Source organism: Diadema setosum, chromosome 11 (assembly GCF_964275005.1).
Source record: "Diadema setosum chromosome 11, eeDiaSeto1, whole genome shotgun sequence".
Lineage (NCBI taxonomy): Eukaryota > Metazoa > Echinodermata > Echinoidea > Diadematoida > Diadematidae > Diadema > Diadema setosum.
The window spans coordinates 31,415,561-31,703,918 of NC_092695.1; the positions used below are offsets into that span (position 1 = coordinate 31,415,561).

A 288,358-nucleotide genomic window follows, 5' to 3' on the forward strand; every position below is an offset into this window, starting at 1 on the left:
GGTCTTTTCAAGTCATCTTCTCTGTATATTCTATTGATTTTAATCCCTCATAAGTCAAATTTTCTCTAAGTCGAAGCTATTTGTTCAGTCCAAATAGATTCAACTTTAATAGGCAGGGTTGACTGTACAATTGTATATATAATACACATACCCAGTGCACTCCCATTATAACGAACATAAGAATAACGAAATTCTAGATAAAATGAAATAAAAATTCAGGTCCCAAAATGATCGTGTATAATCATGTATTGTTTGACTTAAAGAAATTTCAATGTGACAAAGGACTTTGTTTTAATGGGAGTCACCTGTATAAATACAGGGGAATCCCGTTATAACAACAGCCTCGGGACATGCAATTTTTGTTCATTATATCAAAATTTCATAATAAATGAAAAAATAAAGAATAAAAAAAAATAGAGCGGATAGTTTTGCGGTCTGAATTTTTACTTCGTTGTAACCAGAATTTCGTTATAACCATGTTCGTTATAGCGGGAGTGCATTCTGTACATGCTTTGCATACATATTACATAATGTAGTATCTCATTGCATGTAGGCCTATCACAGAACCTTCAAGATTTTGGATAACAAGTTGGAAATCAATTGGATGACAAGTTTTAGGTAGGCACATTTTAATAGACAATAGCATTATAGTAAAAAGTAACCTCTTTCATGTTTTTCACAGATGGAATCAGGATTAAAACATTCAGTTCAGCAACGCAGACAATTCATCCAGGCAGATACTGTAGAATCATGATTACAACAATATATTCTTTGCTAAAAGGGCACTAGGGCCATATGTCCAACACTTAATCAAGTGTTCACAGGACTGTAACATGGTTGTGACATGTTCATTTCAACACAGGTGAGTGCACGGCCTCTGTAAAAAGGTAGATGCTCTGTACAGGACCCTGGTGATCATGAAAGACAAATACACAATTATATTTGAAAAGGGCTTACCAGTTAACACTGTAATACTATCTTCCCTCACTTTACTGCAAACAATTTGGCACCATTTCTTATAAACTTGGGAATGATTGGAATATGCTGCCTCCTTTTTATACTTCATATTATTTTCATTTAACTTTCTTGATCCCCCAGGAAGCAAAGTCTTCTCTTAAAAGAAGTGCAATTTGATTAAGAATACCAGCGTGAAAATATGCATTTAAACATGCACTTATCAAAGACAGAAAATAAGAGAAAATTTCCCATCAAGTGATTGCAGTACTGATTCTGGGTTTTCTCGATAAAGAGTTCTTCATCTACATGTACTCACAGGAACAACTGGGCTGAAAGCAGTATGGTGGAGGTTTCATCATTTTGGGTTTATTTGGGGAATTTGTTTTTTTCCCTCTACATATCAGAAGCCAACAAAGAACTATGTTAATCATACTTCAGAACTCTTGTTTGTGCAACAATAGCTATCTGTGCCAAAGGGAGAGGGAAAACTAACGCAATGTGCTTTCATCAGGTAAGATGTACACTGTTAAAAAGACGTTTTATTCATTAAAATCTCATCACACTCTAAACTATGAAACAAACAGCTACATTGCTTTCAGTCAATTTCAAACCAGCAAATGTCTATATTATAATCTGCACAGTAGAATGTTGGGGATTTTTTTTCCAGCTGGAATGAATATTGCAGACATGTATATGGCTTCAAAGTCATGTACAAACATGCCACACATTGTAGACAAATGGTGAAAACAGGGACATAATAATCACCATGATGAGTCACAAGTTTGCATTTTTGATTTCCATCCGATCTGTTCTTAGTTATGAGCATCAAGCACAAGCCATTTGAAACATGTTTGTACTCTACAGTAATTAATGGGAAGAATACTTTAAAACTGTGATTTCTTTTTATTACATGTAGATACAAGTTGAAAGTCAAACAATATGTGAGCAGGTTTATCCACCATCAAAACAACAATTAAAAAAAATCGTTTGTGTTTTTCTCTTACAAAAAACATAAATGTTCATCAGTCCCCAAAATAAAATGTACAGTGTATATGAGTGTGCATATCATATAGCATTCAGCACATCTTTTATGTTTTTATTAGTTGTCATCATATACTTTCCCCAATCATCAACCGTCCTTATCACAACTAGACCTCAGCTTTAATAGTTAGCAATAAAGAAACAATCTCATATACATGTAATAAAAAATCATAGACAAACACACACAAAATAATGATTTTTTTTTTTTTTTTATGGTAAGGCAAAGTAATGATGTTCGACAAGTTAGTAGCAAAGTGGAATACAATTCATTTCCTGAGAATGTAGTGCACAACGCCTGATATAAGAGCTGGGTTTGGAGAAACTGGACCATATTTACAAAAGTAATGCAACACACCATAATGTAACACTCTGAGTCACAATACCATATTTCATGTAAATTGTGAAACAGAACACCTACAAAACTCGATTCTGAGTTTATAGGACTTAACTCTCAGAGAGTCAGTGAGAACACGCATGTCCAATTTCATGCAAATGGCACAAGCACAATATATATGCAGTGCTACCAATTTCTGCAGATCTAAAAACATGATGCAAATTTAAAACTTTTTGATAGACAAAAATCATAATTGGCTTTAAAAATTTGAACATTATACACGTAAATAGTGAGTATGCTGATATCAGATTTCAGAAAAGAAAAACACACCAAATTTTGTAAAAACATAAAGATAAATGAATAAATAAAACTAAACAAACAAGCTACCAGCTCTGCATGTTCAATAAAAAAAGGGCATGTTTGAGGTTTGTTGTTTTGACTGAATTGTACCTGACATTAGTGACAACCCTTTTATCATGGAAAATAATGGATTAACAGTAATTTCTCAACCTTTGTATCTAGGGTTCTATTGTGTGTGTCTGTTTACAGCCAAATACTTCTGCTGCACTGACCTGCATCAGTGAAATAAGACTCCATAATGTGAGTCATCTTTCAAGCTACATACCAGCTTCAGTGCAGTCTAGATACATGTTTTACTATTTTTTTTTCAGTCTGGGTGCCTGAGGCTGAACCTTGTTTTACCGTCCACCCAATGTTTTTTGATGATTTTTGCCTATTTCAAGGGTTCTGATTCCGAATCTTGATGACGAAACTCTTGCAGTCTCCAAAGTTTTCAGATATTCAAAATGGCCACCAAAATGGCCACCAAAAATCTTCAATATCTCAAAACCCTCAAGGATGCAGGTGTTGCATCAAACAGACTCATTTTCAGCAGAATTCAGAAATAGGTTTGAACTACCAATTTATTTTGAGTTTATTTACCATTTAAAAAAAAAAAATTCAAACATGTATTAAAATTAATTTTGGGGGCCATTTTGGATATCTCAAAACCCTCAGAAATGTAAGAGTTGGCTCATCCAGAATGAATTCAGCATCCCTGAAATACATTAAACCCACCAAATCTTTTAATTCTTTTTTTTTCTTTTTACTATTTATACAGAAATACTTATCTAAATATTAAAATTTTTGGATATCTCAGAGCATTCATGGGTGCAAGAGTTGCATCACTGAGATTCAGATTCAACCACCTAAAAACATCAGACTAAGTTTAGGAAAAAAAAAATCTGACTTTGGCGCCCAGACTCTTTTAGTTCCCTCTTTTTTCCTACAACAGGCCACCAGAAAACTAGCCTTTAATCCCTCCCTTTCTTTGCTGATGAACAGTAAAAGACAGACATAACAATTTGTATGACGAATAGCTCGATTATCTAGTGGGCACAGTCAAATACAGTACACAGTTTGTCAAGGAGACAAGTTCATCATGTCTTTTAAAAAAATTCACCACTACATAAAGAAATTAGATATGTCATTGACTCATGAGGCAGTAGGTATTGGCATGTGCGTTAATATTTTTGAAAGACTTGCACTGGAATGCTAAACTTGGTTCTCTCTCACTGCTATAATCATCATTGAGAGTAGGACCAAATCTTTTCTAACATTGTTGATTAATTTACATTTAAAAGGCATTAAAAAAACACAAATATATTTCACTGCAGTCATGTTTCCTTTGGTGTAGAAGACAGGCAGATATCAACTTCAGCAGAGTTGAAATCCAGCATTTGCAATAAAAACTAAAAAGTCAAATTATTTCTAGGTCCTTATGAATGCAACATAAGCAAGGCCAGCCAAATGTCCTGAGCAAATACATCAACAAATGCCAGCTTCAGCACCATCAGTTACATTTTATTGCAGTCAGTCATCAGTGAAACATTCCTTTCAATGAGCAAAATATTTTTCCATTATTCTCTCCAATAAACCCTTGATGCTGTGATCATGCCATCGCACACTTAAAGCATATCGTCTTTTTGCATCTGCCTGGGCCCTGGCACACGGATGAGAATGATGACTGCATGGATGAGGATGAGGAGGTTGGTGAAGCAAGGAGCATCTCAGGGCAACTTTCTTCACTTCCCCTTCCCTTACTGTCCCTCTTTTCCCTTTTAGTAGTAGTTCTCCACTCACTTTCCAGGCTCACATCACTATCAGTGTGAATGAACGAGTCACAAGATCTCTGTGAATTCAACTGCAACTTCCTTGGGGTGTTGCATGAGTTTCTACGTTCACTGTGTGAACTGCTTCGGGGTGTATGTACTTTTGAGGATGGATTTCTCCCCCTCAGAGGACTTCTCCCTGCTGGAGGACCTGTGCTTCTGTCAGTGGTGGAACCAAGTCGCCTACGCTTGGAGGGAGTGGATCCATTTGTGGCTGGCAGAGCAACACGCAATGGAAAAAGAGAATTTTCAATGACTTATAGATAGTTCATGATGAATAGCATGCTGAAAATTGAACTGATAAATGCATTTCCCTTTCTATTTAAATAACTTGTCTTTGGTAATGTCTGTCCTGACCTCAACTACATCTAGCCAAAAATGTAATAACACATTCAAATTAGTTGGACTTTTCCTTTTACTTTCAAGCTTCACGAATACAGTCCATGATCTGAGACTCCAACCCCAAGCACCTTGAACAGGAGACTTTCCCTGCCCGAACCCCTTAGCAGACTGGAGACTCTGATTGCACGAACATACACACATCACAAGCTCGGAATGCAACATCCTTTACAGCCTGGGTTCAGGGCCAACTCCAGAGACCTGGACACGTAGTACATGTATCATAAATGCTCTCTGGTGCTTTCTCAGCCATTTTTAAAGCATAGTCAACCTTACCTAGTTGAATCTATTTAGACTGAAGAAACAGCTTTGACTTAGAGAAAATTTGACTTATGAGGGATAAAAAGCAACAGAATATGAAGAGGAGAGGACTTGAAAAAACCTTCGGCTTAGGTGATTATTTGACTCAAGCAAGGTTGACTGTATATGACAAAAAGAAAGTTGAGTGGGAGAAATTTAAGTTTAAAGCAGAAGAAAACACATCTTGAGAGGGAGGCACACAGTTAGAACAGGAGAAATTCAAACCCAAGTGGGTAAAGTGGGAGATATTGAGAAAATGGCCTCAAAGTGGGAGATCTCCTGCTAAAAGCAAAAGAGTTGAAGTCTCTGCATGATATGTTTATAGAGTTGTTCCAATTCAATAAAAAAAAGTAATGGACAAAATAACATCTAGAGGTACAAACAACACTTAACCACAATGGCACTGGCATTGACTAATGCACCTATGATATGTTGCATGTTATAAAGGCATACAGGATGAGCTAACTAAAATTCCTCCAAAACGACTTCTATGCCAATCCAGGGGGATTTCATCTTAATGAGCTCAGATACAACAAAGTGACGACATTGACTTGATTCCATTTAAGTCAACACTGATCGCTGAGAAAACGATCTGCGAATGGCAGGTTATACCGTGCAATTTTAAGAAAAGTAAGTACATGTACCTTCTTGTCTTCCATGACTTTGGTGGCCTTCTTCTTTTGTGCGCGATCTTGACTGCCCCTGAAGACAAGACTGCTTTCTCCTCCTGGATTTTACCTCATCTTCTAGGTGGTGATTCCTTCGTTGTCGGTTATCATAAGATGCAGACTCACAGCAGCTGTTGTATTTGTTGGCACAGTTGACATCACCGGAGCCATTGACGTCAATCCTTGTGGAAGACAGAAATGACATATGGCCATCAAATCCCTCCTCCTGCTCCGAGCTTCTCCTGCCAGTTTGGGGTTCTGGTATTCTATCACTAGCGCTGCTCTTACCTGTCGGTTTGTGGTACCGAAAGTTGCTGTGGGACTCCTTCAACTGGTAACATTTCTGTTTTGTTTGATCTAGTGCAGCATTCTTCTGTATCCTGTGCCCTACATGAGCCGGTCGCTTGCCATCTTTGTCTTTTGATGAGTCTCTCTGACTAGGACGGTAGCGCACATGGTCTTTCTGACCTACAGCATCAGACCCATTACAGCCTCTATGAGGATGATATTTCTGAGAAGTGGTTTGTTTGCTGTCTGAACAGGGAGGGCCATCAGCTAATTTGGAGAGGTAAGAAGACCCACTTGCAGGATTTTTTGGCCTTTCTGACTTTATATTTTCTGCTCCTTTCTCCTCTTTGAATGGTCTGTGTTCACTGGTTCCACAAAGTCTGCGGGCTTGAAACAAATCATCTTCGGCTCCCTTCGCCTTGCTTCCTCTGCTCTTAGAAGAGTGATTATGCACAAATGATGATTCATGCAGGTTTGACTTCATGCAGGCACTTGCACCAAGATCATCCTCGGAGCACCTGAAATCCTGGATGTGCTGCTTTCCAGATGTAAACAGCTTTCGCTCAGGCAGAGTCAGTTGTTCAGAGGTATACTTTGTACTCAGGGATAGCTTACAATCTCCATTTACATGCTTTTTAATCTGGACCTCAGGCTTGTGGTAGTTTGGTTTCCTTGGCTCTGGAGACACTTTTATCAAATCCTCAATCTCTTCTCCATCAGTGTCACTGTCGTCATCATCACTGCTAAAGACCAATATTTCCATGTCCTTTCTCAGGGCATTTCTTGATTGCACACATTCTTTCTGCTCCTCTTGAAACTCAAGGCCTCTTGACGTTGGCTTTTGTTTCTCATCTCTCCTCATGCTAACTATGTTATATGGGGATTTTGCAGCAGAATCCAACGTCATGTGGCCAAATGGCGAGGTGATGCTTGGGGTCCTGGCAAACCTTGTGAGATTTTGTGAAGACCTCTGAAAAGGAGAGGGAGTTGTCATGGTCTCCAGTGTACATTCCTGTCCAGATAATGACTCCGCCATCTTCGGGTCATCAGTGCTACTGTTAGTTAAAAGTGACACGTTGCTTTCGTCGTCCTCACCACTGGAACATAACTCGGCTGCTTGCAATTTGGATAAATGCCATTGAGGCAAACTTTTCTCCAGCTCGTTTTTATTCTCAGCAATAACAAACGTGTTGGATTTCCTGTCAGTCTCTGAATGATCTCTAACATTTTCCTGAGAACCCTGGTTAGGAGATTCATGGTGTTGTTTGTCAGTGGAAGCTGCTGAATTTCGAGTGTCTGTCACAAGGTCGTTTGTCAACGTCTCCCTGTGCGGGCTGAAAGCTAAACCCCTACCAACCCTCCTGCCCTTGGCAGTCCTGCTGGTACCCTCTGCCTTTGATGATAAGACCGGCATTGGTCTGTTTAACAGCTGTGGTAAGGGAGACTTGAAGAAGTCCATGATGTTGCTAAGGATATCTTCAGAGGAACTCCTACCCTTCATTCTGTCACATCCACGAGGGTATTGGAATGCTTTGCCCCGGGACTTTTCCCCATTTCTACTATGTGGTGTTTTAGGAGTCCTCAAAAGTTTGCTGCATGACTCTCTGACATAGTCTGATCCATGATCTTCATGATCACCTGGAACATTCCATTTCTGTGGCAAAGGTGAGGCAGGAGGTGCTGCATGATCTTCCTTCCTGTGGTCACTTTTAAATGTGGCCAGTTCCATCTGCCCTCCAGGACACTTCACCAGCTCAATACCGCTCTCTCTTGCATGACCAGTACTATCAGTAGCAGCATCAGCATCTCCAGGCAAGTCAAAGTCACTTTCATCAAAATGGCCTGCTAAAATAGTGCTCCCATTGTGTGCAAGGCATGGTGAGTCTTCTGAAGACAGGTCATCTATCTCTCCACTGTTGCTTACACAAGTTCTTTGGACAATGTCTGACTTTCCAGGAAAACTTAGAGCTCTTCTTGATGTGTTCCTCATGGACTCTCCCTCTGCCCTATTTAACTGTTCAAAGTCTTGCTCACGAAGAACGGAGCTCCTCTTATGGATGGGTGCACCTGATGTCTCTTCTGTTGAAACGGAGGCATCATCTGTGGCACTATCCCCATTGTTTTCAACAAGGATTGACTTGAGTTTCCTCACAAACCTAGCCTTCACTTGAGCAAGAGACACCTCTTCTTCAACAAGCTCGTCACCGTCTTCAGTCTCGTCATCACTCAGTGGAAACAGATCTTCTGTTGAGGACTCCTGGCTCTCTTCCTCTTGACCAGTATGAGCCACAGCTGCTGTAGGATGCTCATCATCATCATCCAAGATGGGAGTAGAATCTTGGATGCAGGCATCCTGGAATGCATCATCACTCAAACTGGTCACTTGCATGTTGTCACTGGGAGAATGGGACTGTCTGCTTTGACTGATAGCTTCCTCTCTTGTCAGAGAATCTCTGTCATCTCTAAAGACATCTTCCCTGGCATCTTCATGTCTTGGAACATATTTTCCACTCCATCTGTCAGCCTCGGGTGTATTTGTTGGGCCACTGCACACTGATTCCAGATCATCTTCTGATTCATCTGACAAGTCAGCAGAAGAAAGCCTGCCTTCACCTGACAACAGGGTAAAGGAATATCACAAAAAGGTCTGTTGATACCCAATTCATATGACAAGACAACGAATCACATAGTGAAAAAAAGTTGTTATTGTCAATTATACAGGCTACATAATTTGAATAAACTGTACAGGATATTCTCTTTCTTTACACAAATTATTTGCAATCTCTGCTCCTTTCAACTTCTTTAGATATAATTTTCACTCGTATGAAATGAAACAGTTTTATTTTGAACTTCGTAAATGAGACAATCACGTACTGGTATATCACTGACATTACCATGAGAAGAAGATTTCATGAGTTTTAATAGATGAACTGGATGTTTGCATTAATTGTATATCAAAGTTGAATATTTGCAGCAAATAAATGTGTCAGCACTGGATATTTCACCATTTTGAATTAATCTAGTCTGCATCTCCAGTGTAAAGACAGACACTTCTAAACATATTGCTTTCATTCTTATCTATTGACCTGAAGTAACATAAAGAAGTTAATAACAGATTGCAAATTGTAGCAGTATGCTGAAATGTCATCTCATCACATTTTAGTTAATCAAGGAGAGACTGGTCAGCTTGTGGTGACTTCAAACAATCCTGTTGTAGCTCAAGATGTCTATTTGAATGAATGATTGGATTATGACTTCATCACCTATATCATGTGAGTTTTCACACCAGATTTATAGAAATCAAGCACATAACTACAGTGTACTTTTGATTATTGCAGAGTATATGTTCTGCTACACATACTTAAAACTTGAATTACTGTAAAAGTAGAAATTTTCGCGCATTTCACACAACCAGAAACTAGCACGAAAATGAAAACACACGAATATTTTTGCTTGCCAAATGTTCCAGTAGTTGATGTCTTGATTCCGCGGAATTAAAAACACACAAAACTCTTCTTTAATACCCGGTTGAGCACGAAAAATTAGTCGCGCGAAAATATCCACTTTTACAGTAAACTGAGTAAAGTCCAAGTTTTACCTCTTTCCATTCCAATAATTTCTGGATGTGCACTGAAGGAGTTGTACTTGTAGCGCATGAGTGTACCCAAAGCAGAGGAAGTGTCATTCGTGAAGTCAAGGTTTTGCTGGAGGAACAACGACAGAATTCATATCAATACAGTGTATAAGTTTGGAAACATATGTGAATCAGTCCACTCAATTTCAATCAGTTCTATTACTTTTACTGATCTCTTCTATCCCTCAGATACAACATTAAATGGAGGACCCTTGTGTGAGGAGGGAGTTAGGTCTTACATGTGTAAAGGATCCCACAGCACTTGCTTGCAAAGAGCAGGGTGCTAACCCAGTCCATGGTCCACCCTATGCACCCACTGCAGATATCGGGTGTATAATGCCGACCCCTCATGGTTTGCTCCAGGTGACTCAGTAATAGTCAGCATCGAGATCAACCAGGCACATTGTCCCATATGAAGAACAAGAGAAGAGGACTGATCACTTGCTTTATATTCTGCTTTCATAATTGCATGATTTGTTGGTTCCACTTTGCGAGGGGAGGGGCAGTTGAGGACTGCATGGTTGTAATGTTCTCATACACAAAGCTTCAGCTCATAAACTGATATCATGCAATTTTTAATATTAGACAATGTTACTCTCCATGCCACAAAGACAAAACAAACAAAAATAGAATCTTACCAGTGGGAAAATTCCATCTTCTCCTCTTGTTTCCTCATCAGTGAAAAAGGATGATGTCTTGGACGAAGAGATAGTGGATCCCAAGGCACTGTCTGAACTTACACCTCCCTTCCTCTTTAATCCTGGCAAATTGAAAACAAAAAACAAACAAGCAAACAGTGAGATTATCAGCTTCTATTGAGGTCGAGACACTTCAGTCTTTCACACTCTACTTACCTCGGAAGGTATACATACAATAGTCTGTGCACTGACTGCTCTGAATGGTGACATCATGTTGGGTATATCTTACTTGTTAAATTATCAAATCAAATTAAATTTTATCTAATGGTAAAGCATATAACAATAGTCAATTTCATCCAGAATATGTGCATAAGTGTAAATCTGAGGTGTATGTTGTGAAAGTGTTAAAAACTGTGCCCTCCTGGAAAGCCGATTCATCACTGTGCCAATTAACTGCAGCAAATGAAACTAATATGGTATATGCCTCAAGTATGGTTCTTTATGTCAGATTGGTGTTCAGACATGTCCAGTCAAGTCATTTGAATTTTATTTCAGCAATCTTTGTACAATTTCTATTTGTGCATCCTTGTGTCTTTACCATTATGTACCGCTCATATTTTATAAGGATGGCAAAAAGTAAGGACCAAATAAACCATAACAACATATCTCCCTCTGAGAGTGGTTGGTCATTATGCAATTAGACATGAATCCATTGTCTTTCTATCAGCAGGGAAGATCAAGGTTGGCACATACTTCAAATATTTTTCAGTGACGGTATCAAACATGGGATCAAAGGGAATAAGACTGTTGTGACTCCATCCCTTGAACCTCCTTCTAAAGTACACTGTATGAAATGAGTGCCATGATGATAATCGTTGGAGAATAACATTAATTCCTGTGATCCACTTTTTGTTCAGAAAAATACATTTCTATCACTGTCAGAACAAGGTACACATTTGTATATTTCATAGGGAATGTTTCCTAATCTTTATGATACATCAAGGAGTACATGTATACAACACTACCTTTTTTCAGATCAGTTGCGAGGACAGTCCATCCAAACGGCTGAAAGAAGTTCAGCTTTTGAGATTCTACAAACAAAAAATGAAAGACATGGCATGTTCAAGTTAAATCAACAACATTTTGTAAAGTTCTGAACTATAGAAAATGCTGCACATGATCTTCAAACACTTTTATTTCAACTCAAAAAAAAAAGAAAAAAGAAAAAACATATCTGAAAAAAACATATATTTTGGCAGAGAGAAAACAAGGAAAAGTAGAAATTACGCGGTGCGTAATATATGTCCCCGCCGAAAGTAGCATTTTGTAGCAAAATTTACAATACAGGTCAAAAATCAAGGTCAAAGGTCAAAGAAGTCAAAGGTCAAAATTCTGTGTACAAGTTTTGAAGCCCTCACCTAGTGCCATCACATAAAGCAAACGGAATCGAAATCGGGTTAGAAATGGCGAAGGAGTAGCATTTTGTAGCCATGCAATGTACAATGTAGGTCAAAAATCAAGGTCAAAGGTCAAAGAAGTCAAAGGTCAAAAATTCTGTTTAGAAGTTTTGAAGCCCTCACCTAGTGCCATCACATAAAGCAAACGGAATCCAAATCGGGTTAGAAATGGCGAAGGAGTAGCATTTTGTAGCCATGCAATGTACAATGTAGGTCAAAAATCAAGGTCAAAGGTCAAAGAAGTCAAAGGTCAAAATTCTGTTTAGAAGTTTTGAAGCCCTCACCTAGTGCCATCACATAAAGAAAACGGAATCGAAATCGGGTTAGAAATGGCAAAGGAGTAGCATTTTGTAGCAAAATGTACAATACAGGTCAAAAATCAAGGTCAAAGGTCAAAATTCTGTGTACATGTTTTGAAGCCCTCACCTAGTGCCATCACATACTGTACGAGCTGAAATTTTTGCGGTAGTTTTATTTTCGCGAATTTCGCGAATCGCCTTTGAACCGCGAAAATAACAACGCACAAATAGTTACGTTCAGTTAGACCTTCGCGACCGCGAATTTAACAACATGCGCAAATGTCCTCCAAGTAGCAATTCTCGAAAATATCTGTACGCGAAAATTTCAGCTTGTACAGTAAAGCAAACGGAATCGAAATCGGGTTAGAAATGGCGAAGGAGTAGCATTTTGTAGCCATGCAATGTACAATATAGGTCAAAAATCAAGGTCAAAGGTCAAAGAAGTCAAAGGTCAAAATTCTGTGTACAAGTTTTGAAGCCCTCACCTAGTGCCATCACATAAAGCAAACAGAATCAAAATCGGGTTAGAAATGGCGAAGGAGTAGCATTTTGTAGCAAAATGTACAATACAGGTCAAAAAATCAAGGTCAAAGGTCAAAGAAGTCAAAGGTCAAAATTCTGTGTAGAAGTTTTGAAGCCCTACACAAGTGCCATCACATAAAGCAAATGGAATCGAAATGGGGTTAGAAATGGTGAAGGAGTAGCATTTTGTAGCAAAATGTACAATATAGGTCAAAGGTCAAGGTCAAAGGTCACAACTGAAATTCTGTGTAGAAGTTTCAAAGCTCCCATGTAGTGCTCTCATATAAAGCAAACAGAATCAAAATCGGCTCATAAATGACAGAGAAGTACGTGTAGCAAATTGAACATTTTGATCACACATGGACGCACACACGGACACACGGACACGCGGACGGACACACGGACACACACACGTACGGAGCCCGTTTCATAGTCCCCAGCTCGAACTCGTTCGGCGGGGACAAAAAAAGGCTCAAATCATATCAAACTTCCCTGTCACATCCCTGCATGATCACCAACAAATATTGTCAACAACAACAGGAGTAGCAATAGAAGAAGTAGAAGTGAAGTTGATAAGCAGAACTGCCAACAATTGTTAAAATACTTGTTACATGCACCAATGAATTTCCAGAATAAAACACAAGAACGAAGAAGAATTGGACAGATAGACAGACAACTCGCCAGAAAATGTTTGGAAAGTACTTACACTCATCGCGTAATAATCAAACTGTTTTAATGCTTCAGAGATTTAGAAAAAAAAAAAAAAAAAAAAAACTGACTCCTAAGAACAATGTAACAATATACATGTAATATGTGAGCTATCCAAAATTTGAACACCATCCATAATTCAACCACCGGCTACATGTAGAAATCTTTCCATTCTACAAGGGTTCAGATTTGGCACAGGGGTCAAATTTTGGTATGGGTACCCATGCACTAATACGACGCAAGCCACCCATAATTCAATCACATCGGCGTCCAAGATTTGACTGCCTGCTACATGTAGAAACCTTTGCTTTTGCGTGGAGTAAAGTTTGGGCATGGGAGGTCGAATCTTGGTGTAGGTTTTTGTGTCATGAAATGAATTTTAATACCTACTTTAGAAGGATGTGCATACAAATTTAAACCTTACCAGTTTCATTATCCACTGCCAGCTGGTTGAGGTCCACAACTGGAGAATCTTCAAAGGGCTTGTCATACTTTAAAGACAAGAAAAAAGATGGGATGCAAATTTATGCATAGAAATTGAAGGGAATGCATTCCAACTTGATGCTGCTGATGCAGATGTGGAATACATAACATGATGAAGCTTTAGACAGGTATTTGAACATCTTAATCATGTTAATCTAACCCAGTATTCACATTATTAGGCCTAGGCCCCTACTAGATTCTATGTCCATCACATGGAATTGTATTTCATTTATGATTATGAAGCCAATATCAAAATATGGCAATAATTAAATTAGGCCTAGATCATGTAGATCTACAAATTAGGTGAAATTTACATGATTAAAATTCATACTTTGGACAAACAACTTATGTGTAGTCATGTTAACTATTGTCATTGTTAGTCTAGTAACAAAATTACTGGAGTGGAGAGTCTAACGTTAGGCGTACCTAGTAAAGATCTTTAAATTACTAAATTTATACTAACGGTAACGGTTAAATTAGGATTTAAATTTATTCTTTCGACTCATCACTTTTATTTCCACACCTAGCAAAGGAACACTCAAAATTGACATTTTTCTATTACGACAAAAATAACCCTTAGGTTAACCACCCATTTCTTACTCCTTCTTCATGTTCACTATTTGCAACCCTGACTTTTTTAGAAATAGAATGTTCAAAGTTCAAGTTGGTTAGACAAATTTGAGCTAGATGCATGCACAAACTCAAATATCAGTATATGGGACTGTACAAATACAGCGGCCACCGCTTTCGCTTGCTTATATGACAACATTGCGCGATATGCGCTTATGAATCACAGCTACTATAATACTAAATACCTTATTGATAATGGATTCAAAATTGAGGCGAAGTCTGTCCTTGACTTCCATCGCTCGTGAATCTGCAGAGCATTTCTCTCTACAATTCGTCCTGACGGTCGATCGTCTTTTCATGGGTGGCGCCATCTTTTAGTTTCGCAGTGAAGCGCCACTCGCCTCTCTTTTTTTGGAGGTACTACGCCACCTACGATGGTCAGGCAAACTACGAAATTTTTTTTATAGTTTTTTTGTTTGTTTGTTTGTTTGTTTGGTTGGTTGGTTGGTTGGTTGGTTGGCGTTTTGTGTTTTTGTTTTTTTTTTTTGTTTTTTTTTTTTTGTTGTTGTTTTTGTTTGTTTGTTTGTTTGTTTGTGTTTTTTTTTTTGGTTTTGTTTTGTTTTTTGGGTTTTGTTTTTTTTTTTGGGGGGGGGGGTTGTAGACTATCCGGCGCTGCTGCCTAAAAGATAAAAATAAATATCCTTCGGATGAGAAGGGGAAAAATATCACAGTTTCAACAATATGTTGAAATATGATTTAAGGGGGGAAAGCAGATCACAATACAGGCGTATTTCATGGCCCACTTTTGCCCCGGGCTTTTCAATGATAATTATTGCTTTTGCCCCACTGCATTGAGCCTTTATTCGGGGTTACGCCATTTCCTGACCCACTTCATCTGACACACTCTTTCTGACACACTTTTTTTGCCATTCATTTTGTACACGGGGCAGTTTTCATGAGACGGCCTCTGTTATTGGCAACTGTGCTAATGAATATTCATCAGCCTTGCGATAATTTTTTCATAATAAGTCACTCGGTCTGATTCTGTGTCTGTGATTGGCTTTTAGCTATTGACTTACGCGTGATATCGATCTCCTCAAGGGGGTCCATGACGATATCTAATTACCAGTGTGCGTGTGTGTGTTGAATTGCGTTTTAGTGCCAGTGAGTGTGGCATAACTTCTGCAGGTTTCCTGTCCATTTCTCTCTTTTGCTTTCGTATCATCTTATCTCTGTTATTCTTAGAGTACAATCGTACTACCACAAGTGTTTTCCCCCATTTTTTGAAGTGATTATCTCGTTTGCAACAATTTAGAGGTGAGTTTTTGTTCGAGTGTTTGTTGAGTTTTTTGATTGAACACGATGTAGATTATCTACGTGTGTGCGAGAACATTCATGGTACCCACTCGTTTGTTTCCGTGTGCATTTTTACCGTACAGTGTCTTCATCGTTCGTCTTCCAAGCAGCGAGTTTTCACCCTAGTTTTCCTCAACGTAGTTTTTTACCTCAATTTTTTTTTTTTTATTTTATTTTTTTTTTTTGCGGTGCAAGATGTTCAGTGTATTTTTTCTACGGTAAAATGCCATCGTTGATGATCTCCGTGTATTCATTACTAGTTTTCCACCTCCGTTTCATTTTGTGTACAACTAACATTGATAAAGTCTAACGTAGTTAGCTACAAAGTCTGCGATGTCTGTATGCTGATGTGTTTTTGTGAGCTGGGAGTGACTATGGTGGGAATGATATTCAGGGTTTTGCTGTGGTTGAGATGATAGTGATGATGATCATAATGATTCTGGTGATGATATACGAACCCTTTTGATGATGCAATTTATTTCGTGTGACCATGACGTTGATCATTGATGATGGCGAGAACGACACGAGTAGCCTAGCCTAGGCCAAGGACGAGAGTGACACTGTCCACGGGGGCTGTTGCTCGCTCATGCACAGGAGTGGTCTAGACCTAGAGACCTGCATTTAATCAGTTTTTTTTTTTTTACCTTTTGGTTGTTCACTTGGTTTAGTGCTCCAAGAATTCGTTTCTCTAAAGAAACTCAACCAAAAGCTTGACAATAAGGTTGCCTCAGGGCTATTCTTTAGTAAATATTAGATCTAAATGGCGATGCTAATTTAGTTTTCATTTTAAGAACTCGATTATATCCCATTTTCTTTGCTCATTTTTCAAATGATAAATTATTTAGAACTGTAAATTTACTTAAATTCTGATGTACTGCATTCACCATTGTAAAAATCAATAAAAAAGAGCCCGCTGAGCAGGTGTTTCATTCTATCCTTTTCATTTCCTTCCTATCGTGTTGGTTTCCTTCCTGTCACTTCCTTCTTTGACCCTGGACGGAAGAAAAAAAAATCCCATCTTGCCATGTAAAGACAGAACACATACCATCATGAAATATTATGACATTAGAATAGTTTTAAAAGATTATGTAAGTCATCAAAATTCTTGTGTGTGAAAATAGATAATAAATAAAAGGTGATTTCTTACAAAGCAGTTCTTTCAAATGTCCAACAGCCTCAGAACAGCTTCGATAATGAAGCTAGTGAAATCTCAAAACTATCGTGGCAACAAGTGATATTGATAGGAAATTCTGACAAAAACTGTCACAACATTTGATGTTTAAATTTGTCTAGTTTTATTGGATTAGGTCATGAAACTATAAATGCCACCGATAAAATCACAATCGCTCTCAATTCGAACAGAGGCAGTAGGGTAGGAATGACTCAGCAAACAGCTGATTATTCATGCGTCGTATCCATGGGCAACTGCGGGGTAACTGGAAGAAGACGCACGAAGTTTAGACTTGAGTCAAGAACTATTATTTATTATCAATTTTTTATTCAAAACATTTTTTTTTCTTTGGATTTCAAAAAAAAGGTCAAAATATTTCATATTACGCTTCTTAAATGTATTATGAATATAAATATGAAGAATTTTTATCGTGATTTCATGAAGAATTAGAATTATTATGAATATATAAATACTAGACGGGCTGAACAATGAAGTCTAATTTTGCCCCAAGAATTTGCAGCCCACCGTACGTGCTGGTGGTGCATTCCTAGCGTTCTTGCCGCACTCTCCCAGCCACGTGCAAGCATGCATGCAACAGTCACCAACAGTCACATAGAGTACATGTTTAGCTACTTCACCGATCTCACTCCTGATCTCTTGCAAAGAAAACCTTTACAAGTGTAGAAAATTCTCTCGAAACTAAGCCAGACATGAATTTGGAACATACATTACAGTGTCAAGACCTTTTCAGTGGACTTTGTTTTCGCTATTTGTCTGTTTAGCTCTCGAATGTACGACTTCTTACGTCCGATTTGTTTTTTACCTCACCACGTGGTACTGTTTTTTCAGCCCCATGCTTCCTCCATATGCACACATGTTGTAAACACACACAAGCCACCGGCACCGCGATCGAAGTTTGAGCGATAGCGATAACATGTGTGGAGCAGACATGCGGATTTCAGCACAGATGAGTAGTTGAACGTATCACGATTGTAAAACAAATATTTTTCTATGTCTCTGCCAATTTGAATTAGGTTATCTAATCATAGATGGATTACGATTTTATTCTAAAATAGATTAGCTATGGCAAGAATTTGCTTACATGAGAGTTATTTGATAACATTGCAAAATAAAACCCCCGTCATTGAATGGAATGTTCCAGAGCTATCTCGGGGGGGGGGGGGGGGGGTTGGGAGCATGAATACCCTTCGCGTGTAGATCGCGCCGTAGGGAAGATCGCGCCCAAGTTCACTGCCGACTTACTAGGCAGGCACGAAGATTATAGTACACAGAGGCCCGTACGTGGATGGGTTAAGCAGCTGAAAAAAAAAAAAAAGTACTGGAAGCCCACGTAGTAGCAAGGCCTACACGTGGATGAGGTTAGAAATTGCCGCGCGCCTCCAGCTCACCAGCTCCTGGCCGCCTCTTATTGGCCGGCCTTGAGCGCGACGTTCGACAAGCCATACCATAGTCTTGAATATTCATTAGCACAGTAGCCAATAACAGACGCCGTCTCATGAAAACTGCCCCGTGTGCAAAGTGAATGGCAAAAAAAGTGTGTCAGAAAGAGTGTGTCAGATAAAGTGGGTCAGGAAATGGCGTAACCCCTTTATTCGAGGCTTTCAAAGCGTCTTCACCACTCATTGACATTACGTTATTGCACTGAGTGATCTTCATTAATTTTGTTTGGAAATTAATTATACTGAAAATGAAATATTTAGGGAGTTTGTTTTCGTCGGGTAACAGACATGGAAGACGAGGGAGTATGGGTACAGGCCTTCAAAAAGTACCCGCTGGTGAATCGATCAACAAAATGAAAAGAAGTGTAAGAAAAGGAGAATATATCCCCCTCTGGGTGAATGGATCACAATAGTCGTGAAATGTGCATGTGCGAGTATATTAAAATGTTATAATCATTTGATGGAAATGAAATAAGCGAAATGACATAAAATGAAAGGTGGAGTTTCCTTACATCGCAAGAGCAAGAGCTGAATTACGCTGGACACTCACAAAAGTAACAGAAATATGGACCCGCTGAGAATGATGACTCTATTAATGTAGCCCATACGGTGCAACGGACCATGACATAGGTACGGATGTCTAGAAGTGCCGCCGAGAATACGAGATAATTCATCTCTTTCTCGTTTTTGTTTTTTGTTTGTTTGTTGTTGTTTTTTATAGGGGGTGGAGGTCAGTCCAAAGCCGGGAACCGATAGCTCCTTGAATTCCCGGGTCAGAGAAGAGAAGACAAGATCTCCCATCACACGGTCTTGCTTTCTGTGACCCCAGGGGGTAGAAGTCAAGAAGACGAGTTCTCGGACCATTACAGACTTGGTTCTATCACAGAGACCTGATATACAAGCAAACTATACGATAATGGATTGGCACGTATAAAGGATCTGCTTCGACTGTCGGTACTTTTATGAGGAAGGGAGGGTGAAAATGTCTAACTGCAGAGTACAACATGCTGTGTAAACATCGCGAATGGCTTAGCTTAACACAGGAATTTTAGGGGTTTTAACACAGGGAAATTAACTACTGCTCAATGCGCATACTACTTGTAGCTTACTGAAAATTGGGCGAGTGCCCTATACCCAACCTTGAGTTTAGGGTAATGGAAAATGGAGAGAGTTGTCAGATGGAAGGAGGACGTAATGTATGAGCAGCAGGGTACTTCAGATGATAGCAACACTGTGAGGAGAACGGAAACCTGGGCCCCATTTTAGCAAAAGATAAAATCGATTTCAAATTTCCTTACCACACAGGCTGCTATATACCTACAGTTAAAATCAACTACATAATCAATTTTAACTCTTCATAAACCAGGGCCCTGGGCCCAAATGTAATTACTTTTGCATAGGAACGATTCCGCCTATGAACGTTGTGCGGTGCAAAGCCACACACACACACACACACACACACACACACACACACACACACACACACACACACACACACACACACACACACACACACACACACACACATACACACACACACACACACACACACACACACACACACACACACACGCACACACACACAAAGAAAAGGCATCGACGTGCATATTATATTACATTCATGGTCGATGAAACTTTCTGACACAATTACCATTATCTGTACTTCGTTATCTGCCCAAGAAAGATATAGGGGAAGACAAACTTGAACAAGGGGAATCGACGTAACAGGTGGTATTCCGATGAACCCCGCCGAGAGCGAAAGCGCATAGGTCTTTATACCTCCATGGTCCTACTATGATCAAATATATATATATATATATATATATATATATATATATATATATATATATGTATGTATATACATACATACATAATACATACATATACATATACATATACATATACATATACATATACATATACATATACATATACATATACATATACATATATGTCGCGAGACGGCCACGTCCAGATGAATCATGTCATTCAGGACAGACGACCCTGATTATGATTGTGACCATGATCTTTTTATTCAGTCGTCCATAGAAACAGTTGTCCAGGAGAGAAAGAAAGGAGATAAATGGAGGAATGGTATTATGCCTATCGTGAAGTATAGAAGAGAACATCCCAGGAGGTTGTGAAATGTGAGGGCAAAAGTGATATTCTCATCGTGAGTGTGGCAATACTATGATATCTACTCAGTTGAATGATAGATTACTGACTGCAAAAATTTCGGTGTGCCGTCTTGGAATGCCGGAGCCCTGCCGGAGGGCGTTACAGGCAACAAGAAAATGAGCAGGCATGTACGCAAAACAACGTGACATGAGACTTAATTAATGTCATCGAAGAGAATGATAAATGTTAATCACCTCTGTTAATTACCTACATAACGTTTCGTATCATTGCAATGAACACGCAACCGGAAAGACAAGAGGCTCCATCACGTTGCATCAGCAGCAAAGTGATATCAGGTTATTTTCTGAAGATTTACCTGTCTTGAATAATGGTGACGGTATCAAGGACCTACTCATTGTCCATGCGGTCAAAGAGCATTTGTATATAATGGGATATTGGGATCGCATTGTGAGCTAGTACTCGTTGTCAAAGTATGAATCTCTCCTTTGGGATCTTTATTGTTAATCCCAACAGTACAGTGGACGCATTTACAGGTTGGTAGAAAAACTAAACTTTTGATGCACCTGTAATAACAGCAACAACAACAAAATGTACTTACTAAGTTTCCGGCTTGGAACTTGATTGTTTCAAGACAAACAACAGTGATATGATTTACAAATCTGTCTTTTGGATTACTCCACTGAAATAGAAATAAGAATTTGTTGAAACAACATGCATGACTCCGATTGTATTGCGCTGGGTAACCTACATGCTAGATTATATTCCATTACGTGGAATGCGAAATATCGAGCACAGAGTTATGACACGATCAACATTTTTCGCACAAAAGCACGGTATGATCACGTTTCCAGTCCCCGCATGCAATCCCAGACAACATGGACATTAAGAAAGGATGAGCAATAATAAGAAACAGTTTTCTTGAGAGCTCAAATCTATCAAAATGATTATGACCCTGTACATACCAGCACAAAACAATTACAATCCCCGACGCCCACATAAATGAATGATATTAATAGACCAGCCCATTTCCATGACTGAAATGAATGTATCTAAAGGTTGTGTTCAGACTAAGAGTGATAGGATTAAGCCCCAGAATTTTGATCTTTAATATTGTGATCCTTTACTAGATATTCAGAACTGCATACAGACAAAATGAAATGCTCTCCCATTCATCTATAGGCTAACTATCTTTGTGTGTGTGTGTGTGTGTGTGTGTGTGTGTGTGTGTGTGTGTGTGTATTTAGATCTGGACAAACATTTAATTACAACTTTAGGCATTTCACTAAACATACAGTGAATAGAGTTCAGCCTCGTAATACCGAAACTAGCATCTCATTACCAGAATTTAACCAAACAAACAAACAAACGGCGCCAATAAATTGCACATGGTCTTCATTATCTTTTTCCTGATGTTTCTCTTCTTCCTCCCTCTCCCCATCGGGTCTCCCTCCCCCCCCCCCCCCCTTCTTCCCTCCCCCTCTTCCCTCCCCTCCCCTTCCCCTCTCTTTCTTTCTCTCCTTATGCTCTGATAGACTGATAGTCATCATTAAAGTAATAATCCTTGTTCTAGAAACATCATGATGTGCTCGGCATTCTCATTAGAGAAGTGCTTTTCTATGGATGTGTTTTCATCCCCTTTTTACCGGTTTTTTTTTTTCGAAGCTCCCAAAGACGGACCAGCACCATCGTCAACGCGCCAGCCACATAATTGACTACAGGTTTCACCATTATGGTTACAAAGGCCCACATTTACTTTTGAGAAATAGAAGACGATGAGGCGTGGGGTTATTAATAAAATGTTCGTCTCATTCTGAGGGAAGGAGAAGGGGGGGGGGGGGTGAGGGAGACTTTTTGTCTAGATCATTGCGAACGATCCCCTTCTTACTGAAAAAAAAAGAGATCGTGAATCATATTTTGCAAATTTCTGACTATGGTCATTATTGAGTCTCTTCAGGCATTGTTAATTACAATGTAACTCAGTGCATTTTCAGCAAAGCACATAAACACACACACACACACACACACACACACACTCAACCACACGCAAACAGATGCATTTTTAATCTTACCAACGTGTACTTATATACGTTTGTTTAGTTCTCTGAGAGAATGACGAAATTAGCACTCATTTGTTAATCGACATCTTTTCAAAATAGGGTTGACAGCATGTCGTAAAAAATAATTGGTAGAGAGAGGAAGTATATTGGCATTATGGAATTACATTTCTCTGAATGTATGGTCGTAGGCCTAATCGTCATACGATATGCACTATCTATCTTCTCGTAAAGCTAGATCATGTCAGAATTCAGCCACATGTAGTAAAATTCCATGGACGTGGGACAGAAAGACAATAATAGGCAGCATAACATGCAAGACCTGAACGAAAAGAAAAAATCCTGAAATTTTGCAGAAATGAAATAGGTTTGAACGAATATCAGCTATTGTCTTTCCCTTTCTCTCTTAATTCTTTTAACCGTCTTTCTCCCAACTCGATCCTTCTTCTCTCTCTTAGTGAATTCCCTCTTTCTTTTTCTCTCACTCTCTCTTTGTAAATGTTGACCAATATATAAAGAGTAACATCAAAGCGGGTATATCGTAAGGGTCAACAAAGGCGTTGGTGGCTGTTTCATGCATTTTATTTCATACCAGCTTTGTTTGGATTTATCTATACTTAAAGCGGAACATCAGAAGTGGAAAATATGACACTTTGGATAGTTAACTACATTGACAGCAGAAATTATGATTACTACATGAACTAATGTGCAAAGAATAATTTCGAGCACGTACGACGTTTGTTTGAAAGAAATTGGTTCAGAAATGGCCAAAATATAAACGGGATACGTCAAGTTTTGTACTCAAGGTGCACGTCGTACGAAATTTACACTCAGTACGTCACGTCATGTTACCAACGAGATTTCCGTGTTATCCGTAGGGGGAAGAAGGTAGCTGTAGATAAGTCATCGTTTGGCTTATTTTACTGAAAATCACCAGAAATCATAAATAGATTACCAGATGATCTCACTCATGTGTCTCATCATGCAACCCCGACAAAAATTAGATTATCTTTATGAGGTACATGTCATCTTTCATTTTGCTACCATGCACTACTGATCTTTACCCCTATAAGGCACTGATGCCGCAAAGACAGGTCCTGGATATACAGTATATACACTGGCCACCAGGTCATCCAGAAACCATGGAAAATCCTTGGGTTTAAGAGGATTTGTGAGGATTTTCAGACTTTTTATGCTTTGATTCTCTCTTTTCGTATGCTAGATGTACATTTCGTTTAATGTAGGCAAACTGTGTGTGTATGTGTGGGAACTTATTTCAAACTCAGAAATGCATGAAAAACATATTTATACCTTGCCCGGCAGAAGCTGACAAATTGCGAATGTACGATGACATTTTTTCTTTGATTTGTGTTTTTGTCATCGAGAAGAAAAACAGATGGTAAACATTTGTTGATGAGATTTCCAAGGTCCAGTGGTTCACAGCTGTAAGAGCACACCAACGATGGATGACTAATGACTGAAGGATTATGAAAATATTTTGTATGAAATAACCATCAATTGTCAAATATTACTTGTGTTGAGATCTCTTTCATAATGCAATGTCTAATATATTGATCAATCATACACTCGCGTATGAAAATTATACACCTGAAAAATAGCTACATAAAAGATCAACATTGGTTATGCTGATGACGATTCAACTTAAGCAAGTATACCTCGTAAAAAGAAAGAGATTAAATGACGTTTAATTAAACTAAACACGCGGCGCTTTTCTAAAAAGCGTAATTGAACGAAAGTGAATATCCAGTATAATTTGCGTTAAAGTGCATTTAAGAAACCGCGCACATAATTTCATGGATGCATAATTGCAAACGCAACTATACATCCCATCTAGCCTTCTCTTGCACACGAACATCTCACTGAAAAAGCAATTGCCTTTTCTGGATGAGCTTGAGCGATGATTCATGACAAATTCTTCGAGCTGGAAACAAGACCGACATGCTGATGCGATCAGCACTTTAATTTCATTTTCATTTCCACGACCCTCGTTATTTTCAGATCAGTGGCAATGATCCTGGTGTAGCAATACTCATTTGAAAGAGTATTATCCTTTTATCGACGTTCCCTGACCACCAACATGATAACGATGGTGAAGATAGTTATAAACAATAAAAGTAGTAATTACAAAATTTAAAAGTCAATATTGAAATGAATATGATAACGTTAGTAATATAGTAATACTGATGATGATAATGATAATGACAATACTACTACTACTGCTACTGCTACTAATAATAATAGTATTATTATTATTAATCAATAATATTGAAAATATTAGTGACATCATTAATAATGATGATGATAATAATGTGATAAAGAAGGGGTAATAGTAATATACATTAAATATATATATATATATATATATATATATATATATATATGTACATATATATATATGTATATAAATATATGAATATATACATGTACATATATATATACATATATATATATATATATATATATATATATATATATATATATATATATATATATATATATCCCTAAGTGTTGTGCAAACCAAACGTCTAGAATGAGTAGACGTCACTTCCATAATTCAGTCCTATGCAATTATGTATTGTACCCCACGTGATATAAAAAGAGATGCCGAATATGGAGACACGAACACAGACACCGACACCAATGGGTATACTTCAGTCAGAATGCGATGGTACTCCAACCCCCATCATTAATTATAACTAAAAGCTAAATTCATACTGCAATGAAACACTCATGAACGTCTCCGCCTAGTCGCTTCATTAGATCCCCCGAGACCACGGCGTATTTGGCAGTGATATGAACTTGAGAATTTCATTCCATTCGGTGGACATGACAACTGGAGCTCACATAGGGCACGTATATACTCCGATTAACGGTAATACAGTGTCTCGATATCTTCTTGCCCGTTCATTTTGGTTGCAGTCACTTGGTGATTACATCAAAAGAGCAATATCTTGCAATTGCTTGCACGCAGTCTGCAGGACAAAGCATCAGACAACATACCAGTAAGTTCATCTCCCGTCCGCGCTCACTGTATGATTTTAATCTAGGTCAAGGTCTAGTTTATAATCATGAAAAGAAAGGCAGTGACTTTTACTGTACCATTTCGCCATCTCCGATTCGCCTATACTCAGTAGTTTACGATATAGGAAGTGGAAACAACCGGACGATGTAGTAAATGCATAAATAAACTGCAGGACTGGTACTGTAGTAGTTTGAAATATGATTATAACCCTGTACTTGCAGTCGACATTGACATCTACAGCAGGAAGGCAGCAAAATGGAAGCATTCATTTTACTGTAGGCTTATTGATACAAAGTTAGCATGCATTTCATACGCATCATTTTGTGCTTATTCTTTTCTTTCGCCAGGTGTGGCTACCATGGAAGGAACATCAAGGAAAAGAGCTGGATTGACCAGTGGGGTGATGCCGTCTTTGACCCGGAATGGATGATTAATGGGAGAAAAGAGAAAAAGTTGTAACTTTATTACAGTCGTTGTCAAAATGGACAAGAACTTGACAACGTCATTAGACGCCGAAATTTTGCATGAAGCCCCCTCTTTCAATACCTTCATCACTGCCCACCCCCCCCCCAACACACACATCGTGTTCGTGCAGCCGATTATATCTTATTCATAGAGCCGTTATGATGAATAAATGGACGAGAGAGCGATGGGACGCGTTCGTGTAATTAGGCCGAAGAGAAAGCGACGGTTGGCAAAAACCTGCGTTGATTGGATGATTTCACACAGTATAGCCTCCCACCTTAATCCAGTGATCACTCTGTTCAAAGTGACCGAGGACTGATTATCGATTCACTCGTACTCCTCATCCGTTTGAAATTTTAAGAAGAATTCAACCCTCTTAGGAAAGGAGAACGTAAACCGGTGTAAGAGGATGTTAATAGATGGGAATATCACTATGTCGAATCCAATCCAGATCGGAGACGACGAGGCGAGGCGAACGGTTTGGGTGCCACTAATCGACGCTGTCCTCGTTTTTATCATCATCGCGTCCGTCTTCGGCAATCTGTTGGTTTGCATAGCCATCGCCATTGATCGCGATCTCCGAAAACCCGGCAATCTCTTCATCAGTTCTCTCGCAGTGGCCGATCTCCTTGTCGCCCTCCTTGTCATGCCGGTGTCGCTGTCTACCGACCTCATCCCTTCAGGCATTTTCGGAGATGTCCTCTGCAAAGCCTGGATAGGTGCAGACATCGTGTTTCTTCTGCATCGCTCTGGCACCTGCTTTTGATTAGCATCGACCGCTACCTACACATCAAGAAACCCTTCTTATACAAGCGATGGATGACAAACACCGTTGCTATAGCAACGATTGCTACCTTGTGGTTAGTGATCATTGCCAAAACCTGTATACCAGTTTATCTGGACTGGCACTCGAATGGCCCTTCGACTGGCCACAACGCCACATCAAGTTTAGTTTGGAAGTCTGAGTCAGTGGGAAACACTGGCAGCTCAGGGTGGACTCTTGCCGGATATTACTATTGCGACCATGCTTACAATGCTACGTTCTCCATCGTGTCGTCGTGTTTGGATTTCTTCCTCCCCAGTATAGTTATGGTCACTGTGTATGCGCGTGTCTACCTGATCGTCAGGAATCGCGCCAAAAAGTTACGCAGCGGCCACCTCGACGCGAGTAAACGCCATGGAGGGTGCGACGAACATACCACGGGTGAAATACGCGTCAGCAATCAGAATGCTTCTGACGTGAAAGCGTTGATCACGCTCGGCACCATTATTGGTCTTTTTCTCCTCTGCTGGTCTCCGTTTTTCGTAAACCTTGTAATCTGCGCCTTTCGTAGTTGTTACTCTTTTCATTCCCCCACTGAGGAAGTTTTCACCTGGTTCGGTTTCTTTAACTCTTGCCTCAACCCCTGTGTGTATGCAATTTCAAACCGCCAATTTCGTCGGTCATTCAAATACATCTTGCACGGTCGACCGAGAACCTGGATATCGTACGCGTCTCGGAGACAACGGTCGAGAGCAAGTAACAGCTTGGCCCTCACCGAACAACGCCGAACCCATGACCAGCGTTTGTAGCTGATATAAAGCACAATAACAATTCACCTTACCTTTACAGGGTAACATAGTATTATCGGCTCATGAATTCCGAAGCTATAATCAGATTTACCAAAATAAGATCGCCAATACCTATCATTTATCTGACAAAAGTCTCAGGAGAGAAATCTCCCAAATAGGATCATTAGTATGTTTGTATATTTACAATCTCTGTGACGTTCTTGAATATGTTAATTTGATGAGTGGTTTCTCCAGTTGAAGGTGCAAATCTAAATGTAAGTTACCAATTGAAAGATGCGTAATTGAATACAATTTCTAGCCATTGATGTCGCATCTTCATTCATTACCGCATTGATGTGAGCCAAAGCAAGCACGTTTGTCGGTGCTTTTGCGGTCGTCACGATCGAGGACAGTCTCGGGAAATCCTTACTATTTGGCCTGTGGAGGGATGAGAGTCTGCAATTCATGCCGATGAACTAACCGTTGCAGTTCATTATTCCGAATATTCGTTATTCTAAAGGTTCGTTAATCCGAAAATGAAATAGGTTCGTAGATTCAAAAGTTCGTTAGTACGCACCTTCTTCATATTTTCGGATTAACGAACCTTACTTCATTTACAATGTTAGGATTTACGGAACCTTTAGGTACAACGTATACGGGCTTTGAGTGTTCCGAAATAACGAACCTTCGGAATGATGAGTTTACTTCATTTTAAGGTTAACGAACAATTCGGAGTATTAGTAACGAACATAATCAATCCGTGACCCCGACTAATGTATTCAATATGCTGCCGTCTTTTCACAAGACGTCAGTTTTCAGTTAGCAATGGCCTGCAACGACCTCTGAACCACAGACTTCACAAAACATGGATTTATCTTTTGATTACAAGAGCAGTTGAAACAAGTCAAACAGGAAAGTGGTAATTTCCATGTATAAGTGCAGCATGAATAACCGTTTTATTTCAATTTAGTTGAAAAGTATTCGCATTCTCCTGTACATTCCGATTTGATTATGCACCTAGTTTATACATGGATATTAAAACACAGTTTTCATGAAGACTGTAATACCATTACGGTTTTTAGATACCTCAGTAACACGTCAGTTTCAAAAGGTCTGATTATGACCTTAGTCGACACCTGCTCAGGTTGTAACTATGAACTGGCTTATTATCCAAATTATATCACTTTATCAATCTACCCTTTCCCACTTTCAATCCCAAATTGTCTCTTCCTATTATTACACTGTCAATTTTTCTCCGCTCGTCTCTTCTTTCATTCCGTTTTTATGTTTGTTATTTCCTTTTATTAAGTTATTATTTTAAGTGGTAAAGATGCGTAATTGAATACAATTTCTAGCCATTATACCATTTTGTTACGCTCGATCTTTTGCTTTAATACACTCAGCACACACACAAAAGAAAGTGAACACTTTCTTAGTTAATATCTTTCATAGAAGATTTAGATAAAAATTAATGTATTGTATACCACAATAATATTAAAGTGCAATTTAATCGGTTATCAACCTGGTAGATCGATTCAAAGGGCAACTATAAACTTGAAAAGTATTCACTTTAATTTTTGGTGAGTGTATGCTTTCACCATCACTGATATATACTACACAATTTTTATTGATATGTTAATGCATTGTAAGATCATTATCAAATTGCTGAATAGTTGCATCAAAATAATGAAATGAATAGTTACCAATGATTGTGTAAATGTAGTAGATTTTTAAGGTAATCATTTCGTATTCCCGTAATAAAACGAAACCGACTATAAATAGAGGCCAGATTTCTTCTTCTTCTTGTAAACACGTGTGTTATATCTGATTTTCTTATGTGTCTATATGTTCTTTACAGTCTATATATTCTTGCCTTATAACTAAATCATCCAATAGGAAAGATGTCAAAGGCATTATCAAGAAGCATCTTAGCATGCTTAGGTGGTGTACTGAACATTATGCACTGCTGCTAATTTTGTTGAAACGACTTGTACTAGGTTCTACCTATAGTGTCTAATCTTCTTATGTTTTCCATTTCACCATCACATAGCATACGGCACAAATTATTTGCTTGTTTATTAAACAAAGTGGTATTCACGCTGAAGTCATATTGCGCGATTTTTTTTTTTATTTGACCGTCGAATAAGCATCTTTCATTACCACTGGTCTCGAATCACCCTGACCCGAGGGTAGTGGAACGGTCCTTGAGTGCCCTTGCGACCGAGAAGCTTGCTGAACGCACCGAGCCGGGTTGGCTAGAAAATACAACACAAACTGGACAAGAACTGGATTGACCACTCTTGTGAAAGATTAGCATAAGGGAGAACATCATAGATATACAAATACTGAAATTATTCAAGAATTTTTACTTAATACTAGAGTAAGAAAACAATGTGTAAAACGAATAGTTTACGTTTATATGGCGTGCATATTCAAGCATAGTCATAAACTTTTAACAACCTTCATCGCACCACACTGCAACCAATGTGATTGCATACACACTTACCACACACACACACATACACACACACAAACAAACAAACATGCACCATCGTCAGGTTGTAGGCCCTACATAATATACACAAAGATAAACACATACATACACGCATATACAATAATGTTATGAAACGACTGTTTTACACCAAAGTTGAGAATCACTGATGTCGATTTTTGACGGCTCTATTATTCTTAGTTATACTGTACAAGCACGTTTGGGTATGTCGACATCGGGCTCCGCAACCGACGGTGACATTATTTGTCAAGGACCTAAGTCCTTTACGGAGAGACGAGCCCTACTATTTTGTTGAGACAAGACCAAACTCGGGTTTCTTCTTACCACCATGCTCTTTGAAAGCGGTGTAATGGCGGCTTACAAGTGCGGATACAGGGTTATAATGGTTAATATGTTTTGGAAAATTTAACATGACTGTGAAAAAACAACAACAACAACAATCTGCGCTTCTATTTCCAGTTTAAAAAAAAATACGACCATCCAACATACAGACGCTTCGAAAGAGGAATTTATGAGGATGCACGGCTACAATTATATTAGGCCTATACTGTAACCTATGGGGCCGTGCATCTGCTTACCTTTTAAAGAGATTAGCGATGCTATAGAAGCAGGATGTTCGTCTTTGTACCGGCTCACATTACAATATCTATCTCATATCTATCCATAATAAGTAGGCCTATAGTTTTAAAAGTTCATCCCAGCACACGTGCACTCTGTAAAGTTTTCACGCATCTGTTTTGGAACCCCGGAATTCCTGAAAATCTTTAAAAAGCTGCCTCTGCGCAATGCAAGAAAAAGAATCGATATCTTCTTGCTTTTTCTTCATCATAAACCGTCAAATTCAAATCCTATTATTATTCTATATTATTATGTCCTTCACTTGTGCTTCAATCGGTAAGGCTATGTCGAACTCCTACTTTTACTTACGAAAGTATATACCTGTAGTCTCATTCGAAACCTCGTTTTGTTTTCATTTGTTTTTGTGCCTGTTTTAGTATGTTTCATATCTCTCCATATTCCTTTGATATTGTCAGTACCTTTTATTATTTTGGTTTCGTGCCTGCTTTTAGCACGTTTTATTCTCTCTGTAATCTTTTATATTGTCACTAACTTTTTATCATTGTTTAAGTTGCAATATGTGTATGATTTGATTTTTTTTAAGGGTACACTCTATTTTAACAAGCCTTGGCTTTAGCTGAATTGTACCTGTCACATTTTATATTCAAACGCCTGTTATTACTGAATAATGCATGATTCAGTGCTAACCATGAAGCGTGTAATTACAATCTGTCAAGCAATCATTAAATTTGATATTTGACATTGTAAATTTATGTCGTTGCGTTTATGAACACTCAGGAATTCATAATATGGCGGGAGAGGGTGGAAATGTCTACGAATATTCTCAGTAGACCTTTGTACAGAAGCGAAATGACGATACCCTCCTCTGCCTGGAGGGACTGAAACGGCTGCGAAGGATGAGTCTGACATCATAGTGTATCCAATAGATAATTGTAGCTGAAGCTCGGTTTCCTTACCTCCACTATTCAAAACGCGCAATATTGACAACCACACTGCGTATACGTCAAACATATCTCATTATGTTTTTCTCTTGCTGAGATGTGGCTGTGGACTTATGTGCTTAAGTGGAAGTTTGTTTGATCCCGTCCATGCACGAACAATATTGTCTGTTTGCCCATCAAGCCAAACGCAGGGGCGGATCCAGGAATTCCGTAAAGAGGGGGCGTGTTTACAAAATTAAAGGGGGGCGCACGCACCCCTCCCCCCATTTTTTTCTTTTTATTTCTTTTGTTTCAACAAAAAATAAAAAATAAAGGGGGGGGGGGGCGTGCGCCGGTTGCGGTCCTCCCTGGATCCGCCCCTGAAACGGAAGGGACGTAGAATTGCCGACAGTGAGTGCCCGCTATCTTTCACGTCTCTCCGAAAGCAGGGAGCGAGATGATTATGGTGCAGAAGAATTAATGGGCGGATAGACAGCTAGCTAACCAGCTAGATTCATGAATGCATTATAATAGAAGCACATACATATACGCACACACACACGCACACACATACACACACATAGTGTAGGACCTATTCATTCATTCATTAACATCATCATCTATGTTAAGGAGAGGTTAGGTGAACGGGAATAAGATCTAAGAGTGTTTCCTAATATCCCGCAAGCAGCGATTACAATAATTACCTTTCTAACTGTACTGTCATTAACATGCATGCAGTGTCTTTTGAAGTGCAAACAAAATTACTAATAAATCTGCCTCCGTACTAATAGGGACATCTCATCCCATCTCATCGGCGGGGTATCGTTCAATCTTAAAATGAATACTCGTAATACAAAAATGCCTCATCGTTTTCTATTGAATAATATTGCTGTAAGTGAGGCAGCGGTGTTTACCGAGTCACATCGTACCGTGTTATTACCCCTCGCGTGGTTCGCCCCAATTAAAGTACAAATCCACCCAATGCTCTTGACGATGTCTATAGAGCATTGGGTGGATATGTATGAGATGGGATGAGATGTCCCTATTAGTACATGTACGGAGGCAGATTAGTATATATTAGGGAGCTTTAGATTTTGACGCGCGGACGTTTGAGACGACGAGTGCGCTGGACGTTCTCCTCTCCTCTGCGTTGCATTGAAAAGTAGCTTTAGATTACGCTGGGACGCAACGTATAAAAAATAAAATCGCGCCCCCATATGATTGGTGCATGAAGTAGCTCTCTACGTTGCAAACTGTGCGGACGTTAAAAAAAAAAAAAAAGCCCAGTACGCGTAGTAAGAAACTCGGGCGACGCTCAGAACATGTTTTTTTTTTTTTTTTGTTTTTTTTTTTTCCTCTGAACGTCCGCGCGTCTAAAATCTAAAGCTCCCTATTATGAATTATATTTATTATTATGCTCAAAATCTTGCTTCAGGACATGATTCGTCTGGGGTGCCAGATAACATGTAATTTTGACCAAAGAAAGGAAAAGGCAAATGAAGAAACTGTATCTAAGGATGCAGTGTCTAAGGAAATCTTAGGATGGAACTTTTGGAATTTCCTGTTTTGTTTTGTTTTGTTGTTAACGAGCCAAAAAATTGTGTGTGGGGGAGGGGGGAGGTACTGCAGCCCCACCCCCGTTTTGCAGCCCTTGTATACGAGAAAGGTGGCGAATGAAAATCATATCAATACGTGTCCGAGAAGAAATGCTTCGCTAGTCGTAAAGAAAGGTGAGTCACAAGGGGAAAGAGAGGAGAGAAGAGCTGCAAAATGGAAGCAGAGATAAGAGGGAGTGAAGAAAACATTACAGAAGGTTGACAGTACCTGGGCCCCGTTTTTTTCAAAAGATAAAATCGATTTTAAATTTCCTTACCACACAGGCTGCCATAGACTTACAGTTGAAATCAACTATATAATCAATTTTAACTCTTCATAAAACAGGACCCTGATGTGTGAAGTTGTATGGTGAAAATGAACTAATGAGAGTGGGGGTGGGGCAGTTAATATGTAGCAACTTTGCTAGGTTAATCAATATTCTTAGACGGTAAATGAAATCAAAATAAACATGTGGATGGAGTGAACACAGCACTATTAGTAGACCACATCAGCTTGGTTTGGGGAAAACCAGAAAATAAATTAAAAAAGTTTTGAATTTGTAAAGTTTCAGTGCAGCTACTGCCGGATACTACAGTTTGTGACTTCATAATATATGTTTAACAATATAATAGAGCTATAAAGCAGAATTCCACAAAATTCCTTCTTTTTTTTAAATAAAAATTTATAATCATTCCCGGGACTTGTTATTGACACATATTAAGGGTAATATCATATCATTCCCACTGCTTTTTGCGAGAGGTAAGTCCCTTGCTCTGTCATTATGTTGGAAAAGTGAAAATATATTGAATTTCTTTAAAATTTTCATAATGTCAATTCATGACATCATAAAGCTTTGTAGTAGTTCTCATCCAGTGTTGGCTCCACCAAAACTTTAAAAATTCCTAAATTTTAAAAAGGTTTTCCTCACACTGTGCTGATGTGTTCCACTTATATTGCTGCATTCCTTCAATCCACACATATTTGGGTTTTATTCCTTTCAAACCTTAGGAGTCATGTCTATGATGCATATTGTGAGCTCATATCACTTGTATCATCTTGAAATTCTTAAGAACAATTCAAACTTAATGGGGTTGTATAGTTTGGCGAGATGGGAGTTCAGGTTTGAACTTTTTGTGACATAATCAGAAACCACTTTTATGAAATAATAAAGAGCATACAATTTTAAGAGGAAGTCCAAATTCTCTTGATGAAAATTGGTTTTGAAACGGCTGACATATCAAAAAAAAAAAAGTGGATCCACGTTGTTTTTGGATATCTCAGCCATTACAAAACCCATTGTCATCAAATAACCTTTTGATCCTCTTAGACTTGCATCCTCTTTAATATTCCACACACATGGTTTCTAATTATCTAGCAAAAAGTTAAAATCTGAATCCCCATCTCAACCAAAACTTTACCATCTTTTTAACATGCATGCACACACATATACATGAACACCACACGTGCACACACAAACACAAACACACACACCATACCTGCCAACATTTCAAGATGAAATATCTTACTCGTGGATTGCAAAAATCTTATTTTATATGCAAACTGAAGTTAAAAATCTTACTTTCGGTCAAATCCCCCGAAAATACACATGAAAGGTATATCTAAATATTTTTTAAAAATCTGATTTCTCTGACAGAAAATCTGATTTTGCTACTTTTAATGTAAAAAATCTTACTGAATCTGATAAAATCTTACTAGTTGGCAAGTATGACACACGCAGGAACACCCAGAAAGAAGAGAGAAATACATCAATATTTGTCATGTAATATGTTTTGTTATTTTATTGAACCAGAGAAAGGTAGAAAGAGATTTCTCTGCTGTAACAAAAAATGCTGACTTTAAACCCACACAATGGCAAGTGGCAGCAAAGGCAGACTTTATCGTATTTTTTTCCTCAAGTCACATGCCCCTTAAATATGGTGCCACAACACCACCATAATTTTTCCAGCTTTTTTTTTTATTTGAAAACAGCAAGAGTGGTCCTTTCCTTCTTCTTTTATTCTTTTCAAACGTGGTAATATCGTTTTCCAGTGTAAAATGGTGCTGAACAATGGTAGATTAACTTTGTCATAGCAAAGCTCAACATAGTTGCATAGGAAAATGTCTGAAGTCTTTTCATTCCATCGTTTAGTGGAGAGGAACGCCATCTAAAAAGCGTTTTGATTGCGTTGCTTGTCGTCGCAGAGTACAGGAGCGAGAGAGAGAGAGAGAAACAGACTGTGCCACTTCCAACCAAAACAGTTGGAGAAAATAAAACGCGGTGCTCAAAAATGCTTTGAACACATCCGATGATGCAACATGACACTATGTCACCAAGAAGTCTTCTTCTGTTGTATACTCTTACAACATTACCTCAATAATCGGTGCACAAAGAGAGGCAAACCCACAGTCTTTTGACCTTTAAATACACAGCAAATACCCTTTACAATTGTAATCTCCGTTCCACACATAAACCTTTTCGTCTTCTACATACCAGCTTTTTACTTCTTCGTCGCAAAAAGAAAAGAGCAGAAAGACTGTAAAAATGTAGAATCCATTTATAAAATCAAACCAATGTGAGTGCTGAAAAGGTAGGATGGTTTAAATCGTTAAGTTGAACGTCACAACACTTTGAGTCAATAATCTCTGCTAGTCTACTCAAGAAAAAAAAAAAGAAAAAAAAAAACCCTTTCCTTATGTCCAGATGATTTCACTAGGTGCAGGAATTCTTTAAAGTACGCTTTCACAATTTCTCAGATCCCTAAGCATCGCTTTCATCCATCACCATGATGAAACCAGACCATAGATTAAACAATGAAACAACCACTAACATAAGCCATGGTATATATTATTGGCATATTTGACATGTCTCTTTAACAATGACATATACCATCCGCCGCTGCGCACGTCTCACATTCCTTAATAGCTACACACGCTTAACTGTGATGTTACATAGACCGCCGTTTCTCTCCCATTTTCAGCAAGTACATCTCAATGAAACAACACGCACTGTACACACACCGATGACACATTACTTGGTAGTGAAGCACATTATGGGCCATCGGCAGAAAAAAAAAAAAATAGGATGGTTGCATTAAAATAATGGAAGTATATACACCTCAACATCACATGCATCAATGCCTTTTGAAATGGATTGGTTTGACGAGAAGAAAACCCAAAATGGCTGACGCACTTCGAGAAGACAGAATTTGAAAGAGCTTGAAACAGAAAACGCGAAGGAAGAATTAGCGAGACAAAGAGGCCGACACAGATGCAAGGCTGCACACAATGCATAGCCAAATCGCAAGTACAATAGAAATAACTCTCAGCTAAAATTAAAAGAAAAAAAAAAATCACACAAATTTGACGTCAAGAAGATGATATGTTATTGCTGAAGAGATGATCGAATGAAGTGGTAAATCAACTAAGCAATTTAACTAGAAAGGCTGTCACATCTGCAAAATACCTTTTACCTAAAACCCTCCTAATATCCCGCAATTTTCAATTTCTAGATGGTCTCTGATGTCAGAAAAACATTTACGTCAGCGACTTCTCTTGATTTTTCTCCTGCAGGCCTGTAGCATCCTTATCTACATCTCAACGGAAGATGTCTTTTGGCCTACCTATTCAATCTAACATTGCAACCACAATTTGTCAGTAGTCTCGGGTAAAGGGATTAATCAACTGTTGGACTTAACCTGTTCCATGCCGGATTCTGAAATCCCCATAGATTTAATACACAGGCCGCCAGGTTCCCGTAGGGAATGGGTTAAAAGAGCTCCTCTGCACTTCAAAACCATTCAGTAATTTGGGAACAAGGGCTGAAGCCTTCAATGAACTAAATAGTGCACATGTAACGGAAGCACATGCCCGAGACACACGGCTTGGGCAACTGATCTGCAGTGGTTCTAGGATACTAATTCTGAGGATTGTCAGGTGTAGAAAAATTCAGTCTTACAAATCTCCCCCCCCCCCCTCCCCCACATTATGTACAAACTGACAGAACTTCATGAACACACCCATTGTGATCTTTATTCCTTCATGAACATTGATTAAGTCTTGCTGTGTTCTATAACTCTGATGTTCCATGTTCCCTTGTTCTCCAGCATCCTCTTTTTTTTTAAATAAATATAAAAATAAATAATTTAAGCCATTAGGAGTCCATATGGCAACAGAGGCCCAAGGAGACAACTTGGTGATCACAGAAAGTAGTTAATAAGCAAATACTCAACAATTCAACAGTGCAGGAAAAAAAAATATATATGGTATACCATGTTGGCATACACTTTTCCTTAGTCACTCATCTTCTACAAGCCAGCAATGAAGTACATTGAGCTTTGGCATTCTTTATGGTGAATAAAAGATACCACATTGCAAGATAATTGTCAGATAACCACCCATCAAAACTCTTCAGTTTTGTAAATTGTCCACGACATCTTGGCAGAATCTACAGCAAAGTTATTCTTAATTGCACATATCTAGCTTGAGGAGTCAATACTAAACCACAAATGAGATTTATTTACTGAAAAGGCTGAAGGTTGTTTTGTTTTTTTCATACTCTTACAACAGAGACAAATGAATCAGCCAACTGAGACTGGATAAGTTTCATTTGAAATTGAATTCATTTGAAATTTTTGGTGCTTCACATACACACTTAACACTGAGATGTACTTGCTGGAACCTATGGTGACATCACAAAGAGAAGTTCAGTAAACACAACAGATAATCTGAGCCAGACACACTGGTGAGAAAAAAAAAGGCAACAGGAAATCAAAGACATAGAGAAGGGGAGATGGGAAGAGGAAAGAATTGGCAATGCACTCTGACAATGATTCAAGGATGGTGATAGAGTCAAGGGGATAGAGATGGAAACAAACAAACAAAAGAAAACAGAGCGGAAAAATATGGCTATAGAGGAGATGGATTAAAGGATGGAGGGGAGAGGAAGAGGAGGAGGGGGAGAGGGAGGGGAAAGGGAGGGGAGAAGGAGGGGAGAGGGAGGGGAGAGGGAGGGGAGAGGGAGGGGAGAGGGAGGGGAGAGGGAGGGGAGAGGGAGGGGAGAGGGAGGGGAGAGGGAGGGGAGAGGGAGGGGAGAGGGAGGGGAGAGGGAGGGGAGAGGGAGGGGAGAGGGAGGGGAGAGGGAGGGGAAGGGAGGGGAGAGGGAGGGATAGAGGGAGGGGAGAGGGAGGGGAGAGGTAGAGGAGAGAGGGAGGGGAGGGGAGAGGGAGGGGCAGTGAGGAAAAAGTAGATGGAGGGGAAGGGGAGGGAAGAGGGAGGGAGGGGAGAGAGGGAAGGAACAGGGAGGGGAGATGGAGGGGACAGGCAGGGGAGAGGGATGGGAGAGGGAGGGGAGAGGGAGGGGAGAGGGAGGGAAAAGAAAGTGGGAGGGGAAGGGGGAGGGGAGGGGAGGGGAGAGGTAGAGGAGAGGGATGGGAGAGGGAGGGGAGGGGATAGGGAGGGGAAGAAAGATAATGATAGTGAGGGAAAGACGAAGGTTGAGTATAAGGGATACGGGGAAGAAGGAAGGGAGGAAAAGAGGAAAGGGAGAAATCAGAATTTCAGGCGGGGTGTCTGTGTTTGTGGATATAGACAAAACAAAAGATGAACATGAAAGAAAAGGAATATATTCATCAGGTTTTCTTTTAAAAGTAGAATATCAATTTCAGATCATGAGGAGTAAAAGGGAAAGGGGAGAAAGAGTGGTGTGAATGATGGATAAGACAAACGGGCTGCAAACAAGGGTATGGTATGATAGAAAGAAATGCTCTCTTAACCCTAACTAGGCCGGGGGGGGGGGGGGGGGGGGGTGCCAAGACATTCCGCGCAATGTATCGCTATCATGAAAAGCTATCGCCGCGATGTTTCATGACTTTTTTCTTTCGAGTCTCCCGCATCTTTTGACACCAAATTTGCGATGCCCGGGTGCGCGGTTCCGAGATCTGGAGGCCCCCCCCCCCCCCCGCTCTATCATCTATCTAAATAGCCCGGCCTAGTTAGGGTTAAACATGAACAAGACACAAAGAAAAAGGACAGGTGCAGCATTTTTTTTCCCCAAAAAACTATCAAAAGAAGGTCTAGCATTTGGTTACCAAAAATCAGAATGTAGCTTGACTGAAAACAAAAATAAAAATTAAATTCTTTCCACAAGTCGCTTGTGCGCACATGATTTCCCAGTCAACAACTCCATTGTACCATTGATAATTCATAATCCTGCTTTCTTCGTCGAACCACTTGGGTTTAATTCTCTGAGTGAAATTTTCACCACTGTACCACTGATAATTCATAATCCTGATTTCTTTGTTGAATCACTTGGATTTAATTCTTTTAGTGAATTTTTTACCAGCACAGTGTAACAGAATGATCACTTGTTGCCCTACAAGGCATGAAACCATATAATACGGTCGTCCGTTGCAAGTGAGCATGCAAAATTTGGAGTGCTGCACGAAGAGAGCGAAAAGATGGAGAAAAATGCCGCAGACATTAGATATACAAAAGCAAAGGAAGAAAATGACGTAGGTCTACAGACACATCCACACCACAGCCTTATAACAATGACCAGTGAATGGAAAGAGAGGGGAAAATACGGTGGACACTCAGACTGAGAAACAAGAGATAAGACGGACAGAGAGAGTAAAGGGAATATATGAGGAAACATGGAAGAGAAGGCGGCCAAAACAAAATGGGAGAGAAGGCTTTGTCTACACATCATCAGTCTTAATGCTCTTATCTACTTGTCTGATCCATTAATGTCATTCCAGGGATTGGGTGCCGCCCCCTGACGAGGGGGCCCCCAGATGCCGCTCCGAAAGGGGTCAAAAGGTCGTGGAGTTGCCTGGATGAGAAGACAAAATATCAAAAAGGAAATAACAATGAAATTGGGGTTACAAGCAATTTTCACTAGCACTACAAAATTTGGAAGTCACAAATACAAGTGCCTACTGAAGGTATGCATGAATATCTATGTACATATTTGTTTGATGTCTTTTCATTCTCATTATACGCAAGGCGAGGTATGAACCTTGCGAAAAAAGACTGTTTTCAGGGTTGCCAACTTAGTAAACAGCACTGCAGTATTCTATGGGCTGAAAAAGTACATTTTTCGTGGAAAAGCAGTATTTTTACCTTTCCTGCAATAAACATGTGTCAAAATACAACTTAGGAAAACAATATTTCCCATGAAACAGACAGTATTTTTGGCAAAAAAAAAAAAAAAAAACCACCGAAAAACAAACCAGCAACAAAGAAAGATGTGAAGTATAAATCACTGCAAAAAAAAAAAAAAAAAAAAAGTAACAGGACCGTGTCTCATAAAGCTGTTTGTAAAGTTACACATAACTTTATGAATGACTGGAATATGAAGTGCCAAATATGTGGGCCTATTTTTATATCTTTACATTTTTACATAGTATGACTTGTATGTCAGTATTTCATCTACATTGGGGCAAAAATGCACTTTCTACTAAAAACGTCTGTTAACATGCACTATAAGAATACTCATTATCGTCTGCAAATTTCAACTTTAGCTATCAAAATTAGCAATGAGTAGGAAACCCACTTAGCTTGCCATATCTAAGTCATTTGTAAAGTCATGCATAACTTTACGAACAGCTTTATGAAACTGAGTCCAGTTGGCATCTCTGTGTATATAGGCCTTTTCTCACCTCTTGGTCTGAGCCGGATAGAACTCCGCTTGTTTCAAGCAGGGAGCCGCCACTGGTGTCAGATGGGCTGCTCCAGATGGAGTTGTCAAACAGGGTGGTGGGGCCGGGTCCATGCCAGGAGTTGTCTCTCTGGGGCAGGGAACTCGACCACAGGTTGAAGTCCTGTGCATATGGTCAAAAAAAAAAAGGATGACCGACTTACTCCCTTTCACCATGACATTAAATTTTGCTTGTACAGTGGAATGCCAGTTTCAAAGTTGGCATTGCAGGCACTGTTATGAGAGTCCTATTCATTCTGGCAATAAAAAGAATACTTGTTCCATAGTTACAACCGCAGAAGGATGGTAGGTGTGATGATACTTCTTTTCCTTCATGGTCATATTAATCACCATCTCCATCATTATTTTTCAACTGCTTATCAACCCACTTCTTGTATATCACATCATCTTTGTCACTGCTGTAATATCAGTCTCAATCTTCTTGCATTGCATTCTACTTTTTTACTTTCTACAATCACCATCACCATCACTGTCATTATCATTATCATCATCACCAAAATCAACATCACTTCCGTCATTAAAATGCCAGCAATTAAACAAATTCATCACCCTAGCATCATCGTCGTCATTGCCACAGCCATCATCAATCACTAACAAGCATCACGGTCGAAAAACCCACGAAGGCAACAGTGTTACATCTACCAAGTTTCCCTACTGTTATCACCACCACCATCCTCCATGGTGTCATCACTACTATGTCACCCATCACCATCACTACAAAAGGTTTTCGGAAACTGCCTGCCTACCGTGTGAGTGTGATGAGGAGAGCCGGTATTGGTGGACCAGGAGGTCGCACTGGATGCCGGTGGACTGGTGGGATTGGTCTCCCACATACTGCTCCCTATCGGGGCACGGCTCACCCCAAAGCCAAGCCAGTCAGTGCCTGGTGCTAGAAATACCAACACAAAAGTCAACGATTTCAGATACCTTCATGTAGATATTATTACCCCAAAGCCCAGTCAGTCATTACCCGGTGCTGGAATCAATACAAACATCAAAAGATTTTAGATACTTTTATTGAAGATACCATCACCTTCAGGCAGTCCATTTTACATAATGCAGCACCTCAGGGATATCAATATACAGCATATCAACTATATAATATCACTTTTTTTTTCTCCTTCAACACTCCACTCCATCAACCCCCCCCCCCCCCCCCCCCAGGGAAAAAAAAAAAATCAAAGTAGCTTCATCTGACAAATTGGTCCTGCACACATTCATATCATTCTGAACAAAGAAAAAACAATTCCATTTATAGGTAAATCATGGAATTGTTATTTTTATTTTGTGTGGTCTCTCTCTCTCTTTCTAGTAAACTTCACAATACATGGATATCCACTTTACAAAATACAAAAACAATAATACTAAAAAATAAGAGATTTCTGGTAAACTTCACAATACATGGGTATCCACTTTATAAAAACAATAATGCTAAAAAATAAGAGAGATGTCTGTTCACTACTGAGAATATTTGGCATCAGTTTGTATGATATCACCAACCTTACACAGCTGTCAATCACAAACTTTTACTAGAAATTTACTGTTCAATTGACAAAGCGTATTTTACCACTTTGATTATCATAACAATCTGAAAATAAGCAATATTGTACAAAGTGCACCCTAAATCAAGAGACAATATTTCTAGAGCATAACGAAGATGCAAAAAAAACAAGAACACAACAGATGATTTAGAGAAATACATATGGGAGGGGGTTCCCATTTGAGGGAGTAAAATGGCTTGAGCCCTTACAATAGCTTTTACCTTGGCTGGATGGGGGTGCCAGTGGGGGCAGTCCAGGGGGTGCAGACACGGGGGGAGTGGGGTGCGGTATCCAAAGGGAGGATGCCATGGGTTCTCCTGCACGGCAAAAGAACGTAGAAGAGCATAAAAGTTAAACGGTCTTCTAACAGGCAGACTATCTTCACTGTCTCACATGCCTGGCTCTTTCTAACTGGTCATATCATCCCATGGAATATGGAGCATTTCAAAGTGTGTGTGTTTCTCATTCATGTTTGACCTTACACAATATGCAGTCCAAATCACAACTGTGAATAGGCTAATAGAGGCTTCCTCGTACACCAGGGCCCCGTCTTATCAAAAGATATAATCGATTATAATTTCCCTAACCACACAGGCTGCCATAGACTTATGACAGAAATCAACTTTATAATCACTTATAACTCTTCATAAAACAGGGCCCTGAATTACCAGTATTTCATTGCAAAAATTATTAAAATATTGCTTCACTGTAAAGATCTGGGCTCTAACTCTGACTACACAACAGAGATTTGTGCAGTTCATCTAACATAAATCTCAAGTAACTGTTGTAGTCCGAAATATATAAACATAAACAAAATACCAAACTATCTGATTACCATCTGTTCTCATTCAGCATCAACCATATAAACAGAATCTTCTATGCATCACACAGTCCATTTACAAATCACTTTACAATGGGTGTACTTATTTCCTCACGCTTACCTCCACCAAATGGGAAATGTGACGCATTCGGCATGGTTCGTTTCTTGGCCTTGGGCAGTCCAGAACCTTGGTCCAGCTTGTTGATGCCAGATCCAAAGAAACTGGGACTGAGTTTGGGAGAGAACCACAAGGAAAATGTTTGTGATAGGTCTAGAAAAATAGTTTCTTTGTTTCTATGTGTACAAGCATACTATGATGGCAAAATCAACAACTGAAATATACAATGGAAGAGATAGTAATTTACTCATATACACATACATCCCATTATTGAGAATATATACACCTTGTATATTGAGCATTGTCAATAGTCGAATGAAAGAAGGTACATCGTGGAGACTGTACACAGTGGTCACACCCTTCTGATTCTCCAAAAAAAAACAACATAATTTTCTTTCTTTAGCACTCCATATGAACATTACGATTCTCATCTTTGCTACACACTCCTGCGTCTTACACATCTCCAGTATTTCTGGGCAACAGCAATCTTTGATCTAATACTCATGTAATCACATCATAGAGAAGCCATCCATCTGGCGACCAATCTGCTAAGCGGTAACAACATCCATGCACAGCTAGACAGTCAGCATGTCTGTTGACAACATTTCTGGTGCACTGAACAACACTTTCGCTGTAATACCTGCAGTTTGAATGAAGTCATCTCCATCCATTTTGCCAGGATAACACATCCCTTCCTCCCCCAATCCTGTCCTTAAATATATGTGACCTTCCATCACAAAACCAACAAAAAGTCGCACCAGTTCATCCTACGTAAGGACTTTTAAAAAGTGAAATGGGTCAACAAAGTCAATCTTGAGTTTTTCATATTTTCTGAAAGAACTATTCTTCTTCTACAGTATTTCGAAGTTTGGAATCATAAAATAAATGGAAACGTGCGTTTTCAGCGGTTTTTCTACAACCCTTTTTGGTAGAGTAGTGAGATCAGGTATGTCTTAGAGGCCCCTATTCATTTCTTAAAAATCCTTTGCACAAATCTTCACTTTCAACTCTCATAACTTTCAAGAGGAAAATGCTACCGCTTTGAAAGTTGGCATTAATCATGGAATGTGCTGATAAAGCATGCTTAATTTCATCTTAAAGAGATAGTACAGTATTGGTGGAGATGAGAATTGGGCTTCCAACTTTTTGCGGGATACCAAGAAAGCACTTATTATATACTACAGAGCATACCATTTTAAAAGGAATTCAAAGTTTATTTGATGAAAATCGGGTTTGGAATGACTGAAACATCCATGCTTTTTCATATTTCATAAGAGGTTCCTCATTATCTCACAAAAAAAAAAAAAAATTAAAAACCTGAAATTAGGTCTCAACCAAAACTATACGACTCCTTTAATCTGATAATCCCTTCATTGTTATGCTCCGATGGTTTACAACCTGTTTTGTGTCCCATTCATCGTACAGCTAGCACAGCTTGGTAAAGATTAATCGCTTGAATAGACCCCTGTACTTCAGAGCCTCATTTCTCAGTTCACACTTTTCCAGAGTATCTGTTTTCTTTCCAATACTTAGATAGGTTAGGAGAGTCCATTTGAACTGAGTTATACATCATTTTAAAGCTTAGAGTTTGCTCTTTCAGAATCTGCCCTTAACTAAAAATCCATGTCTGGCGACTTCTTGTTGGTTTTATGATGCAGGGTCACATATGTAGATAATGGCAAGCACACACATGTAAAAGAGCTAAGTTTGCTCTTACCTGGCCGGTCCGGCAGATGATCCACTGTTGGTGTCTGAGCTGCTGCCGCTAGCCTCCACTCCCGCCGGCCCCCAGAGAGAGGACCGGTTGGGCAGCACGGCGGAGCGCAGCTTGCCACTCTTGGTCTGGCTCTGCTTGGTGCCAATGGTCCCTGATAAATGCAGCAAAACATATAAACAAAGAGTGAACCAAGGGTTGGAAACGCAATCTTGACAGCATTGTGCTCCACATGATGAAAGGTACATACACATTGATTCAAGAGTTTCTTTCCTGTAGGCAGTAACTCACGTGCTTTAGATTTCTAGAAAAACAAACAAAAGAAAACAAGAACAACCAGAGAATAACTAATTTCAGCAACAATTACAAGACTGATGAATGATGCTACACTAATTGTGGGTCTCTAGACATCACAACATGCCTTGGATATCTGCAGCTTTCAGTGTTGATCTTGCAGAAATGTTCATATACGAGCAAACTGCAAACAAACGTTGAAACTGAATAGCAAAATAGTTGGGGAGTTGCATCAGAGAGTCTTACCAGGGTGAGATGCACTCTCGCCAACAGTACTGAATGCAGACTTCTCAGGTGCCGACAGCTGCTTCGCCAATTTGGGCTTGGCAGCGTTGTTGACTGTGGCGAGAGTAGCCGGTGGAGTCACTGGAACGTTGGTTGTCACGGTAGGCGAAGATTCCCCTTCCCCAATGACCGAGCCAGACACCGCGCTGCTGTAGCTGATGGGCCGCGTGGTGGTGCCACCGACCGGGCCAGAGCGCAGGGAGGCGGCCTGACCGGCAGCTGCCGAGGGTTGCTGGGTCTGGGCCGTGGGGCGTTGGTGGGCGGGGCCAGATGGGATGGGCTTGGCCTGGTCCCACAGTGGGAGGGGGGAGTCCTTGTCAGGTTCGCTGCTTGTAGTGCTGGTAGCATCACTGTCCGGTTGCTTAACAACTGCAATGATCAAAGAGCATAGGAATGTTAACTCTTTTCTGCTCCTGCCGCTCAGTGTATCACCAAAATGACATAGCATATAAAGTGACTACTGTAAAAGTAAACAAATTTGTGGTAGTATAATTTTTCACGCTCAGCTAAATAACTGATTTGCAAAGAGGTATAAATATGGACAATTCGATTGCAGGGCCCACTGATCCCAGATGCATCACTTTGTCAGGCATTCACTACATCTCCCACAAGTATACGACCCTCCATTTGCACTTTGATGAAGCTCACTGATCTTGTACGATGAACTCACAGATTGACCTTTTGCCTTCTCAGCACCATGGAAATATTTCCTTCTACATTCCTATGTCTCAAAACAAATAAAAGCAACACTGCATTTACTTTGCAGAATCTTTGGGCAGTAAATTACATTTTCAGCTGAATGTCAGGGATATTCGATATTGATCTAGGATTTTCCACCCATTTCAATCAGCAACTTCTCTTCTTCCAAAATGACTCTATTATTAGACGTTCCTGGCTGAAGTTATGGCAAGAAAGTAACATTTGTTGCCACAGTTTTCCATTTCTTAAAAAGAAAATAAAACAAAAACCCATAAATAAGAACCTAGCATTTCTGTAATTCATCATGATAAACTACTAGGTAGAAATCCGGTTGTGAGGGCTAAGGAAGCCTTGCTTACCCTTTGGTGTTTTCATGTGCTTCTTGGTGGCCTTAACAATCTTGGCTGCAATAGAATGTGGCGAGGTTGGCTCTTTCTCGTTGTTGTCATGGCGACGTCCTCTCTCCAAGGGTGTACTGTACGGTAGTTCGTAAGTGCTGCAGCATCAAAAGAAAACAAGAATATTTTCATTGGCTGGTTTTCAAGTCATGATTTTACCACGACTCCCATTCCAGAAGTAGCAGCCCAAAGTGGATGCAGCAGTATGTACATCGCAATGTGCAGTGCATTGCATAAAAATGTATGAAAAAATTAAATCCAATTAATGCTATCTTTCAGTTTCCAGATATGAAGCTGAATCACGACATTCAAACATAATTTTAATATCTCAGTCCTTCTGCTATACAGAGACAGCTATCTATCACTCACTTCAAAGAACAGGTTACTAGATAAGATACATGGAATCAATTAATATTTTTCTTTTCCATGACTGCCATCTGCCACCAAACATCTCTTAGGAATCTGCTTGTCCTAACCTTGGTCTGCAGACATCGCCGTTGAAGGGTGACTTGGTGCCAGTCTTGGAGGAGCTCTTGCGCACCTTGCTCTTGCTCTTCACATTGTGGAACCGTTGGGATGGGAGGCGCTGCGTCTCGGCCTCCTGGTCTTCTACCGGGGCCGTGGACACGCCCGACTCACTCAGGCTGGCGTCGTCGTCAACATACTGCAAGACAAGGCAGGTAACCAGCATTTGATGAGGTTCAACCCCATATTATCACATCAGTTAAAACTATTAAATTGTCTTTGTCAAAGACGTCATGACTTTTTTTTCACCTGACTGACTCTTGTTACTTTTAAATGACTTGATTTCACACATATCTGAGAAGAGAAATGTTCTTCAGCAGTAACTTCAGCAGTAACTTATCACAGTAACATATGCTGAAGAAATGTTCTTCAGCATCACCCTTATCATGATAGTCTAAATTCGTACATTTCATGGAATTTCACTACAAATCAGTCATTCCCTCAGTTCAGATCTGTTCCTATTTGAGTTGATATATACACATGTAAACGAGCCTGCTGCCTTTCCGGATCTATTCATCATTTAAAATGGCAGTAGATGCGCTCTGTTGACATGAGATATCAAATGTGCTTTAAAGCACACAGACATTAACATCAGTAAGGATGGCTGGTAAGAGAAGGAGTTAAAGGACGAGTTCACCTTCATAAACATAAGGATTGAGAGAATGCAGCAATATTAGTAGAACACATCAGTGAAAGTTTGAGGAAAATTGGACAATCGATGCAAAAGTTATGAATTTTTAAAGTTTTTGTGTTGGAACAACTGGATGAGTAGACTACTAAGGCTCGTGATGTCATATGAGTACAACAGTATAAAGAAAATGTAAAGAAAATTCAACATATTTTCACTTTTTTCGCATAATAGAAGAGCACTTGACTTGCCTCTTTCTAAAAGCAATGGGAATAATATTACCCATAACATATGTCAGTAACGAGTCAAGGGATTGTGTACTTTTTTCAGAAGATGAAATTTTGTGAAAGTCTCTTTATATTTTCCTTATATTGTTGTACGCATGTGACATCATACACTGTAGTAGTTTTCTCATCCAGGCAGTGACTACGCAGATACTTCAAAAATTCATAACTTTTGAACGGATTGTCCGATTTTCCTCAAACTTTCAATGATGTGTTCTACTAATATTGCTACATTCTCTCAATCCTTATGTTAATGAAGGTGAACTTGTCCTTTAAAAAGAGGGGGGGGGCTCACTTGTCTGTTGCTCTTCTCTGAATACTCTGACTCTGCATTGGATTCTTCGGTTGTCGTTGATGAAATTTCGTCTCTGTCAAGGTCCTTGACCTCTGACCTATGAACTTTGTGTCTCTCGGCGTCGTCTCTCCCCGCAGTGTACTCTCTTGACTTGCCTCTGCCGCGGGTGTGGAGCTTTCGGTAAGAAATGTCGTAGTCTGTTGGCGTGCTGGCGTGACTTTCGTCCACCAATTCACTGCTCACTACTCTACCATTGCTATATTCATTGTGTTTGCTGTGTGACACCGACTCCAAGTTATTCTCAAAGTCGGGCGGGAGGGTTCGCTTGCTACGCGCCCCTTTCCGGTCGTGCGACGAGTACGTTGCCTGACCGGCAGTCGACCTGCTGCCTAATTTTTGGGGCTGCGAGGTGCTAGTACTGCTAATATTGTTGATTTTCTCTCTGTCCATGGACCCCTGCCGCTCAAGTTGTCGGGCATTATTGGCTACTGAACTGGCTGCTGATCGGGACTTGGATCCTGACCGGCTGCTTGAAAATATGTTCAGTTTTTCACCGATACCCGACAAACCAATAGCAGACAGAAGGCTTGTTGCTCTGGAAAGAAATAAAGGACAAAATGGAATCACGATTACTTTAAAATTCCCATTTCTCAGCGATCAATAACATTTTCATATATTTGAAGTCAGAAGAGGAACAGATGGAAAGGAAACACATATCACTTTCCACTAAACATCTCACACCAAAATAGCATGTGCATAATATACCACTGAATATTCATGATTTTTCCAGAATGAAATTACAAAATTCAAATTCCAAACTAGATATATCGCTACGGCAACTGATATGCCTCCGCCATAATGCATGGTTCTCCTAATAGGTCTATAGTACAATGTCTTGACAATGTGTGATGACAGTTTCACACAATTGGCAAAATATTAAAATGACAGGTTTGCCACAAATGTGCTGAATGTTCACTTTCCTAGAACTAGGTTCAATTGGATGAATGATTAAAAATGTCAGAGTGCAGGTATTTGGGAAACTGATGATTTTTACTTGACTTCTGACCCTTTTATAAGTTTATGCATTGAGTAATTTTCAAGGTATTGAGAAAAAGTATAATTTCAGTATCAAAAGGGAAAATAGCATTATCTAAACCTGGCCTTTGACCTTTGACCTCACAGTTCCAAAGAGAATCACTGTTAGGCTGAACATGCATAAATATGTAAGTTTCATGATGATACCTTGAGTTACTTTTGAGATATGGAGGAAAAAGTGCAATTCAACACTTTCACTTGACCTTTGACCTTTTGACCTTTGACCTTTAGGCAAGAAATTTCCCACAGAATATATATCGGGTAATACATGCATACATCAAGTTAAAAAAAAAATAAAAAAACTTCAGGCATTGCATAAATATAAGGAAAGTAGTGATATTTTGAGGAGTTGACCTTGACCTTTGACCCCGACCTTTGAACCATGACCCCCAACTTCCCTAGATAATCACTGCCCATTGGAACAAGCATATATACTAAGTTCCATGAAGATACCTTGAACCATTTGCGAGATATGGAGAAAAACATGAATTTTCATCCTTTTTTGTCACAAAATAACCTGTGACCTTTGACCTTAGACCCCGTGACCCTAAAATCCAAACAAAGTATTATCCCCCCAGGATACAACCTCACACCAAGTTTGATGTAAAACCACCACACGGTTCTTGAGATATCGACAAAAACAAAATGGGACTGACGTATGTACGGACGGACGGACGACCCGAAAACATAATGCCTCCGGCCACTTCGTTGGCGGAGGCATAAAAAAAATTGGTCACGAAGCAAGGCCAGCATCGCACACACAAACAGACCCTGTTAAATTTACTTTTTCATGTATAAAGACGGAACAAGTGAGGGTACCATCACCAAAAACAATAGGCGTCTTCGTTTTACCATAACACACCTTCATGCCAAATTTGAAGATGATCTAAGAAGAACTGCAGCCAGTAGAGTGCTCACAAGAAAATCTCTGCGGCGGACGTGGCGCAACGAGGCCAAATCCATAGTATCCTCCGAACTCTGTTCGGGGGATACAATGAGTGGATGACCTATATGTCAACACTCAGCATACTTTCACACCCCATGATAGCATACTATGCAAATGATATGCAAATGAGTCCATTATGCCCATTGCATATGGATATGAAAGATTGAAAATACTGAAAAATGTGAAATACATACACTTCGTATGACTACGTTCCTCTTTAACTGGAACATTTTCTCTGTGTGTACAGCTATTATTGTCATCTACAGAAACATTCAAATCCAAACTTCAAAACTTTACCTATTCCTCTCACACTGAGGACTATAATTGCAGTCTATAATGTTCGGAACAATTGTATTCTTTATCTGGTATGTGTTTGTTGTTGTTTGCCATTTTCTTCTCTGTTGTCATGTTTGAACATGTGTTATATCTATCTTTTCATTTATGAAGCGCCATGAGCACTAAAAAGCGGACCTGTGCGCTATACAAGTAGCCACTATTATCATTATTATCATCATTGCTACTTCTACTACTATTACTACTACTACTACTACTACTATTACTACTACTACTAATACTACTACTAATACTAATACTAATTGAACTCTGCAATACATCTTGTAAAACTATGTCTGCTGATTCTTTAACTCCTTTACATGTATCAGTGTTTTTTTTATGAGTGAATATATGCTACTGTCTTACATTGTATAGTACATGTGTGAATAATGTGCACAGCTATTAATATTTATTATACAACACATGTATGGAATCTTGCCATCTGATTGGATAAATGCTGGTCACATGACATTCAGAGGAATCGGCTATCCAACGCTCACACTCAATGGCAGTGCAATAGTCGACTATTGAACGGTACAAGCGAGCCGGCGGCAGTGCAATAGACCCTAGGACACACTGAACTTGTGTATCGTACAGCTAGCTGGCATTGATGCATACGCGCACCCGCAGGGTTTGCGCTGCGCCAGCACGCAACAACTGTTTATGTATATGATACCACCACCGGTCACCTACGCACGTCGCACGGCCATGCCGCCACTACGTTATCATGGCTACGTAGACCTACCTCTTTTCACCCGAGCTTTGTTCTCGTCTCTGATGAGGATCTCAGCGCATTGCTAATCATGAGTGAAATGCAGCAGCAAATACTAAGAAAGTGATCAAAATACAGTATGCTTTAAATAGAGGTAAGCAAACTCTCTAGACCTAGCTATATAGGGTTTAGTTAGACCTTTTTCAAGACCTAGGGGGCCTACCAGAGATCGAGCCAGTGGCAGTACGCTAGTTGGCCTAACGTTAGGCGTAGGCTTTCGCATACGTAGTTCTCGATCTACCTATTTAGGGTTAAAACATCTATTTTTTGTCCAAACTGTAGGCCATGCCTAAATATTTCGATATCATGTGTTGTATAAAACAAATATTCAATGTTTATCATTCGTGCGACGGTACCGAATATTACATTCGGTACAAGTTTAACCGTTCTATTCAACTCCGCTTCGCGTCGTTGAATAGAACGGTTAAACTTGCACGCTCATGTAATATTCGGAACCGTCGCACTCATAAACATTGAATATTTGTATACCAGGTACCATATTTTTACCTTTCATTGATTTCACATTTTTCACAGAGGAAGACATTCAAAACTACAGAAGCACTCTGAGAGCGCAGACCTCCGCCAAGCATGCAGCTCATTTCCACCACTGATCTTGTTCTTCCATAGAAGTGATTTCCACCCATACATACTTATAGCATTGTGAGCTGAAAGTCACCCAATTTCCCAACATAGAAACCTTTGTTACGTCATAAACCCTCAGCTGCATGGCGCGCCTCGCCCTAGCAGAAACTAGAGCACGCACTTTAGTGCGCGCATGCAAACCTCAAATACGCGCAGCCTGAACTCCCAAGTTCATTGACCCTACCTGCCAAAATATCAAAAATCCTTCATAAATTCCTCCAAAATTCTCAGATCACTACCAAAATTTGATCATCTGTTACTTGTATCAATCTAAACCTTTCCTGAAGTTTCATCCAAATTCGTTACCTACTTTTTGAGTTATTTTGCACACAGACAAACTAACTAACTAACTAACTAACTAACAAACAAACAAACAAACAAACAAACCAACGGTCACGAAAACATAACCTTCCCCCTTGGCGGAGGTAATAACACAGGAACAGCAGATTTGTGACAGAAAAAATCTACTTTGTCTGCAGATTATCCAATCATTGTTTTGATAGCAGAAATTCTAAAGAATTTGATAGGGTTGGGGTTTTAGGTGGTATGGAATTGTTAAATGGTATTGTTAAATTCAAGTATCAGAATGGCTAATCACTTTCGACATCCAGCTGAATCCCTGCTTGGCAAACTGCTTGGCACACTCTCTTATTGCCACAAACTAGCATTAGACTAACATGAAAACATATGAGTGGGACTGCAAGGACAGCAGCAATTCTGCTTAACCCACCACCTAGGCTTCAGTTTCTGCACCCGTTCACATGGGTGAACCAACATTTAAGAATTTTTAGCTGGCAGAAATGTATCAATACATTGCTTTGAAAGTGATTGCTATACAGAATCAGAGCGTATGTGAGTTTTGTCCTGGCAGCTCATATTACAGGATATAACAGTAGTTGTTGAATTCATGTTCATGGAATACAGCAGTGAACACAGAAATGTACACATGCACGTTACATGATCAGGAGTTGATATTTTCACATGTTGTTAGATTTGCGAATAGTACCCAGATCACAGAATTCCCACAAATAACCCCAGGAAAACAGGTACAGTATGAAGTCTCATTAATAAAGATTGTCTTTGATGCGTTTGAGGTGACAAAAAAATGATGTCAAGTATCAAAACTAAATGCAATTGTAAAATTTGCTTTGTGTTTGCTCTGTGTTGTGGGCTGCTCAGGTACAGCCCTGTCGCGATTTATACAGCGACTGGGCTGTGTATAGTTAGTGTACAGTGTATTTACATAATATGTGTATGCACAGGCCTGTCACATCATTATCACAGCAAGTCATGACTGTGTATAGTTAGTGTACAGTGTATTTACATAATATGCAAGCCCTGTACAGTGTATCTACATAATATGTGTATGCACAGGCCTGTCACATCATTATCACAGCAAGTCATGACTGGTACTCTCAGTGGTCTAGTCTGGTGGCCCCTGGCTGGGCCCCCTGCCTTGGGCCAGCACTTAGGCTCCTGGCCTCGGCCCGGGCCCCTGGGCCACCGGGGCCCCCTGGGCCTGGGCCCACTTGGGCTATGGGCCCCTGGGCCTGGGCCCACTTGGGCTATGGGCCCCTGGGCCTGGGCCCACTTGGGCTCTGGGCCCCTGGTTCCGGGCTAAGGCCCGTGGCCTTGGGTCCGGCCTTAGGCCCCGCCTTTGGCCCGGCTGTACTTTGTACATGGTCTATGGGAAATCAGGCTTGTCTGTAACTGTATAATTACAAATAATTACAAATAATCACAAATGATCAACAGGTCCATACTACATATATGAATATATGATTATATGAATATATGAATATATGAATATATGAATATATGAATATATGAATATATGAATATATGAATATATGAATATATACAATGTATGTGAATATATATATTATTATATAAAATAGCATACATACTTATGATACAGGCTGGCAGTGCATGACAAAAGTTATAGTGCACGTAAAATATAACGATTGCAGACGATAACCCACTATCGATTTGATATCGGTTTTTGCTCCCTCATTTTAATCATCGAGTACTGAATCCCGCACCTCATCGACGCGATTGCGCCACAACCGCGATATGCTTTGCTCGATATTATCGTTATTCTCGATTCTCGCTGGCTATGCCAGCAACTTATCTGTGTGGGACTAAACTATCAGCGGTAGATTCAAACATGGAAGCTGAAATGAAGAGGTTCGCTACTTTTACAGAGACTGATCTATATAAACAGTATCTTAGACAATAAGGACACAAAGGATGCCATCAAATACGCCCTACAAATTTTGGACTCCTACTGTTCTGAAAAGGAATCAATCCGACGGATATTGAGCAAGTCAACCCAAGATTTGTGCCGCTTTCTCCGTACATTCTACGCGGAAGTGCGCCGTGGAAATGGGTAGCGTGTGTACGGTATACGCTAAGCGCTCTTTGATTACGCTACGCTATGAACTTTTACTACGACATTTACAACACACTCTCGGAATCCACTTGTGCAGCAATGGTGACTTCAATGATGCCTGGCACGAGCCTTGTGTTTAAATCCAGTAGATCCCTAATCCTACAAAACATCATCTAGTCCTGGTCCTGGACCCACAGTGCAGTAAGTAAACTTAGGGCGTCTAGCGTGTTACTGTTAGATCCATGGTAGACCTATTGTAGGGTCAAGTGTTAACTAACGTTAGCTCTGTCGCTCGTAAGTGACGTAGACATGATCTAGTAGAATAACGTTAGGCCAGGGCCCCTAGACCTAATCTATCGTAGGGCCTAGAAATCGTTAGATATAACCACGTAGACCCTAACACGGCAGGATTTTGTCTACACAGGTTCAAAGAAAATGGTATTATTGCTTGTCTACAGACACGTGTAGGCCCTAGAGTCTTAAATGATCTAGGCTTTCGTATTTTTTCAATTTATCTTGCCTGGGTATGTATGCCATTTTATATAACACATAGTGCATGACATCTTATTGCACTATAACACGTACCAAGCACCTCCAAATTCTGAATTTGCCCTCAGGCAATTATATTCAATTCGGCCTGCGGCCTCATTGAATACAACTGGCCTTCGGGGGAAATTCAGAATTTGTCGGTGCTTATATTGTTATAGTGCATTCAGCCTCATGCACTATATATATAATATATGAATATATAAATGTGATCAGCCATTCTGTTACAGTGTCAGATCTACAGTCATTCATATATAGCAAATTTTATGCATGCATAAATGGCATACATTCATGTGTACAGTATGCTACTTGATTGAACCAGCCAATGGAGAAAGATCACACCATTTAACAATACTTGAAAGACATGTACAGTTCAATGACTCAATGCTTGTTATTATGAACTCTGTAGAGGTATGCAGCCCTCTTCAGATGGAAAACATACAGTTGGCTATCAAACAGAGCTTGCAAAACCATCAACAATTTATTAAGTTGGATTTGTGTGTGTGTGTGTGTGTGTGTGTGTGTGTGTGATAGAGCTATTTGGCTTGTTTCCTTTGCATGCATCATCACAAATTCCCGAAGTCTGAATAAAGTGGCGGAGTGGCGGAGGAATACAAAAGAACAGTTCAATCTTCACCCAATGTTATTCATGTTATAACATTCTATCTTGTTTATCTAACAAGAGTAATACTTTCAGGGAAAACATCAGAGGTGTAAAGAGCTGGCATGGTTCTACAGTTCATAAGAGATCACCTGTGCCCTGTTGCATAAAACCCTTACCGCTGGACTTACCGCTCCTTTCTAGCGGTAAGTCTTCAAATTAGTGGTAACGCTTATAATCCTTGATGCTGATTGGCTGTGACGCCTAATTTTGACGGTAGTTACCATTGAAATTCAACGGTAAGTTTTATGCAACTGGCCACTGGTCAAAATCCTCACATTGAATTTAACATATTACTGTGGAATACATTACATTAGTAAACACCCATCACCACTGATCCAGAAAAACCATCACAAACATCATTATGTGAAAGTTGAAAAAAAATTTTGGTTGGTTTTATACAACTTGTAGACATGTTGATTACTGGCAACTTTCCCACAATGATAATATCAAAAAAACATCTTAAACACAGACATTGCAGAAAATCAGGCGCAAACACAAACACAGACACAGACACAGACACTGACAGAGACACAGACACAAATGCACACACACACATGCATGCACACATGCACATACATACACACACATTGCCATCAAACACTTTCCTTACATACACTTCAAAGTAGCCTGATATTCAGCTGAATTGCCACTTCCTCAACTAATGTGCATCTTCGGTAATACATTAATTCGTGGTACATGAGGCTAGACTTAGCCTTAACCTAAGGCTACATTCTAACCCCAATTATAACACTGCTTCCCACCATGAAAACCTCAATACAGTTGCTGAAAATTGATACATACAGGTTTTGATATCATTAGATCTGCCAGACTCCATGGAAACCATCCAATGATACATAATTTGTCACAACACATTGGGATCAAAATCTGCCACGAAAATGATACCTAAGCTAACAAACATATAAACACAATTCCAGAAAATTAGCTTTGAGGTTTACATACAATCAAACATGCAGGATATTGAGTAATTGAATGTAATAGGCCAATGTAAGTCACCATGATAACATGCTTCTTTAAAAAAAAATGCAAGTGTTGATTTCAACATATTCTTGGACTTGACATTCAGGACAGTAGCATTTAAAGGTAGGGAATCCCATTTGCATGCCTTAAATGAAGAGTTGTATAAATACAGTAGTATGTTGAAGATAGTATCATTTTAGAAACTCCCATAAAGTATTGAAAGTGGAAGGTAACATTTAGTACATTTTTATTGACCGTTAGATTTTGACTTGAATTTTTTTCGGGGCTCACCGTAAATTCCAGTACATTACTAGGCTACCTTTGCAGACCCATGCACTGCATGTATGTCAATCATGTCTATTTTGTGAAGAAAGTTCATCAAAACTTAACATAATTACAAAACTTACTTGATTTTTGAATGGATATGAGATTAGTTTTATTGTCATCCAGACCACCTTCATTTGCCTTTTCTGGGGTTTAATGTCTCTATACCTTTATCAAGACATAGTCACTCTTGAGATCAAAGACCAAGTGTGCAACTAGAAATGTCGCTATGGCGAGTGGCATGCCTCCGCCATAATGCATGATTCTCCTAATAGGTCTAAATAGTACATGTGGACAATGTGTGATTACATTTTCACAAAATTGGCAAAATGTTAAAATGACAAGTTTGTCATGAATGCTCACCTTCCTTGACCTAGGTTTAATTGGATAAATAGGAGAGCATGTATTTGGGATTTACGGACTTTAACTTGACTTTGACCCATTCATACGTTTATGCATTGAGAAATGTTCAAGGTATGGAGAAAAAGTGCAATTTCTGTATTGAATAGTAAATTGTTACCATTTTCATCTGGCCTTTGACCCTAAAATTCATAAGCTAATCACTGTCATTTTCACTTTTTTTCATTCATTTATTTTTCATTTCCAACAAAAACATATAAATATATTACACAAATTGAATACAGTACGTGTACTTACATAAATTTCATTATACAAAGTAAAGGATAAGTTTACAGAAAACTTGTAAGTATACGAAAATGTTGGAAATGGGAGGAATGCTAAAAAGCAGAAGCAGGCAGAAGATGCATAAAGCAGGCAGGCAGAAGATGCATAAATATGTAGTACGTTTCAAGATAACTTGAGCCACTTCCTAGATATGGAGGAAAAACGTAGTTCAGCACTTTCACTTGATCTTTGACCTTTTGACCTTTGAGGCAAAAACAAAAGAAAAAAAACTTCCCAGAGAATCTCTATTAGGTTAAACATGCATACACCTAGTGTAAAAAAAAAATAACAATAATCCTGCTGGTATTGCATAAACAGGAGGGAAATATTCAGTAAAATTTTAAAGTGTTGCCCTTGACCTTTGACCCCTGACCTTTGACCCCATGAACCATAAATTCTCTAGATAATCACTGCCAGTCAGTACATGTATGTTCCATGAAAAGACCTTGAACAATTTCCAAGGTACAGAGAAAAAAGGTGAAGTTTTAATATTTTTACTTGACCTTTTGACCTTTGACCTTTGACCTCATGAATCAAACTTTCACAAGAAAATCTTAATTGAGTAATACATGTATACACTACGTTTCAAGCAAATATCTTCAGGCATTGCATAGATATGATGGAAATAGTAAAATCTTATGTATTTGACCTTGACCTTGACCTTTTGACCTTTGACCTTGAGCATGTGCACCCAAAAGTTGATAGGCACAACTTCACCCCCTAATACACATACATGCCAAGTTTCATTAGGATACCTCAAAAGGTTTTGATAGTTACCTTGTCCACAAAATTCATTACGGACGGAAGGACGGAAGGACAGACGGACGGACGGACAACCCGAAAACATAATGCCTCCGGCACCACTTCGTGGCGGAGGCATAAAAAACAGAAATTGGAAACCCACAGAAGTGTGTCATAGAATCTAAGGAAGCTACCACCATAGTGACTAGACGAGCTAATAAAGTGAGCAGCACTGTTTACCTTGACTTTTTGTTTGAAGATGCTGTTCCTCCTCCCCCATCACCTCCTCTGTCACCTCCACCCCCTGCAGATGCTGTCGTCGACGACGGCTGCGACGTCTTCAACCCCGCGATGTTCCTCAGGTCGAATGGCTTGATGGTTTCGAGCTCCGCCCGGTCCTCCTCCGACAGCTTGGCCCTGGACGCGCCGCTGGGCTCCAGGTAGCGCACCATCTCCAGGTAGGAGACGGCGACGATGACGAGGAAGAGCAGCGTCATGAGACAGACGGAGAGCAGGTGGAGGGGGATCTCCCAGTGGGGGCGGGGGAGGGCGGCCGTGCAAGGGGCCAGCATGTTTGGCGGCAGGGTGGCTATCAGTGTGAAGGAGAGCGTCTCGCCGGTGAACGCCACCACCTCCAGCTCACGGGTCACGCGGTTCAGGGTGAAGTCGGGCGTAAACCTGCCATGGTAGATACAAGGAGAGCATTTGTTTTGATTTTCCTCAGGGCTCATTAGAAAAGCACTGGACATCATATTACCCTGGTTCCCTTGGTCAACTGGTACAACTTCTGCTGCTACACTGATTAGCACTTTTATCTAGGATACCATCTGGCTGAGTTCTGGTTGGTTTGGGAATGTCTATCAGGGAGTGAAAGCAAGTGAGATGCTTTATAGTGATGGGGCACAATGCCTATCTCAAGATCAGGAAAGAGGGTGTTCATCATTTTAACCTGCACATTTTTAGCCAGCACAGTTGAGGGTGTTGAAGAGATGAAGTGGAAAAATTGAAAAAACAAACAAACAAACAAACAAACATAATTGTTACAACCTTACCAAAACAGCTACGCAATCCTCCCTATATAGTGCAATCCCACTTTACCAAACACGTTTAAAGACAAAATTTTCCTTACAACAAAGTGACAATGCAGGCCCCCAAATTAATATGTCGTTACACACATTAAACACTTGGATATAACCAAATTTTGATATTACGAAAGAAAACTGTTAGTCCCAAAGAATTCGTTGTGATGAGATTGGCCTGAATTTGAATTTGAAGACTCACGCTATATCCAGCCTCCTGGTCTCATTGGGCAGGATCTCCATGGCACGACACTGCAGCACCCTGAAGCCAAAGCCCTCGCACAGTCTCCCGTTAATCAGGAAGGTGTCAATGGACAGCGGTAGCTGGCCAGTGTTCTTCATGTTAAAGGTACGCTTCACGGTGAAGTTGGGAGGGCTCCTCGCCTTGGGAGATGTTTCTGATTTTGATTGAAGACAAGCAACAACAGAAATGAGTTTCACTTGAAGTTTTTTCAGTTTAAAAAGATTGAAGAGGGCTCTCATCAAACTCAACATTAAAGGCACATGGTCCCGGTGGTTTAGTCGAATGCGTACGCGGGCGCACGGCGCAAGTTTCCTATAGAGACCTACGCCATCGACTCCTCTTTAGCACTTACGCTGTGACCCATTTCCCCCGAGTCCAAAGAAGTCCGATCCACTGTAGTCAGTGGTCTGATCACAGTTCGGCTCGTGAGTCGGCTGAGGGGGATGACAGCTTTAGCAATCTTCTTTTGTGATGTCATGATAAGAAGCACAAATGCACGCACCCTGGCATTACTACAGACTGTGTGATGTGCAGAGAAGACAACAAAGGCAATGTTACCTAGCAACACCTACGCACTTTACTCTCGATGACAGCTCAACTTCGGCAATTTTTGTATCGATGCTAACGGCAGTATCATCATCAGCGCCCTCTACACTACTGGGACTATGCGCCTAAAATGTATCTCTGTAAAACAATGCAAACAATCTACTATCACACTTATCCTGTTTGAGTTCAATACTGTTTAAAACAAGGGCTCAAAATCCCTACATATTAATGCAGACAATCTACTACCCAACTGAACTTTTCAAAAACAAAATGTCAATCACAGTACAACACACAGTACCTGTTAAATCAGTATTGTGATCATTTTTCCATCGGTTTTATGATCATGGATTTGATGATTATGAGGCTTTTAGTGAGTTTAATGCAAACTTCAGTTTTCATTCTTCCTGTGTGAGAGAGAATTCATATTTATAAAATTCACTTCTTCTATATTTTATTGAGTTTTATCAAGAAGGACAAATCATCAGTGCCATGGTATGAACGAATATCATCATATCCATCCTCATTAAACCAAATTAATGTTTTTCACACAGCAACATCAGAATATTTTCACTGAAATGAGGAACTTACTATTGCAATCGACAAGGTGGCTACTCTTGAGTTCAAAGAGGAGGTTGCTGTTCACCCCTGGACGCTTGCTGTTCAGGCGCAGCTCCCCTGCCCCGCCCTGGCCTTGCACTGCCACTGCATCCAAGACCGTCAGGTTGTTCCTATGGAAACCATAACAGTTGGTTTTGGGGGTTTTTTTTCTTCTTTCATCACTGATATAGTTAACATAAATTCTTAAGAACACGAAAGTATGAAGTACATGTATGGGAGGTGGGGGAGTCTTGTAAGTAAGAAGCACACAAAGAACTTTCATGAATTCCTTTTTTGTTTCATTTTCCTTTATAACACATAACTGTGAAGAAAATGGACCTTTCAACAATGCAGAATATCTTACTCCATTTTAGATCTACGAAAATCAAAATGTATAGACAAAACTATAAAACATAACAAATAGGATTTTCCTGCATTAAAAGGATTTTCAATTTTTTAGTGATACAAATGGAAAACGGTTCTCTTGTTGCCTGAGAGAAAATTGTAGCTTCTAACAGAGTCAATATATGGCAAACCTGTTTCTCGTTAGCCAAGTGATAATCAGTAGAGCATCAACTTTATTTACATGTCATCAGTTTGCCTCTATGGGGAAAAGACGGGTTCTGAGATGACCTCAAAAGAGGGCGCTCTAACCTGATGAGGATGAGGGAGTATCTCTCTCTCGTGTCCATTGGCCTGAAGCCGATGTGCACGGTGACGTTCTGGCGTGGCTTGAGGGCTACCACGGTAGCTTCGGCGCTCGGCGTCACGCCGGTGGCGCTCTCCACTGCCTCTCTGTGAGACTTCAGGCATTTTCCTGGCGACGACTGCACAACGAAAACAAATGGAGGTATGAAAGGACACATTATTTACGGGCCTCTCCTTCTATTTTAACTACTCATCAGTTTCTGAGCTGCAACACCAATACAGGTCTTGAGGTGTCAGTTACAGAGATGTTACCACTGCATTCAGGCTATCTGACCTTTTAGATGTGGCTATGAAAAAGAGGTATCTGATCACTATTATCAACATCAATATCATTTCATGAATACAAATTACTTTAAATCTATTCTTTTACTGATAAATAACATGAAAGGAAGCATTGTAAGGTACATGTGGAGAAAAATGTTGAAGTCTGATTGCATGGTTCTCTTCATAAAATCTTGAAACAGTTTAGTCTTTCATGTGATACACAATGACATCACTTGGGATGTTTTTCTACAATTCAGCAAACAACAGTGAGGAGCACGCATTCATTTTTACTACACACTTCAAAAGTTATAAATCAGAGAACAACGAACTAAAAATCATTATGTTCTGCTGGAGAGCACCAACATCAGAGACTGGTGAGAGTGGTTCACATGATTCAAGCACGTTCTAATTCTGTGTACTTTAATTCTTTGGACTCACCTTATCTTTAACATCTGCTAAAAAGAACACACTAGGATCGTCTATTTCGATGAACTCGGGATCCATCTGCTCATTGCTGGTAGGTCGAAATACAGTTTAGAGAAATGGGAAAGATAAAATATTATTTAGCAACGTACAAGATATGCAATGTGGTCTAATGCCATAATCCATTGAAACTTTTCAAATCCAGCAGCCTTTCTTAAACACATACATTGCCATCCAGATGACAGAGGAATCATACTGATCTGTACTGATCTTCTACAATGGGCCTCAGAATTTCTGAAATCTGATTGGCCAATTACAGTATACCATGTGAGAGAACTTTTACTAATAAGCATGTGTCTACATTCATTCATACTAGTGAGTCATGAATTTGTACACTTTTCCTGCACATTTCTGGTAAATTGGTTCATGGTAATGTGTTGCTATTTTCTTCTCTTTTTTGGGGGGGTGGGGGGTGGGGGGGCATTGGATGAATGACTTCATGTCATTTGACACATGGGGAATAGGGTGAAAATGTTGGCAATTCAGGATCACCACTCACCCATACGATCAAAAGATAATAATGTATCAATCAAATTGAATTTTGGAACAGTCTAAAACCCACCTGGCTGCGTCTTACACATTTGCACCACTCCAAACTGAACTCATGCATACATTCCCCAACTTGTACATCATATCTCTGTCACTCTCAATCTTACATTGCACAATTTCTTTATCATTCTGTAAGCACCTTTCATGTTTACTATCAGTCGCTTGAATAATGAAGTGCTTGCAATGCTTACCTGTCTGTGAGGAGGTCCAGCGCACCAGCTGGGTCCTGGTAGGCTGAGATGGGAAGGAGCTGAGCTATGACCAGTCTGTCTGTTGGGTTCATCAATACCACCTCCGTTACCTGATTAGATGGACAGAGAAAGACAGACAGACAGACAGACAGACAGAGAAACATACAGACAGACAGGCAGGAAAACAGATGGGAAATGGAGAGAAAAAAGAGACAGATATAATTATACATTAATCACACGTCAGTGTATGGGAGATGAGCCTCACTAGTACAGCTGCAGTCTCAGAGATTGAACTCTTACAGTCCTGGGGACGACGCATTAATGTACAATGTCAACAGGTCCAAAGAGGGTTACAATACCATTTTACAAACATAAGTCAGCTGATTAATATTGCAAATCATGTTTGAAACACCCCTTAAGGACTAAACCATGATTAACATGTCTAACTGGAACAAAGCACCAACAAAAATATGAAGAAGTTGATTTTTTTTCTTTCTTTTTTTTTCAAACTCGGGAGTTTTCATCTAGAATGGCAATGTGAACCACAATGATTGTCCACACAAAAAATCAAGGAAAGTATTCAAGTGTGTACATGTATGTTGTTTTATTAACATCTGTGATTCATGTCAGTGCCTGTATGATGAAAGTTTGTGTCTGGTTTGTATTTGGGTGATCTGTGTGAGTGTTGGAACGATCTGAATGTGTCTGATTTGTGTCTGGGCGATCAGTGTCAGTGTCTGAATTGTGTTTGAGTAATCAGTGTGAGTGTCTGGATGATCTGTGTCTGTGTCTGGGCAATCAGTGTCAGTGTCTAGTTTGTGTCTGAGTGATCAGTGTAAGTGTCTGGATGTTCTGTCTTTGTGTCTGGGTGATCAGTGTCAGTGTCTAGTTTGTGTCTAAGTGATCAGTGTAAGTGTCTGGATGATCTGTGTTTGTGTCTGAGCGATCAGTGTCAGTGTCTAGTTTGTGTCTAAGTGATCAGTGTAAGTGTCGGGATGATCTGTGTTTGTGTCTGGGCGATCAGTGTCAGTGTCTAGTTTGTGTCTGGATGATCTGTGTTTGTGTCTGGGCCATCAGTGTCAGTGTCTAGTTTGTGTCTTAGTGATCAGTATGAGCATCTGGATGATCTATGAATGTGTCTGGTTTGTGTCTGAGCAATCACTGCCAGTGTCTGGATGATTTGTGCTTGTGTCTGGGCAATCAGTGTCAGTATCTAGTTTGTGTTTGAGTAATCAGTGTGAGTCTCTGGATGATCTGTGTCAGTGTCTAGTTTGTGCCTGGATGATCAGTGTTTGTGTCTGAATGATCTGTGTTTGTGTCTGCTTTGTGTCTGAGTGAGTAGAACAAGTGCTCACCGATGTGTTACCGATGTAGGTGAGTGGGAACCTGGCCTCTCTTCTGTCTGCTAGCTTGGGCCACTCCAGCTCTGCCTGTACCTGAATGGGGATCTGCTTCACCAGGTTGCTGTTCAGGTACATGGTTGTATTCACACTGCAAATAGGAAATGAACCAGTCTTTGCTAAACAACAATCAATTAAATCAGTGTTTCTTTTGTACAGCACCATGCCTTGCTGTGACAATAGAGTGCTAGCACTGCAAGTAGGAATGGTAAGAAAGAAGTATCTGCTAGGACTAGAAGCCTTCCCTCATACAAGATACATCCAGTTTATAAGATGCTGCTCTAAAGGTGCCTGGACACTTGAAATGGGAAGCAAACAAACAAAAATTCCACACAGGTCTGCCTCATATCATCATGAGGTCATGCTCATACTGCAGGCAATTACAGTGATTTGACTATTGTACCTAAATTTTCATCTATGCTGCAAACTTTACTTCTGATATGTAGCTGATGGCAATGAAGATGAAAACATCAAATTACCTGATAACTGGGGAATGTTTGTCATATTGATTGGGGTGAGGGTCCCCAAAGGGAAAAAACACACAACTGAATTGATGCATATTTTTTGTATGCCAAATATCTTGAACTAACCAATAAAACAGAATAGCCATCTTGTCATGTTTTGTTTTGTTTTATTTTTGTTTTGTTTTTTAATGTATCATTCACTCTGTGAAACAAGGAAAGGTTGTAACACCAGAACTTCTCAGCTCACAAAGTCACCACAAGATGTACAAGAAGTGACTGGTCCCTTAAAAAAAAGAAAAAGGAAAAAAAAAGTTGCTCCTTGCACTACTTTTGTCTTTACCTTCTGTCACCAGACTCCACAAGTCTGTACCACTTGTTGCGTAGGTAGTTATAAGACAGCTTGTCTATATCCTGGGTCTCATCCGGTAAGGCCAAGGATGACAACCACAGGTCTGAATGGCGGAAAGAGAGGGGAAAATCACAGTAAGATCTTGGGAGGACCCAAGTATGCAATAAGACTTCTTACAAAGTGATTCAATGGAGAGAATATTTCTATCGGACATATGCACCACTCACAGATTAGAAATACGAGTCCCTTCAACCTTATGCATGAAGTACACAGCATGCACACGAAGTGAATTCCATAGGAATAGATATTTGACTGCAGACAAATATCAAAATCAGCTGTACTTGGTTTAACCCTAACCAGGCCGGGCTTTTTTGGGTGTTCTGTGGCCGGGGAGGGGTTGATTCAACCCCCCCCCCCCCCCCCGAGATCTCGGCCGTCGATCGCGCAATCGCCATGAAATTTGGCACGTGCATTACCTGTGGCGTAAACTACCAAGCTATACAAAAAGAAATGGAAATTTTCATCATAATAATTAATTATGCTAATATATGCATAAAATCATACATTTTGCTCTAAATCAGAAATTAAAGCTCCTAGAATCCTAATTTTTGGTGAAAACATTCTTCGTAGCATTCCTAACAATTTACTTGAAAAAAAAATTTGGTATCAAAATCAATTTCTTATGTATTTTATTGTTTTATGAATTTCTTATGTATTTCTTTGTTTTTTCGACCTTTTGTTTTACAATTTTTTTTCCGCAAAATTTATGACAGAACCTATATCAAGCATAATTATGCTAAAATTAATTAGTTTCAGCCAATAAAATTGAAAATAATCATATCTTTATGAATAAGAAGAGAAAACTCAATTTGCATAGACTTTACACACAAAATCACGTTTTTGAGCCATTATCGGTCTGACAGGCATGTATAAAACGTTATGCAGCGTCGTAACGGTATGCACGATTTTCGCAAAAATGGTGTCAAAAGATGCGCGAGACTTGAAAGTAAAAAGTCAGCGAATGGCGCGGTCAAAAAATTTCGCGCGGCGGAGTAGTCGCGAAAAATGTCGAGGGGGGGTTGATTCAACCCCCCCCCCCCCCCCGGCCTTTTTAGGGTTAAAGTCCCATACAGGATTTGTAATATCTGAAGGGTCATAATGATACTATGTGCATTAACCCTACACCATCTCTTCCTGTGTTTATAACAAAACTAAAAACATTAAACTGATCACATTAAGATGAGGTAAGTGAACACCTCAAACTTGGGAGTGTGCACAGATAAACTAGTCTTTAACCCACAGAGGACAGACTGATTTTGCTACAACACACATTTCCCTCAGACACTTGCCTGAGTTTACTCGGGACTTGTCTTCAACATGTTAACACTAACTTGAAATCAATCAGACTACTACTCTGCCATAGGTTACAGCAAAGACAGTACACACATTTGGTGCCACCTTTTCACATGCTCTATCTCCATAAGTTTTCGATTTCACACAAACTTGACTATTAAGTCTCTAAAATGTGGCACCATAATTACGTTCTGTCAGCTCTCACACATCACGAGTTAGTCATAATGTGAAGGTGATGACTCTCCTCTGTACTTACTTAATGAGTTTGCTGGCAGCCCTACATAGCAGTCACTAGCACACGACTTTCTTGCATCAAAGACTATTCTTCCAATCTGAAACAGATACGGAGCAGAAGAACATACAAATAAGCAATATTTCAGGAAAATACATAATCATTTGTACCAAAGAGATGGTAAGGGATAGAGTACAAGTTAAACTACTACCATCCATACATTCTGCATCTACTGTTCTGGGTTTTGAAGCATTTAGTGCTACTTGTATAAGTGACACAAAATCATTATTCAATTCTCTGAGAAAATGAGGCAGCATCCTCTGCAAATGCTTACGAATATTTCCTGAACTGAAAGACGTTTGTAACAAGAAAAAAGAAAAAAGATTAGTTCCCATTGAATCACTTATTAAGCCCTAATCAACAATATTCAATCCACAGTAATGAAAAGGCTGCTGAGATATCAAAAAAATGTGAGGTTTCTGCTAAAACAGGTACTCAATCATCGCACAAACTGTCCCTTTGTCACCATCTTGGCAATTATCTTCACCAGAAAGTCCTATCATCTACCTAACAGGGCACATACAGAGTTATACACCTGAACATACATAGTGACACACACACCTTTTTGTTTTTGTCAATCTTTAATTTTTCTTTCTTTTCCATATAAACAATATATACAAATTAGTTATTACAAAATAATGTATTTACTATGACAACATAAATTCCACATTGTCAATACTACGAATGAAAAAGAAAGAATTTTGTACATAAAAAAGGATAAAGAAAAGGCAAACACATCAAACAGGAGGGAACAAAGCAACCCCCCCCCCACACACACATACATACATACATACGTACATACATAAATACACACACATTGCTAAAACCTAAGCCATTTACCTTCTGCTTTTTATGAGCTTCAACCTCTACTTGGGTGACTTTGACTGGCGGCTTGTAGTAGAAGCGATCGTCGGGAGGGTCTGATGCTATACTCTCTATTCTAAGGCGGTGACTGAAACTGTTGGTTACTGTGATGCTTTGGGACTGTGTGTACCCCTAATAATAATAGAAAACAGAAATAATTAGACAGAATTCTATCATGCCACTGTCACTAAACAGCAAAAGCTTTAATTACATTTATGTGTGTTTCATCTGCATAATGTTGCTCTTAAATGGCTTCATTAAAATGATGATTCAGGAAGAGTAAATCATGTCAACAACAAATACTCCACATATAAATGACACAAACTATGAACTGCGTACAAACGCTAAATAGGTATCAATCAATCAAATATACGCAAAATTTTCATACACTGAATGCAATAGCAGAAACTTCATTTTGGACAAGCAGTCTGGGCATAGATTATTTTTTATCATGGTGTCCTACACACACACACAAACACACACACGCACACACACAAGAAAATTCATATTCATCCATTACAAGAAATTCATAAATTCCTGCATTTAATTATCTATTCCTCCATTCATTCACAAATTCATACATTAATGATTGTAGATTTCTTATATAAAGTGCATAGAGAATAAATGATGATTATGTGCTTTCTAACTGCAAAATATTATCATCATTATTATCTATATATATATATATATATATATATATATATATATACTCCTAGATGGGTCATTTGGAAGACATTTCCATTTGTTTTATATGCAAATTTTAAAATACATGTTCAATGGCAATTTACGCAATGGAGACACGAAAATTGTCTCCTTAATGACCAGTTGTCTCCCTAATGAAGACACTTCCCCCCAATATGTCTCCAACTAGGGAATAACTAGGGATATATATATATATATATATGTATATATATATGTGTGTGTATATATATATATACATATGTATATATATATGTGTGTGTGTGTGTATATATATATATATATATATATATATATATATATATATCAGTGAATATGTGGTATATCTGCTCACTGGGAAAGATGGCTTCATAGTGATATAATCCGGTCTGACGCTGAGGAACCCCTCCACTGTTTTCAGGATGGCTAGTACCCTCTTCTCTTCAAACGGAGTGTTGAAGATGACCTCTCCAATGAACTGACCCTCCGTTAGGGGCGCCGTCACGGTAACCACAAATGTGGCCATGTGACCAGCTGGTATTACAACCTGCAAGGAAGAGTAAGGATAGGGGCTTTGCGGTCTGCGGCAATTTTGTTCAGTCGGTAGAGATGGATATACTCATGATATTGAAGGTAGGACATCCATTCGATTAAAGTTTAATCATGTTGTTCAGTTCATTCACTCTTACAAAACACAAATTAACTTGTTGCTTTTAACTCCAATATGCACTAGCTATGAATATCAGTTGGTTATTTTGCCTTCTATGTTATTACGCATTTCCCCTTCCCCCAGTTTCCACAGAAATTACACGCAAAACAGCGCAGTGTTGATCAAACACATATATGATAAGCTTTAACTCCCCACACCCCCTTCTCCCCCCCCCCCCCCCCCCTCAAAGCAATATTAATCAGACAAGAAAATAAGAAAAAGGAAACCATTAACTTTTTAATACAGAGCTTGGGGATTAACGGGATTAAGACAAGTCTTATTACAGAATCACCTACTCTCCATTAGTGATCACTCCATCGAGCCTTACGTTTTCCTTTCAGTTGCTGACTGCTGATTTTACACCTGAATGCCTTAATAGCTACAACTCTTTAATGATTACAGGAGGACATGACAATATAAACTCACAGCATTGTGGGAAGGGATGACTGTGTCTTGGCTGCCTTCCATGTTGGAGTCATCCACTCTCTCTATGCTCCGCAGCAGCATAAAGCACTTCTCCAGTGTACAGGAAAACGTCTCTAGCGGAACCTGGGGGCAGAAAAAAAAAATCACACTTTATCACATCTCTGTCTCTCTCTCTTCTTAACATCTTGGCAAGAAATGGAGAAACATCTCCCTCTAGGCTGGTAATGTGTTTTTAGCAACTATCATCATGTTCAGATATATATAACTATTTTTTTGTTTTTTTTAAAGGGGGGGGGGGAATGGTTAGCTGGCAGTTGCTATTGGACAGGTTTTCATATGTAATCATGAACTGCCTTCACATCATAAAATCCTACATCCCAACTTACTCTATTGCAGTTGCTATCCATCTGGATTAGCTTCAATATTTTTGTTTTCCTGTCATTCGGCACCACATTCCTTTCAGAATTACACTGTGTAGCCGATGTTGATACGCGCTGAAAAATGAAAAAACTTACAACTTCTCCGTACTGCTAGCTGATATGGAAACAGGAATGCACAACTTCAAGTCATAATTCATGTTTCCCTGTGTATCAGTCTCACAAGTCTTATGAGCACAATGATAACAAGCTACATCGAACTGCACTGCCTGAAAGCCTGGCGGGGGGGAAGGGGACGGACAACTGTAGCAGTCTGAAATGATATGATTAAAAACATTCCTACACCAAAACATAAAGTCAAAAAGCAACAGCAACACACCAGAGGAAGACACATTTCAAATCCTGATTTAGTGCCAAGGGAGCATTCTTCAGGCTAGGGGCCATATTCCTGTATTCCTTCAGAAATATTCGACAGAATGAGTCACCCAATGTCCCTCGTCCTAACTGGAATTCTACAAATTGACAGGAAGTATGGAGTGGACTTGCTAACACATCCTCTGGCCAAGGTTCATAATCAAAAGCAACTGCACACTAAATTCTCCTTCTCACTCAATATAATATTTGAAGTCTACTTGTCTTCATCATTTAAAAGCTTCTCTTAAAGAAATACAAAGCAAAACAAAACAAAAACTGTAAAACTTTTTAATGCATCCAGCATTCAGATCAATGCCAAATACGCAACATTTCAGATATCCCAGGATTGCTTAGAGAGCATCCACAGAGACAGTTTACTAGCTCGGATCAGTCTATCTATTTCAGTGTTCACCTCTCTTATTTTTAACATGGAACACAGTGTAGGTATCTGCCAGTACTATTCTAATGATAGACTACATCTACTGCAGGATATGGTGCATTTCATACAGAGATTTAAATTCAAGTCTTGTCTACTAACTCACCTCTACTGGATTATTGTTGACTACTTCTATTGTTGTTGTTCGTGTGTCTGTCACACTCATTGTTCCAAAGTCTATTTGTTTGTCCTTCTCTGCGCTTATTGAGAACTGTTATGCATCAAAAATAAACAGAAGAAACAGAATAAAGAAAACTATGTCTGGAATGTATGTCAAAACAAAAGAAATTTACTCATACACTCATATTTCCACATACAAGCACTTGCTTCATTCAGACGATATCAATAATCAACAGACAGTAACAAGACCAAACAGAAATTCCTCCCAAAGTAGTTTCTTCTATAAACACACTTTGCTTGATAAAATCTTTGGACCAAACCATTACTACAACATGCTGAGTGCCATCTACAGCTAATCTGTCCATAGGGCAAGATTTTGACATCAAAGTGACATCAGAATGCAAACTATTGTCCCTTACCAATGGGCTATGAGTTACGAGATGGCCAGAATAAACATATCCTTTCGTTCCCATCTTAACAAATACTGACATAAGTGTGTGAACACTCACACACAAATCATCTTGCTTGGTTCTCTTACAGAGTAGGAAACTGGAAGCACAGTATGACTCTTTAATCATGCATTACTTGCCATGTACCTTCAACCTTTGAAGGACTTTACTTTGACATCTCAAACCTCAAAGAAATCAGTATCAGTATGCAAACTGCATAGAAAACAACAAAACAAAACAAAACAAACAAAGTCAAGTATAAGAAATCTCACCTTTAATCTACCAGTGTACGCATAAATGGGAACTGTGAATACGGAGGCGTTGGTGCTAAGCTTGAGCGTCGCCGAAACGGGCTGGGACACATTGGCTGGGTTGAAGCGGAGGACTAAGTCGCTAAAAGTCTCTTGGGGTGTTATTGATACTGGGAGACTGATGTTTTTTACCTGCATTGAAAAAAAAGGGGGCTTGGCATAATTATCATTGAATCACCATTATCACATCCATCTTAAACATCCTCATCATCACTTTTTCCATCTTTACTTCTAAAGATCATCATCATCATCGTCATCATCATCGTCGTCATCGTCATCATCATCATCACTTGGATCATTGTGATCAGAGTCACCTTCACCATCTCAATCTCCATTATTGCCTTCACTTCTGATTACAATTATTTCAAATTTCTGCTTTCATCATAATGGTCATCATCTTCATCACCACCATCTCTCCCAACTCACATATTTTCTACTTTGTTTTCTTTCTTCTTGCACAGCAATGTGATGTGATTTTCTCTCATTTTTTCTGTAAAACATTTCCACCGTGTTTTGTGAAAACTCTGCATTGTATACCTCTCTTTCCTGTAATAGAGCCAATAGTATGCTTACCATATGAAATTTTGTGGCAACAATCATATACACCTGTAGTTATGACAAGATGTTAGATCTTTTCAGACCCATAACCCCAGATGGCTAAAATGTTAGAGTAAGTGTTTTTTTTTTTTGTTTTTTTTTTGTTTTTGTTTGTGTGTTTTTTTGTAGGTGCTTACAAAGGTCCTTTTCCCTAGAGAAAAGAGACGACGCATAGCGGTGGTCAATGCTGGATCTTTTCAGACCCATAACTCCAGATTGCCGAAATGTGAGTGTAAGTTTTTTGTTTTTTTTTTGTTTTTTTTTTTAGGTGCTTACAAAAGTCCTGTTCCCTAGAGAAAAAGAGACGGAGCACACCGGTGGTCAAACTCACCGTGAAGACCTCCATGGCATCGTCCACCAGCTTCATGCTGTGGAGGACGATGGAGAAGTTGAAAAGGTTGGTGAGAGACAGGTTTCTCTCCGTCGTCTCCTTGGGAGGCGGCTCCGCCAGATAAAACAAGGTGTTGTTTCGGTTGTACCTCAGGATGCTGCAGAGATGACAAGGGAATACAAACACTTATACCATCATAAAAAAAATCATATACATATGAGATCAACATTCATGGGTTATATATATGGTTGGACCCTTCAAATAACATCCAGTACCTGATGTTGCAAGAGTGGTTGTTTTTTACCTGTTCAGATTTCACTTGTAATTGTAGTCCCTGACCAGTGTTGAGACCTTCGCAAAATTAATCTTTGAATTGTTGTCTAAATATACCTTTATAACAGGGCAGGTAAAAGCAAGTAAACATATTTAAGGCCATCATATCGCAAGTAATTTGTATGCACAGATAGAAAGACAAACAGGCAGACATACAATCCCATAACATACTACCTCTCTACTAGTCAGACAAACAGACATACGATCCTTCAATATACTACCTAAAGCACCTGTAGTGTGGAGATATGACAAGGGAGTACAGCAGTAGGTATGTAATTGAACTTTTCAAGTTGTTGATACTGTTTTTACATCAATTTCAAAGATGCAGATTTCTGCATAAATACAATCATCAGTGAAAGGAATATAAAACAAGAGAGCGGTGGGTCAAAACTCTACTGAGTGACGTTAAGTCTTGTGCACATTACAACACAAGACATCTTGACTAAACTCACCAAAACCAGCTATTCTCATTGCTTGTAGTTGTGGAACAAGTACATTGACAACTTCCTAAATTAACAATCTGTTATGGTTTTTGTTGTTTCTTATTAAACTGACTATGATTCCATTATGACCCCACCCAACGACACACCCCTTCTCCACTCACCCCTGAAGGACGTGTGCCTGGTATGGCACCTGTAGTTTAAACCCCTTCTCCTTTGTCTTGATTATGATCTTGCCGGACCACAGTCGGGTGTGGTTGGCCCGGCGGGGATGAAAGGTGATGTTGGCCACTCGGACGTGGGTGTCTGAGGGGCGCAGACCCATGGGGCTGAAGTCTATTGAGATGGCTTGGTTGGCTCTTACTAGGGACACGGACTGCGCGAGAGAAAACGAGACAAGGTGGAGTAGGAAACGAGACCAAAGAAGTGTAAGATGAGATGATATCTTTGGTGCACACAGTGCAATAACATCAATATTTGAGCGATCAAAGTCCACAATATACAAGTATGAATGCTCAAATACGAACATTTGTGAACACAGGTTGACAAGAGCAGGAAGACATCTTCTTTGGATTTTATTAATAGCAGAACTGGCTGCAAATATTAACAGCAGTAATGATAAAAATCCAGACGAAATGATTGAAGCTATGCATGTAGTATGCAGCATATCCTAACGTCATTAGCACAGTCTCTTCATGTCTGAGAGCACTGTCATTCATCTCACTTTGCAGAGACGAGTCTGCTTTTAAACTGAAAAAGAAGCAGTACAGAATCATGCTCAAAACTTTATCAGATAAACGGACTTGTTGCTTGTGAGAATAACAATGGCTCTCTCTTTCCTTCGCAAAAGGGCTGATAAATCTTGTCTTTCAGCATATATGACAACTGGCGCGATATTTGCCTGTTGTCACAGTCCATCACTCATGGGAATCTTTGCTTCAGTTAAGTGCATTCGTCCATTCAGAACGTATGATGGTATAGCTGTGCTTGTCTGAAAGGTGTTGTTTTAAGTGCTGCAAGTATACACGAACGTTCAATAGAATCCAGCTATTGTGCTCTTTGTGCCAATTGTCAACTACTGTTGCTGTCTATTATTCCTGAGAAATGGTGTTTATTGCCACTGCAAAGATCACATCAATGAATGCACACGCACAGGCACAAAACAAAATGTAACAAATCAAAACTATCTGTACTCACCGATATATGCACCACTTTGGTACCCGTATTTAGTAAATAGAGGGGAATGGTTTTGGGTTCATCTTGAGTACGGAGAGTTCCAAAGTCCATCATTTCCAGTGATGAATAAATACCTGGAACTGAGGAGGAAAATTGAGCAAAACTGCAAGGAGATTCTGACCAGGAAAAAAAAAAATAATGCTCACATCATAAAGTATTAATGCAGTACAAAATATCTTAATCACACTTCTAGTGTACATTAGCACTTACAAACATAAAATTAAAGGACAAGTTCATCTTAATTCTTAATATACATTTAAGGACTGCAAGACTGCAGCAATTTTAGTAGGACACATCAGTGAAAGTTGAGGGGAAAAAAGGACAATCCGTTCAAAAGTTATGAAATTTTGAAGTTTCAGCGCTGTCATCTCTGGATCAAAGGACTACCACCGTTAGTGATGTCACATGTGTAGAATGATACAAAGGAAAAATAAGGAAAATTCATCATATTTTTCACTCTTCTTGCATAACAAAAGGGGAGTTGGTTTGCCACTTTTAGAAGTTTAGAAGACAGGTGGAAAAACATCACTAAAAAGTCAAGGGCATACATATGTACTTTTTTTCACATAAAGAAATTTTGTGGAATTCTCTTCATATTTTCTTTGTATCAGTCTAGCATGTGACATCACAAAATGTAGTAGTCTTCTCATCCAGCAGTGAGGCACAGAAACGTTGAAAATTCATTGATTTCTCGTCAAACTTTCACTGATGTGTTCTACTGATTTTGCTGCATTCATTCAATCCACACATATAAGGTGAACTTGTCCTTTTGAAATACAAAACAACCCATGTACATTGTATGCAAACTTCACAGGTGCCTAATAAACAGCTTAAGAAAGTTACCCTGTCCACACGCTTGTACATTGTTTGTACAAGATAATCTGTATATTCTCCATGCATGATGAAGCACAAGTTATGCACAGATTAACAGTCTAGGAATGGTGCACACTTTATTTGTATTCTTAATAATACACCACTGCCTTTATTTGTCAAGAGTCTTTAAACAAAACAACACCAATGCAGATATATATTTGATACAATGATTGATAAATGCTTAACACAAGGTACAACACCACCTTCATATACCCTGGCTGGTACAAATACATCAAACATCAATTAGTACTCATTCTGCAGGTAGTCAAGTCAAAAATAGTATGCCAGCACAGTTTTACATTCTATATACAAGTTATGAGAGACCATTGTCATTACATATACAATGCAGCAGTCACCTTGTTGGCTGTAGCATCATAGCTTATTTTGAAGGAGTAATATCATCTGGTAGGCAAGTATGAACAGTCTCTGCCGTACCTCTGCATGGATTTAAAGGTAAGGGTTTGTGTCTTCTGTACACCCCTAACATGAGAGTGTCATCATATCAATTGGGCGGTGATTTGGCTCGGTCAGTAGCACGTCTACAAATGTATTTGGGTAAATGCATGAAAATATTCTACTGTTCTCTGATATCCCGTATAACATTAGGAATCAAGAATTCTTTTAATCCTTTAAAGACACAACACGGATATATTTTAGACATTTAGAAAAAATATCATACACAGAATCTGATTTTACGTTAAAATAATTGCTATCTCTGTGCCACTCTTACGCGAGTGATTTGAATTCTCCTTTTTAACCTTTGACCTGGAGAACACAACATTTACAAAATATGCATATTTTCCTTTCTCTCTAGCAACTGACTGCAATGAGAGAATCAGATTTTCAATCTGCAGCTGTGTCAAAATGGCAACATACTTTAAGCAAAGAGTACAAGTAGCAAATATGTTGTACATCCCTCTTCCCCAGCAAATAATGACTGGGCATGCATGGCAATACCTAATATGTCTCTGACTAGTTGTATTCACAGCAGGTACATGTGTTCTAAGTGATTATAAATGCAGGAAGGCATGGTAACATCTCCCAGAGAACTAACGCGCTCATTCACAGAGATACACAGAGAGCAGGTTCTACTTCGGGGGGGGTGACCTCGTTTTGATTACCTCCCCCAGCACGTATTTACACAGGAAGATGAGCAAGGGTAGTATTCTCCACCCGACACGTGAACCCACATTTTAGCGTGGATCGCGTTGCATGCGCGTGAGGTCACATCCAAGCAAGCCGTGCGCATCGCAATCATCCAGCCTTCAGCTCTGGTTTCGTTTTCCTAGGTACCCCATTGACGACAAACTTGACTTTGCAAACGATCAGCTGAGAGATGATAAAACTGAGCTTAAAGTAAAAGAGTGAGTATTCCCCTCAGGATGCTAAATGAGAATTGTCAGTGCTTGAAATATCTAAGTAACTGCTAATTGGTGGGTACAGAGAAACTCTGCAGTGTTTTATCTTTGGAATCTTACAAGAGGATAAAAACTATAACATCAGAACCTCACGATTAAGTATTCACTGTGATATCTTGTGCTGGTATAGAAGTTTTGAAGCATATTGATGAGTAGACTATCCAGTGCACTTTAGATTTGTGCCCAGGCCATAGCACTATTGTGCTTTGTTCTCAAGTGTACTAATGAGAACTGACAAAAGATAATAGAGATTTAAAAGCCTCGTACAAGATGCCCATACCTTTGAAAATGGACTGTATATTGGGGAGAGTATGTATTATGAAAGTTGGCAATTGGAATATACTCGGGAATCCCCATAATGCTTCCTGAAAATGCTTATACAATAGGTTTTACCAAGCAGAGAAGACTATTTTGCGATTACAGACTTCTTTCAGCCTAACTCCCAGTCCTCACTTAGGATTCGTACCATAATACACTTCAGTGAACATATATGAAATTCTTATCTAGCAGGCCTATGCTAGCCACGGTTTTTTAAAGGGATTGTGCAGTTTTGGTTGAGACCTAATTTCAGGTTTCTAACATTTTTTGGTGAGATAATGAGAAATCTTTTATGAAATGTGAAAGAGCATGTAATTCTATGAGGAATTCAACGTTTATTTGGTGAAAATTGGTTTTGAAATGGCTGAGATATCCAAAACAGAGCGATTCTAACAAAGTCTGGGACCCACACTTTATTACGATCGCTTTGTTCTACTTTGTTTTTGGATGTTTCAGTCATTCCAAACCCGATTTTCAACAAATAAACTTTGAATTCCTCTTAAAATGGTATGTTCTGTACTATATCATAAGTGTTTTCTTGGTATCTCGCAATAAGTTAAAAGCCCAATTCTCATCTCCACCAGTACTATACTATCCCTTTAACCCATCCACGTACGGGCCTCTGTGTAATCTGTAATTTTGTGTCTGCCTAGTAAGTTGGCAGTGAACTTGGGCGCAATCTTCCCTACGGCGCGATCTACACGCGAAGGGCATTCATACGTCATGGAAAAAATGCCTGTGTCGTTCCCACTAGGCAGGAGGGTTGATGTGTGTACACTTGAGCGAATGTGCACTTAGTTGACTCAATACAGCGCTAGTTTGTGTGAGTTATGTGAAAGAAAATAATAAAATGTATGAATTCTGAAAGAAATATTACGTGTGTGTGTATTTTTTTCGTATTTCCTCTTCATTTCCACCCCGTTGTTATCACACATTACCCACACGCAAATCGAAGCGTCCAAAATGTCCTCGACTCCCTCGGAGACAACTGTGGAACATTCCATTCAGTCAAGGGGTTTTTGGTTTGCAACATCATGAAGTAACTCTAATAAAAGAGATTTTTTGCGAACGCTAATCTATTTTATGAATGAATCACGATATATTTATGCTTAGATAACATATTTCAAATTTTTAGAGACACAGAAAAAGATTTGTAATACAATCATGATACGTTTGACTATTCATTCACCCTGTGCAGAAATCCGCATGTCTCCCACCACACGAGTTATCGCTCTCACTCAATCTTCGATCGCGATAGCGTGGGAAAACAAAGACCGTACGTGTGACACAGTACAGTAGTAAACACGTGGGATTATGCTGCTTCGGAAAAAAAACGAAAACGTGGCATGGTACAGAGGAATCCGATGTAAAAAAGCCACACTTTCGAAAGCTAAAACGAATAGCGAAATCAAAATCCACTAAAACGATCGGCAAACGGTCTTGAAACTCTAATGTAGATTCCCAGTTCACGTTTTGCTGAGTTTGAGAATAGTATTTCTGAGTTTTCCTCGCACGACGAGATCAAGAACGAGATCGGTGAACTTCCTACAGTTACTAATACAACTGCGTGTGTACTGTGTAGAACACGTACTGCACGAAGTGAAGGTGCGTTTTGTCATGTGGCAAGAACGCAAGGAATGCACCAGATACGGTGTGCTACAGATTCTTGGGGCGAAATTTGCCTTGATAGAAGCCCTCCCTTTATTTCATATTTGGATGGTAATTCCAATTCTTTATAAAATCGTAAATATGAATACGTTATATATTTATTGTACACTTTTGAAACATAATGCAAATATTTTTGAGGGTTTTCATTCCCAAAATTTCTCTCATTTTGAATAACAAATATAATAATAATATGAAGAGTTCTTGATTCGAGTCTAAATTCAACGCTCCTTTTTGCAGTTACGTCATGGCAACGATGCATAAGTAATCAGCTGTTATGTAGTCGTACAACTACTGCAGTTCCTGTGAGATGTAAATGTATGCCAATGTGATTTTATCGGTGGCATTATACTGATTTTACAATCTTACCTTCTCTGTTTTTCTTTTACAGAAATCCAGGCATTATCAGATGAAGCAGTCTTTGTCAGAAGTACCTGTCGTATCACTTTTTGCCATGATAGTTTTCATGTTTCTCTTGATCATTATCAAACTATGTTGTACTACTTGTACATTTGGATGAGCTAATAATAATATGGGCAAATATAAGTCAACTATTAGAATTCATGTTTGCACTATAAATAATTTCATATAATACAAGAAATGTCTTATATCATAAGAAATCATTTATAGTCCAAACATGAATTACAATAGTTGATTTATTTTTTTCTTTTATTTCCAAATATCATTAGAATGATTTTGTAATTATCATAATTATTATTATTATTATCACACCTATTATTATTATTAATATTATCATTATTATTATTATTATTATTATTACTATTACTATTATCATCATTATCCTTTGCTTATTAGGTTCTGATATTTACAAATGTCATGATATTTGATGTTGCTATGTGTTCTGTCTTTACATGGCAAAATGGGATTTTTTTTTTTCATCCAGGGGCAAAGAAAAAAGAGAGAAGGAAATGAAAGGGACAGAATGGGAAACACCTGCTCTGCAGGCTCTCTTTATTGTAGCATTCCATACAACATAACTATACATGTACAATTGTGAATACAATAAACAAGTAAACAAGTTAACATTTCAAACTGGACCTAAAACAAATTCATTGTCTAGCTTTTAGTTGAATTAATTTTTGAAGTGAACCTGAATAACTGAACAAGGTAAAAGAAAATAGGAAGTTAAATTCCTGCAGTGATTGCTCATGTGAATTAGAAAGGACATTACAAAACAGAGTAATGTGAAGTTTTTGTTTTCAAGTTACCAGTTTGATAAATTTTTCCTGAAGGAAGTCCAGTTTGAGATGTTACATTGCTTTTACAATGAATTACCATAACAAATTTACAAACAGAAATGAAGCATTATTTGGAATCCTGACAGCACTGACAACTGAGAATCGATCACAGTGAGATGCCACTCTCAAACAAAACATAACACTAAAACACAATCTACCACCCATATGCTGCAAACACATCAACCACTTACATCCCATGCTCTCGCTGCTCTCTACTGCACCATCTACCATCCATGATATGCAGCAAAGGATTTGCTGCACATCACCACTTCACACCTCACACAGAACGTTCGGGTCTCACAACGCCGCCTCTCTCTCTTGCACGCCTGGCACACTCGCCGAGATGGTCCCTTCCCAAGAGCATGACCACCATGATTCTGGTCATCACGACCGTCATCACCATGGGAACTGAGGAGAAGTTTGGCCAAACGCTTCCGGAACTCAAGCTGAGTCAGCGGTTTTGGGCGTCCACTTCTGGTTTCCCTCTGATGGGCCTCAGATTCATTCATGAGAATGAATGCATTAGCTACGGCCACATCAAAGAGAAACCAGAAGACATACACCCACCACCGCCGACTCGCGCGAAAGGTTGGATACTCCGTCCTCAGCTGGTCAGCTCGGTCGACTCCTCTCATGAACTTGTTGTACTCACGGAGAGCGACAGGGCATGGGACCACCCTCTTAGTCCCATCTCGCTGCTTGCGATCGACAGTTGTCTGTGCTGTAGGATCATCGGCTGAAGAGAGCAGGTTCACAAGATGCTTGTCCTGCCAAGCATAGGCTGAAAGCTGGCCACGCTGGAGCACATTGAACTCACCCTGTACTTTCAGCCTAGGCTCGGCAAGTTCAGCATGTGGCAAACCTCGACGGTTGCGACGAACCGTCCCTCGAGCAAGGGTGCCCTTCTGCTGGAGGCTCTCGAACAGATCAACAGTGGTGAAGAAGTTGTCCATGTTGATCACATGATGCTTCCCCCGAAGCCGTTCAGTCAACTCAGTCACTACACGCGCTGCCAACCCTCTCTCACGCCCTCTTCTCTTCTCTTTCCCAACATACACCTGAAACTCATTGCAGTATCCATTCACAGGGTCAGCTCTCATCCACACCTTTATCCCATACTTCGTCGGCTTGCTTGGAATGTACTGGCGGAATCCGAGACGGCCACGGAAAGCAATCATGGCCTCATCAACTGAACAATTTTGGTGAGGATTGTATTGCTGCACACAGTTTGCCAAAACTTCATTCAACACCGGTCTAATCAAGTGCAGCTTGTCGTGATTTTGGTGCTCTTTTGGTAGGTGTTGAGTTCGATCGTTAGCATGAAAATTCACGCTAATTCCTTCAAAACGTTTCCGAGACATGAACTCAGCGATACGGAGATGGCCAAAAACATCATCGGAACTCCACATCCAGCGCATTTCTGGGAGAGGCATTATGCTGAGGTACAGCCGAATACCAAGGTAACACTTCATTTCTTCCACTGACACAGGCTGCCACCTAGGGAGATTTGGGTTGGCTTGCCGCTTTTGTGCAGCATACCGATTTGTCTCCTGGACCAAGTGCTGGATCAAAGTCAAAGGAAATAACAAGAAGAAAAAATCCAGCACTGTAGACGTTTCATTCAGCTTTGTTGTCGGTCCAGGTGGAGGTCCTGAAAAGGACCTTGCCAAAAAAGAATGCAGGTCTCTAGACCACTCCTGAGCGTCAGCTTGTGTGTCAGTGTCACTCTCATCATCATCATCATCACCATCATCACTCGAACTTTCACCAACATCACTGTCATCATTAGAGTCATTCCCACCGATCTCATCCACCGCAAAACCCTCAAAATCACTGTCATCTTCGTCACTCAAACCAAACACAGCAGCATACGATTCATACCTGGCAGACATATTGCAGTACAAAAATGAAATGGAGGTGAAAAATGATAAAACACGAATACGATCGACAACGAAGGCAAATTACCGTAGAAAATACAATACAGAATATCTTGCACCGAAATCTAAAAAGGAGAAAAAAAACTACAATGAGAAATACTACGATGAAAACACGAAGCTTGATGACGAAGGACGGAGCTGCGGAGACACTTACGCCTACGGTAGGTACAATAGGTGGGCTACACGAAAAGTACGATGGTCACACACACACAACGACGTTCAATCAATCAACCGACACTCGAACAAAAACTCACCTCCAAATTGCTGCAAACGAAATAATCACGCAACAAAAAATGGAACACAACACGATCAGATGTACTGCTGTACTCTGAAAATAAAGGGATAGAGTGAAATGAAAGCAAAAGAGAGAAAAATGAGAGAAATGGACGAAACCCTACAGAACTAATGTCACACTAACGTAATGCGACACAGCAATACCTTCGTAACCACAGTGAGTAAACAGGTATCGGACAACAAGTCTCAACTGCAATCGATAACACGATACCGCGCGTAAGAAATCACTGCCGTTGCTGGAGCAACAAAGATGCAGGCGCGCTGTAAACATGAATATTGATTAGTTTCTCAGCAGGCTCGAACCCCTGGCAGGTGTTTTGGCCAATAAGAGACATTCTAAAATAGGTTTCTTTGCATAAATTATTTTTCTGAGTCCCAGTAACGATCTCTGTGATTGGCTAGAATTATTCTACAGCTCCTGGCCAAGCCTGAGGTCTCAGGACGCCCTCTTTTGGTCATAAATAATGCATCCCACGTTTTTTGTGGGATGAGACGTGGATGGGTTAATGTATCGCAGTGAGAATGACGATCAATCCAATCCAAGCACCATAACATCTGAAGATTGATTCCCTTTAAGGAGCAAGCAGGGACTGCTGGTTGAGGGTACAGGCAGTGCACATCACTCTACGGCTTTAAGCCTCACTTATCACCTCTGGAATCACAAGTGATACCACGAGAGAATGTAATCAGCGACAATATCAAAGGTAAACATCTTTATCCTTGTCTCAATCTCTGAACAATCTAACCTGCCTGAAAGTGAGTGACTGCAATGTGTATCCACAGAGGACAATATAATCCGTGTACACACTCACTTCCCTGCAACATTACAGAAAGCTGATGCAAAAAAGGGGGAAAATAATCCATCCCCTTTGATATCAATGCGTGGCTGAAATGATTTCATCAAAAAAAAAAATGTTCAAAGAAAAATCCCTACTGTCAAGGTATCTCCATAATACAGAAGGGGTAAAAAAAAAGCATTTAACATACAGAGAAGTAGTAATAAAGAGAAGGCCCTCCTTTTATACTCCCACTACAAATCAAATCTGAATACTGCATCAACATAGGCAAAAGATATGAACAGAACATCTGACAGGAACTAGCTAGGTAAACTCTTTGCTAATTTAAGTGAAAGCATGATTGTTGTCAAAAGGAAACAGGGGAAAAAACCCAGGCTTCTTGTAAAAAAAAAAAAAAAAAAAAAAAAAAAAAAAAAGTACCTATGTTTCTATTCTATTTCTGGACTATCTGTACAAATATGCTAAAAAGCAGTAATAACCGAAAGTGATTTTGAAAGAAAATGATTGCATCACTAAAGCTGTTAAAACTGTAATGGAGACGAAAACAAGAGACTTAAGTGAAACGTAATCACACACGTATGAGTGGGTTTCCTCTTTTTGCTGTCATTACAAGAATTAGCATCAGAGAGATATAACAAGTACTATCAAATCTCTTGATGCATTCTCCTCCTGCTCATCACTTTGAAGGTAGAGGGGGAAAACTTTATCAACTTGAATACCGCCAGCTGAATTGTAATTGACCTCTGATGAGCCTACTGTGCAACCCAAAATCGAAAAAACTGTCACCCATGGAAGTGGGGTGCTTGTAAATCTATGCCTCTGATATTGTGTAAAAATGCAGCCATTATTAGAAAGGGAAAATAGACATTAAAATCAAGGCGAAATATTTTTTTTTTTGAATAATAGTGAATGACTGCACTACAAACCATTGTTTTTTTCATGGACATTAGTGTTAGAATAAGCAATTTTGGTACACAATTTAGTAACATGAGGATAGATCTGGTCAAAGATATCTTGATAGCACGATTTTGAGAATTTCTATTATTTTGCTTGCATGTTTTTGTCTCGTTTGTTTATTCACTTGAAGATCATCACACACCTAAGTCGGGCAAAATTAACATTTCTCTGTTTTGTAACATGAATAACCCCTTCAACGAGAGTTGCTTGGCCCATATTTCTGTATTTGCACACAGTGTTTTCCACCACTGATCTGTTCAAGTACACCCTGACACATTATGAAGACCACAAAAGAGGAAATTCATCAAGTACAGCATGGCTATCAGCCCGTCACATTTAGGCAGTGAGAGATTATGCATTTCCCTCTTTTGTTATTTTGGTCGAAATCAACCCCAGTTTTTCTCTTGCAGACAGGGCTCCAAAGGTGTCACTCTTTGTGTCAGCATACAACTGTACCATGTGCACCGAAGTGGCATAATTGCTCCGCTGCCCCTGTTTTGTGACATATCTGAAAACAGGGATGGTATTGCAATTGGTACCCTTGCGGCCTTCGTGACAGCTTCCTGCTTGGCAGGCAGTTTCCTTCATCTTCACTCTAGAACTTCTCTTTTCTGGTCCAAAAAAACATGTTTGGACTTCCAAAAGACCTACATTGTATCTTGGTGCAAAGTCATTGGCTCCCACAAGCTGACTTTCTTTGTTATTTTGATAGTTCATATCTTTTGAAACAAACTGGTAGACCTAGCATGTTGGGTTCTTCAATCTCTCCATTCCAGCAAAACCAGGACAGCATTAATAGTTGGGCCATGCATTATGCAATCAGTCTTATATACATGTAATTCATTCATCATCTTTCATAAAATAGGGAGAAATTATGACATCAACAGCACCGACTTAAGTTTTTAAACTGCACTTAGTAGGTGCGTACACAGATGTAGTCCCCCCCCCCCCCCCCCCCCCCCCCCCCCCCCCCCGACCACTGTGGTATTACAATGCACAAGAAACATGAAAGTCTACTATCCTACAGATCGCCATGGGCTGGTCAGTCCATATACACCACATGAGGCTTTATGAAGTTTTTTAGAACATGATTTTCTCTCTACACAGCACACCATACCTACCCTGCTTAACTCAGCATTATTAATCAACTACATCCATGTATACACTATTGACAAAGGTAAGATAAATTCCACAGTATGACTGCATACATAATGATTTGCATTTTTTAATGTGTGTAATCACACAGACTTAATCAGATTTCGATAAGCTGTTATCATAGGAAAAGCTGCCAAATTTGCAGAATTTTATAAACACACAGATAACATGGGCAACCTGACAAAAAACACAATGCCTCTGGCATAGCCTCAACATAGAGAGATGCAAACATACCAGATTAAGAAAATACAAACAACAAATGACCACGTGCACATTTACAAGGTCAAGTTTCAATACCATACTTACTGCCCGATGCCATGTAATCTTACCGCACTCAAAAGTGAGGCCCACAGCTACACTCAACCTTTACAAGGATTGTATCGTTTTGGTTGAAACCTAACTTAAGGTTTCTAACATTTTTTGGTGAGATAATGAAATACGTCTTCTGAAATATGACAGAGCATGTAATTCCAAGAGGGATTCAATGTTTATTTGACAAAAATTGGCTTTGAAATGGCTGAGATATCCAAAACAAAGCAATCCTAATAAAAGGTGGGATCTACCTTTTATCAGGATTACTTAGTTTTACTTTGTTTTTGGATGTCTCACCCATTCCACAATCGATTTTCATCTAATAAACTGAATTCATCTTAGAATGGTATGCTCTGCATCATTTCCTAAGTGGTTCCTTGGTATCTGGCAAAAAGTTAAAAGCCCAATCCTCACCTCCACCAATATCCCTTTAACCTCAAGTGACTCAAATACATTTGTTGTGTTTTGGTTTCCTGTCCTTCACACTCAAGTGCTTTTCAGGTAATCTTCCCGGAACCATTACTGCCAGTTATCGTATTGGACATGTAACATAGCACACATATCCAATGCCACGTTATTGATAGTGGTAATGACAAGCATTAAAGGGATGGTACAGCATTGGTTTAGGTGAGGATTCAGCTCTTTAACTTTTTGCAAGATACCTAGAAACCACTAAATGAAATGTTAAAGAGGATACAATTCTCAGAGGAATTCAAGGTTTATTTGATGAAAATAGGATTTGAAATATCCAAAAACAAAGCAAAATCAAGCTAATAAAAGGTGGGTCCCACCTTTGTTTTGGATATCTTGGCCATTTCAAAACCAATTTCCATCAAATTCCTCTTACAATTACATGTTTTTTCATAAATGACAAGAGGTTTCTCATTATCTCACAAAAAAAAATTACAAGCCTGAAGCAGTCCCACCTCAACCAAAACTATACCATCCCTTTAACATATCTAATGCAACGTTATTGATGGTGGAAATCACAAGAGTTAAAATAATCTCACCTGAGGAAACTTCTACCTCCACTGGTAGCATGAGAAACTCCCCTTCTTCCATCTCCAGGGGGCCCTGCTTCTGCGATGTGCGGTTGGTGCGGATGCGGATGAACGCCGTGTGGTTGTTCTCGGTCCGCCCCACAAAGCTCGCCCGCATCACCGACTTTGTCTGGTAGGGGGCAATCTCCTGTGGATCAGACGTGAGAAGGCGCTATGTCAGGCAAGCCCCACAAGGCATCACAATATGAATACACGCCGCCATTTGTAGAATGATAACCTAGTCCACAAGGCAGCATCCTTACAATAACAAACCAACTCAACCACATGGAGCCTTATTGCTCACCACGCATCAAAAAGTGCTCAAGGGAGATGAATCTAACTTTTTCTAATTTTTTAATCTAATTTTTCACTTTTCACTTTTATTTCATGATAGTTCAAAATCCACCCTATTACACACAAGCCTATAGAAGCTAATGTCTTTGTGTTGTTATAATATACAGGGTGAAAGACAAAAATCTGACTTTAAAAAAAAAGAAAAAAATCTACCATGTAAATTCAAACTGCACATTTGTTTGATATTCTCATTGTTCTCTAGAAGCTGGCTCATAAATACATACTTAAGATAAATATAATCTGGCATTGCACAATACTCAGTATTAAAGTGCTGTATCATGGCAAATTTGGATCTTGACTAAGAACTATAAACACAACATGTGTTGAATTGCACAACTTGGATTGCTCACCCAAGTAGAGCACACAAAGGGGTTGTTATATAGTAAAGAACTAGTCCTTATGTGTACCAGGAGACATATACAGTGCACAATTATTATGCACCTGAAATCAAACAATGCAATAGAATGAAAATTATGATTTTGCTGAGACTCAGTTAAGAAAACAGGGTAAGTATTAAAAAGCAACAACAAAGACTTTGCTCAAAATGAAACGTGCTGTATGGTTTGACTCAATATTGTAATTCATGTAAAAAAAGCCAAATTTACCGATTTACTACATACCATGAAATACAAGGGAAAGACTGGTTGAAATATACTATGCAACAACAGCTAAAGGAGTTTAAAAAAAAAGAAGTTATATGCTGTTCATATCTTTAATGTACACTTATTTCAGAATGATATATTGAATCAAGTACTAGACAGATCGGTAGAACATCAACTAGTTTTCACTTCATTTTTCTGAATATAATTTTTTTTTTTTTGCCTTTAATAACCCATTTATCTAAAGTAATGTCATTCTTAATAGTAGGATAAAATCTAATTCCACTGTATTTTCATTTTTCAAATGATCCAGAATTCAAGGCAACATCATGAACAGATATTAGCAAGGTTGTAAAGGCAACAGGATCCAGACAATTATCTCAGTTTAGCAGTCTACCCGCTTGAGTTGAGATATTAGATTCAAAGCCACTTGTGTCATGCTTGTGGTTTGTAACATGTTGTGCAAATCTTAATCAACTGAAATTTGATGTGACAAATGAAATTCAAGTCATTAAAAAAAAAAACCACGCACACACACAAAATACTAAAACTAACACATGCCTATATTAACAAACAGATATGAAGATACACAACAGTTGATAGATTTAATTTTATTTTATTATATTTTCAATGAAACTCTCCACAATTTGGCTTCAGAGAGATTCCCTTGTCTAAAATCTAGCTGAACACATCACATTGCATATGATACACATTCATTCCTACTCCTGTAAAATGAGGATTTCAAGTTTTGAAAAACATGCAGTATTGTACTGTCTCATCACTATCACAAGTACGTATTTCAAGATAACCGTCCACATTTACAAGTTTTCAAGCCATCACAAAATAATGTTGAGCATATGAGAATGGCATCAGTCCTACCACTCAAATGAACAATGCTTTAATTCAACCCCTGCATTGAAAAAAAATAAAATGTGATTTTGAGATTGAATCCATATGACTTATCTAAATACCAATGATGATTACTGACTAGACAGGCACATACTGTAAATGAAGCCAGACAAAAACCTAAATCACACACAAAAAGAAAGATCAATGACCTTTACTAATTCTGTGCAGAGAAGCCATATAATAGCCGTAGATATCTCTTAATTAAGTACTACACTTGGTTGCCATAGTGACAACATCCTTCTGCAAGAGCTTTAATACAGCTCCAGCTCATTCTGCTTTCATTTATAAGAAACAGATAAAATGGTATATTCATTAACTTGCTCATATGATATAAAAAAAGACATAATACAACTTCATAGTATATATACAGTGCACTCCCGTTATAACGAAATGCTCGGGACCGGCAGTTTTCTTTCGTTATAACGAAATTTCGTTATAACCGAACAAATACAATATAACGAAAACAAGGAACCACATATATATATATATATATCATATCATATTAACTGAATACTCATCATACACTGGAAAGCTATGTGAAATGTGATGGGATAACTGTATTACAATAATAAACGCAAGTTCCCCTCAGAAACTGTGCGTGAAACAAGGAGCAAACACACAGTGGTGTGAAGCGTTCACCCATGCAAAGACGCAATAAATGCTTTTTCCGCTACGTATTTTCGAAAGCAATTCGCATTTCGTTATAACGGAGCACATTTCTTTTGTTTTTCTTTGTCTGTGGCGCTCGGTAAAGACTTCGTTATAACGGAAATTTCGCTATAACCGTGTTCGTTGTAAGCGAATTTTGTACCATAGACTTTAATGGTGATAATTTTGGGACCAGAAGATTTACTTCGTTATAACGAAATTTCGTTATAACCGTGTTCGTTGTAACGGGAGTGCACTGTATATATATATATATATATATATATATATATATATATATATATATATACACGTATGTGGCACTCAGTACAAAACAAAATTAAAAATGTCACTCAGTCACCCAATACGCCCCCCCCCCAAGAGAAAGACAGATGGAGACATATCAACAGGTGGTACAATTCTTATGCCCTGGTAGTTAATGCATATCCATCCTACACCCACAAACTTTGGTTTGGCTCTCGGCATGCCCTCACACAAACCTGCTACATGATACATGATAACAATACACAAGCCCTGTGATGCTGCCAATCACATTATGTTCCCATACTGCGATGGTATCACACGATTCATGACGCTCACATCATACACCACACATATCACAATTTTGCTTTATGATTTTGTTTTTAAGTGGCTGCTAGTCAAGCTAAAAATGTTTGAAAGCAAACAACCAACGTACCAAGGCTCTAATTGAAGTTCCATCCAAAGGGCTAGGCAATGAGGACAAAGTGCCTAGCCTAGAGGCACAACCACAACCAGGGGTATTGAACCACCGACCTCATGATTGATAGTCCATGGTCAAGACCCAATGAGCCACAAAAGTTCCTAAATGGCTGAAATACTGACCATGGCATTAAGCTTACGTGAATGACTTGATTGGAATCAATGGCCCATTTCAATTGATGATGCAGGCTGATAATTGCAAGTAAAATTCTTTCATGGGAACTATCAGTGTCTATCAGTTCATCTCTCAATGTCTTTTCTATAATTAAAGCCCATGATATTCAAGTAATTCAGGCACACAAATTGAAACAGACGAAGTTATTTCACATTGATAAAGCTATAAAGAATCATCTCAATCTTTAAGAAAGCGATGACAACCAAATATAGACATAAAACATCACTAATCTGTCAAACAATGTTTGCTGCTCGCCATTACAAAATAATGCCAGGATAACAATGGCCCTAGCTGCCTGATCACATAACAGTATATGCCTAACAAGACATGTGTGATACCATCAGACTCAGTTACCCAGCGAAGTATTTGTCTTGTCTTCTCTTTGACAGCTACAACTACTATCACTACTGCTGCTACTACTACTACTACTACTAACACTTTTCCATACCACCACTATACCAATACTAAAAAATAATGATATGTAATTGTACTGAAATTTATGATAATGATACCATTCACAATGTAAAGAAGACAGCAATGATCATCTTAATACTACCTTCAAAAATTGACACTAGCATGACACCTTCGATTGTGATAGATGATTGAACCACACTGTACTCACCCACTGATTTTGGGGGGCTTCTTGTGAACCTGAGGGTAGCTCTAGATGGAGATCACCTCCACTGCTGTACATTTCTGTCACCTGTGAGAAGTAAAGGACCAGAAAGCTCCATGTGTGTAGGTGACACATTGCTCGCTGAGGAAAACATGTAGCAGGGTTTTCTGTCTATTCATGGCAAATATATCGACAGCTAGAATCCTCCTCTGCAGGGGTAAACACTTCTCACAAAATACAAAACCGCATGTTGAATCTATCCCCCTTCCCCCCCCCCCCAAACAAAAAAAAAACAAAAAAAAATCCCTTTAACAGGAAGTACCATGAAACAAAATACTGTGTGAAACTTTCTTAGGTCCCTTGGAGAAATGGAATATTTGAAATATTTAAAACAAAACTATCAACTGACTTGTGGAACCTCTTACTCGACACAAGTATCAATTTTCATGAAATTATTCAAAATGTACTGACATCTTGAAAAGACTCTTGCTGTACACAATGTAGATCAATAATCTTTAACTTCTAGTGAAATACACATGGTCAACTTTTCCCCCAGCACTCTGGCATTTAAACTCTATGTTCACCATTCTGCTTATTTGATTTAACTGTCTTTATCAAAGCTATCTTGAACATGGTATGGTATTGCACTTTACATTTGGGTTGCTGTTGAAGAAGACTATTTAACATAAAAGTTCAGTGAGAAAATGTAAAAGAATATGGTATATATACAACACAGGGGTATATTCTGATATATATCACAGTGACACGAAAGGGCTACTCACCATGAGACCTGAGCTGAAAGGGTTATGCATTTTAATTAAAGGTGAAAAGCTGCTGTTGAGGGGGACCCGCGCGCCCAGGAACGGGCGCAACCTGTACGGGTTGGGAACACCTGTGCCAAAAACCTGTGATGAAATGAGATGAAAGAATACATTAACTACTGTAGTAGAAAAACAACAACAAAAATGCATCCTTTATAAGGAAGGGTGTAAGAAGGTTGAAGAATGCAATTATCCCTGCCTTTGTTACAAGTAGGTCAACTGAGACACAGCTTTAAAAAGGAAGTGGTGTGCTTTTGAAAGCTACCATGTTTTCTATATCATGCCAACATGGTGGTAAAAAAAAATTGAAGCAATAGAAACATATGGTACTTCCACACTTAAGCATGATAAAAATGCATACTGCTCAACCCCTTTCCAGACTATTTTCTGTAATTACTTACAACTACTAACCAAAGAGTAGTACTAATCAAGCAATTTCTTAACTGTCTTGCAAGAAATTTCTAAGCAGTATGTTATCTTCTTTATTTGATTGATAGATATCACAGTTAAAAGCAAGAAAGAAACTTTTTAATACACACCACTTTCCTCTGAAACATATGCTAATGTTCTGAAATGTGCATTGATCATTTAATCTATCTCTTCTCTTCAGGTATCAAAGTTTAATTACAATTATCTTTTATATCAAATTCCTGAAAGGACAGCGAGATACACATAACATGTACATAAAAGGGCCTTCATGCACTTGTTATTGGGTTATTCTAAAAAAAAAACAAACAAACTTGACGGGCAAACACACACCAATGAATACAAGGGTTCAAAGGTCCATCACACTGAGCTACACAAATATCTCAGCGTACCAAAGGCACTTTTCCATATGCTCAGTTTCTGGGCGTCCTTTATGTCAAAAAGACTGCTCAACTCTCTCATTTTTTCCTCACTAATAAACAAAAATACAACTTGCACACAGTACAATCACTCATCTAAAGTCTAGCTTTAACATAATATGAAGATGAGCTGTCATTTTTTTTTTTAACTGTATATATAAGTTTTACATGTTAGTTCCTTTACCAATAAAAGTAAGGCTCAATTTTTGTTCTGCTTTGTTTTAAGATATACTATGTGTATTTGTGCCTGAGTGGCTGTGTTTGCAACTACAATTCAGGAGTTATTGTCACTGTAAATGTCGACTTTAGTCACTGCTTAGCAACTCACTTGGTACAAGATGTTTGTGCCGCTAACACCTCGACTGACACTCTCAAATAATTAATCAAATTAAATAATCAAGTAATCAATGGATATTTTCATCTATTTCTGTATTCCACAATGATTTTAATAATAAGCCAATATTCACCATAATATTATACTCAAAAACCTCAAGTCTTTCTAAAATAAGGCTGATTAAGGTTCACATAAAACTTTAGAGAGAAAAAATCACATACAATTTCTGTGTATTAGGCTGAAATTTGTGATGCTACACTTCAGCTTGTGAGCTGCTGCCAAGAAAGCCCTTTGATGACAAAAACATCTCACATGCTTGGACAATCATGTAAACACTGCAAGAAACACGATGTGTACTAGACTTTTCTGAACACTGCACATCTCAGAATTCTGGGCAACAACAAGAACATCTTGAAATCAGCGCAAATGAAAAGACAGCAGTTCTTGGCAAAAATCTTGCATACTCATGTCTTGATGGACCAAGATAATTCATACAGCATACAGGACAATATTTGTCCTTTCACTGCTGATGCAGAATTTAATGGTCTGTTTTATTGTTTGCCTGGGCCAAACCGAATGAGAATGGCCAAAGATACTAGTATACATGCCTGTGGTGCTCCCACATTATGTGTATGAAGACTGAAGACCGTCAGCATTGCACCCGGACATCACGAAACTCACACTCAACAGGATACACAACTACCCGTTTGGCAACTCGCCAATGCCAGTTCGCAACCTTTCATCTCCTCTTCCTTGCAAATTACAGCGCCGATGTCTAGACCGTCGTAGTACTAGTACAGGTGTTAGCAATGTTAGTAAACAGGGCTAACACAATCTGCGTGTGCACTGGCATCAACTCAACAATGATCCACTCAAACTGAGCGAGAATCTCACTTGAAAGGAAAATGGATCGATATTCATATGTATACATATTTGTACGAATCAAAATAGCATAAACTCAATTCTTTACAACGAATCATATCACTATAATAACAATAGTTTATTTATGGTTTTGTTTTGTTTTGTTTTGCTTGAATTAATGATTAAGGGAAAGTCAACACAGACGGTTAGAGGAGAGAAAAAAAAACCTCTCCCATAAATGGTGTATGCAGCTGCAGGCGTATGCAGCTGCAGGCGTAAAGCAAAGACATACACGCCTAGGAGATTTGGCTCTGGTTTTGGCCCAATCAAAGGAGACAAATTATGTGAAAAATTGTGCTTGGTAGTATTCTCTTTTTAGATACAAAAAGTATTTTTGGCAGGACCAGACTTGGTGTTTTCTAGGATATGACACAAAATAAAGGCAAACAAAGATAACAACAGTCACTCCAGACGGTGAAAATTGATAAAAACGACCGACAGCTGGTCATATCATCCACTGCTCCAGTAAAGAGCTCCAGAGTGGGTTATAATCAAAATGTTCAACATCTTGTCAATGTATCACCAAGGGTTCCTCAACACGCAACCACAAAGATCTCTACAGGTCACCATGGTCACAGCAGAAAGATTCCATGATTTTGCCCCGTTCAGTCCACATCATTGTGGGAAGGTTTCATACCTACGAAAACAACATGTCTGTAAGCATGTCTCTGACATGCGTATCTCAACATGTTTACTGAGTTACAGAACCTGGTCACTAACTGCAGTTACAAGCAAAAATAAAATAATAAAAAATAAATAAATAAAACAAATAAATAAATAGATAGATAAATTTTTTTTTTAAAAATGTATACTGCAGCTATGTCATGAATTGCAAGCCCATCAATGAATCAAACAACTCTCAACTCAGCAACATGCCAGTGTACTGTATGCTCGCACCATGTCAGAAGTGAGAATACATGGACAAGCTTAGCTATATCTCCTACTTAATGTTTTAGAAGTAAGACTGTAAATGCACAACAGTTGTGTACAATTTGATCATGACTGGCCGGACACAATTTAAAAAGAAAAAAAAAAAAAAAAAAAAAACACATAATTGGGAGGAACAAGATGCTTTTAGACTTCACATAAAAAAATTGTTTGAATAGCATATTTCTAAACATGTTTAGTTCTTTGCTCTTCTCAAAGGGCTCCTAAAGTATCTAGTAAAATATACATTTATAAGCACTCAGATGCTTACCTGGTATGGCGTGGTCCCGGCACTTGTGCGAATAAAAATTGTATTTTCTACATTTCCTGGCATTCTTGCTAAAAAGACTACATCAAACGTAGTGTTCCCGTTTGGCGGTAAAACCTGAAAAGACACACACACATAAAAGAAATAAATAAAACAGTGAAAACGCTCAAATGTGAATACCAATCTCATGAACATGAATTTAAAAGAATTACGAAAACTTATACAGGTTTCAATTCTTTTTCTTTTTTTATAAACTTTCATGACTTCAAATGAAAACAAATATTTAATTAGTCTCTACAAATTTTGAGAAATTTCTCACGTACTGTATACATAAACTACTAGTATACAATTTAAAAGGTTCTTCTTTTCCCACTAGTATAGTCAAGTACATGTATGCTACTCATATTTCTGAATTTGTGAAACTCTTAAGCTTCTCCTGTCAAGTGAGCACAAAATTTGCACTGCCCCTAAACAATACTTGTCATAGGTATGTTTACATTCCTTCAGATCTTTATATATGGACATGATACCTGCATTTTGGCATACATAGATATGACTTTGCTTGATGATATGAAAGCATGAAGGAATGAGAACTTGCTTTTCATGCAAAAACAGAACATACATTTGTATACTCAAAGTCAGCAGTACAGGGGAGAAAATGAATGCATGTCCTTGTTTTGAGCTTTGCTTTGGCCAAAGAGGCCAGGACTTGTCCAAATAGTTTCCGCTTTCTGCCGGAATTCAGCAGAATAGGAAACTTTGTGTTTGAATATGTGTTCAGTGGCATCGGCGGAAATTGGATGGCATTGCAAAAACAAAAAACAAAAAAATCCTAAATACAACAGTGAACCAACATTAGGTGGCCCTGGAAAAGAGAAAAAAAAAAATAGACACAAAGCCCTAGACACACACACACACACACACAGTTTGATGAGCAAACATTAGAGTTCTACGTTGTTTTGAGAGGTCACTGCATCTATTGCTTGTTCTGACACATCAACCAGTCACAGCACAAACAAATTGTGTGTATGCCAACTACCTTGACATCTTTTCATTTGATGTCCTCTACAACATACCAATACTATGACTAACAATCACAAGAAACACTTCAAGAGCAAACATGTAACAATGAAGGTGACCAAGAACCTATTATTGCAATAGTCACCAACACTTTCTTTGATTTCACAGGTCAAAATATGTTCTCATTTCTTTATTTTGATGACATGAACTGTCATATTTCACTCAGGGAGGGTCTGCAAATATTTCAGCTTCGGCACAAGAACCTCTCCACTCTAATGAAAAATGATAACAAATGGCATTGCAAATACAGTGTCGTTATTTCTTGAGAATTGATCATTTTATTTTTATTCACGCACAAAGCTTACAATGCAATAGCGCCCTTCTGGTTCTCAGCTGATGATAATATTATGTAAGTTTGTGTGGGTGTATGTATGTATGTATGTATGTATGTATGTATATGAATGTGAAATATGCTTAACTTGCCTGTATATTTTAGTTGTTTCAATGTATAAATGTACAAGTGAGATTAGGTCATTTGAAAACTTTGTTCATTATGCGTCATTCTATTTTTCTTTTAATATAACGATTGTATAGTTTCATATTTTTAATAAAGTATGATTGCTGTATGATTACACAATGGAAATGTACAAAATGTTGTAATTCAGCAACCTGGCTGCAAACGAGTTTTCAAAGAACCATTACCATTACAGGGCCTATATTGGTAACTCACAAACCATACATGCCAATACACAGCTCTGTCTGTACTAGTGTTTAGAGAGCTTGAAGATGAGCTTGTAAAAGAGATAGAGAGAAAAATATAACTCTGCAGACAGAGAAGGATAAGAGAGGAAAGAACAGACAAAGAAGGATAAGAGAGGAAAGAACAGACACAAACTGTAACAGACAGAAAGAATGAAGGCACACAGCCATAGCCATATAACAATACAGTATGCCGGATCAGTCAGCCTGAGAAGTTCAAAGTCTGTGGTGGTGGCATCACACAGTACTCATCACACCAGGACTGGTACAAAGCAGGCATGACTCAGCCTCAGCGTTTGAATCATCGGGCTATTTGTCCAAAAAGCTTCTCAGCTCCTTTGAACAATAATCGTCGACTTCAGCAGTCATACCGACTCATACGGTCAAGATACAGAAATTCTGTGATTGGTGCCGTAAAACAGCTGGATGCCGTGCTGACATCACATAGTGGGGTTGTTGGCGTATTTAGACAAAAATGGTTTTAACTCTTCCTCTGCTTGGAGTGCTGATTGGCACAAAAAATACCATGGTGTTGTACACACTGCCCAAAGTGCCAGGCACATAAAGAGGTCACGAATAAACCATTCTCTCTCTCGCTCTTCCATGAGAAATAGACACACACGCAATCCCAGCACAGCCATGATCATCATAGAACAAGGCCACCACTGTAAAATCAATATTCATATTCTGTAGCATATGAATTGATCATACATATGTATTAAAGACATTGAATAAAACAAATGTTGACATACTGTATATACTGTTATTTTCGTGTACAGATATTTTGGCGAATGACGAGGTCATAGACATTTTTGTGTACAGATATTTTGGCGAATGACGAGGTCATAGACATTTTCGTGAGATGTTTTCGCGAATCGATGCCCACCTTTACGTTAGTGCTCTATTAACAAAGCACATGTAGACATTTTCGCGTGTTGTTAAATTCGCGATCCAACTGTGATTCGCGAAATTCGCGACAATAATAATCTTATACAGTAAGCAAATATCAAGAATGTTTACAACTATTTCAGTGGTGGCAGGTCTTGCTACCATGACGCTATCAATGGACCCAGGGCTACAAAACTGAGGAAATTGTAGTCTTGCCTCCTTGTGTACATACCTCATGAGGATTCTAACAGAAGCACCATTAGGGTAAATGTCATCCACTATTTCATGTTTCCATGGAAACCGTTTGCATATCTTGTCAAATATTCAAACTGCCTTTACTCTCCTATTGCACACATTTGATCTCCCTAATAATTCATCTTCTTGTTCAACTGATTTCAGACAGATCATGTTTCAAAAACTTCACTCTGTGAGGGAAAATCCCATCCATGCATGGATATCAAGTAGCCAATCAGTTTCCTTGCACTGTGCCAACAGAGTCCACGATATTTATTTATTTTTTAATGATGAAAATTCTAAATGTATCCTGACATGTTTTAATGAAGTTCTATATTTGGTTCTCTGTAGTGTAAATGATAGTTTCGGGTTAAACACAACATGCCGCAATTCTGCCATCTATACCTTACCTTGTGAAGCAACAGAACATGAAAATCATCGCTGGAATTCCCATTATCTTTGGTCTCTTCTGAATGACTATAACACTATCTTCTGTGGTCACATGGTCAAATGCCCGATTCACATGTGTACACTGTGTCAAATCCATGAGTGAGTGTGGCAAAGTCTTTGAACTTCATAGGGCAAAAAATGGACCACAGGCACAAGCCCTTGAGCCTGTGCTTCAATCAGGGAGAGTGGTAGTGGTCACTGAAAGAACCAAAATGAGCTGTAATTCCTACAATACTCTGGTGGGAACCTGTTACTATGACAACATGGCATTATCTCCCGCTCCATCCATCCCCTCCCATTCAGAGAGTGTCCTTCTATTTTGCACATTTGACTTCATTTTTGGGCCAGTTTCTGGTCTGCTGGTGAGTACATTCAAACCTGGACACATTCAAACATTGGACATTCCTGTACAAATTCCCTCTGCAGTTACATCAAATATATTATGCATTTGGTCCTTGCAATAATTGGATGTGATGCATTCTAATTCCGCATTATTATGTGTAGTTGTTCTTATTCATGTGAGAGTTGGAGTATATGTATATCAAGCCTGATCATATGATGATAAGGTATGTTTCACTCATCAAACCAAACATCCCCCCCCCCCCCCCCCATGGTGTGACAAATTTTGTCTGCACCTCTTGAGGCGATACATTATTGATTCACACATTAAGCCTTGTAGGGTACAGTCATCTCAACAAACATCAATACTTTGGACTTAACAGGCTGAAAACTATTGATCCAGGTAACTTGGTATGACATCAGTTACATTTTGCTGCGGTTTGATTTATCATGAATTTTTCAAGTCGCCTGACATTTACAAAATCAAAATATGCCCGAATATTGCCTCTTGTAAACTCAAAATATGCAATCTATGCCATCACAATGGTGGAATATTGCAAACTTTACTTCCTGGAAAGAAAAAAAAAAAGTTATTCTCATATTCTTACTCTGTCGCTGCAATTATTGATCACAAATAAACCACATGAAAACTGTCTAATAAGTCTACATTCAGAGAATATTACACTCAGAAATATATCACTAAAAATATCTCAAAAGGTGGTGAGCACCAATATACTTAAAGGTACAGGACTCTCTTTTTGCTCAAAATTGAAGCCACTCACAACTTTTTAAAAAAAGAGGAAAATATCGACCACAGTTATATTACTTTGACCTTATATTTCCCCTTTCTCCCTCTCTTTTTCTCTATTTCCCTCCCCTATCTCGCTTTGTCTTCATATGGAAATTGCCTCGTAAAATTCTATGCAAAATCAAGGTCTGCTTCTGCACTTTGGAATGAAGTTACCCTGATCAGACTTTGTCATGAAAGGTGGGGGGGGGGGGTGAGAATAAATTATGAAGCTCACAGGAAAATGGTGAAACAAGATTATTTTTTTGAACAGTTTGTGAAGGAAAAATAGATTTATTCACTCATAAGTTTTGACTCTCTCAGAAAGTGAAAACAATAAACAAGTGGAAGTGTCTGAGTATATAGAAACAAAAATAGTTTCTGCAGGTCTTTGATGATATCCAAAAAGAATGGGCCAATTTGGACATATCTGCAGTCAGTATCAAACAAAATACTGTATTTGAAGTTTCACAGACTACAGTGCAAAAGCGGCTAATGTCACATATTTGGTATACATGGCAATGATAGGAATGTCCAATCAGTTTATTAAAAAAAAAAGGTAAATAAAAAACCTCTATCGGCCAATTCTTGAGTAGCAGTGGTCACTTCAGGATACCACACCAGAGGGAACTTTTCCTCCTCGGACTGACCACTGATTTCATTATCTGTCGCAAGCTGCATGGTCACTGGTTTAGTCATGAAATCCCTTTACTGGTAGAATATTAGAGCCCTGACAGAGGCAATAGATGGCCAAATGAGACCTCACCCAGATGACCAAGATACGGTATGCCAACAGGTGTGCAAACCACTGACAGTCATGGGAAGCTCTCACCACTATGGTTCAACGGTCAACATTGAACAGGACCAGGGCACCATTTAATAAAAGATGTTACGATAGCAACTCTTGCTGGAATGACAACTTCCAATAGCAATAGTCAATCAGGATGCTGGATTCTTGTCGTTACCATGACAATTGCCATTCCAGCAAGAGTTGCTATCATATCAAGTTTTTATAAAATGGGGCCCTGATCACCTATGCTATATCTCACCACGACCTGAAGCTGGACAGAGTTCAAGGCAAAGTCTGGCGCAGTGATGGGTCCCTTTTGGCCCGACCTTCAAGCAAGTGAATACTCTTAAGAGGAGGCGTGGCAGGGGAGAGGCATGTTGTTTAAGAGGTTGTATGTATGTATGTATGCATGACTAAGAGCATAGAACTCTCCTTTATTTCTCTCTTTGTTTACAATACTTACTATTAAAAATTAAATGTAGCATGTTTCACATAAAATAGGGATGAATTAGGTCATTAAAACAAGATGGTAAGCACGTTCCAAAAAAAAGAAAAAAAATGAATGGAAAAGTGAAGCAAATTGAAAGAGAATAGTATACCTTAACAGCATCAAGGGCTTACAGTGATGACATAAAATGATTAGAAAGAGTTGATTTATACAGGAATGGAACACATTACAATGCTGGAATAGTTAATCACAGGTGTCGGATTAAAAATGTGAAATAAACTAAAGCTAGTATCTAGTGAGGACAAATATATTCAATTATTTTTTAACATCCTATTAAACTGTGAATGTGGAATGTTGTTAAAAGATTATTTTGAGTCTGGAACTCAATCATGTTATGCCTTGTGGACCCAAAATTGCACTCCAGTTCAAATGTTTTCTGGCACTGTTCAAGGTAGCCTTTGTCACTGCCTCCAATATTTCTGTGTGACAGGAAGTGTAGCCGCACTGCTATCCAAGACTGAATTGGGGTCGCCCGTTTGTGGTGTGTGTGGAAACCCCAGTGTGATATTGACAAGTTCGCTACACAAGACATTACAAACTACTAGTACGTGAAAGGAGAAAGCTCCAGTGTAATTGTTGATGTTGTTGTTTATGACTCTCTTTTGTGAAGCATCAATTTACTACATGGCTTCCTGTGGGGGGTGGGGGGATGAATGTAGTCCTGTTTCAATGCACGTCAGATCATAACATCACAACATCTTATCTTCACAAACAGCTCTTATATAAAGACGGTTGTTGATGAATGCCAGGTAAAGACATTAGAATATACAGAAACACACACACACACACACACACACACACACACACACAGAGTACTAAAGAAGAGAAATACACATTGCATCTCTGACCATTCCACACCGAACCAGCCACTGTAGCCCTTTCAGTCAGACCCAAGTGGCCTCACATTCGCTTAATCCACTATTTCACTTTGCTTGTAGACTGATGACTATAAAAACAACAACTGAATTAATTAAATGAAAGAGAAAAAAACAGCAACTATTAAATAACATCAAAATTAAACGACAAACTCTTACCTTTTCTTGAAAAAAAGAACAATGAAAATGCGGTGTGGTTCCCGAGATTGACAGCATCCGCAATGTGTTTTCGGGATGCGGGTTGACCACTCTGACTGTTCTGATTTCTGGCATTCCCACCGCACTGCACAAAGAAAGAACAAGGAAATGTTGATAAATTCAGTCACATGAATGCATGTTTTCTTTAATGACTGCAGACCATGCTTTATTATTTTTAATTATCAACAATATAGCCCAATGTATTTCAATTTTTCGGAGTATAAACTATAGGAAACTTAAAATACATATTTTCCTTCTCTCTGCCCCCCCCCCCCCAACACACACACAAACACACACACAAAAGGTGATGTCTAGGACTCCTATTCAGTATTACTGTATTAGTCAAAGACCAGTAAAAATTGTGACTGCCACGCTAAAAACACAACTAAATGACCAGTTTTAACTGGCTGTATTATATGCCTGGCTCTGAAAGGAAGTCTACTTTTTGTGTGTGCATGTGTGTGAATCAATCCTACTAGTTTTGCTCAGATAAGATCTGTCTGCTATAGTTACTCACAGCTTTGAGTTCAATTCTGAGCAATGTATCCTAAGTGAACATAAGATATTGCACTTGTAGTTGTTGTACTCTTACCATACCTTCAAATCTTTTGCTGCTCAATTTTGTTGCCCGAACATGAATTTTACTACTATTACCACTGAACTATTCACCTGTAATTGTTCAGGACTTCTAGAATCGAGTGATTCCTAGAATGTCACAAATAAGCTCATAGACTTGGCATATTTTGTTGGACACACAAATTAATTTGCTCTTCCTGGTTTATGCTCCACATTTGCCCACAGAGTGACAGACTCGTGCATCAAACTTGATGCTGCTCCTAGTCTACATGTACAGACCCAAATACACCTGTTTTTATCAAGGAAAGTATGACTGCAACACAAGTTGCAATTTCATCATCATATCTCTACTTTAAATAATTTTTTCTGTGGAAGTCAAACAGTTGGTAAATGTAAAGCTGTTTGATTATGGGGTTAGAAACACATTTCTGAAATGCTCTAAAAAGTGTGATCGCAAATGTATTTGAGCCAGAAATGTGTTTCTCCAGAGTTTATAAACGCAAAGTCTTTTTGAAAGCAATTATAGCTCAGCCCTGCCCACGCCAACCACTGTCAACTACACATCTCCGCTCTTCAGGTCAAATTACGAACTGGAGCTGCGCAGTAATAAGGCTCCCAGTCAACTCATGACACAGTTGATAAACGCAACAACTCGAAAAACATGGTAATCCGAAAGGCTTTTGCAAATGTGCTCTGATAGTGGGTATCGAAACATGTTTCAAACATTGTACAGAAAGCTGATAAAGGCAGCCAAGTAGCTATAGAAGCAAGGGCATTATGAACAGTGGATTGTTGTTGTTTTTTTCTTGGTATGTTTAATCCTTACTCCCCAAGATCAGGAAAGAATATGGTATTACATCAAACACGATATAACCAGACACAACCTTTTTTATTAGTACTTAGCAGCTAGACCCACTGTTTTTAGGGGGAGGGGCAGGGGCATGCAACATACATTGTAAGGCTGGCTCTGCCACAACTTATTGGGGGGGTGGGAAGAATCATAAAAATAAAACTGTCACTGTCAATTCATACGAAGCAAATCCGCCAAAAAAAAAAAAATTAAAAAAAATAAATTGCAGTGTGATTAGATGAATACCACATAAAGTATGTGACATATGAAGATTTTCATCTAAATACAACAATTTGCATTGCTTTCTTGTTATACCTACTTCATGCTTAAAACAGAATTAAAGAAATCCTGCCCTGAGTTCCCTGCAGCTTAGTGGGGCTTCACATTATAAAGCGAAATCAGTAACTGAACCCTGCTACCGGATTACCAGAGTATCAAGTTCATGAAAGCATGTTTCCTGCTGCAAAATCAGGAATATTTCTCCTGCATCATCTTACAACATCCCATCACAGATCAAACAACATTCTCAATGCGGGCCATCATGGCACATTCTTGACACCCAAATGGTTGCCTGTGTGGCCCAGATTGTGTTACAGACACACTGGGTTTACAAATATAAAGCAGGAAGGAGTAATGCATTAATGCATTAATGCATTAATTCTACATACACACACACACACACACACACACATACAAACAAACAAACAAACAAACAAACAAACAAACAGAAACACACACATCCTTTCAAAGAAACATGACCCAGAAGTTTGTTTTTTGCTAACGAGGACGGATAATGGATCACCCCCATTAGTCTCTGGCAATAACAAAATTTTGAATCACCATTCGAGACACAGCATCACATACTGTATACGCAGAATATTTCGCGAGGTTTTTATTTTCGCGAATTTCGCGAGTCGGGTGCTATTCACGAAATTAAAGACGCGCAAAAATATCAACTCTATTCTCGATGTGAATTTGACGTACGCGTATACATTTTTTCGTTCAGTACAGGACTCCACGATCGCGAATTTAACCACTCGCGAAATCGTCGGCAATTCCCAATCCGCAAAAATTTACACTCGCGAAATATATGGCGTATACAGTACCCCCTGCAGAATTTGCAATGCATATCACAGCTCACACATATTAGCTGACCTCATATCATAGTACAGTGTAATGCTATACAGGGGAACACACATCAACCCTGATATCCATAGCATCATTGTAATGGGCCTTGCAAGGCTTGCAGCCCGCAGTAAAGACACATAACATGAAGAGGGGGTGGGGTGGGGCGGGGCATGCAGTGGCTGCTACCACCATTCACTGTTCGTCAATGCTCCACTGCACATGATCCATTAGCTTATTGTTTGGAAAGTTCATCTGCATTAATTTATTCCTTTTTTTCCAAGCTTTACTTTTTGTTGTCATGGCATCAGCCTTTCAGTCCACTGTCCCACGGGTATAAATTCAGGAACGCTCTTGTTCATTCTTCATGCCGAATGAATTTATCATGGGGAATTACTGAAAGCACGGCAAATTTCATCGACATGTAATGGTGAAGAAAAAGTGCATCACTAGCATATAACCTCTAGAAGTGGTGAGTCAACGAGTTTGAATCCACGGAATTGGGTTAAAAAAAAAAAAATTTCCAATTAGAGTGGATGCTACAGCAAGCTCAAGCAGTTTTGTTTTGCTTTAAAATACAAACACTACCCCCCCCCCCCCCTTTCTTATTTCGATAGAAAATCCCTGAGTAGCATTAACCACTGATATAACAAACCTGGCCTCAGCATCAACATGTCTGTTTGCTTTAGACTACTGTAAAACAAAGAAGACTATTCGAGTGCATTTTTATTTTGCGAATTTCGTGAAACCCAAGGTTTGAGATATTAAAATGCACGCAAAAGTTCTTATCAACACTATATGCATTGTATACCTATCAGTGACATGCCGCGAAAAAGACCATCGACTCCAATTCGCAAAAATTTTATGCCATGAAAATATCTTGCTTAACAGTATTAGGGTTGCCAATAACACAAAGGACAGTCCTTATTGCTGCTTACATTTCTGATAAACCTTGACATGTGTTCTCAGCAACCTCTTATCTCCTTGCTCTGAATTTAATATGCTTTGGATTTCCATGACACGCATCAACTGATTGAAAAACAGTGTAAGAATCATAATCTCAAGAAGAAAAAAAAAAGTACCTCACACATACCCATCAATGGTTGTGCTTTTCATCATCAAGTACAATTTCTGTATTGGGTTTCTGCATCAACGTTTTGACTTTGCTTTCCACACAACAATAAATGTATGATAACTTGCATTACCAAACACTAAGAACCGACTTGAAGCTTGTAACTTGAAGAAACAATTAAAAAATAAATGAATAAATATAAAAATATAAAAGAAATGCTACTGGGGCACACCAGGTGGCTACAACTTCTGTACAGCCCAATTCTTCAGTATATCTATTACACTTCACTCCCATTAAATAACAAACAGGGTCATAATGAAATTTTTGATGCAATGAAGTGAAAATTCAGGTCCCCAGATTATTCTGCATATCTTTATATAATGCATACTTTGAAGTTCAGTTGTAACAAAATTTTGATATAACGCAGGAAAGTTGCCAATCACGGGGACTTCAATATGACAGGAGTCACCCGTACTAAAGACCATGGCAAAACATGATCTTGAAAGGCACGAGTGACTTCAGCTCAGGTTTTGTGACATCAAATATATCCTAGCCATGATAACCCTGATGAGATATCAAGTTTGCTCCTGGGCAAGCCATGAACTCAGTGGATGTTACCCTAGAAACCCCTAAGTGGAAATGCAAACGAGGAGTGGCCCTGAGTGCCTAGCATTCATCTGAGCCTAATAGAAAAAAATATATAACTTTCCTGAACTACGTGTTTAACATGATGCAACCTGATGATTTCCTGTCTAGTTTCATATCTTCCACCACATCTTTATAAAAACCGAAAGGATTAATTTACAACTTGTAGTTCAGTGGTTGTAAGCCCCACCACCTCCCCCTCCCCCCACACAGACACACACATCACAATATGGATCCTTCAAGTGCTTATCAAACAGATAATCCCAGCAACAATTCTTAATCCTTGCCAAGTAGATCACAAATATGTGGCATGATAATGACACTAATGGTCCAAACTAGGTAACATTTTTGAAAAATTAGCAACTTGAAAATACATCCTTGACCCTCCCCCCCCCCCCTTTGCATCAGAACTTGATATCCTTCGCCCTAAATACAAGTATTGTGAAGTCTTATCAAAATATGCTTGTTCAACTTTTTCAGGAAGAAGGTGAAAATGTGAAAAGTTCACATCCAGCAGATCCCCAACCACCACCACTGAAAAAAAAAATACTTACTACTGGGCTATTGCTATGCCTGAATGGGGAGCCTTTGGCTATGAACTCAAGGAGTGCTATACAGGACCTTAGCATTGTGATGTGAACATATATGGCATTATGCCAGATGGACCTACTAGTACTTAGCATAGGTTTTGAAGAGCCATACACTGTATGCTTTACATCCCTTCAGCACAGCATTAAAGAAATGTTTCTGCACTTCAAAGAGTTTAACAAGAATCAGAAAGTGTGTCCTTTCATTTGAGGTCATTTATAACTTTATAGGTACTCAATACACTTTTTTCTCCATTATAAACGGTGTCTGTGCAAGTTGAGGCCATCACACTTTTGCAAGAATGCATTTTCAAAAGTGAAACCTTCACTCTCTGTGAGCAGAAAGCCATTCATTGCCAACAGGGGGTATGTAAAAAAAAAAAAAAGCAATAGGCTGATGTTTGTTGGTTCACATTTTTAAAGCTCCACTAGCCTGGCATTTTGAGGAAAATCAGAAAATTCACTCAAAAGTTATGAACATACGCTTCATTTCAGATCTATGTAAAAAGCATATATTTCTATAATTCTAGCAAAAGGAAAAAGCACTTGTCTTACCACCCTTAAAAGCTCGGGGAATAGTATTCCTTTAACACACATGTGAATTTGCACAAGAAGAGGGAATGTGTACTTTTCATTACAAATGCAACTTTGCAGAATTTTTCTTTTTTTACATATTGTTCCAATACTGTAACATCACAAATTGTTGCAATCGTCTTATCTACCAATAACGGCAGATTAAATAAAAAAATAAAAACTTTAAAAATTCTCAACTTTTGAATGGATTGTCTGATTCCTCAAAATTTAATGTGTTCAATTATCATTTCTGCATTTACTGAAGTCACATACACGTGCTTGATGCAAACCCTCCTTTAAATTTTATGGACATATTTTCATGTTACGATACTCTCTAAAAGTCATGAAAATAATTATTATTCATGGCCAGCAGTGACCAGTCGCACCGTAACGATGACCACTCATCCAGGTGGACAATGCACACTGCCTAGGAGTGGAAGTAAGGGGATACAAAGCGGCCAAAAAAAGAAATTAATAACAGAACAAAACGTTTTGCTAATTGAAACAGAATGAACGAAACAGCTTTGGTAAGTGTTTACTTACTGTTCTCCAAAGTCTAAAAATTTTGGTTCCAACTGAAGTGCTGAATTCCACAGGTGTAAAATATCTCCCGAATGTTGCATTTTGCCGGCTCTGAGGATGGGAAAATAAAGGAGAATCAGGAATTAATGAAGTAACAGGGTATTGTATCTAGATGAAGACACTAGTAATACACATTGGCATCAAAATGCAAATTTCATCAAAAGAAAAACAGGTCTTTGTGCACAAGACTAGCATCAGCCAACCTTGGTTGGCAGAGGTAACATTGGCCCTGTGCAAATTGCATGCATTATGAGTCTGTCCTCTCACGTTGATAATGGGGCGACCACAGTACTACCACTGGACACACATGCCAATCAACTGATGGGCTAAGACACCGTACATCCAAAAACAATAGCCTTGCCCAAGCCTGCAGAGACAGTTGCCTTGGCAATGAAAACCTGTGAAGCTATTGAACAAGCATCTACAGAAAAAAAAAAAAGAAAAAAAAAATCACTCCAAAGCAGTCTTACGGTGTGTACAGTTCTGGTCGAGGTGAGGATTTAGCATTTAACGTTTTGCAAGATATTCAGAAAACACTCTATGAGATGTCAAAGAGCATGCAGTTCTAAGGGGTATCAAAAGTTTATTCGATGAAAATCGGTTTTGAAATGGCTGAGATAGGAAACAAAGAGATCCCAATAAAGTTGTGGCATGTCGCCTTTTATTATTAGCACTTTTTTTGATATCTCAGCCATTTGAAAACCAATTTTCATAAAAAAAAAACGTTGAATCCTTCTTAAAATTACATGCTCTTTCATATTTCATGAGAGGCTTTTCATTATCTCACTTAGGAATGTTCAAAACATGAATCTCCACCTCAACCAGTACTGTACAGTCCCTTTAAAGCATGATTATAATGCAATTTCCACTGCTGAGGTTGCCTGAAACAATCTAAGAATAAAATATGGTATCAACAAAGATTAATCCCACTTTTGGTGGCTCCATCATATACTCTGTAGTATGCAGACAAAGTCAATATGGTATATATTCAAGATGCCTCCCCCCCCCCCCCCTTCCCTATTTAGATACCCTATTGAGAGTGCGTTAACAAGCACTGTTTGCTTACTAGGAAGACCTGGTAGCAAATCTCGTATGCAACTCACTGCCATCAAATGTGTATACTATATTGCAGTGATTTTAGGTGATGAGAACTTGGTGTGCAAATGACACAGGAGCCTGATATATTACAAGTTAAAGGAGATGCCCAGGCAATCCTCATTCTAATACCGTGTTCTGTTCAACAAGACTGTTGCCTAAAGATATCATGGTGGTTTCTGCAAGAACAGGTCCACTGCACTTTCAATACCACTTCCAGTCACATAGCAAACCTTTATCTCACTGCCAATGGCACTGAGTCATTATAAATTATATCACTTACACATCTTTAATTGCGACACAAAATTGAATTCACTTTTCGTAAAAATTCAACTACTGCCCAAATCTTCTGCTTACGCCTGAATCATCTGCCATCTGGCATTTCACACAGATATATGAGCTTGGACGTAATATCTGTAACGTGTGAAAGCAAGCCTGCCACGAATGAAAATCTAATTCACAAACTCACTCATTCAGATGCCTACACAGAACAACATGTTTTTACAGTACATTAGAAAGGCTTATCAGAAACGATCACTGTAAGGCCTGCTTCCTACTTCTCGCATTCCTTCCCTTGCGTTTCAACAAATTCCTGTCTGCAATCATTGATTTTCAAGCTTCAGGTTCCCCTATTTTCCTCAAACTTGTTTTCAGACTTGGCACCTCAAGGAGAAAAGAAAAAGAATTAAGAGAGAGAGAGAGAGATGGGCATGGATCTACTTTCCTACAGTAGGTATGTTCCAGTATGTTATTGTCTCTATTTTTTCCACATAAAAGTAAAACAGCAAACAGCAAAACTTTGTCTTGTGGTCCTGGGTCGCATCTTCAGAGCTTTGTCAAATGTCAGTACAAGTACAGTTCGACCTCGATTATCCGGCCATGTCGGGACCGGCGCTCATCCGGATAAGGGAATTGGCCGGATATGGGAGACACAATGTTATACTGTAAAACGAGCAATGTTCGCGTGCATTTTAATTTCGCCAATTTCGCGAGCGCAAAGATTCGCGAAATTAAAATGCAGGTGAAAGTTCTTGAAAGTTCTACACTATATGCATTGAATGCCAATGGAAGTTCTCAAAAATTTCATGCCGCAAAAAAGGCCGTCGGCTCCAATTCGCGAAAAATTCATGCCGCGAATATATCATGTTTTACAGTAGCTGCCATCCACGTTGCCGTCCCAGTGCACTGGCAGCTAGGAGGTAGCGTACCCCGCAATGGTGGTGTAATCTATGCTAGTCTGCGCAAAATTGTAGTCCCTTCTTCACAAAAATAAAGTATATCTTTATGTGAAAATCATACATGTTTTACATCATTGGATATTGAGAAACCTATCATGCACGTCTTATGAAATAAGTGAAATAGATTCATGAAAAGATGTTAAAGTCACTGTTTTTTCTCAATTTTTGGATGGAAAAAAAAAAAGTCCTTCACTGCGTGAACGCGTCCGGATAATAGAGATTTCTGGATAAAAGAAGGCCGGATAATCGAGGTCGAACTGTATTAACAACATCAGTGTAGTTACACCAGTAGTTTAATAGCATAGTGTTGGTTGGGGTTCGTGTGTGCAATGTGTTTGATAAATTTGTGTTTTCTGCATTTCGTCACTATTTCTTTACAAGACACAAAAAGTTTAAGAAAGACAGAGCTGAGAGGTGTGGTCAATCACAATCATCAAAAATAACAAGGAACCAATATTTCGAACTATCAAATGCCTAGATGATGCAAAACACAAACTGTTCAAAAGACATAATTAGTTCACCGTGCTCCGTGCTATGTTATTTCCTGTATGCTGCAAGCGTGAATTCGAAAGCATCATACAAATTGAAATCTGCTCGACTGACATTAGAAATCTCCATGACAAGATATGTGTCATTTGATAGTAGCACCTGCCCAATAAGCAACTGCTACATCAGGAGAGATAATACTGTATACGCCGTTATTTTCGCGTACAGATATTTTCGCGAATGACGAGGTCATAGACATTTTCGCGAGGTATTGTTTTCGCGAATTGACGCCGACGCTTACATTAATGCTCTATCAACAAAGCGCACGGAGACAATTTCGCGTGTTGTTAAATTCGCGATCCAACTGCAATTCGCGAAATTCACGAAAATTAAACCCTCGCGAAAATAACGGCGTATACAGCACCTGAAAATGAAGAGATGAAGAAGGCCCGGTGAAGATTTTGCAAACTAGTCAAAATTCAAACTCTGTCAATCCATCTGATGTACTCTAGCAAGAGAACTGGGTACTGGTGCTTTAACATTTGGATTTTCAACAAAGTCGCTGGTAAGCACAGCAAGGGAAAAAACTGCTGAGACAGTTACTGATTGAAAACTTCCTAAATTCCCACACATTTCACACAAACTGCAACTGCTTACAGGATCTGAACTTCTGTTTAAGTCTACAAAAGTTAGTCCTTTTTCCCCTCTCTCACTCTCTCTCTCTCTCTCTCTCTGTGACACAAATTTGTTTCTAACACTTCTCAATTGATGACAGCATTGGACTTGATGACAACTTTGTACTTGATGATGCTGATGTTATACTACTGAATGCACTGTCTGTACCTTGTGAGCTCAAAGAGGCATTTGACCCCAAGTCACTGAGAAGCTCCTGGGTTGGATGGGGTGTCAAGTACAGCAGGTAACAGCATCAACGTGGCTAGCTGGCTGACATGCTGATAGTCTCTGCGTGTAGCCTCATACCAAGCTATCAGGGATTCTTCCCACAAATCCATTTTTTTTTTCAGAACAGAGTATAAACTTGATTCTGACCACTTGATTCTGACCACCCTGCTTCAACAACTCTAACAAGTATGTGAGCATTATTTACCCAGAGTTATGCTGAAATGCCAATAATCTTGCAGAAATACTGAGCAGAGAAAAAAAAGGCTAATATTGCACATTATAAATTACCAGAATATAACCTTGACTAAAGTGTATGTAATTAGCACATTGGCAACTATGCCAACCTACCAATAGAACAAGTACACACTTCCCTTCACGAGATTACTACATTGTGAGGTGTGGAAGCTGCATTTATTTCCGTACAGTCTACTCCATTTCAATAACATGTTCACATTGTGAGACAAACTATGACAGAGACTGCATGGCTCGCTTAAAGGCAGGTAACGGTTTGAGGGTGTGGGACATACATTGTACATACTGGCACGACTGATATCTTCACGCCTTCAGCTTGCTATAGGCTAGAATGAAAGGATGCAAAGATTGCACAACTCATGAACCTGATATCCCGACAGCAATTCTACCAACCCAGCTTATCGGTACATTGAAACACATCGCATATCACCACATCAAGTCACGAAAGGCTCGCTCTGTGTGTAAATTCTCCCACTTCTAATTACACAAGTGGCCAGTCCACAAGTATGTTAGGAAGCACACTGACATAAGAGTGAGATGTCTCTGATCTGATGCGTGTACACACCGGAGGCTGACGGATACTGCCGTGCCTTTAAAGGCATAATTTACCATTTGCAGATGAAACAAAAACCTGGCATTAGTGTTTTAAAATATTTATAAAATGTGAGCTAGGGACAGAAACAACCACCGTACAAATCTGAGTCCGTATAATTGATGTTAAATATTGTTAAGTACACAAAATGTGAACAATAGTTTAATATAAATACTTCCATACTAAACCGTCTACAGTTATGGTTAATTGAGAAAAATACTGATATCTCCTTATATTTTAGGCTTTGTTGTGAAAATTGTATATGGTAGGATGTTTTGTGATACAACAGACCTACACATATGGATCAAATGAGATATCTTGAACATTTTTAAAATCACTGCTCCCAAAGGTAAACTGGACCTTTAAGACTACTGCACATGGGAGTGAACGGTACAGAATGTCCTGCATGGCAGGGTCAATTATGCCAGCTGCTCTCACCCTGCCATATCTCCCAGTAATAATGTCACTCCGGTACTACCTCAGACATTAGTCCCGTTCACACACACTTGGAATCAAGTTTCTTAAAATTTATTTTTGCAATTCAATGCAATAAACCATTCATTCTTGTGCAAGGACACACACACACACACACACACACACACACACAAATTATTAACCTTGAGATATAATGCATCGCGATGCAAAAATCAGTCCAGCATGATTTTTTTTTTTTTTTGGGGGGGGGGGGAATTTTGCAAAAATTTTGCCCAGTTCTGCAAATGCAAATGGTACAAAAATGCATCACTTTTTTAAATCCCACAATGCAACCCATCATGCTAGTTGTGCACACTCTGGTACACTGGGGTCGTTGTTCAGGCATGTGTAGACTGGATCTATTCACTTCATTTGCAGCCGTGCGCATTTTATCGCCATGTGTGAACGGTGGCAAATAAAACCATTTTTTTTTTTCATTGCCATGCTAAAACTGATAACTCCTGTTTTAGGAGCCAATTCTACCATTGCATGTACTAAAGTCTCAGAGAGATATCTAGAGACATTTCTCATACTATACAATTGTACATATCAAATACCATGCATACAATGAAATAGGCAAAATACTTTGTACAAACAAGCTACTGCAACAGCCATGTACTGTTCTATTCTGCTGCAGGGAAATGTGCATCAGGACACACACAAAGAGTGATGATATCAGTTACAATAAGGGAAAATCATATCTAATCTCATCTTTCTACAGTGCATTCCCCTTGCTTTTCTGAACTCATGCTCCACACATTTCTCTGCCACATAAACTATTGACTCTAAAATTTCTGCAGTCATACACTGCAAACATTCCAATCCGCCAAAATACCATCTCATTTCCAACATTACCTCTCCATCTCTCCAATATCAGGCCGGCAGCACCCATCAAATTAGACATCTCAGTTTCCCCTTGCAGTACCAACTGATGATTTAGAATTCTCCCAAACATCACAGTACTGCTTATTACAGAAATGTCACTGCTTCTCTTACTATTCCCACCTGGCATATCAAACAAAGAAGCGATGCTTCTGACACTTTTACTTTGTTAAATAACCTTACGGAGGGAAAAAAAAAGAGATAGCACAACCCTCTGTTACTTCATTCATTCATATTAAAAGGACAATGGCATTTTGAGACAGCAATCCTGAGAGGAGAAAAAGCCAAAATATAGTACTCAGAAGGGCTCGAAATTAAAGGACAAGTTCACCTTCATTAACATAAGGATTGAGAGAATGTAGCAATATTAGTAGAACACATCGTTGAAAGTTTGAGGAAAATCGGACAATCCGTTCAAAAGTTATGAATTTTTGAAGTTTCTGTGCAGTCACCGCTGGATAAGAAGACTACTGCAGTGTATGATGTCACATGCGTACAATATAAGGAAAATATAAAGAGAATTTCACAAAATTTCATCTTTTGAAAAAAGTACATATTCCCTTGACTCGTTACTGACATGTTATGGGTAACATTATTCCCATTGCCTTTAGAAAGAAGCAGGTCAAGTGCTCTTTTATTATGCGAAAAAAGTGAAAATATGTTGAATTTTCTTTACATTTTCTTTATACTGTTGTACTTATATGACATCACAAGCCTTAGTAGTCTCCTCATCCAGCGGTTCCAACACAAACATTTTAAAAATTCATAACTTTTGCATCGATTGTCCAATTTTCCTCAAACTTTCACTGATGTGTTCTACTAATATTGCTACATTCTCTCAATCCTTATGTTTACGAAGGTGAACTTGTCCTTTAATCTTCCACCATTTGGAATTTACTTTGCAATATATCGGAAAGCTCTACCATGAAACTTATCCAGCTGACGCAATCTGCCAGGTTAATGAGTTCTTTTGTAATATTTTGACATCAAACATTCAGTAGTGCATAGTGTAGAATGGTGCTTGTATGTGATGATCGAATCATGTCTACGTAGTAGTTCTATATCGCATGCTGAACAAGCTGTAGGTAATTCAAGCTCACATACAACGACTACTGCTATGGCTGATATTCTAATCAATTACAAAACATCATGTAACCACTACAATGTACAATCGGGTGAGCTCTGAAACTGTTGTACATCTGGCAAAGGGTTTCGGCGAATTTTTAGCATTTTCATCCTTATCTCACTGTAACTGTGTTATCACAGCGTTAATTCACTCATTTTTCTTATGCATTTGTGTACATTTTAGAGCAAAAATTGACAGTTCTGTAGTCATACAAGAACATTGTTCTCACGTTATATCAAAAGCTAAAACATAGCTTGGAAACTATCTAAAAAACTCACTCAATTAGATTGCTGTGCATTTGACTGGTATGCCCCGACTTCTCATTTATCACCATATCTAGTATACTTGTAATTGTAACATGACCCTTTGTTTACAATTTGAAGCTCATTGATGTGGACCACCGACCAAGGATTCACCTTAAACTCTCTCTGCCAAAGGAAATGTTTTCCAACTTATTCCTATTCATTACACCAAATTACATCGCTACCAGACTGCTACATAATGGCCAGAAAATGACATCTTAGCTGAATTTTGGTGACATCTGACCCTGAACTTTGACCCTTCACTAATCATGTCATGCACTCGATTCATATCCTTTTAACTAAGTGTTGCCAAAGGAAATGATTCCCTGCTGAGTTATAGCTCAAGAATGACAGTTTCAACCAAAGTAAATTGACCTTTGACCTTAACTTCTGACCTATGTCTATCCTCTATCTACTCTGCCACAATTTTTCAGGCAGGGCTTTTTACATCATTTTCTTTTTCTTGTTGTTGTTGGTTTAACTTTTAGATTTCCTGCAGTCATGTGATATGCTCACTGGAACCACTGTATCATTCACTTTCATTTTGGGCCAACTCTGTTATACATGAGCACAGTGTAATTTGGACTTTGACAGAAAGTTGGCGATGGTTCATATGACCCCAAATGTTAAACCACCGAAACAAAACTGTTGTAAAGCTTGATATCACCCACATTTAATATATTGATGGTAACTTGCTTTTATGCTAACAAGCTCCCTTGAATGATTAGAATGTTCTTTCACTGCAACATAAAGAAACCATTAAGGCACCATCCATGATAAAGCTCATTGCTGTAATTACCTTAGCTTGCTAGGGTAGAATTTGGCAAAAGTTATCACGACAACGCCCAGGTAACATTTTGCGGGGACCTTTTGAACAGGCAGGGTGAAAAAAGATTGGTCAGATGTTGTCACGGTAACTCTGGTTTGAAAGGCTCTGTTGTACTGTCTTCGTAATGTAAATGTAGTGTTTTATGTAACATTGCTGTATTTCTTTTTGTTTTGTTCTTACATCTGTATATAATTTGTTAATCTCGTTTAACAATATGAAAATGATTACCACCAATGTATTTTTTTATTGATTATCTGGGTCAGCCAGATTTTGAGGAAACTTTTAAAGGTGCATAGTCCCGGTAGTGTAGAGGGCGCTGTTGATTATACTGCCGATCACCGTTAGCATTGATACGAAGATTACTGAAGTTGAGCTGTCATCAAAAGTGCGTAGGTGTTGCTAAGTAATGTTGCCTTCGTTGTCTTCTGTGCGCATCGCGCAGTCTGTAGTAATGCCAGCGTGCATGCAAATGTGCTTGTTATTATGACATCACAAAAGGAGTTTGCTAAAGCTGTCATCCCCCTCAGCCGAATCATGAGCCAAACTGTGATCCGACCACTGACTACAGTGAATCGGACTTCTTCGGACTCGGGGAAGTGGGCCAAAGCGTAAGCGCAAATGAGGAGTCGATAGCGTAGGTCTCTATAGAAAACTTGCGCCGTGCGCCCGCGTACACATTTGACTAAAACACCGGCACCATGCACCTTTAATTCCTTGTTAACTGCTTCCCTTCAGCTTTATGTATTCCATAGACCCGTCTTTACTCTGTGCTTGTCATGATTGTTAATCATTGCCATTCTCTGTTGTTGTTTTTTTATGCTGAACAAATAAATTCAATTTTAAAAAAAAATCAATTAAAAAACTGGGCTTATGACGCTCTTATGGTAGGTCTTTACTTTCCCACGTATGTATGCCGACATCAAGCGTAGTGCATTGAATCCCTCAATACTGAAACTGTTCAGTGAATTAATGCTAAACCATTAAATACAGAGGAAACAATTTGCGATACACTCTGATTAAAGATAGAGACAAAGAAAATTTGATGCCACAATCACTTATAAATCATCTCTATTTCTGATGGTTTCGAGAGGCTGCTTTGGTCAAACAATCTTGCGGTCGCACGAAGAGAAAAATGAGAGCCCTTTGAACACTCTTCTGGTGTGCGTGTCCTATTTCCTTGTTGATGAGATGCCGACTACTAAAGACAGTACTGCTGGTCTGTTTTCAATGGACTTGTTTCACTTTCAACATTGATATGGCCATCTCTGAATAGGTTGTGTAGTCATTCTTCGTTTGGGCAGTGCTACAATTCCCATGCACGGCATATCCACGTATTTAATGTTAACTTTAACTTTATATCCTTTCTTTTCCATAAATCTTCCAAACCTAAATATCAAATCTGCCTCCTTGTTTTCCTGTTCTAAATCAAAAGACTTTATCTTTGGAGTAAATTCTTCCACGAACATTAAACAAGGCAAGTGCCAAATTGTGTCTCGCCCATTCGCGTACAAGGAATTAATATTTTTTATAACTGCCACAAGTTAATTGACCTGCTTATGACTTTTGACCTTGTGGTGACCTTCAACACCCCAAGGGACATTTACCATCCAAGTTTGGTCACAAACGGACAAAGGGATCAAAAGTAATGAGCCATAATCGAAACGTGCCATAAAAACATACCACTGGGCCCTAAAAATTTGTTGACCCCTTTCTGTGACCTCTGACCTTGTGATGACCTTTAACTCCCCAAGGGACATCTACCATCCAAGTTTGGTCTCAAACGGACATAGGGATCAAAAGTTATGAGCCACAATCAAAACGCGCCCTAAAAACATAACATTGGGCCCTAAAAGTTTGTTGACCCCTGTCTGTGACCTTTGACCTTGTGACGACCTTCACCTCCCCAAGGGACATCTTCCATTTAAGTTTGGTCACAAACAGACAAAGGGATCAAAAGTTAAGAGCCATAAACGAAATGCGCCCTAAAAACTTAACATTGGGCCCTAAAAGTTTGTTGACCCGTCTGTGACCTTTGACCTTGTGGTTACCTTCAACTTCCCAAGAGACATCTACCATCACCCAAGTTTGATTGCCATTGTAGCAACATGTGCTGAGTTACGTGTGACAAGAGAGCCTTGCAAGTAAACTTTAACATATGACCTCAAATGACCTTTGACCTTATCATGTGACCTCTTACAGCACCATAACATGAAGGTACCCCCAGTGCATCCATCACCCAAGTTTGATTGCCATTGTAGCAACATGTGTCGAGTTACGTGTGATAAGAGAGTCTTGCAAGTAAACTTTAACGTATGACCTCAAATGACCTTTGACCTTATCCTGTGATCTCCAATGGCAACATAACATGAAGGTACCCCAAGTGCATCTATGACCCAAGTTAGGTTGTAATCCAAGCAACTTATGTGAAGTTATTTGTCAAAAGAGAGTCTTGCAGGTAAACTTTAACATAGAAAAGAGAGTCTTGCACATACTCTTTAATATATGACCTCAAATGACCTTTGACATCATCACATGACCTCCGACAACACCATAACATGAAGATACCCCTTGTGCTTCTATCACCCAAGTTTGGCTGCCATTGCTGTAACAGTTGCCAAGTTATGCATCATAAGAGAGTCTTGCAGGTAAACTTTAACATTTGTGACGGACGACGGACGGACGACGGACGGACGACATTTGGATCCCTTAGTCTCGCCTTCACCTCCGGTGGGCAAGACAAAAAGCAAGAAATCAAACTGTATGAAAAGTGTAAATGTATGCATAGTCTGCATTCAGAGAAAATACTCCTGAGAATTAGGAAGGTATCATAGTATAACATATCTGAACAACGTATTGTCAATAGGCCCGTTCACACACAAGGGAAAAAGTGCGATTTAAAAATCGATTTTCTTATCGCGATCAAAATTTCAAAATTTTTTCCAGTGTGGACAGAAAAATCTCACTAATTACCGCGATCCTTATCGCGATCCAACTCGCACTATTAGTGCGATTTTTCAGAATAATCGCGATTATTTTGCCAAGCGTCGTGTGTGTGAGCGCGATCGAGATTCGGAAATCGGTATTTTTAATCCCATCGTTCGTAGCGCGTGCGAAACTCTATTATTGGGACTGCGGGGTCAGTCTTCGGTCATGCACGTTTCGCGCATGCGCAGTTTGGCCACTGATCGTTCTTTCCTTGATGCGAAGTGCGATTTTTCCCTGTGTATGAACGGTCGGAAAAAAAATCGAAATTTGGATCGCGATTGAAATTTCCATTTTCGTTGTTTGTGAACGGGCCTATGGATGACGTAACAGAAAACTATCGAGAAACAGGCATATCACGCATTAGATTCTTGATAAGCAAACTGTTTGTTCCTGGACTATGTACAATACAGTAATAGCCAGATATAAATTCTCATTGTATTTTTTTTTTCCTGCTGTAGCAGCATATTACTGCTGGATTAATTCCCCTTCCTTAAAACACACATGAAAAGGTATGCATACAAACATAAACACACACACAAAGGAAAATATATCCTTAGTCGCTCAGATCTGGGCCCCCTACATGTATCTTTTCTTGCTTTGCTGCAGATATGTTGTAAGGAAGGCTAAATCAAGAACAATTTTTCATGGAAACAGTTAACTGGCTGCCTCTTGACAGACAGATCAACACGGTAGGTGATCGGACTGAAGGCAATTAACTCACATGGCAGAATCTCACTGGTTAGTGGTACACAGGCTGGCATTCAGGTTGGGTTTTTGATCATAATTAGCACTTAGCACCTTCACATCGGGTTATGATATGCAGTCATCAATTTTCCGACCCTGCGAGCCAATCTCTGTCAGATAAAGAGATGACAACTATGCCTCAAACAGAACAGAGGGCTGTACAGCTTTTGAGGAGAATGGGAATAGTTGTCTTCACATTAACACAAATTAGGCGGATACAAATCTCAAGGTTTGCATCCCAATCGATATGAGTACTGTTATTGTCTATACGAAAATTCCCTAAATAGGGCAAATCAGCATTGTGATCCAAGTCTCAAGATTTGTCATCCAAATATTCGAAACACATCATACCAGCGCATGAGCAGAGGCAAGGGTCACCATTTTGGTACATTTTCGGGCATGCGCAGTTTGGTTGACAAATTATCGCAATTGGCAATGAGCAGGATATTTCTGTCCATCTGAACGGGTACAAAAAAAAAATCTCAGTATCTGGATTGCAATTGACTTCTTGCTATCTTGTCAGTGTGGATGACACTCGTAGAGCCCTTTCAGACAGATTGAGAACTTGTTTGTAAATGTTCTATTTTACAAACATGCTCTACACTAGTTGAGCCATTTTTTTATGTCCAGTGCACATTAAAATTGCATTTCTCTACTTACTGACAGTCTTTAAAAAAAAATCCTGGTGTCTCCAACCATTATACTTCTCTGAATTATTGATTTGGTTCCAAAATTACAATTTTTTTTTCTATTTCCTCCGAGCCGAACTCATTCTTTAAAGTTCTACCAGTTGCAGCACCTCAATGGAGGGCCCGCATTGTCCACATATATTGTATTGTGACAAGGATAAAAAGGGTATTGTATGGACTGCACAGATCTACAGACACATACAAAAGGAAAGCTGCATCATGTGATCACTGTATCAATGGAAAGTATAGATACAATGTACTTATCCCCTGGCCTCGTGGTTGTAGGCTTGAACAATGCACAGATAGTTTAGCACATGTATCTTTCTCGCATGGATCCTTGTGGCAGAGTTATTCACAAACACTAACTAGAAAATAAAACATAAAATATCCAAGACGGCAGTATCTTTCATGTGTATATACACATTTTTTTTTTCTTTAAGTTTCTGCATAATACTGTAGGGGATCTGAACAGAATACAATCAACATGAGCATATGCCCTAGTGTAGAAAAACTATTGAGGTAAGAGGCCCTTGTTTACATTAACGAGCATATTATAAGCAAGTCCTATAGCAAATTTAAGACACCTTTAATGACAAATTGGGCAGAGTAGCATTGGGATTAGGAAACAATTACCATGGCACTGTCCCTGACCAGCAGGCAACCACTCAAAAACATGTAATGGCATTGAACAATCTTCGTTCAACCTGAACATCAAGGGCAAAGCATAACAAAGGGATGATTTGAAGATAAGTCAGAGAATAAAAACAGTATAAGCCCCCCCCCCCCCTTCCCCTCCAAGGTAAGAGGAATTAATTGCATCAGAAAAATGGACTGGTGTGAATAGGGATTAAGGTGCATTCTATAGCACAGGCAATCAGGTGTCGTTTGAGCACGGGTCGCGGTAAAGCGCCGTTGATTGATTGCTGGATGAATTATGCACTGGGCTCCCATCATCCAAACACAGAGACCAGACATGCTGTGATAGCTCGAGCCATCATCCCTGCACCCTTGCTTTCTCTATCTCTCTTGCCCTATCTCTCCTGTCAAGGGTGGGCTGTACTCCAATGCCTGATGCTGGCAAATTACATTTTGATGTAGCTAATGGGAGGCATCAATGGCAAGCTACACTGCAGGTTTTCTGATTGCTACTGAACAGACACTATCACAGTGTTATCAGTGAGGGGAGGTAACCTCACTAGCAAATTATCACAGCAGGTCTTAGAGTGAAATACAATATATTCACTGTAGGTTTACACTGGAGTGTAGATGAAACATCACGTTCTGGTACATGTACTGTACACAGAGTACATAAGTGATGATGTCACAGTCGTTTGTAATAGCTTGGGCTGGAATAAGGTGCATGCATAATATTCAGGCAAGATGACGTTGATTAGAACCAGTAGCCATGGCGATGAATGGCCATGGCATCACAATTTGGTAGGAGCTGTAATGTTATATGTAAGCCACACATTTACATAGAATAGCAATATCTGGGCCCGTATTATCAAAAGATATAATTGATTATAAATTTCCTTACCACACAGGCTGTCATAGACTCACCTTAGAATCAACTATATAATAAATTATTAGTCTTCATAAAACAGGGCCCTGCTTTTCCTGTTTACAATTTGCCATAAAGTTTAATACGTCTATAGATACTAATATCCAACATAACAATCCAATCTTCATACAAAACAAATGATTAAAGTCAGGAAGGGCTACATTAGGGTGCAAGGGGAATTCAAATCATCTGTCAGTGGCATATTATCTATTTAAAACAAACACAAACACACACACATTAATATTGATTTTAACCTCAACCTTTCCACAGCTTGAAATGTAAACATACCAACACCAAGTGCAATTTATATGCATGTTGCACTGTTCTGCAGCACAATGTATGGAACACCAATTCTTCCACAAGGTCATCTCATATCTCTTATTGCATGATCAATAATAGTCAAACATTGATTGCATCGTCCCAATGCAATCAATGCAATTCGGCTGACTGAAACTGCATACAAAAGGGATTGCACTTTCATTTCATTTCCAAGAGTTTCCTACAAATTTTACTGCGTGCAGGGAGGAACTCGAAACATATCAATCACCAAGTCCTGTCAATTTTAAACAAAAAAAAAAGAAAAATAATGTGTAGCAGGCAAATATTAAGATATAAAAGATATCATAATGGCTATTAAAATCATAACATTTTGATAATAGTTTATGGCCAACTATGCCAAAGGATGTCTGACACATTTAAAAACAAAAGACCACATAACTGTTGTGACCAATTCGCAGTTAGAAAACTGACTCGAGAAAAGTCACAATGACTATCATATGACTTCTACTCCTACACCTGGCCAATCACATTCAAAATATTGTAGCTGGCCTGTCAGGTTATCATTGTACATTGTGGTCTTGGTTGGGTGCAGCACACTGCTGAGCCTATCATGAAAGTGCATTGTGGTGGCCAATATTCTATATGAAACAATATATCTCATGAAATACCCAATAAAAATGTGCCTATATTGAGATGACACATGCTTCTTCTTTTTTTTATTTTCTTTTTTTTTTTTTATAATCCGGTAATAAACCACTGGAAACATGTTTTCTTCTGATTGGTTGCAACAATTTCCAAATTTGTATAAAACTTATTGAAGAATATCTTTGCTATACACCATGAACACAATCATAAGGTTGGCATGTTTAGGGTCCTAGGCCCTATTAGTTATTATCGAGCGATTTTGCTTTACCTTCATGTGTGCATTATGATACCCGTTTTGAACCTAGTCTCAAGTGGAAAACAAACTCCTTTGGTATCTCCATATCTTATTTGCAAATACACTGTATACTCTGGCTGAAAAAAATATTTTCCTGTATTAGATTTCTAAATTTGAAACCACTCTTCCTTCTTCCAGTTTTTATCAAAAGATACATGCTCATGATCTACTCAAGAAATGAAGCTTCATTTCACTTTGAAGAGTGAAATTGGCATGTCTCCATTTTCATTTGCAAATGCGTTCCTGACTTAACACACAAAAATGAAGAAAAGCGTATACATAACATGTATGTTACAGTCACATCATTAAGAAATCATATACAGTGTATACGCCATATATTTAGCGAGTCTAAATTTTCGGGAATCGGGACTTCCAGTCGATTTCACAAGTGGTTAAATTCATGATCATGGAGTACTGTACTGTACAGAGTCATTATTTTTGCATGTCTTTAATTTTGCAAATAGCACCTGACTCAAGAAATTCGCGAAAACAAAAACCTCACGAAATATTTGGCGTATACAGTATATGATCTGATTGTTTACTCACCCATTTTCGCCTATAGTAAAAGTTTGACTGGACAGGTCACTCTGCAGGGGAGAAAAAGAAATGAACAAAACACATTATCATCCTCTCATAAATATCTATGCAAATCATTTCAAGGAATTAGATGGTGCAATCACTGTTTGCCATCTACATGAAACCATAGAGATAGGCAGTGAGCTAGCACTGTCACACAGTTTGCATTTAACTCAAAACCCTAATAAAGCTATATAACTGTGATAACTAACGGATAAAAATGCCACATATGTTCATACACGTAAGGACTATGAAATTGTACATATTTTGGGGTGTGTCTTCTTTGTTGTTTTTGTTTTTGTTGTGGTGGTTGTTGTTGCTGTTGTTGTTGTTTACTGCTGTGCTTAAACATGGTACAGCTGTATATCAAGCACAACCATGACTTTGTTATACTATGGCATTCTTCTAAATCATTGGTGCAGTTTCCTTCAAGATCATTTTAGTTATCACCTTCTAATGAATCACAGAACTGTTGCATCTGAAAACAACCCTTGACATTATTAACAGACAGACACAGCTATAACTCCTAGATTGGACGTCTGGATTGGTCTGGCCATTTTCAAATTTAGCCAGAGACTGGGTGCATCTTGTGCTCAACTTACGCATAAGAGTTTTAAACTGCCAGGGACAATAATCAAATTCTTAAATCTACAGAATTTCCTGAAAAAGAACTCATCCTAGAAGAATACTTAAAAGAAAGAACATATCCCCCCCCCCAACCCTGAGCTTCTTAAAGGCATTATTTACCATTTGAAGATAAAACAAAAACCCAGCTTTAGTGCTTCAAAATAGTTCTAAAATGTGAGTTAGGGATAGAAACAGCCAATGTAAAAAATATTTATCAGTATAATCCATGTCAAGTTAATTGTTAAATATACAAAATGTGAACAATAGTTATAATGAAATTGTCTTTAGAATAAACCATCAACAGTTATGGTTTACTGAGAAAAATAGTGATATCTCCCTATGTTTGACTTTATTGCAAAATTTTTATATGGCAGGATGTTTTGTGATACAGCTGACCCACACATATGCATCAAATGTGATAACTCAAACATTTTTTAAATCACTGTCCCCAATGGTCAACAATACCTTTAAGAACGAAAGCATACCCGTGCAGTTGGGCACCAATTCCATGGAACTCAAGGGGTTATTATAACGTCACCTGTGACAACTTTGTTCTTCATTTGCCAGTTACACACAAAACTGGCCCAAGCTGTCAGTGGCAGTTCCATTACAATCCCAACTAATGGTAGCATGCTAATTAATGCATTCTAGTATAGGCCTATATCAACAATACATTAACCAATACTGCTGCCCCACACTGTTTCACAGTTGACCTTTGCTAGCAATGGAGGGAAACTGACTGCCTATTACTCCAGGTAATGACTGGAGTCTCTCAGCCATGTACAATGTACATCCATGGAAAGAGTGGATTGCATGTGAGATAGCTACCAGTGTGACAGCAGCAGCTTGGCTTGGCTTGTCACAGACACTGGAGAAGAACAGACCCTATTCACTACAGTAGAAATAGAGCAATAGCCTGTATACACATACACTGGGAAAATATAACCACTGCACTTACACACTCCCCACTTGTAGACATTGAACTATGGCTGAGCAATCATACACAATGACAGTTTTTATTGTCTGAGCTCTGTATCTACTGATCATAAAATCATGAAGTACACCTTGCAGTCTTTTCATTTATGGCAACTTCACTTGTAAGTAAAAAATAGGTTAATTGCAAGGACTTGGGGATAGCTTAAAAGTCAACCATGGCAATGTAAGTAATGGTTTCAATGTTTACTCTGCATCCACAGACAAAACCTTATGCACAACCACGAGAATTAAAATGTTATTTTCATTTCTTTCATTTATTATCTTCAAATGCTCAAGGCACATGTGTATGTATAATTATGCCAAATATCTAATTCACCAATGCAATTTTAAAAAACAAAACAAAACAAAAGAAATCAAAAACATATTGTGATATTTTCCCCGTGATCTCTTATCTTTTTCCAGTTTGTACTGCACTTGTTTCCGTTCAATAACCGCAAACTTCATCATATCTCTACCCCAGCGGGCCATTGAAGACGAGTCCCGAGTATACTCGGGCAAGTGTCTACAGGAAATGCATGTCGTACTTCTAGCAAAATCAGCCCGTCCTCTGTTCTGGTTAAAAAAAAAAAAAATTTCTGCCTTCCACAGAGTGCAGATGATGCTACAATGTAACAAAGAGCCTTAGATGCTCCATTACAGCTTACAAGGAGGACACACTTTATGCTGTGTGACAACAGAGTAAGAAGTGCATTACTAGATAACGTATATATGCATTTTGTCTTCCTCACTGCAGTCAGATGAGAACCAAGAACCCCACCCACACAGGTAAAGCTGTATCGGGGCCATCTGTGTACACAGTGACTTTGTACTTCATTTCAAGCCTAATACCTTGGTACCGTATCTGTCCAAAGTATGATCTATTTTTCATGGTGTCGAAAACAAATATAATAAACATTAATAATGGTTATCATCCGGTATAAAGATACACACTGCACTTTATACTTTCAGTTTATATGTCTACAGAGCTTTGCTCGAGCATGTAGCTATCATCATAAACCACAAGATTAGCATGTAGAACAGGTAAATATCACTGAAGATATGTCTCAAGTACATACTGCACATGTACACTTGTACGTATTAAAGTATTGTCTCATAATGAAACGATGCATTTTAAAATGAAAAGGCATAGGTAGTGCCTAACTCTGTACAATGTGTGTGTACATTATGAGTGGCTGGTATGTGCTACGGCATTGGGAGTGTAGAACACCATTTGAACGAAATCAAACTATATGTAATTTTGCCTTGTTTAGGTGATTCAGGCTTTTTGGATGGCTAATTGCCATCTTTTGAATGAACCTTGATTACCAGTATTCTACAAATAGAAAAAAAAAGCAAGTACATGGCCCTCTTTCATAAAAAGACAAACAAACAAACTTCACAACAATTGCTACATACGAAAACTGCAATTACATTGTACTATAGCCAAAGGTACATCATGTAGGCAACAACTTTACAGAAATGAAGCATTTCCATGTTTCAAATCTAGATCCTATGGTAACTACAATTATTGTGATTCATAATTGATACCAAATACAACTGTATCAATGTCTCATTGAAACAAGGCTTAGGACTGGCATTACCACTGATGTAAATTACTCTACATTAATGCACTTGACATTGACTCTTGCTATACATGTACAAATCAGACAGGGAATAGTGGACTTTCAGATACAGTAAAGCAGTTTTTTTTTTTTTTTTCAAAAATCTAATCTTTTCCATTTAAAGGTTTCATAAAATTAAAGAACTCTGGACATTTCAGAGTACCAATGGGAATCTCCTAGGAAATGTTTTCAATTTCTATAATATTGTAAGTACATGCACTATGATACTATCTACAAACTACTACAAGTGCGTGCACACACACATACATGTAATGTAAAAACACACATCTATTGATTCTCCACTCCCTCTGCCAAAGTCTGGGGTTTGAGCATTGTTCATATGCAACAATAGTCCCTTGCCACGGTTGGTGAGCTTTCTCAATGGCACTGAAAGGTGGATTGGGGGTGGGGAGTGGAAATGGCCAATGGATATTCTACACATTGTCAAACCATTGGCTTGGGGATACCAACAGGCAGCCCTCCATCACAACACTCACAATACCAGCACAGAGATATCTTGCATGAAATCCACCGGGGTTGGGTTTTTCCCACCCCACAATTCCTCTTTCTCTTTTTTTACCTGCCTGGTGTTAGGAATCAGATGACAATATTTCACAGACATTCTGTCAAGAATGGTTAAAAAAAAAAAAAATGCTGACTGTGACAACTTCCTGAAATTTTTTTTAATAAGATACAAGATTCATACATTTTTTTTTTTGCCCCCGAGAGCTTGACGAAGATTTATGAACATTTGCATTCACAATAAGTATGAATAGCAGGTAGCAATTATACAATGAAATAAACAAAACTAAATACAACCGCATATAATTTCAGACTCTAATTTCTTTTTCCTGTAAAAATTGACGTCATTAATTCCATATATTCCTGGAAGCAAATTCATTCAATATTTCCCTAAACATTTGGTATCAAACATTGTGTTCTTTCACAATATTATCATCTAAATGGATTATAATATGTGATGAAATTCAGGTACAATGTCAGCTATCATCAAAGTTTGATCTGTCTGTGTACAAATCAAACAATATACAATTGTACTATTGTACATGAAAGAAGAACTGTTGAGGCAACAACTCAATGGCGGGTATTTGGGGGATGTGCCCAGAACTTCCATAACAGAGGGTTCCTCAACATTCCAGCATTACCAATTCTTGTAAGAGCCACATTCAGCCTGATTTTTTTTTTTTTTTTTTTTTTTTGCCGTTATTCATTTTATTTCCATGTCAATGCTTTGACTTTCAATAGTGCTTGTTATTGTTTTTTGACCAAATGAAGTACTGTACAGCATCTAATTTTTGCGTCATGAAATTTTCGCGAATTAGGGCTGACAACTTTATTCATGGCAAAAAATTTTCACGAAATGCCTCTGGTATTCAATGAATATAGTGTAGGCAAGAACTTCTGTGTACATTTGAATTCTGTGAATCTTGGCTCTCAAGAAATTTGGGAAATTATAAATGCACATGAACAGTCCTTGTTTTACAGTACTAATTAATCCAAGTTGCACAATCCATAGTCATATCTCAGAATTATAGCTTATTTTGCATTTTCATGAAACTTTTTTAGTGATGAGGAAATTGAAAGATATCCAAATATTCATAGCCCCCCCCCCCAAAAAAAAAGAAGAAAAAAAGAAGTGCTTGAATTATTTTTACTGCTGAACCAGATGGTAGGTAGAGGTAACCCTTGACCCGTGTTCTTCTGTAGCTACCAAATACAAGCAGGAGATGGATTGTGGCATATTTAATATAGAGAGCTACTGTATGAGAGCCAGACAGTTTGTAAATTAGGGGTGTATACTCCATTTTAGAAAAAAAGTCACATCTTGACATACTATCAAACTTACAAGCACAAATCCCACTATAGAAGTTTAGGTCAGTTTATTACAGTTCATTTGCACAGACATAAAGACCAGCATAAGAAATATAATTCAGCCTTATACACTGGCTGATAATGATTATAATGTGGACTCTAGACTAATTTGCTGCCAGTGCTTAGTTGCAAAAATTATAGCAATCTAAAGAGCTCCACCCATAGAAGCTTGTGCAATGACAGCTGATTGGAATTTTAGTCATTCTAGTGGTCAAAGTGACTAATTGCATTATTCAGTAGAAGTGGTCACTGGTTAAGTCTCTTGCCTCATGAATGATATACATGTAGTCTAAGCACTTTTTTTCTATAAGATGTCAATAGACCCTCAGGTCATTCGACTGGAAAATCTTAGCAACAGCAACAGCATGAGGGCTTTTGAAAAAGGCTAGGGAAAAGGTGTTGCACTGCAGTTGCTAAATCATCAAATACAGTAAAACTGATCTGTGTTTTCTCTGAACAAACTGAGAGATAATGTGATGAAATGATATCGTGACCTTATCTGATTTCCATTTGTGGCTGCAGTCAAAAATGATGCGATACTTTGTAAATTCTGAAGCTTCCTCATTCCATGTCAAATTATACTGAAACCTTTATCATACTCTTTTGTCTCAATCCTACTCTGTGTACATGTATCACAGTTTATTGTAGCTTGAACATGACCTGACAATGCACTTTAATGCAGCTCCATCCCAGCTCGCAATGACTTCATGAATAAAGGTATCATGATGCGATTATGAGGAAGCCATAATGGAAGCCTATAACAATGAGAAAAATATCCCTATTCCCTCTTTACTTTCACCTCTGCTCTCCGTTGGCCCTAGCCGCATCCATTGATTGATACCGCGACTCACTAATGAGCCTCGGTCCACAGCATTCAAGTTTGCTTTTCATTGGTTCCAGTCTTCTGCACCGCCTATTGATTTTCCTTCTTTCATTCATTTCAATGCCTGGTTCTTTTTTGTTCACCAAGCAACAAACGCAAAGTCAGAAATGAATTGCTTCAATAACGGGGCAGGTTATGGAACATCCCATACATTTTGCGACGGGAGAAAAATTTGAAGGTGGGATGTTAGGTTAGCCGCAGATGGCTTAAAACAAAGTTCAACAAAACTTTTAAAGTTTCTCATAATGGGTTGAGAAATCAAGAAAGGTATGGAATATCAGAATTTAAGTTTTCAAACAACACTAACACAAATCACAATCACACAAGTGCATTAAGTGATGTCACCACTCCACTTTAAAAAAAAGACTTTGTCAGGAATTTACTATACAAACTTTGTTTTCTAGAATTCATCTTCACTCTTATAGTAGAAATCTTAATCACAGTAGAAAGAGCAGTAATTATAGAAGTAATTATAGTAGAAATTATAGTAGAAATCAAAACACATTACAACTCAGAATTTAGCAAGCCACGTAATATAAGATGCAAATGTGATTGTAAACAACTTTACTGTTTCTTGAATGAGTGTGACATCTAAATATTCCATTATAACTTGTACAAAAAGGTCCACTAGGATAGATCTTTCACCAATCTATTTCATGTGTAATCCTTTTCAAGTATAACACACATTGATGCATGGTTCCTAGTCATTATGCAAAGTATCTGAGTTCAGGATGTAGGGAATGAAATGTATGCATGTAAGTGAAGGGTGCTGGTATCATCAGTGTGGGCTGCAATGACCTGTACAAGGAAAGTGGAGTCTAAAGACTCGCACAGAACAAACAAAAAGAGAGAATATGAAAAGGGACAGAAATGCATGTACTGGGTACCCTCATTATCTATGCACTGTGTGATATAATGTAAGAGCTGCGCTGCAAGTACCTTGATATCTTGTACCTGTTGACGCAGCCACCACACAGAGCTCAGCGCAACAGTGTGACACAACAGATTAAATGAGACAAAAACTCCTACAACCACTAGTACTATTTTAGCCACAGTTCTGTAGCAATTTCATGCATCTTAACTGTCCAATGTCTTGTTCTTCACTTTCAAAATGGGCCATCTCTTCAGATGAATACTAAACAGACACATGGTAATACTGTACCACTATCACAAAAACACCATGTAAAAGGAGAATCAAAAAGATTTTTACAATAGTGTAGGGGAAAAGGGAAGGGAAAAAATGATGATGTACAGTACAACAAAAAGGTAAAAAGTCAGTAAAGTATAGCCCATGTAAACACCATGAATTCTTCAGGGTACTGGTAGCCATAACTTGACAGATCCCTTTCTATTCCCTAGAGGCACTTGGTCATCCCTTTATCCAATGTATAAACATGACTTTGTTCATTATCATGTCAGCCCATACACTTCACAAGTACAATCTATCTTTAGCCCAGAGATCTATGTTTATCTAGGTTGAGATGTTTTGAATTAATGAGGTTGTTGTTGTTGCTGTCTAAAATGTTTAAAAAACAGAGAAAAAAGTTTGAGCATTAGAAAACTGGACCCTACATGTATTATACCATTTGCATCATGTGGCCATGATTAAAGTGTAGTCTCTTCTGGCTTGAACAAGGCAAATAAGATAGTTTGAAAGTTGTTGGTTTTTTTTTTCTGCACAGGAATAAATGACAACATGGTCACATCAGGGTGTCAAAAGGTTGGGTTCCAGGAGCAATCAGGGAGGTCTATACCTTTGTATTACATACATCTCAACAGTAAAACACATATTCTCCAAATCAGGGGAATGTTTTTATATTCTATACAGCACTGACATGAATAGAAATCAAAGTTTCAAGGAGCATTGTGCTAATTCATGGAGACTGGACAGATCTCGGGGTATGACGAATGTACAAATGTGTATCAACATAAAGTTTCAATGCTATGAAACCTAAACAGCTACATCATGAATGACCCCATTGTTATCTCTTCTCACTGTGGGAGCATTTCCTAATGACCATGCAATGCCAATACCCCTTCTACAATAGACTAAGGGCCCCAGTTATATGCAAATTAGGCAAACAGATTACCACGCTCCTCAAACACAAGGTATGGTATGTAGTAAAGTACATGTACCACCACACAGCAATGGGGGAAATGATTGTGTTTGTGTGCGTGTGTGTTGTGGTAGGGGAGGAGTGGAGGCAAGAGAGGGGAGTGAACAGTCGCCAAATTGGAAATCTGAGATTTCATTTCAGATGGATTTACCAGCACTGCATGCTATATTAGACTATATCCTGGGGGGATTTTTCGGTCGGTAATCGTGCTGCTTTTGCAAGCTTCTGGAATGTTCATTTTGGCAACTGTCCTTTGGTATTCCCTAAATAACTCAACAGTTTGCATTGCTATTTGCTCTAACATCATTACCTGAATGAACAAAGTATTACCACTCAGTGAAACAAGATGGGGTACACTTAAACAGAGCAGATATTTAACACAATGCACCTGTTTCGAGTCAGCAATATCAATGAAAGTGCAGGCAAATCTAACTCTAATGAGAGGCCTTGATTGACATTGTATCAAACAAAGCAACAAATCAGGGAAATGTCAAGCAATAAGTGACTAATTTATTCATGTATATGTGTATCAAAATAAATTTGAACTGAACTGAACTAAATGTATGACATTCAGATTATCAAATGTTGCATTGAGCACAGCTTCTCTGGGCAATACTAAATATCTTGGAATGACTGTCAAAAATTTGGTACAGCATTTAATACTCTATAATAGAATACATGCAAACATTCTCCATCCTCTAGTCTGCTCCCATGCTACTTACAGTTTTTTACCTGCTTTAACCTTTTAACATCTACTGAAAAGTTATTTCAATATGAAAAAGGAAAAATCTAAGGAATTACAATGACATAACTCATCAGAACAAAAAACCATCACAGGTGTATTTATACAGGTAATTTCAAACAAAAAACTGCATGTACAGTGGACACCACAGACACAATACATTACGGCTAAAGACATTCATAAACCATTTTTGTGGCGAATGTAACCTGCCCTTGTTTCTCCCTAAATGATCACTCTTTACCTTCAATGCCACTTCTTCTACAAGTTGACGGAGGTCGTTGATGTCCGACTGAACGAATGCTGTTAAAGAGAGAAAGAGAGGGGGGGAGAGATAGAGAGAGACGGTGAATTAATTACATACCTTTGGCAGAAGTTCTTCTTTTTGTTTTACATTTGTGTTTGTGCTTACTTCCTTCCTCAATATGATTCATGGTAATTCAGACCCTTACTTGGTAGAATCACATAGAACTCTTGGAAGGAATGCTTACAACGTACCTGTTAAATGTGTGAGACACTAGCTAAATGCATCATCAACAAATAAAATACTTTCGTGTATCGCATTAAAAAACAAAAACAAGTATACAAGAGGTTCATTTCATGCTACATTGTACATGTAGCATATACATGTATGCATTGTGCAATACTATTTAATCAAATAAATAAAACAAAAAGTCATCAATTATTTTGAGTTACAGTTACACACACACACACACACACAAAATAGCTGTTAAGGATACAAGTTTCACTTGTTGACTTTACATCATAAAAGCTGCAATAAAGTGCAATAGCTACATTGCACAGGAGCAGACGGTGCAGTATGCACACAAAGCACATTCACAGCACTGCAGCGAGCGCAGTGATTGATCTGAATGTAGCCACCTCCTACAATGTAGCAGTCACAGCAAGTTTTCCTACACTCTGTATGGTACCTTTGAAAATTCCTGTTTTTCCGCTTTTCTCTCAGCTTGTACGGAGTCATGCAGCAACAACTGATTGACGTTTGGGAATGTTTGAGTTGTGTGTATGTGTGTGTGAGTGTGTGTTTGTGTGTATGTGTGCTGTATACGTGTGTGTGTCTGTGAGGTGTGTATGTGAATGAAAGATTGTGAAAAATGTGGTAAGACAAGATTGAAAGAATATAAAGAGAAAGGATAGGAAAAGGGAAAAGGAAATAAATGAAAAGCTACTAAAAAGGTAACCCTGGTAAAAATGAAACAAAAGGTTTATAAAATAGTCATACATTTGATAAAAACAGAAATTAAGGAAGGAAATAAAGGAGAGAAACTTGCATTATAAAGGAAAGTAGGGGAGAGATGGATACGTTTGAAAAAAAAAAACAGAAAGCAAAGAATCAAAGATTGAAAATAAACAAAAACACTAGGCACAATAATAGAATAAGAGTTGAATTAAAACTGGAAGAAAGCTTAGATGAATAAGAAGGAATGAAAGAATTATAGTGGTTGAAAAGGAAATACATTGTAAAGAAAAGGATACATCAGAACAAAACATAAGAAAAATATATTGGAGACAAAAAGAAAGGAAAGGTATGCCTAAATGGAAGGAAAGATAACCCATGAAGGAAAAGAAGAACAATTAGTTTAGGCAGAAAGTAAGATCGAGTAGGAAAGAAAGGCAGTTAGATAAGAGGAAACTTACACAGAAATCATGATAAATATGAGGGAAAACTTAAGTTAGGAACACCTGAAAATGAAAAGAGGAAAAAACAGAAAAGAAAAAGAAAGATACACTGTATATGGGGCTGCACACACATGCGCTCGATCACTTTGTACATAAGCTACAGCCGCTACCACAAGACTTGGCTGAGGAAAAGAGAAAAACAAACTTTGGCTTTTCAAAAAAATAAAAAAAATAAAAAATGTAACAGATATCTTGTCTATCATGCAATACAATAGTCAGATGCCACTACCAAGTAGAATCTAGTCCTGGCTCCTTGTGTCCTACAATGTACACTATCCTAATGACTGCATTATCCAACTACTGTAGGTGCCCACCACTTACAGTAGGGCCTACCACACATAAATATTGAGACAGTACATGCAGTGGTAGGGGTACAGTCTAGAGGCTAGTGGTAGATTGGTCGCTTTAGTCTAGATCTGCATACAGTAGACAAGCCATACATACTGTAGATGTCTATTGAAAAAAAAAAAGTGTGTCACCATCCTGTCGACAGTAACAGAGTCTGAGAAGCAATACTCGTTCGTATACACAGGTAACAAAGAACCCTTCAAGTCAACATCACACCACTCAATACGACCCTATTCTACACTCTGCATTACTACCCGCGATATATGCAAATCGCTTCACTACAGTGGGGATTCAACCATATCCGCAATAACAAAACATCTGTATAGTAATGCTATTTGTAGTTTCTCTGGCTACGTATCACACACAACTTCCTGATGCCGTAGCAAAAATGTACTCAACTTGTATGCTACGACATTGTTGATCAACAAAGGATCAGTAAGCGTAAATATGTCCCTACGTAATATAAAACTTCTGTTAATATTTTGTTACTGTTCGTAAGGAAGATCGTGAAAGATAACAAATCTTGTAAATCGGAAACTGTATGACAGATCGAGAGAAGACCACTCAACAGGCATGGCATGCCAGCAAATGCGTGTTGTTGCCCGATCGCTGTGCCCGTCGAGAGCCATTTCCAAGATACGACTTCAACGTGAAAAAGAAGACATGATACAGTCGTGATCGGGCAAAACTTACATAAATACATGATCTTACCTTCCGTTTGTGCTTTGGCGGTATCTATGTATGACGGGATGACTTGTAAAATCCCTAGTATCACGGTAACCCATACTTGTATGAAACCAGTGTTCGACTCCGTTCTGCACAAACCCGCCATGTTTTCTTCTGTTAGCGCTCCACGCGCGATTTGTTGAATGACTGGGATACTCGAGCGGATACAAAAGACAGCATCGCATGCAGAAACTGGCGAGCGCGCGGTTGGGGGGGAAAAAAAAAAAAAATAACTACGGTACCTTCATACACACAACGAAAATACACATCGCATTTGCCATCGAATCCTCAAACCGTGTTATGATGCATGATCGATAACGCATGACATAGCTTAGTAAGAATTGTCCATAATATAAATACAACTGTACTCCAATCGTATACTATAGTCGCTTTTGCATTGCCTCAAATTATTGCACATGATTAGTATCTGTTGATTTATGAAGAAGATTTCTTCGATGTTCGATGTTAGGACTGAAATCGATGACGAAAAAAACTACTTGGATCGTCATTCGTTTATGAAACAGTGTGTGAAAGACATAATCTTTACCATTCTCTCCTGTCGCCCTTCTTATTCGCTCCTTATGTGCAGCGTGTGTTTTAATTTGCTAAAAATAAGAATATGCTGTCACTGATGATTACTTAAAATCATATCAATGAGCCCTCGGATAGGTAAAATTGCTTCTTTAGTGTCATACTCACTACTCACTACCTTGACAGATCCAGAAGGGGGCCCACCGGGCGCGCGCCCCCTCTTTATTGTCGTTAAAACAAAATAAATAAAAAGAAAAAAAAATGATGAAACCCGGAAGTAGCGCCAGAAATATTGTTTGCGCCCCCCCCCCCCCTTTTTTTTTTTAACAGAATTCCTGGATCGGCCCCTGCAAGTTGATTGTTTCTGACTGTTTTGCGTATAAAATATTTTGTAGACAGGCTCTAAGTTTATAGCCATCACGGGGCATATTCATACAAACTAAACAATAAATGTTTTACCCGAATCATTATCAAAATACCTCACCTATATTTGAGTCAAAACAGTGCTGGATGTATATATCATGTTATAATATATATATATATATATATATATATATATATATATATATATATATATATATATGATAGGAAAAAGAAAAAATGAGAACACCAGAGTTGATATATGATATAATGTAATCTTATATATATATATATATATATATATATATATACATGTGTGTGTGTGTTTGTGTGTGTGTGAGTGTCAGTGAGTAGTATAGAGTGTCATTTCTCGGACACTTCCTGATATCTGAACATCACAATAAAATAGCTTTCGATAGAAATATCATTCCTGCTAGTTTTCAATATTTTTTTTTTTGTCTTTCGTCATGTATAGGATTGACTTTTATCAATTTATCTTATGTTAAGGCCCCAGCATAGTGTTATCGCGTGTCATTCTTTTGGACAGCGACAATGTTTTGTTTGCCCGTTACTATTTCAGTAGTTACTGCTCATGAAACGACACTGCATTTTACAAGTCAAGCTTTGCAACAGTTCCCTCCATTTCCGACAACTTTTCTTTCATACTTGTCTTGTAATTCAGCTATAGTTTGCCTAACATGATTGTATTCTCTTATAAACTATGTCTTCTTTATTATGTAAAAAAAAAAAAATGAGCTGCATTGATTCCCTATGTATGTACAAATGATATATTGTACATTGTACTTTATACTTTTGTTGGAAATTGAATGATCTGAAATTGGGTTCTGTATTTGACTCGAGAGCCGTTATAATGCTTAATTTGTGTATAATTATTACATGTATAGGTAGCTGTATATATTGATGATTCGAGACATACTTACACAAATACGCGACATTGTAAATTAAAACAAAATCGAATCAATTGATGATGTATTACATGATAACAATGCAATCGCAACAAGTATCGATATGTCTCATACCTACTCGAGCATTGAACTGACACGTCAGACTTAGCACTCAGGGAAAACAGCATAATATCCGTACCGCAAACATCGCTCGCAGCTCGAGCGAATCATAAACTTCGAGAAAAACGACATGAACATGCAGTCACGAGGCATAGTGCGCCCTCATGTGTCCAATTCATTTTATTGGTTCCCTAACAAAAGTATGGAGCATTCTGGATGTTTTATACTCTCCTTTGTTGCAATAATTCTAGAGAATTAGATAGGATCTTACTAAAGTGTAATACAGATGATACTCTGTGTGTGACGACAACCACAGTTTGACAAGGGTGTTTCACGTTTTCACATTGAATTTAAAGAGTGAAAACGAACAAACGCTTCAAGCAATATTGTCAACACTGGAAAAAAAGTTTGATTACAATAATATTCTCGCAATGGAAATAAAAATTTTCGGAAGATCAGTTTGATGGTAAATGCTCGCTCATTAATTCGTCGACTTTCTTGGTCAAGTGTCACGAGACCAGTCCACTATATCATCACATCATTGTGAGCACAATCAATGGAAAATGGCATAGGACTCACCGTGCGGACTTAAAAATGAATCACGATAACGATAGTTTGAGGCTAACGAAGCTTCTGTGGGGAGTCAAAGATTTAAAAAAAAATGGGCTTGCTCTTTTTATACCCAGATTGATATGAGATCTAAAAAAAAAAAATATATCAATCTTCAATAATCCTTTTCATCCATTCAAACATAAACCACACACTACACTTATGCCTGATAATTTTATGCACGTCATCGTCACAAACAAGGGACTTCATAGCATCGCGTTGAGTACGAAATATTCAAGAAATGCCTGAAAAGTATGACTAATTTTACTATATCATACTAAATTGATTTATCAGGCTATTACACTGCGTTTCGCTATACCACGTACTACAAAGTTTTGTTGTTATTACGAGTGTATAGCCAGTGGGGAAAACTATCTTATATAGTGTTGTGCGCTGTAAAAAAAAAATAAGGAGTAAATTATGAGGAATATTACATGACTGTAGGTTATAATTATAAAAATAGAATAAGAAAACTCTCATACTCTTGAGTGCGCACACACACACATCCATCTGGTGTTTGCTGATGGGCGTACGTGTTCATTTTCTGTATGTTTATTCTGGCAAAAAAAATGAATTGACGAGTGGCATTCCTTCATATAAACATTATTTATAACACTCTTAAAAAGAAAAGGGTAAATCAACATTTAAAAGGGGCGAGGAGTGACAGCGTTTTTAAAATGTTGTATTCATCCTTTTATCTAACTGTTTGATTCAGCTGGATAAAAGGGTGAATACAATCTTAAAAACGCTGTCACTCCTCGCCCCTTTCAAAACGCTGATTTACCCTTTTCTTTTTAAGAGAGTACAGTGTGCAATGTATTCAGAGCTTGACGATATAGGTGCTCGTCAATGTCTTTAAAGGGATGTTACAGTATTGGTGGAGATGAGAATTGGGCTTTTAGCTTTTTGCGAGATACCAAGAAAACACTTATGATAATAGTACAGAGTACACCATTTTAAGAGGAATTGAAAGTTTATTTGATGAAAATCGGGTTTGGAATGACTGAAACATCCAAAAATAAAGTAAAACAAAGCGATCGTAATAAAGTGTGGGTCCCACACTTTACTAGAATCGCTCTTTTTTGGATATCTCAGCCATTTCAAAACCAATTTTCATCAAATAAACGTTGAAGTCCTCATAGAATTACATGCTCGTTCAAATTCTATAAGAGGTTTCTCATCATCTTACCCAAAAAATGTTAGAAACCTAAATTTGGTCTCAACCAAAACTGTACAATCCCTTTAAGTCAGCCTCCAATACGTGTCCTGCTCACCACCCCCTATAGTCTCTCCCATTCTCATCTCTTCTCCCTCTCCTTCTCCCCCTGCAATTCTCTCGGCACCTCGTCTCTTCTCTCACTCCGCGTTCTCTCTCACGTTATTATTGTGCTTTTGATGTGCATACGACATATTATAAAGCATCTGATGTCGATATAGAATAGAACGCCTCCAAGTTTTGTGGTCTCATTGAAACCGTGTGAATGGTTCATGCCTCATATATCAAGATATAACCTGACATTGCCCTTTCGTCATTCACTATCATATCCATATACAAAATCTGCCTTACAACACTTTGCATTGTTTGGAATCGTTCTTTCATTAGCTGTGCCATGTGCAGTGCGGACACAGTTTGGTGTTAGTACGATTTTATTTATTCATTTACAGAAAATGAAGTTTTCCCTGCAATGATTATGACACTTCTCCGGACAACAAACACACAGATTCACAACAGAATCTTATTTTTACAATCCCAACTTCTTAAATAAACATTTTAATTCATTACAATCATGACGCAATAAAAGATATCAAAAAGACACAACGAAATTAATCTACGGCAAATGTAGCTTTCAATGAAATTAACTTAATTGAAAGAGAATTTGAGTTAGAAATGTGAACCAACAAACTCACCACCTATTTAACAGAAAAAAAAAAAAACAAGAATGAAACTTATAGCACACGTTAATACATTTCGCAAAATATGTCCCAAAACATTAGACAGGAAGACACGACATAACAATAGAAGATATATTTTATCTTAAAAAAAAAAAATCAAGGTTAGTGCTGTTTTTGCAGGAAGGCATCGAGTCACAAGGAGCTGATCTAAGCTACGGTTACACAATGTTCTCGGCGACCACAACAGCCCCATTTGCCCGAAACGGATAGCTTTGCCGGAGTGACCGCGACTATTCCCCCCCCCCCCCCCCCCGTCTTAAACAGCTATCAGACTCCGTTCTCACGGCGTCTGGTCAGCCTAGACTACACAATGTCATATATTCCTCGTTGCGTCCCACTACATAATCATTTTGTTATGGCGTATTACAAGCTGTCACGCTTATGTATGTTTTATTGGGGTTTACTGTGACTGCCGAGGCAATTTTTTTTTGACAATTTAAAAATCTGACACGGCATTCACGGCAAGCATGCTGGCCTGTCACGTAAGCTCATCACGTTCCCCGCGTTGTCCTACGTCCATCCCGTTTTGTCCACGGTTAGGATAGCCTCAAATCGGACTTCCGTGGCCGCCGGGAACATGGTGTAAACGTATAGCACGACGGTAAGTACTAAGTAATCCCTAAAATCGCTTTTGGTTCACGACTGATGCAAAGTGTACATGTAAATGGCGTGAGAATGACAACGCTTATAAATGTAACCGGATGATGCCACTACACTCAAAATGCAATGATAATCAAAAAGTTATAAATGATACGAGTATACTCCGACAAATATCACTGTTATCTCTTTTCTGAGAATGCTGGGAATAGTTCATCTTTGCCACCCGAGAGCAGTGGATGATCTCTCCGTCTCTCTCGAGGATTCTAGTTCGGTGAGAGTCCTGTGTTGTTGTTGTGGTTTTTAATCCTCCTCTAACATGCGTCTTCAGTTATATTTTGTTATGTCAGACATCGTATAAATCTGTGGGGAAAATCAGAAAACAAATATGTTGAATTAGTAATTGGTATAGATGCTCGAAACAGTATAACAAGAAAGAATTATTCATATCCACAAAACAATTAATCTGAATAAAAAATATAACCTGAAATATCAGATGTGAAAAAAAAAATCTACAAATAATGGCATGTTAAATATTCATTGCAGTGGTATCACATGGTGACAGTATAATAAATGATTGAATGATTTTGATTTACACGACTTACTTGATTTGTCTATTGTACACAAAACAATTTTCTACTTCTTGAAGTTTTATTTTCAGTGTTTTCCCAAATACAGTAATAGACATAATTTATCTTCCTGTAACTTTGCTGCTCTATGTTAATATGATAGATGAAGATAGTGTCTTTTTCGCGATCTTTAACTTGTTGTCTAAATCTTTGTTATTTTATAGATATTTCTTTTCTTTTTTTCTGGTCAAGCGAGAAGTGCATGTTTTTAACAGTCAAAGACATTAAGAGATTGGATGATTCCACCCCATACCGTGTCGTTAAACACAGTCACAAACTAATTGTAAATTCCCTGTTTTGAGAGTAAAAGTCAATGAATACAAGTACATTTATAAAAAAGGAATGGCTGTCGGGTTGGTTTTGACACTCCATCTGAGCATTACATTGCTCTTGCATCTACTCTTTGAATCACGTGACATTAAAGGGATTGTATAATAGTTTTGGTTGAGATCAGGCTGACTCCATCAAGTTTCTAACATTTTTATTTATTTATTTTTTTTTGTGTGTGTGAGATAATGAGAACCCTCCTATGAAATGTAAAAGAGCATGTTATTCCAAGAGGAATTCAATGTTTATTTGATGAAAATTGGTTTTTAAAATGGCTGAGCTATCCAAATCAAAGCAACCCCAAAGGTGGGACACACCTTTTCTTGGCATTGCTTTGTTTAACTTTGTTTTTAGACATCTCAGCCATTTCGCAGCTGATTTTCATCAAAGAAACTTAGAATATCTCTAGAACGGTATGGTCGATCTGTAATCTTTCAAAAGTGGTTTCTTAGCATTTCGCAAAAAAAAAAAAGTTAAAAGTTAAAGTCCTCATCTTCACCAATACCATTCCTTTAAGCATCAACATTGAAGTATATTGACATATTAATTTTAGTAGTTGTGTCGAAATAGTCCCTCATAGAAATTGGTTCAATTTATATGAAAGATCAAGACATTTCATCTAGATTTACATCGAATGCAGCCAAGCAACATCTGTACCTATAGTACTTTTCATAATGACAAAATATACAAACGAACGACAAACAATGTATTACCGTCAAAACAAATTCCATCGTCAGTGAATTTGTTCGTGAAGCAGGGAATATAGCGACCCTTGTATTGAGGTCGTGGTGGTTTTCTGGTTGTGGCAACTGAAACAAGAACGAAAATGTAAAAAAAAAAATCGTTAAAGTTGTATTCATTTCTCAAAGTAGATTCTGCTTTAAAAATGTGCACGTCACAAAGGCGTATCACAATAATTATGTTTTATGATTGGTAACACCCCCCCCCCCACCGCTGCAACTTTTCCTGATGCATTACAAAACAATGGATATAAATCAATTACATTCTGAATTTATATTCATACAATGAAATCAAATTGCTGAAAGTGCAATGCCACTCCGTGTCCAAGTTGACATTAATATATATAGCATAAACTAAAATAAACAAAGCGGAAGAAGTTTGATTAGACTCGGAAACAGAATAAGAAAGCTATGAGAGTTGCGAGTTTTTATGTTCATAGCAAATGAGTGGTGATGTCGCTGGAAACCACATCTCCAAAGTAGAACAGGATATTTCTCGCAAGAGTCTCAAGATTCTCACACTGATCTTTAAAAACGCGAAATTTCTACAACTGAAATAAACCACGAAAGTGTGATTTATGTCCTGCACATCATAAGTTATCATTATTAAATTGCTTTAACCTTCTAACAATGATTTGTATTGCTAATTTCGCAGTGCTGCCGAAATATCGACCATATCAATTACATTTCGTCAATCAAGCTGTAAATGAGGGTCGTGAGGTGGTGATACAATTTACCACCACTTCCCCTGTATATATATATACTTTGTATTTGCTTTATATATTATCATATCTAACTTTGATTAAACCGTTTTCCATTCTCTATTTTGTTTGAGTTAACTTATATCATGGATGTCAACTTCAGCGTCAAGTGGTGCACTTAAGATTTCACATTCAAGTATTTTTCATAAAATGTATACTTTCGACGCCTGGGGAACCAACAGGACGAAAAAGACCAGATAAACAAGACATGAAACAACATCCTTGTCAATAAACATGTGGGAAATTAAAATGAATCACCAATAAATTTAGATATCGTTATGATTCGTCATCTGCAGGAGATTTGAATGCACTGAATGTTTAAAAAATGCAGAGACGGAGTTGCAATGCTTAAAGAGGAAATCCAGCCCTCAAAAATTAGTTAGTCTGATAAAAAAAGGGCAAAATCTTACGAGTTCAACGGTAAAAATTTGACTGAAATTGGATGAAAAATAAGGAAGGTATGAAATTTTGAAGTTTGCTAATTTCTGCAAAACATTTTGTACAGTGGATATGAATATGCAAATGAGTGAGCTGACCCTGTCATAACCTCACAATTTTCAATTTTTGTGATCGTGTATAAAAAAATGATGAAAATTCAATGTTTCTGTCATTGAAGTCTGAAACATGATATTATTCCTGGTTCAATAACTTCAGAATAGCAATCAGTTAGACATACCAGGATTTGAGCCTCTGGCATAATCGCGTTTAACAAAACAAAACAAAACAACAACAACAACAACAACAACAAAACAAAACAAAACGGGAAATTTCAAATTTTTCTGTTCAAACTATATGGCAAGTTGTGAGGAAATGACATGTTCACTTTGCCATTTGCATATTCATATTAACCGTTCAAGAACTGTTTCCTGAAAAATTAGCAAAACTTCAAAATGTCATAACTTCCTTATTTTTCACCAGATTTCGATCAAAATTTTACCGTTGAACTCGTAATACTTTGCTCTTTCTTATCAGAATAACTTATATTTGGACTGAATTTCCCCTTTAAAGTCTATAGAATTTAGCAGGAAAAAAAAACAACCAAAAAGCAAACAAAGCCTGAACCGATATCTTGACTAAGTATATTTGACGACTCACATTCAGAACGGGATTCTTTTATAATTATTAAGTATTATAGATATAGGGTCTTTTCTTTCATTTTTGATCGAGCATAACTTTAGGCATCACAATCTTAATCTATTAAAGGCATTTTCTTCACAATAGCAATTATGAAATAAATATTGGGTATCTATTGATGACGATATAGATTGCATGACTGAACTTAGCAGGATCCAATGAATGATGTAAAAAGATGGAGATAAACCATGCATTCTATCTTTAATATTCAATTTGATATTGAAAACACTTCCCGTGTAAACATTATTGTGGTTAATAATCGGTCAGTTGGTCGTCAAGTATTTCTCGCCTCTGTTTCCATGGAGACAAAAGAGTGATACAAGTATCAAATAGAGTCCAGCAACTGATCTCGAGTATACCACGAACAGAAAATATATTGATATTATAAAAAGATATTATAATCACGAAGTGTATAGTATGTGGGTTTTTCTGATGTTTTTATTTACTGTCGACTTAGAGATTCAAATAGGATAAGATAATATTATGTGATACAATCGCAATATCGACATACAATTTAGCACTGAGCATTTTAAACACACATACACACGCACGCACGCACAGTGACACACCACTTTATTCAGCTTGCGCAGAAAATAAAATGAAGAGGACAATTCTGTATTTCTTTCTCCCTTTCACGTTCTCTTCTGAGTCTTCTCTCTGATAATGCGGTTTCTTCTTCCATAGATATTTCCTTTTCACAATCTCCTCCCTCACTGCATGCCGTCTTGATTTTACATACAGTAATTATGAAAGATCTTATAGTAATTTACATGCCTGTTTCACAAAAGAGTCCAATCCATTCTGGTGTGCAGAAACATCTGTAGTACACCAAGCTGCTGAACTTTTCATAACACGTACCGCCGTTCTGGCATGGATTCGAGTCGCAGGGGTGTTCTGGGACTGGGGAACCCGATGGTTGGAGATAGAAAAAAAAAAGATAGATAGATAGATAGATAGATAGATAGATAGATAGATAGATAGATAGATAGATAGATAGAGTGAAAGAAAGGCAGTGGGAGAAGGAATCGAGATTGATACAGATATTTTAAAGGAAGAAAAGAAACAAAACAAATAGAACGTACAGAAGGGGTATCAAAATATTATGCAACACAGACACGTCTATATGGAAACAAAAGACGTAAAAATATGCCAATACGTGTACCAAAATCTCTTTGGCCATAATACACATAAGTTTGGGTGGTTTTTCGTGATTTCCATCAGAGAGATGTAAACGAAGGCATTGAAAAAGTGTACATGATGTAATGATGAAACTCTGCAACATCTACTCGCCTCGTTGAATAGACCGCCTCTATCTTTCACCTCGTGCGAAATCTTGTTCCATCGCACTCGTGACCATTCACTATTATAAGCGAAAGCATCCTGCCAATATGCATGAGCCTGGAAATATAATTTCGTTGCAGAGTGTTGCTGTATGATGATCTCTTATCAAGTTTGCCTCTCGCTTACAACATTGATAAAACAAATAGCAGTAAATTGTGCTGCCACCTCAAATATGTGTTAACCCTTATCCTCTGACCAAGTTATCAATCCTGGATGGCCTATGTGTGTGCACCACACGTGAACTTCAAACCCCTCTACGTCTAAATATTTTGATAACTTTTCATCGTAGGAAGATGTACGTAAAAATCACTCATTTGCGTTAAAGTCTTTTTCTTGTTTAATTAAGTTACCCCCGCAAGTCTTTTCATCTTCTTCTATTTCTTCTTCGACCGGACACATGTCTGTCAGATCAGCGATGTCGTTGTCTTCATTCACGGCATCAACGCAGTCGATGACGCTGACAATACCGCACCACAGGATGGCGCATGTCAACACTGTTATCCGCATCTTTCGATGGTATATACCACGGCGCCTCGTTTCCAGTCCTGATGTTCTTGTGTGAAAATGCGGGCAGGCTGACCTGCAAATCAAGATTATCTTCCTATTATGAATCAAAGGACACGAATATTCATCATCGCAAACTTCTGTGACATGATACAGGAAGAAAAATAAAAAACACCTTCACATATTTTTTTCTTTCTAATGATATTCTTTAAATGCTCTGTATGCTCTGAATACTAGTATGCAATACTACAGTAGTATTCCGGAGTCCAACAATCTGTATTGCCTTGTTTCAGAACATAGTTTGAAAAGTACCCCCCCCCCCAAAAAAAAAAAAAAAAATAGTAGTAAGAGGTATTCAGCGCTTAAAGAAATCGATGGCTTAAACAAATTTCTGATAACCGAATTATCTTTGGCGATTGTCATTAAAGGGGCTGTACAGTACTGGTTGAGGTGGGGATTCATGTTTTTTACATTCCTAAGTGAGATAATGAGAAACCTCTTATGAAATATGAAAGAGCATATTGTAATTTTAAGAAGGATTCAACGTTTATTTGGGGAAAATTGGTTTTCAAATGGCTGAGATATCCAAATAAGTGATAATAATAAAAGACTACAGGCCCCCTCTATTAGGATCTCTTTGTTTCACCTTGTTTTTGGATATCTCGGCCACTTCAAAACTGATTTTCATCAAATAAACTTTTGATACCCCTTAGAATTGCATGTTCTTTGACATCTCATAGAGTGGTTTCTGAATATCTCGCAAAACGTTAAAAGCTAAATCCTCACCTCGACCAGAACTGCGCACACCCTTTCAGACGCAAAGATATGCAAACAATCATATCATAGGCATAGCGGAAAAGATATTATGAAAGAACCACATAGACAAACACAGACATAATGGAACAAGTGCAATATGAGCCGAACATAAATCATTAATTTTTGTTCTCCTCTGATACCATTATACACAGGAACTCTTTCTTCTCTCGAACCACAAGGACATGGAATAGCCTTTCTCAAAGTGTAATCTCTCAAGTTAAATGGACATTCCAGACGATTTTCATAATTTCACATCATGTAGTACATAAATCGACAACTCCCTGTATAGAATTGTGGAATTTATTGTGGTTCTTGAGCAGAGAAACAATACTTTGAAAAACCTTAAACAAATTACACTGAACAAGGATGATGACATAGAAGGTTCACATATTTCAGAAATGATAGCAGTGTAATTCCATAACAATACCGCTTGCTTGCGAGTTCAAATCGCAAGCCAAGGCGGTATTGTCTATGGAATCTAACACTGCCTATCTTTTCCCCCCCATGAATCTTATGTGAACCTTCTCATGTCATCATCCTTGTTCATTGCAATTTGTTCTATTTTTTGAAAATATTCTTATTCTTCATCTCAGTTATCACAAATTCTGAAACTCTGTCCTCAGTATAACTAATTTATAGTTGTACAAATGTAAAAATATGAGAATCACCCGGAGGTCTCCTTTAAGAACTCAGCCACCTTTAAGACTGCTGCTTCAAAATATGTTTTCCCAAAATGAGCCCACTCTTTGCCGCCACCTCCAGTTTAAACTCCGCTTGGGGTCTTTTGAAGGAGCACTACCAAGTACCAAGTACCATTCCACACAGTCCACCAACCGTGATACCGGCTGACGAATGGCGCCCACAGATGGGGGCTCGAGGGATCGGCAGCCAGGTGAACAGATGGATGTGAATAATTAACTTATTGAACCAAATGATAACTTTTTCCCCTATTCGTCTTCGACAGTATAAATTCGATAAATCATAACAAAATATACAATTGGACACAACTATGAAACAATGAAACATGATCACTACTTACTGCAAACCTGGTTCCGGTGTGATCGAGGGTTGTCTTTGGCTGCCGATGACCTCACAGAATGTACACTCCCCTTAGCTTTCTCTTTCGATTATGTTAATAGGTGGCGACAATTTTGACTATCCCTCGGGTTCTTGGTATACTGTCTATGATCATTAATTTTGATATAGCCACGGCATAATAAAATAATGTGCAATATAGTATACAAGCGTCTCTCCTGCAGTATACTGGTAGGTCCGGCTGATTGAGATTGTACACGTGTATGTGTTGGTGAAAAGAGAGTGGTCCTCATGCATGTGCAACCAACAGAAAACAGACTGGCGAAGCAAAAGTGAAGGCTCTGATTTCTCTGAAGCGTATCATATTGTGCTCCCACTTCGTTGAAAAAAAAAAAGAAAATCAGCCCTCGGGCTCACGGTTCAGTAAATCACTATACGCAAAGCTTCTTTCAGCCAAGCAACCAAACTGGCCAGGGTTTTAGGAAATAACAAAGGAAAGCTGACATGGTCGGAGACGATACGCACTAACAGACAAAACGATAAACCGTGTGGTTTAGGGAATAAGTGTGGTCGTGTGGCTATAGGGCCCATTCAACGTCGCAGCTAAACTCGACATAGGATATCCATAATTCCACTGATCCATAGTATGTTAATCCTGTCTCAACCAATCAGTTTGTAACAAGTGTCGATCACCGGAAGCTGAAGAATAGCCGAAGAGCCCCTTAGTTTTCAGTTCTGTCATGACCGTGTTGAAGCTCGCTTGAAAGAGTCTATCCCTATCACTGCCTATAATTGTCCTTGTAACGTGTCTGTAGATATATTTTCCGTCTTTCTCTCCACCCTTCTCTCTTAATGCCTGTCTATTTACTTCTATTATCACGTCAGCATGTTAATTATAATTGTATACTCTTTGACTCTCAAGGCAGAGAATCCCCTCCCTCTATGCCCTCACTCCCTCTCTCTTCTCTCTCCCTCTCTCCCTCTCTCTCCTACTGCCCCCCCCCCCAACCCCAATAGTAATTTTGTATTTTTGCTGGTACTTCTTTCCGGGAAGGGAAGCCACATCGTATTCAAGTGGCGTTAAAGGTTGTAGTTATGAAATAATCGAAAAAAACATGATTTTTGTAATTTTTTTTTTTTTTAGACCAAACTATGTGATGACATCCTCGCCACTGCTGTCTACGTTTGCGGAGAAAACAACATTCTAAGGTTTACAGTTCCATAAATCTCTTCTTTGTATGAAACTTGTATCATTCTGTTCTACTGATTTTAGTCTATCACTATACAAACATGGCAACAACTTTAATGTTTATGAAACTGCTCTTTAAACTGTACTGAAACTGGTTAATGTACAACAATTTTTGTTCTTTTTTTTATTCCATTCTAAGGCATCCTATCTACTATAAACCTGGAAATACAAATACAAAAAACAAACAAACAAACAAGAAAACGTCTTCAGATTCTAATCGGATACCAATGATGATTATTGTTCATTTGCCCACAGGCTTTTATTCGGTCAATATAGACATTATATAGCTATGCAGAAGATTTGTATTGTATCACGATCGTTTCTAGAGGACAGTCCAACTCGCTGAACGTTTTTCAATGAACTGAATGCGTTGACTTGATATATTTGGGAAAGGATCTTTGACACATACTTGACACACAACTGAAAGGAGAGTGAAATGAGGAAAATGCAACAATATTAGTAGCACACATCAGCGAAGTTTGAGGAAAATCGGGCAACGCGCTTAGAAGTTATTGAATTTGTTCAGTTTTGGTGCGGCCATAGCTGGATGAAAAAGACTATGATAACACTTTGATATTATAAAGAAATGCAACATATTTTCACTTTCCGATAGCAAATATATCAGTATTGACTTACACCTTTCAGAAAGCAATGGAATGACTGCTAATAATATATACTATGTCAGTAGGACCTATACGTAATGATAATCGAGGGACTGCAATATTGTGTACTTTTCTTAAAAATGAAATTTTCTTGGAATTATCTCAGATTTTCTTGAAATAGTTGTCCATCGTGGCATCACAGTAGATCCTCCAATCCACTGATGGCTGTCCAGTCACTTAAAGGACTCATATTTTGTAAACAGATGGATGATCCGCTTTTCGTCAAACTTTGCTGATGTGTCCTAATAATTCCATGCATTCACTCAATTCACTTGATTATTTGGGTTTCATTCCGCTTTATTCACATTACGTGTAATCCATATGCTTGGACACAATGGACATAATGGAATTTCGTATTTTCATCATCTTAATCATAAGTAGGCCTATACTTTGATAAACAGGGTTGGTTTTGTGTCTCTTCCCCCCCCCCCCCCCTCCTCCTCAATTGTAAGGTATCTTTGTATTGTATGTATCTTTGCGTATGTTAGAGAGTGTGTATTTGAATAGTTAAAAGCAAAAAAAGAAAAAGAAAAAAAAAGACATATACAGTATCCATGTTAATAGTAACCTTTTGTTTTTAATACACGTTTCCCGCGTACGAGTAATAGGAAGTGCAATGACATCAATAGGGGCGGATCCAGGAATTCTGTAAAGGGGGGCGTGACTAATATTTCTGGTGCCACTTCCGGGCTTCATTTCATTTTTTTTTCTTTTATTTCTTTTGTTTTTAACGAAAAATAAGGGGGACGTGCGCCGGCTGCGCCCCCCTCTGGATCCGTCACTGCATCAATGATGACAATAATGGGTAAGACATTGACCCTGGATCTCGTTTGCAAGACAAAAACCTCCTTCACTACGATGTCACAGTGCTCTTACATCGAATTTACATTTTACCATACATTTATAGAAATCACAGAAACACACAGAAACACAAACGCACACAAACAGCCAATCTCAATTAAAAAAAAGAAAAAAAAAATGTTTTGTTAGGGAAAGTCATGGATTTTCTTTTCCATGAATTTGTGACTGCCATCTACGTCCAGTTTAGACTACCGCCACCTACGTGATTTCATTTCGCTGCTGCTTGAATTGCATCGACAGACACGCAAAAATTAACGATCCAGCCGAGCAGCAGATATCTATATATCCACACGGGTAAATTTCTTCCGGTTTCTGCGAAATGTACACACAATTGCTCTCACCGCGATCAGTCCTCATTCGGAACACGGAAATGACTGGAAATAAGCGGTAATCTACATTATGATGATAATTTCTGCAGCGTATCATCACAGGTAAGTTGCTTGTCCGATATCGTTGTATGCCTGATTTCGTATTTTTGGTGTTATCCCAATGTTGGACTCTAAAATAACTATTTTTCATGGTCAGGTATTGTGGTATAGATTTCAAGCGGGATTGGTTATTGCAGCGAGTTTCATGCCTGGAACTCCGGCGAGGAGTTTGCGTACTGTCCGCTGGCACGTAACTGGTGCTGGTGAGGAATAATACACGTTGCATTGCGTTGTGCACTGCATGCATGCACGGCACTGCACCACATTGCCGGCTGCTGTTGGCACATCAGCTCTCTCTTTTGGTTTGGCGCCCTTGCGTGGAACTGTCTGCAACAAGATTCACATGCACCTTCACACTGCAATTGACATTATATTTGGGGTCTGGGAGGGAGCAAACCCCACATAAAGAAAAAGATTAAAGACACATAGGAACCTAAAGTTTACACCTTGTTTGAGGCAGCAGTGAACAGATTATGAATTATTCAGTTGTCTATAAAACTACTAACTATAAATAACTTGACTAGGCAGTCACGACTCATCAGTGCTCATACTAGAACGAATCGATAGACTAGACTGGTAAGGTAAGGGCTCTTAGATCATTAGAGCTTTCTACTTCTCATTTTTGAGTTCACATAAAATGTTTGCACGTTAGATTTCATCCAATGAATGAGCACGTGATGAGTATGGGTTAGGATTAACTAGAATCTAGGCTGATTTACAATACAATTATATATACATAATTACATGTAATATGTCTTACTTTAGGGTAAGACTCCGATTGGGTGTAGACCCTAGTTTAAGGAGTTTTGAAATGTGTTACTGTTATTTTAGGGCAGAAGTTTTTCCCACCCTTCATCATCATACTTCATGTACTGTATTATACGCCAAATATTTCGCGAGGTTTTTATTTTTGTAAATTTCGCGAGTCAGGTGCTATTCGCAAAATCAAAGACACGTGTACGCAAAAATATTGACTCTGATCCCGATGTGAATGTGTGTTACGCGTGTGAACTTCTCCATTTAGTACAGGACTCCACGATCGTGAATTTAACCAATCGAGAAATTGTCTTGAATTCTTGATTCGCGAAAATTTAGACTCGCGAAATATATGGCATATACAGTATCATAGATGAATGAATCTGCCTCTACAACTTTTTTACAAGGGTCTTCGGCCTCGGTGGCCTACATTGTTAAATATGTGTCGCAGGTCATACTGTCAGCCCTCAACTCTGCCCCTAGTACAAGGGCCACCAAACTACAGGCAGATTTACTGGTATACTAATCAACGTCATTGCTCATTATTTCTCAGATAATAATAATAATAATTAATAATTAATAATAATAATAATAATTGTTTTGGATAGAAACTCCAAATTTTATTGTCCAAGAAAGGAAATTCTTTTTGCCCAATTGATCGTGGGCCCGGCAGCCACTGAGCAGCGCCAGATCGACGTTGCTCTAACCTTTTCAACTGTTGAACGGCAAACAAGGTAGCAGCAACTCCCATCTTTTAACGTCTTTTGGTATGACGCGGCCGGGGTTTGAACCCACGACCTCCCGATTGTGAGGGCAGCCGCTCTACTCACTGAGCCAACACATCGGTCCAATGTACTAGATTACATAGCATAGCATAGCATTCAATTTCCTGAGATGGGGTAAGTCTATAGATACATTACTATTATATCAGGCTTGGCAACCACTGCCAAGCTTTTCTTGTACTCATTTATAAAGCACATCTTCGACTCTTGATATTTGCTATTAAGTGTGTGTTATCTGTTAATAATGTGTATTCTACAGAAGTGTGCCATATACACCACTTCAATATCTGATTTCGACATCTGTACGACTTGTGACACATTCAATGTAGCAGGAAATTTTGCATGGATATGAACTTTATTTTTCATTCATCCTTTCTCCAGGATTACATGGAAACCACACCTATTTTGATTAAATTCTTATGACACAAGTTCAAGTTTGAATTCTATTTTCTACATCTACGGTAAATTCCCTTCATATATCGGTACTGTAAGTTGACTACATATGGTAATCCTTGAGACAGAGCTTTAGTGGGTATTCATAAACTATGTCGCTTCTAAATTCAACTGCATCGAACCCATCATAGAAAATAGAAGTACTGCCAGATATCATTTATTACTAACTTCTCAATGTAGTAGATGTACTATTGTAATAAAATGTATAGCATTGGTCACTGCTACTCAGAAATTTTGTGTGTAATCAGGGTTGTCCCTAAGTCCAAGAACAGCAGGATAATTAACTGGAATAGGCAGCACCAAAGTCAGCAGGGGTCTGGGGGCCGCTAGGCCCCCAGCGGGGTCAAGGGGCAGCGGCCCTTGTGGGGGGTGCAGGGGGGCAAAGCCCCCCTGAAGCTACAGGGTTTTTGTGTTTTTCGGTGGGCTGGAAATGATTCTAGCAGTGCAAATTTTACTAAATGACCGCATATTCTGAGCCTTTTATTTTATTTCATTTTTTTTTTGTGGGGGGGGGGGGTAAATGTTCATATTTTTGGTTAGTAAGCTTTGGAAAGATGCAGGTTATACAATTACATTTAGGTTTATAAGCTGACTGTGATTGTTTATCATTAATAAAATGAGTTGAAATGTGCTATACAGATAGGTAGCCCATTTTATTTAATGTTAAAGTCATCAAGGGTGGAATGATAATGACTTTGACATCTAATTAAAATGAGCTGCCATCTTATGCAAATTGTAAACTGTACATGCACTACATTCACTCTGGTTTCTTGCATTTGTGATCGTTTTTATACTTAACTTGTCAGAGTAACAACTATAAGTCTGATAAGTTCACAAATCCAGTAACTTGGATGTGTTCATAACAGTAATCTTACATGTACATGTCAAAACAGTAAAATTTGAATGAGTTGAGAATCACAATAAATGTGATGAAATCATGAGAGTTCAGTAACTTGAGATGGCTTTTACAGAGTGTTTTCTTTCACTGGAGTTCCTGATGAAGTGTGTGTGGTAAACCTCTTATTTGTCATATGCAGTGTGACATGTGATGTTGAGTTTTAAAAAAATTATTATTAAAAATCTGTTACAGGAATATAACATTTCCGACCTTAACACTTCATAATTCTGTCACTATTTGTTGCTCTCTTTAAGCTGACAATGACACAATAACATTAAATCCCTGATATGGTTTAACAAGCTTTCCATTTTGCTATCTCTTCAATAAATTTCTTTTGCTCTCATCTTGTGAATTAACATCAGGAAAAGGCAATTCCATAATTGTGCATGATACACATGATCAATGGAATTTCACAATGAAGTAAAGCTACCATTTAACTTACTGTGAGTGGAGTGTATTTGACAGATAATTCAGACTAGAAATCGCAGTCATCAGAATCTGAATCGTAATCAGATCCACAAGAATCACTCTCTGGCAAATCAAGTGCCCTGACTGTGGAGTTAACTTGTTCAGCAATATCAAGCTGATCTCTGGAATTTCCTCCTTGGACACTTTCTGCCTGTCCTAAGTGAATGTCTGCCTGGGTTTCGACTACGAGTGCTTCACAGTCATCAGCCATGCTGTCATTTGGATCATCTGTTTGTACCTGGAGTTTGTATATTCAAAAATAAAATAAATACAATTGAATGCCTTATTCTCTCAAATGTGTATTTTCTGTTCAGTATTTTGACCAGGGAAACTACTGAAAGGTAAGTAAATGTTAACTCTCCTATTCAAGACTTCTTACATTATGATAATTGAAAGTAAATTTAAAATATCAGCCTTATAATGTACAAAATAGATTTGGATGACACTGCATAAATAAATTATGTACCTGAACATTTGATTGATTCCTTGCAAATGAAATTTTGAAGTAAATTTCTTGAAAATAGATCATTTCAGAAATGAGAATGAAGTGCCGTAATAATGAATTATAAACCAAAACAAATGTCTGAGTACCTGGGCATCAACAGTGACCATGAGAGGAGTTGGGGAAGCACATCTTTTCTTGGGATTAGGAAGTCTTCTTCTTTTCGGGCCCTGGGTCTTCCATCTTCTCACTGCCTTCTTGATGATGTCTGCAGCTTCAGGAGAATCAGTGGCAGGTCCATTTATGCTGATATGCATCAAGGCCTCGAGCATGTCATTACCAAGTCGACTCCTGAGCCGTGTCTTGATTCTTTTCATTGCACTCACACCACGCTCTGGCCAAGCATTTGATACTGGTAACGTGGCACATACTTGCGCTATGTAGAACAGTTTGGGGTACACATGTGCGTATGTTTGTTTCATCTTCATTATTCTACCAAGTACCCATTCGGTGGGTGACTTGGCTGTTCTCAATTCAGTTCTGTTCTGCCATTGCAGCATCTCATACTTGAAATTGCACCACTCGGCATCAAGTTTTCTTCTAGAATCTGTACAATCTGGGAAGAAGTGCTTTCCAAGGATTTTGATCTCAGCTCTACCATAACTCAAATCCTCAGAGCAAGACATGGGGTCAAAGATGGAGAAGCTCTGTAGGACCGGTAATGCTTCTTTAAACCGGTGGTCGAGGTTCTCTTCAAGTGCAGAAACATACTTCTGGAGCATCGATGAAACCTCATTGTACTGGTGTTCGGTTGGGTGAAGTTCACATGTCGACAGCCGACCATCTTCTGCTAAGTCCTTTCTCATGTCTGCTAGCACACGTCCCGAATCAAGGACCTCTCTCAAAGCAGCTTTCGCTGCTGACAATGCAGGCCCTATTCTTGCATAGTTGACAGTCCCATACTGAAAGATCTTGCTCAATGTTGATAGAATTGGTAGAACTTCCTTCAAGATGTGAATTGCCCCAAGGAATTTGGCTGTTTTCATCTTCTTCAAGAGTCCAGTCGCTACTGCATCCTTCTCAGCGAAATGATTCAGAGAAAGCAGCAAAGGAGCGAAGTCATGGAAAACACCCTGCACCGAATGATCTAGCGATAACCATCTTGTTCTGCATGCCTTGCGGATTTTGCGCACAACAAGTTTCTTGGCTTCACCCATCAGAGTCGGTGTAACAGCAGCTTTATACTCCAGTTGGGTCTTCATGAACTGCGCTGTTCTCTTCGGAGAATTCTCGTAGAATTTCCACAGTTGGCGCAGGATTGTCTCAACAACTGGCAGATAGTTTGTTTCATCAGTGGATCTGGTACAAGCCAGTGATAGTCTGTGGCAAATGCAGTGTACAGATATCATTTCCTTGTTTTCCTGTTTGATTAATGCTGCCAATCCGCCAGTTGCTCCAGTCATAACTGCGGCACCATCCGTGACTAATCCCATGAAATCAGCCACATCTAAGTCACATTTATCAAGCTCTTTCATTAGCTTTGTGAAGAGGACTTTAGCATTTGCACCTTCACTATCGGGATCCTCCAGGACATTTGTTACAGAGAGGAAGTCTACTTGTGTTGATGCAGTCTCCTGATTCACATAGCTCACAAAGGTGACCATCTGTTCAATAACAGCAATGTCTGTCGTATCATCAACCAAAACACCATACATTCCAGCCTCTGCAACTCTGGTTACTACCATCTCCTTAATTGTCTCACCTAGACATATGAACAATTCACGTACCGATCTTTGTGAAGTGTGGTGGAACGATTTCATATTCAGTCCTACTACCTGAAGAAAGCTTATCAGTGGAATTATCTTCCGGTTGGCAATCTCTTCCTTAGCTAAAAAATAGCAGGAAGAAAATGCATTGAAAAGTACAGTATCCACATTCTCTTTCTGTTCCACATATTCATGGTGAAAGACGGACACCCTGCTAATCAACTCAGACGTTACGGCCGATCGGTGTTGCTTGCTGGCAGCATGGTCCTGCAGTGCTTCCCTGCGAAATCTAGTTGCAGCATCTTTATTGAAGATTTTGCTCTTGTTTCTGTCATTCTGGGAATTGTGTTTCCTGCATAATACACAGTACATTCCATGTTCTTGTTCACTGTAGACAAGCCAATAAATGCCAGTTTCAGAGCAAAATGTTACCTTGTCTGATATCCAGTTGTGGTTGAACTTATATTTCAAAGAACGCTGACTGTTCACTTCCTCTTGGCTTATTGATGAACACTTTTTACAGTGATAAAAGCTGTGAATCTTCTGTTTCTCAAAACTGAAGTGTTCTCCTATTGTGCTAAGCATAACATTCTCTTCTACATGAGCTACATGTTGGCGGCCCTTGTTTCCTTTATCACTACAACCACTTGAGCTTGGCACAGTTTCTTCTACATGTGGTCCATGCTGGTGGCTTACATTCCTTTCATCACTACAAGCCTGCAAGCTGTCCACTGAGGGAGAGTCTTGATGATCATTTCTGTCCGGAATTGGTAGGGAAGAATCTTTATTGACCCCTGAAATGGGAACAGCTGGGGACTCTTGATCACCCTTCTTGGAACTTGGCACAGGTGTACCATCTGTTTGGAAAGAAAAAAAATATTGATATCATAAATCAAATGTATACACAATTTATGCTAAATTTAGTTAAGTTGTATTTAAACCGACGAGGAACTAATGCCTACAAGCCTTGCTTCTTTAGTTCCTCTTCTCTCATGTTCTTTTGAAAGCTTGTACTTGTTACTTTGTTCATAATTTTGTAAATGATATACATGTACATATTCTCATTTTATTATTATGTCATTATTTGATGAAGCTTTGTTATTGCCTATGATTTTTGTATATATTTATCATGAGAAATAAAATACTCAAGAAAGAAAGCTGTGTGTGTATACGTGCCAATACTGTACACTCGAGTAGTAGTACTCGGTACTACACGCAGTAGAAGACAAGTGTCCTCGATTTGGATCAGTTCCATTGCTTGGAAGGGGTAAATTGGTCATTCCTCCTGAGCGCACCTTGCACATTGTGCTGTACGAGTACTCAAGTTAGCACGGATTTCTCTATTCATCGCAAACATCGCCACTACAAGAGTGGGAGCTGCCCAAGCCGCAAAGTGAGGGTTTCAGCTAGCAGCGCGCCCGGCTGTTTGCCAGCCATCCATGCACCAGTAGGGTGCGCGCGCGGGCTCGGCCACCGGCGGCTAGCGAGGAAGGACGTACGGCCCCAATACGCGTCCGTCATCACAGTAGATACTACCACGGAGCTTCAATACTACTAGCACGATAAATCGTCGATGCTCAGATCAAGAAGTCTGAACTCAGTAGCATGGACGTACGTAGCTTTTGCAGTGCGTGCGCAGTGCAAGCGTGCATTCTAGTACTAAGTATCAGCATGATCATCGACAGCATACAGTAGGCGTAGACAGCTAGAGAATAGAGTGTAAATAGTGTACGTAGTAGCGATTCCAATTTATGAGTAGGGCCTACCGAATTTTGATTATTAGTACTATAGTATACTAGTTTCTTTAGATTGTTTTGAAGTTCCTAATATATTGGGAGACTTTTGAAAGAAATCCCGAGTGACAGGGTGCTAGGATAGTACTAGTACTGTTTGTTTTACAACTTAATCGCGCACTAGGTCTACTAAATTGATTTAGGTTGCTCAGTAGACCCAGTCATTGGGTGATGTCCGGACAGGTTGTGGGACCGGACGCGTACTGTAAAGTTCGTCTGGTTTGACAATGACGCGCCTACATAAACAGTTGTATGTCAGTGAGGAAGCTGCGCGTAAATGCGTATTCAAAGTAGAATAAGCAAGTCAGTACGCGAGAGTCTTAAGTGTCCGGACACCCAACCCCCCATCCTATACACTGCACACGTACAACGTAGTATAGCTGTACAATACAAGTCAGCGAACCGTACTGTAGTGTACTGCATTGTATCGGATCTCCGCATCTAGTATTACTAGAACCTAGTACTAGTAGACCTATGTGTATGCAGACCAAAAATTTTGGCTCTCACCGAAATTAAAATGCACGCGAAAATTCCTCGTTTTACAGTACTTACCAGAGCATTTCGTTTTGGGGGCCGGGGCAAAATATGCTTGTAGTGTTGCCTGGGACTGACGTTTCCTTGGCCTTTTCCCCTCCATCTCATCGCGATAGGTGCTATAGGTGGCTAGGCTGGGCTCGCGATCGCGGTACGTATACAATACGTACTAGTACGGTAATTCTCTACACAGTACGGAGGCTAGCTACGTGTGTAAGCTCGCGCGCGCGCGTCAAACGTTTGTTCGACGTTCTGTAGCTAGCTGTGTACTGCATGCATGCACCATATAGACTATAAATACTGCAGTGATCGCGTGACGGAGCGCGGAGCACCGATGGCGAGATCGAGAACTAGCTGCGAGCTACTGTAGTTGTCGACCGTCTCGTCGATCACCGATCACCGCCGTGTTTATGTGGCCATATCGCATGCATGCTTGACAACAGAAAACAGACAATTCACAAGTAAGGTGGTGCAATAAAAGCCAATTTAAAATAACACTGGCAGCTGATTCGATAGCCGGCAACAACTGAATGAATAGACGGGTAAAATACCCGGTACCCGGCTTTTATGGACAACCCTGGTGTAATACTAATACAGTTTGTGGTACTGATGACCTGGTACCGTGATTGAATGGCAACTGCAACTGCCACAAGACATTTTGTAGGGTAGACTTTTAGTCACAACATTTTATGAACGTACCACCAGTAATAAAGAGGTTTCTTGAAACTTTGATATGTAGATTCAGGGAATGCAGAATGAATTGTGAAACTGGTGACAGTTTTTGAAGATCCAGACAATCTATCCTTACATCAATTTTGAAAACAAAAAAATTGGGTAAATACCACTCGACACCTTCTGTAAAAAGCTGCCGTCACACTGCATAAAACTATGCGTAGCAATAGCATGCTTCCTGATAACTTTTGGGAGTTTGCGCACTCGATCACATCATAGATAAACACTATGTGTAGTTTCAGTGATGATAGGAAACTACCCGTATCTTTGATCTCACACAGAAAAAAAAAAAAATGTGTACGCACAACAGCATACAAAAGAATGTACAATGTGCATAAACAACATTAATGGATCACTTTTGGAGTCACTAACTTCTCAACGTTTCAAATGCATGTGGTCACACTGCACAAAACTACGCCTAGTTTTGTGAGAAGCACTTCCCGAGTGCTTCCCGAGTGCATGCAGGAAGTTTCGCTGATAACTTCTTGAGAAGTTTGTGGTCACACTGCCCTTACTATGCAGAGCAAAATAACACTAACAAGTAGTGAAAATACACATAGTTTTGCATAGTATGACCACACCTATTGAGAAATCTGTGTAATAGTTGTCTTAGTAGTAGAAATAAATAGATTAATACATACTTGCCAACTCTACCGCATTTGGCGGTAGACTACCGCTTTTGAAAGATTTCATTAGCATTCAAGCTAGCGCTGCTCGCATAGGCATCCTGGATTCTACCGCTTTCTCAAATGAAAATGTTGGCAAGTATGTTAATATGGAAAAAAAAAGTATCAGAAGAACTTCATGCCAATAAATCTTCTATACAGCATTAAAATGACACTTGACCTTATGCTGCACTCATCCAGAAAACATTGAGACATACATCAATGATACATTCTCATTAATGTTCCAAGGCAATGTTACTTTTCATTTAGAAAGTAAAGATTATTTGAAAAGAAAAAGATTTTGAAATTTGTGATATCTGGCAGTACTTCTATTTTCTATGATGGGTTCGATGCAGTTGAATTTAGAAGCGACATAGTTTATGAATACCCACTAAAGCTCTGTCTCAAGGATTACCATATGTAGTCAACTTACAGTACCGGTATATGAAGGGAATTTACCGTAGATGTAGAAAATAGAATTCAAACTTGAACTTGTGTCATAAGAATTTAATCAAAATAGGTGTGGTTTCCGTGTAATCCTGGAGAAAGGATGAATGAAAAATAAAGTTCATATCCATGCAAAATTTCCTGCTACCTTGAATGTGTCACAAGTCGTACAGATGTCGAAATCAAATATTAAAGTGGTGTATATGGCACACTTCTGTAGAATACACATTATTAACGGATAACACACACTTAATAGCAAATATTGATATGAAGTTTCATAATGCAATTACCAATCTGCAAAGCCATTCATTATGCTCTCTCTTTCGATGTGGTATGCATGTAGTCGACATACATTTGTACACACTATGTCCTGTGTGTAAACACACATATATAAACCCACAGAAGATTTGAGCGGAAATCTCTTTTCTTTGAATATTTTTTAAATTCATATTTTTTTATTTTTAAAGATTCCCCATGTCGGGATGCACCTTTCACACAAGTGCGCCATATGCACAACACAGAATTTTACGATATATCATACACTCAAACACGCACACACACACACACATTCAATCACACAAACACGTGTCACAAAAACGCTCATGCACATACATGTAGTTCACATGAAATTGTAGAAAGATACTTTCCATTTTACTATACTTTTAAATTCAGCTTCCCTGATCAATTCTTGTTTTACAAATTTCCCTCAAGATAGATGCGACATGTACGTTTAAAGTTGGATAGTGTTGAGGCTGACCTAATTCTCAATGGCAAATTATTCCATTCTCTAATACAAACATATACGAATGAATTTTGGGCAGTTTGAGTTCTTGCAAAGGGTTGATGAATGAGATTACTTTTACGCGTATTATAAGCATGAACGGTAGAATTTAACACAAATGCATCCTTCATGAAAGATTTCAGATCACCTTGTGTCTTAAACATAAAAATCAAGCAACTCAAGATAACAGATTTTTCAAATGGCAAAATATGAAGTTGAATAAATAATGGCAAACTTGGACTTCTATAGTTTGAATTTGTAATATACCTTACAGCTTTTTTCTGAAGAACAATCAACTTATCTATATGAGTCTTATAAGTATTTCCCCAAGCTACATTACAGTACATTAAATGAGGCATAACTATGGCATTATACAGAGTAATTAAGGTTTCTTTTGGTAAATAGAGACGTAACTTGGATAAGATACCAACACTACGAGAAACTTTAGTACAGACGTAACTGACGTGGTCTTTCCATGATAAATATTCATCGACTATAACGCCTAGGAATCGCACACTATGGCTTCGTTCAATCTGGTTACCGCCTATTACCAGTGGAACAATATCATTTTGGATTCTTTCCCCTCTTAATCTAAATACAACATATTGAGATTTACTAGTATTCAATAATAGTTTATTACAACAAAACCATTCAAATATATTACCAATTTCATCATTTACAGAATTTATTAAGGGTAACAATTAGTTGTGATGAGCAAGTAAGCAAGTGTCGTCTGCAAAAAGCGAATAAGTAAACAAGCTAGATGAATTGATAATGTCATTAATATAAATAAGGAACAATAAAGGGCCTGGGACTGAGCCCTGTGGAACACCACATGTTACTTGCCTCGACTGTGATTTAACTCCATTTACTGTTACATATTGCTGTTTATTTTGCAAGTAATCTTTAAACCAAGCTAAAGCTACCCCACGCATACCATAATGCTCAAGCTTACACAGGAGTATCGAATGGTCAATAGTATCAAAAGCCTTTGACAAATCTAAAAATATACCAATACAATACCTGCCACTATCAATAGCATTAATGACGGTATTCACTAAATTCAAGACACCCATGCTCGTGGAACATTTTTTCCGAAAACCAAATTGTTGTGGAATCAAAACACTATATGATTGAAGATAATCATCCAATCTTTTATACACAATTTTTTCAAGGATCTTTGAGAAAATGGGCAACAAAGCAATTGGTCTATAATTTTCTATACATTTGTTATCATTCTTTTTAAATACAGGGATTACATTTGCTAATTTCAATTTTTGTGGAACAATTCCTTGTGAAAGAGACTTGTTGAAAATATCACACAAGGGATCAGCAATTGACTGTATACAACTCTTTACAACCATTGGAGATACATCATCTGACCCACATGATTTTGATGGGTTTAGGGCAGTAGCAAATTTTATAATTTCATGAACAGATGTTGGAGTAAAATACAATGATGAGGAGTGACTTTGCACAGATAAGTATTCTAGAAATGAACTTTTGGCAGCAGGTATATCATTGGTTATCTTTGAGGGCAAATCAATAAAATATTTATTAAAATATTCAGCTTTATGTAAATCTGACTGAAGTGTAATGCCGTTATGGTACATTTCACTCGGAATTAATGGTTTCTTCCCTCTCCCTAATAATTCATTTATGTGATACCATGTCTTCTTAATATCATATAAATAAATGGTTAAAAAGTGCAGGAGTAGTGAAATGATAGCATTTTCACTCATGTAATGTACATAATACAAGCTTTAAAAAGCCCTTTTCTTTTCTTTTTTTCCCCACAAGCATGAAAGGACTTGTCCTCTGCGAGAAAACATGAGGAAGTCAGAAGATGATTTAGCTCGTACTCAGAACGGGGTAGAACTTGATTTGGTGTTTTGTGTTAGGATAAATGCTGTACAATTTGAATTGAAAGTTAAAGAGAGGGTCACTAGCTCTAATTGGAATCTGTGCTGCAGCTGACCAGCTAATGCCAGGATTATTCGTAGACGGGAGCTGGGGGAATGAGTGGCCCTTCTACCTACAATGAGGCCTCAGCATGTCAGTGACTCGCTCTCACTTTATTGTATAAGCTTTTGCCTGTTGCAGAGGCTTTTCACCAGGCCAACACAGTCGACAGCACTTACAATATGTGGCATTTGAGTGCCTACATGCAGCAGTGGGAAATATATGTAGCATCATGTACATATTGTATGTTCCTAGGTTGAAAAAAAATGAGAAAACAAAACATCTTTCTGTGAATGATGAAAAGTTTTGTTTGTTTGTTTGTTTGTTTTCTTCTTCTTCTTCTCCTTCTTCTTCTTCTCCTACTTCTTCTTCTTCCTCTTTCAAATTGTGATTTTAAGTTTGGGAGACTGCCATTATTTCCACTGATGAATCTTCACTCAAAATCCTCTTCTTTGTAGAAGATTTCCTGATTATACACCCCCCCCCCCAAAAAAAAAGGAAAAAGCATGACTACATAGTGTACATGTAGGCACATGTATTTGATATAATGGAAACTAGAAATTGAGTGAAATAGAAAGGAGTAGTGTACAAAAAACCTGTAAAATGGGCACTATGTCCTGATATATCCTTGATATATTGTTTATGTTTATTGGTGAGCTGTTATGAAGAGAAATGGAATAGAACTAAAAAAAAAATACATTTCAAAATAAATTCCACGCATGCTTTCACTACAGCATTAAGTGACCTTGCAACAATGTACTTGCCCTTCATACTGTGTGTGCTGAGTAATGTTGGTGATGATACAATGTACTTTGCTTCAAAAACATTCTTCAGTATTCCAAGTGCACCAGTTTGTTACATTGGATAGGACATCATATTTCACTCTGATTTGCCAGGTCTGAAAGAGCTAGAAATGAAACAGAATAACAAATATTTGAAAAGTTTGATAACCCATCGAAAGGATACATTACAGATTTATTCCATAATTGAGTTCAACGTCCCGTGCAAAGAAATTTTAAACTACAACTTTGTATGTAACAGCAGATTACTTGAATAATATGTGAACTCTTATGCTTTACTTTTGAATTACCTGGTATTAAATAGTAATGTGAAAACCTAACCTAAAATGCACGCTATGCATTTGAATGAGTTTTGAATCATGTGCACTTCTGACAGTTTTGTTTGCTTAATGACAGTGAATGACAATCCTTTCCTTTGTTGTCTGTATCTTTTGTTTTGCAGCAGCATTCACCCACGTTTTGCCATTTGTATGGAGCTCTTTGTTTACTTTCGTGCCAAACCTATCAGCCATTACACATTGGGACCCATTTGCTGAACATTTGTATTGTGCCTGCCACAGCCATGCATGGAAGCAAAGTGGGCTAAGTGTGGACCAGGTCATCTAGTGAACCAGATATCGAAATAACTTCAGAATTGTGCCACAGCTCTCCCAGCCACGGCAGGGGAAGATAGCATGTGATTTGTGGAGTTTAACAACAAGATGGCGTCTGTGAAAATAGTGCAAAGGACTATGAACCTGGCAATGTAGTTGTCAGCAGAGCGAGGTAGCAGACAATAGCACTGTCAACGTAGGACTAACCACTGGACAACTGAGTCGGCCTATAAATTGACTTCTCTCTCTCGTAAGTTCCAGTGATCTTCAATTCAGATGTGCGCAATGTCGTATGGCCCAAGCAATGATGGCGAGCTTCGCGTGGCCTTCATGCCCAAGAGGTCACAGAATAAAAGGGCTATGACCAAGACGAACTTTAAAACCAGGTGGTTTGCTCTCACATCGACACATCTACTGTATTATGAAGGCACAGGGGAGGTATGTATTCACATTTCTTGACTTTTAATGCAAGAAACCCATACAGAAAGCCCTCTGTAGAATTTTGCCAATTCTATGAAAGTTTTGCACCAAAGATGGGATTGTTTGTGTGCTTGTTTATCATGACAGTACTCATTGAGGACCTACCACTATAGTATTGTACTATGTGTAGTTAAAGTGAGGACATTCAAACCAAGAAAACTGTTTAAAATTTCAAGGAGATTTTGCTGAAAAACAGAGAACTCAAGATTAGAATAACCTGAGTGTAGCTGAATTTAAGAGTCTGAGAATATATCTTGAATTGTAGTTGTTTTTGTAAGCATGTTTGACCTATTGTATTCAACTGTGTAACCTTCCTTCCACAGGCCTAACCTCATCTTCACTGTTAGTGTACCGACACCCTGGAAATCAATTTTTTGTACAACTATAGCCATAATTCACCTGTGAGAGCCCCTGAAAGTATACATCCTGTTCGATAAATCAGATCATATAATATCTCTATTTTAGCACTTGTGCTCCATGCATTAAAGTTCTGGTCCGTAGGCACTGTAACTGATGTATGCGTGTTAACTACATTGTACATCTATATTATCATTCAAGACGTATTTGGAAAAAAGAAGTACGCTGTATCAATAGTGTGATCATTTGATTGAAAGAATTGGATGATCGACTAGTCTATTTTAAGGCTTTTTTGTTTTTGTTTACCTCTTTAAAATTTACATTTAAACCCCAATAGACCGGTTTACTAATATATGCACAGATCTTTAATTTTGCACACGGCCGCAACCTCGGGCAAACAAAGGATACGAGCCTGCAACGTCGGCTGCTGCAGCCGTCCCCGACACGTCTCCACATGTAGACTTACGTGTATGTTGTTTACATGTGTGAGATGCATCAACTTCGACTTTACCTCCTGGCATTTCGTGTGGCTCTAAATCAATTCCCAACCTTAGATGAGGGATAATTCTGCTGTGTTCAAATGCAATTTGGACTATAGTTTCGATTTTGTTGAATTTTGGTTTCGACTTTGTCTTCAGTAGTTTCTGAAAATGGGTGGAAAACACTGCTGCTACGGAACATGCAACAGTGTAACCGCCTCACTTCATACTTCAATGATTTTAAGCATAATGATTAATTGTAAAATCTAAACCTCTCAGAACTTTTTTTTTTTGGGAGGGGGGGGGGGGGTGAAGACAACGAATCTCTCACAATCGATATGTTTCAAAGGATTTTTTAAAGTTAGACTCAGACTGATTAGACTTCATGAAATAGAATGACGATTTTGACCCATTTTTCTATTAACAATAACACTACAGTTACGGGCCTAGCCTTAGCTAGATAGACTAGATCTAGAGTAGATCTAGATGTAGGATAGACCTAAAAACAAAAACAATGATAGGCCTACCCTCCCTGACATTCGCAGTAGGCAACATTTATTTCCCCCGTTGACTTATTCATCACGACCCAGGTCTGGTACTTTGGTTTGTTGAGGTATGTCTGGTCCTTTTGCGTCGGCCTAACCTCACCAAGGAAAACACAAACAGGGCTCGTGTCCGAAACCTCATTGAACGTCAGGCTTGAAACATTCCCATCCGCGAAAAGACGGTAGTCCTCAAATGACTTGTATCCCTTTAGCTTTTTCCAGTCATAGTCAGATTGATGATCAGGTAGTTTAACACGTCAAAGAGTCCAAAATCTGGAATACTCTCGAAGTTGGATGTAAACCCAGCGAGCTTGGTAGGATCGGAGAACAAACAGCCTACCCGAGCGAGCTTCTCCTGCAGTGACCGGCCGGTGTCCACCCGGGAGAGGTCGGGATCGATGGGCAAAAACAAATCGGCTACGGCAGTTGCAAGTTTGATGAGTTTCTCCTTGTTGTAGCCGCTTGTGCTCACACCTCTATCCCTCAAATACTCAGTTAATTCCTTAATTGTCCAATCCTTCCATGGCTTGCTCGAACTTTGGCTAGAACTTGAAGCTGACGCCATCACAAAGCAAGGTTATAGCGAACAAAAGTTGTCAATTATCCGCAGCGAGTACCGATCGTAGACAATACACGCATGAATGCAAAAACTATGTGGCTTGCGCGTCCGCGCTTATTTCGCTTGCCCGACATAGTTACAGTCACTAGGCTGACATCATTATGCATATCATTAGTAAATGGGTGTATTGGGATGTGGAATGAAAATCAGGTTACAAAATTTTTTAATATTTTGCAGAGGGCTTGTCTTAAGTATATATATTCTGCAAGTATAGGAAACATGATACTCGGGGTATTGGTAGGCCCTACACTTTAATTCTTCATTTTGCTGATTTATTTCGAAACTATATTTGTCTGATTTTTTATAGTTAGCTTGTTCCTAGCAACATGAAGACTAAGTATATCAAAATAGTAGTAGTGGTTAAAAGTGAGGATGTTCATCTGTATCAAATTAATGTTAGCAGTGTGGTTACATGGTGGCATTGATATGTTGTGAGGATTCTGTTGTAATGAAAAATATCCTCTATGATGTAATCAAGTGTAACTGACATTAGTTAGGCCCCCCCCAAAAAAAATTGTTGCATTGGCGTAACCCGCCCGACCCTAAAAATTCCGCCGACCCTATGTTTTTTTATTATTTTTTTTTTTGCTATCGATATCAAGTATCTTGTTGACTGCGATCGTGATCGCAAAAAACCCGGAAGTGGAAACGGCTCTGGGGATATGGGATATACAAAGGAGAGATCTCGCTAGCGCCTCGCATAGCCTCGCTTGATCAGTACGTCATCTGTTTCCAACACGGACGCGTACTCTATCAAGATTTATACAGTGTATACTTAGCATTTAGACTGCAATGTATTGTGCACAGTTTTGCCATAGGTTTCTTGTGTGGAGAACTTACACGAATCTGTATATGTGGGACTGTAATATAGATCGCCATGTGCGATGAAAAGATCGTACATATGGGTCAATTTGCATCTATCTTATCTAAAGTCAAAATAGTAAAATATGAAGTGAAAACATTCAGAATAGGGATTTCAACATCTTTAAATTCTGTGAAGGGGTATAATTTGAGTAATATCGTCCTCATAAATGATTTGTAGAATAGATGAACACAGTACATACGGTGCAGCAGTTGTAACTGTTTACTGAGCACGAGTTTTACACGGAAAATGCAGGTAGCAAAGAAAAAAAAAAAAAAAAATCCGCCCGACCGACCCTATTTGAAAATCTCATGTTACGCCAATACAACCTTTTTTTTTTTCTCCTTATGTTCAGACGGTGATCCTTAACCTCGAAGATAAGCTATCTTGGAGGATAAGCTCTGGCCCCTTAAAGGGAACCAAAACCCAAAGAGCAATGTACATTATGTAAATTGAGTGAAAGCAGCAACATTAGGAGAACACATCAGTGAAAGTTATAGGAAAATCAGACAATTGATGCTAAAGTTATGAATTTTTAAAGTTTTAGTGTTGGAACCACTGGAAGAGGAGGCTACTAGAGGTTATGACGTATGTGTGGACAGTGATATAAAGAAAATGTAGAGGGAATTCAACAAAAATTCATTTTTCATGAAAATTACACAATCCATCAAGGGTAGGAATTATTCCCCCTGCTTTCTGAAAGCGGTTAGTCAAGAGCTCTTTTATTATGCTAGAAGAGTGAATTTTTGTATAATTTTCTTTACATTTTCTTTATATTGTTGTCCTATTATACTACATAATTACGAGCGAATCCCGCTCGATGATAAAACTGCTGAACCGGAAGTTTTGCAATGACCCCATATTAAAACGAGGGTGTAATATGTTTGGACTCCATTCACACATGCCCGTATAGTAATTTATGTTGACCCAGAAGCAGAGGATAATGGGGGAGGGGACGAGGCTGAGTTCATGGAGAACTCACGCTTATCTCTCCGAGTTTGTTGATTGTCGTGTCCAGATGAGCTGACCTCATGGATAGAGTGCTAATCCTGAGTTATTTTGTGGCTCCTATCTGAGTTAACTTCAAGTTAGCTTGCCTTCGAGTGCCAGTGCGTGTACAAGGTACTTTACCTGTATGAGCTTACCACTAGGGTATCCTTGTGGATAATGGTCACCATCTGTATGTAACTATAGCATGCTTCTTATCTAGGTCCATCCAAACTGAGAGACATGCTGTAGTTTCTGTCCAGTATGTGGCTGGTCAGGTATTCTTGGCTGCATTTATCAACATTCCCATGTTTGAAACACGTTTCGATATCCACTATTAAAATGTGTACTTGCAAATGCCTTTCAGATCGCGCTTCTTGAGTTGTTGCATTTATCAACATTTTGTGTCGTGAATGGGTTTAGAGGCCTTGTCACTGCGCAGCTCCATCGCACAGTTTAATCCAAGGAGTGTCGCGTGTGTAGTTGGCAGTGGTTGGTGTGGTGGGCAGGTCCGAGCTATAAACGTGTTTCAAAACAACTTTGTGGTTATCAACTCTACGTACAGAAACATATTTCTGGCTCAAATGCATATATTGCAGTTGCACTTTTTTCGTTATTTCAGAAAGATGTTTCTATTAAACCCCATAATCAAAACAGCTTTTGTATATCAACTGCCTAAAACTCCCTGAAAGTTGTTACCATTTGCAGATGAAACAGAAACCCAGATTTAGTGCTTTAAAATAGTTCTAAAATGTGAGTTAGGGATAGAAACAACCAATGTAAAAATTTGAGTCAGTATAGGCATATATGCAAATAAGTATTGTTAGATATATGCAAAATGTAAACAATAGTTATGATAAGATAGTTTCTAGACTAAACTGTCTACAGTTATGGTTTAGTGAGAAAAATAGTGATATCTCTTGTGTTTAAGGCTTTATTGCAAAATTTTTACCTGGTAGGATGTTTTGTGATACAACTGACCTAGACACATATTCATCAAATGTGATATACACTGTATATTGAACATTTTTTTAAATCACTGCCCCCAGTGGTAAACAGTACATGTACTTTTTAATTCTGTGCCAGAAATGAGTTGATAAATGCACCCTTTGATATGTATCATAAGTAGTCCAGGATGTCGGGCATTGATTTGCTACCTGTACTTTGTACTGACTTATGACTATAGATGTATCCGTTGATGTAATGATGAATGTGAGAGGACTTTCAGTTTGATCAAGGTGCAAATAAGTGGACTTCAACTGGAGAGGCCCCGTGGTTATTTATGAATGGAATCTACTTCTTGTCACTCCAAACAGCAAGTGCTATGAGTCACGATATGACATCACTGGGAAAATAGAACTATGGTCAGGTATTGTACGTGGAGAAAGGCAGGGATTGAAGAGAGTATTGGGATGTTATATGGTGAGGGGGAGGGGGAGGAGTACTTTACCTTTTAAGTGGGGTATCGGATATCATGGCTATGAGACAGGTATGGCAGACAGACTCAAAATAGAATGATCATAATGCCACAAAGACTTTGGGTTGTGGGGTGTCAGGTCTGCCTTGCTGGTGGTCAAACAAAAGTCTCAATTGAGCTAGCCATGACCATAGCCTTGGGGGGGGGGGGGAGGGGGAGGGGGAAGAGGGGTTAGATGAGTAGGGCAGTTTTAACCTGTTGAGGACGGACTGAATTTGCTACAACACGCATTTCCCATAGACACCTGCCCTAGTGTACTCGGGACTCGTCCTCAACGGGTTAAAGGGATCGTATAGTTTTGGTTGAGACATAATTTCAGGTTTCTAACATTTTTGGTGAGATAATGAGAAACCTCTTATGAAATATGAAAGAGCATGTAATTCTATGAGGAATTCAACATTTATTTGATGAAAATTGGTTTTTAAATTGCTTAGATATCCAAAAAAGGGCGATTCTAATAAAGTGTGGGACCCACACTTTATTACGATCGCTTTGTTTTACTTTGTTTGTGGATGTTTCAGTCACTCCAAACCCGATTTTCATCAAATAAACTTTGAATTCCTCTTAAAATGGTATGCTCTGTACTATATCATAAGTGTTTTCTTGGTATCTCCCAAAAAGTTAAAAGTCCAATTCTCATCTCCACCAATACTGTACCATCCCTTTAAGGACATGTGACCTCAGCCTATGGTATGATAATAGTGGAGCTTCAACCCTTCCAGGCAGTTTAAGTAGAGCTATGCTCTAAATAAAAAAAAAAAAAAAAAAAAAATAGAGTGTCATCAAATAACTTTATATCTGTGAAAGCTGAACTTTTTGTGCTCAACGAGTTGAGATGAATTTTACATGATTTTGATGTAGCGGATGGTCACAACCATTGAGCGAACACTTCAAACGGCTTGTACAACGTTGTACATGTAGCTGTCATATGGTGCTTAGTGGCTTTGGCAGCACACACTATAGTATTAAGAGGTAACTCTTCTGCATTGAAATTGCAAAGTCAGTCATGCTACAGGACTCTCAAGCTTCAAGAAACAGCTATGCCACTGCATACAATGTTTACCTACTTTGAGATCAAAGATATGAAATAGTATTACATGTAACCATTAAAAAAAAAAATGTGCATGCTTTCATTTTCGCACTAGTTTCGTGTTGCACGAAATGCACGTACATGTTCCTGGTATGAAACTCAACTTTTACAATATGTGTAATAAAACACATATGACAAGCAAACAAATGAGAGAAAGTTCAAGGTCAGTTTGTCTATGCTTGGGCTTTCATTTTTTTGTTGTGATTATAATGATACACAACCAAAAATGTCCTGAATCAAAACATCTCAAATCCTTTCATCGTGTTTCTTAAAAGTAAGTTAAAAGGTTTGGGTGAAGGCAGGGCTGCACACTAACCTGTTTTTTCTACTGGTCCGACCTGTCTGTCTGACCGGTAGGTACCCAGTTTTTCTATATTTTACTGGTGCATTCCTGAAAAAGTTACTGGTCCGACAGTGATTTTTACTGGTCAGGGACCATCGGACCAGTGCCAGTGTGCAGCTTTGGTGAAGGTAAATATGCATATAAGATTATCACAAAAATATACATTGTTGCAACAATGATGGTATATTTGTATCTTTTTATAGTGTATAAAGTGTCAAATTGATAATCACCTGTAGTTACTTTGCCTGATTGAAAAATTACGCTTCATCAATGTCAATTAACAATGATTGTACTAGAGTTTTGAGTAGTAGTGATGATAAGATTCATGGGCCATACATGTACTCTCTCTAGTGGGATTAGAACCCACAAACTCCTGATTACTAGGCAGGCATCATATCCACTAGACTACCGAGTGGCATTTTGAAGAAGATGAGTTTTCAACGTGGTCTAAAAACTACTGTTGCTGCTTGCCTTGCAAGCAGAGGGAGATTATTCCACAATTTGGAAGCAGCATACATGAAGGCCATGTCACAAAGGGTAGTGGTTTTATTTCCAAAGGATATTTCACCAGTATTTGATTCTCAGAACTCCCGGAGGCAGTAAAATGTTTAAAATTGTGATTTTTAACTCTACAAGTTCCTGTATACATATATTCAGGGCAAGTTTCTATGTGTGAGGTAAAGTCCCTTCCAAGGCAGGGATAATGGATCTTATCGATTTTCTATGTGTATGTAAATATTTGTGTGCCTACAGTCATTGAGTTTGATTTGAAAGGTTTGAAACAAACTGAAATGAAATTGCAAGAAGAAGCAGAATGCTATACCTCATGATGGAAGAGCATAGTATTGTATATTATTAGTCATCGGATAAAATGATATTGTGGCTTTGAATCTAAGTGCTTTGTCATATATGTTATTCAGCACAATATCCCATTTTTCTTCCTCATATAATGTCTTTTCAGGGGTCGCACTTAACCTTTTTTTTTTAACTAGCCAGGCGGACTACTTAGAATCAATTTTGACACTGAAGCAATATTTTGGCTAGCCAGACGGACCAGTAACTTCAGAATTTTATGATTTTTAGCTAGTCCGACGTGATTTTGGGTGGCCAATGGCCAGCGGACCATCGCCAATTTCGAACCCTGCTTTTAAGATCAATCCTCTAATATTCTAATGCATATATGGCACTTCCCATATACTCCTGTACAACTTGCAGTGCATCTTTTCATACTGGTTTCAGCTTATAAATGTTCCAATATAAACCAAGTTTTCTCTTTATTCTCTCCCTCTTTCTCTCTCTCTCTTTCCATGTCTTGCAGTGTTTGTTTGTTTTTTTGTCCACATAGTGACTCGATTCATAGATACGCGGAAAGTACACACAATCACATCTTAATTCAGTCCTGAGAAACTTCCTGGTTTGTTATTTAATAACCACAGGCTGTTAAGAATGTCTGGCTTCTGTGCCTAAAACACATCAGTCAAGCAAAGTTAGGAGCTCAGATATCCATACTAGATGTACAGATGAAACTTTGGGACAGTGAAGGTTAGATTTTATAAAGCCATAAATGGCCCAAACTTTGATAAAGTAAAGCTCAGTCTTTTTTCGTCTTTGGATAGAGGGCACATTGAAACAGCGATGTTCATAGTTCATCCATCTATGAACAGATTAAATAATTGTATTTGTGACAAATTGCGAGTCCAAAGATTCCTTTATGATCAGATTGAACATTAGTATAGCATGTCCTGAATTTGTACATCCAGTGGAAGATGAAACAAGAACAAAATCTAGTTTATATATCCTTGGACAGTCAAAACATTGGTACAGAGGTACAACAATGTTCTGAATTTTATTGAAGGATGAAAAATAACACACTACTGTTCTAGTTTTTCCTTGGGCAGACAAAACATAGGTGCAACAATGCTCTGAGTTCATACATCCATGGAAAGATGAAAGATGAATCCTGCCCTAGGGGCCACCTGTATAAAGCAGCCACTAGTCATATGCAGTCACTGAAAATCCCCCCCCCCCCCCCCCGAAAAGCCATGATAAAGCCCCTGTGGATATCATTCATGGCTAACAAACAGTTCAGTGATTGCCGCCGCTGCATTTGGTCACAGCAATGCACTCATGAAGGGCTTGCTTGCTGTATACATTGTAAGCATGCGACTGTGCAACAGCTCGATCAGTACTGGCATTGTTTAATGCACGTTATGCATACTTAAAAGGCACTGTGTACATGTATGCATGTGTACTGTATGTACACACGTGTACACAATAATACAGTATAGGAAATACACACAACCTGACTGACAACCTCTCCATTATGACCACCTGTATATAACAGCCACTCTGACATCTTCCTTGGATGGCCTCTATAGACAAGTTTGACTGTATTGCTTTATGGAGACCAAAATGTTTCAAATTTCAAAACAGTGTTGGTGTGGAGAGTGAGATACATTGTACATGTATCAATCTTTTTATTGCAAAAAATCTCAGTTTAGTATTTTCGTCTCGATTGTTTTATTATTCATTTTTCTCGGCTCTAAGGTTTCTGACTTAACCCTTACCGTGCTTTGTTAACTGCAAATTGGCACTCAGGCTTGAGTGCTATCTGTCCCTATTGGCACAGATATCTAGAAACTAATAGCAATGGGTAGAGATTATCTGATCACCTTAATCCCTATGGTATCATCATGGCCTTCCTGTTGAACTGAGGCACATTTCTACTCCTGAGTGGGATTGCTATTAAATTAAAACTACATACTTATACATCATGTTTGAGTAGATTACCAAATGCAAGGGCTGCCAACACTGGAAACTAGTTGAGAGCGAGACTCCCATAGGCCAATGCTATAATTTAGGAGTCAAAATGAGTGAGATCAATAGAAATGCATGCAAATGAAATAAAGTTTTAGAGTGAGAAAGGACCAAAATGTGTGAGTCTCATGCTCAATGCATGAGAGTTGGCAGCCCAGAAATGCTAATGAAAAAGCTTGGCAAATGAAGCTACTATAAGTACTGAAGTTTCTAGGCACATAAAGTTACTTACGAAGGTATCATGGTGACGGGTCACAATACATATTAAATGATTGGAACAAGTTTTGCTCCTTCTTTTGATTTTTCTTTCATTTGAAATATATCAGGAGATAACGTCAGTGTCACATGCTAGAGGCCTTAACAGATGAACTTCCTTTATTCCATGTTCTCCCTGTTGTTGCCTTTGGCACAACTTCTGTGTAGTGATACACAATATGATGTACGCTGTAATAGTGTGATACATGTTATAAGCATTGTGCATGGCACTGTACTGTGAGATTATTGTAAACAAAGTTTGCAGTGCATTCAGCTGACAATCCGAAACACACCAGCTTTTGACTTTGTATATATACGTTCGGTTTGTTTTAATCAAGTGAATAGCCCAGTATTCCCATTTCAGCCTGGAGGATCTGTACAGTCTGCATATTGTACATGGCAATGTCAAGGCTAAAGCTCTGGTGAGACTCCATACGGGTGTGCGTTCAAACATATGCACGCTGCGAAAGATTTTGATAGAGGCCCAAACTGGCAGACGATAGTGCCTAGAAGGGCATGCTGCTTTATATTTGAGATAGACTTTTTTTCAACAACTGGTATTTTGTGCAATGTACATGTACAGTTGAACCTCTCTTATCTGGCCTCCCTTTATCCGGATCTCTCTATTATACGGACGCAATCTCGCCATGATTTCTTTTTTTTTTAAATAATTACAGGAGGAAAGGGGGATTCCCAACTCCTTGAGAACTCCTACACAAACACACATGAATTACATATTACTTCCAACATTAACATACACCTCTATTTTGGGGTCTGTTACTGAGTGTAACAATGAAAAGGTTGCAGTATACACATTACTACATGACGTATTGTGGTGCTACAATGGGCTACATCAGTACATGTGTATTCATATGTACATGTATAAAGCATTGAGTCTCCCGTATCCGGCCAAATCCCTTATCCGGATGAGCCCCGGTCCCGACTTGTCCGGATACGAGAGGTTCAACTGTACTCACTCCTTCCTCGTGCTACAAACCCCTCCCCCCCCCCCCCCCCATGCTACTGTAAAAGTGGAACTTTTCGCGGTGTTGAAATTTTTGTGCATTTTGCACAACTAGAAACTATCACAAAAATAAAAGCACATAAATATGACTAAAAATTAGTCATGCAAAAATATTCACTTTTACAGTAATTGGTGAATAGGCCTCCTCCCAGTTATGCCACAGCCCTGTACATGTATACCCTTATTACCAACACCTACGTGTAGTGTATGTTTCTGTTACACCATAAACATGCCCTTCCAATGTTTCATATGTTACTGCCATAAACTGAATAATACTCCATCATGCTACAGGTAATTTGCATTATTACAAAGTCCTTGAGACTAACAGTTTTCTTTCGAAATATCTTGACATTTCATCATTTTAGAACAATAAAGAATATGAAGATGATACAGGGCGTATAGATAATAATCATGGGACCCGAATTTTTACTTTGTTGTAACAAGAATTTTGTTATAACCCTGTTTGTTATAACAGGAGTGCACTGCGCATAATTATGGATGTACGTGTAAGGGTAAAGCATATCACAGAATTGTAATTTTATCTCTTTTTACAGACTGATTGATGGTTTCTGCCTATGAGGGAATCATGGTACTTATTTTGTATTCACAATTTAGTAATTGACATTCCTATGGCATTGCCAAAACTGATCATCAATTAATTTCTCCCTAACAGACTCTGTGTATCTTTTGAAAGTGTCAATGTGATACCTTGTTATTTCAGAAGATGCAGGGATGGTTTGCTTAAAATTGTTTTCCTTTCAGTTTAAAGATTTGTAGGCAAAATCTGTACTCAACGACATTGCATGTCTTCTTTGCAGCATTTTCATTGTATTTATTTATTTATTTTTTATGGGGGGGGGGGAGACTGAAATTATTCGGGTGGTAATCTTATATGATTTTCTGATAGTGTGAAACTGAGAATTACTTTGGTGTCTTCAAATTTCGGTATCAAATGTTGCATTAGTAAATTACAGCTGTAACTGAAAATCTGAAGGTTTGCATTTTGGGGTTTGTATTTTTTCAAGCATATTTCATCCATGAACTTGACTCTGCAATGTATGATTGTAATGCTTTGCATTCATGAAGTAATTCTTCATTCACTTTGTAAAATTAAATTGTGTCTTTGTTATGTGCATGGACATGGTGAAGAGCAGGTCTGGCTGAAGCTTGTACTGTGCTGAGGTGGAATGAATGAATGAATGAATGAATGAATGAATGAATGAATGAATGAATGAATGAATGAATGAATGAATGAATGAATGAATGAATGAATGAATGAATGAATGAATGAATGAATGAATGAATGAATGAATGAATGAATGAATGAATGAATGGATGGATGGATGGATGGATGGATGGATGGATGGATGGATGGATGGATGGATGGATGGATGGATGGATCTACGCATTGGAGAATATTACCTGTGTCAAGATTTCCTGCAAGCTCAGTGGAGATTTGTGAATGCACTGGGTGGCTGATATCAAATTGAATTGCTGTGTTTGTTCAGGGTGGTCCAGGAGGTGTTGATTATGTCGCTTTAACATGTTCAAATTCTTGTGCACAACATACTCAAAATCCAGCAACATGCTATGCGACATCCTCAAGAATTTGTGACATACTCAAAATAAAATGTACAATCACACATGTGAAAAACATGTGCAAAACTTGAGAAACATCAAACTACCACTGGTACTCAGAAGATAGGTCTCGAATTGAGGAATCTTTCAAGATATGCATCTCTGGAACAAGTTCAAGTGATAGTGCTAAGTTAGTGGTATGAGTAAGTACATGGGGGGGGGGAGGGTTCAAATTTGGGTCCAAATTGTACATTTTCTTCTCCTTTAAAAACTTTTGGTCAATTTTTTACAAAACTTAGCAGGTATCATTACTAGAGTGATAGAAATTTGTACAAATGGTTACCATTCCCAACCCCCCCCCCCCCTTTAAGGACTTTGTACGTATTATCTTCTCTGGAACCATAAAGGATTTTACCTTGATATGCATGTGGATTAAGTAAATACTGCAATATTCAATAGAACACATCAGTGAAAGTTTGAGGAAAGCCGAACAATCCATTCAAAAGTTATGAGTTTTGAAGTTTAAATGCCACCATGGCTGGATATGAAGACTACTACTGTGTGTGATGTCACATGCTTAGAACAATATTATAAAGAAATTATTAAAGGGACTGTACAGTACTGGTTGAGGTGGGGATTCATGTTTTGAGCATTTCTAAGTGAGATAATGAAAAGCCTCTTATGAAATATGAAAGAGCATGTAATTTTAAGAAGGATTCAACGTTTATTTGATGAAAATTGGTTTTCAAATGGCTGAGATATCCCAAAAAGTGCTAATAATAAAAGGCGACATGCCACAACTTTATCTCTTTGTTTCACCTTGTTTTTGGATATCTCGGCCATTTCAAAACCGATTTTCATCGAATAAACTTTTGATACCCCTTAGAACTGCATGCTCTTTGACATCTAATAGAGTTGTTTCTGAATATCTCGCAAAACGTTACAAGCTAAATCCTCACCTCGACCAGAACTGTACACACCCTTTAAAATTTTATTTCTTTTTCAAAGTAGGCATTCCCTCAACTTGTAACCCTTGCCAAAGTAATAATTTGATTAACAAATGACATTGGAATGCACCTTCTCCTAGACTGTCTGAACATGCACGTGTACATTGCAACTTGCATGTTTCTATGTTACATAAATGTTGAACAAAAGATGTTGCAGGGAAACAAAGGATCTTGTCAAGTATCCCATGACTGATCTGGAACAATGTGCATGGAATGATTTCCTAATTTATTGTCATTATTATGATTATGTTATCAAGTATGTTTGGTTCTGGTACCAGTAAGTGTGTGGCTTTCAAAAAGGAATTCAGAGTGGTATTAAACGTGACAGTGGGTAGGCGTGCATTACCTGTAAATGCAGAGTTCAATAGTTGGTGGTTGTTTGGGTGCAACCAAGTTCAACAGAGCATGCAATTTTCTTTCATGCTGTCTTCCCCCTCCTATTGAGCCTGCATGTGGAAAAAAGAGGTTTCCAAAAAAAAAGGACTGTTCAATACATCAAAATGTTTTGATTGGGCGTTGCCGCCGATGGGACACAATGCCAAATTACGTACATTTATTTTGTGACCATCAACCTCAAGCGAAGCGTATTGCGAGTGTCGGCTGCTTGGTGCATAGTAGGATGTGATTGTCGTAGGATGAGCAGTTGCGGCTATTCCTTTTAAGCGAGTTTGCATCATCTATGGAAGAGGATACTAATAGAGCTCCAATCTTTCTGCAAAAGGGTCAATTATCACGGCCAGTAAGTAGAAGCAAGCGTACCTCCGACATGTTTGACTCCGACACGGAAAGTTCAGAGGAGGGTAGCTTGGGACCTCGCTTTGTCTCAACACATTCCCAAGAGTTTCAGGATTCCGATATTTATGATACGGCTTATGATTTCTCTGGCTTGGCTGGGCGTGATGGTGTGGATGTGTACGACATCAAGGCTGTTGAAGTCTCACATCAAGAAGTGTACCGGTACACGCCTCATCTTCAATATTCACCGCCGGATTCTAGTCGATCAGACACATCGTACTATAGCGAGGAATACAGGTCATCTTACCCCCGGAGATTTGTCTCAGCAAAAGTCTTTCCCGAAGCGGACTATGATGTGGCCATTGTGTCAAACAGAGCAGCTGTCCGAAGGCAGAGTGATACGCGAAAAGATTCAGACAGTATTGAAAGATCAGATGCAGGGAGTAGCGTCAACCCCCTGCCACTCATGTCATCTGTGACAGGGCAGAAATTCCTGGATGTTGCTCGTTTACCAGATGTAAGAACTGTGAGTGCCTCTTAAATAGGTCCAGGATTTTTTTTATTATTTTTTTTTTTTATGAAGTTACAAGCTTTAACATGAAGTTTGTAGTCTTTTGCTGTGATTTACCTAAACTGTATGTGGTGATATTTGTACTCCCTTACTGATTTGTTAAGACTTCAGTACACAGTAAAGTTTCAATTGCATTATGTAACCATTACACAAAGAATTTATTTTGATTTAAAGAGGGGGAAAAAAAGAAAGTTTGGGCATGAAGTAAATTTCTTTTCATGCTGTTTCACAATTCATCATGTTGTAAGCCTTGCCCATATTCACAAAGGTGGTTTAAAATCAGTCTATGGCCTATGCAAGTTTCTTCTGTGTAAATGTATATGACAGATTGTATTACATTAAATGTACAATGTATGCCAACAAACGTCCAATAATAACTGTATTGATTTATTACATGTGTAAGGTATGTTAGTTTCGTGCTTTATGTAGTCCATGGGCTAAATTTAAAACATGGTTTTGATATAAACCACCTTCATGAATACGGGCTATAGTGTTTTGATGTCTTTCATGTGGCAATAGTGTCATAGGAATTTGTCTTGATGTCTTTAATGTGGCACTAGTGTCATAGGAATTTACTGTGCTCCAAACACCTCCACAACTGTTTAACACAGCCTTAATACTTCCCTATTCAGTTCTAAAGCTAACCCCTTCGAGATTTGTAACAACATAGCCTGTATCGGCCTGATACACTCTGTGAATTACCAGTTGCATTGTTGGAAAAAATCTCAATGAGTTAAAGATACAGCTATGACCAAAACTGGTCCATTGTACATTGTATCTTGGATGTTTTTTGAGACCCCCGAGAACAATGACCACTCTCAAGAGCTTTCCAAAGTGTGTTATTCTATATCTTATGTCTAAGCACTCCATGTTTTGATGAGTTACATGTATATTGCTGCAATGGCTAACCCTCATGATTTTTATTCCATTCCTTGCATACATTATCTGTGAGTCAGCCTTACTTACCAGTTGAGATCCTTTGATAATAGTGTATTAAGTATCTCAAAAGTAATGCATTCTCAATGTAATGTTGTTGTTATTTTCATTGTGCTCTGTAATGACACATTGCAGGTTCAAAACCACTAAATATGTACAATTTAGTGAAATACTTGTCGCAATAGTTTTACCAAAGAAAAAATAAAGGAACGACCGATTGTCGTAAGTTTCGGGTAATAGTTATCGTTAGTACATTGTTAACTAGAACTGCCGAGAATTTGAACATCCAATTATGATTCTTTCGGAAGTTATGCATTCATAAAGATGGTAAACCCGCCAAAAACAGGATGTCGCAAAGTAATAATTTTGCCGATATGTTACTATTATGCAAATGAAAGCATGATCTTTTCTCATTATAACTTGTTCTAAAGCAAATTAAGCCATTTGCCTCCACGTTAGAATAAAAAGAAATATAATTGAAAACTATTCAATTGAATTATTTTACAAGTCAAATTTGTCGCAAAGGCCTGTGAAACATACGTTACCATGATTTCAAGTTTTCCTTTAAAACATTCCCTGGGGTTGAAATTGTGAATTATCCGTCCTAAAAACTTAGAAAATGTCTCGTCCAATGCTGTAAACAATAGTTTTGCCACCTGGTTATCTGCTGCAGAGAAAAAGCTTCACGTACTAACACGTTTCAGACCGTATGGTTAAGAAATGAAACATACGTTACCACCGCTATGGAAAATTACAAATGAAAATGTTACAAGGAAATTACCAAACATAGGCATACGGTACCCCAATCTCTCCACTGAGTTTTCAATTATGAGCCATTACTAATCACTTGAAAAAGTCACATCGAAGGTCAGATGTAACTTACGTTACCGAAACATACGTTACCCCCGAAAAAATAATCTTAATTAGATTCATTAACATTGCAACCATTCATCGATGACAAGTGTTATCTAGAGCCATCTACACTCCATAGTTGCTTAGAAACAGTCATTGCGACAAAATGGCGCATCACGTTGACGACTCACAGGGAATGGACTGCACGAGATCTTTCTCAGTATCTGAGCGAACGGTATGTATATTTTCAAAGTCATGTTTAGCGTAATTACATTCAAATATTGGTACTTTTTTACTATAAGCAAGTACTTTGGTGTTTGTTTTGTCGAGGAGAATAACAAGTTTACATCTCACTCAGATATTTATACCACATTAGGGTACCTAAACATAGGGTCAATATTGTAACGTAGGTTTCACTTAAGGTAACGTAAGTTTCAATTTTACATCTGCATGTTCACTGTCGTACTTTTCACCAAAGCTTTATCCTAAAAAAGACTAATATCCATAAATAAACAGATGAAAAACATATTTCAATTTTAGGCTTGCACTAACCATTCTTTTTGGCGATAATCATTGTCAATGAGGCCCTGAATACCCTGGTAACGTAGGTTTCAATCACTCTAAATCAAACCAATATGTATGTTAATTATTACATAAATTATGAAAACAATGGTTTTCATTTTAATTATCATACCATTTACTTCAAAGTTATAGTTATTGTAGCGTACCAAATTCATTATGTGACACTTCATTCCTTGTAATTAGAGGTAACGTAGGTTACGTAATTATGTAAGAATATCTTATCACGGATTTGCAGTATGGATGTTCTTATTTCTCTGTTAAGGGAATTTTATCATTACTCCTTAGGTTCCAAGGGGTCAAAATGGGAAAATCAAGAGCCAAGATTCAGGCCGATTACTGAAGAAGGAATTAGGAAGAGATTGGAGAAGAAGCCTTCCTCACTCTCTAAAAAAATTGAGTGAAAATATTCACTCTTAATGGAGTGATTACAAAAACAGGAATTTAGAGCAAAATTGGAATGAATTTTGAGTGAAAAAATTCATTTTCACTCATTTTGGGGTGAGCTCAGGGATCACTCGAAGAGTTAGGAGTGGTCCCTGAGGTAAAGAGTGAAAATGAACATTTTCACTTTAAATTCACTCTCTTTTTGTATTCATCCCATCAAGAGTGAATATTTTCACTCGATTTTTTTTTTTAGAGAGTAAATCCGAGAAACAACGTGTAAAAAAGTATTACGTTCCTGTGGAAAATCTTAAGAGTTGGGAAAAACAAGAGCGCAGAAAAAAATGAAAGAGTAAAAAAGCACAGAGCCTTCGGCAAGAAAATAAAAGAAGGCTTAAACCGATCTCAGCAAAGGGAGAATGAAGGTGATAATGTCGACTTGATTGACAAGGATTGACATGGAAATTGATTCACAAATTTAACAATTTGCTAATGATGTATACTTATGTATGCTTTACAATAAAAGGTACTGGATAAAAGTGTTGGCTTGTAGATATCAAATTGAAAGGATGAAATGTATGTAAATTTCCTTGTTTATGCACCGAAAATCATCCATAAGAATTTCTACCCAATCTAACTCTTCCGAGATATTAATGAAAATATGAAGTTTAGCCAAGAAAATAGAAGAAAGCGTTATACTAACGCTCTTATACTAACTTTTATATCATTTCACTTTAATACAACTCGCCACTTTTGCATTCTTCTCTCCTACATTGGCTCTTACTCAGTACCTTTTATTAAAAGTTGCTTTTTGCAGAAAAATACCAGATTGTGAGTCTACAGTTGTCTTTTACAATGATGTAATATACATTAAAGACATTTTATATGTCACCGAACTTTTCTATGTAATGGAAATAGAAGAATTGCAATTTGTTCTTCTAACATTTCCATGCCTTTTCCACTGCCTTTTTCCAAAAAAGAAAAGAAAAGAGGGGGCATACAAATTATGAAAGGTGCGCCTTTTTGTGTTTATCATTGTTGTGTTTATAGACTAGTGTGTCATAGGTCAGTTATACTCTCAATCTAAAACCGTGAGAAAGCTGTCTATTTACGTGACCACTCTTGAATTGTTCTTAATTCTGTATTTTTTGTGACTATTACCCAAACCATGCATTGTTGTTGCTTCAAACTTACTGATTTCTTGGCAAATTATGGAACAATGTGCCAAGAAATCTGTACGTTTTAAGCAACAATAACGCATGGTTTGCTCATTAATGAAACTCGTGATAATCATGCATTATTAATCATAAAGCAGTGGTGGTGTTTGCATTTTAAACTTCATAGGCTCGCTGTGATTTATTTCACATTTTTCACTCTTATGCCTGATGTACCTTATTGATGTAAATTTTAATATGCTAAACAGTTAAGTGCTGACCAGTTTGTGCACTTACACTGTGCAATGTTGTTTAGCGATGTATCATTCCTTTTTAATGCACTTTCCAATGCATCTCCACTTTCGAATGATTAATATTTCAATCTGGAAACATTTGAAACATACGTTACAATTGTTTATAGTACACACTGATACATTTTAGGGCTTCTTGACAATGTCTTTTGTGACTCTTATATAAATATATTCCTTGGGTTTTGAACACGGCACTTCAATAAGTAATTTTGCAGTGAAACTCATAATATTCAGACAAAATAAACTCTTGAAATTTAGATATCTTATTCCAATTTTTCATTTAAGGCCAAATGTATATATTATACGGACGATAACATCAGACGACAATTAAATAAATCTGCTTCCAGAAGTACTGAAGGTCTTGCAACGCTGGTACTCTTGATATTTATTAGAACTCTTAATATTTATCTTCTTTTTTAGTGTTTAGTATATTTATGTAACATACGTGACTCATATGCGTAACAAACGTTACCAAGGTTTAAACCGTCACATTTTCATTTGTCATATGGTGACTGAGATTGTTTGAGAATATGTGTAGGACAAATCCATCTAGAATAATTTGGCAGTTATCTGCAAGTTCTATGTGTCCGAATAGAAAAAATATAGGAAACAATCTAACTTTACATGGTTAACAACCTCCATCATATCTATCAATATCTTAATTCACGGTTACAGTGACTTATCAAATGACTGAAAAAATATAGAAGGCACATTGAAATAAGAATGGTCATATCTTCGAAACTATCCACCAATAGAAGGATAGTTGCATTGTCCATCCCTAAACAGAATGAATATGGTCAAAGAAAAATAAACGCAGTAACGTAAGTTACAGTGGTGAAATTTTCATGTTCAGCTTCAAATATCAGAACATAAAAAGTTTGCAACATTTGTTGCTCATTTTTGTTTGAGTTGAAATTCAGTGTATCCTCTTGCAATTTTTCGTTGTATGAATGTTTTTGAGAAAACTTCATTTTTTCAAAATTTCAAAACCTGAATTGTACATTTTTAATGGTTTTGGCCCTGCAGCAGCTTTACATGGAATTATTGTGGTATTATTTGTCTGTGCAATACTGTAAAACATGATATATTCGCGGCATAAATTTTTCGCGAATTGGGGCCGGCGGCCTTTTTTGCGGCATGAAATTTTCGCGAACTGCCACTGGCATTCAATGCATACAGTGTAGACAAGAACTTTCGCGTGCATTTTAATTTCGCGAATCTTGGCGCATGCGAAATTAAAATGCACGCGAACATTCCTCGTTTTACAGTACTCACTAGCTGCCTTATTCAGCATCAACATTTTCTCTTTTTTTTGTGTGTTCAGTTTTCCAATAATAGATCAACTGCCAATAGAATAAGGAGAAAACTGATTTCTGTGCATGATCAGCACGGCAGCAAAACAGAAAACCAAGCTAAATGATTGGATTGGTAGCAGCTCCATATAGATCTGTGGCTTGATACAGTTGGGTATTTCCACAGTAAAAGAGGGTACATTTCAGAGGTGTTAGGTTTCATATTTTCTGTTTTCAACAAACATTACCAACTAACACATGATCTTTTAGTGCACTTTTATTGTTAAGTGATAACTTGTCCCAAAACTGCTTCAAACACGCAGTCTATTAGAATTTTTTCTTTTTTTTTTCTTTGTGTCCCTAATAATGGATTAAAGGCATAATTTACCATTTGTAGATGAAACAAAAACCCAGCATTAGTGCTTCAAAATAGTTCTAAAATGTGAGTTAAGGATAGAAACAACCAATGTAAAAATTTGAACCAGTATAATCGATGTTAAGTATTGATAAACATACAAAATGTGAACAATAGTTACATTAAAAATATTTCCAGACTAAACCGTCTACAGTTACAGTTTAATGAGAAAAATAGTGATATCTCCTTTATATTTTAGGCTTTATCGCAAAAAAAAAAAAAAAAAAAAAAAATTATATGGTAAGATGTTTTGTGATACTACTGACCTACACATATGCATCAAAAGTGATATCTTTTTTTTTTTTTTAAATCACTTTTTTAAATCACTGCTCCTAAAGGTAAACAGGACCAATAACCTTCCCCTCCTGATTTTTCAGTCCCAACCCTTGACAATATCATATATAGATTCATACATGTACCTACTGATTAAGTTGTAATGATTACTTTATTTCTTCAGCTTTATTTTATCTCCATCTTTTATTCCTTGTCTTTTTCCAAGTATTATCATTGTAATGATAATGATTATCATTGAAACTCAATTATGAACAGTTTGATCTATAAGATATTGTTGTATGGTACAAATGTATCTCTTAATAATACTTCCCTGTACTTTCTCCTTTTGACCTCTTGACAGAAACGAGGGAAGGTGAAGAACAAGATAGAGCTATCGTCAATCAGAGTAGTAGAGGCTGTCGCAGATGGCGCTTTCCAGGAGAATTTCAAACATGGCATACAGGTAGGCTTTAGTTATGCCCATTTTCATCAGGAAATTTCGTTCAGACTGTGATCTTAACTTCAAGGTTAGCTATTAACTTTGAGGATAAGCTCTCATAGGTTTGAATCCTGCTTGAGTATGTATGCCCATGATTTCTTTTATCGTGGCTACTACTAAACACTGATCAAATTCAGTGCTTATCTATGTTGATGTAAAGGCAATCAGAGATTGTGTTTGAGCTTTCTATTCATACTGCAACAAAAGAAAAATTGCAGAGATAGAAATATCTGGGGGGGGGGTGGGGTTGCCATAAAGTGCCGTGTAAAATTGGCTCACCAGTCTGCTGTGATGCAATACATTTGTATGGCTATAGGATGAAACTTTAACGAATACCTGGACAGCTAGGTCTATGTGTTATGTGTGCCCAGGGAGAAGAATCTGTAGGATGAGTAGAGATTACATGAAAAATATCACTGCTCTTCTTCAGTGTTCTCATTGCAAAAAGTCAGAACAAACTTCATGTTGAACTAGAAAATCTGCACCCTTGCCTATAATTTTTCTGCCGATATTTCAAATGGCCCTTGCGCATTTGCTCAGCAGCTTTTTCTGGAATGTTGCCATTACACCATGGTGTGTTTCAGTGCACATTGTATGTCCTATATGACTATATGAATATCTGGTTTGTCTGAAAGCACCCATGTTAAGCATGTGTAGCTACTGCAATGTCATGTTTCTTGAGTTGCTATAAAATAGATCACACATTTGTGTCCATGGGGATTATTTTCAATAAGCCTTCAGTTTTAACTTTGTATGGCTGCACCTCATTATCTAAGTTATTGGACAGGTTTTTAACATTTTTTTTCTTCTGATTTTTTTGTTAAAATTAATTCTATTAACATGTCTAGGTACATTTAGATTCTATACACATGAACCAAAGACTCAAGTTAACAATGACAACATCTCGACAATCTGTCGTCCACTGTAGAGTTTAATCTTCTTCTTTAAAAGCCATGATCACACTTATGCAAACTTGGCAGGACTCTTTATTACAGTTAGGGAATGCAGAGTCCTTCAAAGGGGTTCAGGTGTCCCCCATAGGGCCCAGTCCAGAATGGGTCCCAAAGTTTCCAAAATGATGTAAACCTCAAAGTGGTTCTTTTCCAGATTTGTATGCAGTACATCTAACGGTCAGTTATATTGCATTTAGATATTCTTCAAGGAAAATAATGTAAGTTGTTTATCATAGTGGCAGTGGTGGCCTGATTGGGCTCCCAAGAGGTTACAAGTTGAGAAGGGGCCCGTTGTTCGAAATTAGAGCATCAAACATTTTCAGCTTCCCTTCAAAATGTGAAGGCTTAGATCAGTTTTCTTCAAATGTTGAAAGAATAATAATTCTCAGAAATCAAGCCATACACTGCTATGATCTCTATTTGCATCTTAGTGATTGTATTAGACTATACTTTAGACTAATGGCTTACAAAGTAATGACATATTGGATGTACACGTGAATGGTGTGAAAGATACAAAACTGCATGGTTTCTGAATCCTATAATCATTAGAAATAGAATTAATGCAGTAGATTTAAATTCAGGATTATAAATTAGTGATAGCATGACAATATTTTCAGGGGATTTTTATCTAAATTAATTCCAGCAAATTGATTGATTGAAAGTATTGATGACAGACACTAAAAACCAAAAGGAATATCAGAAAAGAATATCTAATTGAGTTGTCAAACAGCATGTTGAAAATTATTGTTGGGCTTTACATACGTAACAATACCAGAGATGAGTGTTTTTCCTTGAGGTTTGGAGAGATACAAGGTACATGTAACATTGATAGTGTTTAGCCAAAATTTGGAGTAAAATCAAATTTTGTTGTATAATAAATGCTGTACATGGTGAATATTTTGTGCGGTTTTTATCTTTGCGAATTTCGCGAATTGGGTGCTACATGTATTTGTGAATTTAAAAACCCGTAAAAATATTAAAGGGATGGTGCAGCATTGGTGGAGATGAGATTTGGGCTTTTAGCTTTTTGCGAGATACCAAGAAAACACTTATGATACAGTACAGAAAATACCATTATACATAAGAGGAATTCAAAGTTTATTTGATGAAAATTGGGTTTGGAATGATTGAGACATCCAAAAACAAAGTAAAACAACGCGATCGTAATAAAGTGTGGGTCCCACACTTTATTAGAATCGCTCTTTTTTGGATATCTCAGCCATTTCAAAACCAATTTTCATCAAATAAACGTCGAATTCCTTATAGAATTACATCCTCTTTTATATTTCATAAGAGGTTTCTCATTATCCCACCAAAAAAATGTTAGAAAGCTGATATTAGGTCTCAACCAAAACTATACGATCCCTTTAACTCTGATTCCGACATGATTGTGATGTGCACGCAAGTATTTCTCTGTTCAGTGCTGTACTCCATAATCACGAATTTTACTTTTTCGGAAATTGTTGGAAAGTCCCAATTCCCAAAAATTTAGACTCGCTAGATATATGGTGTATACAGTAATCTATCCTTGGTTGTTGGTTTTTTTTTTTTCCTGAGATTATTAGGTCAAAGCAAAATTTAGACAGATTTTTTTCTTCTTTACTGTATAGATCTAAAAGGTGTCATTTTTTGTTTAGATATTGAAAACTGATTGCCCTCGAAACTATAGCTCCATCTCCAATGCCATGAGTATTTTCGTGAAAACAGAGCATAAATGTATCAGGGTCAATCTAGTCACCACAATCACACTATGTTGCATACAAGGTCCCGATGGAAAATTTTGTTCACCTGGTGAAGGTTCACAGGGCAGAGTTCTGGTCTATATTCAGAGAGATGTCCTGTTTAGTTTACTGTAACTAGGAAGTTACGAACAGGATAAACGCTGTTTTATCAATAACATTGTCCCATTGAAGAGCTAGCATTAGAAGTGACTGCACTATTCAGGGGATGATGAAAAGATATATCAAAAGCCAGGGAATATCCCTGTTGTGTACCCATTGCAAAACTTCTTGCGATGTCAGTACTATTGTGCGGTCATTCTTTATTCTGATTGTATCAGTGGGGTCTCAAGCATTGTCTCTTCCCTCCGATGTCACCTAGGGTGGGGTAGCACATTAACCCATTTTTTGCTACTGGTCTGACCTGTTTGTGGGACCAGTAGGTACCCAGTTTTTCCATATTTTACTGATGCATTCCTGAGAAAGTTTCTGGTCCCACAGTGATTTTTACTGGTCAGGGACCGTTGGACCAGTGCCAATGTGCAGGTTGGCTTAGGTAAAGAAATAGCTCTACAATGTAATATTCACAGGAGCTTGCTGGATATCTGCAGAAAATGTGAAGGCATACAAACTTTGCTTGGTGCTTACATTGATATTCTGGATGATTTATTTAAACCGTCTTCTATTCAGCATGGCATGATAATCTGATGTTCAATTTGTCCTTGGTCATCTTCTAGCAGCTTAATATTTTTTGCAGCTTGCTAAAGTTACATATCATGATAGTTTTCAGATTTCATTGATAATCCAGAATACTTACGCTCTGATGGAGAATGTTTGTCTCTAATTCACTAGAATTAAGGATTATGTGCTGCTAAAAAGTTAAGTCAGAAACAGGGAAATGCAGTAATATGCACCCACACATAGATCATAATACATGTGCACATTATGATAGTTAAAGGACAAGTTCCCCTTCATTAACATAAGGATTGAGAGAATGTAGCAATATTAGTAGAACACATCATTGAAAGTTTGAGGAAAATCGGACAATCCGTTCAAAAGTTATGAATTTTTGAAGTTTTTGTGCAGTCACCGCTGGATGAGAAGACTACTGCAGTGTATGATGTCACATGCATACAACAATATAAGGAAAATATAAAGAGAATTTCACAAAATTTCATCTTTTGAAAAAAGTACACATTTCCTTGACTCGTTACTGACATATGTTATGGGTAATATTATTTCCATTGCCTTTAGAAAGAGGCAAGTCAAGTGCTCTTTTATTATGCGAAAAAAGGGAAAATATGTTGAATTTTCTTTACATTTTCTTTATACTGTTGTACTCAAATGACATCACGAGCCTTGGTAGTCTCCTCATCCAGCGGTTCCAACACAAAAGTTTTAAAAATTCATAACTTTTGCATCGATTGTCCAATTTTCCTCAAACTTTCACTGATGTGTTCTACTAATATTGCTGCATTCTCTCAATCCTTATGTTAATGAAGGTGAACTTGTCCTTTAATCTGAGGAAGGCGGTGATTTCGCTCATTCGGTAGCTTTGTCTGCCTCCAGATCCAAAGGACCCAGGTTCGATTCCTGGATGTAGCTGAGCAATGTTGTGTGTTTAATCATGCCCTCCCCTTTTAGTAAGAAGCAAGCCATTCTGTCCCTCAGACAGGACATGAAATTGAGGTCCCATGTGTGAGAGAGGCACAACTCCTGCACAAAAGATCCCGCTTCAGACTTTTATCACAGACAGCTGGGTGCATAACCAGTGGTCCTGCCTCACATCCATCTGGACCCCATGGAAGACCAGCTAGTTCAGCTGATTATGGGCTATCCAGCTTTCTCCTCAGACAGAAAAAAATGAAACAAACAAAACAAACAAACAATCTCCTCTCTAACCTCTTCTGGATTTTCCAACTCACTGCTTTATTGCACTACAAGTGGGTAATGATAGCAACTGCTGGCAGCCTAGATTGAAGACTAATTCCTTCCATGTTACCACAAAATGAGCTGAAGTTCCTTCCTGAACAAACTACTGTGCATTTCATTACCTGGTATACAGTGGTGTTGTGTTCCTCGCTTTTAATACAGGATGTATTTTTTACATGAAATAAATGCACCTGTTGGAAACACAATGGTTGCATAGCCAGATGAATGTAAACTATGCAGTAACAAGAGATAGAAAAAGATGAAATAATCTTGATTCCAGGTGTATTTCCGTATAAAATCAAATTTAAGAAATTTAAGAAATGAAATATCTGTCCAAATCACACAGTCACCCCGAGAATTATTACAGCTTTTACTCTGAAGAAAGTAAAATAGAAATGTTTTAATGCTTTTCGTGCTTTTTGTGCCATTTCTCAAAGAAAGTGTTCTGAAATGGAACTTGCCATCACTTCACTTTCAGATCAGTCAAATGTGGCATTCTAAAGCCACTGGAACTGTAGCTCTCAAGAAGATCATCAGGATGTTTTTTTTTTTTTCTCTCTTTTTCTTTTTTTTTTTTCAAAAAGTTGATGATGACATACAATTGTAACATCAAGCCCCACGTACTGTCATTCACAACACCCGAGAAATGCACTTATAAAGCCCATTCACACACAAGAGTAAAGCGGTGTTTGGATCAGGATTTTTTTTAAAGTGATTTTATTTGCCACTATTGTCCGAGTTTTTCTCTTCCCCTTAAAGCCAGCTTGAATGTGACTTGGAATCATCACATTGACCACTTTATGAAGTGACATTTGACTTGTCAGTGTTCTATGTCATTTGTGTAGGTGTGTGTGTGTGTGTGTGTGTGTGTATGTCTGCAGTTAATTCCCCTTCTTTCCTTCACTACTCAAAGGTCTTCCTATTAGACAGTGGTAGTGTTAACTGTGATTATTTGAAGAAACAATCTAGTTCCCGAGTGGTGTGAGGCCATTAAAGTAAAAATGTGGTTTCAGCATGATATGTTTTCAATTTTTTTGGTTCATGCACTACGGTATACGCCAAATATTTCGTGACGTTTTTATTTTTGCAAATTTCAAGAGTCAGGTGCTATTCACAAAATTAAAAACAGGAAAATGTTGATGCTGATCCCAATGTGGATATGACATACACGTACATTTCTCCGTTCAGTGCAGGACTCCACAATTGCGAATTTAACCACTTGCAAAATTGTCAGGAATTCCCGATTCGCAAAAATTTAGACTCGTGAAATATATGCCGTATACAGTATTCGACATGTAGTGTCCATTGTTTAACATGAGGAAGAGTCTTTCACATTGATATCTATTTTCTCAGTCTTTAACATTTGTGAATATATCTGTAAAAACTGTTTGATTGTCAGTTTGGACTGTATGAAAGTGATGCATATGTGTGATGGTCACAAGGCCTATGATTGATAGTCACAATTTTAGCCACTTGTGCTGTTGTCTATAGAGATTACACACCAAGTTGCATTACTCCTCTGTGATTCGTGAATGCTGCAGATTATGTACGGGGAACCGGGTACTGCAGATGGGACATGCACCCTCTACTTCTTCCCACACACAAAGGATGCACAGACAGAGTGGCTCAAGGATCTGAGATCATGTAAGTACTGCCGAGTCGTCATGGAGATAGGATGAGAGATGCGTTGGAAGTGAAAAGATTTCCTGGTGACAGATGGAGGAATGCCTAGCTAGAAGCTGATATTTTTTTTGGTGATTTAGTCATCTTGGCATTTCTTTTGGTCACTGCAGACAGGGTCTTTTGCTTGCCATTAACAAATGTGGAGTTTCTACACAGTCTCTATCGTTGGCTGAGAACCACAAGGGCTTTATTGCAATTTTTGGGGGTATTGAGTTATTGGTATCACGTTGTAGAGCTCAATCTCCTCTACATTATGGCACCAAATGTAAATTATTTTCATTTTCAGTAAAATGATCAAATTTGATTAAATATTACAAGGGCATTATTTTACCCTATATTTGCAATAATGCTTATAAATCTACCAACCTTTGATTAAATAAACTTTCTATTTCATGTGTTTAGTTTTCATTTATACTCAAATCTTAGAATGCGATAGCGCCCTTCTGGTTCTCACCTGATGATATGGGACTGTATATAAGCAATTCTCATTTCACATTATTGAAGACAACTATTATAATATTGTCTTAGGATTACCTACATATAGTGTTTGTGATCTTCACATTATGCCTAAAAAAAGAATCTTTCTGGAAGCTTCTTTCATTTGATTTAAAATCCTCAATGCTACCCTTAACGCTACATTCAAAGTGATGGATCCTGTAGAGTATCAAAGTAGAAGTAGAAAAAAAAAAGTTTCATACTACGTCCCTTTACTGTATATTCTTCTAATGATTCCATTTCACTTTGCATCTAGATCGTCCATTTGTTTTAAGCAACATTTGCAAATCATAGTTTCTCCTTGGACCCCGTTTACAGTGCGAGGCGAGGCCGCGGCTCGGCCGCGGCCGTGCCCAGCCCCGCTTCAGTGTAAACGCGCAAAAGGCCAAATGCGAGGCCAAAATTGGCCTCGCATTTGGCCTCGCTCTAGAGGTGGTCTCGGCTGCGGCCGAGCCGCGGCCGAGCCCGGCCTTTTCTTGGTGTAAACGCAAACTGGGCCAAATGCGCGGCCAATTGCGCGGCCAATTTTAGTCTGGCTTCCAAACCCTCTGCCTGTATCTTTCGCTATTCAGGATATTAATCCCCTCAACGTCGAAAACTAGTATAGTTTAAGGTGGTTTTGTCCTACAAAGGATTCTTTCCTTCGGCAAAGGCCTTTGCCCGAACGGCGACTTCGTCGCCACGGAATTCATTTGGCAAAGGGTCTGAAAACCAGACAATACCAAATTGCATTTGTTTACAAGCAGAGCGCCACTACGACAAAATATTGAAAGGTTTGAATTAAAAGCGCGGCCGAGCCCAGCAGTGTAAACGGACAAAATTGCGAGGCTCGGCCGTGCAATTGAGCCCGGCCCCGCACTGTAAACGGGGTCTTGGTCTCAACTTGCTTTTTAATCCATCGACAAATCTCGCCATTTTCAGTGTGCTGCAACAACCACAACCTCAGTAACCGCTATCATTATGGCATCTGGACGACAAAGTGGACGTGCTGCCAGCAGGACCACAAGGGCGCCCCCGGTTGTCAGGACACGTTCAAGCAGCAGCAACAGCAGCCACAACAGTACCCCCGTAGCCAGATGAATGGCAAGAAGCAGAGCCAACCACTGCCCCCCATTATAGCTGTGAGTGCAAGCCAGGGCCCACCACATCACTGCACAAATCCACATTCACAGCTGTTCACACCACTAATGCTCAGTTACATTGTACTTTCCATTACTAGTATTGTGTTCGCATGTTGGATGCATTCAGCACAGGAAATGCATTTACTGTGTTTGCTGGTGAGGTTCGTATGTACAATTTGTACATACGCCAACGTACACTCATACACACACATACACACACACACACCATCACTCATACGCAGGTATACATACATTGTACTTGTAATGCAGGGTCTCTGTTGGGCAGCTTGTATGGTCATCAGTTTATCATTTATAATATGAATAGCATGTATAAATGATTTTACTGGCACTGCGTTATACAAAATTCAATTTGCTTTTTGTAGCCCTCTTCCGTCATTCCCGCCATTCGGTATAATATAGCACGAATTGGCTAAAGATACTCATGTGCATTGCAGTATGTAATGAAAGCTCTGTTTGACTTCCTGTAAATTTCCATGAAGGCTTGCACGGACAGTTCTGCTGGATTGATAGGCAGATGGATAAATAGATGAGTAGATAGATATTTAGACTGATATTTAGACATAGATATATGGATAGATATATAGATAGATATATTGATAGATACATACATACATACATACTTACATATTGTACATACACACATACATCAGTAGATACATGGATAGATACATACGCTCACATGTATACATAAATACATAGTGAGTGTGTGTGTGTAGGAGTAATCATTTGACAAAAACAGTAACCATACTTTTTTTTCTGCACAGTTGCCAATTCAAATGCCAATATTCTTATTTGCAGGCCAGTGAAATCACTAAATACCTTAGCGAAATTAAAAGCCAGAAAGGATCTCATGTATCAAAAATGTGTCAACACATCCTAGTACGTGGGAATTTACTTTCTCTTTCTAAAAGAACTGCTTGGATCTTTTATAATAAGTCTGAGACTAAGATTTATGTGGCCAATGTCTAGAGTGTTTGTTTTACATTCCATGTGTGGCATATGCATTAGCATTCATAGGTGATGCACATACAATAGCCTACTAGTACATTGTACTTCAGATGAGTGGGGATTAACCTGTTCCGTATGGGAACCTGGTTGCCTGCGTATTAAGTCTATGGGCATTTAAGAAGTCAGTATGGAATGGATTAAGCGCATGCATGGGCATGAATAGTGGATCTCACACATATGGCAGTGTGAACACCCACTCAGAACTTAAAATCATAAATTTGACAGTCACTACGGGCTCTGGTGCTAGCCAGTGGGAGAAAAAGCATGCAAACTGGCACCGCAAATAGTGGAGTTTGGTTCAACAGACGACATTAAACACCCGACACAACACCAGCACCCAGAACCGTGTGATTTTTAAGGCCAACTTGTTCACATTGAAATTTCAAGTTCAGGATTATTGCTGGTGCTGGTGTTAAGATAGCACCAACACCAGCACTAGCACTGGACTTGAAATCACCCACTTGAATTATATTTCCCATGAGTGTTTGTATTACTCTTATTGAGAAGGGATTACAATTAGAAAGCACATTCTTAGACAATTTAGATGTTCTTGATAAATAAAAAAAAAAGTTTTGTTAACACAATGTTGCAGCTACTGGAGATGACAGTGGTAAATTACAGCAGGTGCTTATATTTTTTCTGGCTTCCAATACAAATGCCTTTAACAGTGATGACTGCTTTCATTGAAAATTGGATGGACATTAACATATCCTGTGTAAATCTATCAGGTCAGGAAAACGAATATCAGAGTCAAAGTTCAAGTTCAAGTTGACTGCAATAGATAGCCTAATATCTAATAAACTGAACAGTAGAAGTTACTAGAAAATCAGACATGAAATTGGAAAATTACAGGATATTGTGGTTTCATATGTTTGTTTGTAATCTTTTTTTGTGCTATCTTTTTTTTTTTGCTATCTTTTTTTTTTTTTTTTGGGGGGGGGGGGTTTGAGATGGGATCTTGGCCACAACCCCTTTATGTACAGGTATACCAACTAACTGAGGGAATGATGTCATCACATCACAAGTTTCCCATGGACCTGAATACAGTCCTCACTAACTTTCTTCTTCTTCTTTTTTTTTTTGACATGAGTTACAAAGAAAGGATATCATCCTTGAAATCAAATAGTTAGAGTTGTTAAAGCTTAAATAAATATATTATATTTTAGTGCAAAAATGCAAGAGAGTTCTATAAGGTGCTGGCATCTTTGCTTTATATAATTTGCAATTAAGTTAGAGTTCACTCTAGTAATCGAAGTAAACTTTATCAATGACTAAACAATTTTCTCACTTCACATGATACCCATGTGCAATGATAATTTCAACTTAGCAGATTATGATAGATCATCCATAGAATTATATTCCCTTTATTATACATGTACATATCAAACAAGACAAGCCACCTCATAAGCTGTTTCTTCCATGAGGGTTTAAATTTCGCAGATTTTACGAATCACTGATAGGTCTCCAAATTAACAACACATGAAAATGTTACCATATGCTAGGGTAATAGTGCATCTACGATAGTCTCGGTGTCAAATCACAAAAAAAAAAACATCTTGGGAAAATGTCTGTGACCTACCTCTTTCCCAAAAATATCTACAAGGTAAATGACAGCCCATACAGTACGTTTCCTATGTCTTTCTCTCTTTCTCTCTCTCTCTCTATCATTCTCTGCCCATTTTTTTATATGCAATACCAATGTCAGCAGCTTCTCAGGTCCTACCCAGCCAGGCTTCAAGGTATTTGGGTGCTTCTCTCATGTTATTGTTTTTTTGTTTTTTTTATTTGTCTGTTGCATCAAAAGTCACCAGCTTCTCAACACAGCCAGCCTTACAGGCCACGTCCCAAGCCACCTGTTCCCACCCCACCTGTTCAGGAGAGACCAAAGGTAAGTAGCCATCTGATGGGTCTCTAGTAGTCCCAAGTTTGGTATAACTGCCAGATAATGTAAACGTGGGGAAAAAATGTAAAAGTGTTTGCTCAATTGTCATGACTGTTCATAATATTGAAGATAGGCAAATTTTTTCAATTCAATTTATTAATTTCCACTTTTACAGTATTGTTTCCTTTTGTACTAGGGCTCAGGCTGGAAACTGTGTGAATTTGTACTGTTATTTGAGATGCTATCACCAAAAGGTGTTGTGTGTGATATGTTGGTTTGATCTTGTTTGTTTGCAAGGATGACTAGCTTTGTCAGGGCAGAAAAATGAGCAGAGGTGACCCTATCTATTGGAAACCCACTTTCATATTCCCTCAAGTACATGTATGTATTTGTTTGTGAAAAGATTTGTCTGCACGTCAGTGGAAGATTTACATGTGTCGTGTATAACACGTATGTATTGTATGTGCACATGCCAATTACAGCAATGCTGAAAAGATGGTGTTCTGAAGTGTAATGTGAATGAACACCAGTATACTACTCTTTAAAACTTTTTAAAACTTCTTATGAGTTTATGCAGACAAGGACAAGGAGAGGTGTATATTTGGAATCCAGAGAACTTAACCTGTTGAGGGCAAACCAATTTTGCTACATGCATTCCCCCCATAAACACCTGCCTGAGTATACTCGGGTCTAGTCTGCAACGGGTTAAGATGTTTTAACCCTATTCTAACTGGGGGGGGGGGGGGTCAAATTGACCCCCCCCTCAACGTTTCCCGCCACGATTTCGCAACACGCAAAGATTTTGCCGCGTCGTTTCACGACTTTTTTCATTGAAGTCTCCCAAATATTTTGAGACCAAATTTGCGACGTCCGGGTACACCGTTTTGAAGTTACGTAATGTTTTGCATATGCATGTCATCCAAAAAACAGCTCAAATTCATGATAACGTGTGCAAACCCAATGCAAATTGTGTTTTTTGGTTAAATTGATATAAATGAGATTATTTCAACTTTTAACCATTGAAATTAATCAATTCTAGTGTAGATAAGCCTGAAAAAGTGCCTGCAACAAATTTTGGCAAAAAAATAATAGAAAACAAAAGGTCGAAAAAACAATAAAATAGATAAGAAATTAACAAAACAATAAAAAACAAAAGAAATTGATTTCGATTGTGTTATTTTTTTACACTAAAATTGTTTGATGTGTCTTGAGGAATTCTGACACAAAAATTTAGCAATCCTCCAGCCTTTTTAATGGAGTTATAGGTGAAAATATGATTTCATGCACAAATTTGCATAATTAATTTATTAAAAATAGAAAGGCAATATTTTTCTATTGTATGACCATGTAATCTTGTAGTTGACATCCAGCTCTATCTTCAGGCAAAATTTCGCGGCGATCGCGCAATCGACGGCCGAGATGTGAATGGGGGGTCAAATTGACCCCCCCTCAGTAAAAACTTGGTCTCAAATAGCCCAGTTAGAATAGGGTTAAGCTGATTTGGGGGAACTGAAATGCATGTCTGTTTATAAAGCAGATTATGTAAACATTTTTTTTTTTCTTTTTTAGAGAGAGAGATTGTAATTGGCAACATTACAATGTACAATTTTGTATTTTCATGTAATGTTTTCCCTTCATGACTATTGCCCTGTGCAGGTGATACTAATAGCCAAGTATGACTATGACCCAATCGAGAATATCGACATTCCATTGAAGCGAGGCATGGAGTACACGTTACTAGACAACTCACGAGAATATTGGTGGAAAGTTCGCTGTAAAAATGGGTAAGTCTCTGACACAATGCATTTCTTAGAGCAGGCTGAGAGAATTCTGCAGTCCCATCAGTTGAGATCAGTGTGTTGTTTTTTTATCTGGCTGCCTGTTCGACAGTTGATTATTGTAATCACCGGTGATAGACACTGTAAACCTGCTATTGCGCACTTGTAGCAAGAGTATGTGCACTTGTAGTAAGTATCCTTGTAGCTAGCCATACATTCAGAAAATTTGTCATGCATCTGCACACTTGTAGCAAGAGTTTGTGCACTTGTAGTAAGTGTCCTTATAGCTAGCCATACATTCAGAAAATTTATCATGCATCTAGTAATGTACTAAATGCACAGTATGGCTAGCCACGCATCTGTGGCAAGCCAAAAGGAAGTAGGATGCTGCCAGTAAATTTGCCATGTATCGATATTATCATTGGACACACGATAGTCGGAACCCATTTGGCTGTGTCTTGTGGGTTGAACAATTCCACAGTCGCCTTATGCACGCAATTCCTGCTGATGCGTGTAGACCTGTGCATCATGTGTAAACTGACATTCCATTTGCCCCTTCCTAGTTAATTCCATCATGGATTCTGTACCTGTAAGGTGTATTGACTCTTAACCCATTGAGGACGGACTGATTTTGCGTCAGCATGCATTTCCCATAGACACCTGCCCGAGTATACTCGGGACTCATCCTCAATGGGTTAATGGGCATCAGTATCAGAAATTGCAGTCACCCACTGGATGAAGTGTTGAGGTCATTTCAGTCATTTTACTAATTTTTATTTCTTTGTAGCCAGCAGCACATGGGGGGGGGGGGGGGGGTATACCAAGCAAAAAAAAGTGTTTAGAATAACATGCGGGTAATTAAGAAAAGCTGTAATGTTTTTCATGCTTTATTGTCTTATTTTCAAAGAAAACACACTGTATGTTCATGATGCCATAGACTCCCCAGTCCTGTAAGATGATATTGCCATGAGTGTTGTAGAGTGTCGTATTCTAACTAACAGTACTGTCTGAGAACATACAAGTGTGTTCAAGTAATTGTTCAATGCATGACTGTAATGCACTGAACTGTATCAAGTTCAGTGCATTACAATCTAGATAGAACTAGATGTATGTACATGTATGTGTTTCTGCACCTTGAGACATACAGTATATACAAAGTACACTGTAAGGCAAATTATACAAGACTGTGTGCAACAGATCACTATGTTTTTATCGTAATGTGGTTTAACTTTTGACATCAGCAAAATATGATATGACAAGGCAGAATGGCCCATTAGTGGATGACTAATGTTGATTGTGGCAACAATGGTTGCTAAGAAACAGTATTAACACTGGAAGTACCTATGGTACTTGTAGTGTGAGCAGGGTGGTAATAATAAAACAGCAACAATAGTAGTAGCTCGAACACTAGTAAGAGGTAATGCTCATGTGTACATCTTTTTTAATCTTAAAGGGATCGTACAGTTTTGGTTGAGACCTAATTTCAGGTTTCTAACATTTTTGTTGAAATAATGAGAAACCTCTTGTGAAATATGAAAGAGCATGTAATTCTATGAGGAATTCAACGTTTATTGATGAAAATTGGTTTTGAAATGGCTGAGATATTCACAAAAGAGTGATTCTAATAAAGTGTAGGACCCACACTTTATTACGATCGCTTTGTTTTACTTTATTTTTGGATGTTTCAGTCATTCCAAACCCGATTTTCATCAAATAAACTATGAATTCTTCTTAAAATGGTATGCTCTGTACTGTATCATAAGTGTTTTTCTTGGTATCTCGCAAAAAGTTAAAAGCCCAATTCTCATCTCCACCAATACTGTAACATCCCTTTAAGTAGAGTGATGAATATCTCAAATAAGAACAAACTAGAGACCGATGCTAGAACCACTGGACTAAGGACAAAAGAGGGGGTGGTATAGCCTGACTTAACATCTCGTATGGTAGAAATATTGCACTATAAAAGTAACAAAGGCAGTGGAACATTTCCCTGACTTTGTTTTTATTTGTTAATGAGGCATTGAAGGAAAGACATACAGGAAACTCATTCTAGATTGATCTTGAATTTGGCATGTCATTCAATCAACATTTTGAATCAAATTGTGCAAGAAACAGGTCGATTTCTGTATATTTCTTCTTTTAAGACTTAAGATCATGTCTAGCCAGCCCCAAATGGCAGTGTATTGTTTCTTGTGTTGATGTTAAGACCGTGACTTGAATCAATTGCTGCAGTCATTGAATTATCTTAAAATCAAGACATGAACTACTGGAACATAATGATATCAAGCAAAAATATTAACATGCTGCTATTTTTGCACTGGTTTCTGGTTGTGCGAAAAATGTTAAAATTTCAACGGCACGAAAATATCAACTTTTTTTTAGGAGTAGATAGTCCAGAAGGAAAAAGAGGACAGTAGCAATATTTTTAGCAGTGTCAATGACCTTCTGGTCTAGTACCACAGTAACAAAACAAGTTTGACAAAGAACCTCTTTTGTGTCCTAATGCCCCCCCCCCCCCCCATGCAGAAAAATCCCTGCTGTACAGATTTTAATAGCAATCTGTTCAAAATGTCTTGGACTGCTACAGAGTCTAGTGCGCTTAGAAAAGTACATCAATCCTGTCTACATTTCCTTTGCTGTTCTACAGAAAAGAAACATTTTAAAATTGGCCTATGAAATTATTAGATAATATTTCATACCATATCAGCTAAAATGAAGGCACCCTGGAAAATAAAGAGAAGAATAATTACTGATGACCATGTAGAGGCACCGGATTTCCTTTTTAGAAAGCAAAACAGAAATGTGTGTCATATTCTGGTTTCTACCACAAGAGCGCCACTTAGACATCATCTCTCAAATTTCATTTTTGTATTCTAACTCTTTCAGACTTTAATCACCCTTGTAGTAGATATTTTTCCTTCCCTAATGCAGTACCATTATAGAACAGTAGTCTGAGCATAATGAGGTATTAGTCAATTGTCTGCCTGCTGTTAAATGGGTAGGAACTAGGATTTGAATTAATGCTTCCCATGAATGCAATTACTTCTTTTTTTTCTTTTTTTTTACCTCTTGAGCAGCTACTCCACTTAATGAGATAAAATCTGTGCTCACTGATCCCATGCAGTTAGTTGAAGTGGAAAGTACTGTGCAAGGAACATGATACAAAAAGAGTGGACATGGTTGCCAGTGCCCGCTGCACACTGTGGGTCTTTTGAGGGATTCAGAATAGCATACATTATAGCACATACCACCACACAAAGTATTCCTGATAAGCATTAGATCGAACAAACACACTCATTATCTGCACTGATTGATTGAGACAAGGATACAGGCTCCAAAAGCTGTAAAAAGTTGCATTTCAGTTTCTATTACAAAGAAATCTGACATTAAACTCATCTTGACCCTGGCTTTCAATGCGTCAGAATCCAGAATACGGGTTCTTACGAAGTTTGATATTCTATATCTAATTTTAGCCATACCACTCTACATTTTTTATGCAGTGGGACCATGGTCTTTTTATGTCAGCTTATTTCAGTATAAGTGAGATGTTTTGGAGATTTAATGAAAAAAAAAAACAATTATGAGAGTGTGTATACAGTCCTTTACCCTCATTTTGTCTGTCAATTTCTTGAGTGTGTTGTACAAGACTAACTAAGTTCTAGATAAACCCGTGCAGGCTTTAATATTCTTATCCTGTGCTGATGGCTATAAAGGACTAGCACAAAGGTGAAGTTTATACAACCATTAAAAGTTTTGTAACAGAAACAGAAAAAAAAAACAACAACAGACAAACCAAAGGTCTACATAAAACAAGAGATAATATGATGGGCACCATGAGTTATATGTCTTGTACCTGTGCATTTTTTTTTTCCAAAGACACGTGTGTTAAAAAAGATGAACGTTGAAGTTGTAAAGACCAAAAGATAATATCATTAGAAGTAGAACGGAAATGATGTCACAAAGCAAAGAGAATAACGAACTCAGTACAAGATTCACAGATAGCAAAACAGCAAGTACTGCAAGAGTCGGTATCAAAGGCTCCAAAGTATAAAGTCCGTGCATTGTATGAGACAACCATAAGCACTTTGAGAACGAGGCCTTTTCATAGAGACTATAGCATGAGTCAGGCTAACTAAGAGTGTGAGTAAAAGAGGACAAGACAGTTTGTGCAAGTCTTGTCCAGTCTTTCTCTAAGCCGGCCTGACCACTCAAGATTTAAAGGGAAATTCCACTCCATTGTCTCTGAGAAGGGTTAAGTTTATTAAATGGAATGGAAAAAAAAAAAACACTTAGTTTTATTCAACACTTAGTTTATTCGAAATTGGAAAGATTTGGAATTACAATGTTTCATATCAAATTTTCACATATTTCCCAGAAACACCACTACATGTGCATACTGGATGAAGTGAAGATGTGATCAGTTTGTATGTCTCTACATAGAACACTGTACTTTATAGTTTAATGACAACTTTACCTCACAAATTACAAATCACGAAATCATCTGACAATAATTGGTTATGTGACTATGTGATACACACATTGATAAGTTTAGTAATATTACTAGGCTTGTAATACAGTCAACCTCGCCTATTTAAGTCAAATCTATTTGGACTGAAGAAATAGTTTCGACTAAGAGAAAATTCGACTAATGAGGGATTAAAATCAATAGAATATAAAGAGAAGAGGACTCGATAAGACCTTCGACTTTGGCGATTATTCGACCTATGCGTGGTCGACGTGAGCGAGGTTGATTGCATGTAGTCCCAGTAACTTTAAGTCCTGCTGAAAGATGATGCAAGCAAGAAAGGCTGTTGGGAACGTGGGTTACCACTTCCTCCTTATGATAGAACTGCATAATATACAGTCAACTCCTGTAATAATGGAGTCCTCAGGACTGGCAGTTTTCTTTCGTTATATCAAAATTCCAATATTACCAACCAAATAAACAATAAAGAACATAGAGGGGATATTGGTGAATTTTTACTTCAGTGTACAGTGTAACTGGAATTTTTTTCGTAACTGTATCAATCGTAACGGGAGTGCACTGTATGTGTTTAAAGTAGACATTCAAAGAGATCATTACATTCTGCAATTTAGGCATCAGTAGAAAGCTCAGAAGACATAGAAGGCAATGGAATTTTGTTACTTCGCTTTCGCGTTGCTAGAAAGAAGTAAACGCTCACGAAAAACTGCGGTTTTCTGGAGCCTGATAAGGGCCAATTCGTCAGGAAAGATGCCCGCTTCGCCTGACGTCACGCACTGGATTTGCGGACTCTGCCCGGTGAATGTGTGTACAATGTTAACGGAGGTACAACCTGATTCTTTTGCATTTTATTTCCTTATGTAAAAGTCGAATTGAACGAAATATAACTTTTTATGGTTTAATAGTAATGAAGAAACATTTCTCTCTCGATTTTTTGTAATTCTTACAGATATTTTCGTCAATATTCAGGAATTCAAGCTACTTAGGTAATCTTATTTTTCTTACGTTTGTAATGTTAGCACGTTCAAGTTTCGCTGGTCATATGAAGCGTTTAATTGGAAATCATGAGGATGTCCGTGACAGGATTGATAATCTAAGACATGTTGATGTTGACAATAACAAGCAGACTTACGAAAAATGGCGAAATATCAAAATAGGAGAGATTTTAAAACGAGGATCGAGATACCAACTTGTGCAGCCCAGTCTCGTAGCTCGCGATTGCTCGCATGCAGTATGTGCTTGTATTAATCCGCGGTGAAGTGGCTCTACTGCTCCGATCCGCATTGGTAGCCGCTCGCCGCACCACCATCCTCACTGCCTGCGTGCCTGGCCTGTTACGTGATTAGCCAAGTCATGGAAGTACTTTCATTGGCGTAGGAACATAGACGTGAACTACTCGTAATTGCCATGCTTTGCGTAACCACGTGTGTTTGTTTACGTTCGCGCCCGATAGTGTAATACTGTACGACTATACGAGATTCTGACCAGGGAGGTGGGAAGAGAAGGAGTGGAATCTTCGACATCGACAAGGTTCGGTGTTTTCGCGAGTAATTACATCACTGCTTCACCAGTGTGCACACGCTCGTAAAACTTCCGTAAATGACATCTGCTATGATAGCTATCACGCCATTGCGCCTGACTATATAGTTGCTGACCTCAAACCGATCAGACCAAGGAGGTACAATACTAGGCGAGCAAGGTCTAATAGCAGGGCGGACATAAGCACTTCCCGATTGCTCGGGCAAGTGAAAATCAAAGTCGTACAAGTGTTCTGAACAAGGATAAAAATGCTTGCCCGGATCGGGCAGGCAAATAATTTTGAAGCCACCTTCTTTCTCCACATTTTCCCTTCAACAAACCCATGAAATCATGCACACTCAAGCCCAAAACTAATTACTGTTTAGCGATGTCACGATTTCAACAACTGTCGAACACTGACTTACTTGAAGAAGCCCGGGTATTGCATTACGATGCCACATCAACGCTCATCGATATCGAACAAAGTTTTTATTCCAATACGATGTATTAGCCTATTTTGGCAGTAGAAAATAGCGACAGCAGAAAAAAAAAAAAACTGCCATTTTCTGCTCGCCGTTAGCTGCCTACATGAGTCGGGTAGTCACTGGTTGTGCGTGCTCCATGTGGATACCGAGCACAGTGCGCGATTCAAGATAAAAATAACACAAATCAATAACGCGCGGTCAAAAGTGAACACCAAGTTTACCAAGAAACAATACAAATTCCACGACGGCAAGGTGCCCGACTTGGGGATGGAAAGGGGGGGGGGGGGGTAGAGGAGAGAGACCATTTGACAAAAACAGAAACCGCGCGTACTGGCACATTCTTGGCGGTCATGAACAGTCTGGGGCCTGGAGGAATGAACAGGGAAAATGTTTGACAAGTCGAAGACCCAGCCAGGATTACAAACGTAATGATTCTTTATTTCTCTCATTTAATTTGCCTAAAATAGAGCTATCTCTCTCTCTCTCTCTCTCTCTCTCTCTCTCTCTCTCTTTCTCTTTCTCTCTATTTCCTTTTCTATTTCTTGTAAGAATTGTTTGTACTTACCGATAAAGAAAAATGAAATAAATAAACAGTGTTAAACTTGAAATGCCTTATTTTCCTGCTTTAAAATACTTCTCAATTTTGTACATTATTTCTATTCTGAGTTATGAAAAAAAGAGAAAACATGTTGCTGATTGTTACTCTAAAAGTTGTTTATTCCGAAGGTTCGCTAATCTGAAACTTAAGAAATAAGAAATTTAATCTGGGAACAAATTCAATTCGTTTTCAGATTAACAAGCCTTTTCCCGATTTTCACATTACCCAAACTTCAGAATAATGCTACAAATGTTTGGATTATCAAACCCTCTTATATTATATAATTTCGGATAAACGAACTTTCACAGTAACGTGCAAATATTATTTTTTTTTAGTCGGGCATAAGGGAATGTTCAGAAAACGTGTATAGACGGGTGGTAAAAAAAGGAGAAAACATAGGTTTGAATTTTAGTTTAGCATCGCGTCTCTTTGCGTGGTGCTCGTTATTCCGAAAAAGAATAAGATTCACTATCCCGATGGTAGTTATTTCGAAACACGCATATTGCATGTGCGGATGTTTGTTAATCCGACAAATTTAATTATGGTTTGTTATCTATTATCCGAATGAAACAAGCTAGCTCGAGAGTCGATATTCTGAAGGTTTGCTAATTCGACAATGAAAAAAGGAAAAAAAAATGTTAATCTGAACGTAAGATTAGCTTTGATTTTCTGGTGGTTCGTTAATAATAATAATGATAATAATAAAGAGGTTTTGTAACTCCTTTTTTAGATTCATGTCTGGATAAATCACAAACATTCTTGCATTTTTTTTTTTTTTTTTGGGGGGGGGGGGGCGACGAATCATATTTCATTGTTACACTTGCGATCATCTACATTCATTAGACAGGGCTCGACACTAACTGCGGCCCGGTGGCCCGGGGCCACAAAAAAACGCACGTCGGGCCGACAATATTTCAGAAATGAAGATTTTGGTGGCCCAATCGGGCCAACAAAAAAGTTGGATGTTTGCTTTTACTGTTGGAAATGAACAGCGGTAACAATCGGCTCCGTAAGATGCTAAAATAATTTGAGTGAATATCGGTAAGAATCAGCTCCTTACGATGCAAAAAATTAATGTCAGATATTTGATTTTGCGTTCGGAAATGAATAAGGATAGCATTCGGCTCAGGAAGATGCTAAAAGTAAATGTCGAATGATCCCTTGTAACGTTCGGAAATGAATAACAATGATATTCAACTCCGTACGATGATTAGATAAATGTCGGATGTTTGTTTTTACTTTCGAAAGTAAATAGCAATAACATTCGGCTCCGGAAGATGCCAAAATAAATGTCAGATGATTGCTTTTACGTTTGGAAGTGAATAGCAGCAACATTCTGCTCCATATGATGCTGAATAATGTCGGATATTTGCTATAACATTTCGAAATGAATAACAGTAACATTCAGCTGCGTTTGATGGTAAAGCAAAAAGTCTGATGTCTGCCTTGGCGTAAAAAAAAATGAAAAACAGTATAACATACGGCTCAGTACGATTTAGAGTCTCGACGATCAGTATGTACGATGAATGACGGCGGCGGTTTAGACAAAAAAAAAAAGAAGAAAAAATGTGGAAAAAGAAGTACTTCCTCACGACTCATTCTTCCACCTCTGTAAGTAGCAATTCGCTTCGTAGAACAGTATACGAAATACACAGATTACGTGTGGCGAACATTACTCGTACAGTATTGAGTTTATGTACGTTCATCCATTATTATTACAAACAAAAACATGCATAGAGAGCGAGTGATCAGCTGCAGGGAGTCTTGCGTTGAGCGTCGAGGGGGCATGGAGCTGACGCACATGTTCGAAGTATGTACAATAGTACATGTTCCCATACACACACGTGTTTACGCACAGCTCTCACTAGACCGAGGAAGAAATCAGAGCACGAACACTAATATATTCACACACACGCAAACACACACAGCGCAGTGCGAACCACACACCAGCACAGTGCATGAACAGCCGATGCAGACCAGCTGAGAGCGAGACGTACCATCCAGCTTGCTGTGACCGGATCTACTTTTTGAAGGCACGGAACCGAAATGCGGACAAAAACGTCTGAAAGAAATCTCTTTTATGCGCCGCTAGCATTCACAAATTTCATACTTTATGAGGATGAAATGTAAGGAAAAACTGTGAACTACAAGGAGACATGCAAGAAAACTGCTAATAAACTAAATAATTGGACTTGCTAGGCTCCTAAACACAACACTGAAAACAATTCACGGTAGTAGTCTATGGAGCGAACGTGTACTTTCAGAGTACCAATCCAGTGCGTGACGTCATCTGGAAGGGGTATCGGCAGACCGTTCATCGGGGCATTTCGGGTTCACTTTTTCGTCCGATTTCAATAATTAATAAAAAATAGTTGGGATTGTTCTTTTCTCTCGATATTTTGTGTACACGTAGGACAGATGTTCAAATTCAATATTTTCTTATCAAATTTGTGTTTCGTGCTCTTTGAATTTCTACTTTAACCCGTTGAGGACAGGCTGATTTTATTATAACACGCATTTCCAATAGACACCTGCCTGAGTATGCTTGGGACTCGTCTTCAACGGGTTAAGGCCGAAGGGGGAAGAGTTATTATTAGGCTTCAGTGACTTAAGGAGCTGTCATTCATGTTGGTTGGGGCTACTCGAGATTGGGATCAGGTGTCAGTAAATGTGTGGCGGAGATTTGTCTTATTCTCTCTGTCAACACGTCAGCGTCGTTGACTGGATCCACCCACCGGCCCGGGATGAGTCATTCGCTGCGTTCACACACCATCCACAGGTCCAGGAGAAAACCCTGCAAGGAGGGGATTTTCCCGTCAAATTTTAGTGGGGGAACACTTCAGAAGAAAACCTCATATGCTTGTACCTGGCATACTTACTGGGTTGAGGACAAATTTGAGAAGAGAGTGCTGCATACAGCTGTCTTGATCACATTGTGCACATGCACACGATGTGTGGAGGCCGGAACTTCTTGGCTGGTCAGCTGGTGGGATGATTGTTTGAGTATTAACTGACCATCGCCTTAACGACTTTTGAAACAGATGTCAATGTTCTGTCCTCAATTAGCTTTTAAGAGGAGAGAGGGACAAGTATAAATGTTGGCTGTGAAAATAGATCGAGACGAGAGACAAGTGAGAACACAGTAGGCTACATACATAAGATATTCAGAGGTAGCTCTGCGAAGAAGAGGAATCTTACTCTTAACATTTAATTCCTCACAACATGACTTCAAAGTTGCCAGGAAGCCAAACATGTGTTGCTTGTGGTAGAGAAGGCACTGCATTTGTATCCACTCATTTCTCTATTCTTGCCATAAAGCTTTAACCTGATAGTACATTTGTATCTCAAGGTCTGTTCCGAAATGAGTGTGTTAGAAGTTACAATAAAAGCTGTTTGTAAGACGACAAAGGTTAAGTGCCTGTTTTATGGCAAATGATATAAAGAGGAATAAGTATGGGTACTTCCCCAGACAGTACGGAAGTACTGCTACACTTCTCCACCCTTTGCAAATGGGTTTAATCCAAAATAAAAGTAAATAAAAGATAAGCGCTCACCTTTACATCCTTTAAATCTGGCTAAATATACATGTACCTGCGCAACAATAGCAAGGACGAGGAGGTCACATTTCCAGAACTGACCATCGACTGGCTGACGTAATATTTGTTTTGAAAACACATTGTATCACTCCAATATTCCAACAGTCCATATATCTGGCAAAATATCCTTCAAATTGGGTTGTCAGTGCTATATCATATGGCTACCGGCAGTATTTGGCCAAATACAGTGTCAGTCAAAGAAGAATATACAGATTTCATGCCAGAAATCAACTTACCAGTGGACATCATGATGTTGAATTTTTGCTGCCGTGCTATTGTCTTTTTAAAGGACACGTCCACCTTCATATACTCATGGATTAAGTGAATGCAGCAACTTTAGTAGAACACATCAGTAAAAATTTTGGGAAAATTAGACAATCCATTCAAAAGTTACAAATTTTTAAAGTTTCTGCACAGTCACTGCTGGATGAGAAGACCACTACAGTGTATGATGTTACATGCTTAGAACGATATAAGGAAAAGAACAGGAGAAATTCACAAAATTTTAGTTTAAAAAAAGTGCACATTTTCTCCACTTGCCCGATTCCCCCTGCCTTCTGAAAGAGGGAAGTTAATTTTTCTTTTATTATGAGAGAAAAGTGAAAATATGTTGAATTTGCTGTATATTTTCTCTATGTCGTTGTATACATCTGACATCACAAGCTGTAGTAGTCTTCTCATCCAGCAGTTACTGAGCAGAAACTTTAAAAATTCATAGCTTTTGAACAAAGTGTCTGATTTTCCTCAAACTCTCACTGGTGTGTTCCACTAATATTGCTGCATTCACTCAATTCACATGATTATGAAGGTGGACTTGTCCTTTAAAGTTTGTCTGTTTCATCTTGTCAGAGAGAGGAAGTCTAAAACAGTCGTGTATCAAGCCTTCTTTCTGTTGCCACCATGCGATGTTCTTTTTTTTCCTGTAATCTTGTGTATAAGTGGATTCCTTCTCAAGGGCATAAATTTGTAAAGTTGTGACTCAAAGCATTGGATGATATTGGATGACCCAATTCATCATCAAACCCTGCCCATTAGTCTTAGATCAAGTTTTTCTTGGCCACATTTCTCCCTGGTGTCAATTTGCTAATTTGGGGGGGGGGGGGGAGGGGGCAAGGAGGAGAGACAGAAAGAGACAGAAAGAGAGAGAGAGGGAGAGGGAAGTGCCTATAGAAATGAACCTTTCTTGTTTGCTACAAGGAACTTTGCTGCCTTATATCATCTTATCTTGAAGGAACTTTACTGCCTGATATTGTCTTGTACTTCAATATTCTCCATGTGTGTTCGCACACGACTCTGTGTACAGCAGTATCTTTGGATATGTTCACACTGGTTTCACATTGTCAATGAAAGCATGCCATCATTGTTGAGAAAAATTGCTCTTGTAATCAGTGATGACAGATTTGCAGTCGACAATGAAGATTGAAAGTCAGAAGTGTAGATTGGAAGATGACATTAAGTGAGTGACCCGAGATCGCGTTCACTAACCTTCACTAGCCTTCACTAATCCCTTAGGACTCGTAGAGTCAAAGTTAGCCAACTTCAAGTCAAGCTATGAAGTCATGCTGGCTGGTCATAAATCTAACATATATGAGATGGGATACCTGCTTCGGCGAGGTGTGCATAAATAAAGTTACAATTTTAAAAAAGAGTAAAAATTAAGCTTACAAAATTGTCAAGACTGATAAATTAGGTAATCCATTCAATCTGTGAGTGGGAGCGATTCGTCTCATAATTTTTGAGATGTTTATCAAAGAACAGAGTTGCATGAAATCCTAATTTGTGTGTTAACAATGGCCGAGTACAACTGACAGCCATAGAGAAAAACACATAAAACAATCACATTTTTACAAGATTCACTTTATTTGATTTCATTTCACAGTGATGGCACCATCAAATTGATGAAATCATTGTTCACAATGATTCACATTATTCAAATTTCAGAAAAAAAAATGGAGTTGAAATAGCTAAGAACATGGTCATGTCAATTCCAAACTGCCAAAAATGTTTATACGACATAGACAAGACAGTTTAGTAAACATTGCAGGTATCGATACTTCACATTTAATCTCCATTTTTTATATGATACTGTCATCAAAATTAACAATGATGATACTGATTCAAAAGAAAATCATCTCAGCATTGATGTACTTGAATTTGTGAGAAAATCTTGCAAAAAGACCAACAGAAATGACCGTTTAAAAAAAAAAAATTGCCGTAATTGGCATTTTTTAATACTTTTGATAATGATATGATGGGTTATATATACATGTATATATATATATATATATATGTGTGTATATATATATATATATATATATATATATGTGTACATATATATATATATGTATATGTGTGTGAAAAATATCTGAGATCCTGTAATATAAAGAGTATGAATGTGATATAATATGATTAACATACAACGTATGTCCTGTAAAAACTGTTACCTTTTTGCAGGGGTTAAATTTTCATGAATTTTGCAAATCACTGGTGGGCCACGATTCAACAACACACACAAAAAAAATGTGAATGGACAGGCATTAGTAAACTTGCACATGCCTGGATATGAAATCATGAAAACATCTTGCAAAAATGTCTGTGACTTTCTCATTTGTGAAAATATCTGCTTCATTGGGCTTGTTCAGTAGCTGCTGCTGGTCATCGGTCAGCTCAAAGATCCCAGCCCCGACTCATTCGCGTCTAGACTCGGCTGTCAGTTTTCCCTCCTGGACCAGACTGGCAGCGAGATTGTGAATACATCTTAGAATCGATTTTTTGGCTGTTGAGAACCAAAAATCAAACAAAAAACAAAATATCATGATTGCTATTACATTCCTGGTTCCTTTCAGGTTCTTTCCAGATGTTTTCCTCAAAGAAATGATTGGTTACTAATATTTGCTGATCCACTGTTTTCTCAATTTATCAGCTTTAGCTCAGAAAAGTATTTCTATAATTCCATTTGTTTTTAATGTGTGTTTAAAGTTATTATTTGTCTTCCATTGTTAAAGAGGAAAGTGGTATCTGAAACTGGTTAGGCATTTGAATTTGGTATAGTTTTCTTTTGTGGAAAAAGTTTTCTTGCTTATTTTGCAGATTCTTTATTCTCCTAAACACAGCCATACACAAGGTAACTTGGGCCCTGTTCAATAAAAAGAAAAAAAAATGTGCTACAGCGACTCTCAATGACCAATGGCAGAATCTAATGAGCTTTTAACAGCTGCTTTTAACATTCACCTGTGTAATCACATCAAAATTGAAGTATTTGACACCATCTCCTCTCTGAAATATAATGTCCCTTAACCCAGCATTTTGTTAAAATGCTGTTATCAAACACACAAAGTACGATACTCAACTCAGATGTTAATGAAAATAAATGGATGGTCACAAAGAAGAGACTTGATCAAAAGAAAAAAGAAGCCATCTTTAACATTAAAGTGAAAACATAGTTCTTACATGGGCTCAAGACTCATCTTTCACCTTTGTGGAATTATCTTATAGTACATTGAAAGAGTCTACCAAGAAACATTCCCAGCTGGTATGATTTGCCAGGAAAATGAGTTGCTTTGGAGTGTTTTTTTATTAAAAGTGTAAAATGATTGTGATGGTAGGAAACGACTGTTATTCCAGAAGGATACAGGCTAACTTGGACTCAAAGACAACTCTGCCCTGTCTTTTAAGCAAGCCCGAGTTGTCCCACTGGATTTAATAGATCATTAGATGTGCCTGTACTTGCGCTCGTTGTGTTTTGATAACACCCTTTCTAACTGTAATTTTTAATAGAATTGTGTTCTGTGATTTCTTGGAAGATCTTTTATAACTTTTTTCTTTTATAGATATTATGATATAAAACTGATATTTCAGACAATTTACTTGCAGTTCACAATTGCCATAGCCGCACATTCATTTCTGTGTGCTGTATCAACTTGGCCCCGTAAGTTTAAGCTGGGGTTTCGTCAGTAAATCTCATTAAAATTATCGCTTTCATCATGTGGGAAGATGCATTTAGGCTACCTGAAACCAATGTATTATTTGAGAAGTTGGATGTAGCGCATGTTGGATGAAATATTTGATATTTTAATATTCTTTTTCATCCTGACTTTAAATGACCCGGACTGGTTTTGCCAACAGCAGCTTGCTCAGTGGCAGTGCAGCACCACAGTCCAGTACCAGGCAAAGAGCAGCCGGCCATGGGCGGCTGCCACAACTTCTCAGTACAGGCAGGGGAGTTCAAGGAAGAGGCCACATTTTATGTAGCACAGAGTGGCTGCACTGTTTCTTTGCACGGATAAATTGATTGGGGGGCATTATGTATGGAAAGTAAAGAAACTCATACCTGACCCTTCACCCCTCTGAATCTCTTTCTTTCATGCAATATTATCATAATTATCAGACCTACAAACCTGAGCTATAATTTATTGCTGTACTCTATGGCTCTATGTGCCGTCAGTCATTGGTGGTCAAGAATGGGCAGTTAAAGCCAAGAGCTATACATTATAGTTAACCCGTTGCATACTGAATTTTGAATCCCCCATAGACTTAATACACCTGCCACCAGGTTCCTGTATGGAACAGGTTAATGGATTAATTCTAAGAGCATTTTATTTCACTCAGAGTCATTGAATTGAATGCTAACCCTGCATCCAAAGTGAGTGAGGAATTTCAAGGGCCTGCCAGAGGGAATGTAGTTCCTCACTAATTATCGCTGATTATCACTAGGCTCTAGTCGACACATGTTTCCTCAGCATAACCCTATCAACAGACTCTGGCATGGCTGACTCAATGATAGCCCGACAAGGGAGCGATGAAATCAGGTGCAGCATATAGGATTTCTCATGTATTGGCAGTGGGTATCATAGGGCCTCCCAGGTCTTTGATTAAAGTTACGTTACTCTGTATAGATGAGACTGAAGTGTTTATTCTGCGGTGACCTAATTTGCCCATTAAATAGGTGCTAGTTTGTCAAATCCATTTATTCTCAGACTGTTGAGAGAGACAATGCACATGCCTTGGTCACTAAAAGCTAGCTCTTTCTATGATGTGTATGTGACATTCAAGTCAAGTTTTGAAGCATTCGAGCATCTTAAATAAGGTATTGGTTTAGTTTTTTGTAATACTTTGTATCTTGATTCAGGGCCCCACACCTAGACTTGAAGTGTTTTTATTTGGGATGATGCATAACTGATGGTAGAACAGGGTTTTGTTGTTGTTGTTGTTGTTGTTGTTGTTGTTTTCTGTTGTTGTTGGTGGTGGTGGTGTTTGTTTGTTTGTTTGTTTTTTTACTTGTGACCCTGCTCTGGGGAGTGATGAAGGCTAGAACCATGTTTTTAGTGATGTCCGTCTGTTTGACTGTCCATCAGTCTAATAGTCTGTTCAAGCTCTCGTCATCTTGATTTGAAAGATTCATTCATTCATTCTGTGGGTTTTCTTGACACCAGACTCAGGTATGCTGCATGAGGTATTGATGCACTGATTATGTTCTGGTAAAAAATTTCAGAGGTCACAGGCCAAAGGTTACCAAATTTTGACTAAATGATGATGACCTATATCAGATTTTAACTTTAATTCTTAGTATTGATATCATTTGGTAGGAATGTAGATATGATTATACAGTTATTCGCATAAAATAATATTAATGGTAGGTCAAGAAACAGAGATGGTTGTACTTTAGACTCTTTGCCATGTCTATTTGCATGGACCCATAGTGCAGTTTGTGTAATGTTTTAGCTATGCCCTCATTAAAGAGGATGGCTAGTAACTGATCAGTGGAAATCAGTGGGAATGCTGCGGGATGATTGTTCCAATCCTGTGGGATTCATTTAAGAGTACATTATTGTTGTGTGAAAATTGTTTGCTTTAGAATGGTCTCATATTCAAGTAATGTGCAGTTCAATGTTTCCAGGTTAGCATGGCCCGTTAATGATCGCCCTGTCACTGTACAGGCATGCTAACCTGGAAACATTAAACTACACATTACTTGAATATGAGACCATTGTGAAGCAAATAATTTTCACACTACAATAGATATATAATGTACTCTTAATATGAATCCTACAAGGATTGGAACAATCATCCCCCAGCATTCCCACTGATTCCCACTGATCTGTTACTAGCCATCCCCTTTAAAGGGCATAAAAACCACCTTTTACACCAATACTTTGGAGTAGTCATGAAGACAATTTGCATAGTGAGTGTGCCAAGTTTCACAATTATCTGGTAATCCCATCATAGCAAATTGCTAGGAATTTTAGATTATATTTCTTGTCTTATGCGTAATTGAAGAATGACTCATTGCACTTAGATATGTCCCTAAACTATGAAGCACCCTCCCTCTTTCTTTTTTTTTAAAATAACATTAATGGAGGCCAGATTCCACCATTCCAGTGGGTTTGGATCATCTGATATTGATGAGCTACATTTTATTTCGAAGCTAAGAATCTCTTCCGTTCACAGTGTACATAGAATGACAAAGATGGCACCTACAATGTACTTGTTGGTCACATACACATCTTACTGATAAAACTTATTTTTGTGAGGGTTTAATTTTTGCAAATTTTGCAAATCACTGCCGGATTGTGAATTCAACAACACACGAAAATATCGCAAATGGACAGGCATTAGTGCTTACTATAGCCTAGTGTCAAATTGCAAAAATATCTTATGAAAATGTCTGTATAACCTCCTCATCCTCCTATATTCACCAAAAATAGTACAATATCTTTACATGAAAATAAGACCTTTTACAGCATTTTAGTGTCATCAATGCTCTGCAAAATTTGTTTCATACAAGCAGCGCTAAATGAGAACAAGACAAAATGATGTGTAGTATAAATCAACTTGAGTTTATTGTGCAGATAGTTCCGTGTACTGTGTGTGCATGTAGCATGCTGAAAATTCATGATGGCATTTACATGGCAAACATGATCGAGCAGAAACCATTAAAGGCGTATTCTCATAAGTACAATTAAATGTGTGTAGGTCATATTTAGAGACTAATGACCCATAATTCAAAACAAAACAGCTCTCCAAATTGTTTTGAGGGCTAGCCCATAAACCGGGCACACATTGTTGAGAAGAGAGTGGAGAGTTAGAAGTGTGTTGTGCAAAAGTTAAAGGACAAGTTCACCTTCATAAACATAAGGATTGAGAGAATGCAGCAATATTAGTAGAATACATCAGTGAAAGTTTGAGGAAAATTGGACAATTGATGCAAAAGTTATGAATTTTTAAAATGTTTGTGTTGGAACCGCTGGATGAGGAGACTACTAAGGCTCGTGATGTCCTATGAGTACAACATTATAAAGAAAATGTAAAGAAAATTCAACATATTTTCACTTTTTTTCGCATGATAAAAGATCACTGGACTTGCCTCTTTCTAAAGGCAATGGAAATAATATTACCCATATTATATCAGAAACGAGTCAAGGGAATGTGTACTTTTTTTTTTCAAAAGATGAAATTTTGTGAAATTCTCTTTATATTTTCCTTATATTGTTGTACGCATGTGACATCATACATTGCAGTAGTCTTCTCATCCGGCGGTGACTGCACAAAAACTTCAAAAATTCATAACTTTTGAACAGATTGTCCGATTTTCCTCAAACTTTCAATGATGTGTTCTACTAATATTGCTACATTCTCTCAATCCTTATGTTAATGAAGGTGAACTTGTCCTTTAATAACCCTGTAGCGTGGAGAAACTTGGATGGTTGATTAAGTCAATGTACATTTGCTGCCGACTGGGGTACATTCGAAAACCAGGAATAGTGCCAGTCGGCAAATTGATATGCATTGAACCATTCGCTCATCATTAAAAAGTAGACTTTTTAACCCGTTGAGGATGGGCTGATTTTGGTACATCACTCATTTCCCATAGATACTTGCCTGAGTATACTCGAGACTCGTCCTCAAAGGATTAAAGGGCAAGTTCACCTTCACAGACATTTGGGTTGAGTGAATGCAGCAATATTAGTGGAACACATCAGTGAGAGTTTGAGGAAAATCGGACAATCAGTTCAAATGTTATGAATTTTTTAAGTTTCTGCTCAGTCACGGCTGAATGAGAAGATTACTGTAGCTTGTGATGTCACATGAGTACAACGATATAAAGAAAGTATAAAGAAAATTCAACATATTTTCACTTTTCTCGCATAACAAAATGTCACTCGACTTCTCTCTGTTAGAAGGCAGGGGGAATAATATTACCCTTAACATACGTCAGTAACAAGTCGAAAAAATGTGCACTTTACTAAAAAAGTAAAGTTTTGTTGAATTCTCTTTTAATTTTCCTTATATTGTTGTACGCATGTGACATCATACACTGTGGTAGTCTTCTCATCCAGCAGTGACTGCGCAGATACTTTAAAAATTCATAACTTTTGAACGGATTGTCCGATTTCCCCCAAACTTACATTGATGTGTCCTACTAATATTGCTGCATTCACTCAATCCACTTGTATATGAAGGTGAACTTGTCCTTTAACTTAGTTTTGTGTGTACTTTCGTAGAGATCATTGAAAAAGCTGTACATAATTTGTACGGGGATTCTCAAATAAATCCAAGCCAGGCCAGCTTTCCCACGTCACGGCATCACCACATCATCGGGTCTTTATACAACTCCTTGCTTCCTGCTATCAAGCCATCTTGCTTGGCAGGCGTGGAAGCTTTGTTGATGTGCGTCACCCATCCCTGGTGGAGAGTAGCTGAAGTGCTGAGAAGTGTTGGTCAAGTACTCCTGATGCTGCTAGTCCACCTTGAAATCATTGTATGGACAGTATGGACCCGAACTTTGCTGACGTCATACCGAAAGCAAAGCGAATGCGTCACGTCGTCTTCCTTACACGCTGCCTGGTCAGAGAGGACATCAAAACCACTCACTGCAGCATCGAGAAAGATGTATTCAGTAATGAGAGGAAGGGAGTGGACACACGTGCATCATCGGCAGTACTTTCACATATCAGTCTGTGTAATTGACACAACACAATGGAATTTTCTAAGAATCCTGACATTGGTAGATACCGCTATTCATAGCAGCTCTTTGGAAGTCGACAGCAGTATATGTTCAACACAAACAGCAGCAACAACAAACAGAACTACACTGTAGACATAATTCTTGAGTGCAACAAATTGGAGGCAATTTGCGATATTTCAGCTGATTTAAAGCTGAAATGTGAATAGGTGTAAGCCAGATGTAAAAAGTAAAGAAAAAAGACTAATTCCTATACCACTGTGGACAGAACATCCGCATAGACTTAAAGGGAAGGTAAACCCAAAGAGCAATGTGGATTGAGTGAAAGCAGCAACATTAGTAGAACACATCAGTGAAAGTTTGAGGAAAATCGAACAATCGATGCAAAAGTTATGAATTTTTAAAGTTTTGGTGTTGGAACCGCTGGATGAGGAGACTACTAGAGGATATGACGTGTGAGTGGACAACAATACAAAGAAAATATAAAGGAAATTCAACAAAAATTCACTTTTCTAGAATTATGAAAGAGCAATGGACCAACCTCTTTCAGAAAGCAGGGGGAATAATTGCTACCCTTAAAATATGTCAATATCAAGTTGATGGAATTTGTAATTTTCATGAAAAATTGATTTTTGTAGAATTTTCTTAATGTTTTCTTGGTATTGTTGTCCACTCATACGTCATAACCTCTAGTAGTCTCCTCATCCAGCGGTTCCATCACCAAAACTTTAAAAATTCATAACTTTTGCATCGATTGTCCGATTTTCTTCAAACTGTCACTGATGTGTTCTGCTAATGTTGATGCTTTCACTCAATCCACATTGCTCTTGGGGTTTATCTTCCCTTTAACATGTAGAGCACAAAAGAAACCTCAAGTATATTGGCTATTACAACTTAGTGCGCAGATCGCATGAAAACTTGCAAGTAGCACTATTTTCCATGATTCACGAGGAAAAAAGTGCATCATTGCCTTAAATAAATTGTATGCTTTTTAAAACCTGTTGAGGACAAGTCCCAAGTATACTGGGGCAGGTGTCTATGGGAAATGCGTGTTGTAGCAAAATCAGTCCGTCCTCAACGGGTTAATGGAATTTTCTTTTAGGTACCGGTATAGTCTCCTTCCCATTATCATTGGTAATGACCTTACTCCCTTTGTCCTTTAAGCCCTGTAAGAGGTATTATTCCTTCCCAATGCTACAGTCATGCCTCTGGTGACATCTTGAGAACAATGTGGCTGCACAGTCCTCTTTTTTTTTTTTTAATGAAATCTTGTGTAAGAATGGATCTAGGGCAACTACAAGAAATGCTTGGAGTATGACAGTCTTATGACCTGAGACTACCGCATTACTGAGCTCGAGCCATGTCCTGCACGTGTAGACCAGGATGAGAATCTCTGTAGTGGGACTGATCAGCTTTGATAATATTTAGCTTGGCTGTTTCCTCTCGCTCTCTCCCTCTCAGTGAAGTAAACATTCAATCCATATTCAAAGTGACTTCAATTGCAGACTGAGGCAAACATACAGAAAAGAGGAAATCTCATTTAAGTCTTGCAAAAAATAAGGTACCCGGTAGTTACTGTATGACATTGTGATATGTATAATAGGTGGATTTTTTTTTTTCATCATAGTGATATCATTTTGTGACACGTACGTATGCAATTTAAGCAGATGGTGTGATGTCATTGTCTAATTAGTCTCCTTGTTGCTCGCACACAAACCTTCTCTTAATTTTTTGCATCAGTCCTGCGTGATTATTATTATTTTTTTAATTCTTGTGATAATTTGCCAGCATATTGTGTGTGAACGACAAGCGAAGGAACCATCAATTTTCTTTATTCCATGATGCAACTTGGTACACTACAATGTTGGTCAGCACACTCTGATGCCAAAGGTTCCCTCCAGTCATTGTTCAAGCATGCACAGTCTGGAGATTCGAAGCGCTTCATTTTGCAGCCCAGCTATTAAAAGTGATATTTTTTAGCCGTGTGTAAATGGTGGCAGATATGATTGATTTTTGCATCACAATGCAAAGACTGATCAGAACTCCCGTGTGTGAATGCTGCTGTTGTTCCGTTTGTGTAATAATACTCTGCTTCTCAAAGTCAACATGACCCTGGAGAAGGATTTCACATCAAACAATTATGTTGTGTCTGGCAGGAGAGGGAAGAGAGAAATATGAGTAGCTGCTGTGACTTGTCGTGCAGTTTGAGCTTTCGATAGGGACAAAATGGTTGCAAGATCAGGATCCAGGATTAAACGTAATTAATACTCCTTTCAGGTACTGTAAAAGCTGTTATTATTGCATACAGATATTTTCACAAGATATTTTCATAATTTTATGCCAAGGCTATCATAAGTGCAATAACACCCTAGCGTCTAGCACTATTTTTTGTGTGTTGGTAAATTCGTGACCCAACAGTGATTCACGAAATTCACAAAAATTAAACCCTAGTGAAAATAACAGCTTTACAGTAATTGTCAGTGTGGATAAAATTACGAGTTTGATTACATTGCGAAAAATGGCGAAATAAAAGTCGTCAGCATTTGAGTGGAAATATGTGAATGTGATTTAGATAAAGCATATATATGCGATTAAGTCTTGTTAAAAGATCACTTGTTTGCCCACATGCAAACATGTGGGGGTTTTTTTGTGTGTATTAAATATGTGTGTTTGTGTGCATGTGGTTCTCCTACAGCACTAGCTGCACAAAATTGTGAGTGTGTGCAAGAGGAGTTATTATATAACGACTGAAGAGATCCTTGTCATTTGATTGGTTGTTTGACATTGATTATTCGGCCCATTTCACTATGACGTCATCATCCGTGCAATTGTGGTTCCATTTACCGTGCAATTTTGGATTCATACGATCTGCTCCATTGCACGCTCACTGCGAGCCCGGCTTACTACGCGTATACGCTTGCATGTACGTGTTGCAGTGTATGTATGCGACAGCGCGCAACTGATAATAGCGTAAAGGCTAAAGCACTCAGTGAGCACTCTCGCGATCTCAGATTCTCTCTTGTTTCTAAATTAATAAAACATGAAAGGACAAGGATCTCTTTCAGGCGTTATATAAAACAAATAATAAATGTTTTTCATTCGTGCAATGGACAGAATATTTCATTCGGTGAAAGATGAAATGTTCGATCCATTCAACGAGGCACAGCCGAGTTGAATGGATCATTTCATCTTTCACCTCATGAAATATTCTGTCCATTGCACTCATAAACATTCATTATTTGTATACTATTGCCAGAAGCATTGTGTCATTGTAGAATAGGTGCTCATGAAAATAGTGGAGACTTTCCAGGCTATAAACGACACCATCTTTTGGGTCTTATCATTGTTATTTTGATGTGGATATTAAATGCAACCACAAAAATCTGAAAGGGGTGTCTGTGACTCTGATAGCTACATGTGTAGTTCTTCTTCAGAGGTGAATAATGTATGCAGAAATTAAATGCTGTTCGTTCTGTTCTTCTATTTCCCTTTTATCTTTGCAGGCAAGAGGGTTTCATCCCAAGCAACTATGTGGAGGAGAAGAGCAAATATTCAACGGGTCTGGAAAGATACGAGTACGTAATCTAGTCTCTTGTTTTTTTTAACCTTGTCACTTCATTCCCCGGAGTGCTCTCATTTTGATTTTAGTAGGGCCTATTAGGTGATAAGAATGCTATGAAACTTCATTACAGTGTAGGGGTTGTGTGCTATGTTTTAGTATGTGCGATGTTTGTTTGTAAATCCCGAGCATCTACCATTTTTCTTGTAAAAGGATTGTTTCTTGTGTTCTTTTGGATGAGAAAATATGGTCTTGTGTCGTTGGTTCTCCCCAATCAGCTGGTTCAACGGAACGTGGTCCAGACAACGAACAGAGCTGGAACTAAGGCAGGAAGGCAAAGATGGCTGCTTCACTGTCAGAAATTCAAGTACAGCCGGTCTCTACACACTCTCTTTACTAGCAAAAGACAAAGGGTAAGATCGTCAAATTCCCATTGATCTTGTGGAGGCATCGTACTTTTCAAATCTAACAAAGATTGATCAATCTCGATATCCTCCACTAGTGAAATTCGGCTTTTTCGGAAAGAGGCAAAGATATGTGTACATATCACAATGCCTTATTCCCCCCCCCCCCCACCCCTAGCATGAATACAAAATTTTTCTTTTCATGTAAGTTCCCCAGCTTTGATCATCTTTGCAAAATGTATTGGTTTAAATCAGCACCGTTCTTGATTACTAGATTTCACAAGTATTATCTCATGAGTGTTTTAAAGTCACTCTGTACTGGTAAATGCTGTTAAATGACATTTCTACTTTTTATTGTTTGGTGGCTTTTTTTTTTGTCAGCTTTTTGAATGATAAATGGCCATGATCTCATATACTACCTCAGACAACATTGAGTACAAGCTCCTCCCCCTCCCCCCAAAAAAAGGCAAAAATAAGGACTCCTTAGAGCTTAAATTTGATATTGAATAAATCAATTACAGTCTAGCATAAAACTATATGTGCCATTGTAGTTTCTCTGTTACATGGATCTTCACAAGAGAAAGACAGAGAGAGACACAGGCAGACACAGACACACACACATACACATTGGATGTGTGAGAGACTGGTAATCATGTTTTCCACCTTTCATGATCTTGCCCACTGCACAGACCAACGGGCGAAGACGTGGTGCGGCACTACCACATCAAGCAAAACCACAACAATGAATTCTACGTAGCAGAGAAGCACTGTTTCAGGGATATGGCCAAGCTCATAGAATACCACAAGCTGAATGCAGGAGGTGAGTCTTACAGACAGCCAATCAATGGCAGGTCACGGGTAGGGCAAGGAAATAATTAAAGGTTGAATGCTTCTTTCTTTTTTTTTTCTCAATACGTAGCATTCTCCACCCTAGACTGTAGTCTATTGCAACTGATTGACAAATTGCTCTTCATCAACAAATAAGCACCAATAATTCAGTGTTTTAGTAATAGCCATGATTAAAAAACTAAAAAAAAAAAATCATGGACTACATACTCGTGTTAGACTTGAACCAACGATCTCCTGATTACTGGACTGGCATCATATCCACTAGACTTCCGAGCTTCTGCCCGACAGCCAGAGTTGGTTCTAATATATTCTTTGTAGACTGTAGTCTATAGTGAAGATAGTATCTGGCAGTGTCAAGATATGTATCAAGATCTAGTTTAATCCATCTACCCGTAGAATAGTAAGCAATTAGCGAATATATGTAATGATTGTTTTATATCCATGAATATCCCTTGCATCTTCTGGTGACATTTGGAAAACACCGTCTGTGCTACAAGCTAAATGTTAACTGCGTGACTCTAATGGTTGATCAGCTCACAAAAAATGCATACACTAATTTTTCTGATTGTAAGTGATGAGAGGCAGTGATCTAGTACTCAATGCTGTGTGCAGATTGATTTTATTGAAAAGGGGAGGTCTTATAAGTCAAGATAGCTATCTTTATGGTGACAGAATGGTGTATTGGAAGACGAGGACAGACTATAAGGCTCTTTACATGTGGTACATTTTAACAACAAGAGCTAATTCCGCAGTGCTGCATAGCCTCCATTGGAGCAAGCGTGTACCTAGTCTGTATGTGGAAATGTGAAATTCATCTGGAAATTTCTGTTTTATTTCATCAGTAAGCAACCCAAATGTTTACGAGTACCATGCCTACATGAGCAAAACATAATATTATTGTTGTTGTTATTTTTTTACAGGATTTGAAACTGAAAATTACGTTTAATATGACATTGCTACCACCAAATTTGGCTCTAAGCCAGGCCAGCTGCCTTCTTCACGAACAAGTCTGTCATTTAAACTTTAGTGGGAAGCATTCTATTGAGTCGAATGCCTTGAGTTATGCATTCAAATAATCCCCATGACCATTGCGCAATTTTTAGTAGTTTGAATATCAGTGCAGGGAATTTGCAAAGTAACTAAGATAAGGAAATGAAAACCAAATAAATGTATTTATGCATGAATGTACGCATACTAATGTTTTGATTGAGGAAAAGCAACTCATTGAACCATATTGGACTCGGCGTAATACTGGTGATTGTATCTGCATATATCTGGGGGGGTGTTTCATCAATTTAGTCGGCGCTGACAAGTTGTCAGTCTCTGACAATTTCAGTAAAATCCTTGGTTTTGATTGGCTGAGACACTCTTGTCACTGACTGTTACCATGGTGATTGTCAGTGACTGACAAGTTGTCAGCGCTGACAACTTTCATGAAACGGTACTCTGAAATCAAGATGAATGGCAGTGCCAGAGACTTTAAACTCATGTACATGGGAATTTCCAACAATAATAGGACTTTATACTCTATTGCACGTGCAAACTACTAAATCCAATGTATGACATTAAACTTTAGCAGCATGCCAAGTGGCTTATAGTGTCATGGGATTATCTTGATCAGTTCCTTTTTATCAGAAGTCAAGTTGTACAAATCATTTTTATTAATTCTTAATTACTATATTTTGGGGTATGGACAACACAATTTTCTGATTATTTACACACACAGAACTATGATATTGACTTTATTTTCTTTACTTGATATTCTTTACTGCATAATATTTACACATGCAGAACTATGATATTGAGCTTATGTTCTTTCCATACCTATTCTGTCTTTTTTTTTTCATAATCTGGCTCTGTTCCTTCTGTTTTTTCACACTTTTATATCTACACTTTTGTAATTGCTTATATATTCATCTCCTAACATGTATTCATATAGATATGATGATTGGCAATAAAGACTAATCTGACTGCCTAAGAAGAAGATTGAAATGAGATGTGCAGTAGTTTTGTTAGTGTGAGAATGAGTTACTCATGAGCAGGGTTGCGCAATCTTCATAACCTTTGTAAACAAACCACTGGGTTCCCAGAAGCCCTAGCAGTGGTATTTCTCAATAAGCTGCATGTTTTCTCTCTTGTGTGGGAGATTGATGGATACTGCTTTGGCCCAGTTTGTCTATTAGTGATAATTGATTTACTTATGACAACATTATATAGCTACCATGATCAGATAATGTTCTCAGAAGGCAACACTGTCTGTGTATCTTTTGGGCTAATATTTGGCATTTTTGTCATTACCCGACTGAAATTTTGTTGTCGCAGCATTTCATTCACACATTTCCTTTGCATATAGTTGTCCATTTTAGAGCAAAGATTGACAATTTCTGCAGGCGTATGGAAACTGTGTTTTGCTTTTGATGTACAGCAGTCATTGCTTGGCAGCTTTATCATATTGTGTGCTGTTTGTGTGTCTTTTTTTGAACAGGTTTAATAACAAGGTTGCGTAACCCTCCTGGCTTCACATTACCAACGACCGCTGGCCTTGGTTCAAGTAAGTAGGAGCTACAGAAAGTGATCAAATTTCCTGATAAACCAACAAGACACTGATTGGACAAAGATCCAATGCTGTGAGATGTCCAAGTGTGTATACATGACTATCATAACATCGAAAGTGGTCACTTTGCTAACATTGAATCATAATTTGGTTAAGACTTTTCCTTTCACTTTAGATGCGAGATGATAAGACCACTGTTGAATTGCATGACTAGAAATCACAGCTCAAAGCTAGACTAAGTGCTCTATGTTGTATGACTGATGATGTCTTGAGCTAGTTCATTGTTCATTTCAAATGCAGTGCTGTTACTCAATACAAATAGATACAAAATACAACATCTTTAGTGTTTGGTTGGTATTTTGGGGTATATTGTGACTGTAGTTATTTAAGCGTTATTCCTTGCCATGTTCATGTTGGCATTATAAACAGACTACTAAAATCCAAGATGAAAAATTGTTTCTTCAAAATCTGACTTGGAAAAAAGTTGTCAAGTTTAAACGTTGGAGGAAACAGTGTGAAAACATGTGAAATACTGGTAAAAAAAACACACATGCAAAATAAAATAGGGTCAAGAAATCAAACCCCCAGAAACATCTAAATGACTGACACTGCAGGCATGAATTCAAAAAGAAAACTTGTTTTCCTTGCATCAAACATTTTGTTGTGTTCTGATTATCTGACAGTGATGACTTTTAGGTTTGAAAGGTTGTAGTTGCTCAGTTAGCGACCGTTGATATGATTTTATGATATTTGTTGCACATATACCAATGGAAGAGATGCAAATTGATTTCAGTATTATCTCATTTACCTCAACTTAATTGCATGTGGTTGTGACCAGTATCACTAGTTGGTGAAAGCATGTGAATGTTGAAAATTTGATATTTGTTATGATTATCATTAGTCATGTTTTATTAAAATTGTGACTTGCAGCAGTTAAATTTGCTGAATTGCTCACAATTGTACATCAAAAGACATGCATGCATACAAATTAAGCTAATTAGTCTATTGATACAGTTATAATGCAATACCAAAATCACAATTCATTAAACATAGGATAAAAATGATTTTAAAAAATGTAAATTTAAAGTCTTTATCACAAAGACATTGTCTGTTGTTATGTCAGGAACATGAAAAGACTGACATACAGTCATACCTATTCAATTAGATTTTACTCTGTCGAGTAATAAGTTTGAACAAAACAAAATTGAAATTGCACTTTAAAGTTGATAATATGTTGAGCAGCACTAAATGTCTGATGCAAATTTTTTCTGGCATCTCACATTTAACAGCAAAGTGGGAGATCAAGTGGTCTGAGCTGAACATCATCCACGAACTAGGGCGTGGTCAGTTTGGTGTGGTGCACCTGGCCAAGCTGACCCACAACAACCGATTTGTAGCGGTCAAGATGATGCAGGAAGGATCTATGTCTGAAGATGACTTCGTTGACGAGGCCAAAGTTATGAAGTGAGCAACAGATATTGTCATTTGAAGGGGTCGGTGCAATATAGTGCTAACCCACACTTCTGTCAAAATTGAGATACATGCATTTTCATAATCCTTATCCTTCACTCTAACCTCCGTGAAAATATCATATTTGAATTCAACCAATAAGATGGTAAAAAATTCATGCATTCATGTTTTATCAATGTACAATGTATGGACTTTCCAAACATTCAACAGCGATTATCTCAAAATGAACATTGTGTGGGTTAGCACTATATTGCACCGACCCCTTCATTTATCCTGTGGCCAGGGCCTGATCTTACATTTTTCCCTTCTCTCGCCTGGCAGGCAATTCAATCATCAATGTTCTTGCTTGCCCAAAAGAATAAAGTATTTGCCCCCAAACAGTGCCTAGGTATTACAGTGCACTCCCGTTATTATGAACATGGTTATAACAAAATTCAGTTACAACGAAGCAAAAATTCAGGCCGCAATATTATCTGCTCTATTTGTTTTCCTTGTTTATTTGTTCGGTATTACGGAATGAGGGAAATTCGTGACATGGAATCAAATCACCATCACACGAAAACTTAAAGTTGTAACAACTTTATTCCTCCCTCTTGCTTCCACGGACGGCATGGTCCCAGCCTCGCTCGAATCGAGCCATCAACACTCTTTTTTTTACCTCGGCCCAACAGGCCACACCCACTTCGCACAAATGCATATTCATGACATTCGGTTATAACGAAATTTCGATATAATGAAAGAAATCTGCCAGTCCCGAGGACTTCACTGTTATCAATTCACTGGAGGAGTTTCTGATTTTCATATTTAAACCAAATAATTTGACTTGCCCACCTAATCAAGTAAACTTTTATCATTTTTACATTTTTTCTGACCTGACATACAATTTAACTTGCCGTGGGCAAGCAGGCAAGTGCTTATGTTGATCCCTGCTTTAGCACGAAGAAGTTTCTTGCTATGTCAACTTCTGCTCACTGAAAAGGACAGTAAATTTCATGCTTTTGCATGGATTCGGAAGAAATTGATTCTATCTTCATGAATATTATCCAGCAAAATAAGGTGATAATGGGATGATATGGCTTAGGCGAAGACACACACACATGCATTGTCACACACTCAGACCCCACAAATGCACAAACAAAAAATGTGCAACTGCTAGTGGGTAGCCGTGGTGTGTTTAGGGCCTAAGAATTAATCCCAACATTTGAAGGTATTGGCCTTCTTTTGTAAGCTTCCTTTTATTAATAGATTAATAGAAAAGAAATGAAGATTGAAGAACAGAAAGAAAGATAGAAGAACAAAAAGAAACAAGGGGGAATAATTATCCTTCCCTAGAATGAGCTTATGCATTTTCTGTCAGTATGGAAGTGCTCATCCTCCTGTACTAGATTTTTTATTTTTTTTTTGTATTCAGGAATATCAGTTGTTGACTGTAATGAAATAGTGTGTGACAAGAACATATGTAACACTGGGATGATGGATGATTACCAGAACAATGTAAAAAATATTGAATCAGTTTCTCACCTTGGCATTGACTGTAATATTATTTTGACCTGTTTACCATAATGTGAATCAGCGTTTGTGTGTGTGTGTGTGTGTGTGTGTGTGTGTGTGTGTGTGTGTGTGTATGTACATTGTGTTTATTTCCCTTTGTTGTGGTTATTGTGGTTTTTGTTACTATTACAATAATTATTCATCACTGCATATGTCACTCCAGTAGTGCTTGGTTACCTGTGTGTACACATAAACACAGTTATGTTTGTTTTGGTACATTGTGGTTGAGAGCATCAGAGAAATTACTGGTGTACTGGTTGTTAGTCTATCCAAGTTTCTTCTTTTTTTTTTTGAATGAGCATCAAATTTGTGGTCTTCCACCATACCGGTTTCATATTACAGTTTTCTTTGCCGGAATGTCTGCAAGGTCATTGCAATGATGCGTTCATTAGTCTTATTTTTGAAGGGAATACACAGAAATAAATGCCCTGCTCTAATTGGTGATGTGTCGTTTTATACTCCTCTGCAGAGAACTTCAGCATGAGAACCTGGTGCAGCTGTATGGCGTCACCTCGGCTCAGCCTCTCTGCATTGTCACGGAGTACATGCCAAACGGTGAGCCATTCCTTATAAACACACACACAAGTACACACACACCAGAGACTCCAACTCTCCTGCTTTTGTTAAGCGATCTCCCACTTTAAGACCATTTCTCAAAATCTCCCGCTCTCCTGCTTGAGTTTGAATTTCTTCCGCTCTAAGCTGTGTATCTCCCACCTATAAAGATGTATTTTCTCACTTTTTATAAGAATTAGCTTACTCCTGACCAACATTTGTCATATATGTTCAAAAATAAGGCTGTGATAGCACCAGAGAGCATATGTGTAAACCTAGAAACCATTGAACATCTAGAACCCTGAACCCTGGCCGCAAGGGACGTCGCTCTTTGCGCTCAATAATATCGCACACATTTTTCCACTATCTGAGTCTCCAGTTTGCCAATGGGTAACAGGCGTGAGAATCTCCCATGTAGGAGATGCTTAGGGTTGGAGTCTCTGATGCACACATATGCACATATTCATAATATATGTATGCATTTACTCTCAGTGGGGAGGAAAAGATAGATAGATAGATATATTGATGGAGAGTTATACACACCTATGCAGGTAAGTATAGACTCCATTATCTTGTCATGGTAATATGTATTTTTTGTCTGCTTTTTTTAACCTTATATTCTTTGGGAGTCGTTTCATTTCTTGTGTTCCCCCTAATCTCTTGCCACTCTTATCTCCTTTTTCTTGCGTGATATCTTCTCTTGCACCCTTCTTCTAAGTATTGGTACATACGTCCATTTAGAGTTATTTACAGTGGTATTGTTGGAAGTTCATGCCCATCAGATGATGAAGAATCTATATCAGTCTTTGATTCATGCCATTCTTCAGGTTGATTTTGTAAAGGAAAAGACATTAGTTGGTGTTGTGGGTTTGCACAGACGTGTCAAATGACAACGCAAGAACATAGTGTAACAGTTTCACTCCTTACCAGAGCACAAGATTATGCCTACTCCATTGCGTGTAATTTTGAAAGTGAGTTGATGGAAAGTGGATGCTTAAGATATTACATTTCCCACACTATAAACCAATATTCCACAATATCTGATGTGTAGAGACACTATGCAGTACTTTCACTCTCAGTTAAAGCATGATTAGATTTTGCAGAGATGGCTTAAACTACATGTTTCACCCTTGTACATTCTCCTGTATAACCAAGATCTTTCTCTCTTTCACCATTTTCCATTCCACTTATGAACAACTGGTCCCCCCCCCCTTTAAATCACAACCTACAACCTTGTTACACCACAACTTGTTAACAACCCACAACTTTTCTACTACCCCTTTCACCGTGCTCGTGGTTGGAATGATGTGCAAATCTTTAAACCCATGTAAAATCTGCATGTCTTTGACATGATAATTTCTCAACAACACTATAATGGCTTCAACAACTATTCATATCACAACTCCAACCACAATCATGCCCTCAATATCATGTGAACTGCCCAACAACATCACTCCCATGCGACCACATTCTTCACCACTGACCTCTACTACCCCTCTGCCACACCCTGTCTACCACTCCACCCCACCACATCCCTCCCTGTGATTCCGGGCTGCACCATCACAGGTTGCCTGCTGATGTACATCAGGCGGCAGAAGTACTTACTGGAACGAACAAATATCCTCATCTACATGACGGAACAAGTTTGTGCCGGCATGAGGTACCTAGAAGACAAGCACTTTATACACAGGGATCTGGTGAGTGCATGAAGCTCTTCTCCAAAATGTCGTGGGAAAAACAACAGCATCTGCAAGATCCGGTAGTTCCACTTGAAAATTTCAATTCCAAGCTGATTCAGGTTGCACTCCAGTGTAAAATTACAATTTATGCGTAGGAGGGTAAAGATTATTGGTACTTAAGTGCATTAAACATAACCTGTTCCTTCAGCAGTTCTCCCAGAATTTTCTATGCCCCCATACAAGATTTTTTTTTTCTGTTGACAAAAAATGGACAATTTGGTAATTTGTCTGTGAGAAAGAAGTCAAGCAGTACATGTATTCCTTTTCCGCGGTCAATGGCATGTGCTATCGGGCATTGCAAAATACCAATTAGATGCAAGACATGAATAGAACGTGCACTGAGCTCACAAATTAGTTTGTTTACACTAAAAAGTGCACCCATATGGAGCCAGCAAAAGTAAAAAATCTAGTGAGCTCAGCCTCAATTTCTACATACATCCTCATACAAGTTTTGCAGCAAGAAAAAAGCACACTATTACGTTGGAAAAGATAAATTATGCAAAAAATACACAGTCTGAGACACAAAATGAACAGATATTGATAGCAGAAACTTAAATCTTGTGATTAAAGTCATTTTTCTCCTCGGTATAATACCAGTGAACATGAATATAGACCAGGAATGCGGATGCTCTCGTGTACATTTTGGGAACCAGGCTTACCTGGCTCCCATATGTGTTGACGCAACAGAGACCCGGTGTACCTGGTTCCTGGAAGGGACAGGTCAAAAGCTAAAGTTGAAGTTGGGATGATAAAGCCTGTTGTGACAGTATGCATGGCCCTTTGAGCAAGGTGCTAATGACTTTCAAGCCCTGATCCACCCATCTCCAGGCAGTAGAAGCTCAGAGCTGGTGATCAATATATGATATGATAGAGTATCGTCCTATCCAAGTTTATAATAAACAGATATACGTGTACGTGCTGTCATATACCTTTGGGAGAATCGGAAGCTGTTATGAATGCAAGGAAACTCTTAATAGTGGACTTCCATCCTGTGACAATATATGATAAATCAAAGTGTCAACATACAATCATTTGTTTCCAGAAATAGCCTTGTACAGTGTTAGACATGACGAGATGCACAGCTTATACTGTATACGCCATATATTTCGCGAGTCTAAAGTTTCGCGAATCGGGACTTCCTGACAATTTCGCAAGTGGTGAAATTCACGATCATGGAGTCCTGTACTGAACAGAGAAATATATACGCTTGCGCCACATTCATATCAGCATTAGAGTTGATATTTTCGCATGTTTTTAATTTCACGAATAGCAGCTGACTCGCAAAATTCGCGAAAATAAAAACCTCGCGAAATATTTGGCGTATACAGTAAGTCATCGCTTTCTATTATATCAATTTTGTGTGTGTGTGTGTTGGAAATACACTATAAAAGGTTGGTTTATTGGCACAGATTGCACACAGCTTCCACAAGTTCTGTGTTGAAATTTGATGATAGCATGAATTATAGCAGTAGCATAAACAGATTGAATTTAGAACATGTGATATGCATGCTACTACAGGGTTCTAGTTCCAAGGTGCTAGTTAGTAACTAATGTTATATGACATTCACTCCGTACAAATATGATATTACCACCCTGCTTTCAGTTAGCCATTGATGATCAAATATACTCACACATTGCACCACCTTAGAACTTTGGAAATGTCTGTTCTGAAGTATTATATTATCACTCCCCCCCCCCCCCCCAAAAAAAAAGAAAAAAGAAAAAAAAAGAATGGGGGTTTATCGTTAATATATTCTAACAAAGGAGAATATAACAGATGGAGATTCAATTTGTAATACATGCTGAAAATATGGTCCAGATTAGTAACTAACCTCATGAATTGTTAGATCAATAAAGTCAGGTTTTTGTCTATGACTATGAAACGGGCTCCGTACGTGTGTGTCTGTGCGTCCGTCCGTGCGTCCGTCCGTGCGTCCGTCTGTGTGTGCGTCCGTGTGTGATCAAAATGTTAAATTTGCTACTTCTCTGTCATTTATGAGCCAATTTTGATTCTGTTTGCTTTATATGATAGCACTACATGGGAGCTTTGAAACTTCTACACAGAATTTCAGTTGTGACCTTTGACCTTGACCTTTGACCTATATTGTACATTTTGCTACAAAATGCTACTCCTTCGCCATTTCTAACCCGATTTCGATTCCGTTTGCTTTATGTGATGGCACTAGGTGAGGGCTTCAAAACTTCTACACAGAATTTTGACCTTTGACTTCTTTGACCTTTGACCTTGATTTTTGACCTATATTGTACATTTTGCTACAAAATGCTACTCCTTCACCATTTCTAACCCGATTTCAATTCCATTTGCTTTATGTGATGGCACTAGGTGAGGGCTTCAAAACTTCTACACAGAATTTTGACCTTTGACTTCTTTGACCTTTGACCTTGATTTTTGACCTATATTGTACATTTTGCTACAAAATGCTACTCCTTCGCCATTTCTAACCCGATTTCGATTCTGTTTGCTTTATGTGATGGCACTAGGTGAGGGCTTCAACACTTCTACACAGAACTTTGACCTTTGCCTTCTTTGACCTTTGACCTTGATTTTTGACCTATATTGTACATTTTGCTACAAAATGCTACTCCTTCGCCATTTCTAACCCGATTTCGATTCCGTTTGCTTTATGTGATGGCACTAGGTGAGGGCTTCAAAACTTCTACACAGAATTTTTACCTTTGCCTTCTTTGAAGTTTGACCTTGATTTTTGACCTGTATTGTACATTGGCTACAAAATGCTACTCCTTCGCCATTTCTAACCCGATTTTGATTCCGTTTGCTTTATGTGATGGCACTAGGTGAGGGCTTCAAAACTTTACACAGAATTTTTACCTTTGCCTTCTTTGACGTTTGACCTTGATTTTTGACCTGTATTGTACATTGGCTACAAAATGCTACTCCTTCGCCATTTCTAACCCGATTTCGATTCCATTTGCTTTATGTGATGGCACTAGGTAAGGGCTTCAAAACTTTTGCACAGAATTTTGACCTTTGACTTCTTTGACCTTTGACCTTGATTTTTTACCTATATTGCACATTTTGCCACAAAATGCTACTTCCGGCGGGGACATATATTACGCACTGCGTAATTTCTACTTTTCCTTGTTAAACCTTTTATTAGTTCTTTTGATGTATCTCAAAGGACAGCTTTGAATACTATCAACCCCATCCCCACACCCACAAAGACCTGCAAATCAAACCCACCTACAGTGTGTAGCTAGAACATCACCTTTTTCTGGGTTTTTTAACTCTTTCTCCATCATACGTTTTCAGACTTGACCTGAGCGGCTTTTGGAAATACCAGGATATTAGCTGATCATAAGATGTCATGATTTCTTTTTCATCATATTCAGGCTGCCAGGAACTGTCTCGTCGGTGACAAGCACATAGTCAAAGTTGCGGACTTTGGCCTCACTAGGTAAGTGCACTTGATTGTAGAAGAATTCCTGATCAGCATTCGATTTGAATCGAACCAGGGGTGAAAATTCTAAGAATTTAGATCATGATATGATGGCATATAATGTTATGTGACCTTCATCATAGCTGAACTACTGTAGGAGTGGTAGAATGCAGTCATGCCCCAAATCTGTATTTTGCACCGAGGTGTATCGATGCATCTGAATTGGAATTTTTGGCCCATGTTTAGCCCGTTGAGGACGGGCTGATTTTGTGACAACACACATTTCTTATAGACACTTGCCCAAGTCTACTCGGGAATTGTCCTCAGCGGGTTAATGCTGCCCAGATTTGTAATGACATTAGTAAACCATGTGGTGGTAAAGTTGATTTAAAGCAATTTAGAGAGTTCTTGTAAGCATTTATCTTTCGACAAGAGACCATGGTAGCCACACTATATAGGGTACCCTATGGGACTCTTCGTTTTGCCTTGTTCAAGAAATGCCAACTTATGATTATTGATAGTGACTATGCATAACTTGCAAACCCTATCCGAGTCAATGCTCTGGACAACAATGACACCATTCTGAACAAAGAATTGAAAGGGGGAGGATAGAACGTAAAAAAAAAAAAAAAATGATGCAATTTAAAAGCTGTAGCATCATTAGTCAGTCACTGTTAGGGCCCTAATCTGTCCTTCATCAGTGTGACAGTGAGCATCACGTAAAGCAGTTTACTATCGCATGTGGGATATGCCTCATTCATTCTTCCATTGTTACTAGCGAGAGTTAGTATACACAGCAAGTTTCAATTCTCTTACAATATTCTTTGTACATCACATTCTGTATTTGGTTCAGTTATGGTGTAACTTTCATTCTCTCCTTTGCCAACTCTTTCTGTAGAAGTATATACTTCCCACGTACACGTAGAGGGGGACATCTGTGATATTGAGTGAGAGAAAGAGAGAGAGGGAGAGACAATATGAAATCTCATACTTATTGCCGGTATCACACCCACTGATTAGTGAGAACATTAAGTCTATATGTCATTTCATGGTTACTGAATTCCATGCCACTTGATGTTTGAAGAGAGGTAGCCTTGTCTCAATGATGCTGATGGTAAATAGAGACTGCAACAGACACTGAAGGTGATGGTTTACAAGGGTGAATACGATTATGCCATCAATGACAAATGGGGGTCAGACAGTTGTGATGGTTGCAGTGTTGGTGGTGCTACTGATGATAGTGCTTTTGATAATGATGATGTTGATATACAAGTAATGCACAGCTGAGAGTGCATCTCCACTAACATCACAAACACCTGTGCATTATTTGATTTATAAAATGGATCAAAAATTAATGGAATTTTTCATGTACCTTTATGGGTCAATACCAGTCCAGCTACTTGTAGAACTTGCTCAAAAGCCAAGATGTCCAAAGATGTTTTTTCTGACAAACACTTACGCACTCGGCAAACACTATACACAGAGTACGTACATACACACTCTACCTGCACAAGGCCAGCAGGTAGCGCAAACTAGAAGCCATTTTCAGAAGTAGTGATTGAGAGCACATATATTAGCTTGCGACAGGCATGTAACAACAGATTAAATGCACACTGCCAGAGTATACATTGTGGCATCAGTGACCATGCAGTTATGCTCTCTCTGGAATGCCCCATAGGATAACACGTCCATGCTGTTATGCTTTTTCGTTGCACACTTTTTGCATGGCCGTGCATGGTATTCAGAATATCATGAGCGCACACATGACTCATTTCAGCAGTTCTGATCGACAACATTCTTGAACTCATTTTATGAAGATAAGATTTGTACCTGTAGCCTTTCCTTGTAGTCATCCCAAGTTCATTGTCTAGTATGGGTTATTGTATGATTATGATTTATCTCCTTCAAATCAAAAGGTATGTTATGGATGATGAGTATACCAGCTCTGGCACCAAATTCCCCATCAAGTGGGCTCCCCCGGAGGTCCTGCACTACACCCGATTCAGCAGTAAATCCGACGTTTGGGCGTTTGGTGAGTTACAAGGTCAAGGATGAGTCAGACTAGCCACTGCTGGATTTCACTGGTCAAAGATTCACTATTAAAATCTGGACAATAGTAGGGGCTCCCTGTACATGGATTGTAATCAACCATCAACAGTAGATGCAGAATGAAATAGTACTTCCTTGATTTTCTGTAAAGGAATGCTTTCCGGTATGCCTTGATATCCTATGATCCCTCAGATGAACTTTTGTTAGCTTTGAAAGAAAATTAAGACAAAACATTACCAAACAAAAAAAGAATAGAACAAATGCTTTCTGTTTTTATAAAGAATATATTCCCTAAAGAGAATCAGCCAATGGGGCAAAGATATCAAGGGCACTGTCGAAGTTGAATGAAGAACATGATGACTCTTAAAAGTCTTTCATTTAACTAGTAACATTGCATTGTATGTGGATCTCAAAGTGTTCATGCAAATCACATTTCTGTGAGACTGGTCATGAAAAAAAGTCACTTGTTTGTCTGTGGCATCTCACAATGTTTTTAGTTTTGCTGTGCCAAAATATTTTTTCCACTCACAGTTAGTCCAAATGTTACATTCCTCATATGAACTATGTAAGACTATGACTACTATTAAGCAAAAGTAATGTTTTTTGTATCTCTTTGTACAAAACAATGTCACAGCTCGAAGATGGTTGCCCCAAGCTAGCTCTCACGTGCTGTGATCACTGAATTGCTGGTAGTCAAGTAAATCTCATTCATTATCTGTCTGACTAAAATCATTGATAAACTACTTGTTTGTTCAATATTTCCTCGCTTCATAGCAAATCTATTTGTCTGTTCGGCAATTTCTCTCACTGATGTATTTAGTGACTCATCAAACTCTTACTCTCTCTTAATCCTCTTCCACCATTCCTCCCCCCCCCCCCCCTAAATTAGGGATTCTAATGTGGGAGGTGTTCTCGGGGGGCCTGGCCCCTTACCCAGCGATGAGCAATGTGGAAGTTGTCGACCACGTCACGAGGCGCAACTACCGCATGGAGAGACCCGACTACTGCCCCTGGCCGGTTTACCTCATCATGAAGGACTGCTGGGCAGAGGTAGGACATAATTCCTGGCAACATCATGTGATGATCTAACGCTAGCCTGGCCTCAAGGCTTTCTGACTTTATTATTCGTCATTCAGATTAGATTGTGATATGGTGTATACGTGATTTTTTGTCCCCGCGGAACGCGTTCGAGCAGGGGACTATGAAACGGGCTCCGTACGTGTGTGTGTCTGTGCGTCCGTCCGTCCGTCCGACCGTCCGTCCGTCCGTGTGTGCGTCCGTGTGTGATCAAAATGTTAAATTTGCTACTTCTCTGTCAGTTATGAGCCAATTTTGATTCTGTTTGCTTTATATGATAGCACTACATGGGAGCTTTGAAACTTCTACACAGAATTTCAGTTGTGACCTTTGACCTTGACCTTTGACCTATATTGTACATTTTGCTACAGAATGCTACTACTTTGCCATTTCTAACCCGATTTCAATTCCGTTTGCTTTATGTGATGGCACTAGCTGAGGGCTTCAAAACTTCTACACAGAATTTTGACCTTTGACTTCTTTGACCTTTGACCTTGATTTTTGACCTATATTGTACATTTTGCTACAAAATGCTACTCCTTCGCCAATTCTAACCCGATTTCGATTCCGTTTGCTTTATGTGATGGCACTAGGTGAGGGCTTCAAAACCTCTACACAGAATTTTGACCTTTGCCTTCTTTTACCTTTGACCTTGATTTTTGACCTATATTGTACATTTTGCTACAAAATGCTACTCCTTCGCCATTTCTAACCCGATTTCGATTCCGTTTGCTTTATGTGATGGCACTAGGTGAGGGCTTCAAAACTTTTACACAGAATTTTGACCTTTGCCTTCTTTGACCTTTGACCTTGATTTTTTACCTATATTGCACATTTTGCTACAAAATGCTACTTCCGGCGGGGACATATATTACGCACCGCGTAATTTCTACTTTTCCTTGTTTTTTTTTTTGAAGATTTGTTTTACAGTATCCTTGAAGGCATTCATTTTTTTTTTCCTCGCCTTCAATTTTTTAATTTGGATTCATATATTTGGTTTGTTTAGTGTCGTATATACAGAGATAGAACTTACCCGTTGAAGACTTAATCCCGAGTATATACTCTGGGAGGTGTGCATGGAAAATGCATATGATAGGAAAATCAGCTTGTCCTCTACGGGCCAAGGGTTCAAGTGAATTAGACTTGAATGAGAATTAATTTAGTGTTTGAAGTAAGTCTCATTCCTGCAATAGATATTTGATGCTAAGATCACACCAGAGCTTTAACACCAAAGCTTTGCTTACTGCAAGGAAAGAGGTTTTATCATTGTGAGGGGCTTGTTATGCAATCATCCTTGCCCAATTTTCCATTTTCAAGTGATTTGAATATTCCTCTGTCCCTCTACACTGTTGAGGCTTGTATCACTTCTTCTCTTCCAATGCAGAGGCCGGAGGACAGACCATCATTTAACCATCTGATGGCGCGCTTCTCACAACTCTCAGATAAAAGTGAACTCCAAACAACATGACAACTCCTTAATGAAGAAAGCAAGTGGTGAGTGCCATGCACTTAATATTGCAATCTAATCATTAAAGGTAGGGGATACCTTTTACAGACCTCCCAAAATGCAGCAAAACATTAAATATGAACCTCAGGGGACTTGCTTAGGCCACTGCTTACAAATTTGGAAGTCAACAGTTATCTAAAATTTGAATAATGCACAAAACTCAACTACTCAGTAGTTCTGTGTATCAGCCACACTTAAGCCTTTTTGTTGCATTCTTCTGTATTTGTGATCTATAAACACAAATCTATAAGTACAAGAGCTGATGTAATAACATATAGAGTGTGTGGCAAGAATGTATATAGAAATGTTTGTAAGTGTTGATGAACTTTCTTCACAAAATATACATGATGGACACACATGCAGTACATGGGTCTGCAAAGGTAGCCTAGTAATGTACTGGAATTTACGGTGAGCCCCGAAAACAATTCAATTCAAAATCTAACGGTCAAAAAAATGTACTAAATGTTACCTTCCACTTTCAATACTTTATGGGAGTGTCTAAAATGATACTCTCTTCAACATACCACTGTATTTATACAACTCTTCATTTAAGGCGTGCAAATGGGATTCCCTACCTTTTAAATGCTGTACTTATCCTGCTTTAAAAGAATAATCTATGCCTCAAAGGTAATAGTACTGTTTAAGCTGTTATTTTTGCGAGGGGTTAATTTTCGCAAATTTCACGAATCACTGTTGGACCGCGAATTTAGCAACACATGAAAATGTCTTCATACACTAGGCTAATAGTACACTTACATTATTTAGCCTCAGTGTTAAAATCACGAAAATGTCCGTGACCTCTCCATTCACAAAAATATCTGTACGCAAAGATAACAGCTTATACAGTATCTAAATGCAATTGCATCACAAGGTATCAATTTACTGTTAACAGAAAACAATGCTGTTTCAGATTTGCAGTCAGCATTTTGCAGATATGCATAATCATGTTCTTAAGCATCTTTTGATATATCCGTGTGAATATATTCATCTCTCCTTGTCTTAGCTCCTTTGTAATATATTCCATCTCTCCTATCTCTCTACAGTGTGCTGTGAGACACAACGCAACTGGTCAAACACCATCACAGTAGTTTGATATTTGTGAGTTGTGTCTGCCTGGACTTTTCAATAGCTGAGACTTCAGCGTCACCTTGACAACTCTACACCGGGGTTTTCTGGCAGTGAAAAGCTTCTGGTCTTAAAATCAAACTATTTCTGCTTTGCCTAGCTTGTAAACAGTATCTTATGTGGAGAAAAAACAGAAACAAACACTTAACAAGCGGAAGACCTTGAAGGAGAGTATTGAATCGTCTGAGTTGCATTCTAATCTGATGCGAGCGAGCTCTGGATTATCTACCACCTACAAACTTCTGGAAATCTCTGCTCAGATCAGAGCAAGAAAACCTGTCATTATGGGATAGTGGTGCTCTCCAGTCCTTTCAAATGAGCACACAGAATTTTGCCATCTACGCTGTACATGGATCCCGGCTGAAACCACATCAGGCTTTTACCTTCTCTGGTATGCTCTTGAAGAACCGTCTCCGGCTGATATCTGCTTGGTCGTGTGCAAGGTCTACTGAGATTTCAGATTTCTGTCAAGAGGGGCCATGTGTGAAGGGTCCCATCCAGAAGTATGCAGAGTTTGCTGCGAGTCACAGTCGTCTATGCATAGCAAGGGGTACTTTTCTAATGAGGTGAAATTTTTCATAAATATGTGTAAAGTTCCAAGTAGAAAAGGCTGATGAAAAGGGAAGAACCTGCCTCTCTTTCACAGAAATGTCTTGTAACAGTTGTGAAGTTATTTTGGTGAATACAGTCAAAGCGTAATAATGACTTTGGGTCTGAGTTATCATTTTATTTTACATTTTGTTTGATACTTTGTGCTCAGATGGTGATGTTTTGAGCATCCAGAGACGTAGACAGTCATATACAGTACAGCATATGCAATCAATAAGCACAAACTTACAAAATGCTGTAGTTTTCAAAGGTTGGAACGGAAAAAGACCAATTGCGCTGAAATAGTGAAGTGACACATCAGAAATAGAAATCTTGATGATGTGACAAAATATGATAAATCTACTGTAAACTTGATGCTCAAATTATGACATAAAAGACAAAAGTGTATGTTCCCTGTAGATATGCGTATGCAATGCCGTATATCATACTCTCAAGTTTCATTGATTTTTCATAAAATTCATATTGTTTTTACTGTATATGTCAAATATTTCATGGGCATGATTTCTTTTTCTTTTTTCTTTTTTTCCTTTGACACACCAGCTCTCCTCAGTGTTCCCACATTCTTTCAATTTTCTTCTTTAGTGATAGAAAGTTGCAAGTTCAAATTGCACAATTCTAGCCTGGCTTTTTCAAGCCAAATTGCTAAGCTTCAGCTGAGAGACTTCCTAAAGTTTGATCACAATGAGTGATCTCACAATGTCTTGTGTACTCTTGGTAAGCTTGATTATGTAAAGTATCAACAACAAAAAAGAAGCAATTGATCGTCCAGATTCTAGTCTGAAGTCAGATTTCTTCCATTCATAAATAACCCTTGGGTACATACATGGCCTATTTTCTGTTTGTTAAGTTGTTTTGAGGCTTATGAATTTTATTCCTGATGCCTGGTCCAGGTACACTAAATGTGATGTAGATGTGCTGACAAGATTTGGGGCAACACGCTTCAAGGTTAAAGGTCAAAGGTCTCTGATCTTTGGCTAAAAAAGCAGTCTCAAGTTGTCCTGTAAAGCAAGAAATATTTGTGGCATGAGATTTTCGTGAAGTGGAGCCAACTGCATTTTTGTTTTTTTTTTGCGGCATTAAATTCTCATGAATTACCACTGGCATTCGACGCATATAATGTAGACAAGAACTTTTGCGTGCATTTTAATGTCATGAATCTTGGCTCTCACAAAACTTGCAAAAATAAGATGCATGCGGAAATTTGTGGTTTAATAGTATTCAAGGAATGTTCAGTTGGAATATACTGTGGTAGGAGGTGTAGAAATAAGTTGATAATTATTTCCATGAACACGATATTGGCGATAGTTGAAAGGTCAACAGTTACGGTCATAACTTCAGCTGGCAGTTCCAGTGGTAATATCAACTGCTAGGAAAGCTAGATTTAAATCAGTGATTAATTGCCTAAAAATGACAGGGGTGAAAGGTCAAGGTTAACGGTCGCCAAAACTTAGCTGAAATGTTACTTTTTGGCCATAAATGCCTCTAGGAATAAGCCAAATAAAAATGTTTATTTGGTATGAATTGGTGATAGATTGGAAAATATTTCCTACATAAAGAGAGAATTATAAGTCAATCCTTGGTTTGCTGCTCAAGATCAATGAGCTGGATCACATTATTGTGACAAATAGAGTGATTGTGTGAAGAAGCAGAGGCATCAAATTGACTGGGTACAATAGTTGAAATGCTCATTTCTCTTGTACTTACTCTAAGATCTAAGATGTTTCAAAAGCAAGCAAGAAAACCAGTCAGCTTGAGTAAATGTTGCAAATTTTGCAATACATTATGAACTTTGAACTCACTTTTTATTTAACCAAAATATTCCCAAGTAATGTAACTCTTATTTATGTTTCGTAGTTGTTGTTGTTGTTTCATGTATAGTTAGGCAAATAGCAAATACCTGTGCGTATCAACTGCATTCATTATTTGATGTCTGTAGGCATGTCCAATCTGTCACACAAATGTACGCAAACAAAATTTGCATAACCCACAGGCTAAATTTGAAACTTTTCTTTGTGAATTTGAACCTTATGTGTCCCTTCACTCCAGACTCTTTTTCCAGTTGTATGTGAGGTATTACCCTCCCAAAACCACTAAATTTAAGTCTCACTGAAGCAGCATAGTGTACTTGCCAGTTGGAATGACAGGCTTCATTCAACATCCTGTATAAGACTAGTGTTTCATCTTATATTTATTGATGTGATTGCTCTGATTTTTACTGAAATTAAAACGGGCGTTCTGTTGTAGATTTGAGCCCAATTTCAATTATCACAGTTGTTTGTATTCTTTAATATGATATAGATTGTGTACTTAATGGAAAAAGTTTTGTATCCATAAGAGGTAAAATTCAAATTTACAGTGCAGAAAGTGGAGGTGACAATGCAGACACTGTATTTTTCATTCCGCAAACCATTTTCAATGGATAGTAAATGACTTCCTCTTTTTTTTTAAAACTCAATTTGCTCTTCTTCACAATTTGATTTCTTGAATTATTTGATTAATTTAACTTCATCTTTTCATATAATCATTGCACTATGTGGCTTCAATGAAAAACTGCCAGTGATGTTCACAAGTTTGTTTGGTAGTTTGTGTGGAAGTTTATTTTTTGGATGGGGAAGGAAGGCAGTATGAAGTGGCAGTAGCATTTAATCATTATTAATCTCAAGAACCCTTGCAAAGCATGTGTCTCTGACTGGCCACTTTCAAGGCATATAGAAAGACTGTGATCATGTCGTTAGCTGTGGCATGAGGCTATTTGCTCATGTCTTTTTGGAGGGTTTATCTCCAAGGTACACTATGCAGGTGTTTGATGTGTATTCAGATGACCTACTTAAAATCACCATCTGATGTCTGTGTCATGACAGGTTCACTTTCCCTTAAGGCTGCAGCATTTTTAGTTACCATGGCAATAACAAGCTGCTGCATGTATTATTGCAGACTTAGTTGAAGTTTCACGAACCTGACTTGAGACAAGATGAAGGAATATATTCATAATGCTTTTTTAAGCCCTGCTCTAGATTTGAAATTCCAGAAACCCATGTCATTGATTCAGCTCATTAACCCATTGAGGATGGACTGACTTTGCTACAACATGCATTTCCCATAGACGCCTGCCCGAGTATTCTCGGAAATACGTCCTCAACGGGTTAAGTTTTTCAAGCTTCCAGTTTTTCATACTTTGCTCAGGCCAACCTTGATGTAGGTCCTGTTAATATTTATCATACATAGTGCATTGTATATTAGTTTTATCCGTAAATTATTATGTATCTGTGCTTTTTCATTATGCGTTTTTCAATCATGCTTTACTTTGTCTGTAAGAGCTTACAAATAAGCAAGAATTAGGGAATGAAAATGCCAAAATCAAACAACTCTAATATTCCCAATATCTATAGATGCCAAGGTTTAATGTTCAAGCATGGGAGTTTGTAAATGTGTAGATCTGCAACAGTTTGGAGATGATGTACCAGTATGTAGAATTAGTCCAGTAAACAGAGAGGCAGGGAACTGTGAGGACCGAATGGAAAAAAACAAGGTGTTCAAAATATCTGTGCACCGAGTTTGTGTGTGGAAAACTCATGTACATACAAGAAATACTCCAGTGAGAATCTGATCATGTCATCCTTTCGATTCTTACGCCCTTATGTGTGTGAACACAAACTGTTTAATTTTACAATAGCCTTTTGTGTACATGTATTACCCCTGTTTAGTTTTGTTTATCAATTTCTGTGTTCCCTTTTTTTTTCTATGGGATTGCTGCTCTGTTATTATGAATCACTGCAGCAGAGATGCCAGTATATCTGTACATTTATGGGTTCCCTTCTGGCTTGTAGAAGTACACTGTATTGTATGCATTATAGTGTGTCTGCAGCTATAGAGATTGTGCAATGTGTGTGAAATCCAGTCATCAGCATACACTCTGGAGTATCCAACATTTCACAGAACATGTTTTGAGTGTATTGTGGTTCAGAAAAAAGTGCTGTCCAGAAGAAGTTAATACAGTAATAGACAAGACTCGCTGTGACTTTGAAAAAGCAAGAAAACAAAAAGTTGTTGGTCAACAGGAAAAAAATAATGTGAAAGGGATAACATAAATTTATATTGGTCAATCACTGTTATCAACATATCAAAGAGTGCAAGGGGAATGATGTTTTCGCATTTGATGAAAATCAAATCAGAATGTAACCATTCTACTTCTTGAAGTTATGTTGGGTTTTTTTTAGAGCTTTGAACCAACTGAAAAGACATGATTGTACAAGCAGAAAAAAAAGGTCATGTTTTAGTATGAAAACCATCAATGACTAGTTGACATTGTGAAATTTATGATTTAATTTTATTTACAGATTATTTCACAGTGCTGTGAGTATCCACAGCTTTAGGATCATTGATTTAGACAAGAAGGTGGGAAAATTAAAGCTGTGAAGTAGAAAGACAAGATTTCATCCATTCCTTGAAATTGCATTGTTAAATACAATATGTCACAGTCCTCTCCCCCAAAGAAAAGTACATTTATTTATTTATTTATTTATTTATTTATTTATTTATTTATTTATTTATCTTTATTTGTCATTTGGTGGGAGGATTTTCATAGGTTTCTTTCAGTCATATTTGCAGAGCTTTTATAAATTTTGGAAGCCTCTCATTACGAGCTAGGTACCTGTGGAATCAACGGAATATTTTTTTTTCTTTATGTTTGTGGAGAAGAATTCCCAAATTCAATTTAGCCTTCTTGTTTGTTTCTGATATCTGTGCTTATTCCTGCAATTCTAGAGCACCATCAAAACTTAATGCTGTGTTGAATGTGTTGTGAATGCAAACAGCCTTCTGAGAATGCAGCAGCATCATTCCCAGCATGCACAAAGCTTCGTGCAGCAGTACCTGAGCATAACGAAAATAATAACTTGGGAACTTGGGCCACAGTGGTCCGCTGAATAGGCAAGGAGCCTCATATATAAGGTGTGAGTCAGAAGCTGAGAAGCAGAGTGATAGATATGATACAGCGTGGAAGAGATAATGATATTGTTGTCTGTGAGAAAATTACTGAACCGTAGCATGGTAGTCATGTTGCTCTTCTTAAAAAGCAAAAAGACTAAAACATAAACACACACAAAAAACTTCAAATGTAGGCTATATAAAGAGAAGCTATTTTAGAATGTAGAATTCTAGAATATTCTAGAATGTTTTAAATGGGATACTGCCCATGAGGGAAACAGCAATCGCCTGTCACCAATCGCAAGGATCTCCGGATATTTCCAAATATGTGAAATTTGCTTATTCAGTGCTCTGTATTGTGTTACTTAAAGCTCTTAAAATTCCTGCATTCATTCTTACCAAGAAGTATTTGCAAGTTATATTTGCAGTATATAATATTGCTGCCAGTTTTCCATGGTGAGAAAATTCTGTGATTTACTCAGAAAGGAGCTATCAGAAACTGAGTGAAATTCCATCGTCTTTTTGTCTTGTTACATTCATTGATTTTATGTACATTTGTACTTAATTTTTGTACACTTCAGTTTTGATATATGAGTTTTGTACAAACTATATTTTTTAAGAATTTGCTATTTTTGAACCATTTTGCAACAAAGTGATTTTCACACTGGATTAAAGATTATTCTAATGTCTTTTGTATAGTTTATTGTGTAATCTCCATGTACTCAGCATTGGATGTATATCATGATTGAGCAACTATGTATAATTATGTTCATGGCTATCAATTTGATTTATATCGATCTGTACATAAAACTTTCTATAAATATATCTATATATTCTATACTTTACATTATGTATCTGGCCTCTTTTGTAACCTCCAATATCAAAATCATGAATGTGATGTAAATATGTTGTACATGTACACTCACATGTGTTAAGTGTATATATATATATATATATATATATATATATATATATATATATATATACATATTTGTATACATGTACTTTTTCTTGCAGATGACATTTATAGGCAGATGTCATTCAGAAATTTACACATACATACGACATAGAGAGAAACTTATGATTAATGCTACGGCATTTAAATCTGTTTTTGTTTTTCTTTTTTTTTTTGTAAATATGAATCTTAGTGAGTGGTTTATGTCTTTGTTTTGTTTTTAATGGGGTGATGATGAAGCATTGGTGGCGTCCTAACATCTTATGTGCTTGCCAGTGGTATAGATAATGACAGGGAGGAAAACATAAATGTAAAGGCAGAAGCCAAAGAGAGACATAATGAGAGAATTGTAATGATGAAATGATTTGAGCGAGAAATGAAGTTGTTGAAAAACAAAATGTGACGATGATAATCATGATGTTGGTAAAAGATGACAAAATAAACAGAAAATTAATTAAGGTATAAAGACGTGGTAGTCACGTATAGTTAAAACTTACCATGACCGAGATAAGAATAAATCAAAATAAATGCACTTTTGAATAGCACTATCTATACCAGACCGAGAAAAAATATTTTTGATGCACACACCATGGTATCAATGAACATGCAAGAAAAGGAGTTTTGTAATATATACCTTGCATTTTAATTGCTAGTGTTTCAAATACTTTCCAACATAATCTCGCACCAAATATGGGCCTAACATGTACAAAGCAACATCTTTTGCATAATTGTATCTTATGACTTTGCTATACATTCATGAAATAGATTCTTATTTCTATTTTCGTTTGTACAAACTGTATTATATTTTGTCCACAACAGAGATGATTTATTCTGCTTTTTATGGCAATTACCTCGGAGTACCATTGAAATTACACACGAACAAATTATCACTGGTAATAACAGGGTTAGCGACTTTTTGAAGGGGAATGATAGCTAGTATGTGAATTTAGTAAATGCAGCAATCTTAGTAGGACACATAGTGAAGTTTGATGAAATCGGACAATCCGTTGGGTTTAATTTTCGGTGCCGCCATCGATGGATTGAGAAGACTATAACAATCTTTTGTGGCGTCTCTGCAGAACAACCAGAATCCCACAAAATTCAATCTTCTTATGAGACGTAGACATTCTTTCTACTTGTTATTGACATGAAAATGTTAGGGGTAATTTCATTCCCCATGCTCTGTTTGTGCATGAAAGGGGTAATTCAAGTGCTCTTTCGTTTTGTTTGAAAAGAAAATACGAACTTTTGAAGTCTTTTGCAGAATCGCGTCAGCAAATTTTGGTTATAACAAAGAAAATCATGTAGCAGCAAATTCTCTACACATCAACTGATGCCGACGCAAGCGATCACTTTAACGGTAAGCATGCGAGTTTGCATGGTGCAAGAGCTGATGACCAGAAGGGGCAATCAAGCCATTGTTTGTGAATTATAATAAGCTGCTACCAGCTGACTCTTCAGTGAATAAACTACTCGTATGAACTGTTGTAAAGCTTTAAGATTTATCTCCCACAAACTCATTAGTGAATGAACAATCTAAATCATGTGCTGAAAGTTATCAAAAAGTTGTTTTCGCATATGAAGTGATTTTTTGTTTCCGTAAATTTTGATTAAATTATCCATATTCAAGATTCAGCATTTTAGATTCATAACCCTTCAAGATATCATGTAACCTGCCCACCCAACCATAAAATACTCGTATACACCCACCAACACACACACACACACACACACACACACACACATCCATTGGTCCATGAACACACACGCGCGCGCGCGCACACACACACACACACACGCACACAAGAAACACAATCCTTGTATATACGAACTTATATGCGAACGCAGCTACTTTCATGCATACTGTTATAACATTACTAAACACTGCACAGTATCTATGAAAAGACATGAAATATGCTAACTACATTTGCGCAATCTTTTTCATCAAAAATTGATTATTGTTATATTACAAAACTAAAAATGATGGAAATCATCATTGCCTGTTCATATCAAATCAAATATATCAAAGTATGAAACCATCCTAGGATATACGAAAGACCATGGATTCTTTTGAAATAGTGACAATTAGTGCGGTATAAAACGTTCACGTTTCTTATTGTTTACCACTGACACATTTTTTGCCAAATATTTTATACAAACATATCTCTACATTACACACTTTCAAACCAAAATGTTTCAGCTATGATGTTGCGCAAGTTCTCTTTCTGTTGTTGTTTTTTTTATTAGGTGAAGGAGTACCGAAATAACTGTTGTCGTTTTTTTATACGTGTATATGATGGCATATTTTATAAGACTACGCAAATTATCACTTTTTTGGTCATTAAGTGTTGCGTTATTTAGGGCTACAGCATGTTTTAAAGGCTTTCACGGTCATCTGTAAACAAAGAGATAAAATACTAAATACGTTGTGTATCAGACATGTTACCATTGTGGCACAAAAATACTCCAAACTCCATGCAGTGGCAGATCCAGAGGGGGGAGCACGAGCGCCCCCTCTTTATTTTTTGTTAAAAACAAAAGAAAATAAAAAGTTTTTTTTGGGGGGGGGGGGGTGAGTGCGTCCCCCTTTAATTTTGTAAAGACGCCTCCCCCTTAAGGAATTCCTAGATCTACCCCTGAAACTCACATCTATACTTCTACAGTGACTGACATTCTTCAAGTACTATACACAAAGATGCCTGATAGTCTGTATTTTCTGGATGCGAGAATGGACCAACACAACACAAACATTTCAGAACGCTTTCGATATCTTTTCTTCGTATCATCATGCTTTCACTTCCCTCCATCCTTCCCTTCCTACTAACTTTTCTTCTTTCTGCTTGTCTGATATCTCTCGCTCACACACACAGGTAGGCCTACGATCACAACCAACACATCATCATCATTAACATCATCATCCTCATCATCATCATCATCATCATCATCACACCGACACACCAAGTCCATGCTGAGATTCCTGCTGTAGAATCACATGATAATCGAAGTCGTGTTTGTGCTTGATTCCCTAAGCGAACAGGGCGACCACTACGGCGCCGAACCCCATACATATGCAGACGTTCACCAGCACCACGCGGCGCCAAAAGGGGGGCTCGTCCAGCGAGGTCAATCTCATCATCCGCTCTTCTTCTTCTTCCGCGGTCAACTGGGCCTCTGGCGGAGCATCAGTGATTCCACACACCAGGTTCCAGGCTCGGCGAACAACTGACGGGTTGCTTTCTCGCTCTGCACAGGTAAAACCAAAATGACCCAACGATGAAAACGAAGTAGCAAAGTTGACTTCAATGTCAGAAATAATAGTGGTATTACCAGTTACTCATCTATATGTTACCTTTCAGTAAACTGCCTAAATGACAGGCATCATCTTCTTCAACTTCTTCTTTCTCTTGTTCTTTTACTCAAAACTAACAACATATCTTTACTTCAATTCATTGTGAATTGTAAAACACAAAACAATAATGAAATACGAAGCTGTTCTTTGTCTAGACATGCAAAAGTAGGATGATAGATGATTCAGATTAGGTATAGAAGAAAGGTTTTCATTTTCTTACTTTTATAATCTCTCAGTTCTTTCTCCTTCTTAAGTATTTGTTGCTTTTCCTCCTTCTCTTTTTCCTCCAGAGACATGGGTACCCGTGGAACCTTGCTGTACCTAGTCCAGTAGGTCAGCCGGACCAACTACAAACGAAAGGAACATGGTGATGATAAGATGATGATGATGATGATATGATTATGATATAACAATAACAAATGTCACAATGATTACAAACATATTATGAACAAACGCATGCATTTTTACTATGTATATAAGCGTGACTGAAGGACGACAAACCGATTTAAGTTGAATCCGTTATAAAATCTTTAAATCGTTTGATCTGCGAAATTTGAAAAAAGAAATGATAAGTACTGGAAATAAAGATTAATAAAAATTGATTATAAAAAAAAAAAAAAAATCTAAGTGTAGTGTAAATAGGACATCTCAAACAGCACTCGTCATGTATTTTCTAGCACGGGCCTAAAAAGCAGACCTTGATATTTGTAGAAAAAAAATAGAAATGAAATAAAAGTAAAGATGATAATGATAATAATGAAAATACAATGTAATAATGATAATAATAATAATAATAATAATAATAATAATAATAATAATAATAATAATAATAATAATATAATAAAAGGTAGTCTTACCTTGGCAGGAGAGATGGGCTTCGTCAAGAGACTAACCACCACTACGCATAACACAGTGAAGCCATAGAGGAAAATGGCAAAATGGAGGTAGTGAAAATTCTTGATCATGGGAGGCCGCGTGTCGGGAGACCCACAAGCTGGTCCAGAGTAGATGTAGTCCAGGACCATTCGAGTAAGACCAGTCACCTCTCCAAATACCAGACCCCAAAACGCACCCTGTTTGCATTTTTAAGAGCAGAGCAACAGTGTAAAAAACTTGAATTCATCCATTTGGATACACAGGGAGAGACAGAGAGTGCCCATTAAAATAAAGCAGTTTTGTCACACATTTTGCCGCGGTCACACTGGCAGAAGATCGCGAAGTTTAACCCTAAAAAGACTGGGAGGGGGGGGGGGTGCTCCCCCTCCCCGACATTTTTCACAATAAATCTGTAACGTAAAAATATTTAATGACTTTTTTCTTTTAAGAATGTTGTACTTACCAAAATTTAGAACCACACAGGGACAATTTTCAATTTCTTACTTAGGACCAAAACTTTGGAACACATTGCCACGAGAAATGCGTGAACAAAGATCTACATTTCGTAAATGCCTTGCAGATTTCCTTCTCTAATAGATATTTTTTTTTTCTTTATCCTCCTTCGAGGGACTTTATTTCATTTCAAATATCTAAAAAGGTTCACAGAAGAGAATAAGATATACGAACATAGAACAATAAATTGTCAAATCATAATCATCACATGAATTTCGATTCCTCTGGAAATTATATACTTCAAATATATCCAAAATACTTCATTAGTGTGACATTACCTCAACATATTAATTTCCGCATCCACAGTTAATCAAATATCATTTATGTGATTCAAGTTCTGCTCTAATTCATGAAGTTGCCTTTTCGTGAAATCAAGTAAGTTTTTTTTAACTAAAAATTTTAAATTTATATTGAGCTCTGTTCTGAAGTTGGTCAATAATGCATATACATTCGTTGTTTTTGCGGTATAATTGCTAAGTATATACAAACGAAAAATCGTATATTGGGCAAAAACTAATATCAAATTTAACAACATCAAAGATTTATCTCTTACATCTATTCCTGTTAATATCATTCGTTCATTTACAGTGATATCAATATGAAAATAAGCGCATATAAAATTTGATATTTTTCCCAATATAACTTCGTATCTGGGCAATGTAACAAGACATGCCAAATCGATTCAACTTCGTTGCATTTCTTACAAATCATATCAGACACAATTCTCCATTTCACTAAATTTTCTTTAAATGGTAAAATTCTATGTAATAACTTAAAACTATATTGCTTTATTTTATTATTGAATAATTTTCCAAACTTGAAATCAAACAACACCTTCCAATCAAATTCTGGAGGTATATATAATGTTTTTGTCCAAAAGTATATTACACTTAGCTCGGATTTCTTTTCATCCAGCAGTAACGAATAAAACTGTTTTGTCTTTAAAACTATCAATTCAATTATATCCCCAGTATTTATTTGGAACAATTCTTTATCAAACAAAACATCTCTGGTACATTGCCTTTTGCACAAAAAATCAAACCACACCTGTGGTAGTGCCTTTTTAATTCTTTCATATTGAAACAATATTAATAAAGAAGTCAAGTTCATTGTCTCATATATTTGTTCATGATTTTTCCATGATTCATTTTCTATCAACTGTTTAACATAAATGATACCTTTTTCAACCCAGTATCTGTTAAATAAAACTTCATTCATATACTTGATGTTCGTATTATTCCAAATAATTTCATTTGATATATCAGTCACCTGCAATATATTTTTATAATGTGTTTTTGCCCATGTAGAAAGAAGATCAGAATAAAATACCGGTAATTTATATCTTTTACACAATAACATCATATCTGTTGCTGAACAATTATAATGTAAACATAAATAAACCCCTCCGATTTTATTTAACCAAAATTTACATATATATTTCCAGGATTTATCACTAGTATCTAATAATTTCGGCAACCAAGAAAGCCTAAGTGAATTCATTTTTGCATCTAAGTCAATCATTCCTAACCCACCTTGTAAAACACCATTCATTACAACCGCTCTTTTAACTTTATCTCTTTTAGAATTCCACAGAAATGAAAATAATATCTTATTCAACTGTTTTACATATTTCTGAGGAATTCTATAACAAGATGAAAGATAAATCAACTGAGATACAAGTAAAGATTTAAAAATAACTACTTTCCCATAATACGTTAAATTTCTCATTCTCCACATTGTTATTATTCGCTGAATTTTTTCAATTTTTACTAACCAATTCAAACAATTAAATTCATTTTCTGTCTGACACAAAACAACACCAAGATATGTAACCGGCTCTTCTGTCCATTCTAAATTTTCTAAACAATTTACTTTATTAATATCAATATTCAATGGTAATATTTTTGTTTTTTGAAAGTTTAACTTTAACCCCGCATATTCACCAAAAATTAATACCTCTTTCATTGCAATATTACCTGACTCTACCGAGTCAACAATTAATGTAGCATCGTCAGCCAACTGTGAAATACGTATATCATAAACATCATAAGACGGGTCATCATAAACTGGTATACTAATACCGTGTATATTAATATTAGAACGTATACGTGTTGCCATTACCTCAACTACTAAAACAAATAATAACGCTGATAGGGGGCAACCCTGTCTAATACCCCTTTTGATTTTGAATACATTTGTAACCCATCCATTATTAATAACCTTTGCCATTACATCCGTATATAAAACATCTATCCATTTAATAAATGATTCCTTAAAGTTAAACCTTCTTAAAACTTGCAAAAGAAACTTATGACTCACACAATCGAACGCTTTTTGAAAATCCAAAAAAATAAGTATACCTTCTTTTTTGTATACATGACAATAATCAATAATATCTTGAATCAATCTCAAATTATCTACAGCTGAACGCCCTTTTATATAACCGGTCTGATCACATGAAACTATTTTATGAATCACTCTTTGTAATCGCTGAGACATAACTCGAGCAATTATCTTATAATCTGTATTTAATAATGATATCGGTCTCCAATTATCTAAAATTCGTTTATCTCCTTTTTTGTATATAAGTGTGAGGACTCCTTGTTTTTGACTTTCAGATAACTCCCCTTTAACATAAGCTTCATTTAAACTCTCAACCAATAAATCTTTTATATCCATCCAGAAACATTTACAAAATTCAATACCTAACCCATCACACCCAGGTGCCTTGTTATTTGACATAGACATAACGGCTTGATAACATTCCTTTTCTGTAATCATTCCTTCACAACTATTTGCATCCAACTCATCTAACTCACTTAGCCTTGTTCCTTTCAAATAAATATCTAATTCATTATCATCAACAATATTTATATCAGAATATAATTTTTCATAATACTTCACCATACTTTTCAAAATTTCACTTTGACAAAATAACTTTTTACCATCTTCAATAACACAATCAATTTCTTTTTTAACTCCATTCATTTTTTCTCGCTTTAAAAAATATTTGGTTGACTTCTCGCCAAACTCCATCCACTTTTCTCTTGATCTTACATATGCACCTCTACATTTGTGCGTATATATCTCATCTAATTCTTTCTGAACATTTTTCATTTCTTGAATATCTTCACTTTTTCCATTGTTATCTACCATTTCACTTAAATCTGAAAATTTCTGTTGCAACTGTTTAATTCTCCCATTTAACAAATTTTGTTTACATTTTGAATATTTAATTGTCAATTCTCTAACTTTGATTTTAATTATTTCCCATCTCAACTGTGAATTTTCATTAAAATACTCCGTATTAACTTTCTTAATCACATTCTTAATATAATATTTAAACTCTTCATTTAATAACAATGCATTATTCATTTTCCAATAACTTTTACCCCGAGGGGTGCTTGAGACCCTCAACTTGAGTGATACTGCGTTGTGATCGCATTTGAGTGCTGGACGAATATCCGTACTAAGCACAAAATCACATATAGAAGAAGACACCAGCCAATAATCAAGGCGAGAATAAATACCTAAGGAAACTTGACGCCACGTAAATTGTTTTTTGTGAGGATACATCTTTCTCCAGACATCTGTTAATTTGTTTACTTGAATAAGTTTTTGAAAGGGTTGTAAAAGCTTGCGTTTTTGAGAAACGCCCCTAGTATCTATTTGAGGGTTTTGCGGTGTATTCCAATCTCCTCCACAAATAATCAAATCATTAACTTTCTTAATCTTATTGACCCATACCAATACATTTCTATAAAACATTTGTTTATCTCGTGGTTTTGTAGGAGCGTATATATTTATGAGTAAATAGAAACATTTTTGATAACCTAGCCGGAGAGCAATAAATCTTCCATCACCTTTGTAATAAGTATTTATCACTTCTACAGGTAAGTTCCTACGTAATAAAATTGAAACACCTCTGGCATGATTTGAACCATTACAAAAAAATATACGACCACTCCAGTCTTTAACCACTTGTTCTTCTATGTCTTTAGTCCAATATGTCTCCTGAAGACATGCAATATCAGTTTTCTGTGCATGAATCCATGTAAATATTTTCTTTCTTTTCATCTGATCACGCATTCCCCTTACGTTAAGGGAAACAAAATGAAATAAATTTACCTTTTCATTCCATTTTATGCTTTTTCCTTTTCCATAAGTTGCATTTCGTTTGGCGTTATGTTTCGCCATTGTGTTGTGTTCGAGTTTATGAACTATGATTACTTAAACACTTTCACATTCATCTTTTTTTACTCGTGTTGTTTCCTTTGTTTTTCCTTTTTGCAGCAGCCTTTCCATGTTTGCTTTTGACTGGTGTTGGTGTTTCAGGCGATAACGGAGACCTCTCTTCATCGCTAGAGCTCGAGTAAGAAGAAGAAAAATCCCCTTTCTCCTCGTCGTTGGTTGTGCTCTGTTTGCGACGAAGATCATATCCCTGTTGGGCCGATGCATTGGTGGAATTTTTGCTTCGCAAGAAATCGGAGATTTCCACTTGGCGGGGTTGTTTCACGCGTGTGCTGGTTTCCCCTTGGGATGTACCTGCGTTGCTTCGCGTGCGTGGAGCATTGTTCACTGATGATGCGTCATCTTCGGTCAACCGTGCAGAAGCTGTGTTACGTAATTCTTCATGGTGGGGAGTGCTCGCCGAGTCGTTCGTGAACTTGTCAGCTGGAAGCCCATTGTCTGCGTCTCGTTCCTGAGCAGCGTTGGTTGCCGGGCAACTGTGGCTGTAGTGCCCTGGTTGTTTACAAGAGCGGCATTTGACAGGATTTTGGCACGTTGAAGCATGATGCCCCGAGTCGAGACATTTGGAACACACGGCTGTACTTTCATGCTTCTCTGGCTGACCAGCATGAAAAACTCTCGTACGAAAAGTGTTGCCTATGGTCAAGAATCTAAGGAGGGGTTTGCTGGGGGGGGTCAATGTACACAATCCGATCACCGTTCAGGCAGGTTGTCAAGCGACCACCGACACGAAGCTGTTGACGTGTTATCTCCCCTCGAATCGTACACTTCAAGCTTTCGAGCTTGGACTTGATGAGTTCATCCCCCACCGAAAGCGGTAGATCTTTGATGAGCACTCGTGTCATATGCTCATCTTTTGCTTTAGTGTAGGGATTCACATCATGGACGGCCACATTCACTCCATTGATACACAACCCATGCACAATGAGTTTCACTCGGTCTTCGTGTTCAGTTAGATATAGGCGCCACAGTGCACCAATTCTCTGAATACCGGCAATGTGCTCAGTTTTTATGGTTTTCATGAGAGAAATGTACAGATGCTCACCTGTCAGTGGGGTGTTAGAAGGCGGTATGTCTTTCGCTGACACGAAGACAGGCTTCGGGCTGTTACGTTCATACGTTGCGTTGGGTGCGGCCATTTTTGCGTAAGCACACTCCATGCAGAAATGTCCAAATTGAAATCCAGAAATATCACTGAAATCACTTCCTTCCAAGACAATTTTATGGAATGTCTGCTACTACTATGCTGTTATAACGAAGTCTCTTCTCAAAGAAACCGAAAAAACGAAGATCTTACAATCGAGAATTAGTTGAAAACTTGCAGTCAGTAAGGAAGCCAAACGTCCGTCGTAACGCGACCTATGACCTCTCTAATAGATATTGTATCAAGTATAATTAGTTTTTTTATGTTAGAAAATATATGATGTACGTTGTATTTAAATATTAATAGCTATTTCAACCAACCATGTAATAATTTTTCGTTTGTGTTTAGCTTTTAGTATGAAGATCAAGGTGACCAATCTCGACTAGCACGTGTGCTAACTTTTGGTTTCCTTGTTAACAACAACTTTGTAGAATTACGCTACATGTATCACATTTAAATCTCAAATGTCTTTATTTAATCATGATATTGTAAAGGAGTAATAGATAAGTATTTTTTTCATATATGTATGTAAATACAATTGTATAATGATTGAAAATGTACATGTTCAAATGTGGTTGCTAATAAACTTCAAACTTGCTAATAAACTTCAAGTCTTGCGCCACTTTTGAGACCAAATTTGCAACGCCCGGGTACGCGGTTCTGAAGTTACGCAAAATTTTGTACGTGCATGTCAGACCCGAAATTGCTCAAAAACGTGATTTCATGTACATATTCAATGCAAATTCTGTTTCTGACCAAAATTCATAAATGTACCATTATTTTTACTTTTACTGATCAAAATCAATTGATTTCATGTTGTTTATGATTGGAATAGTGTCGACGATGATTTCCATTGAAAAAAAAAAACAATAAAAAAGTCGAAAACAATGAAATATATAAGAAATTTTAAAAACAATAAAATGCATTTTTTTTTAAATGATACCGCCGCTCTTTTTTATGTGGATTCAATAATAATCCTACAAAGAGTACCTAGACCAAAAATTAGCAGTTTTTGACCTTTAATTACAGATTTACAGCCGTTTTTTTAAATTTCATGCATAAATTAGCATAATTAATTTATTAAAAATAAATGTGAATAATTGTGAAATAACATCTATTCAGTTTTGTAGATTACCTTGTGGGTGACGCACGTGCCAATTTTCCTTGCGATCACGTGGTCAACGAGCCGAGCCCCCCCCCCCCCCCCCCCCCCGTCCTACGAGGCATCAAAATAGCCCAGTCTTTTTAGGGATAAGATCGCGATCTTTAAGATCTCGATTTCTTGCCAGTGTGACCGCGACTATAGTAAACTTCCCACGAAACTTCTCGCAAAACTTCTTGCAAAACTTTTCTCTCGAACTAGGGATATTTCACCCACCTCCGCCAAATTTCTCGATCCAAAGAAATCTGGCTGCCAGAGTGAAGGGAGCACAAAAGATCGTGAAGACTTCGCGATCGTAAACTTTGCGATCTTTGCTTGTGTGACCGCAGCTTTTGAATGATTTTTTCGTGCAGTACCTGTTTATTTGCTTCATTATTTGCTATTTTGTATTATAAAGTATTAATCCATTGGTAGTGATACGGTTGATCATGGGGAAAAAAAAACTTCAATTCGACTGTTAGTCTGTTGTACATTGACGTCATTACACACTATACCAATTGTTTTGTTTGTTTCCTGTCAACTGTCTCTACATTGCTGTATAATAAAATGACGAATACGTACACGTACTGAATGGCGAGTACTTGTATCTGAGGGGATTTTCTCCTTCGCACCAGCCCTTTTGAGAAATAAGTGATTCGCAGTACACGTTGGAAAGTTTGTGATGGCGACAGATATAGAAACTCATTCATTTATGACGACATAAATTAAATGTTTTATTGTGACGATGGGGTAGGTATGCCTCAGTCCCTTGGCGGTCATATTTTTTTTAAATGGCAGAAATTTAGAAGGAATCCTTTCGCTCGAAAAAATAAAAAAAAATCTTGTTTTTGAACACGTAAGTTAGATATCAGCCAATTACAATCGAGTAATCAGAGACTTAAATTTGACCTTCTGACCTAAGTTTGATCTCAACTAAAATGTAACAGGGCCCAGGTCTCACCTGCTCATTGGTACGGGTCCAGAACATCCCTGCGGAGTAGATGGCGAAGATTGGGGGAGAGAGGTATGACGTCATAGACTGGATGTAGACGAAGAGTTCGCCCGACCCGAAGGCTTCAATGAGAGGCAGCCAGAGTACGCTGACTGCAGCAAGCACTAGTGTACACAGTCTGAGAGAACAGAAATTGGAGTAAGCGAAATCGACAGAGAGAGAGGGGGGTGGGGGGGGGGGGGCACGAGCTATTTATAAGTTTCATAGATACTGTACGTGAACAATAACATACATTTACTTTCAGCAAAGACATCAGACAGACACACACACATACTGACACACACACACACACACACACACACACAAAGAGAATTGTAAATTTTAATCGATTTTGCAGTTGCTTTTATTTAAAACAAAAAGCAGAATCCATGTAGTTACTAGAAGTTTTATAAATGTTTCCAAGAACACATCCAGTCTGTGATTATCTGACATGGTTAATGAGATGGGAAAATAGTGAGTCGCAGGCTGCGTACGACCTCGTGCACGACCGGGTGCACGAATGGACCCACCTGCCAACCACGAGGAGCTCGAGCTCGGTGGAGAAGGGTCGAATCTTGGCCCAGATGTCGATGGTGAAGAGGGTGCTGAGGCTGTTGAAGATGGAGGTCAATGAACTCATCAGCGCAGCCAACATGGCTGCCAACATCATGCCCTTTAAACCTGTGTGGAGGAAGGGATGAAATGTTACTCATTCTCATGCACAGCAACAAATTATGTCTTCAATATGAAGAGAGTAAAATGAATGATTGGTTAACCTTTGTGGGAGTGACCAGGGAGGTCACCTCCCTGTCTCACCTCCCTGGAGTGACCAAGTTATCAACAATGTCCTGTTGAAGGTTGATCATAAAATGTTAGAAGAAATCCTAAGAACACAAACCTACATTTTGTGCAAGCTGGCCTATTTATTTGGTCACTTTCACTGACAGATCTTATCATAAAGTGAGGCATTCATTGTTCCTTCAAGATGACACTCAAAATTGGATAAAAATGCAATTTGTTATTGTTCTTTCATGTGCTCAATCATGCATGACATTTATCAACATAATTACGTACCCTCAGATATGCTATTTACCGAATGTTTGGATATGGACTTTTGCATAAGGCCTATACCTATCAAAGATAATATGATGCGCGATGTTAATGATGTCTTAGAGCCAAAAAAAAAGTAACATACATAACTATTTTCTACGGTTTTATCTTGCGCTTTCTCTTAATTTTTGTGAGCAAAACATTTGATATGTCGACGCCGAACATAGGTATTAGTGGATAAAGGGTCTTGGGGCCCATAGTATGAATCGTTGAATAGCTTCAAGCCTGATGCTTACCTGTGGGCATGAGTCTAAGAACGAGAAGTGGATAAGCGATGTTTGAACACCCGTTAGGATTCTCGCATATGTCTTGGCAAGCTGTCGCATTCTGACAAGCTACTTCGTCTAAAGGAAAGAACAAAATAGGCACATTACTTCATTCCAGCATTCGGGGGGGGGGGGCATTTCATGAAGCATTTTGTCCGATAAAGTTGTCAGACAAATCTGCTCTCAGCAAATCAGATGCAATGATTTCAGTAGCTTCTAAACAGTTTGTCAGAAAAATGTATGACCAAACTGCTTCATGAAATGCCCCCCCCCCCCTTGTGATTCGATGTGAAGTGACAGGTGTGATGTAGTGTGATGCGATGCGATGTGGTGTGATGTGATGTGATGTGGTGGGGTGTGGTGTGGTGCAATTTGATATGACGTTATGTGGTGTATACGTCATGTCATGGCATGTAGTGTGAAGAGGTGTGGTCTGATGTGGTGTGGTGCATAAGTGTGGTGTAATGTGATGTGACGTGACGAAATGCCATGTGAGGCGGTGTGGTGTGATGTGGTTTGGTCACGGTGGGTTGGTGTGATGTGATGTGATGTGATGTGATGTGATGTGATGTGATGTGACGTGACGTGACGTGACGTGACGTGACGTGACGTGATGTGACGTGATGTGATGTGATGTGATGTGATGTGATGTGATGTGATGTGATGTGATGTGATGTGACGTGACGTGACGTGATGTGATGTGATGTGATGTAATGTGATGTTACGTGGCGTCATGTCATATGATGTGGTGTGTTACTGTGGTGTGGTATGGTGTGATGCTGGATACTGTGGGTTGATGTGATGTGATGTGATGTGATGTGATGTGATGTGATGTGATGTGATGTGATGTGATGTGATGTGATGTGATGTGATGTGATGTGATGTGATATGATGTGACTTGACTGCGTGATGTCATGTTAAGTCATGCCAGTCATGTAATTATGTCATGTGCTATGATGTGATGTAATGTGATGTGGCGTGATGCGCCGTGACATCATGTGATGTGATGCGGCGTGATGTGATGTCATGCAATGCCACATCATATTAAGTCATGTCATGTTATGCCATGCGACAGCATGCATTACACTGTGTGATGCCACATCCAAAATATACAGATAGAAAACACCTCGAACAGAAAAGAAAAAAAAAATAATGATATTGACTATACACGTGTGGCCTACGATAAGCTGATTTTTTTTTTTTCCAAAGAGAAACTCTGCTTGAGCGTTTTGCAATTCATTTGAATGTCGCGATACTGGTCACTCAGCAAAGTTACATTTTTTTTTCTTAGCACCACTATGTTGAAAAATATTGTTATAAGTGTTGTTATAAGTTTCATACAAACATTTTTATACATTTCAAAAGTTTTATACATTTTACAAAATGTTATTATAAATTTTATAACATATCAACAATGACAAGTAGATGATAACCGTTTCAGTGACACATATTGCGTGGGCTTTTTCGTGGACCATGGGTGTCGGACTCGTAACGTGCACCAGTAATAGGTATCCAACAATGCTGTGGTAGATAGGGAGAGACTTCTGGGAATGTACCACTGACATTAACAGACTACTCTAGGTAAATGACACCTCATCCAATAGACGTATTTGTAATCATCATCATTATTGAAGAATATTAAAAAAAATCATTGTTACTTGGATAAAGAGCCCTGCTGATCATGCCGGGATAAATCATGAGGATCATCGGAAGGACCTTGAGGTAGGCTGCCAGGATGGCCCCGGCCTTGGTGTGAGTCAGGTTCTTGGCCGACAGCGAACGTTGGACCAGGACCTATAGTTCAATTCAATTCAATTCAATTCAATTCAATTTATTGTTTTAACAGAAGCGACGAGGCCAAGAATTTATATCGGCACAGAGATCAAATGACGAGGAAACCAGTGTGGTTTGAGGGTTTTGATTCCCTTTAAACACTCATGATAATTATGATCATGATGGTGAAAACTAGGACCAGAATACCAAATACTTAACGGATCAATTGGTTTCTTGGATATACAATGAACTATATTATAATTTGTGGACGATGAACGTTTTGATGAGAAGAATAACCTATGATTCATTCTACAATCGATGATTAAATTGGCGATATTATTTGCAAGGGAATATAAAAATATATGCATGTATTTTATGTAAATACAAATATATATATATATATATATATATATGTATATATATGATCGATAATTAAATTGACGATCATGCTATAATTGCAATGGAATAGAAACAAAAATATATATATATATATTATACACTACATATTACAATCTACCTTAGATAGCTGAATGGGTAAATGAGTGTGTGTTTGGGGGGGGGGGGGGGTGAGGAGAAATCATGCCCGAGTGTCAAACACTACACCCTTAACATTGGGGGCAGAGTTGCATAATTGGCATCTGTCACAATGCAAAACAAACGGGTTTACTAACATAAGCTGTGTTGAGACGGAGGCAGTTTTGGTCGGAGTAACTTCGGAGGAAGGGTCGGAGGAAGCTTGGTCGGAGAACTTCGGAGGATGGGTCGGAGTAGTGCCCGTCTGAACAAGGTCGTGGTAACTTCCTCCGATCGGAGGAACTTACCACGACCTCTTCCTCCGAACGAGATACTCCTGAGTTTTCTCAGGAGTATCTCGCTACCACGACTAGCCGGTCGGAGTAAATTGCCCGTGCGGACAAGCCCTCGGAGTATCTATGAACTTACATACCTTACGACCTAAGTAAAACTTCCTGGGTCAAATCGCAATGTTGACATTTTACGAGTACACGTGCAATATTCTAACCTAGTCGATCGCGACGAAGAAGCTAGCGCTCATGCAGAAATTTCCATCAACAAGAATGGAGGAGACAAATGCCACTGGTAAAAAAAAAAAAAAAAAAAACAACAACAACAATCGCATGGTCGACGTGCGCGGCGCTACCACTTCCGGAAGTTACACCGACCCTCGCTCATAGATTGGTCGGAGTTTCTTCCCACGACCGTCGTGTGGACACAAGGGTCGTGGTAGGATATGCATTAATTTGAATTTTAATTGCCGTGCCATAAAATTTTTACTCCGACTAGAAATACGTCTGAACATGGCTAAAATATTTTCAAATTTCACGAGAACCTGAAAAACAAAGTTTCACCTGGTCGTTTCATTTAAATGATTTCTTGAATTATATAACCTTCATCGCTCCTGGTTATGTTGCTTAGAGATGTGGCTTTGCTGATCTATATGAAATAGTACATTCAAATGAAACACATTACTGGGAATGTTTCACACCTGGTTTGTGCAAAAATAGTGTATGGAGAGGAGAAAGATTCCAAAGACGACTCCGGGCCAGGGTAGGTCTCCGTCATCAGCGGGCCTAAAGATGTGCCAGGCCGTCTCGCTCGGAATACCGCAGGTGGTGTTTGGGTTGAGCTGAGTGGACTCGGGTATGGCTGTCATGTACGCCAGGCGGAGCCCCTCAAAGCCACCGACCTCGATGATAGCTGTGACGTAGTGAAAGGGACACAGTAAATACATTCTTCTTCACCTCAGCTAAAAATGTAATCCTGAGGGCCTATGTGTGTGTATTTGTTTGTGTACTTCACTGAGTGTATATTTATTCCTCTGATCATGGCGACATTCTCGCCTGGTTGGGTTTCACAGTTCGTTGTGACGAAGGTTTGTAATAAGGAAGGTTCTTTTATCCGAAAATGATATAAGGTGCGCTATTCCGAAGGTTCATTTATTCGAAAATAATATTTAAGGTTCGTTATTTCGAAAATTCGTTGCCGTTATTATTAATTTGCTTCCTGTTTATCATTCAAACGCATGTCTAACTGCACACATTACTTTGTATATTCTGTTGAAAGAAAAAAAAAAGAAGAAGAAATAAACTTTGAATTTCAGTTGGATTTGAATTGATATAATCGTAAAAGTTCCGTTACACTCGTACCATAACGAGCAGAACTTTGTCATGTTTGTTTGTTTGTTTGTTTGTTTTCATTTTCTGTATTTGTTCAAGACTATGGCTTGGTATTATTCAGATGCACTATCATAGTGCTATTATACTGGTCTTCTACGGGGACCAAATTGTATGTATTGTGCGTATGATAATAATGATGGATGCCATTGTGAGAACGAGGAGTCACAAAGCATTACCTATGATGAAAAGAATGATACCGCCAATGACCATAATCATGGACTGGAGCGCGTCGGTATAGATGACCGCGGTCAACCCTCCGGCCACCGTGTAGACTGCGGTCATAACCAGGATGAGCACGATCGCCAGGTAGAGATTCCAGCCTAGGGTTTGCTGAATTATGACGGTTCCTGCGTACATTTCGGCCTGTTTGCAAATTTAAGAGAGAGTTTTGTCGCGTCTTATTTCATTGATATGAACTTGGCTGAAATTTGTTGTTGAATTGGGTTAAAATAGATTGAATTAAATGAAAATGAGGTAAACTGAGTTTAGCTGAAGTGAATATAGACTTGTTCCGGCGTGACTGTTATTTTATATGTGATGCGCTCCGTCGGAATGAGTCAAAAGTCGCAAAAAATGAAATCGTAGTTATGCCTATATGTGAATTCTACAGACTCTAAGCTTTACACTGATATATAATACAACTCATTTCGACATCCCTATAGATCATAAAAACGAATATTAACTATGCTTATGATGTCAGTCCATTTTCTAAATAACGGAGAAAATCGCTCTCAAAGTTCAGGCTATGTTCAAGCTCACGACCTGTTTCTTTCACGAGACGAAACAATACAACAGTCCTGCTTAGCGATGGCGTTTACGCTCCATCGCACGCACTACCATATAAGGCGATAGCTTGGGTGTGTAAGATAATTCACCAATCGCAGGACAGGTCTATCATTAACGATTCTGACCAATACGGCAGCCCGAATGTAAACTTCGGTGCGTTTGTGTCCGTGCCGCTGCCGCCGCATGAATGAGTCGGTACGCGTTGTGTGTCGGCTGCGGTGTAGTTTGCCGCAAGTTTTGAACTCACAAACAATAGGAAACAGTAGAAAGAAAAAAAGGCACGCAATGCGTATTACGAGAAGCGTCTTTTAGTGAGGGCGTTGATCGCTTCCATTCTCCTTCCATGTTGTTGTCAATGGAAACGTTTAGCAAGTACCAATAGCTTAATAGAACCTGTGAACCCATTTGTAGTTGGGAGTTCAAAAGACAGCATCGGTAGAGAAAAATCAATGAAGTTAATTAACGATAGTCGTCTTTTGAGATCGTGTTCTTTGCATGTACTAAAAGCCCTCAAATTATGCACATGGTCGTAATGTTGCAGAGCATCAAAGACTGCTTTCGCGTCTGTTCTGCTGCAGCTGTATACAGTCGTAACATTCTGAATTCCCGCCATATTAGGCACATTCCTTTATAGACGTTGCGTCCACAGTAATTATCGCTTATCACACTTGCCAATGCTGCACATACTATACGTATCAGAAACAAAGGTTGATGTAGGCCTGAGAGCTTCACGTTGGGTTTATATGATTGTATCATAAATATACTTCTTATTTTTGGTCACTTTTGTAATACCATAGCATATAAAGAATCATTAACTTGTGGTTTAAGCTTAATGTTTTTTACATCACATTTACAGTTACAATCTTTCTGCATTTGAGATAGATAATTATACTGACAAATATTCGGAATTAATACTTAGGCCTTCCTCATTTCGTTTTGTATTCACAAACCTTACTAAAATAAAAATGATTGCTTGATTACTTTCGGGTAAAGGAACCACCGGAAAAGGAACCGCATTTGATTTTCTTGTTAACGAACCTAAGCTAATAGCGAACCATATTTCATTGTGTGATTAACGAACCTTCAGAACAATCAATTGTATTACCCCCCCCCCCCCAAAAAAAAGAAAGAAAAGCATTTCAATGTCATGCGTTGTCAAAAGTGATAGGCCCGTTTTTATTTCGTAGTGTGTCTCAGTACTCCTGTGTTTATTTTTAAGGATGTGCCTCTCTTTATGATTGCGATTGATGTTCAACTATTTCTTTCTCGCAAGCTTGAAAAGGAAGAAGCTAAAGTTGAGGCAAGGAGACGAGTTTTCTTCCATGAGATACAATCATTAAGACATACATTTATTCCCGAAAGTTGTGTGATTGCTTATGCGCTAAAGAATTATGTCCATTACATGTATCAGGCACTATACAAAACGGTTGAAATGTGCTGAAAGTTGAACTTCGGTTTTTTTTTTCTATTTCCATTTCAAGCAGGGATAGACTAGAAATTAGTTTGTCTATACTGGCAGCAGACATTAGTTTTCCAGTACATACTCCGCATTTAAACAGTCGCCATATTTCGTGGTCAGAATCAGATAATGGACATGTGATATATCATAAAAATGAAAATACAAAACAACGAACATGTCATATGTACAAACATTATGAGTTTATACTTACCTGTAATATTCTGCGTAAAAAACAAGCACGCCAATTAAATAATTTAATAGAATTAATAGAACACACTGTACACAGCGATATCATGCATGGCAGATCAAATCAAGTACAATTGGTGAGAAAGCTAAATGAAGTTAAAAAGTTGACTTCTTTACGTTTCTCTTTCAATTTATGAAAACAGAATTACATTGTATATCTATTGAAGCGGATTGTCTCTGTTGCGAACGATCGTCATACATGTATATAGCATTGTTAGTCTTCTGAGCAAATCCGAAACCCTAAATACTTTAATTTTTGCTTCAATAATGTAATAACCCTTATAACTTTATAAAGGACTCGCAAATTCAAAGTTTCAAACCGTATACTAAAACATTACATTGTACACGATGTACTTTAATGCGTTGATCGTTAGCATGTTAATAGCATCAATCTGCCTGTTATTTTCCGTACGTAAAGCGCACAGAAACGTAACCAAACGTTACCAAATACAGTGGAATGCATTGTACGGCGTGGTATTATCATTACAAGTATATCCCATTCCTTTTTACTTTTATTTGCTTGAAGCAGTAGTCAAACCATGTGTCATTTTCGTAGCGACACCACTTAGGAATTAGAATGTATGAAGATAATCGTATTATTTTGCGCTAATAGCATTTACATTTTCCAACTGTTATTGACAGGATTATGTTACTGTAATGGTTACGATTACGAATGTTGGTTATGAATTCAAAAGACTGGTTCATTAATCGAACTATAAAGGTAATAGCCGTTTTGAAAGTAGTTCGGTACAAGTTCAAAACGCAATCGAAGTCATCGTCATAGGGGGAACTGATAGCTCTAGAAAACTTGTTTAGACCAGTAAAGATTGCCGTATGCAATCTTTGTAGAAAGTTTTGACTTAGGCCATCTTTTGAGTATTTTGAGAAGTTATATAAAGAACTATTTGTTTTGATTATGTCAAGAATTAGTTTGAACTATGAGAATAAATAGGCGTGGTTACGTCAACAATATCGTAGTGCGATTAGACATGATGGGTAAAGTGAATTCATGACTTGTTGACTTATCCTTACTGAATTGATGATCACTTCTGTAAACCATCGGTTAAGTCTTGTAGATGATACCTCTGTAATCGTAGTCAAAATTCTTTTGAGCGATGAGACGAAAACCAACAAACAAAATGCCATGTATCATCGCTCGAGTTTCCAACATTTGGCGTCACCCGACCAGCAATAAGTGCCGAATCAAATGGAACATTATATTGTGGGATAGCAGACTGTGTTACGATTTTGAGAGCAATTGTTAAAAAAAGAAAGAGAAAATGAGGCAAAGTTCAAGAAATTCGAAAAAGCATGTAAATGCAGGCGATCATGTTTAATATTCAAAGTAAGAGATTACAATCGGCCATGCGGATGTATATGATTGCCTTATTTACATGTCTGATTTTTGTAAACTATGTTATATTCAAATTTAAGTTCCCTTCCCTCGATAAAAGTTGTGTTGGGTTTTCGCTAAAGGCATTTATTAGGAAACGCTATAAAAAAACGACAACAAATGCCTACTATACATCAAGAGATGACCTATACATACATGAAACACAAAAATTCTGTACGTTCTGATATAATGCAACTGCTTGTTTGTTTGTTTGTTTTGAATTACCATGGTCTTTGTTGGGGTAAAGATGAAGAAAAATAGTAGAGTGTATCACTCTCAATTCCGGATTATTGCGATATTAAGTGTGTATTCCCGCCCTTTCTGTACAGGTAAACGATTTAAGCTTGGTATGCTTTTACAAAAGCCTGGTGTCACGCAGAAGAACTGATTCCGCGATCGCTTTTAACCTTTCATAAAATTCACGTTTTAAGATAGTAACGATAGCTTGTAAGAGATAAAGTAAGTTAGCGTCCCTGACTGTGGTTCTGAACACAAAAGGGGACTGAAAAATTCTTTTACAAATTAGCAGACATAATGCCGATCCTCCAACACTGTTGCTCCATTACAGTATGTCACTGATTCTGCTATCAATGGCGAAGAAAGAATACTGGTTGCGTGATTATCCACCCCTTGATAGCAGGAAGTTTACCTTTCATTGTTCAAGGCTTCGTTGATGCGGGGTTTACTCGGATAAAAGGCGTGAACAGTGTCGCCCGAGTTCTTTCATTCGAATTCCTCACAATACACAATAGGCAATTAGCGCTGCTACTTCGCAAAGCTGTTAGCCAAATTCTTTGCAGACTTGGCTTCTCACATGTCAGCTACACGTAATACACGACAAACAGCTATCATTACAAACATTCTGATAAAAAAAAAAACACACAAAATGAAGAAGCACACTTTTGAGTAGCGACACAGCTTTCTGTCACTTTCTCAAATAGGTCTTACTTCTAAAAAATACACAGATGACAAGAGTCAGAATATCCTCCAAAGGGAACACGAGCTATTTGGGCATAATAATAATGTTTGTCTTCCGATTTCTCTCCATGCCGTCACGGCCCAAACCATCATAAGTAAATAGGGCAATAATTTTTATTAACCAGGGAAATATTATTACGCATTACATACATTTGGCTAATTATCACACGAATTTTCGACTTTATAAAAACGAGAATAATTGACAACTTAGGCCCTACTATATCTCCAAAGATGAACTTTAAACAGCAAGTCATATACATGTACCATGGAACGAAAGTTATAATCATTTGAATGAATTCATTAATGAGGCCAATAACCGTTGTAAAAGTACACACACGCATCACTAGAGAGGTTTCAAGTTCGATATGTGATCATTTTAGCTCATTGATAAAGTATCATAAATTTTGCGTGATCGTTGTTGGAATAAAATTTTTCAGCGCCACTTGTGCGTCACATCAATCACCACTTCATGATTGTGGTGCATGTATCAAACGCAACTCGCTGGTCATGCAATTGATAGCCTTGGTCATCTCACTGTTATTGCGTAATTCTAAAGCCCTCACCGCCGCCGCCGCACGCACCATGCTTTGTTTTGTCTTCAATGGGTTCAAGAGCAATGCTTCATTAACATACGCCCTAGCAACGGAGGCGGAGTCTCGATCGGGCGAGAACAATAGGTGCGAAACGCAACGCAAAGGCGAGCGTTCGAAAAAAATGTAACCGAAAAAAATGGTCTCAGAAAAACTGTGATTTGGGACACTTGTACTCATTTTTACACGCTGAAATTTTCTGTACAGATAGATAAAACATCAAGGAATCAAAATCCGTCATAAAAAAATTTCGACCCGAGCAGTGCTTCCCCTTCATTTTCGGCTCATTACGGGAAAACTCCCCGTGCGACTTATGACTCATTTTGTTGGAGCGTCACACATATTTGGTTAAATGGGTGCGTTTGAATTCGACTTCATGCGAATTATGTTTGGGTGCTAACAGCATTATGACGTATAGTAATATAGACGACGAAGAGACAGTTGAAGACAGAAGTAGAGAAATTATCTCTACTCTACGTCAGTCGCACAAAATATAAACAAACCCGAGGACTTGGACAACGCCCTCATGAAAGCACGCTGTATCAATACGCCGCTGGACCCGGGATTTTAACTTTACGGGCTGTTGAAACTACTGTGCTCGACAAACAGTCGAGGAGAAAAAAATCCATCTGGTGAATAATAGGCCTAAGGCTTTTTTTTTGGGGGGGGGGGGTCCCGTCCTAAAATGCATACATGTAACAAATGCAAATGTAACAAAAGTGAAATAGGATTGTCCAATGTTGTTTCTGTAATAAAAAAGAGCAAGAATTGATTCAGGATGTTTTATCCGTTCACCAGGTCTGAAAAAAAACCCAACCCACAATATCAGCACCAGCAGTACAAGACTACAAACTAAGCCTACGGTCATTTTATCAACCTGTTTTAACTTGTTATTACTGCTGAAAGCACTGAAAGCAATATTCATTACAATTTAGCTAATACTTAGTAACAGCCGCCGAGTATAAAATATACCGGTGTATTACAACAATGCTATCGTCGAAGAGGTTTATGATGATGGAATTGATAGCGATTACAGTACAGGCATCGCCTAGCATCGTACCGAGAGGTTGGTGAGAACGATGAAGATGATAGAGACGATGGCAAGGAACAGTCGAAGCCGTTGACCACCGAAACGAACCTGAAGGTATTCCGGTACCGTTGTCACCTAGTACAAGGGGTTAATAAATCACATGTTGAGACTATATTGCCTTATCGAACTTGTTCAGGTAAGGTTACACTCATTCACTAAGAAAAGTATATGATCAATTTCTTTTAGGTGAACTTATTGCAATTCCTTATATATCTATCGGTTATAACGCAAATTTAGCTATCAATGGAAATGTTATTATCATAATTATCATAGTACGAGCACGCTAAATGTGTTTGCATGGCATGTTCTTGGTATGATCTTTGTTTTATATGGCATTCTGTTGTTTCATACTGCTGCTGTCTGTGGTGCTTTGCAATGCTGTCATCCGGAAATTGATATAAACTAGAACAGCCTCAGGCGTAGAACGGTATGTATTGTATAAGTAATACACCGTTGTTTATAATGTCACACATCTATACCAGGTACAAATACTAGTATGACATCTTTGTCTCCATTTAACAAAAGTAACTCTAGACATTTTACATTTGTTAGAGGCGTCTGCCCATCTAGTCACACTATTACCATACTGTTTCAAAATGAAATTCAAATTGATTAAGCCGAGCCATTATTATATTGGTTGCCGTTGGAACAGGTGACGACAATTGGCCGGTTCATACGAATTACGCTGTTTTTAGTAAGCGTCAAATCAAGTGTATTCACACTCACCCCAGATGAGATGTAGATCGGGGTGAAAATAAAACCCAGGATGAGCAGCGAAAACAGGCCCTGGGCAATATTGTAGAAATAAAATAAAGAACAGTTAGTGCAAATATCATTTTTAACGATGAATCATAATTTTGACGGAAAGAGAAGCTGCTAAAGTAAACATGTAGACATACTTTGAAAGCAAGAGATTATTAAGCAAAAGAGTGAAGATTATGGGGTACAAGTTTTCTTCAATTTGTCTCCCTCTGTACAAATTAAATTTGTAAGATCGCAACTGCTGAAATGCATTTTCAACAAACATGTCGGAAAAAGGAACCAGCGGGAATCAAACCTGTCAACTCCTGCTTTCCGGGCGGCAGCACTACCACCAGGATATCCCTGGTTGCCGGAAGTGATAGGATGAACATGGAACAAATACCCAAGCTCCGAATTCAGATATTGTTATGTTAAGTAATCCAAGGTGGACAAGGCATATCAAATGAATTTGTACAAATTTCATTTGTACAGAGAGAGACAAATTGCGGGGAAAAAAATCCAGCAACAGCAACCTATACCCCAAAATAGACATGCCCCTGCCATATTCATCTCTCTTCCGTGAAAATAATGAAGAAGAACAAGCGTGAAGTCACTGAATGCATCGCCACAAAACGTTGGAAGATGTGAAATAAAAAAGGGGTTTCACCTTCAATACTTATACATACATACATACATACATACATACATACATACATATACTTCAACGATAAATTCATCAATCCAGCCTCTTGAATCTGCTCTTCAGTGCTCGTTCTTGCTTGCATATGACTGGCCTAATTAGCTTCTGCACTTTGCAGTCTTGAAATGGATTCAGCACCCTATAGGCACGTTTGCTCAATGTTACAGTTCATAAAAAAAGCAAATACTGTGCTATCTCGTTGTGTAGTTTTTTAATACCAGAGTAATAATCTGAGTGCAATTTTCACTGGACTTGATTGATTATTGATAGATAGAAAGATATGAGAGTGAACATAGAGAACATCATGATATTTGTTATGTCTCACATGGAACTCGTAGGACACCACGGCGTATCCTGACACTGCTGCAGTCCCGCCAAGACCGATGAATGACCCGCTCCCGATATTACTCACGTAGAGCGACAAACCAACCTGGTGAAAATAAAGGTTTAGTGTTATTGTTATTGCAGATATGGTATAGTTACCGTAATATGTATTTCATACGTGAAACATCAACGAAGTGAATGGAATGTTAAAGGATTGCTTTTTGGCTTTTTTCTGCATTACAGCTCCACAGGCTCTCAAGCTCAGATAAGCAGTTTATGATAAAGAAAGGCATGCTGTATAACATAGTAAACAGAAAAGTAAATTCTTTGTGGCTCGTACACTTTGGGGGTAAAATTAATGATTTCAATAGTTATTGGATTTAGACAATTAGCAGATCTTATTTATGTGTGTGTTCATGTGTGTGTGTGTGTGTGTGTGTGTGTGTTTTCTACTCACCAACCACCACGCCATGTCTCTTCCTGCTAAGAAGTATCCGCTGGTCGTACTCCTGTTCGACTTCCATGCCGACTGTAAGGAAGACCGATAGGTGAACCTTAAGGTAATCATTATTTTCTGATCTACCTTCAATTAATAATAATAATAATAATAATAAAATAATAATAATAATAATAATAATAAGAATAATAATAATAATAATAATATTATTATTATTATTATTATTATTATTATTATTATTATTATCATTATTATTATTATTATTATCATTATTGTTATTATTATTATTATTATAACAATAAAATAATAAAGATCATAATAATAGATGTGATTTTGTACTACCTTTTCATATCTTGATGTTTATTGTATTGCATGCATTGTAAGGCTTTTGTATTATTTTGATCCTTACAAGATAAAACCCTTCCCTTGAGAAAGATGACTTTGCATACAGCGTTACTTCCTTGTAGCATTTCAAATCATTAGAAGGGACGGACGTATTACGGTTTTGTTTTGTTTTTTTTGGGGGGGGGGGGGTGGGTGGGTTGTTGCAATCACAAAACTCAAAGATTGGCTATGCAAGGACGTATTATCATACTTCCTTAAGGATTTTAGAGGATGGGCTAAGGACACTGAATCGTACCATCTTGCTCAAGATATGAGAACCCATTAGTTTTATATCCACGCAATACAATGCCATAAAAGAGTGATTCAATCTCAACAAGGAGCAGATTCTAGCATTACTTTCCTTGAGTTAATTTCCGTTGGATTCACGTATAAGGATGCAAGTATCAATGTCGATATTAATCTATGAAGGGGTATAACCGAAAGCGCCGAGCGTGAGTGACGTATTTAAGGTACAATAAACAATGGGGTGCTGTTCGCTATTCCGAAGGTTCGTTATTCCGAAGGTTCGTTAATCCGAAACACGCAAATTCCCTATACCTAGAGGTTCGTTAATCCGAAAATGAAAAAGGGTTCGTTAATCCGAACATTTGTGGAACATTTATTCCGAAGGTTCGTTATTCCGGAGATTCGTTAATCCGAAAATGAAATTCGGAATAACGAACCTTCGGAATAACGAGCTGTAACCAAACAATGATGGGAACTCTATGCTTCCAATTGTACTTTGAACCACCAAACAGCGGAGAAATTACAGCAGCTTTCAGGTCTTGGTTACACCCCCTTGACGTATGTAGCTTTGCTCCTATATGCCTAGATAGAAGTCAATACGCACAACCTATGGCATTGTAAAACCACACAATCTTTATTCTTTCAGATGAAGATGGAGTGTTTATGATATTTACCGAGGGACCTGTTCTAAAAGCAGACAAACTGGGCGACGAAATGTGCCTGTGTTGTTGCTGTTTTTTTCTGTCCTCTGTTTTGCTCGAAGAAGTCCAGTTTGCTCAAAGGTTGATGCAAATAGAATTCAAAGCGGCTGATGAAGAGAGGGGCGTAAACCTCACCTTACATCACTATATATACAGCTTTTATACGCACAGGTTAAATGTTTAATATATTGTCATCGAACACTTTATGCGACCATGACACTATAAAACACATTTACAAAATCAATGAGGTAATGATGGCTTGTGATTTATTGTATGTAGTCACTCATGCAACATTGCATATATTTTGGGAAATTGAAATAAGTCTGTTTTCCTCCAGCAGTTAATATGATGGTTTTATATACTTCTTATGCTTATCTTTCGGTTCTTCAGTTTCGCTGTTTCTTCTGTCACTGGTGAAAAGTTAGCATAATCATGAATATCGGTTCAATTCTATCTCCAAAGGCGTTTTTATTTTCCCCGAGTGGTTAATGATATTTATGTTAACTTTCTATGTGTGTGTTTGGGTGTGGGTGTATGCTCAACAATCTGAAGCGCTTACTTGGCTTGGTTTTTGGAAAGTGTGTTTTATTTGACGATGCGTCAATAAAGGATAGCAAATTGCTCTAAAAAGAAATATCGAGAGTCTAAAGTGTAAACAATTATTGATTGCTAACGCTATTCAGTATTGACATCGGCGAGAAAAAAAAAAAGAATATTAATAGCCGGGTTTCCTAGTCTCTGCTCACCACTTTGATGTTACTAAGACTGCTAATGGATATTTTTATGAACATACATGAGTAAAAGATATGAACGCAAGTCTTTGCATTAAAAGGACTCGAAGGCGATATGAACTACTGAACTTGTTTAATCCAGGTTGCGACGCTTGTTGCTTTTGACACTGTAGCAAAATGTAATTAATGTATGAACGTTTGTAGAAAACAAGAAATTATGAATTGACAGCTGTAATATACGTACGGTTGTTGGAGGATTTGAGACTTCAAGGAAAACGCGCTAATAATATTTATCACTGGGCTGTTACAGACTAAGTAATTAATAATTATGAATCGTTGAGCGACCACTGTAGTTCAAGCCAATTAAGGCCTTAATACAAGTTAGTGCGCTAGTTCATTTCTAGTCACTAATTCCGACTTCCTGTGATTAACAAAGAATAATATCCTTGATATCACAAAATCAATTTTTACTGTTCAAATGGCAATGTTGAACAAAACACATAATTCTTGATAAAGAATGAAATACGATGCTCAAGATCACAAATTTCAGTTTTCATTCATAAATTCACCTCTTCGTACAGGAAGAATCCATACTTGCATTCATTATTTTGTATTTATCAAGAATTGAGTTGGCGCTAACGGAACTGTATTTTCTGATATGATAAATTACCATTATATCATAGGTAATGATGTATATGGTAGTATTGAAATCTCTTTGAAAAGATCTGTAGGAGTTGATTTTATTGCATTAAGAATTCTTCCCTTCGGTACCACGAAATCGGGGTCATGGTCCCCGCTCAAGCTTGTGTTTAGCACGTCGAAGGTAAGTGGTTTTTTTTTATTACATCTTACGCCAGATAACAGATATAGGTAGAAGCTCGAGATATCTGGATGCTTGAAACGTATGGCCAATCGAGTTCGAGGATTTGTAAAGAATTATGACCACTGAGGTTTGTTTCTCCCTGTGACTGTTTGTCTGTTGGTTGAGATGGCTTCTTTCTCGTTGTATCAAAAAGCTGTTATAAAGACATAAAGAGCAATATTATCGTATAACACCACCCATGCTGGCTGACACGTGTTTAGCGCACACCTATCTACTACATATACGCCTATTTTAGGGTCGACAAATATAGGAATCTTTGTAAATCTCCCCTCCTCGTTTCATTTGTTGAAGGTAACGGTAATGTCATAGAGAACCCATTAAAAGAGTTTAACATAACAGGCGACGACTTAATCGAGTTTTACTTTCCAATAATTATTTTGTAAATGCAAAATAGGTATACAATGCACATTCATATACAAAATTAGGGATTAGAAATATCACATATTAGTTTGTTGAAACGACTGACTGAACTGTTCATAATGTTCTTACTCAATCCCCGCTCAGGGCATACAAAAATTCTTGTTGAAATCTATACTTCACACCCCTTGAATCTCTGCAATCCCAGTTGTTGTTCTACCATAATGTCCTTACTTGTAGTAGGTTATAATATTGCTGCAACATGTAACCTTTCTGTATTTTATTTAGTAACACTTATTCATTTGGATTTTTTTGTTTTGTTTGTTCTAATCGGTTCCCCCAGTCATAGTTGGTCTTTAAAAAACATCCGCATTTTAAACTTCCCCTAATCTGATTTATCACGGGACCTGCGGCTGTACAAGCTAATGCTTTTACGCAGGCCCCATCATATTTTTTTCGCATCATGACCACAGTTCAATTCGCATGTATACAGACCTTGTGTTTATACTAAATCAAACTTTTGTACATTTCGATGAAGTCTCATCTAATGTATATTTTGTATAGTTTTCGTATTTATATACTTTATTGTGATATATGTGAGAAATATGAAAATAAATTGAATTGAAATGAAATGAAATGAAATGAAATGAAATGAAATGAAATGAAATGAAATGAAATGAAATGAAATGAAATGAAATGAAATGAAATGAAATGAAATGAAATGAAATGAAATGTTAGCAGGGATATGGTGTGTGTATACTGTTCTCTCAGCTCAGACCCTGCCATTATTGTTATTACCCCAGCATTGTCGGGCACCTTTCCATATACGGCCTACCCTGGACAAGGTGGACTCGATAGTTAAAACATAACGGTTAAACAAGTTGGTGCACTAGTGGATAGGACCCTTGACTTCAATTGGAAGCCCCGAGTTCGAATCCAGTCAAGTGCCTAGAAACCGAGAATGGACGCTTCGCGTTCGAAAAAGGCTAGTTATAATACTACATATTAAGGTGCAGATTGGCTAAATAGGGCAAAATTCTACTTATGAAAATTCTTTAAAATTGATTTGAATGCTTTTCACCTTTATTCTTTCGTCCGTTGATTTCAGACCAAGATCTCTTTCTTTACAGTAACAACTTCTCAAGGCCTTCTTCCTTTGAAGATCAAGCTTCGCATAAGACCCCTGTTAGGCCTACGGACCTACCTTGAAAGTATAGTGCGACTATTAGAGTATGATGTTCCAGAATTTCGGTTATGGTTTCAATATTGTTATACGTTGGATTCATGCTTAACTCAGTTTGATATGTCCAATCAAATTCAGCAGATGAACATTAATTCATCACTGTGCAGCACAACGGACGTGATTTTATATCGATAAAAACATCATACGCGAACCAAGTGTTTAGGAAATACATAAAAAAAAAACATGATAGTATAAACCTTTGCGACGAAGTAGAACTTACACATGAGGCCAATACCTGAACAAAGTTTGGGTAATTTTAAGAATATTTCAGTTGGTTTCGCTCAACTACAGCTTTGTGTCTGTATTTTCATTACACTTTGCTTCGTTCAGTCGTCACAGAGTATAATGCTCTTGTTCTGTTTCGAGATTTTATGCAATGAAACAGCCAGAGCGTGACTAGAATAGTTTCAGAGGACAAGAAGCTGTACAGGCTCGTTCAATAGCCAAATAGATGACCTTGGGTGCCTCCTCGGCATTGTACAGACCATACACTGGATGGTTTTAAACACGTTTGTGCCGAGTATTATTTGGGCATAGATATTTCAGTCTTTGATTAATAAGTCATGTTACAGAGGCCTCCGAACTAAGTATTCGGTGGCCGAACGAGTATCATTTGGGTATAGATATTATAGTCTTTGATTAAAAAGTCACGTCACGGAGGCTACCGAACTAAGCCGCAGAGAATTACATCAACGTAAAGATCATCGTACTAAATACTCACCCAAATACCAAGTGCCAGCACGACGAGGAAATGGATAACGATGACCACGTAGTCAGCGACGGCTAGATTCGCTTCCAGCGCCATCCTGATGGCGAGTTTTTAACGATCTTCGATATCTGAGTTAACCTCGTCTCTACGAGCAGGGCTTGTCAATAATAATAAGATTGGAGTCTTTGCCAGTCAGATATTGAATTAACTGCGTCCATCAACATAACAATCACACCGTCACCGTTTGCGGACAGCGCGTCGTATATACCTGCTCGACCATATACTTTGACATAAATGACAACTTTTAACACGCGTAACACGCAAAGAGCTTTGTTCCTCTAGTCTCGCAAAAAAAAAAAGAAGGAAAAAAAAACCTTTTTTCCTCTTCTCGTTTTCACCTGCTGTGCAAACAACGACAACTGGGCGTTTCAGTCCTTCCCTACACCTCCTCCCTTCCCTGTCTTGGAAAAACAGAACTGTACAGTGCACCTCACCACTCTCCGCTAAATAAAATATATTCCCACATACAGATCTAGCGTGATGATCTCTGCCAACACACAAAACCATATCAGGACGCTTATTTGACTTACTCTATTTGAGTCAGGTCACCTCAGAAAAAAAAATCTTCGTGTTCTTTCTTCTTCTGGTACCGGTGCCATCACGGCATGATATTTTTTGTTAACAACTTTGTAACGACCTCGACGCACTGGCATAGTCTTTATGCCGCATGGACCTGAACATGGGGGGGGGGGGGGGGTTGGAGGGAGGAGATAATCATGATGATTGTGGCAGGTAAAAAGGACTACATTGGTGCTGATCCTGACTGTAGATTTTCAGTTGCCTGCACTACGGTAAACATGATTAGTATGTATACTTTTTTTTTTATAGTTTAGTTTAATGCGAGTGGAGGGACCAGGCAATGAATATAACCAATGGGAGTTGCTTTCTAAATCAGTCAAAAATTCTTTTTGAAAAGGGAACATAAAGTTACCCATATTTGTTGCATGTTGTTGCATACAAGGTTTGATTTGACTACTTTTTCTTAATTTCCCTGTTGTGATGTTGGCAGTAAAGTTACTGACTGAAATTTTTTTTTGGTCAAGGGTCAGTCGTTTTCGATCGACGAATCCTGTTTCAATTTCGAAATGATAAAGTAGGGCGACAATGGAAGGGCAGCAAGTCGTTTTGTTTTGTTTTGTTTTGTTTGTTGGAAAGGTCAAGGGTCAGTCTTTTCTTCTTCTTCTTCTTCTTCTTCTTCTTCTTCTTCCTCTTCTTCTTCTTTTTTTTTTTTTTTTGGGGGGGGGGGATGGTAAAGAGGCTTCTGCATTGTTAATGCATAATACAACATTATATTCTATGTAATCAATCGGGTTCGATTCGAACTACGGTTCGGCGCTCTTGTTACCGCCCAAAACAATGCGTCCTTCGTCAGGGAGAAAAAGGGTAGAAGGTCAGGATGAAAGAGTTCATGTTTAAAGTCAACGGAAAAACAATACTCAGTGGATCCTCAGATTTATACACGTATTGCTAGTAATTCATTTTGCACAGCGACGATTTGACAGATTCTACTCACCTCATCACCACTATTTACTTCGACAAACACATACATGAACATTCAGAAATTCACATTTTTCTTCTCAAAGGTACGCCGATCAGGTAGGTTTAGACGTACATGATTTCAGACACATTTGACTAGAACCTGACACTCGTCAAACAACCCTTAAAAACAAAAACAACCAAACCAAAACTTAAAACACAAAACAAAATAAAACAAAACAGCAACAACGACATAAGAGAAGAAACTCTGGAGTATTTCAATGTATATGAGTTGTTGTTTTTTCTTTCCGGGCTTCCTTCCGCTTCATTAAAAAAAAAAAATGAATGGAATAAAAAAGAATAACAAATAAAAGAAAATACCGTAACAGCAGCAACTTAATGCCGTCGTATGTACTTCTTCAAAAATTCAAATTTTCTTCAAAATTCAGGTTGAAAATGCAGAACTTTTTTTTTTTTTTGTTGTTTGTTAAATCACGTATGATTTCCGTTTGTACGCAAAGAATATAATACACACACATGCAAATTCGGTGAATGCAGAAATAGCAGAAGAGCAATGTTTGAGGAGTGTCTGACAATTTGTTCAAAAGTTGAATTTTACATTTATTTCTTTTTTTTTTTTAGAATTAAATCCATTACCAATCGTTGGACAAGAAGGCTGCAACAATTCAAGATTTTTTTTTAAATCTTCTATGTCGATTTCATTATCCATAATCCACACAAACTTGAACATTCTGTCATTGTACATAATACTCTGGCATTTCAAGTATTGTATAAGATAACATACTGCAAAATAAAATATCTGCATTTACAAATGAGGTACTGTGGTGTCACAGTAGTGTGGAACTGTGTAGAGAAAATGCAGAGAGAATTCAACAAACGTTCATTTTTTAAAGAAAAATACACGTTTCCTCGAATTATTATATACGAATTATGACATAATACATGTATATTCCCGAGGCTTTCTAAGATACGTAAAGTCCGTTTTTATTATACCTGAAAAGTAAAGTATGTGGAATTCTCTTTGAATTTTCTTTGCATCAATTTACTACTATATGAAATCGCGAATTTTATATAGCCTTCTTATCCAGCGATGGCCGCACCAAAACTTAAAAATTTATAACTTTTGAATGGATTGTACGATTTTCCTCAAACTTCCCTCATGTCTTCTACTTATTGCTTCATTTTACTCAGTACTGTGTTTATAAACAATGCTAAATATTATATCTTGGGTAAATTCCCCTTTAAAACTATAATTCACTTGACTAGATATCTCTTCAGCATCAGAGTGTTTTAAAGAATCCTCATATAGAACTTTTAATGGAATAGTTTTAGGATCAAATTTAAAGTTTGATATGCTTCAAACTGCAGACTTTGTTTGACGTTGGCAGCGTCGAAAATCTCGCCGATGTTCAAATTGTGTTCAGTGTGTATGAATGCAAGTAAGGGTGTCATTAACACAGCAATAGCACGGCTTGATGTGTCATGACTTACGCTAATCGACTACGTGAAAACTTGGTAATTACGCTGCACATCATCTTTCGAATGTTCGACAATCTTTGCCCCACGGTAAAGAAGAGGTCAAAGGTTAAGAATGAGAAAAGGAGAATTAAATCATGCCATACCATCATGATAGAATCTTTGCACATGCAGGGCAGTTCCATTGAACTGATTACACCAACATAATCGAAAAAAAATTAATTTGTTGAATGTGTCAAGTCCTGTGCGAAGGCATCATACTTAAGAAATTCTGCTTTGTGCGTATAGTCGTATACACTCTTTCTATACGACCCTTATCTATTTCTCTCTCTCTCTTCAGCTTTGTGCCTTGAACACCTTACTATAAAGTTGGATCTGATGCATTATAAATCCATATTATCATTGATGTACTGATTTATTTATTTGAATATGGTCGAGCTGATACAGTCTTGGTCTCCGTCATTCGAAAGAGTAATACCTCCTTAGTCATTCTGATCACTTGATTCAATGATCTAATTTAATCTAATTTAATCTATTTCATTTTATTTATTTCCATCATTCGACAAGGATAAAAGACGCATATAACATAACATACAAATCAAAATAATGATGACACAAAGTATTGATACATGTACTATACAAATCAGCACAAATGTAATGATGAAAAATGGAATGTACATGAGAAAGCCTTGATATGGCTTGTAAGACTGTACATACATGTACCTAAGAGTGCAAAAAAAAAAACAAATTGGAACTGGCAAAAAAATGAAATAGTCAAAATACATAATCATATCACACAAAATTTAGAACCAATACTTTCACACAGAATATCATGAACTCAGAAGAATCTTTTTATACTGTTTTTAAAAAATGTTATTGAATTGTAGATTAAAAACATAGTTTTCATTCAAATCATTCCACAATACAGGTCCAGTATGCCGTAGTAAATATTCAGATGGCCTGCCTATAATTTTAACGCTGACCTCAATTGAATATATTGAGACAATTCAAGGGGAATCCCTATCCAGACTGTACTGTTGTTAGTTAGTTAGTTGATTAATTAATTAAAGTTCACAATATATATATATATATATATATATATATATATATATATATATATATATACATATTTTGATTAAATATTATTATGACAAATTTTGAATAATTCATTTTTTTTGGGGGGGGGGGTTGTTTTGTAGTCTTTCAACATTTTCTAAAAATGTCCGATATCATATTGTGCAGTGGCTCGGCGCAATGATTTACCTTGAGTTATGTTTTGTTGGAAGAAAAATGAGAATGAAATAAATTAATTGAAATGAATGATGTTGAAGGGACCTCTACGCAGCCAGGCTGTATAGAGGTCCCGACGTGTACACACGGAACCGTCTGTGAATGATCTCTGTCAATATAATAATAGCCTTTAGTTTTAGATAATGTATAACTAATTAAGTAATTCGTATAAAATATCGTTTAGTGAAGATGTAGAATATCCTGGACAACACGTCCTTGTCCTGCTTATGGGCCCACACATTTACCGTCTGTCGTCTTTCCTTTCTTACATTTTGTTTGTTGCTGCACATTTTATTTGTTGAATAATGTATTGATTGTGTTTGTAGTTTTTTGTTGAGAGTGCGTGGGTAAAGCTCGGAAGACATGTAGGTTATGGACATTAATGTGTCCTGCTCTGTCACTTTAGGCAACCCCCACCCGCTGTCTGTATAAAAATGTTAGGGCAGTTTCTCATAGTACTCCGTAATGTTTAATTTTAGTGTATTTTACCTTTTATTGAAGTGCAGCAAAAATGACATCTATGTTGATAATCATAATGATAATGGTGATATATAAATATATATATATATATATATATATATATATATATATATATATATTATCTATTTATATACATATTGTACGTCGCCAGTCATCCGCCTGTTTGACAAATAATTATTTTCAATACACAATGACTAATCTTTTCTTTCTGTCTCTCATTCAATCTCTCTATATATCCATTTCCTAAAAGCAATGTCCATCTTCCACCAATATTCTTAATAGGTCGTATTTGTACAATTTGGAAATTGTTTGTGCTCTGATTTAGGCATATATCACTCTTTGCCTAGAGTATTGACTTTCGATGTTTCAGCCCATCGAACTCCCCTGGAGGCAGAACAATGCGATCACGAGGCCCTGCAGAAAGAGAGTAGACTTCGGACAACCTCTGGTCACGTTTTATATCGGCCGTTATTGTGACAACCATGTACAACACTTATAACGAGGAAGGTTATATCGTCAGCTGAGAACCAGAAAGGCACTATCACATTGTAAGATTTAAGCATATATTAAAACAAAACAATCAATTTCAGTTGAATGAAAAGTTTCCTTAATAAAAAATGGGTAGATTTATAAGCATTGTTTTAGCAAATATTGGGTAAATTAGTGTCCTTACGGTTTTGATTTTTAACATTTTACTGAAAATGAAAATAATTAAAAATTGGCACCATAATGCAGAGGAAATCAAGCTCTACAACATGATACCAATAACTAAAAAAAAAAAAAAATGTGATAACGCCCTTCTGGTTCTAAGCCGACTATATGCACAAAACAGTTGCAGCGTCACGGCTAAGAGAGTTAGGAATCAAACAATAATGGAGGGTTAAAAAAAGTAGTGTATGGTCGTTATCGGAAAACAAAATGACATGGTCCACCTCTATGGTACGTGATCGAGGCTGGTTGGGTGTGTGATCGTCATGGATTTTCAGTGAGTGCGCAGAGTGGTGTGAGCAGACACTCAACTGCTCATGTCGATTGGATGCCATTCTTTATTTTTGTCACATTTTATCATGACTTCATTGTATGGCTTTTCAAAGTACAATGACTAGTCATTTCTATTCAACCTTACACATCAAGTTCCGTTAACCTTTACTTCACTCGCTAGTCATAAAACCACATTACGAAAATGTGTAGTGCGATGGGTTCATAACGTTTTATGATATTTTATAGCAGTAATGGGCATGATGGAAATATATATATATATATATTTTTTCTTTTTGTTTATATATACATATATATATATATATATATATATATATATATATATATATATATATATATATTCATATTACAAAGTAATATCCCTACCCAATATATTAGGACCTGTAACTTTTTTTTTTTGTGGGGGTTTAATCACATTATTTGTTTCCTTTCGTCTCCCTCTAAATTTCCCAATCTGTTCTGATCTTGACCATCATTAGAAGCATCTCTAAATATAATACTCAGTTTATTTGCCTCACAACAATAATATGATAATTACATCCTATTTACAGCCACTAACACATACATGCATATATAGAGCTATGATAGTGGTTAAGGCTCTAGATTTGTAAATAGGAGATCTTGGGTTCCAATCCTGTCCTGTGCGTTCAAATGGGTACCTGGCAATACTGAGGTAATGATAACTGAGCTCTTTGGGAGAGTTTTAGCACTGACAAGGCTATACCTCCGGTAGATAAGACCATGCATTTCTTATTATTAGTATGTATGAATATGAACACGAGAAATTAGAAAATGGTCGAGGTATTAACTTGCGATGGAAGTGTATTTAAGCCAAAGACTTATACCTTTTAAAAGAATGGTTGCTGATCTCAAATGTTCATCATCAGCAAGTGAAGTAGGTTAAATCAAGAGCTCGCCACATCCAAGAGCATTAGAATTAATGGGGAAATCCAGTCTAAATAAAGTTAATCTGATAAGAAAGAGTAAAATATTACGATTCAACGGTATAATTTTGATCGAAATCGGATGAAAAATAAGGAAGTTATGACTTTTTGAAGTTTCGCTTATTTTGCGGGAAACGGTTAATATGAATATGCAAAAAAAAAAAAAAAGTGAGCATGTCATCTCCTCACAAATTGCCATAATCGTTTGTGCATAAAATTTTGAAATTTCCGGTTTTTCATTCAAACGCAATTATGCCCGAGGCTCAAATCCTCGTATATCTAGCTGATCAAAGAAAGAAAATCATTCAACCAGGAATACCATTATGTTTCAGACTTCAATGACAGAAACACTGAATTTTCGTCATTTTTTTTTTTTTTTTGTACACGATTGATGGAAAATAGTGAGAATATGACATGGTTAGCTCACTCATTTGCATATTCATATCCACTGTACTGTTCTGCTGACATTAGCAAAACTTCAATATGTCATAACTTCCTTATTTTTCATCCGATTTCAGTCAGATTTTTACCGTTGAACTCGTAAGATTTACTCTTTTTTTACCAGACTAACTTATATTTGGACTGGATTTTCCCTTTAAAGAACCGAGGATCGTTTGAAGCTATTACGAAGTTAAGACAATGGCAAGAAGAAGTTTGATTTTGACACAGTGAGTTGTGTCATGTCATGTAAATAGAAGTGACGCCGTCGTTTTGCAGAGACCGTTGAAAACGAGTTTCTGCACGATTCAATATTGACTGTTTGGTAAACCAGGGCAGCTGCCGGCACTCAGTGACATGCACAACGTCTTTAAAATACGAGAGGGTAGGTGTGCTGTTGACAAGTAAAGTTTGGGGCCAAGAATGGAGAGAGTCGTCTCATAAAATGCGCCTGCATTTTGCAGAATATCAACCGTCAGAACTTTGTAATCAACATGTCATTTATCATCGTGGTTGTTGCGATCAAATAAAGTAATGGTTTACCTGACTTCATCCACAGACGTCCACTCATTTACTGTATTGCTCTTCTTCACGCCGTAATATCGAAAATGACTGGGATGAACATTATTTCTCTTTCGTTGTATTTCGTCGTTACTTAAATCATTAAATTTGGCAACGCGACTTGAGCTTTTATGAGCACTCCATAAGCGTCGATACACTCCCGGTAACTTTCACAACGTGCAGCCACTAATGTTCGGAAATATTTATCATTGTCGTCTGTCTTGAATTCCTTGGTTTGCAGTGAATATTTGCTGCTTCCGCGTCAGTAAATGTTGAATGTGTCTAAATGGGCTTTCATTCATTTCGCCCCATACCGCATCTATATCCTCTTCCTTGCAGAGAATTATATCCCCTCCCATTTTGAGATATTTGTTTTCTTTCTTTTCGTTTGTTTGTCCGATTGCTTTTGTTTTAACTTCCTTCCTTGCTATATAACCGGACTTGATCTTAAACTTCAGTATGTAGGCCTATTCCACTAACACAATCCCAATGACGAGTACACTAATGCTAAATGATATAACGGAACGAATAGATTAGATTTGTAACCAATATTTCAATTTAATTCAATTCAATTCAATAGTTTATTTATTTCCATCATCAAAAAGAAAAGAAAAGAAAAAGTTGACATAATCCAAAGTGATACAATTTTTTTTTTCATTTATCTTACACTCGTCTGATAAAGGATTTTTTTAAAATACAATATAAAGTATATACACGAAAATGATGTGTGTATATATATTCATAAGTTATTTATTCATTCGTATATACACGAATGAAGTCATATATAATATTCATTCGTATATACACGAATGATGTATGTATATATATTCATAAGTTATTTATTCATTCGTATATACACGAATGAAGTCATATATAATATATTCATTCGTATATACACGAATGATGTGTGTATATAATATTTATAAGTTTAAGATGTTGACTGCGCCATTATGGAAAAAGTATGTCCCTATTTCTGTTTCTTAACGTGTCGATCATTGCTGAAATTATACCAATAGGAAGAAAAATTAAAGTCAGCACAGAATGGAGAATGTGACCCTCAGGCTTATAGTCTGAAAGGTCACAGTCTTGTGAATGTATCGTGATTAGTTCCAGTTATGATATCCACATCTATTGTGAATGAAATTTCCCGCCAAAGGCTGAGATGGGCCCTGACCAGTTGCCAAATTTTGGTCGCTCTGTTTCATTTTCTATGACAATTCTCACAGTGGACAGCTTGCTGAAAATGAAACTAAAAAAGAAGAAAAAAAAATCTTGTTTGCTTGTTTGTTTGTTTGTTTGTTTGTTTGTTCATTTCCATCTGAGAAGATGGCTGGATAGCCCATATGGATATTCAGCGACGCAATGTTCATCTGAACATTGCTTTGGGCATGTCCAAAATTCGATGTACATGTACATAATAATATTATTTTTGATGGAACAC

General features: G+C 38.1%; 7 protein-coding genes across 7 annotated transcripts; 1 reads left to right on the forward strand and 6 right to left on the reverse strand.

The window, feature by feature from the left end:
- Nucleotides 1-4,283: 4,283 nt before the first annotated feature.
- On the reverse strand, nt 4,284-14,812 carry LOC140235428 (uncharacterized). Its single transcript, XM_072315454.1, has 7 exons — nt 14,715-14,812; nt 13,841-13,907; nt 11,456-11,521; nt 10,431-10,552; nt 9,757-9,862; nt 5,847-8,771; nt 4,284-4,717 (listed from the first exon to the last, which is right to left on the reverse strand). The coding sequence occupies exons 1-7, from the start codon at nt 14,763-14,765 to the stop codon at nt 4,284-4,286; spliced, it is 3,771 nt and encodes a 1,256-aa protein (XP_072171555.1). The 5' UTR covers nt 14,766-14,812.
- A 24,767-nt stretch (nt 14,813-39,579) lies between these two features.
- Nucleotides 39,580-135,740, reverse strand: LOC140234579 (transmembrane protein 131-like). The gene is made up of 36 exons (XM_072314600.1): nt 135,595-135,740; nt 133,079-133,137; nt 123,952-123,992; nt 107,990-108,079; nt 101,980-102,103; nt 95,174-95,287; nt 91,837-91,959; nt 91,061-91,141; nt 86,986-87,163; nt 74,952-75,070; nt 73,919-74,130; nt 72,982-73,138; nt 72,015-72,185; nt 71,280-71,384; nt 69,947-70,069; nt 69,167-69,358; nt 68,110-68,265; nt 67,234-67,309; nt 65,616-65,727; nt 64,767-64,902; nt 63,412-63,521; nt 62,627-62,702; nt 61,871-62,043; nt 61,208-61,347; nt 60,032-60,227; nt 58,991-59,428; nt 48,634-49,228; nt 47,378-47,565; nt 46,863-46,999; nt 45,766-46,173; nt 45,229-45,379; nt 43,515-43,621; nt 42,795-42,890; nt 41,779-41,921; nt 40,974-41,135; nt 39,580-40,144 (listed from the first exon to the last, which is right to left on the reverse strand). The coding sequence occupies exons 1-36, from the start codon at nt 135,713-135,715 to the stop codon at nt 40,040-40,042; spliced, it is 5,715 nt and encodes a 1,904-aa protein (XP_072170701.1). The 5' UTR covers nt 135,716-135,740; the 3' UTR covers nt 39,580-40,039.
- LOC140234886 (piggyBac transposable element-derived protein 4-like) lies at nt 80,748-82,415 on the reverse strand. The gene has a single exon (XM_072314929.1). The coding sequence runs from the start codon at nt 82,413-82,415 to the stop codon at nt 80,748-80,750; it is 1,668 nt and encodes a 555-aa protein (XP_072171030.1).
- Nucleotides 135,741-140,953: 5,213 nt separating the features above from the next.
- LOC140234673 (uncharacterized) lies at nt 140,954-146,167 on the reverse strand. The gene is made up of 4 exons (XM_072314707.1): nt 145,967-146,167; nt 145,050-145,175; nt 142,354-142,449; nt 140,954-141,047 (listed from the first exon to the last, which is right to left on the reverse strand). Exons 1-4 carry the CDS (start codon nt 146,121-146,123, stop codon nt 141,031-141,033), a joined length of 396 nt encoding a protein of 131 aa, XP_072170808.1. The 5' UTR covers nt 146,124-146,167; the 3' UTR covers nt 140,954-141,030.
- Nucleotides 146,168-151,285: 5,118 nt separating this feature from the next.
- On the reverse strand, nt 151,286-156,715 carry LOC140235429 (zinc finger protein 862-like). Its single transcript, XM_072315456.1, has 3 exons — nt 155,120-156,715; nt 154,614-154,766; nt 151,286-151,498 (listed from the first exon to the last, which is right to left on the reverse strand). Exons 1-3 carry the CDS (start codon nt 156,713-156,715, stop codon nt 151,286-151,288), a joined length of 1,962 nt encoding a protein of 653 aa, XP_072171557.1.
- Nucleotides 156,716-164,918: 8,203 nt separating this feature from the next.
- On the forward strand, nt 164,919-241,281 carry LOC140234661 (tyrosine-protein kinase TXK-like). Its single transcript, XM_072314693.1, has 18 exons — nt 164,919-165,481; nt 186,827-186,928; nt 193,109-193,211; nt 194,667-194,872; nt 197,700-197,783; nt 199,434-199,561; nt 222,701-222,772; nt 223,035-223,169; nt 223,850-223,980; nt 226,495-226,560; nt 227,853-228,027; nt 230,054-230,139; nt 231,706-231,836; nt 235,251-235,315; nt 237,214-237,329; nt 238,236-238,396; nt 239,808-239,917; nt 240,974-241,281. Exons 1-17 carry the CDS (start codon nt 165,320-165,322, stop codon nt 239,889-239,891), a joined length of 2,007 nt encoding a protein of 668 aa, XP_072170794.1. The 5' UTR covers nt 164,919-165,319; the 3' UTR covers nt 239,892-239,917; nt 240,974-241,281.
- Nucleotides 241,282-250,570: 9,289 nt separating this feature from the next.
- LOC140234853 (sodium/glucose cotransporter 4-like) lies at nt 250,571-279,268 on the reverse strand. The gene is made up of 14 exons (XM_072314899.1): nt 279,185-279,268; nt 273,919-273,990; nt 273,463-273,567; nt 272,423-272,482; nt 271,667-271,771; nt 265,331-265,517; nt 264,464-264,675; nt 262,845-262,980; nt 261,157-261,264; nt 260,341-260,491; nt 259,781-259,949; nt 251,752-251,967; nt 251,115-251,241; nt 250,571-250,788 (listed from the first exon to the last, which is right to left on the reverse strand). The coding sequence occupies exons 1-14, from the start codon at nt 279,266-279,268 to the stop codon at nt 250,571-250,573; spliced, it is 1,950 nt and encodes a 649-aa protein (XP_072171000.1).
- Between the last annotated feature and the right edge of the window lie 9,090 nt (nt 279,269-288,358).

Bases quoted from the DNA above. Each gene is read 5' to 3' on its own strand.
- LOC140235428 (XM_072315454.1), bottom strand. From the start codon at position 14,765: ATGGAAGTCAAGGACAGACTTCGCCTCAATTTTGAATCCATTATCAAT. The intron at 10,553-11,455 runs GTAGTGTTGTAT...TCAATTTGCCAG, and splicing joins CGCAACTGATCTGAAAAAAG to GATTAAAGAGGAAGGGAGGT. The intron at 9,863-10,430 runs GTAAGATTCTAT...TTGTTCCTCCAG, and splicing joins AAGATGGAATTTTCCCACTG to CAAAACCTTGACTTCACGAA.
- LOC140234886 (XM_072314929.1), bottom strand. From the start codon at position 82,415: ATGTCTGCCAGGTATGAATCGTATGCTGCTGTGTTTGGTTTGAGTGAC.
- LOC140234579 (XM_072314600.1), bottom strand. From the start codon at position 135,715: ATGGCGGGTTTGTGCAGAACGGAGTCGAACACTGGTTTCATACAAGTA. The intron at 74,131-74,951 runs GTGAGTACAGAT...TCTCTCGCGCAG, and splicing joins CCAAAGTGGTGCATATATCG to TCCGTGTCCCTAGTAAGAGC. The intron at 69,359-69,946 runs GTGAGTTTATAT...TCTTCCTTGCAG, and splicing joins TCATCCCTTCCCACAATGCT to GTTGTAATACCAGCTGGTCA.
- LOC140234673 (XM_072314707.1), bottom strand. From the start codon at position 146,123: ATGCGGATAACAGTGTTGACATGCGCCATCCTGTGGTGCGGTATTGTC. The intron at 145,176-145,966 runs GTAACTTAATTA...CGGGTTCCCCAG, and splicing joins AGATGAAAAGACTTGCGGGG to TCCCAGAACACCCCTGCGAC. The intron at 142,450-145,049 runs GCATGTAAATTA...TTCTTGTTTCAG, and splicing joins TGGACTCTTTTGTGAAACAG to TTGCCACAACCAGAAAACCA.
- LOC140235429 (XM_072315456.1), bottom strand. From the start codon at position 156,715: ATGGTAGTAACCAGAGTTGCAGAGGCTGGAATGTATGGTGTTTTGGTT. The intron at 154,767-155,119 runs GTACTCAGACAT...TACAAACTCCAG, and splicing joins TGGTCACTGTTGATGCCCAG to GTACAAACAGATGATCCAAA. The intron at 151,499-154,613 runs GTCAGGGCACTT...ATCTTGTTGCAG, and splicing joins CTGAACAAGTTAACTCCACA to ACAGTTCCACGCAAGGGCGC.
- LOC140234661 (XM_072314693.1), top strand. From the start codon at position 165,320: ATGTGCGCAATGTCGTATGGCCCAAGCAATGATGGCGAGCTTCGCGTG. The intron at 223,170-223,849 runs GTAAGATCGTCA...CCCACTGCACAG, and splicing joins TTACTAGCAAAAGACAAAGG to ACCAACGGGCGAAGACGTGG. The intron at 237,330-238,235 runs GTGAGTTACAAG...CCCCTAAATTAG, and splicing joins ATCCGACGTTTGGGCGTTTG to GGATTCTAATGTGGGAGGTG.
- LOC140234853 (XM_072314899.1), bottom strand. From the start codon at position 279,268: ATGGCGCTGGAAGCGAATCTAGCCGTCGCTGACTACGTGGTCATCGTT. The intron at 273,568-273,918 runs GTGAGTAGAAAA...TATTTTCACCAG, and splicing joins GAGACATGGCGTGGTGGTTG to GTTGGTTTGTCGCTCTACGT. The intron at 264,676-265,330 runs GTAATGCTTTGT...ACTACGTCACAG, and splicing joins TATCATTCTTTTCATCATAG to CTATCATCGAGGTCGGTGGC.